Here is a 288,358-nt window from a genome sequence, read left to right as displayed (position 1 = left end):
GATGAATCACAAGCACTGAAAATGAGACTGTGATTAATAATCTCCCAACAAGATTGGGATACCAAATTGTACACTCTAAGTATATGCTGTTTATTATCTGCTAAAAAAGTGCAATGAATCATTCTAAAATAAATAAATAAATAAATAAATAAATAAATAGGTGCAGTTTATTGTCTGTTAAAAAAAAAAAACAAACAAATTTTCCCCATTTACAAAAAAAGAAATGGAGACAATGTAGGAAAGTCAAAAAAATAATACTAATAATAATTTCCCAAGAAAAAAAAGCCCAGGGCCAGATGGCTTCACAAGCAAATTCTATCAAACATGTAGAGAAAAGCTAACATGTATCCTTCTCAAACTCTTCCAAAATATAGCAGAAAGAGGAACATGCCCAAATTCATTCTATGAGACCACAAACACCCTGATACCAAAACCAGACAAAGATACTACAAAAAAAGAAAATTACAGACCAATAACACTGATGAATATAGATGCAAAAATCCTCAACAAAATACTAGCTAACAGAATCCAACAGCACACTAAAAAGATCTCATACACTATAATCAAGTGGGGTTTATCCTTAGAATGAAAGGATTCTTTGATATATGCAAATAAATCAGTTATACATCATATTAATAAATTGAAGAATAAAAACCATATGATCATCTCAATAGATGCAGAAAAAACTTTTGACAAAATGCAACATTTATTTATGATAAAAAACTCTCCAGAAAATGGGCATAGAAGGAAGTTACCTCAACATAATAAAAGCCATATATGCGAAACCAACAGCCAACATTGTTCTAAATGGTGAAAAACTGAAAGCATTCCCTCTAAGAACAGGAGCAAGACAAGGGTGCACACTCTCACCACTAGTATTCAACATAGTTTTGGAAGTTTTCACCACAGCAATCAGAGAAGAAAATGAAATAAAAAGAATCCAAATTGGAAAAGAAGTAAAATTGTCACTCTTTTCAGATGACATGATATTATACATAGAAAATCCTAAAGATGCTACCAGAAAACTGCTAGCACTAATTGATGAATTTAGTAAAGTAGCAGGATACAAAATTAATGCACAGAAATCTCTTGCATTCCTAAACACTAACAACGAAAGAGCAGAAAGAAAAATTAAAGAAGCACTTCAATTTACCATTGCAACAAAAAGAATAAAATACCTAGGAATAAACCTGCCTAAGGATGCAAAAGATCTGTATGCAGAAAACTATAAGACACTAATGAAAGAAATCAAAGATGACACAAACAGATAGAGAGACATACCATGTTCTTGGATTGGAAGAATCAACATTGTGAAAATGACTATCCTACCCAAAGCAATTTACAGATTCAATGCAATCCCGATCAAATTACCAATGGCATTTTTCACAGAACTAGAACAAGAAATTTTATGATTTGTATGGAAACACAAAGACCCCAAATAGCCAAAGCAATCCTGAGAAGGAAAGACAAAGTTGGTGGAATTAGGCTTCCTGACTGCAAACTGTATTACAAGGCTACAGCAATCAAGACAGTATCATACTGGCACAAAAACAGAAATATAGATCCATGGAACAGGATAGAAAGCCCAGAGATAAACTATGGTCAACTAATCTATGACAAAGGAGGCAAGGATATGCAATGGGGAAAAGGCAGCCTCTTTAATAAGTGGTGCTGGGAAAATTGGACAGCTACATATAAAAGAATGAAATTAGAACACTCTTTAACACCATACACAAAAATAAACTCCAAATGGATTAAAGACCTAAATGTTAGGCCAGACACTATACAACTCCTAGAGGAAAACATAGGCAGAACATTCTATGACATAAATTAAAGCAAGATCCTTTTTGACCCACTTCCTAGAAGAATGGAAATAAAATCAATAATAAACAAATGGGACCTAATGAAACTTAAAAGCTTTTGCACAATGAAAGAAATCATAAACAAGACTGGAAGACAACCCTCAGAATGGGAGAAAATATTTGCCAATGAAGCAATTGACAAACAATTAATCTCCAAAACATATAAGCAGCTCATGCAGCTTAATACCAAAAAAGCAAATAACTAAATCCACAAATGGGTGGAAGACCTAAATAGAGATTTCTCCAAAGAAGCCATACAGATGGCTAACAAACACATAAAAATATGCTCAACATCATGAATCATTAGAGAAATGCAAGCCAAAACCACAATGAGGTATCACCTCACACCAGTCACAACTGCCATCATCCAAAAATCTAGAAACAACAAATGCTGGAGAAGGTGTGGAGAAAAGGAAACCCTCCTGCACTGCTGGTGGGAATGTAAGTTGGTACAGCCATTATGGAAAACAACTTGGAGGTTCCTTAGAAAACTAAAAATGGAACTACCATATAACCCAGCAATCCCACTCCTGGGTTTATAACCAGAGAAAACCATAATCCCAAAAGAAACGTACCATAATGTACATTGCAGCACTATTTACAATAGCCAGGAAGTGGAAGCAACCTAAATGCCCATCAACAGATGAATGGATAAAGAAGATGTGGCACATATGTGCAATGGAATATTACTCTGCCATAAAAAGGAATGAAATTGAGTTATTTGTAATGAGGTGGATAGACCTATACACTGTCATTCAGAGTGAAGTAAGCCAGAAAGATAAAAACAAATGCATGCTAACTCATATATATGGAATCTAAGAAAATGGTGCTGATGAACCCAGTGACAGGGCAAGAATAAAGATGCAGATGTAGAGTATGGACTTGAAGACACGGAGTTGGGGGGGGTAAAGGGGAAGCAGGGATAAAGTGAGAGAGTAATATTGACATATATACACTACCAACTGTAAAATAGATAGCTAGTGGGAAGTTGCTGTATAACACAGGGAGATCAACTCGATGATGGGTGATGACTTAGAGGACTAGGACGGGGGGGTGGGGAGGGAGTCACAGGAGGGAGGGGATGTGAGGATATATGAATAAATACAGCTGATTCACTTTGGTGCACCTCAAAAATTGTCACAACAGTGTAAAGCAATTATAATCCAATAAAGAGCTTTCAAAAAATAAAGTATAATAAAATATATTAAAAAAGATAGATTTGAGCTGAATTAATTTCCCCTTTAAGACATTTATAAGTACTAACCCTAACCCTGAGTTCATAACAGAAAAGGGGTAAATAGAGACAGTGAGTAGTTTGTATAGTCTTCTTGATATTTTTGGAAGCAGGTGACTCAAGCATTGCACTCAAAGGAAATCTCATATTTTGTTTTTTGCACCTTCACCTTTTTGCATATTTTCTCCAGCTCTGTATGTTTGAAGGTGTAGCACAACAGGGTTAACCCTATACCTCTGTTTCTAGTTTTGGTAAATTTTATGCAAAGATAATCTTTCATTACTGATCAATACTTTGATCTAAATTTGTTTTAAAATCACAGCACTTTGCTAGTAGGGCAGTTTTTTTAAAAATGGAAGTACATTGAGAAAATGAATGTAAACTTTTAAGCATTTTGGAGACAAATGATACACATTTGTGCAAATGAGTGGAGGCAAATATTTGCATTAAATTACGTACTTGATTGGGACCCCAGAATTTGCATTTCTTCTTTAGAAGAGTAGCAATGTAGGTTCTAGGTCTAACTCTCCCATAATTAAACATGTGCCCTTGATCAAGTAAATCAAACCTTCTACAGCTAATATTTTGGGAAGTTGATTTTTTCAGTTTCTTTTTATTCCTTAGCATTCTGTGTTTTTAATTCCAAAGTCTTGCTTGTAGTTCAAAGAGTATATCCATCCACTGGTTTGATAAAGGTGCTAAATAAACAAATAAATTGAGCAAGGTTAAAAGTCAATGTAATGTGCATACAAATTTCTTGGCTGTACCATATTATAGGGACATGGGGAATGACCTATTTATACTTTCTGGCATTCTTGTTCTATAAATATCAGGTCAGCTCTGATACACAAAAGGTTGCATTATTATTTAAATCATTTGTATTGTCCTAGGCTGTCAACAGGTAAATTTAAACAACAACAAAAAGTCCTTGGTAAGAATAAGAATTATTCACGTCTCTCTAAACTATTCCACATGATTCAGTTTATTTGAGCCATATGTCTGCTTTGAAAAAAAGTTGTCTAATTTGAAAAAGCAATTTCTCAATTTTTTGACAAAAGTAGTTAGAAGTCATTAAGTCAGATAAAAACTGAATAATTGCCTTTGCCACTTAACTGAAAATGTTTTTATTAATGCTATTTTCTGCTAATGACTATAGCCAAAAGCTAAAACTGTGTTTTATTTAATTATCCTAAAGGACTCACGAGTCTCTAACAGTTCTGACTCACCGTATTCCGAAAAGTCTTTTTTCAACTCTTCTTTGTCTTCAATGTAGTTTCTTCTCCTTTACTTCAATATCTCTGACTATTTCTACCATGGTCTCCCCTTCTGTTTCTTTACCTCTGTCCACCCTTTTAAGGTGAAATTTAAGGTGAAATCTCCCACTCCTCTGTTTTCACTCTTGACTCTTCTTGGAAGACATTATTCATTCCCATGGCTATGATATCTCAATAGCCAATCTTTATCCCAAATTTCAATGCCACATAGGATTAAGTATTCCTATTTACTTACATGTTCTATACAGGGACCTCAAACTGAAATCCAAAACCAAACTTGCTTTTCTCTCACTTAAGTGTTTTCTTCAGTTTACATTTTCACTTCTACTACTAAAGCAGTCATTCCACTCTCTCCTACGCTGAAAAAACTGGCCACATCTTAGATTCTCCATTTCTCACTGCTACTTCCTACTGTCCATCATCAAATCCTATCTAATCTACCTCACTAAGAGCCTTAGAATCTCTTAATCTCTATTGCCTTCCTAGGGCCTCAATCTCTCCAGCTTACAATCTTGTGGTCAGCAGTTTCCTAACATTTTTCTTGGTTGCTTATCTTTTCTCAGTCAGGTCATGTTTCATATAGCCCCCAGAATGGTTAATACCCTACCTTATAATCATGCTCATTACCTCCACGTTAATATCATATCCCATTAACATAGCAAAGAGCAGCATTCATATTCTACACTCAGCCCACCTCTTTATCATAAACTCTTTATCATGTCATCATCCTCTCTTCCACTTGCCACTCACAGGATTGAAATGGAGCAGAACTCTATGGTCCTTGTCCCCCACATCCTCAGCCTGCCTTTTGTCTGTGGAAAAAAATTAAAGAATAAGTTTAATCAGAGAAGTGAGAAAATGCAGAAACAAAGGAAAACAGTCAAAAGAGACCAAATAATAATATAGTCCTTAAGCATAGTCAGGGACTTTTAGTTCCTCCTCAAGGGCTGTAGATAATATTCTGAGCCATATACCGTGAGCTGTCTTATAGATATTGAAACCCCCACCAGGTGGAAGAAGTTAACTACATGATGACCAAGCTATAGCCATGACATAAATGGCTACAATTCTGAGAATTGGCCTCAAAGGAATGGAAACAAACCGACCCTGGAACTGAAGATTAAATGTACCTAAAACAATCAAGATGATGCTGGTCAGACCTCTGATGGCCAATTTCAAGATGACTGTCAGAGCTGACTGTGCTTTTTCTGTATGTAGCCCCCTCCCGCTGTCTATAAAAGCTCTTGCCCCCTGATTACTGAGGGGGGTCGGCCTTTGGACAGGTGTCTGCCCTCCCCCCACACACACCTGTTTGCTGGCATCCAAAATAAAGCAAACTTTCCTTTCCACCCACCTGGCCTCTTTATTGACTTTTGAGCAGTGAGGAGCCAGACCCCACTTTCAGTTACAGAATAAACCCACCATACTGAACTTCCCATCACCCTCACAAACTTACCCAGTGCTTCATGAATCTGCACTTACCACTCAAAGCCTGACCCAGCTCAAATGTTTCCTCCCACATAATACATTTTTTTGACTCCACCAGAAACACTAAGAAGGTGTTGGAAAATGGTACATAGCTCTTCTTAAGAAGCCACAAATATGGACCCAAGAGAAGATGAGAGTCAGGATTAGAATTTGCATTCATATATGAAACTTTATGTGCTACCATAGTCATTTGCTCTGCTGAGTTAAAATCAGCTATTACTATCAAACTGAAATGGAAAAAAATGGATTTCGGTGAAGACAGACCTTTCATCTGCAGGTGGGCATATGAAATGGATCCATCAGTGTTTACTTGAGATGCTGAGAAATGGAGGCTTTGCTACTCTTGTTGCCTTGTATTATGCATCACTGTACCCCACTGAGCTTGAAAGGATCATATAAGCTGCGTGTATCTTTATAATTAATGGGGCTATTATCTGTATTCCTAACTTGAAATGAAAACATAATTCACCTTGGAAGTATATTTCCCTTGTTAAAATGATCAGAAAACATTAAAATATTGGTTCAGTTCATATTTAAAATGAATTAATGTGTTTATATAATTTTCTACTGATTAGTATTAATTAACTAGTTAAGTTTATTGGGTTCTGTTAAAATTCAATTCAAGGCATCATATAGGTAAATTGAAATTGTAATGTTACTACTATAATGGTCAATTATGTTCTGCTTGAATTATTCATAACCCAAATACAAATGTCTCATTCTGTGGCACATATATATGGGAAAACCAGGTCTTCAAATATATATTTGGTCAGTACAAACTATTAGTTGGTTAATGATAACTGCGCTAAAGGAGCTACAAGTAAAATTACCATGACAAATATGCTTAATGGTTATTCTGCAGATGTTCCATTATAAAACCTTACTCATGCTATTAATCTTCTGAAGCCTATTACCATTGCTGCAGACAAGACCATCAACTATACTAATGCTGTTAATTGTCTAATTCCAGTAGTCTTGAAAATAGAGGTTAGAAGCAGCCTTAGGTAAAACCAAAAAAAAAAAAGCCTGACAATAGCCTTAATAGATTTCTTTAAGTTACAAAGTGAAGAAAATCTAGAAACTCCATAAAGACAGCTTTCTGAATTTACACACTGAATTGTCACTAATGCTGGATATATCACTGCAAATCAGTTTCAAAAACTGTACTTTACAACTCTTAAATTAATAAAAGTTTATTTATTGATTGATTTTTAAAGCTCTTTATTGGAATATAATTGCTTTACACTCATGCCAGTTTTTGAGGTACACCAAAGTGAATCAGCTATATTTATACATATATCCCCATATCCCCTCCCTCCACTCCCTCCCACCCTCCCTATCCTGGCCCTCTAAGTCATCACCCATCATTGAGTTGATCTCTCTATGTTATGCAGCAACTTTCTACTAGCTATCTTTTTTACAGTTGGTAGTGTATACATGTCAATGCCACTCTCTCACTTCATCCCAGCTTTCCCTTCGCTTCCCCCAACCCCGTGTCCTCAAGTCCATTCTCTAAGTTTAAAATTGTAATGTTTTATTCCCCAAAACATAGTGAATAGATAATTTTTATTTCCTATCAGCTAATACAAAATGACAGGTTTTTCTTTCTGAAGTTCATATATATCTATAAAATGTTACATACATCTCTCTATATATCTATATGATTATATATATAATATACATATATCTATAAAAACAAGAATAGTGGGTGGTCCATGGAGGAAATAAACAGAATTCAGCAGGTAAAACAGGTCTCTTTTCTAACTGTCCTATTTGCAGAAGAAAAAAATAATATTAAAAAAGTGAAAGAAAAGCTTATTGATCTGGGTATTAGCATGCCTAGCTTTTTTCTAAGAATTTGCTTCTATTGTTTACATCTTTCTTTTTTGGCACCTCTAAATATAACTTTCAGCTTTCAAAGTTTGACCTGGAGCCAAGCCTGAAGGGATATTTTTTTTCCCACCTGGCAACGTAGAATGATAGATAGATACGTGTTTTCCCAATGCCAATATGATATTTAAATTATCATGTGTAGTATGTATAACACAGATACAAGTGACCCGATGTGTGTACCTGTTAGCTGAATGAAAGGACATCCTCTCCTGAGTTCCTGTGTACTTTATTAATCTTTCCTGCCTTAAAGTTCAGACAAAACAAATGTGATCTGGCCCTTGCTCTTTGCCTCACCATTTCCTTCATAAAAATCCAGCTTTAAGCCATAGTTATCTTCCTTTGTGTCTTCCCACTTATTGTTGTGAGTTTTTGGTTTTCCTACCTGGAGCACTTTTTCCACGTGTTGACCATCTAGAATACTGGTAATTCTTCAGTTGCCAACCTAGACCCCTCTTCCTTTGGTCAGCCTTTTGTGATTCCCCACAGTCATTTTGCCTAATTTCTTCTATAGCACCCTTGAATTCCATTATTATGTATACTGCAAAGTACTTGCTTGTTGGTCTGCTCACACTTTTATATCAGAAGCTGCATGAACAAAAGAGAGATCTTGGCAGCCTAATTTTTTGTCTCATTAGTGTTTGGCACAATTCCTGACACAGAATAGCCACCCAAGATATAGATGCTGAGTAAATTAATGGAAGCGTAAATAGAAGAATGAATGACTATCACTGTAGGAAATGATAGTGTTTATGTCACTTATGCACCTTGCACTGAATTTTATCAGAAATAAACATTTGATTTCAATGCATTGACTCAAAAAAGGCATGACATCATAAGAAAAATCAGGAAAACCAAATTACTTTTTAAAAAGTCTGCATTCTTTAATATTGGACTATGTTAAATGTTTAAGAATAGCAGAGAAGCCAATTTAGAAGAAAAAGAAGGTTTGCAGTATTTTCTCCTGGATCTATCTTTGAATCACACAAGTCTTCTTGAATTTAACTACATTAATAATTTATTTTGGGACAGGGAGCTATATATCTACTCTAATATGCATTGTTCATTTGAAAATTAATAGTATAATTATGCATTGTATAATATAAGGGAGAAATAATATACTAGGATAACAAAACAGTTAAGAACACTGGAACTGTCTTGCAGAAATATAGACCTCTCATCCAATTTTATTTTCAGGTTGTTGGTCTGCACTGAGGGTATGGCCATTCAATCATGATAGAGAATGACACCAAGTGACCTTATAAAAGTTTAAATCGCTTCCATGGTGTTGGCAATTTAATGTTAAAAATCCTTTTAACACATTGGTATTACACACTTTTTCTAAAAATTTTAATCTATGGGGAATTTGACTTTTAGCCTTTACTCTATTTGTCAACTATGGCCACATTCTTATAAAAATGTCAAAAGAAGCCTCTGAAAACACTGGTTCTTAATGATTAAAAATTGAAAATGGAGGTAGGCTATCTCAGGATGCATATCTTTACCACATTTTTCTATGAAACAAATCAACTTTAAATGACCTTACCTTGAATCCTGTGAACCTGTTTCAATTTTAATGTTTAAAAATAAGACCTTTAATATTTTATATCAATAAATGAAGGTTAGCTCTTTCTTGAACTTTTATTTTTCTCAGAAATATTGCCTCCATTCAAGCATATAAACCCCTTCTGTCTTGCAGGTAGAATTTAACGTATCATCAATCCCAAGAACAAAATAAGAACACTTTGAAGAAAACTAAAGACAAAAATAATTTTACGTGCAGTTAAATAAAATTCACACATAAAATTATTCTCACCCCTTGAGAGATGTATACACACAAGTAGCAAAAAGTTTTAATGAGATAATAAAGGCTTCAGTGGGCCCATTTCAGAGACAACTTCAAAGGCCAGACCCTAGCTAAGAGGCACTTCCTTTGCAAATGCAGATCAAAAGGTCAGCAAATGTATACAGTCAAATGGCTCTTGTTTTATTGCCCCATGGAGACAACCCTCATCTAATTTATATCTTTCTGGATCTTAAAACCCTTTAACTTGTTTTATTGCAGAGACTTTAGCTAAGAATTTAGATCAATGAGATACATGGGGTCAGATGATAAAAAAAAAAATCCAAGTGTAAGTGACTCAGAAGCAAGTCAGTGTGTTAAACACTGAGGAGGGAAAGGAGACTTTCCTTGGGGATGTACAATAAATAAACAGGTGATGAAGGAAGGAAGGAGTCAGTGGGATTTTCTTTCTTCAGTTAGTGATAGTATTTGCTTGTAAATGTAAACAAAACAACAGTAAAATAAATTAATTTATAAGAATATTTTTTCTGATTCTGTCATGCATAAACAATATGAAACCATAGGGTGACATTTATTTATAATGTCTGTGTTCTAAACACAAAAAGAGGGTGTGACCAGTGACAATAAGGGACTTAGCCCAAGTTTGGGGTTTGCATTCATTAACTCTGAATTTGCATTTAATCTCCCCAGTCCTTGACTCAAAGAACAAAGAAACGCTCGAAAGTATGTCTATAAACTTCTGATTGGTAAAGCTAAAAATGCTCCCATGATCTTATTATCTTTTCAGGTAACATTTTAAATCTTTTTAATTAATTACTTTAATTATTTTATTTTCTTTTTATTGTCACCTTCTTTACTCACCTAGCCCAGGCATCTGCTAGATTCTTTACTCCTTTTCTCTCTTCCACAATATGATTGCACTGGCTCTAGGACAGGTAAGAGTCCTGTTTTGACCTAGGACCATTTGCATGCTGAGGTCAGGGAAGTGAGTGGGAGCAAGATTCAGTGGCCTCGGTCTGGGAGCGGGTGGGGAGGTGGGCATGGGGTTTGGAGGTGACATTCGTTATCTGTACAGAATTGAACAACAATAAAATCAGGGAAAGCTGGTCTGTTTTTCACCTTGACCTGGTAGTTTTAAACAATGTCAGTAATAAAATTCTCCTCCTCCAGAATAATCTTTCATTGGTCTAAGTTCTAAACACTTGCCTGCTGTGTGCCAGGAGCCACTATCTGGGATAAGCTTTCATTCAATCATGTCCCACTTCAAATGTGGAAGAGAAAATATCACGCTGCAAAGATGAAGATGTCTCATATAAAAGTACAATGTGAAAGGAATTTATCAACTAGACAAGTGCAGGAAAGGAAATTACTTTGTATTTAAATTAAGTCTAATAAATACGGCTTGTTATTTTACAATAACATAATTTAAAGAAGTATATAAATGTGATTAATTTGTATTTTCTATTCTTTATTGTTCATGAAAATGCAACCAAAGCAAAAGAGATGGTAATGAGATAAGCATTTTGATCCTACTTGTTTATACATAGAACTATGTGAGTGTTAATATCTAGATGGAAATAGATGTTTAGCCATAACTACTTAAATATTTTAGATCCAATCCTAAGTCCAGCTCTACATAATTTAATTTCAACTTCCATTTTGAGATAACTATGAGTTCATATGTACTTTAAAGTTAATAGAGAGAGATCTTGTGTACACTTTACCCAGTTTGCATTGATGATGACATCTTGAAAACCAGTACAATTTCATAATCAGCATATTGACGCTGATACAATTGACAGATACAAGTCTTGTTTATATTTGCCAGGTTTACCTATACTCATGGTATGTAGTGTGTGTGTGTGTGTGTGTGTGTGTGTATACTTAGTTCTTTGCATATTTGTCACGTTTGGTCCATGTATGTATATCTTCTACCACAGTTAAAATACAGAACTGTCCCATCACCATGAAGCACACCTCATTCTAGCCCCACCCTTAAACCTAGCAGACACTTATCTGTTCTCCATTTCTATAATTTTATAATTTTATGAATGTTATATAAATGTAATCATACTGTAGTAAACCTTTCAAGACTGCCTTTTTTCAATTAACATCATTCTCTGGTAATTCATCCAAGTCGTTCTGTGCATCAATAACTTGTCCCTTTTAACTCCCGAGTTGTAGTCCCATGGTATCTTGGTGAACTTTAAAATAGCCCTTTTTGGGGACATGAGAATTATCATAGTATTTTAGTTTTATATTAATATTTTAAATTGGGGAGAAAAATACTGCTGTATGGAGCAGGTTTTTTTCAGTATTAATAATAATAGTAAATACTTGTATGGAAAAAGTTAATGCTAGGCATTTTCTAAGCTCTTTACATAAATTAATATTTTAATTCTGATTACAATCCTAAAAGATAAAGACTGTCATTATCTTCTTTTTATCAATAAGAAACAACACAGAAGTGTTAAGAAAATTAACCTAGTGACTACCTAAAAAGTGGTCAACATTTTCACCTAGGCAGTCAGGCCCTGGAGCCTATACTGCCCACATGAGCAGAAAACTTGAGGATTTGGATTCTACATATAAAAACCTCTTCTCCTCTCTGCCTCAAATCTATTTTGATGAATAAATTATTATACTGTTACATCCTTTTCCTATATCAGAAATTTATTAAACACTATTATATGCCCAAAATTACATTCACTGCCAGGAAATTAGAGTGTGAAAAGTGAGATGGTTATTTAAATAAGTAATTATATAGCCAAAGGGTATAATAATTAGAATTGGATAGAAACATTTATGAATATACAAAGAACAACTAATTTTTGTAAGTGAAACATGAACAACTTTTGAGAAAAAATAATCTTTGAACTGGATTGTGAAGGGTTAGTAGAAATTCAGGAGTGTTTCTGATTTCAAGAATAAGAAGACAATTCTTGAAGATATGATTGTATATGTGATGACTGGGGATTATTTAGTAGTTTTCTCTGGTGAGAGCTCTTGAAAATTTGAAGAGATAGACTAGCACTAAGGAGTAAAGAACCCTGTATATTACCCCAAGTTGACTGGAACATCTTTTATGCAATGAAAATCCATGATAATTTTTTTTACAAGGCATTTCATGGGCCTGCTATTGTGTCTGAAATCTTCTATTATGCTTACATTTTTAGAACAGGAACAAAAATCTACTCTGAAAGCAACTGTTACTTGTTATATGAAGGAGAAAAGAGTGTCGTTTACTGAGAATCCAAGAATTCCTAGAGGTACAGAGAAGAATTCTTGTAACCCCTGAGTTTTCAAGTAGCAATTTAGGAACAATCTGTCAAATTATACCTTTCAAAATGAAAATGAAGGCATATCACTTTTCCTGGAACAAGAAAGTTTTAAAGAATGGTATCATGTTGGATAGATTTTAAATAGAAGTCACCGATTTCTGTTCCTAGAAGTTAACTTGATATTAAGTGCACAGAAATATTGTTCACTCACAGAAATTAATAAGCTGCTTCTAATTTTTCTTGCCACTTGTGTTTTCTTGATCTTTCATTTTTTTCATTTTGAGAGACACATGAGGACAGAGAAAAAAATTCACTACTCTAAGAAAGAGTAACAGCACTAATGTGATAATAAATGATAACTGACATATAGGACCATTTTCAGGAATCCAGAAAGAAGTTATAAGTTGTTTGAGGAACTAGTCAGACATACTCAATCTATAATAAATAGGGCAGCAACTTCTCAGCTCTAAGCTAATAGCTGTCATGCACAAATCAGACAGCATTTTATAGATAATTTTATATTAAAAAAGATAAATAAGGATTATTACATTATTTTTATCTGCAGCATTTACAAGAAGGACTGAAATATGCCCAGGGGTTAATGGTCTGCATGATAAGCCACTGATTCAAAGTTTGAAATTATCAATAGGATGGGATATTGCGGCAGAACGGAAATACTGAATGAAAACACTGTGCTGGCTTGGAAGTATCTGGAAATAGTGATTGGAGAAAGGCAAAATAAAGTAAAGCAAAAAGAGAAAAGGAGAGTTAGCACAAGGGTGGGTACTGCCAAAGACAAATAAATTTTAGAGCTTTTTATTCTACACTTATGGGATAAAAACTAGCTTAAATGTAGACTCACCTCAATTTTAATAGGTCATTGTAGCACTTTTGTCAAGCCCTAGTGAGTTGGTTAATTAAATATAATATTTGAAATGGAATATTGTATTTTAATACCTACTGTTTACTTGAATGTTTTATCAGAAATGTAGGGCAATATCCATACTTCTATCAGTATATTAAAAATACAAATATTCATTTTCACATATCCATTTGAACTAAAATAAAATTAAACACAGTCTTTTCAAAATTAGATGTAAACATAGAAAATATCATAGGTATGTAAATGATTCTCATCTGTTACATTATAGAGTGTAAATTCTGAAATATATCCTATTTTTTATCACCTATCTTTGTCAAAACTTCTCTGTTAGAACATTAACCAAAGCTGATCAATTTGTGAATATGCTTGTCCATAGGGAATAGAAAAATATAAAAAAGAAACCTTGAAAATGTAAAATATCCTGTTTTATGAAAGTATATAATAAAACTGAACTAAAAGAACACTTGCTCTAGAATTCATTAGATAGGTCTCCAAACAAACAAACAAAGACATCTTGCAATAACTTTCATTCTTGAGGATAATATTAATGAGCGTATTAAGGAAATTTTATTGGAAACTCAAAAAAAAAAAAAACCCTCTCAAAAAACTCAGGTTTTAAATTGTAAAGAATTTTAGAAAGATGGCAGCAAAGTAGAGGGATGTGGAATGCATCCCTCTCCACAGATGCATTGGGAATGCAGCAAAAGATGCAATAATTCCCAAAGAGAACCAACAGAACACCAGCAGATGACCCTGGACAACAGAAAGGACTACAAGGATCCCAACATAACCTATAGGGAGGCATCTATGACAGCTCAAAGTGGGTGAAGTGGCTGAGCTCTGGCAGACGGGAGGGAGTGAGAAACACATGGAGGTCCACACCATGGCTCAGCATTCCTGGACTGAGACATCGATTCACAGCTGAAAAGGGGGTCTGGGAGCAGGACTGTGGGAACCAGAGAACTGGTTCAGGGTGAGAAACATTGTTGCCAGTGGGGAGACAGACCAAGAGGACAGGAGGGAAGAGGTCTGGAGTGAGGAGTGCCTGCCCCTGAGAGCTGCCAGGTCATGGTGGCAGCTGGATGCTCCTGGCTCACAGGTTGGGGGGAGGAGCCATGGGTATAGCCTCTCTCTCTCTCTCTCTCAGTACCTGCAACAGGCAGAGGAAGGACCCCTGTGGGCCAAGCTAAGGCACTCAGGGATAAGAAAAGCTCTCAGGTGGGGCTGGCTTAGAGTTCTGGCAGCCAAGAGCAAAAAAGCCCAGGGAAGGGTCCAACTCTGAGACATTCTGTTTACACCTGAGCCACTGGCGCCCCTCTGCAACAGGCACCTCCATGCTAGACTGAAACAATGTGACCCAGACAGTGCTCCACTGCTCACTCACTCCCAGGGGAAGGAGCCACTATTGTACCCTCTCCCTCCCCACACACCAGCACTTACATATGAACAATAAAGGAAGCTCTGCTGGTAGCAGAATAATACAAAAAACCCAAGGCAGGTAGAAGGACAATTACAGCTGAGACTCCAAGGAAACAGAAATATTAGTATTAATTCTATTGAACTGGTCTATTATGTGGTGAGTTCTAGTTTTTTTTTTTTTTTTTTTTTTCTTTTTCTTTATTAATTATGAGCTTAGTCCTAAGGGATCTACAAGTTTTATAACATATTTTTTATTCTATTTTTATTTTTACCCTTTTTATATACTTCTATTTCTAGCTAAGTTTTTTGTAGTGTGGACTATACATCTCTCCTACCTTCTTTTCATCTCTATCTATTATACATTTCTATTCCTTTATTTTTATTCTCATATTTCCAATCACACTACACTCTTCTGTTGCCCTGTCTTCTATCTTTTTTTAGTTTATTTTACCTTTACATACTTATAAGCAACATTATCAATCTGCTCAGTCTCCTTGCTTTATTCTCCAGATGACACACTGCCTTCATATTTATTATTAGGTTTTTGTCTTTATCTTAGTTCTTAGTATAATTGTCTAATTTCATTCTGAGAATCTCCAATCTGTCTGGTGGTACTCTAGCTCTTTTTTATGTTTGATTCTAGCTTTCAATATCTCCCTGTATTTGTGTTTGTGTGTGTGGTGTTATTTGTTTGTTTGTTTGTTTTTGCTTTTGTTTCTGTTTTGTTCTGTTTTGGTTTTGAATTTCTGTTGGTTTCTTCTTTGAATGTTTGATAGCATACTGGGGTTCTTCTGTCAGGTTTTTCTAGTGCCTTATGTTCTATTGGATTCAGTAATTGTGTGCCTTATACATGTATGTGTTTCTTTGACTTAGTATTAGTCTGCCATTAGTCTGGATCTTGGACAGTCTTCTTTAAATCCCTCTATTGCTGGGACAAATAACTCCTGAAGTTTGGACTACCATGAGAAAACAAAGAATCACCATGCAGGCAAAGGAGCAGGAAAACAACCCACAAGACCAAATAAAGGAAGAGAAAATAGGAAAAATGCCTGAAAAAGAATGCAGAGTAATGATAGTAAAAATGATGCAAAATCTCAATAACAAAATAGAGAAAGTACAAGAAACAGTTCATAAGAACTCAGAAGAATTAAAGAACAAACAAACAGCAATGCACAACAAAATAACTGAAATTAAAAATACTCTAGATGGTATAAACAGGAGAATAACTGAGGCAGAAGAACAAATAAGTGAGTTGGAAGATAGAATGGGCAAAATAACTGCCACAGAACAGGAAAAAGAAAAAAGAATAAAAAGAATGGAAGATAGTCTCAGAGACCTCAGTAATAACATTAAGTGCACCAACATTAGAATCATGGGTATCCCAGAAGAAGAAGAAAGAAAGAAAAGGTCTGAGAAAATATTTGAAGAAGTTCTAGTGGAAAACTTCCCCAACATGGGAAAGGAAATAATTCACCAAGTCTAAGAAGCACAGAGAGTCCCATACAGAATAAACCCAAGGAGAAATACACCAAGTCACATATTAATCAAACTAATGACAATTAAATACAAAGAAAAAAATATTAAAAGCAGCAAGAGAAAAGCAACAAATAACATATAAGGGAAAACCCATAAGGATAACAGCTGATTTTTCTACAGAAACTCTGCAGGCCAGAGGGGAATGGCATGATACACTGAAAGTCCTGAAAAAGAAAAAGCTACAGCCAAGAATACTCTACCCAGCAAGAATCTCATTCAGATTCGATGGAGAAATCAAAAGCTTCACAGACAAGCAAAAGTTAAGAGAATTCAGCACCACCAAACCAACCATACAACAATTGCTAAATGAACTTCTCTAAGTAGGAAACACAAGAGAAGGAAAAGACCTACAAAAACAAACCCAAAACAATTCAGAAAATGATAACCAGAACACATGTCAATAATCACCTTAAATGTAAATGGATTAAATGCTCCAACCAAAAGACACAGACTGGCTGAATGGATACAAAAACAAGACCCTTTCATATGCTGCCTACAAGAAAACCACTTCAGACCAAGGGATACACATAAACTGAAAGTAAAGGGATGGAAAAAGATATTCCATGCAAATGGAAGTCAAAAGAAAGCTGGAGTAGCAATACTCATATCAGACAAATTAGACTTGAAAGTAAAGACTATTACAAGAGACAAGGAAGGACACTACATAATGATCAAGGGATCCATCCAAGAAGAATATATCACAATGGTAAATATCTATGCACCCAACATAGAAGCCCCTCAATACCTAAGGCAAATGCTAACAGTCATAAAAGGGGAAATTGACAGGAACACTATAATAGTGGGAGACTTGAACACCCCACTTACATCAATGGACAGATCATCCAAACAGAAAATAAAGACACACAAGCTTTAAATGACACATTAGACCATCTCAACTAAATTAATATTTATAGGACATTCCAACCAAAAATGACAGAATACACTTTCTTCTGACGTGCACATGGAATATTTTCCAGGATAGATTACATCTTGGGTCACAAATCAAATCTTGGTAAATTCAAGAAAATTGAAATCATATCAAGCATCTTCTCTGACCACAACACCATGAAACTAAATATCAATTACAGGAAAAAAAAACTGCAAAAAATGCAAACACATGGAGGCTAAACAATACACTATTAAACAACCAAGAAATCATTAGAGAAATCAAAGAGGAAATCAAAAAATATCTAGGAACAAATGACAATGAAAACACAACAACCCAAAACCTATGGGATGTGGCACATGGGCTCAGTAGCTGTGGCTGGCCGGCTCTAGAGCACAGGCTCAGTATTTGTGGCTCACAGACTTAGTTGCTCTGCAGCATGTGGGATCTTCCTGGCCCAGGGATTGAACTGGTGTCCCCTGCATTGGCAGGTGAATTCTTAACCACTGTGCCACCAGGGAAGCCCCCTGAATATTTTTGATAAGACAAAACTTAGCTAATAATTTCTTAACTTTAATCCTCTTCCGTAAGTGTACTTGTTCATGTTTTTTAAAAATTTAAAAGCTGAGAATTATTCCTTCTATTATTTACTGTTTTGTATGTCTGGTAAACTTAAGGTCTCAGTAACTTCAGTCCTATATTTAGAATAAGTCAATATTTGTACAGAAGTTGAAAATTATTCAGAACATTTGGCTATGAAAGACTAGGAAAAGAGCAAAAGCTTTAAACATTGCCAAGAACACTGAACTATATGAATGATATTTAATATTAGTTGATCTTCTACCACCATCTGGTGGTGTTACTTGGGATTACACAGTTGTCACACCTGATATCAAGTTACTAATGTTTCTATATATGAGCATATTTTAAATGGATTATTTAATTTCATTATCTTGGTAAAGTTTCCACCTCAAATATTTTTTCCATGTTTTCCAAGTTTCACTAAAAGAAACAAAATATAATTAAAAATTCCTTTTGTTTTAACTTTTTGAAATATAATTTGGATAAAGCGGCATCCCCATTGTCCAAAAACTATTCCTTTGAGTGATTTAATACATGTTTAAGTTTTAAAATGTATGCTCTGATTAATCGTCTATTAAAACAAAAGTTTAAGCTTAAAAGAAAGTTTTTTGCTTTTATTTTTTCATTGCAATAGCTGTGGAAATCAACAAAATAGACTTTTAGCTAAATGTATATGATTACAATCAAATTTAACCTGGAGGAAATATTGCTTTTTATTTATCTACTATGGTGGGGAATTTTTAATAATAACTGGATGACACATATTATTTAGTGGACAAATGATAATATTAGCACCTTATTATTTGATTCCTCCAAACTCAAAGAATTTAGACAAATGTCACCAGGATATTGATACAAACTTCAAACCTATTACTGTTATTTTTTCCCTTGGAAAGGTCTCTGCTCTTCTTTCCCTGATGCAGCTTCCCTAAATAACATATAGATTCAGAAGAAAAACTTACATAGGTTCACAGAGGGGCGAGGGAGAGACATGGATCATCCACTCACTCTTTTGCTGTTTTCTGGGTCTTCCCTGGCCTCTGCTAAGGCATGCCTCAGGCCACTGTAACAGCATTTCTTGTGCTGGGTTACAACATAGTGTGGCCCATCCTGCCTAATATGGAGACAGCTGGTACTGAAATCCATAAGCCCTGTGGAGTCTTCATTCAAGAAGTTTCACAAATTTGATGCTTCTTCTCTCAATTCCAGGCCTATTCCAATGAGGATCTTCTCTGCATTTCTGAGTTCCCTCTACGTGGCACACAGGAAATTCCAGATCAGTTGCATGTTAGACTGTTAAGAATATAGAATTACTGGGACTTCCCTGTGGTCCAATGGTTAAGATTCCATGCTCCCAGTGCAGGGGGCATGGGCTCAATCCCTGGTCAGGGAACTAAGGTCCCACATGCCTCACAGTGTGGCCAAAAAAAAAAAAAAAAAAAGGCACAAATATAGAGTTCTTGGTCAGGACACTCTCTAGAGACATCCTCTAGAAGACTCCAGTAACAATGTCCTGCCCAGCGATAATCTGAACAACCTTGGAGACATGCCTCACATCACAGTGATGGGTGAACAAGTGGGGTGCTATGCCAAGTCTTCTAGAATTTCCCCAAACTTGCACTTTTGTTGAAGACCAAATAGCTATAATTGTGTAGGTCTATTTCTGGATATTTTTTCTGTTCCATTCACCTGTATGCCTATCTGTGTGCTAACACCACACTACTTTTATTTTTAATAGTGTACCTTTATTCTTTTTTTTAAGAACTTTTATTGAGATACAGTTAACATACAATAAACTGCATATATTTACAGTGTACAATTTGGTATCCCAATCTCCCAATTCATCCTCCCCCAACCCTCCCTGCTTTCCACACTTGGTGTCCACATGTTTGTTCTGTACATATGTGTCTCTATTTCTGCTTTGCAAACTGGTTGATCTGTACCATTTTTTTAATATTCTGCATATATGTTAATATATGATATTTGTTTTTCTCTTTCTGACTCACTTCACTCTGTATGACAGTCTCTAGCTCCATCCATGTCTCTACAAATGTCCCAATTCTGTTCCTTTTTACAGCTGAGTAATATTCCATTGTATATATGTACCAAATCTTCTTTATCCATTCATCTGTTGATGGACTTAGGTTGCTTCCATGTCCTGACTATTGTAAACAGTGCTGCAATGAATATTGGAGCGCATGTGTCTTTTTGAATTATGGTGTTCTCTGGGTATATGCCCAGCAGTGGGATTGCTGGGTCATATAGTAGTTCTATTTTTAGTTTTGCAAGGAACCTCCATACTGTTTTCCGTAGTGGATGTATAAATTTACATTTCCACCAACAGAGCAGGAGGGTTCCCTTTTCTCCACATCCTCTCTAGCATTTATTGTTTGTAGATTTTCTGATGATGCCCATTCTAACCGGTGTGAGGTGATACCTCATTGTAGTTTTGATTTGCATTTCTCTAATAATTAGTGATTTTGAGCAGCTTTTCATGTGCCTCTTGGCCATCCATATGTCTTCTTTGGAGAAATGCCTATTTAGGTCTTCTGCCCATTTTTTGATTGGGTTGTTTGTTTTCTTGATATTGAGCTGGATGAACTCTTTATGTGTTCTGGAGATTAATCCTTTGTCTGTTGATTCATTTGCAAATATTTTCTCCCATTCTGAGGGTTGACTTTTCATCTTGCTTATAGTTTCCTTTGCTGTGCAGAAGCTTTGAAGTTTCATTAGGTCCCACTTATTTTTGTTTTTATTTCCATTACTCTAGGGGGTGGATCAAAAAAGATCCTGCTGTTATTTACATTGAAGAGTTATCTTCCTATGTTTTCCTCTAGAAGTTTTATACTGTTTGGCCTTACATTTAGGTCTTTAATCCATTTTGAGTTTATTTTTGTGTATGGTGTTAAAGAGTGTTCTAATTTCATTCTTTTGCATTAGCTATCCAGTTTTCCCAGCACCACTTATTAAACAGGCTGCCTTTTCTCCATTATATATCCTTGCCTCCTTTGTCATAGATTAGTTGACCATAGTTTATCTCCAAGCTTTCTATCCTGTTCCATGGATCTATATTTCTGTTTTTGTGCCAGTACTATTCTGTCTTGATCACTGTAGCCTTGTAGTATAGCCTGAAGTCAGGAAGTCTGATTCCACCAATTCCATCTTTCCTTCTCAAGATCACTTTGGCTATTCAGGGTCTTTTGTGTTTCCATACACATCATAAAATTTCTTGTTCTGGTTCTGTGAATAATGCCATTGGTAATTTGATCGGGATTGCATTGAATCTGTAAATTGCTTTGGGTAGTATACTCATTTGCACAATGTTGAGTCTTCCAATCCAAGGACATGGTATATCCCTCCATCTGTCTGTGCTGTCTTTGATTTCTTTCATTAGTGTCTTATAGTTTTCCGAGTACAGGTCTTTTATCTCCTTGGTTAGGTTTATTCCTAGGTATGTTATTCTTTTGGTTGCAATGGTGAATGGGATTGTTTCCTTAATTTCTCTTTCTGATCTTTCATTGTTAGTGTATAGAAATGCAAGAGATTTTTGTGTGTTAATTTTGTATCCTGCAAGTTTACCAAATTCATTGATTAGCTCAAGCAGTTTTCTGGTGGCATCTTTAGGATTTTCTATGTGTAGTATCATGAAATCTGCAAATAGTGACAGTGTTACTTCTTCTATTGCAATTTGGATCTCTTTTATTTCTTTTTCTACTCTGATAGATGTGGCAAGGACTTCCAAACTATGTTGAATAGTAGTGGCGAGAGTGGACATCCTTGTCTTGTTCCTGATCTTAGAGGGAATGTTTGCAGTTTTTCACCATTGAGAATGATGTTTGCTGTGGGTTTGTCATATATGGCCTTTATTATGTTGAGGTAGTTTCCCTCTATGCCCACTTTCTGGAGAGTTTTTATCATAAATGGGTGTTGAATTTTGTCAAAAGTTTTTCTGCATCTATTGAGATGATCATGTGGTTTTTATCCTTCAGTTTGTTTACATTGTGTATCACATTGATTGCTTTGTGTATATTGAAGAATCCTTGCATTCCAGGGATAAAACCCACTCGATCATGATGTATGATCCTTTTAATGTGTTGTTGGATTATGTTGGCTTGTATTTTGTTGAGGATTTTGCACCTAAATTATCAGTGATATTGGTCTGTAATTGTCTTTTTTTGTAGTATCTTTGTCTGGTTTTGGTATCAGGGTGATGGTGGCCTCATAAAATGAGTTTGGGAATGTTCCTTCCTCTGCAATGTTTTGGAAGAGTTTGAGAAGGATAGGTGTTAGCTCTTCTCTAAATGTTTGATAAAATTCACCTGTGAATCCATCTCGTCCTGGACTTTTGTTTGTTGGGAGATTTTTAGTCACAGTTTCAAATTCATTGCTTGTGATTGGTCCGTTCATATTTTCCAAGTCTTCCTGATTCAGTCTTGGAAGGTTATACCTTTCTAAGAATCTGTCCATTTCATCCAAGTTGTTCATTTTATGGATATATAGTTGCTTGTAGTAGTCTCTTATGATGTTTTTTATTTCTGCGGTGTCCATTGTAACTTCTCCTGTTTCATTTCTAATTTTATTGATTTGAGTCCTTTCCCTCTTTTTCTTGATGAATCTTGCTAGAGGTTTATTGATTTCACTTATCTTCTCAAAGAACCAGCTTTTAGTTTTATTGATTTTTGCTATTTCTTTGTTTCTATTTCATTTATTTCTTCTCTGATCTTTATGATTTCTCTCCATCTACTAACTTTGGGTATTTTTGCTCTTCTTTCTCTAGTTTCTTTAGGTGTAAGGTGAGATTGTTTACTTGGGATTTTTCTTGTTTCTTGAGGTATGATTGTATTGCTGTAAACTTCCCTCTTAGAACTGCCTTTGCCGCATCTCATAGATTTTGGATCATTGTGTTTTCATTGTCATTTATCTCTAGGTATTTTTTGATTTCCTTTTTGATTTCTTCAGTGATCTGTTGGTTATTTAGTAGTGTATTGTTTATCCTCCATGTGTTTGTGTTCTCTACAGTTTTATTTTTTCTGTAATTGATTTCTAATCTCATAGTGTTGTGGTCAGAAAAGATGTTTAATATGATTTGAATTTTCTTGAATTTACCAAGGCTTGATTTATGACCCAAAATGTGATCTGTCCTGGAGAATGTTCCATGTGCACTTGAGAAGAATGTGTAATCTGCTGTTTTAGGATGTAATGTCCTATAGATATCTATTAACTCAAGCTGATTTATTGTGTCATTTAAAGCTTGTGTTTTCTTATTAATTTTTTGTGTGGATGATCTGTCCATTGGTGTAAGTGGGTGCTAAAGTCCCCCACTATGATTGTGTTACTGTCGATTTCCTCTTTCAGAGTTGTCAGCATTTGCCTTATGTATTGGGGTCCTCCTATATTGGGTGCATATACATTTATAACTGTTATCTCTTCTTGGATTGATCCCTTGATCTTCATGGAGTGTCCTTTCTAGTTTCTTGTAACAGTTTTTATTTTAAAGTCTATTTTATCTGATATGAGTATTGCTACTCCAGCTTTCTTTTGACTTCCATTTGCATGGAATATCTTTTTCCATCCCCTCACTTTCAGTCTGTATGTGTCCCTAGGTCTCAAGTGGGTCTCTTGTAGACAGCAATGGATGAGCATATATATGGGTCTTGTTTTTATATCCATTCAGCCAGTGTGTGTCTGTTGGTTGGGACATTTAGTCCATTTACATTCAAGGTAATTATCCATATGTATGTTCCTATTACCATTTTCTTAATTGTTTTGTTCATGTTTTTGTAGGTCCTTTTCTTCTCTTATGTTTCCAGCTTAGAGAATTTCCTTTAGCATTTGTTGTAGGGCTGGTTTGGTGGTGCTGAATTCTCTTAGCTGTTGCTTATCTGTAAAGCTTTTGATTTCTCTGTCAAATCCAAATGAGATCCTTCTGTGTAGAGTATTCTTGGTTGTAGGTTCTTCCCTTTTATCACTTGAGATATATCATGCCACTCCCTTCTGGCTTGCAGAGTTTCTGCTGAGAAATCAGCTGTTTGTTACCCTTATGGGAGTGTCCTTGTATGTTATTTGTCATTTTTCCCTTGTTGCTTTTAATAACTTTTCTCTGTCTTTAATTTTTGTCTGTTTAACTGCTGTGTGTCTTGGCATGTTTCTCCTTGGGTTTATCCTGCCTGGGACTCTCTGCATTTCCTGGACTTGGGCAGCTATTTCCTTTCCCATTTTAGGGAAGTTTTCAACTATAATCTCTTCCAATATCTTCTTGGGTCCTTTCTCTCTCTCTCTTCTCCTTCTGGGATGCCTCTAGTGCAAATGTTGCTGTGTTTCACATTGTCCCAGAGGTCTCTTAGGCTGTCTTCAGTTCTTTTCATTCTTTTTTCTTTATTCTTTTCCACATCAGTGATTATCACCATTTTATCTTCCAGCTCACTTATTCACCCTTCTGCCTCTGTTAATCTGCTATTGGTTCCTTCTAGTGTATTTTTCATTTCAGTTATTGTGTTGCTTATCTCTGTTTACTTGTTCTTTAATTCTTATAGGCTTGGTAAACTTTTCTTGCAACTTTTCGATCTTTGCATCCAGTCTTTTTACAAAGTCCTGGATCAACTTCACCATCAAATCCCACTGGCTATCAAAGCCTGATTCTCTGGGGATTCCTCCTCACATTACTGGACCCCCAGGTTAGGAAGCTTGATGTGGGTCTCAGAACCCTCACTTTAGTGGGTGGACTTCTGCAGTATAACTATTCTCCAGTTTGTGAGTAACCCACCCAGCATTTATGGTATTTGATTATAATGTGATTGTGCCCCTCCTACCGTCTCACTGTGGCTTCTCCTTTGTCTCTGGATGTGGGGTGTTTTTTTTTGGTGATTGCCAATGTCTTTCTGTCAATGATTGTTCAGCAGTTAGTTGTAATTCTGGTGCTCTTGCAGGAGGGAGTGAGCACACGTCCTCCTACTCCACCATCTTGATTCTCCAGCCCTTTATTCTTAAATATACTTAAAATTGGGTAGTGTGTTTATTCAAAGTGTGCTCTATTTCAAAATGATTGTTTCTAGTCAGGTTCCTTTGTTTTTCATATAAATTTTAGATTCTATTTCTATATATTTATAAAAAAAAATCCTGCTGAGATTTGGATATGTACTACATTAAGCCTCAAGATCAATTGGTTGACATCTTTGCTATGGTGAGTCTCTCATGGTATTCTTCTCCATTTATATAGGCCTCTGTGATTTCTGAAATAGTTTGTCTTGTACTGTTTAGTTATTGTGAGGGGAATATATATTTTTAAATTCTGATTTTCAATTGTTTATTGCTTGAATGTAGAAGTAGGATTAACAGAAATAGGATTATTTTTTGTGTGTTCACATTGTATTTCATAGCCTTATTGCAGTCATTATCTCTAGGAAGGTTTTTGTAATTCCTGAAATTTTCTGCATGGAAAATCATGTCATTTGTGAATAGGCACCATTTTATTTCTACCTTTCCAATCTCTGTGCTTTTAAATATTTCTTCTTGTCTGTTAGCCTGGCAAAGACATACATTTCTATGTTAAATGGGTGTCATGAGAATTGATATTCTTGTCTTGCCCCCAACCTCAGGGGGAAAGTGTTCGGTCTTTCACCATTAAGTATGATATTTGCTGTAAGGATGTTTTCAACAACCTTTAATGGGTTAAGGAAATGTCTTTCTAAATCTGGATGCTATGATTTTTTATCATGAATTGATGTTGAATCTTTGTCAAATATTTTTCTGCATGTGTTGATATGATATGTGATTTTTCTTCTTTAAATTGCTAACATTGGGACTTCCCTGATGGTCCAGTGGTAAACAATCTGCCTTTCAGTGTGGGGGACATTGGTTCAATCCTCGGTCAGGGAACTAAGATCCCACATGCTGTGGGGTGACTGGGCCTGTACACCACAACTAGTGAGCTCATGTGTCTCAACTAGAGAGGCCACGTGCCCTGTAGCCTGTGTGCCACAACTAAAGAGAAACCCACTCACTGCAACAAAGAGCCTATGTGCCACAGCTAAGATCCATTGCATCCAAAAAATAAAGATAAAATTTTAAAAATACAAAGAATTAAAAAAAATGCTAATGTGAATCATATTGATTGATTTGTGAGAACTGAACCAGTCTTACATAACTGCAAGGATTTCAATTTGCTGAGGTGGATTCTTTTTATATTTCTGGATTTTCTTTGCTAATACTTTGTGGAAGATGTTGGTATCTATATTATTCAAAGATATTGGCCTATAATTTTATTTTTGTAATATTTTAAAATTTTGATTTCTCAGTAATGCTGGCTTCACAAAATGTTTTGGAAATGTTCTTTTCTCTTCTAGTTTCAGGAATAAATTGGATATAACTGATATTATTTTTCCTCTAAAGATTTGGTAAAATTTAACAATGAAAAACTCTATACTTGGAGAATTTTTTTCAGATAATCTTTAACTATGAATTAAGCTTCTTTAATAGTTTAGGGTTATTCAGGTTATTTATATTTGTACTTTTAGAATTATTGCTCTATTTTATCCAAGTTGTTGAATTTATGTGTGTAGAGTTTTTCACAGTATTCCTTTATCATTTGTTTCATGTCTCTGAGGTCTACACAGAATATTCTCAGTCTTGGTATTGGGAATTTATGTCTTTCTGTCAGTCTTGTTAGATGTTTTATCAATTTTATTGAACTTTTTAAAGAATCCACTTTCGGTTTCACTGATTTTCTAAACTGATTTTCTGTTTTTAATTGCATTAATTTATTACCTTAATGATTTGTTTTCTTAAGTTTGATTTAGATTTATTTTACTTTCCCCAGGTTCTTAAGTTGAAATTTTAGGTTGTTGATTTTAGACCATTGCTTTTTCTATCATAAGCGCTTATTCCTATAAATTTTCTTGAAGTACTGCTTTATCTGGGTCTCACAAATTTTGATATTTAATGCCCTTTTTATTATTTCCTTTGGAAGCCCCTTCACTTGTAACTTATTTAGAAAGCTGTGAATTGAATTAATGTCACCAAATTATATAATTAGAAGAGTAAAATGACAGATTTTATAGTACATAATAAAATAATTATAATATATATGAAACATTAAACACAAATTATATTTCTATATGCTACCAGGGAACATGTAGATGTGAACATGCAATCATTCAAAAAATTAAGTACATAGAGGCAAATCTAACAAAACATATACAGACTTGTCTGCAGACAACTGTACACCACCAGTGAAATAAACCAAAGATAATCTAAATAAATAGAGGGACATACAGTGTGAATGAATTAGAAGAGTCAACATAAATATGGATGTCAATTTCTCCAGATTGACATACAAATTTAATGCAATTCCTGTCAAAATCCCAGCAAAGATTTTTGTAAGTATAGAAAAGATTATTCTAAACTTAATATAGAAAGGTAAAGGAACCATTCTATTTTTTTTAGTTTTCATTTTTGACACACACTATTGTTCTTTTTTAAAAATAAAATTTGAAGGATAGTTGATTTACAATGTTTCAGGTGTACAGCAAAGTGATATATATATATATACAAATTATTTTTCAGATTCTTTTCCCTTAAAGGTTATTACAAGATATTGAATATAGTTTACTATGCTATACAGTCAGTCCTTGTTGCTTACCTATTTTAAATATAGTGATGTGTATCTATTATCCAAAATTCCCAATTTATCCCTCCCCATTTTCCCCTTTGGTAACCATAGTTTGCTTTCTATGTCTGTGAGTATATTGCTGTTTTGTAAATAAGTTTATTTGTATCAATTTTTTAATTCCACATATAAGTGATATCATATGATATGTGTCTTTCTCTGTCTGACATTTCACTTCATGTGATAATCTCTAGGTCCAACCATTCTATTTAAATGGATGCCAAGTTTTGCCTAAAACTTTGTCAAGTATCTGAGAGAATCAAATCCACAGCAAATGTCTATGGCAGACATAGACTGAAATATATCTAGAACAGTATGTGAGTAATAGTGTGAATGTTGAATTATCAAGTAAGCAATTTAAATTCCCTTGGTAACATGAACTCCTGAGGCCCCTGCTACTCAGTTTCCCCCAAAGGTAACATGTGGTAAAACTATAAGACAACACCACAACTAGGACATTGACAGTGATAGAGTAAGCTAGAGAACACTTCCATCAGAATAAGGATTCTTCATGTTGCCCTTCTAAGGCACTAAACTTAAACCACTTAAAAACCACTAAGCTTTTTCCCATATCTGTAATTTTGTCCTTTAATAATGCTATATAATTAAAATCCTACATTATGTATCTGTTCTGGATTGGCATTATTTCTCAGCATAATTCTCTGGAAATTCATCCAAGTTTTCATGTGTATAAATATTTCATTGTTTTTTATTGCTGAGTGGTAATCCTTAATATGGATATACCACAGTTTGTTTAAATATTCACCCATAAAAGGACATCCCATTTATTTCTTCTAGTTTTTTTACTATTATGAATAAGACTGCTAAACACATTCATGAGCAGGTTTTATGTAAACATAAATCTTGATTTCTCAGGATAAATGTCCAAGAGTGCAATTACTGGATCACATGGTAGTTGCATGTTGAGTTTTATAGGAAACAGTCAGTTTTCAGGAATAACTATCGAGTTTTCTATTCCCATTAGCAAAAATCCACCTGCTGTACACTTTCATCAGTATTTAGTGGCATCAATATTTTTTATTCTATCTATTCTCATAGGTGTGCAGTGATATCTCACTGTGGTTTCAATTTGTATTTCCCTAATGACCAGTGATACTGAAGATTTTCTCATGTGTTTAATTTTTTAGTGAAATATCTCTTCAGTATTTTGCCCATTTTGTAATTGGATCTTTTGGGTCTTTATTGGTAAATATTGAGAGTTGTTTTACATATTCCAGATACCATTCTTTTGTTAAACATGCGATTGTGAATATTTCCTTTCAGGCCAAAGATCTTTATAGTCTTTTGGAAAGCAAAGATTTAATTTTGATTAAGTCCAAATCATCAACTTTTACCTTTTTAAAATGAGTTATTTTTAGTGTTAAGTCTAAGAACTTTTTGCCTAGACCTAAATTCCAAAGATTTTTTTTATGTTTTTTATTAAAAACTTATAGTTTTAAATTTTACATTTACATTTTATAGTTTTACTTTTTGTACCTGTGGGCATGATTCATTTTGAGCTAATTTTTGCATATGGGGTGAGACTTCTTATATTATTACACTTTCTAGTCCCTTTTGTTTCTGTCATCATTTCTTCCTGTGAACATTTTGGTGTGCAAGAAAATTTTATATCTTTACTTATGCCAACATTGCTTTCTACAAAAACACTTCAGCTATGTGACAAAGTCCACTCTACCTTTTTTGAGTAATTATATGTCCTAACCAAGATCTGATTTCTGGGATTCAATTCTAATATCAAATATTTGAAAACTAAGCCACTCCTGAACCAATTACTCCCTGAGAAACTCAGGCTTCTCCCCCTCCAGAAGCTTACACTAAAAAGCCCATTTGGAAAGAGTATCTCTTTCATTCAAAAGTCTATAACACATTTTATAGCTTTCATTGGATAAATCTTTAACTTGTTTGAAATCAGGATTTTATTTATATGCATTTATAAACAAACCTATACCTTATCTTTCCATGTAACCTCTGAATTATTTGATACTTGAGATCAAATCTTACATGTCATTTTAGTACTTTGCATAGGCATCAGAGGAAATATCTGATCATTTACAAATAGTTATCAGAGAGAACTTAAATCTATCTTAAGTCAGATCCCCACAAATACAACCAATCATGTGCCCATATTTCCTCTAGCATTTTTTTTTTGACAAATCCAGCCCATTCTGAACTCTTACAGAGATATAAAACACAGTTTCCAATATGGGACTTTATCTCTTAACACCAGTAATATAGTTCCAGTTTTTCATCTTTAATAAAACAATTATTTAAAGTTAGTGCCTCTTCATTTCAGGGACACTTTCCATACATAAAAATAACTGCTCAAATAATAGAGATAAAACTAAATAAGGAACAGTAAAAAAGTTGATTTATACATATTAAGCAATTTTAGTAGTGTAAGACTCCACTTAGGCCATTAGAAGTACCTCAAATTGGATTTGAATAGGAACTACTCAGTCAGACAAAGGAAGTCAACATTTATGAGAAAGAGGATAATTGATAATTACTTGTTAACATCTTAGAGTGATGAAATTTTTTATGATTCAGGAATGAACTTATTAGGGACTAATTTGAAATCAGGGTAACACCATAAAGATTCACCCTTGCATACCTGGCAAATAGGAGTCTGATCAAAAGCTAGATGGATCTACTTAAACAGATTTCATATAGGATCTTAATTTGGTGAATTATTGGTGTTTCTTAACTTAATACACAGGCTTTTATACAAAATGGACCACACTGATATATAGTGTTATTTTACAATGCAGATTTTTTTGAGAATTCTAAAGAAACTTCAAAAAATGTCAGCTTATACAATATTTAAACTTGAAACTTTCAGAATTTAAAGTCTTAGGTGAATTTCTTCTCATCTTTTCTTCCTTCCTCCCTTCCTTCCTTCCCTCCCTCCTTCATTCTTCCCTCCTTTCCTTCTTTTCTTTCCACTCCCTCTCTCTCTGTGTTTCTCTTTCTAAAAACAGTTAAGAGCTTGGACAATAATGTAACATTTTATTTATATATTTTCATTATTATTTTAAGTTACTCTGCTTACAATTACTATTAATTTTATGTAGTCAAGCAAATATAATAATGAAATGTCACCCACTGAATAAATCAAGTTTATATGGTAATTGATTTTTCTGTATACTTGTTCTTACTTTCTTTTGGCAGACGCTGGTTTTGCACTTTCATTTGTTTCCTCATTTTCATATTATTGATTGAGATGTATAGAAAAATTGGAATTGTTAGGCTATTGTTTTATGGTATTAATTAATTTGATTTATGTATGGATTACACTTTGAGTAATTACACTGTGATGAAGCAATGCTAATATAAATAAATCATTTTATTTGAATACACTACTTTTGGTGGTTCTATTAAGTAAACCTCTCATTCCATAAAAAATATTTGTGATGAGAACAAAATCAATACCATAAGTTCTCACTCTTTCCTTCACACTGCAAGATTTTTGTCTCTTTTTACATAGCTCTTAATCAGTGTCAAATGAAGGAAAAAAAAAAACACAAAAAACCTAAAAATCCAGCAGGGATGATGCTAGACCCTGGATTTAACATTGTAATCAGTGGCCCAATAAAAGAGTAAATGTTTTCCTTAGTGTCAGGTATATTTCACAAACATTGGGTTATGGGAAAGGTACATTCTGAAGTTTTTATTATGTGGGTTGTCAGAGCCTAAGTGGGCCACAGAAAAGCATCTCTGGGTGTAAGGACGAGGGACAACTTCAGTGAGGGTAGATTGAATAAATAGAGTTGGATTGATTGAATAAGTAAATATATTAAGAATAATGGGAGCCAGGCATTTCACTCTCAGTGTTACCTAGATAGAAAAGGGAAAAACAAGAACAAACACTGTCATGTTGCGTTAGGATTAGAAAAAAAACAGTGAGACTTCCTGTAGTCCCATATGTATCAATCAATAAAGAAATAAGCACAGGTGTTAAGGTAGATGTTTACATGTACACACTTGTGTGTGAATATATATATTCCCTTGCTCTGTACTCTAAGAGGACAGAGGAGCAGTGATTGCCCCACACCTAGCATTCAGATACTGGTTTCTACATTTGATTTGGCATGCCAAAAGGAAATAGGGCTTCTGAGAGAAATGACTGATTCCTACGTTAGGGCAAAGAAGTATAAGATGGGCCTGAAAAATATGCACAAGAAAATAAAGCTGATTTTAGAAGACCTCTATTACTTCCAGTTCCTATCATCCTCATGACCACTAAGGGAGCACAGTTACTGCAGCTCTCACCATCATCCCTGACCTACAGAAAACAGCTAATTCTGATTCTCCTAGTGATGTTGATGCCCCTCTTAAACTCAATCTCTAATTGAGTTTACAAATGCAGCGTTCTCCAGGCCCTTTCACAGAACAGAGTTACAATGTGAATTCTCTAACCTTACGCAGTATATCCACATTAACATATCTAATTCTCTGAGTCTTTAGATTCCTTTTTCCTCCATCTCTTATAGTAGTTCTTGTATTTTCACTTTATGTAATGTGCCCATCTATTTCTTCATGTTTCTAGTAGCCATCCTAAGAGCATCATCTCTAAGTGTCTTTGCTGGGATGTTCAATTCCATATTGATAAACTCTCCCTTAACTTTGTTTTACCCACTACTTTTCTTGATTCAGCACCTTCACAATCCAGCCCCATATGTATTTTTTCTGGCTCCTATGAGTGCCTCTTGGCAAGTTCTTGTACCTTTTGGGGGATATAGTTTTATTCCTTCCTTGAGAGGTCTATCACTATGCTGGGAAGGTTATTTTTGACTTAACCATATTTATTGGTTGAAATATTGAGAATAATTTCTGAGACTAGGGAACAGTTCTTATCTCATAAGGAAGAGACCTTGGTCTTGCCTTCCTAGAAGGGGGAGACTTTCATAGTAAGATATAGGTCATACCTACAGAGAAATTTGATTTCCAGGAAAATCTGGAAATTCAAGATTTTCAAAAGAGTCAATCAAAATGTTCCTATCTCATGTCTTACTCTTCTACTCCTCAGTCAGGGCCCTGGCCTGCCAGGATGGATGATTCAAGCTTCTGTGGATTCCTGCTCCTCCTATGATTGAAGTCTAAGCACAGTCTTCACTTCTTTCTGTCTTCTGGGTGCAGGAAGTAAGAGTCTGTTTGTAGGCCCTTCAAGGAGGCCTTCACACTCCAGTTGTCTTTCTCCAAAAGTTTTACTGCAACAGCTATCTAATTCCCTTTTCCTTTTAGCTAAGATTTCTGATGTTCCTAATATAATTCAAATGCCCAATATGTTGCCTTAACCAGCACATTTTCTTCCTCCATTATACCAGCTCAGTTCAGTGACCACTTGAATAGTTGTACTGCTCCTGAATACCAGGCAATCTGAACACCACACCTACAGCTAGTGTGATGGGGCCCTCATTGCCAGCTGACTGACAAAGATCTAGCTTCAAAATCCTAGTCTGGAGTCTTTCTTGGTCCTCTCCTGGCACTAACCCTAGTGGTTAGGTAAAACCTAACCATGAGAAGGAGACACCAAGAAGGAGATTCAGGTAGGAAGTTACTGGAGAATACCTGTAAAAATGAAGAAAACAAGATTTGGAAAAGAGAGGAGCTGAATTCTAATGAAGTCATGATGAAAGTCTCAGTCCACCCCACAAGGATCTCTGGAGCTGAGATGGTCATACAGAGTTTCTCTAAGTTAGGGCAAGGGACACGGACATTTTTACTCCACACTGGACAGCCATTGGATTCAGGCTGCTCCAGGATGGTGAGTGTAAATATGGACAAGGCAGCTCTCATCAGATAAGCTCAATTGAAGGGAGATAACTCAGAACTCTGCAGACAGCCTTCAGCCATCAATGTCCCCGGTGACTGGAACCATCAGTGCCTCCTTCCTGAAGGGACACATCTGGGCAGCACACCACATAATTATCATAGGTGGAAGTGGCTGGGCAGGTTATTTTCACTTAAAGTATTGAACCACTGGAAGTTTAATGCTCTCTTTCACCCTAGGTATGCATGATATTGATACTGACCAGGGTTCTTGGCCTTTCCCAATCAACAGGAATTGATAAGAGGCCAGCCAAGAAATTCAGGCAAGACTTTACTGGGGCCCCTGCTGCAGCAGGAGGGAGGGAGAACAAGGAACATGTTCCCTTGCCTGCTCCCCGAGTGGGGCAAGCTGGTTCCTTATATGGGGAGAGAGTAGGGGTGTGTACAGCGGTTGGGCTTGATGGGTGGCTTAGCTGTTTTGCCCATCCCTTTGGTGGTATTGTGTGCAGGAGGCATGCACAGTACCCTGATTTTACTCCTGACACCTTGTTTTTGCCCCCAGCTCTTCAGAAGTGGCAGGGGTTTTTTTGTCTTTATCTTTTGTCCATAATTTGCCCCAACTGCACATGCACACAGTTATTTTTAGTCCCATAGAGTTTCTTTGTAATTTGTAGCTCGAGGAGATGTTTGTCCAGGTGCAAGCATTGCTGCACTGCAACAAAGGGTCCCAGGTCCCAGCCTGTCTTAACATGAGAGTTGGCTGTACTACAGGGGGACTGGGTATCATGATATGTGGCATGATACTAAGTTGGTGTTTTGAACTATTGAAAGAAACCCCAAGGTAAAATCCCTTTTTTGGTTGATGTTACGACCTTTCCATGAAAGGGCTTCCACAACTAGTCATAGAAAGGTTTGACTTGATTTGTTGAGTCCCAGGAAAATTGTACCTTTGGGGACAATTTAGACTAATATCCTACATTGAAATTAGCTTCTGAAAATAAAACCGATGACCTGAACTACATTCTGATAAATTTAAAGTTTCAGCATGAAATACAAACTCTTCTCTCACTTAAAACTTTATAAAAATGATTTATTGGTGTTAAGTATGCTTTCTCCATTAATGTTATACTAATTAAGAGCTATTTCTGGAATTGATTTAAAAAGTGCTGTAGTAGGAAGCTAAGTTTGATAATGCTGAAATGCCAGAACTCTATAACATATAGAAAGTGGTTATCATAATATATTAAAAATTATGCAAACTATTCTGTGTTTAGAAATGCTAATATATATTTTCCTGAATAAAATTATTAATATTTAAATAACTTAATAATTATATTTTCAATAGTAGTTTTATATAGCATTCTCACACAATAAAGCATATTTAATTATATTTCTGGAAAACACACACATACATATATATAAATTGAGATAATGCTACAGGACCACCAGAATTGCTATAATGAAAACCTGACAATATCAAGTTTTGTTGAGGATCTAAAAAAATAAAAATTTTCGCTTCCTGCTGGTGGGAATATAATTGGTACATCTTTTTGAAATTAGTTATGTGTCATACATTAAAGGTGAAGATTTATGTACTATTTGAGCCTGAAATGCCACTCTTAGAAATAATTACACAGAAATGGGTATGAATGTGCACTAAGACAAATGTGCAAGTTTATGTACATAATAAAAGCAGTCAATGCAAAAATCAGAGTGAATGATTTCTAGCATTCAACAATTCAATCTATCAATTTCAAAGATTTAGAGAATGGAGAATATAAAACAAGCTTTTAAGGAAAAATTAAAGTTCTCGGACAAAGAGAAAACAGTATTTTTTAATTATTTGAAGGATTATCAAATAGTTGTAAAAGATGGACTATGGAGTGTAAAGTAAATCCAATAAACAACAAAAGCCCTGTGCTAGATGCTAACCTAACTGTGGGCTTTGCAAAGAGTCCCTGCCTGATATCTGACATCCCTTTGGGCCACTCCAGTCCAATAACCACGTTCATGTAAAGCTGAACCCCAAACCGCTGACCACCATGAATCCTTATAAGATTAGTGCTCATGATTCTGACAAATCTTCTCCCTTCTACAAAAGCACTCATGATATCTAGGAATCCATTAAGGAAAAGAGTTCTCCAATGGAAAATCAGTTTGACAAAGAAGTTTTAGGAGTACTTAACTTTAGAGGGAAAGCAAACCATTGCAGCAATCATAGTATTAGATCTAACTCTTCATTATAGTCAGGTAAAGAGCAATTTATAGCCCTTCCTAACACATCTGGTTCCAGTATAATCCCTCATCTTTCTTCTCTGGGTGTCCCACCAAGAAATCTTTCCAAATATAGGGTAGTCCAGCTCACTTACAGCAATGTTGTTTTGGCCAAAAATAATTTACCCCTCCTGGAAAAGACTGTATTTCACTTGCAGAGATTCTGTAGCAATATTACCCGAAGGAAGAGTCTATGGAAGGTGATTTAGGAGACCTAGATTCTGACTGAGAAATCAAAATTCTCTCAGTTTTATAGACTAGGACCAGTACTTGTTGTTTTTGGTTGTTTGTTTGTTTTTGGTTCTTTTTTTTTTCTTTCTTTTTTTTGGAAACCTCAGGCAGCTTTTCCATCCAGAACACTTTTCTGGACTCTCATAGCCACATTGAATTATATTGTATTGGCTTTCCATAAAATTGCTTTTACTCATTTGCACTTTCATATGCAGTCATCAGGTTATATTGAAGGCATCTCTAAAGACACACTCCTGTAAAATTCACTATAAAGTTGATGAGAATATATCTCATTCAATCACACAGCGTTTTTTCTATCTATAACCCCCACTTCAATTAAGATATCTTGAAATTAATTCTCCTTTGGTGTAAGTGTAACAAACAGCTTTAATCCTCCTGAACAAGTAGGAGGTTATGATGGTTCACTTGTTTATCTCATAGACAGTTCTTTGTGTAACTGAAAGATTTCTTTGTCTTTTTCTCTTTTTATGCTATCTTTTAGAAAATCATAGAGCCAAATAGTATTGCTCACATACAATCTTGGCTAGGTCATAATGACAGGCACAGGTCTTTTTTCAGTCTCCTTTAAACTTCATCCTATTTTTCTGTCTTTCTATTTACAGTTAGAGGATATGCCAGCGTACTTATGAATTTCTTTATGCCACCATCCTGAGAGAAGGAAAGTACAATTAAGTAAGTGATATTCCTTTCTTCTTATGTGTCTTTTTTATGCACACTGCCATTTATAAAATAAGCCATATATCTTAGAATTCAAAGTAAAATTTGAATTCTTATATGTTTAGAAGACAACTTTTACAATAAATATATAAGCACTCATTAAATATTCATGCTATAAAAATATTCCAAGATGAATAAAATATTTTCAATGTTTTCAATTCATTTTTGGGAAATTACTTATTTCAAACATCAATACTTGATAAGGTAACACCATAAATAACATTATAGCACCAAATACAGAAATTCAAGTGATAATGTAACATTCACAATTCTCAGATTTGGAGGAAAAGATAGGCAAAAAGTAGGAATACAGGTGATTTTTAAAATAAAATCATAAGCATATGTTTTATTAGCTAGAGCTCTTCCAATCTGTGTTATAAGCAGAAGATATGCTTTCTTTATTGGCTTTCCTTAACTACTAAAATGGCTTAAAATTGTGTGTATACACACATACACAATAATCTTAAAGAAAACTTCAATAAATTTCCCAAATTGGAAATTATCCAGTTTATATTTTCTGTAAATATCCCAGTAAATTTAGATAATAGTGATGGAAGGAAAAAACAACATATTAGTAAAGAAAATAATGACTACATATGAAAAGAAAATAGTACATTGTCTCAAACAAATTGCTAATGAAATAGAAAATAAAAACTAAATTAAAAAAACTTGAAAATCTACGGGGTTTTTTTGCTTATTTTTGAAACATATTGATATTATATACATTTTAAATAAAACATTTAACCTAGCTAATTGAAGAATTCAATGAGAAAATCCAATAAAACAATTTTAATAAAAGTAAGAAAAAATAAATAATTCAATATAATTTTAGCCTTAAAAAGGCATGGGTTGATAAAAACAATGAGCAATACAACACAAAATAATTAATCAAGTTCAATCAAGAAACACAATAATCATAAATAATAAAGCAGATATAGCAACATATTCTCATTTAAAACTTAATGAGTGTCTTTTTTTTGAAAACTTTACAACAAATTTTTCTGAAATATTACCTAATTGATTCAAGAAGAAACAGAGTAATCAAAGTGTATGCATGTAATAAACATGGCATTATTAAATTAATTCTGCTAAATAATCACATCCAAAATGGCATAATGCAAATTCTCTCATATTTTCAAAGTGTTGATCATTTCCATATATTCAATATATTTAAGATAAATATATATTTGTTTCTTAACATGTGAGGAATGTATAAAACTAATAAAATATTCTCATGGACAGTTTAATTAAACTATTTTCATTATACTATTACTTATACGTAGCAAATTTAAAAGTACCTATAAACTACCTATTCTTCTGACTTTTTTAGAAATGCAAAATTCAAGTAAATCAAATACAAAGTAATAAAATGTAAAATATTCCCATCAATTTCACATGACAGACAATGTTATTTGATGAAACAAAATGTCATCTTTCAACATGACTGTGACAGTAGTCACTATTGGCAAAGATTCCTAAAAACTCATCATTTCTATGCAAATACATGCCAAAATTATTTGAATCAGTCATTATTATTTTGCACCTTTTATACACCAAAAATAGTTTTAAATCATCATTGATGTAGTATATCTACCTTATGTCTTTTCTCATTGGTCTCTGATAATTAAAATAGTGTACTATTGTGTCATGTGCTGACAAAGCCAAACACAAATTTAAAATAACTTTACTGACTATATCCTTAGTATTTAAAAATAGACTTTTAGTTTTCAGTTGTTACTGAAAGCATCTTGGTATACAGTTATTTAAATAGTTTAGATAAATTTAGATAAATTGAGGGGTCCACAAGGACTATTGTTGCCATTTTGTGCTGAAGATGTGTTGACAAAAAAACACACAACCTAAAAGTTATGAATTATGTTATATTCCAGGACCTTACTGAGGATGATAGCCTGTGAGATAGCCTCTCAGATAGCTCTGAAGAACTGTTCCAAAGAGGAAAGGGAGGAGTTGGGATATATAGAAGTTTTTGCTGTGAAAAAACAAACCAAAAATAAACCAAAACAGGTAGTCAGACATCAAAAGATTATTGCGAATCACACACACAAAAGACATCTCTAGTTAATGATTTTAGTGCTTTTCTATGTTGGCTAAGATGCAAGAGTCCTTCAAATCTCCTTGAAATTATTCCTTTGATATAGATTTTAACTGCCTAGTGCCAGAATCCTGTTTTTCTTCATCCTTAATTCCCCGCAGGGTGCAAAACTGGGGGCAGCTTCAGCGGCTGATGGCTTGAGGGCAGAAATATTTTTTGTTTACTGAAATAGCAGACAACATTCTTTGTCCACAGATGTGACAACCTAACCCAAAACACCTGTGCATGAAAAACAACACATTAGAAATTAATCACATATTTTAATGTCTGCCAGGATCACTGTGATCAACATCCCTAAATGATATTGGCAATCTATCTGGAAGCAGAAGTAAATCAACTCAAAACTATTATACCTAAGAGAGTTCAGGAAGGAAAAAATCCATCATGATGTTTGAATTATTTTCCCTAAGTACTTATTTTCTCTACCTATCTTTTCTGTGGTAAAAGATAAAACTCTCAGCCATTTAATGACTTGTGTCCCGTGGCAAAGTGTCTGTTTTTTTTCAATTGATTTCAATCTACATTGGATGATGCCACAAAAGAATGCTGTATTTTATTTACTAATCCACAACTTTAAATTTCTTGGAGTGAGATAGACTAAGAAATTGTGTGGGGATTTACTCTCATTGCCTTGGGAAGAATGAAATCCTTTTTTATAAATTGGAGCTAATAGTGGTCACCACGTAGTATAGTTCAAAATCGTTAGGACCATGTTATATGACTCTAGAGTACAGTATATTTTTAAACATTGAGTCTGTAGTCTTAATATTTTATGAATATTTTATTTTATAAGTTGTAAGTTATGAGTTTTCATAGCCTATGAAAAGACCTTAGAGATACATAATATTGAATGGTTGTTAATAAAAAAAAATTGCATATTGGTGAATTCATCAGCAAAGTAAAGTAAAAAAAGGAAAATAACAGAAAAAGCTCAAGATTGGTCATTGAGAATGTGAGTTATGGTCCCATGACTCCTATTTATTAACTGGGTTTCCTTAGGTTAGTCAGTATGTTTCTTCGGATCTCAGTTTCCTCATCTGTCATAATCAAGAAGCTTGGACTGAAAAACCACTTGACTCCCAAGTTCTAAAACCCTGTTTTTTTACTGTGATGCTAATTCCATTATTTTTGTACTTATTCCAGGCTACTAAAACCTGTCTGTCCCACAAGTTGCACATCTAATAAACAGCAGTCTATCCAGCAAGCTTTCTCTGACCATTGAGACAAGAGTAAAGTAGCTTTTCTGTAAATACCTGTAGATTGCATATGTTAATTTTACACTATTTATTTTGACCTATTTGGTCCTTATCAATTCCTTTGTTGATGGCTCCCCTCCTTCTGCATTACCCCTATCCCAAGGGCCTTCTAGTGCCACATATACATGGAGGGTGTAGTAAAAGTTCAGTAAAAGTGCTCTGGACCAGGAAACTGGGTTGTCTGCCCCAAACTTGAATCTTTACTTGTCTAAGAGAGCTAGTAAATCTTCCTCTTAACTTACTTATTTGGCATTAACAATTCTTCAGATATTCCCTAGAAATCTCAGCCCTGAATAAATAAATGTTGATTTTTGAACTTGCTAATGATATGACCCTCTCAGTTTTAAATGTACTATCTACCATCCTAATAACTCTGCATCTCTTTCATGGGCCAGATTCCCCTGTTTCTGTCACTGGCCTTTATCATAAACTTGGAGCAAAGCTCTTTTTCAGTATGTTCCTAACTTGGAAAATATTTTTTATCCATTTGAAAGAAAAAAAATTGTATTGTGGAGGGAATGCCTATTTCTTTCAAATCACTGTACTGTACTTTTATCACAGCATTGGTCATGCTTCATTTTAATTGTATGTTAATTTTTACTACACACTAAACTATGAATTTCCAAGGGCAGGGATCTTTATCTTTATCTCTGTTTGCTCAGTACTTAACATAAAGCCTACCAGAGGACCACACAGAGCACGAACTATCTGAAAAAACAAGCTCTGTGCCAGGGCCTGGATGGAACACATGAGAACTATAAATCCTGGCTGATGGCTGAGAAAACTTTACAATCTATTTATGATAACAACGTGGGTGTATAAAACGTGGAAATAGAAAAATCACTGGGTAACACCTAGATCTTTTCTTTGAGGAAATTAAATCCTTATTGCTAGGACAAATCTAAATATTCAGTAAGGAAGTGATACTTATTTATTTATTTATTTTTTGAGACAGTAAGGAAGTGACAGAAACCTGTAAGAAGAGGTATGGGGATGTTAAAGAGAGTTAATTAATTGAGCATTAATACTATTTCTATCCATCTCATAATATTCCAGAGTGTTTAAAAATGTGAAAATGGATGTATAGAGAAAATAAACATGATAAATTAGTATTACTTTTAGTGAAAGTGCAGAAACCCATAGGTAAAGGCTTGAAAAGAAACAAATCAAAATTAATGGCATTATTCTGAGTGAATATTGATACCAACATAAATTATAATTCCTATTAAGTTCATGAACTGTAAATTAAAATTCTGCCCTACACAGCATTACATACTATATGTGTGTAAATGCTAATGGTAACATGTTTTACTACTCTTAATTTCTCATTTTCAATATCATATATATATATTTATCCATTGAAAATTATATTCTTTTCCAGAGATAATTCCTTTTTGGATATATATATATATATATATATATATCTCACAGTAGACTATAGCTCTATATCTATATACAAATATATATATATATATATATTAATTGACTGTGATTATCCTAATTTTATATTTTTCTAATCTCTATTATGTTAAAATATCAAAGGGGGATTTTCAGTCTAAAATTTAAGGTACTTAATATATTTGATATTAATGTTTTACTTTTCAAAACTAAGTCCATCAATAATGTCACTTATTTCTGCTTTCTATACAATAATACCCAATTTATTTTTTCTAAATATTGCTCTTAATTGATGAAGCTATAAATAGCTCATTTCTGAGTTTCTTAGAAATAATTGTTTAGGTGTACTACATTAGAAAAATTCTGATGCATCAATATTAGTAAGAGAACTTCCTACTAATTTGGAATATATAAACATTTTCTCAGAATACCATAATAAAAAAGTGCAAGACATCTGAATTTTCCCTTTCCATTTCAGCACTCTAACCTCCATCTTAGAGTTTGAAGCCATCTTCCAAAGCAAGATCCTTGAATTTATTTTGACTCCTTGAGGTCGCACATTTTATGGGCATAAAAATACTAATGGCTGAATAAGAAAAGGAAATTGTTCCTTAATAGGTTTAATGTTATTATTATTACAGTTAACATGCATCGAATCTTGCTATTTGCCAGACACTGTGCTGATTGCTTCATGATCAATTTATTCCTCATGTTTTTTCAATTTTATTTTTACAGGTGAATGTCAGAAAAATTATGTAATTTGGTCTGCATGACACAGCAAAATCAATTTAAAATACAGTTTATGTCTTCAAGCCAGTGGTTCTTAGACTACTCCAAGAAATTCTACTCTCATTAAGTCACACTGTAATATATCTCATTACAATATGGTGAAAGGAACATGACTGTTTTTTTCAGGACAGTAAGTATATCAATGACACTGTAACACCAACAAGGACTATTCTGAGAATGAGTCTTGGAATAATGTGAATTTAAAAGGCACATGAGAGTCTATATATGGTCCTGTACAGAAACAGCTAATAATCATTAGGAAAATCATTTGGATGAGAGGAAATTCATATAGAAATCAAACAATCTTCTTCTCTTTAATTCAGTTAGAATTCTCACAGAGTATGTATTTTTCTGGATATTCTTTAAAATCCAAGCTTCTATTGGACTTTGCTCCAATATCTACGTATATATTCTCCAAAAGAATTTATTTTTCTTAGCTCACTATAAAGATGATGAGATGATGGAACTTTAACTCATCTAATATCTAATATATAACTTGTCCATCCTGTGTGAGATAGATAACCAAGAAGTATACACAACTGGTTTTAAAAGTCCTGCTATGCAACACTTGTCCATTGGGTGGCAGAGCAGAGATTCTGCAGCAAGGGAACAGGAAAGTCATCCTGCCACTCAAGATCTCTCCAAATCTGATTTAATTAGCCCTAGGGAACAAGATGATTTTGTAGCTTCCCAGGTGCTTCTGTCAGGGGTGGACAAACTATGACCTGAAAGCTGCATCAGCCTGCTGACTGTTTTTACAAATAAAATGTTACTAGAACACACACACACAAAATCTCTCCAGAATAACCCTCAGGGGAGGTCACTGTAGACAAGGTCTTATCAACTACACTTAGACAGTTGTTTCATGAATTGAATTATGATAAGCAATATTTTAAAAATCAAATGATTGATTATAAGGTGGTTATTGAGCCTAAGCAAAGGGATTTATTATTGAGGCAAGTTTTAACTGGGTCACTCTCAAGCCTGATGAAATCTCTATGTCTGAGACAGAATGTATCCTTTTGTGTGCAGGATGTGGTGAATAAAAACATGGTTTCTAGAGTCAAACAAATGACAAATTCTGACTCCATCATTTCTTTGTTGTGTGATCCAGGGAAAACTACTTAATCTAGATATGTGTGCTTCAATTTCCTCTCTGTAAAGTAGGGAAAATTATGGTTCCTAGCCCAATGTATAGGAGGAAGGACTTGATGGAATAATAAATGCAAAATATAGAAGAACCTAGGACAGAGTAGTTATTCATGCTTCATATTAATAGTATTAGTATTAGTATTAGCATACCCCAAACAAAGGTAACTCATAGATTCAAGACAACCATTTCATTTTTTTTAATTAAAAAAAAATTGAAGTATAGTTGATTTACAATTTTTTGTTAGTTTCTGGTGTACAGAAAAGCTTCTGGCCATCCTTGTCCATTTCTCTTTCTCTTTAATCTTCTTGCTACAGAGATTATCTAGTAGTCCTTGTATCACGTAGAGGTCACATGAGAAAGTAAGCAAGCATAAAGGGAAATTTTTATTCCTTTGAAACAGTGTATCTTAAACATTTTAGCTTTTTATGCTCTTCAAAATCAATGACCCCAAACAACTTTTGTTTATTTGGGTGTTACCTATTACTATTTACTGAACTGGAAATTAAAACAGAAATTTTTTTAAATGTTTATTTTTAGTTCATTTACAAATGACATTAATATATTTATTACATGTTAACAAAAATAATGTATTTTATGACAAGTAACCACATTTTCTAGCAAAAAATATTAAGATGAGTGGCATCATTTTTGCAAATTTCTTTAATATTTGGCTTATTAGAAGGCAGTGAACTGGATTTTCATATTTGCTTCTGAATTATATCTGCAGTAGTATATGTTTCAGTTGAAATACATGAAGTAAATCTGTAAATTATAATACTAATATGTTTTTGGAAATGGAAGAAAAATTTAAAAGCCTTTATGAATATTATTCTTTGAAACTCCACTAAACAGACAGGTATTAGTTCCTAAATATGAATTGCAATGTGCAATCTAAAATTATATTAAAGGCCTTTTTTGTATTCTGCTACATTTATCCAATATTCTAAACTTGCCTTTTGAATGCATCTTTTCCTTATACATAGTTTCAAAATATTATGCAATTTTGCATAAAACTGGTTCATTGAGTTATACATAATTATCAATATTGGCACATTTCAATATACAATATTTTTTTAAAAACACATTTATTTATATCACCACTGATCTCATGAGAAAAGTTTTTAGTATTGGAAAGATTTCAAGCTTACATGGGGGAATAGTAGTTTTCCAAAATTCTAATATTCACTTGAAAGTTAGAATTTTATCATTGGCAAAACCACTGTCTCTTCTTTTCCTTGAGGTGACATTCATCTTTGAGACATATCTGCCAAATACCTATGTCTAAGTAACATTGTTTTTAAAGTAAAAATGACTTATGAAAAAAATAGTTCAACTTTAAACTTAATCACACAACTAATCTTTGCTCAAGGAAGTTACTTGAAGTTGGGTATGCAGTACAAGTGTTTTGTTAGTTTCTTTCATTTCTCCTCACAGAACACTAAGAAAGCTTGTATTCAAAAGTTGAGATTCCTAAAAGTGAATATACTTTGCTGATTCATCAAAACATTCTTAAATGAATTTTTTCTTTTTTTTTTTAACATTATTATTATGATTATTATGCACTGGTGGAAAATGCAATGAAAGCTAATGAGGCTTGGTTTCGCCACCTAAACTCATGCTAAGGCACTAGCAGTTTCCCCCATGTTCGCTTTTGCACACTGAGTGAAAAATATCACTGTAATGGAAATGGAAAGTAGCATTTTGGCATATTATGAGAAGGGTTTTTACTACAAGGACCCTTGAAAGTGTCTTGGGAACCTCCAGGATTTTATGGAAAGCTTTTAATGGATTTGTTTTCTTAGAGCAGAATTTGAGCAGGTTGCATCTTTCCTGAAATATTTTATTTTGAAAACAATTATTTCAGAATTTCTATTAACTACTTATAAAATGTTTCTAGTGAACATTCAAACTAAAATAAACCATGAATTAAAAATCAAATGGTTTGCATAAAGTCACAAAAAACACTAATGGTAAAACTAAAATTCATGTCTTTTAGGTCAGCCCAGAGTTTTCTCTCCTGCACTATTTCCTCTTAACTTAACCTTGTAAAATAAAATTTGTCAAGGCATTGATTTTTTTCTAAACTATTTCTGACTTCTGACAAACAAATATTTGATAGAAATCTTTAAGATTTAGGAATTATAGTCTTGAAATTATACAAATTCATAACAAATTTGAGACAGCAAGGTAAAGAAAATATGATGTAACTAAAAGGTGAAAACTGAAGTAATTACTTCTCAATAAAATATCACATAATATGTAAAATGCATTTCTAAGCTACATATTTTTGGCATAGCAAAATAGTACATGCCAAAAGAATAAACTTTATCTTTTTCCTAGTGTTATACATTATCAATCCTTTATGGCTATCTGTGAAAATCCCATGCCATCTTCTATTTAGACCAGCTAAAAATATAAGAAATAAGTTTTCCCTTTTTAGGCAATATGATAAATTAATGATGGAAGGACTGCAATTTAGGATTGTATGGCACTGTTGCAAACACACCAGTCAAAAAGTAAAGTATTAATATGGTTATTTCCAAAGAATTTTTCCTATTTTCCTATGTATCTTTCAATAAAATTAATCAAATAGTTAGGGATATTAAAAGTTATAAGAATGAAAACATTTCCACAGGAAAGCCTATATATATATACATCTATGTATATATACTAAATAAATAATTTCCTTACAGTAAGGATAGTGACAAATTTGGTTTTCAAATTTCAAGGATGTTGGCCCCAAACTAAGCCAGAGGTTTGTATCTTTTCTGGTTAACCAAAAATATGATATTTTATCTTATTTATAGTTTGATAATTTTTTGAACGTGTCTCTAAAGGCCACAGAGTCTTTATCTCCATAGTCCTCCGTGGCAAACATAGTGTTTTCCATATAGTGCACGCTTAAATGCTGGTCAAAATGAATTTTTAAATGTACATCCAGAATTCCCCATTTTCTTGGTAAAATAATGTTCATATGGCCTATGAAAGATGGAGAGTAAGATGAAGAATGGTACATTTAGATTTCATTTTCCAGAGCACATGGCCGTTTTTATATGCCAGCATAATGGATACACAGGTGCAGGGAAGCTGGGGGATTTTTCTCCTGGGCCGTTCTGTATTTATCATCTATGTTGTCACTGGGTACACAAGGTCTATGCACTTTGTAAGAGGATTTCTGCCTAGAGAGCTATATTTTATTTTTCTGCTAAGATGATCAGTGTAAAAATGACAAAGTGTTTGCAGCCTGAGTTTAAAAGTAGTTCCTGAAACTAGATCATGTTGTTCTCAGTCTTAATGGAGTCACCAGTGTAGCCAATTGTTTAATGCTTATTTCAGTTGCATAGAGATGGAAACCCTGAAGACTCACTTAGTCTAAAATTAATAAACAGCCAAGGGAAAGGCCAGTTTGCTATTTATATGAGTCAAAAGGATGCATGAACAAGCTACTGCCCAATATACAATTATATTTACACAGCAAAATAAAGCAGTGCCACTGCTTAGGTAGTATCCAAGGATATTATCAATTAAGGTAACTGAGAAAATTACTATGAAGCATTTTGGTATCTCCAGGAATGATATTGAAAATGCAGTATCAATCTTGTTAACATTCATGAAAGGTTTCAATTGAACAATATTTTTGGGTGCCCATCTGTGCATTCCAGTATAAGGTGTTCAAACTAGAGGTTAAATTGTAGATACTCCTGAATATCAATAATTGAACTAGTATTTCTAACAGCCTTTTCATATCTCTGTAGAAAAGATTGGCTCAGTTATGAAATAAACAAAACTGCACAATTCAAGAGAAAATACTGACTTCATTGAACTAAAATTCATTGAATGATATTTACCTCCATCAGCTATAATATTAAATACAGAGATACATAGATTAAATTTTATCTGTTAAATTGTGGATTCTTAATATTTATATTTTCATTCTGTATTTTTCTTGTTAGAGTCTTAAAAAAGATGAATATAGAACAGATTAGAAGGTAAAATTTGAAGAGTAAGGACTGAAGGTTATTTCTAAATTTTCTTTTGACAACAAAATAATGAAAGACTAAGTTTTTAGACATTCTACTGAATATTAATTTAAAAATACACTTTCTTAAAATCTGAAATTCCATCTTTCTTTTTTAGTGATGCTTATATCTCAAAAAAGTGTGTAGGAAGTGAATGTCATATGATGTATTATTAAATACATTAAATATTATTAAATTGATATTCAAGCATTCAAACTATATTTCCTGTAAGGAATATAAGAAGGTGTTATTTGGTGGCTTGTGATTTAGAGAAGAATTTTGTTTAATGTAACATTTTTTTCTAAATCAAAAAGTCTCTGATACTGACAATGTATATGTTAATATGGAATTATTCTGAGTACTATTATCAGGCACAATTCTTTAATTTAGACTCTGAAACTCTATTCTGATGGGGCCATTATTTTTAGAGAATATCTCTGAAAGTTAATATTTTAATAAGATTTTAAATCATTGCAGTGGATGTTTCTATCTCCTTTTTTAATCGTCTGTTGTAATGATTCCACTGAAAAGTTGAAATTGTTAGAATTTCTCTAACTCATGATAATTATGAGATGATGGCAAAAAAAAAAGAAAAGAAAGAAAAACAAAAACAAAAACAAAAACAAACTATGACTTATTGAACATGTATTATGTGCCAAAGAACACACCAGACATTGTACATGCATGATCTTTGTTAATCCTCACAGTGACCTCTAGGCAAAACCCGCAATACATTGAATTCACAGATGAGAAAAGTGTCTCAGGAAGTTTAAATGTCTTTTCTGAGGTCACACACTAGTAAGTGACAAAACTGGGATTCAAACCCAGGGCCATTTCTAGTGCAAAAGATTTCCTCTGAATTTAGTTGGAATTTGACTTGTGAATGAAGTTGATTGCAACAATCACAATGAACCTGTAATGTATAGCTAAGTACCCTTATGCTGTACTTATATTAAATATCATTTAGATTATATTTTAGTTCAGCAAGAGCTGTTTGATGAAGGTCTGTTCATCCTGTAACCTTTCACTGTTTCCCAAAACATAATCTGCTCTCTATAAGGATGAGGCATTGATTAAAAAAAAAAAAAAGAATGAAGCGGTATAATTAAATACATCACCATCTATCAATGGTGAACAAAGCTTATGAGCCCTAATCTAGTATTTGAACAGACTCTATGCTTAAAATGGCTTCATTGGGATCTGTTACAGATTAGAACATTAGTCAATTTGCTTCCTGGGTTAATAGGCTAAGCAACTTTCATTCTGCAATAAGGCAATAAGGACTCATTAGTTTATAGGAACTAAATGTATCCTAGGGAGGTCACTCACAGCCTTTCCTTACCTAAGAGAAGAAAATTTAAAGGATTACAAACTTGGATTAATGGAACTCTTTTCCCATCTATAATACCTTTCATTGTGCAGTATTTACTGGGCAATACCAAGATCCAGGCCCTGCTCCAGAACCTGTAATATAGTTTTGTCTGTGGTTTCATGTGCTTGCAGTTGCAGGTGGGAAATGAAGAAGCAGACAGACACTAGAAGAGAAAAGCAGTATATGAATAAAATAAAGTGACATTATATGATAAAAACAGCATGGGAGCTGCAATTTAGAATAATAGGGCTGGAGGAGTGTTGCAGTCAGTAAAAGGCTTTATGAGCAGGTAACACTAAGCTATGGACAGAAGGACAGACAACTACAAACAAAGGTAGAATCTGGCTTTTAATAGCAATAAGAACAAAACAGAAAAAAGTCCTATATCTCTGAATTGTATGAAAAATGTAGAAGAGTGAATTGAGATTAATTCCAAGGGTATTTAGGCAAGGGGCAGATGCTATTAAGAGATTTATATTTTACTCACAGGTGCACACACACTTGCATGCATGTGTCAACAGCTTCTTTAAGACATACCTCTTTATATTCAAGTTGTGCCACAGATCTTAACACTGAAAATCTGGAGATATTACAGATTGGTGTTTTCTCATCAACAGGGCATATGTCACTACATAAATTGGGTGAAGTTTCTAATCATCACAACTAAGTAGTTGGATATATTTTCTTGGTTAAGAACTTCAGCTGATGTAGCTTTAGCTCGATTTTCTCTTATGCGGAATTTAAAATGTATCCTACCCAAAGTACTGTCACTGTACAAGACAGTCATGGGGGAAGACAATCAGTTAGGCTGTATCACAGAATGTCATAGAAATTAAAGAAGGTTTAAATATGAATGCTTTTCAAAATATGGGTAGCTGTGCCACAGTGTTAGAATACCATAAGAATATCTGCATGAATAGACACATCTAATAACTGTACAAGAGTGATGTTTCTTTGATGAGGTTCTGATGATACATGTATCCACAAATCAACTTGTGCCCTCTTGATGCATCCAATATGTTAAAAAAATAAGAGAAAGAGAAATGGTTACAAACATATTTTCAATATAATTTTATTGGCCTCCTCTATTAATATCACTGTTATTTACCATATTCCAGAAGAAAATACATAGACATGAAAGCAGATAGCCTTATTCAGAAAACACTTTGGTGCTCTCTATAAGACTTAATGCCACATCGAATATCTATCACTTCTGAATAAAAGCAGTGGTTTCCTAGCTTCTTTATTGCTTGCTGGAAGTAGGAATGATATCACCTTGGACTTAGCTATACAAGTATATTTCCTAGAATATTGGGCTTATTGACACCATTCTCCTGCTACTACTGTGCAATGTAAATATTTCTTTTGCAAACACTCTCTTCCTTTGGAGATTATGGTATCCCTATAGCACAGCACCAAGAGGGTATGATTCATATTGGGATAGACTCCATGATTTAAAACTTGTACCTTGCAACAAATTGCAATTTGTGAATTGAAAATACATTTTAGACAGGGATAAAAATATTCCTACTCTGTAAATATTTGCCATAGTATAAATTTAAGACTGTACATTCTAATCCTTACCTAGAATGGAGTTGAAAAAAATAACATGTAGAGAAGAATTGAGTTAAACAATGTAATTCTCTTAAATTTTATATTATTAATTTAAAACTTTTTATCAAAGTAAACTCATGTCCGGTCACTATTCTTCTTAAAGCCCTCCAGTAAGTCCTCAATGCAAATAGAATAGAATTTAAATATGTTAACAGGCCTAAAAGGCTAGCCTGCATAGCCTGATATCCATTTACTTCTCCAAACTCATCTCACTCTGCCTTTCAGTCTCCATCTGCTGTGCTCTACTTACACAGGCCTCCTCTGTCCCTTGAACCCAACAATCTCATTTCTGTCTCTGGGCCTCTGAACATTCATTTCTTTGTCCCTGAGAGCTACTTTCATGGAACTTACCATTATTGATTATACTAATTATACGGTTCTCATGTTAAATTTCACCTAATTGTAATAACTTTTTTTAACCATCCTAATGAAAGCAACCACCAAACACCTTCCACACAGATCATTCTAGTTCTACTCTAACTCATGGCTCTTTTCAAATTTCATTTATTTTACTGATGTGCCCCCAGTTTAATATATAACTCTATTTGGAATTACATTATTCATTTTGTATTTTAACTTCCATCTCACTCTGCAGAAATTTTAAATACCATATGGATAGAAATAACACCTTTTCTGTTTACCACTGTTACCATAAGAAACCACAATAGTGCCTGGCACATGACATATTGTCAATGAAGAGTGGTTTGGAAGTCACAGACAATAAAAAATGCAACTTTTAGATCTGGAAAGGGTTATCTTTACTATAATATCTGCTGGCATTAGAGATACTACAAGAAAAGTTATGCACATCCACTTACTGTATTTATTGGAGAAATGTTTTCAAGGGCTTTTCACTAATTACTTTGTGGTCTTAAGGAAAAGTCTATTAGCATTAAGAAAACTAGTGTTTGTTTTAGGTGTAGAGAACAAACATATGGACACCAAGTGGGAAAAGCAGGGAGGGTTGGGGGGAATGAATGGGGAGATGGCATACCAAATTGTACACTCTAAATGTATGCAGTTTATTGTCTGTTAACTGTATCTCAATAAAAGTTCTTAAAAAAAAAGAAAACTAGTGTTTGTTTTAAACATATGTTTGTTCTGTTTCCTATGAACTTTATCAGTCTCATGAAAGTATTGTTGTCTTTTCTTTTAGTTACTAAGGATTTCAAATCAAACTTATGACACTATTCCAGAGACATTCAGGGTCATGCAGTGTAAATATCTATATGCCATTCTTATCTGTCTTTTTCTTTTTTTGAATTCCACTTACCCAACTTTCACAAATATTTTATAAATACATATTATATACTTATTATAATGGCCTTAAATCTTATGTGGAATAAAAAAGTGAGTAAACTTTCTATCCTAACACTGAATGACCACTTCATAATTTTTGGAAATATGAAACAACAATAGTTTTGAAGCTAACCCAACTAATATTTATGAGTTACCTTTTATGTAATGTGTTCTTCTAAATGTTTCACTAACTTTTTAAAATTCTAATATCATCTCTCAGAGAGACATATTGTTTGTCTAGTTTACATAGGAGGAAGCCAAGAAAAATATACAGGTTAAGTAAATGACCTTGGAAGAAATTTGTGAGTGATAAAAATGAGTCATTAATTCCTTCACTTATGTCTCCAAATTCAGGCTTGTTTTTCATGTATTCCCTGAGCTATGACTGAGACATCATTTGTGCATTCCACTAAAAACCAATGACAGCTGCAAGAGAGATATTTACTTTTTAAGAATGAGAATCTTGATGTTATCAAGACTCACAAAATTTAGAACTACTTATTTTTGACTCTTTCTTTGAAAGGCAACAAATATTTACAGTGACCTCTAGCATAAACTGATCACAATTCTGTCTGAGGATTCTCTTCTAAGCCCAAACCCTTAATTGCGGTACTACATATGCAATGTAGATGTTTTTGTTGTTCAATACTTATAACCAGACAACTGTCTGAAAGCCTGAGGGAGCAATAGCTCAGGCAGACTCCATGAGCCAGCTGCCACTGACATTCTGAGACTGTGCTCATCCAATTCCCTAGGAGTGATATAAGAAGTCCTCTGTGACCCACACTTTCAAGCCTATCAGATCACATTGGCAACTGCATGTGATTTCAGAATGGCCCACTGCTCAAAATGGAAATGTCAAATTGTATGAAACTGGTGACTGATGTATAAGGGACATGAGAAAGCAGACAATTTTACAATTTTAATATGAAAAAACTCACTGTAGAGTTTCTGTGTTTTCAGGAAAGCACATTTTTCCTTCAGATGACAATCTCATGTTATCTTGATACACTTAATGCATCAAGTCCAGGAACTCTTCACCTTTGCTCTTTGGGAGGAAGCTTTGTCTCTTTATCTTAAATCAATTATGTAAATTCCAGTAGCCTTTAAAAAAGGAGTAGAGACACTCAGGGTAACCTGACAGTAAGGCGCCTTATTCGTTTTTGCGATTCACGAAGTTTGTGGAACACTTTCAAAGAAAAGATATTTTTGCTCTTAGGAAACAAGCTCTTTAAAAAATGTGCTCCCAGTTTAATCTAAAATTCAACTTCTCGGGACTTCCTAGGTGGCGCAGTGGGTAAGAATCTGCCTACCAATGCAGGGGACACAGGTTTGATCCCTGCCCCAGGAAGATACCACATGCCACGGAGCAATTAAGCCCTTGCGCCACAACTACTGAGCCTGTGCTCTAGAGCCCATGAGCCACAACTGTTGAGCCCATGTGCCGCAACTACTGAAGCTCATGTGCCTAGAGCCCGTGCTCTGCAACAAGAGAGGCTACCGCAAAGAGAAGCCCGCGCACAACGAAGAGTAGCCCCCACTTGCTGCAACTAGAGAAAGCCCGTGTGCAGCAACGAAGACCCAACACAGCCAATAAAATAAATAAATAAATAAATAAATAAATAAATCTCAACTTCTCTAATTACAGCTCTGTGCCAGTGATTAGTATTAAATGGATTAATATTATCTATTCTTCCTGAAAATGAATCTTCATTGAACTTGTGTGAGATCAAAAAGAAAAATGTATTCAAACTTTCCCTATTAAATCCCAATGCCCTCAAGCAAGTGGTCTGGCTGAAAGGTGGTACAAACTATTAAAGATGCCCCAGAGCAGATATCAATTAATACAAATGGCTAGATTTCTAGCGCTCAATATGTCACTCTTTGCACAATCAGTACTATTGAATTATTAATAGTGCAACTTTCTGGGACTTGCCTCAATGATTTTCACCCACATTTAAAGAAAAGTTTTAAGACATATGAGAACATTTGCCTGTACTCTAGAATTTTTGTCATATCCATTTCAAGATCCTGTTTTCAGCTAGAAATTATGAGGTGATACTTAAGTTCTTTATTTGATATTAGAGATCATGGGTCCATGAGCTATGTAATTATATTTTGTGCTCAGCTGCAATAACTTCTCTCTCAGAGTAGATAATTCAGGATAAAATTTCCAGTATATCTCCTTTAAAATCAGCTTGCCTGTGGATATACTTACTTAAAGGACTTCTTAGAGTTCCAGAAGGAAAAAAAAAAAAAAAAAAGAACAGTCATTCCTCTGTATGGCAAGAGATGCACCTTAATATTCCAAAATCAATCAGTGTTCCAGGGTGATTAGACACACCACTTTTCTGATTAAAACAATGGTACCAAAGAGAGAGGAGCACTGTGGTCAGTGCATAGTAACTGTTTTGTTAACATTTATTTTATTTTGTGAGAATAAATTGATTTATGATAGGGTGAGTGCAAGTGAAGGATAACTTGAATATCTAATCACTTCACCTATATACTGTTTAAATAGATAATACTGTGTATATTATCTCCTTGTTATAATTTATTGCTGTGTGTTTTATACAATTTTAACAATTATGTGGTAAAACAGTAGTACTCTGTCTATTTTAAAAATATTCTCAGTAACACATTTTCAATGTATCATAAAAAATAATTTGTTTTCACTATATAAAGTTTTGTTCCTTGAAATGTCAGTGTTTCAGCATTTCACAGGCAAAGCTATTTTTTAGAGATACTCATGATAAACACAGCAGTCTTGTGCTTAAAAATTTAGGAAAAAAGATTTTTGGGGATATGTGTATAAAAACAGATGATTGAACCTGGTGTACCCCCCAAAAATAATTAAAAAAAAAAAAGAAAAGATTTTGATAAGCCTTAGAAGCTTATGTCCTGTCTCTCTCAACAGGAGTAGATTTTTTAAATGATTGAAGATCACTGTAGAACCTAACAGAGAAGCCAATACAGTCACATGTTAGAAGAAATCATACTTGATCATCTCTAATATTAATTATCTCTGAAATAAGTAAAATGTAAAACTATTTAAATTAGAATCAGTTAAAACAAAGTAACTAACTATAAAAAAAGATATGGAATTACAGATACTCCCCAAGGTTCTAATATGAGAGAGTTAGAATGTGATAGAAATGGAAGAAAAAGTGAGAGCAAGAGAAGTGATTGATAGAGACAAACTTACATAATGAAATACCATTTATTTGTGGTCCAGTCACAAACAACCAAAAATACCCTAATTATTTTTTGTCCTGAAAAGTAATTATGTTCACAATTAAGTGATACTTCAGAGCTTAAAAGAAATGCATATTAAGAAATAATGTTGAGACTGTTCTAATTTCATTCTTTTACATGTGGCTGTCCAGTTTTTCCAGCACTGCTATTTCAAAAACTGTCTTTTTTCCATTGTATATTCTTGCCTTCTTTGTCATAGATTAATTGACTATAGATGTGTGGGTTTATTTCTGAGCTTTCTATCCTGTTCCATTGATCTGTAAGTCTGTCTTTTTGCTAGCACCATACTGTTTTTATTACTGTAGCTTTATAGTATAGTCTGAAGTCAGGGAGCCTGATTCCTCTAGCTCCATTTTTGTTTCTAAAGATTGCCTTTGCTAAGGACATGGAAGCAACCTAAATGCCCATCAACAAATGAATGGATAAAGAAGATGTGGCATATATATACAATGGAATATTACTCAGCGATAAAAAGGGATGAGATCAAGATATATGTTATGAGGTGGATAGGACTACAATCTGTCATACAGAGTGAAGTAAGTCAGAAAGAGAAAGACAAATATTGTATGCTAACTCACATATACGGAATCTAAAAATGGTACTGATGAACTCAGTGACAAGAACAAGGATGCAGATACAGAGAATGGACTGGAGAACTCGAGGTATGGGAGGGGGTGGGGGGTGAAGGGGAAACTGAGATGAAGCGAGAGAGTAGCACAGACATATATATACTACCAACTGTAAAATGGGTACTCAGTGGGAAGTTGTTGTATAACAAAGGGAGTCCAACTCGAGGATGGAAGATGCCTTAGAGGACTGGGGCAGGGAGGGTGGGGGGGACTCGAGGCGGGGGGGAGTCAAGGAAGGGAGGGAATACGGGCATATGTGTATAAAGACAGATGATTGAACTTGGTGTACCCCCCAAAAAATAATAAATAAATAAATAAATAAATAAATAAATAATTAAAAAAAAAAGATTGCCTTGGCTATTTTTGATCTTTTGTGTTTCCATACGAATTTTAAGATATTTGCTCTAGATCTGCAAAAATGCCATTGTAACTTGATAGGGATTGCGCTGAATCTGTAGATTGCCTTGGATAGTATATAATTTTGACAATAGTGATTCTTCCAATCTAAGAACATGGTATATATTTCCATCTGCTTGTGTTATCTTAGATTTCTTTCATCAGTGTCTTATAGTTTTTGAGTACAGATCTTTTGCCTCCTTAGGTAAATTTATTTCTGGATATTTTATTATTTTTGATATGATGGTTAATGAGATTATTTCCTTTATTTCTCTTTCTGATCTTTCATTGTCAGTATATAGAAATGCAACATATTTCTGGCTATTAATTTTGTATCCTGCAACTTTACCAAATTCATTGATAAGCTCTAGTAATTTTCTGGTAGCATCTTTAGGATTTTCTAGGTATAGTATGATGTCATCTAAACAGTGACTATTTTACTTCTTTTCCAATTTGGATTCCTTTTATTTCTTTTTCTTCTCTGATTGCCGTGGCTAAGACTTACAAGACTATATTGAATAATAGTGGTGAGAGGGCACACCCTTGTCTTGTTCCTGATCTTAGAGGAAATGCTTCCTGTTTTTCACTATTGAGCAAGATGTTGGCATTGGGTTTGTCAGATATGGTCTTTATTATGTTGAGTTGTGATCCCTCTATGCCCACTTTCTGGATAGTTTTTATCACAATGAGTGTTGAATTTTGTCAAAAGCTTTTTCTGCATCTATTGAGATGATTATATGATTTTTACTTTTCAATTTGTTAACGTGGGGTATCCATGCTGATGGATTTGTGGATATTGAAAAATCCCTGCATCCCAGGAATAAATCTCACTTGATCATGTTGTATGATTCCTTTAATGCATTCTTGGATTAGGTTTTCTAGTATTTTGTTGAGATTTTTTGCATCTATGGTCATCAGTGATATTTGCCTATAATTTTATTTTTTTGTGATTTCTTTGTCTGGTTTTGGTATCAGGGTGATGGTGGCCTCATAGAATGAGTTTGGGAGTATTCCTGCCTCTGCAATTTTTTGGAATAGTTTTTGAAGGATAGCTGTTAACTCTTCCCTAAATATTTGATAGAATTTTCCTGTGAAGCCAACTGGTCCTGTACTTTTGTTTGTTGGGAGTTTTGTAATCACAGTTTCTATTTCAGTACTTTTGATTTGTCTGTTTGTATTTTCTATTTCTTCCTGGTTCAGTCTTGGGAGATGGTGTCTTTCTAAGAATTTGTCCATTTCTTCTAAATTGTCCATTTTATTGGAATATAGTTGCTTGTAGAAGTCTTTTATGATTCTTTGTATTTCTGTGGTGCCAGTTGTAACTTTTTTATTTCTAATTTTATTGATTTACTGTTAGAACACTCTTTAACACCATATACAAAAATAAACTCAAGATAGATTAAAGACTTAAATCTAAAACAGGATACTGTAAAACTCTTAGAGGAAAACATAGGCAGAATGCTCTTTGACATACATTGCAGCAATATTTTTTTGGATCTAATTCCCAGAATAATGAAAATAAAAACAAAAGCAAACAAATAGGACCTAATTAAACAGAAGATTTTACATAGCAAAGGATAACATAAACAAAAAAAAAGACAATGCACAGAGTAGGAGAGAGTATTTGCAAATGGTGCGACCAACAAGGGCTTAATTTCCTGAATATTCAAACAGTTCATGCAGCTAAATATCAAAAAAAAAAAAGGCAATCTAATAAAAAAATGGACAGAAAATCTAAGTAGACATTTCTCCAAAGAAGACATACAGATGGCTAAAAAGACCATGAAAAGATGCTCAACATCACTAAATATTAGAGAATTGCAAGTCAAAACTACAATGAGGCATCACATCACACTGGTCAGAATGGCCATTATCAAAAAGTCTACAAACAATAAATGCTGGAGAGGGTGTGGAGAAAAGGGAACCCTCCTACACTGTTGGTGGGAATGTAAATTGGTACATTCACTATGGAGAACAGTATGGAGGTTCCTTAAAAACTGAAAAATAGAGCTACCATGTGATCCAACAATCCCACTCCTGAGCATATATACAGAGAAAACCATAATATGAAAAGAAACGTGTATCCTAATGTTCGTTGCAGCACTATTTACAATGGCCAAGACATGGAAGCAACTTAAATGTCCATCGACCAATGAATGGATAAAGATCTCTCTCTCTCTCTCTCTCTCTCTCTCTATATATATATATATATATATATATAATATTCCATTATATAAATATATATATTGCATTATATATATGGAATATAATATATATATATAGAGAGATATATATTTATATAATGGAATATTACTCAGCCATAAAAAGGAATGAAATAATGCCATTTGCAGCAGCATGGATGGTCCTAGAGATTACCATGCTAAGTGAAGTCACACAGAGAAAGAGAAATATGTGGTATCACTTATATGTGGAATCTAAAAAAAAATTGATACAAATGAACTTATTTACAAAACAGAAAGAAACTCACAGATTTTGAAAACAGACTTATGGTTACCAAAGGGGAAAGGTGGGGGGGGGAGGGATAAATTAGGAGTTTGGGATTAACATAGACACACTTCTGTATATAAAATAAAAACAAACAAGGACCCACTGTATGAAACAGGGGATTCTACTAAATATTCTGTAATAACCTATATGGGAAAAGAATCCAGAAAGAATAGATATATGTTTGCTATTCATCTGAAACTACCACAACATTGTGAACAAACTACACGCCACTATAAAGTAAAAATTAAAATAAAAAAAAAACTAATGGATTCCCTTGAATAATGTTTTATATTATTCTGACTAATTTGTGTTATGTTGAAAAACTGTTTCAAAAAATTTTTGTAGTTGAAAATCGTAAAATAAATTTACTACATATAAAAAAAGAAATAATGATATTAAACAGTAATGATGACGAGAGTGTTTTCAAACTGAAAATGCATAAATAAATTAATGTAAATTACCTTTGGTTTACAGAATTGTGAAGGGATGAATAATTCATCTGAGTTTATTTAGAATATTTATTTAATGGGAAAAAATTAAAACTTTGCCACACAAACATGTCTTTAATATTTCAGCTTGACCATTCTCCCAGCTGAATTCTGTCTTTCCCAGTGAGGGAAAGAGCATTTTGATATATCTTCTTCACTCAGCACAGTTCTTTGCACTTAGTTGTTGTTCAAAAGTGTTTAATGGTGATCAAGGAAGGTACAGCTGGTGATTAGGAATAAATTCTATATAAGGACTATTTCCTTGCTGAGGTCAAGATGTCTCTGCCATATTTTCTTAATGCAGTATCACACTTACTTTTAAATGAAAGCATTAAGTAAGAACTCAGAGTGTTCTTCCTGAGGAATTTTTTGACTGTGTGGAGTCTTTTGTGGTTCTATACAAACTTTAGGATGGTTTTTCCTATTTATGTTAAAAATACATTGATATTTTGATAGGGATTGCATTGAATCTAGAGATTACATTGGGTAGTATGGACATTTTAACAATGTCAATTCTTGTAATCCATCAACACAGGATATATATTTTTCCATTTGTGTGTATCTTCAATTTCATTCATCAAAGTCTTGTATTGGTAGCTTTTGGTGTATAGATCTTTGACCAATTTTGTTAAATTTATTCTAAAGCATTTTATTATTTTTGATGATATTGTGAATAAGATTATTTCTTTTTCAGACAGTTCATTTTAATATATAAAAACAAGTAAATTTTTTATGTTCATTTCATAACTTGCAACATTACTAATTTTTTTTTACTAGACCTTACCTTTTTTTTTGGTACTGTCTTTCAGGTTTTTTATGTATGTCATCTAAAAAGAGAGATAGTTTTACTTCTTCCTTTACAATTTGGATGTCTTTTGTTTCTTTTTTTGCCTAATTTCTCTGTCTAGGCCTTCCAAGACTGTGTTGAATAGAAGTGTTGAGTGGACCCCCTTTTCTTGCTCCATATCTTAAAGGACATGCTTTTGACTTTCCACCACGGAATATTATGTTAGCTGAGGGCTTGTCATATATGCCCCTATTATGTTGAGGTACATTCCTTCTCTACCCAGTTTCTTGAGAGTCTTTATCATAAAAGAATGTTGAATTTTTCCAAATGTGTTTTCTGCACTTAATGAGATCCTCATAAGATTTTTATCCTTCACTTTGTTAAGGTGGTATATGATTGCTAATTGATATCAATCCTACTTCTGGATAATAAAAGCAGAATTGAAGAGATATTTGCACCCCTATGTTATTGAAGAATTATTCACAATAGCCAAGACTTAGATAAAACTTAAGTGTCCATCAATGGATGAATAAACAAAACATGAATATATGCATCTATATAATGGATATTATTCATCCATAAATAAGAAGGAAACTGTCAATTGTGACAACATGAATACATCTTGATGGCATTTTGCTAGGTGAAATAAAGCAGACAGAGGAAAAAAATACTATATTATCTCTCTTATATGTGGAATCTAAAAGAGTCAGACTCCTAGAAGTAGAATAAAACAGTGTTTTCCAAGGTCTAGGGAGTGGGAGAAATGAGATATTGTTCAAGAGGTACAAACTTTTAGTTATATGATGAATAAATTCTGGAGATCTAATATTCAGCATAGTGACTATAGTTAATAGTACTATACTGTATACTTGAAATTTGCTTAGAGAGTAGATCTTGAATGTTCTTGCCACACACACACACACACACACACAGGTAACCATGTAAGGTGATGGATGTGCTAACTAATTTTATAATAGTAATCATGTCACAATTATACACACATCAAATGAAAAAAATAATTCAGAGGGTTGTGGGGGAATTAAAATGATCAAAGTCCACCAGACAGATCTCTAGATGGAACTCTTATATCCCTTTGTGTGCTTATTTTACTTTACACAAAATATGAATATTCAAAGTTGTATAAATATGTTGATTTAGAATCTAACTTGAGGCTAAGGTACAGATTTGGCCCAGAAGGTTTTTGAGATACAATATGCTTGTTAGTTAAAACATGACAGGTAACTCTCTCCAGAACTGACTGAAGTGGGATTTGTAGTTCTATAATTCTACAGGGAAAGCAATGTAACAGCTGCTAAAAAATGTGATTCTTAAATGGCATTTTTTTACAAGTAGTAAGGATTTTTAATTGATGTATTTAGCAGGTATTAAACAGCTCTCTACACTCATGTCCAGTGGGAGGTGGTTGTCATGTGCCCCATGCTGTTATCCCATATGGCAGAAATGCCCACATTGAAAATTCGTTCCATTTGGATCCAATCAAAATCCCTGGCTAATTTAAACTTGCAAGAAATGTTGTTAAGAAATATGAGCAAAATATCATTCCAAAATTAAGGTTTTTCTCTCTACCTTTTGATAGCTCAGCATATGTAGTCATGTTTTATTTGAGGATTAAGGTCATGATAATTTCCCTTCATGTATTAGTTAAGATTAGATAAAACATTACTTCAGATAACTTCCTTTAAGAGTCATGTGTGTGTCACAATGAAAACATTATGAGTGGAATAAAAATTCCTACTTAACATCCAGGTGTATTCTAAGAGGATTAACTATATTAAATATGTGAGAACAGTTTATTAAAGTTTGATATAAATTAAGTATACTTGGTGTTAGCTGTAGTAGTTGTATTTTTTTTAAGAAAATGATTCTTTAATATGTAGCAAGAGCCTTGATTATTTTTAGTTTTTTTTTTTTTTTTAGCAGTTGTATTTTTATATCCATTGTGATGAATTCATTTATAAAGGGATCAAGGCAGCGGCAGTGAGGTGTGGTAGAAAAAGCTTAGGATTTGTAGGCAGTTTATCTAAGTTTAAATCCCAGATCTGAACATCTTAGTTTTGTGTTTCACTTAACCTTTCTAAACTTTAGCACTCTATTCAGGAAAGCGTGCATAAGAACGTTAATTCAACGATCATTGCTGTTTGGAAAAAATTCAATAAACATCACCTAAAATCTAGCCCAGTTTGTGGCACATTTCATTACTTAATAAATATTCAAGAAATAAGGAGGTTTTTAAGACTTTTACATGAAATTATGAATGTTAGTTGCTATTCTGATTAAGGACCTGGAATTAAAATAATGTCATAAAATTGTACAGCAATAAAAAAAAAATCAAACCTATTTCTGCCGAGAGTTGTGAGAATAGATAAAAATTAAAGCTTTTTTTGAACTGATGTCTGGTATTTGTTTATTAAATTATATTTATACATTGCCATTTCCCTGAACTGAATAATTTAAAATATAGTTTTGTCATTTTTAGACAAAAAAGCATTCTTCCTGTTTTACAATTTTGCCCACGTGTGTGAAGGAAGCAGATGGTCGAGCAGAGGGACGAGATGGCTCACATATATTATCAAGTACACAACACATAAATCAGTACTCTTTTAAAACCCAAGTTTAACTTCGAATGATGATCAAATGCAGTATAAGTTATGTCATCTTCAATATAAAATATGCACTTACTAGAATAATCTCGTTGGTGTTGTTTTCTTTATTAAAAAAAACTAGAATAGATAATTTAAATGCAATGTATAAATTATAGATATACTATCCAGGTAGTTAATAGTATGTGTAAGCTAATGAGATTCTGATTTAGAGGAATGCTATTTCCACAAATTAATCTTCATTTTGAGGACTGAGAAATCTGTACTGAATGTATAAAAGGAAGACTGTATCATCACTGAATTTCACCCATGCTTGACATTATAACATCTTGCCACTAGAGCTCATTGTTGCTCTTTCCATAGATTCTAAGTTTCAATTTCTTTATCATTCTTTTCCATTCTCCTTTCTTTTTCTTTCTGCTCTTCCTTCCTCCCTCCCTCCCTTCCTTCATTCCTGCCTCCTTTCTTTCTTTTTTTCTTTTCTTTCTCCTTAAATCATTCTATTAGCTGGTGTAGTCCTCTCTGAAAAATATTGCATTCTAAAAAAAAATTGATATTTAAGCATATAAATATCCCAAGATCCAGAATCTCCTTCTAAAAGTCTGATAAGATATCTGAATTATGATAATTTCTGGTAATATAATACCTTACAGAATAATTTGTACAAATATCAGCCTAGCAATCAAATTTTAAGGCAACATTTACACCATGTTTATAAAACATGTTAAACTGCTCTTCTGCAAGTATTCTCCAAGCTTGATCAATTTAATAAAATATTCTAGAGAATTCTGTCATATATAATTTGGACTACTTAAAAATAATTTCTATTCTAATTTCTTAAAATGCAACCCTTCCAATAATATTCAAATACAATTTAAATGTCTTATTTCTAAAAACCGTTCCCTAGACCAATAGCTCTTAAAGAGCTTTTGAATTCCTCATTTTACATAAAAAGAAACTTGGGTTTCCTCTCCCATTTAAAATTAAGAATTTGTCATCTTCAAGTCTTTGTTTTGTTTGTAAACAAATAAAGATATTTAGAACTACATGAGAAGATATACAGAGATAATCATAAGTTCCTTCCACTTTCTGCTTTATCCTTGCTCTCTCACACACGTCAAATCAGCACATGTTCTTCTGTGCTCCTAACAACTCTCAAATGCCTGAAACCTAACTCCAAATTCAGTCAAATAGGAAATGATCCTCTTTGTCATTAACCAAAACTCATATTGTTGTGTGTATGATTTTCCCAGGTACTGCTAGGTAACAGAAGGCCCAAAGAAAATGTCCAAATAATTTATCTCTTTTCACCCTAGCTTAGTGATTATGAAGTTATTATGGTCACACTTATCTATTAAACTATAGATGCTCCTTCCCAAGGAAAACTCCCACTTAGAATTTTCCAAGGAACCCAATAGCCAAAAGCAAGTTAAAATTCCAATTTAAAATTTCCCTAACTAGCTGAGAGATGAATTTCCAACTTACGGCCTCTCATTTTTTTTCAATAAACCTTTCAATGAAAAACATAATTTTAAAATGTGTGTGCTGGGACTTCCCTGGCAGAGCAGTGGTTGAGAGTCTGCCTGCCAATGCAGGGGACATGGGTCCAAGCCCCAGTCTGGGAGAATCCCACATGCCATGGAGCAACTAAGCCCGGGCACCATAACTACTGAGCCTGTGCTCTAGCGCCCATGAGCCACAACTACTGAGCCCGTGTGCTTGAAGCCCGTGCTCTGCAACAAGAGAAGACACCACACTGAGAGGCCTGCACACCGCAACAGTGTGGCCCCCACTTGCCACAACTAGAAAGGGTCCACTTGGAGCAATGAAGACCCAACACAGCCAAAAATTAATTAATTAATTAATTAATTTAAAGAAAACAAATAAAATGTGTGTGCATGTTACACATACACACACAGAGAGACACACATACACCTCTCTTAAGCTTTACCCACATGCATCTATGAAAGCATACTTCATAAAAGAACAGAGTACTCTTTCAAAAATTTATTTTATTGAAGTATAGTTGATTTACAATGTTGTGTTAATTTCTGCTGTACAGCAGTGATTCAGTTATACCTATATATACATATACAAATACATTCTTTTTCATTTTTTTTCCATTATGCTTTTTCACAAGATATTGAATATAATTCCCTGTGCAGGAACTTGTTGTTTACCCACTCTATATATAATAGTTTGCATCTGCTAACCCCAAACTTCCAGTTCATCCCACCCCCACCCCTCCCTTGGCAACCACAAGTCTGAAGACCAGAGTAATCTAATCAGGTTCTTGCAAAGGTTTGCCACCACCTCAATTCAGACACAAGTCTTATGTTTCCAGCCCACCTACCCAACTCCCATCCAATTGAGACTTTTCTTCAGTGACCGAAGCAAAAGCTTTCCTTCTGCTCTACCCTCTGCTTCACTGAGGTAGAAATCTAAGCATTTCTCTTATAAATCTTCCAATTCCCTGGGTGTATAATAATGGATAATGAAATTGCTTATGTACTTTTATAAAACATCAGGCTATGAGAAGAAATTGGACTTAGAATCTAGGTTCATATTTTAATAACTGGTATAGGTAACTTTCCTATTTTTTGCCTAGTTAATTTTATATGCTGAGAGAGTTCCCGGAGATACAGGCAGGGTAAGGGCTAGGAGAAGGAAGATGGACAATGTAATTTGAATGAGAAAGATGTACAGTGATACTTTTCCTTTCAAATTACCTGACAATTCAAGAGACATGGATTATACATTAAGGAAAGAATGTAGTTCTAGACAGCATATTCCTGCCTGCCTGGGACTGTCTTAGATAAATGGACAGCTTTCTATACTGTGGAAGTTGGATATTATATTCAAGATAAAGGGTTTGACTGACAGATCAGTATCTAAGTAATACTGGCATATCATTATCTTCATGCAAATAAGGACAGCCATTCTAAAGTCATTAGCTGAACTTTTGGTTGAAGGTGGGCCTGTATAACTAAAATCAGGAGAGCCAAAGTGCTTACCATTTCCACACAATGCACAGATCAGAGAAGCTACATGTTGAAAACAATATAAAAATAAATGTAAAAGAACTATCAATAAAAATTGTAGAATTATTTCACTCTCATGAATTGTTTTATGAAACATAAAATCTTTCAAACCTTTTTTTATTTCATAACATATGCATATGAGCAATGCATCATAATAAGAATGATATCTAGCTGAAGACTTTTAAAAACTAAATGTTTAGAAAATATAAATGACAGTTATTATTAACAGATGATAGTACTTGGGTTTTATTCTTTCTCTTTTCTAATTTTTGTCATTTTGTTTTCCTTAGCATATTTCAATAATCATGTTCATTATTTTCACAATAAATAGTAACCACTATTCTCAAAGTAGTTAACATATTTAACTTATCTTCAACTATAGGGGACACACTCATCCTTAAATCCTAGCTATTTTTCATTGTACCATCTTTTTTCAATTCTCCACCTCCTGTTCCACCCCAGGTTTCTGCCAATCCTTTGGGGATTTAATTTCCAAATTTTTGAGAGCTCCATCCATTTTGTTTTCACTTTGAGATATCTTTAAGACATAAAGTAAAATGTCACCAACATTGATACAGACAATGCAGTGTGAGGGTTCTTTATGATACTCTGCCTTCCTTTTTAACCTAAGACTTGGTTCTTGGAAAATAGAAATTGCTGCTCTCATTGGAATGCTATTTTATAAAAAGAGTTGATGCCTATGTGAGTATGGTGTGCACAGTTATGCCAGCAGCCATTAACCTTTAAGCTGTATCCAGCTCCTCCTGAGCACAATCATTTACTCGGTGGTATCAGGTTAACATCAACTGAGCTATCATCTTGCAGACCTATGAAAGTATTTATTTGGCATTTACCGTCTATGGTCTCTTCACCTGCAGCTTATGTTCCTATGGTTCAAGAACTCAAAACTACGTCTTCTTATATAGTAAATTTGAACAAAAATTTTTGATATTCCTCTTTTGTTTTACAGAAAACACTAATTTCCCCAGTAGTTGCATAGAATTGTTTCAAATTCCTAGGCAGTGTCATTCCAAAGTCTATGCTTTTTGAAATATGTAGATAAGATTCTAAAGAAATCCTCTTCATTGTCTTTATTATCTCACATGCGGAAACAATTTGTGTTTTGCCTGTGTGCCTGAGGAAGGGTTATAGAATTACATAATAGTCCATGTAATAAACAAGGAAAGTTTGTATTGATCAGCAGAATAGTTCGCAAGTGCGATTTCTTGACCATAAGGGGTGGAAGAGCTTTTTGTATGGTATATATTCGAATGTTTCTATATGAATTGTTTGTTTTTATGCTTTATTTCCGTTCACTTATTTTTCAATTTTAAATCATTTTTCCAGACAATCTCAACCAATTCTTAGGCTGTAACAATTTCCTGACAAGCTGAAATGACCAAACACAATGAACAAATTTTATCACATGCTCAAATACTGTTTAGCTCTCTTAAAGAAAATGAAACTCACATATATCTACAACTGCCTCAAACTTCACAAATACCTTTTAATGAGTTTATGCTTTTCTTTGTTTATCCTCAACCAGTTGAACTGGCCATTCTATTTACAAGGAGTTGGTCAGAAACCTGGGTGTCATCCATGAATTTACTTTTTTCCACATCCTTACCTCCAAACAATGATCCCTTAAAGATCACTTAATGTTGATTGCTTTCTTCATACCCCTAACACTTTCCTAGTGTGGGTTCCCGTTTTCTTTCTCACGGTTCACTGTAGTAGCCTGACTTGTCTACACGCTTGAGAACTTAAAGACATGAACAGACATTTTACTGAAGAGGATAACCTGATGGCAAATAAGCACATGTAAAGTTGTTTAACATCATTCATCATCAGGGAAATGTAAAAACCACCACAGGATTTTACTAAACATCCATCAAAATGACTAAAATTAAAAAAAAAAAAAAAAAGGTGAAAACATCAAATGCTCACGAGTATGCAGAGACACAGGACCCCTCATGCTCTGCTAGTAGGTGTGTAAAGTGGTACACCCTCTTTGAAAACAGTTTGGCAGTTTGTTATAAAACTAAACACACAACTGCCATGGAACCTGACAACTGCACGCCTCCGCATTTATCCTGGAGAAATAAAGACTTATGTTCACACACAGACCTGTACATGAATGTTCACAGCAGCTTTGATCATAATAGCTGAAACCTAGAGACAACACAGATGTCTTTCAACAGGTAGATGCTTAAACAAACAGTGAGGCAGCCATATCATGGAACAGTGTTTGACAAAATAATGGAACAAACTACTCACACGTGTGAAACCTGGATGAGTCTCCAGAGAATCCTGCTGAGTCACATCAATCCCCAGAGTTTACATACTTTATGAATCCATTTCAATAACAACACCAAAATGACGAAATTATAGAACTAGAGGACAGGTCAGGGGTTACCTAGTTAAGGTTAAGGACTTGGCAGGATGAAGGGAAAAGAAGAAATCAGATCAGAAAAAGGCAATACAAGGGATCCTTGTGGTCATGGAACTACTCTTTACTGTTTGTTTGTTTTTTTTAACCCTTTATTGGAGTATAATTGCTTTACACTGTTGTGCCAGTTTCTGCTGTACAACAAAGCAAATCAGCTGTGTTTATACACTTATCCCCATATCCCTTCCCTCCCACGACTCCCTCCCACTCTCCCTATCCCAGCCCCCTAAGTCATCACCCATCATTGAGTTGATCACCCTTATTCAGCAGCTTCCCACTACCTATCTATTTTACACTTGGTGGTGTGTATATATCAATGCTACTCTCGCACTTTGTCCCAGCTTCCCCTTCACCCCCACCCCATTTTCTCAAGTCCGTTCTCCACATCTGCATCTTTCTTCTTGCTTATCTTCCCTGTGTGATGGGTGAATGAATCTACATGTGCAAAATTGCACATAACTAATCATGTACACACAAGTACAAGTAGGTCTGGGCAAATGTGAATAATACTGGTATGAAGGGGGAGACTATTGCAATAGAGGGAAATTGAAACAAAGGGCAGGAGAGTTTTTAAGCTTTGGGGAAAGCACTACTCAAAGTTAGTGGGGAGGTTGATCATGATGATGAGACCATCTGTGTTTGCTAATTGGTGCTCATTGGAGTTAGGCTTCTACTCTCCTACAGAGACCTGGTCACTACCTTAATGATTACATTTCAAAGGGATGGATCCCAGGTCTGTGAGAAAGACATTCCTGAGTTGCAGAAGACTTACATCTCAAAAAGGCAGAGAAAGAATTTACAATTTACAAAGAAATGCTCTTAAGAAAAGAGAGGTCAGGGACCTATACTCATGAAAAAACACATCTAAAATTTAGTCCAGTTGAGGAGAATGTTCAGGCTGTCCTGGTCACTTCCAATCCATTCCTCACACTGTAGCAATTTCTCTTTAATTCTTTGGTGAAACACCTGTTAGAAATTTTCCTGAACCCATTATACCCTCTTCCTGGAAAACTTTGAGGGCATCCTCTACTGATGGCATTTTTATTGTTCTGTCTCCCCTCATGGACTGCAAGCTCTTTGAAAGCAAGTCCTGTGTCTGCCACCATGTGTTCTCAGCATTAAACCAGAACCTGGAACATAATTTGTTTATTCATTCAGCAAATCTCTATTAGGCAATTTGAATATGTCAGAAACTATGTAAACCCTCTTATTCATATCACTTGCTTTTTTCCCTTTGGATTTCTTTTCTAATACTCACATATTTTTCACCTCTGAACAACATCTGTACACACAGGTAGTTGTTACTTTTTCCAAGTGAAAAAATAAACAGTGTATGTTCACTCCATTCAGGATATTCAACAGAGTTAAAATGTAATTAATATTTTTCCTCCAAACCTGTTCCTTTTCCTCATTATTTATTGTAGTTAAGGATAGCATTATTCGTGTCATTACTCAAAACAGAAAAAATGATGTCATCCTAAACTCTTTCTTTTTCAGCCTGTGAACAAAGGAAAACAAAGAGTATTGCTCACCATCCAGCTCTAAAAGGTTTAAGTCATAACCCACTGCAATTGCCCACCGACCTGCACCCTGAGAGGAATTCAGGGTGAAAAACAGTCTGTGCTTTGGATAAATGGGTCCATAGATAGTTAGGTGCATATCTCAGTAACATGTCATTGAACCCAAATTCTCGCATTTTCCCTTACATAGAAAAAGCACTAAAATCATTAACTCAAGATGTCCATTTTTTGTGAGTAGTAGCTATCTTTAATCAAGATGTATGCATATATTTCCTAGCCAAAAAATTCATATATAAACTGGCTTTTCTCCAAACTACTGAGCTACTGAGAGTCTGTCTCCCAAGCTATAGTCTTAGGTAAGGTCCCTGAATAAAACTTAAACTCACAACTCTCATGTTGTGTATTTTTCTTGAACTTGAAAAGCCTCTATACTTATTTGGTGAGTAGGTCCTGATGATTATGCCACTAAAATGGCATTTCCACCTCCTCCTTTTCACACCTACAGTCACTCCTGTAGATCATCAATAACCTGGGCTGCTAGAAATTTCTCTGACTTGCTCAATCCTTTGTCCACATTCCAATCAAATAATTTTTTTAAATAGAATCTAATCATGCCACAATTTCAAAGTACTTCCTCCCCTCTCTTCCCCCTACCCCTTTACAAAATATAAACTCTAAAGTCCTTGACATGATAGATAACAGCCCTCAGGATCCATCCCCCACCTCCCTGTCTACACTCTTCACCTTCCTTCATGTATCTTATTCTCCAGAAATGACAATACCTCTGTGAGACTGCAAGCTTGCCCATACCTTGGTATTTTTGAACATTTCTCTTTTTAATTTCTTTTCCTGGAATGCTTTCCTTCTCCTCTTACACTCCCCCCCAACACACACACACATTTGTCCTAAGTATATTGTGCAAAGTAATCCTCAAAGTAGAAATACACCTTCAGTGGGAAAAATTTCTTTGACTACACACTACTCTTAAATTGATTTAAGTGAACACTATAGTTTTCCATCTGTCTATCTGTGTGTCTATCTAGCTATCTAGCTATCTAGCCATCATCTATCTATCTATCATCTATCATCTCTCTATCTCTTTTAAAAGCTCTAATCAAACAACTGTTGCAAGAAATTAGATACAGGCAAGAAGATTCACAATCTACAAATATTGGAAATCATAAATACATGGAGGAACAAATACAGAGCATCTCCTGATCCTTGCTCTTAAAATGAAAACCAGAATTGAGAGAGGTACTATCCATGCTTTGCTGGCATGCCCAGGATTGTTTACCAGAACACTTAAATGGAAAAAGTCAGATGCAGTATATTGCAGTCCTTTTCTTAACAATGTCAATCATTTTAAATTAGTAATAGTGTAAAAAAAAAACAAAGAAGTCAGTTTTCAAGAGCAGAGCAAAATACATTGAAAGGACTTGAGCCCAAAATGCTTACTATAGCGTGTGCTGTAAAAATGTGCAGCTCAGATTTCACATAATTTGTGAAGAAAATAAAATATAGCTTGCATAATGCATTTCATAGTAATAACATTATTCATGATAGATGAATAAAACTAAAGAATTTGGTTTATTACTGTGTGTCTTGTCTGAATAACGGCTAAAATGTACTTGTGCTTTCAATTAGTATCATTGCCTTTATATAGAGAGTCAAGTGTGGCCAAATTGCATAGAGAGGTGAACTGACAATTCGTCAATTCATTGGCTCAATTACACACCCAAAGAACCACTTTGGATTTTAGATTCAGGGCAGATTATTTACACTGTTTGAATTAACCAGATCAGAGATAAATCTCCAACTCTGTGGACTTAACTTGGAAATGAATATATACCTATGAATCATTAAAAATTCTTGCTGCCTCAAACTTCTATTTTCCAAACTTCACAACTAACATAACAGAAAGAAAGACAGTTATGGTGTATATTTGTTTATGGGTACTTGATCTAAGATATTGCAATTTAGGTAGGGGCTAGATTCCTTGAGGATACCCTTTAGAACTGGAATGAGGAGATCTTTACAACAAGGAAAGGAAGTTGTGGCTTTTATTTGCAAAAAAATATCTGATTTCTCATAATGCTTTATTGCTTCCAAGAGCACAGAGCCACTGTATATTTTTTTCTAACAACACAGCGCCTCTGCACATTTTTTCTAATTACTCTTGTTACAATTTAAGTAGGATTCATTGATGAAAATCGGTATTTAATGATATGCAATAGAAACATAGACTTAAAGACTTGAGGATAAAAATATTCCAATAAGAAATTCTCACTCTATAGAGAGAATACCACTTATTAGCAAATTTTACTTGCTATGTTTTCCTACTTTACTTGCTATTTTGCTAACTTTTTTCAATATATACTTCTTAAATATTTTAGAATGTAAATCAGCACAATTGCCTAAGAATAATAAAAGATTATGACAATTTTTTGGAAAGGAAACCCTATGTGATAAAAATATTATTTTAAGAATGAACACAGAGCCAAGGCCAAACAAACAAACAAGCGAAAAAAACAGCAAGGTATTGGAAATGCAAAATCTAACAAAACCTGACATCATACTAAGTGCCTGTTTTAGAAAAATAAAGTATGTTTTTCCTATATCTTGGTGTTACAAAGTACATCCCTTCAGTATCCCTATACTCACTGCTTTGCAAAAATGTTTCCCCTGCCTCAGTACTGTCTTTGTAAAAATGAAATTCTTATTATTCTGGTTCGCATAAAATTTTCCTAATTCTGTACCTTTGAGGTCCAGGGAATGGAGTGTGAGCTACAGTGTTGTTGTGTTTTTTGGGTTTTTTTTTTTATTACTAATCCCTGATGTTTATGCCATATATATAATTATTTATAGGCTCACTTTTTCTGTCTTCTCAATTAAGCTTTATTTTCCTAAAAGCTTTGATTGTAACTTTTACTTTTTTTACATTTCCATAAGGATTAGCAGTGCCCTGATTCTCATTTTCATACTAATTGCTTTTTCTATGTCTTACCACTCTCTGAACTCGTCTTTTCCATCCATGTATGTAAAAGCTTTTTGTTACCACCCTCCACATGAGAACATGAGCTCAAACAGGGCAGGGATCTTGTCTTTCTGGCTCCCAATAGTTTCTCAATTCCTAGAAGAGTTCTTGGTCAAGAACTGGCCCTTAAATATTTGTTGAAAGAATAAAGGAGCAAAGTTCTGATTAGGTAGTATTTATGTGTACATAACGGTTACTTTGAGCAAGGGTTAAGGAACAAGCGTTCTGAAAGTTCAAGCCCTGCAAAGTATTGGAAAGAGATTCCAGAGAGTAGAATCAGTAGAATTCCATTCAAGCCAACTCTTCCTCTGATCAACTCCACAACTTGGGCAAATCAGTAATATTCTGTCAGTCTCAGTTTCCTCACTTGTAGAATAGGTCTGATAATATAACTGTGTTTTCTCAAACTATAATCTTGTAGGTTAAGTATGTGAAAATCTTTTTCAACTTATATAAGAGAGCTGTGCTGTCCTGTGCTATGATATTGGTAGCTGTGCTCATTATATCCATGTCTCTGATTCATTCTTTTCAGTTTTAATAGATGTTAATAAGTAGGCTCTCTTTGTATATATATATATATATATATGAGTATATGGTTTTTCACTAGAGTTTTATAAGAGGAAAAGTACATGAAAAAATATATGAAAATATCTGTCATGCCTTTAGTGTTAAAAGCAGTATTCAGTTTCTGTCGGTAGATGGCAGCAATGTACCAAATCTTATCTAACGGTAGTCGACTTGGTGAAAAAGTTATCTGTATACTAAATACCATGTTCTCTTAATAGTACATGAAAATTATTTAAGAGGAACTATAGCATCAATAGAATATGAACAAAAATATTTTTAAAATCCTCCACAGCCAGCCTCAGTCCTTTATTCAGTGAACTAAAGCGTTTCTTCAGTTCACCCAGCATGGGAGTCTTTGTCATTTTAACTGAATGTCACAATAGATATTGATAAAAATAAAACTCTTTTAAGATAATAGCAATTCAAAACAATACCAGGAAAATGCCCTGTCTTTCAGTAGTGGCTATTAAAAATGGATTAATACATGCATGCAGCACTCTTTTATTTGTTTAAAAAATTAAAATGACTGGAAAGTGCTTACATCCATAAACCTTTTATAAGGAAAGAATGGGGGAAAGTAAAGAAAGGAGATTTCCAGATTTAGACACTGAAGACAAAGCAAACCAAGAGAAATGGGCCCATGGGAGACAAGAAAAGCTACAAGATGAGATTGAACTGGAAAGAAATATAATAAATCTAAACAATGCCTCAGACTGCCTATCAGAGCACAAAACATATTTTAGTCAGCTATTGAATTTTCTGTCTATAAAATTCTCTATCACATGTTGAATCACATTGGCTCATTTTTTCCCCTTTCTAAATTGAGTTCATTATGAATATTTTGGAAAATTACCCCAATGTTGAGAGTCCAGTTATGTGGAAGAAATATATTTCCATGTTAAATCATGAGAATTAAAAGAGCAGTGTGAACTTCCTCTATCAAGCAATATTTAAAATCTAAAAGTAATCTTTTGGTAAGGAAAATATTTTAGCAATTTAAATGATTTGGAGAGAAGCATGCACCTAAAGAAAAGAAAAAAGAAAAACATAGGGAGAAAGTACTTTTAAGACAGGCAGAGAGAGGGAAGGGAGACACCCCAGGGTTGCCCAATGTAAAGCTAAATACGGATGCAGCCCATTGAAGAGAAGGACTGTTGAGTTACAGAACATCACAAGGTTCAAAGCAAAATTCCAAAACAACTTACAGATGTGGGATTTATTCATATCAGGGGTAGGTCCTTTAATACTGGCTTACTTAGCTCTTTGACTCTAAAAAATCCTAAGTCCTGTAAATCCTCTAGGGCCTACTATCTAATTATATTGGATATCCTGCATGTCTCCTCAATAAAAACTACCTTATTATTTAATGGCTGGACTTTGGAGTCTTTGAAGACTAGGTTCTGCTCTGTTGGAAATAAATTAAAAAATGTTGCTTTCCTTTTACTATAGTTCCTAATTTGGACCTTAATTTTCCATCTCATCATTTCACAACCTACCACAATCATGTATTTTCCTAAATGAATGCCTTTTCACAAATCCAGCAATACAGACAGCAACTGCTCCTAACTTTTTTCTTTTTTCCCCCATATGGTAAAAGTCTTTTCTGGTACAACAAAACATATGAATTTCATGCTATCAGCCCCACATGTTTATAATTATGTTAACTCATAGAAAACTAAATCAACAAGAGCATTAGGTTTTAGCATAATCTTAAAATAAGAAATAAAACTCACAGACACAGGGAAACATACAGAGCATTTGAAAACTTGTAAGCTTTGGCACAGATTTCAAAGCATCTGTTAGTTATAAATTTGAGTTTTTAACTTTATATTTTCTTCAAGTAAATCTGCAGGTTAAAATGTACTAACAATATCTTCATTGCTACTTCATGAAGAGGTGATGATAGCAGTGATTCTTTTTGGAAACTATTCTATTTTTGATAAAAAATGTTCTGAAAAGCAAAACCTTAAAAATTGTGTTTGTTCTTTCTCATTGGTTACTCAGTTGAATAAAAAAGATAAAATTCAAATTGAATATTATGTAACGTGTGTTTTTAAACACTGTCTCCCTAAACTACCTAAGAGGAAAAATAACTGAGAGTTATTATATGTATATTGAAATATTTCTTGGGGAGGAATATTCTAAAAATAGTTTTAGAAAAGAATTTTATGGGGAGCATTTATTGCAATTTGGAGTCCTGTTGTTATTTTGAGCTAGAAACATGATCAAACTTCTTACTAAAGTCACCAATATAAAACTACTAGTGGAATTTTTTTGATTACTTTTCATCACTAAAAATAATTAGAAAGGTGAAAATCTACTCATATTAGGAAAATATTATTTCAAGACAATTTTTTACACCCAGTTCCATAATCTTCTAGTGTTGACTTCCAGTAAAAATAAAATCAAATGACAAAATGTACTTTCTGAGTGCACTGTTAATCACTAGACACTCAATAGCACAGCTATCTAATGGAAATTATTTCTGAGATGACTGTGTCCAGGTAATTCAACCCCCAAATATAAGTGTTTTATTTTATCACCCTATTAGATGAAAAAATAATCTCTCTCCTTTAATGAATAGGAAGGGATACTGAAGAGAAAGTGGCACAGTATATATGACCAAATGTCCTTGTACTAGAGCTATGTATGGATCAGACTGTGAATAAAATGATTGCACAAATGTTTAAATGTCTTCTTTCCATTAACAGAAGTGATGAAGCCCCCAGAAAGCTAAATGATTAAAAGTTGGGGGAGGAGGACAGATTCTAATCTAAAATGCAGAGTGTATACTGCTGCATATCTCAGAAAGCTGTTACAATGATTGCAAAACAGAAACTGTGAAGTGTACAGGGTGCTTTTCAGAAGCCAGGGTGGTTGAAATTAAAGTGCCAAGAATCAGCCATGTGATATGTGGTCCACCTTCACAGGAGGGAAAGAAGGAGGGGTGATTCTAGCATAAAAAAGTCATCACAGCAGTATGAGGTATTAAAAATTGCTAATTAAAAACATATAAAATTATAGTTCATATGGTTCTGTCTTTGAGAATTTAGATGTAGACTATGGTTCTATTGAAAATTCCTAAGAATTACCAACAGAAGCCAGGAATATTCTGACCCTGAAATTAAGATCTATTTTTGCATTCTTGTCTGTTCCTGTATGCATTAGTGTTACAATTCTATTATGAAAAATATTCTTACATAAAATGCAGGTATAATAAAGTTATAACATCATATCTGTTGATTTTTATAGTAATATATATATATATATACTTCAACATTGTCTACAAGGAATAATCCTGTATTACAGATACTTTCACTGCTTCTTGCCCATGCCATAGCAATAAATATTTATAATATATTAAATTTACTAGGTAATTAATAAACATTTATAAATAAGTGAATTGCATACTTTTTTCCTAAAAATGAAAGCCTCCCCTACCCACACTATGTGGTCAACAGGTATATTAGAGAAACCCTTCCTTCCTAATTCTAACATCCATATCCTGTTCTATAATAAAAAACCAGTTAAATCTGCTATTGGGTTCATAACAAAAATATATCAACAGATCAGTAGTTCTGTTTTTTTCACAATGTCTTACAAAATAGGTTGGGGATACTCATCTTGCCAATGACAAATTACTTGTGCAACAGCTTCATGTCTCAAGACTTTTTCCTACAAATAGGTTGAAATTGGAGTCTCAGTCTTTCACTTTTTTCTCATCATTGCTCCTAATTTCTTTATTCCATAGTAAAACATTCACATAACCTGTTTAGCTAGTGATTCTTTTAGTTAAAAGACATTTACTACAATGGATTCCTTACAAATCGGAGCTTTTTCATGGTAATTGCTGGAGATTCCTATTCATTACAACCGTGCATTCTAATCCTGCCTAATGAGCCAATTCTAGTGATAAAGAAAACCCCAGGGTAGAGTGAAGGCTGTCACTTTTGGAAAAACAAATGATATAAATGACACCTGCAGCCCAAGAGTTGGAATGGAGAGCATGAGGTAGAAGGAGGTTTTATTTGAGTTTACGATAGACACCAGCAATAGCTAAATGGTAAATTCCTTGAGAGATTATAATTGCAATATTTCTGACAAGATGGGGTGTGGCATTAAAAACTCTTGTTAGTTTGCAAGGATGAAAATACAAAAGTAGTTTCTGTGGCTTAAAAGATACACAAGAGAGTTTTATTTATCTAGGTCATAGGTCACGAACAAGAGAAACATTTTCCCATCTATTGATAGACATTTTGAATATGATAATACGAGGTATAAGAGGAAAGAAACAGTCATTTTGGGGACATTTACTGTGTGTTAGAACCATTGTATATACTGTCATTTAATGATCACAACAATCTAAAACAGGAATTTATACCCTTCTTTAAATTAAAAAAAAATAAGATTTAGAGAGATTAATAAGTGGCCCTCAGAGATGCAACTCAAAGGGACAATGCTGAGGTTTGGGAACTGGGTTTCTCTGACTGTAATATTTAGCTGTTTTCATGATTCACACCCTCACTTTTTTTTATACAGCGTTTTTATAGAGAGATGAACCAAACACATGGGATACAGACGAAAGAGGCAGCCAATGGCATTTACCTGGAGCATTAAGATCACGATGGTTAATGAGGAGAGAGTAGCTGAGTTGTGTCAAGAAGCAGAGAATTTTTGTCAGGCCAAAAAATGGTCAGAAAATTCTATCATATGGAATAGCAAAGGCTCTGACATGTGAGACACTCAAGAAAAATTCAGCATGAATAGATCTCAGGGAATAGGAGAGGCCTGTTGATAGAAATGAAGCTAGAGAGATAGGTTGGAACTAGAATTGAAAGAGTTTTATTGACCAGAGATAGGATGGCCAAATAATTAATATTAAAGAAAATTACTAAAATATAAACAAAAACATAGTCCCCAGCTATATGATTAAATATTTTCCATCCATCAGTTTTCTTCCTCTGGGAGTAGCACATAGTCAAATCATTTATTTTGTTTTAATTTTAAATTTTTAAATTTTAAAATATTTTATTGAAGTATAGTTGATTTACAATGTTGCGGTAATATCTGCTGTACAGCAAAGTGATTCAACTATACATGTATATTCTTTTTCATATTCTTTTCCATTATGGTTTATCATCAGGTATTAACTATAGTTCCCTATGCTATAGAGTAGGACCTTATTGTTTATGTTCCTCTTGGAGTAGCACATAGTAAAATATTTTAGACCATTAAACACTCCCAAGTCGTAACTGAGACTATTGAGAGATTCACAGAAATAATGTATTTTCTCAACCTCTTAAAGTTACCTTTGAAGGAACATGATCTAAAATCCAGATCTTATAACTTCATAACTTCTACATCATGCTATCAATTCTTGCTGCTTTTTGACATATGCTGAAATATGTGTTGGTATATAAATATGAACATGGTCTTTGACAAGTTACATTCACAGATATAGATGAAAATAACTCAGGTCTGTTTTAGAATTATAAAATTTCAATTTTCGCAAAAACAAATCCAAATACTCTCTGTATTCATCTTGCTATTTACTCTAGAAGTCCCACGGATGTGTGGTAGGAGCTTATGGCAAAGCCAATTCCTGGAGATGAAATGCCATGATAACTTAGAAAATATAGCAGAAAATGAGGACTTTGGAGGCTCACTGCTTGAGGTAGGAAGGTAGGTGGGAAACTGGTTGTTGTTGCTTTTAATTTGTGTCTTGAAAACTGACACGTAAGCCCCAGGTAAAGGAGAAATGTCCAAGGGTCTTCCTAATGCAGAGAGAAACTTTTCTGCCACTACCTGAAGGCAAGTAGAACATTAAGAATACTATTTAGTAGAAGATATCTAAGGAGTGGCCAAGTTCTATGAAATCTGAGAACAGCTATATATAATTTTTTGTTTCCAGTACCCCCATTTTAAATTCTTGTCTGTTATTCTAAGGCATTTGGTTATAATCCGGTTGTAGTTAATATCTGGGGAACTAATAGAAGAAACTAATATCAATACATAATATACAATTTGAAATAATGTCAATAAGAAAAAGCAGTGTGAAAGAGACAAAAGGTCTGAGGGAGGTGACTGCAATATGGAAACAGATGAATATTTAAAAGGGGAGCAGTGAGGAGACAAGCTACATTGAAGTGAATCTGTGAATTCCAAAATCTCCCAATTGGAGACTTCCAGAAATATCTGGGGAAGGAAATCTAATAAAATATTCAACTCCTACCACTTAAGTGGAACATGGCTTTAAAGAGTGTATGACATAAAAATCTGGCTAAATCTGGGCTGCATGTTTACCAAAATAATGTTTAAGGAAGATAATCGATCAGATAAGTGTGACAGGGTTACAAAAGTAACTATACAATTCTAAGATATGCAGAGAAAATGAAGCTTCTGTATTTTTCTGTAGCTGATTGATCTTATACTTCACAAGCACGGGGGTAGAGGAGATCAGAGAGTTGAAGTGGATAATCTCCATTGGATCCAAAAATTTAAACATCCCTTTGGATATTCAGTTGCTTAGAAGGCTTGATCTTTCAGAATCCCATCTCTTCCTTCTGTTTCCATCTGACAATATCTGGGTACAGATGCAATAGATGAGTGGTGATGATAAGCATGGAGTATGAGACATGACATAGGTTGCCCCTTAAAACCACTAGTTGGCATGGATATGTAATAACTAGCCCATCAAGAAACATGCTTATATTCAGTGCCTTAGACCATGACAGTGACCTTTCACTCTACTGCTGAAGTTCCTGAAAAAGTAGTCATTTCATTTCAACTCAGTGCTTTTGTTAGTTTATTGAGCCTTTTAATGCAGTTTCACGTTCCCTCACATGGCAGGAGAAAATCCAGGATCCCTGGACAACATTCACATGCCCATGTGTCTGCCTGCTATTCACAGCCCCTCAACACTTTCATAGCAGTGCCATGTGTGACTGAGATGAAGGCCACAACTACCAAGTTGACTTTTATATCTATGGAAAAACAAATTTTAGGCTCTAAAATAATTGGAGAATGCAACTTACCAAATCATAGGATTATCTTTATTTGCCTTTAGTTATAAATAAAAATTTTATATAATTATATATTTAAAATACTGATAGTATATAAAAAATGATTTTTTTCTGAGTTATAAAGGCATTACTTTTTAAAATATAATTGATCTTAGTTATTTTCATAGGGGAAACATGAAGGAAAATATGACAGTTTATTACTAATTGTCTTTCTTGTCTTTTTAAAAATTTAGTAATGACAAGATAGCTCATTTATAAAACATTGAGTAGAAACTGTATTCATAGAGGTACTACAAATTTATATGGGTCTTGGAGTGAGTATAACCACCAAGGATTATATAACTCCCAGCAATCAATCAGGTAGCTTTGATTTTATCCTTCATACCATAGATGGAGAAATAGAGGCACTACAAAATTAAATAAGTTTACCAAAGTCTCAGTGATACCAAATAATTTACTTAGAGTCAATCATAAGCATTTTGACTTTGTAACACATCAATATAAATTATATTTATATTGTTTTTTTGTGGGTTTTTAAAATATAATGGTTGATACAAGATTCAAATATTACAGAAATGTTAACGTGAGATTATATTTTCCTTAATCTTTAAGAGATGAGATTTGAAAAACAATCTAAAATTATTATTATCCAGCACACAGAATTTTATGCATGCTGTTATGCAATTTCTACATTTTTTGTGTATTTTTCTCAAACATCATTTGGGCAAAAATATGGCATTCCTAAATTTAGAGTAAGTCAAGTAAGATGTTTATGGCCATCCAACCTGTGAAATGTGGTAATAAGATTGAAAAAGAGCTAAATAACTCAACAACTACCTTGAAGTATTAAGCTCACAGTAATTCAAAAGGTCTCTTAGTTCAACACAGTCTTAAGATATTACTGATATAATATGTTCACATTATTCTGTGTCCCTGAACTTTCCAAAAACTAAAATGACTTAAATCACTCTATTATTTAAAAGATCATTTATTTAAGGCTAGGAAAAGCTATATTATCTGCAAAAATTCAAGATGTACCAAGATAATTTAAGAAAGATGTGTGTACTGGTCTAGAGTAATTATATTTGTTGCTTAATTTACCTCAACAGTAATAATTTCTAGCTATCTGTTTAACTTGGTACTATGTAAACCTGGCATAAGAAAGTCCTGATTTCTCCAAAACATGGATTATTTTTAATAATTGAAGAGTTGGAATTGTGGCCAAGAAGTGAAAATGAAATCTATCCAATTATGATTCTAATGGCACATATACTGTTACATTAGCTTAGTGTACATAAGTCATAAATCGAAGCACCTCATCGTATGGCCTTTTAGCAGGTTGACATTTTTTCCCCTCATTTTCAAAATCTCTCTGAATATGAAAACATCACCAAATGGCTAGGTTTCAGGGAAAAAAATGATAAGCCTGACCTAGAAAGGTAACACAATCCTCATATTTTAAAAAATATATTGGACATTTGCTAAATTAAGTGTTTTAGTATTTGAGAGTTCATTTCATTTAGCTTTTGAAAATTGGGGTGACTAAGTCTTTGGATATTTAGAAAATAGTCTTAAATATGTAACAGTATAATAACGATAACAGTTTATTGCAACCATTTAATTAAGAGTAACAGCTTTTTCAAACTCTAGAATCCAATCCAAACATAAATGCATGGGATTTGATAACTAGAGAATTGTCTTTGAAAGGAAGGATGACATGATAGCTAATGCATGCACATGGAAACTAATTAGATTTTTTAGCTAATGAATCCCCATTTAAATAAATGTGATTCGATAAATAATGGATCCCCATGGAAATGAATAGAATTGAATGACTAACACACCCCACTGAAATGAATGTGATTCGATAGTTATCGCATCCTCATAAATGTGTTAGATTGAATCCCATTCATTTTAATTGCAATAAATTAAAATAGCTTTTGTTCATGGCCTTTTGGCTGAGATCAAACATTCTGTCCTCTATTTGGGGACTATATTCTAGCCAAGCAGACAACTCAGACTTACTGATCTAGTAGGTCCCCTCCTTCTCTAACTATATGATCTATAAGTTACACATGCCATTCATTCCAGTAGGGATAACTCACTAATAAAACCCATTCATTTCAATGAAGCATTTGTTTTCAGTAAGATTCTATTAATTTCAATGGAGAATTTTTAGCTACTACAAATGGAACCATCCAAATAATGTATTTTGATGCCACTTTTCTAGGAAAATCTCAAAAGCAACTCTAAAATTGAATTAATAATGCACGCTTTTTGCTATATGTTACTAAATTCAAATAACTATTTACATTTAAAAGAAATATGATTTATTAATAATTGTGTAACACGTTTGAACTCATGGAAACAAAATGTGGAAAATAGAATTTTGAAAACAAAGCACATGATTATCAAAAATAATAAAAATCCACCATGAACAAACCTCTTTTGGAGCATTTATCACATTTACTTAACTATATTTATTTATCTTTATGTTCTTTTTTTTCCCATTTGTGTGTTTTGGGGGGCTAAGACTGTTTTGTAGATATGCATATTCCAAAATTATGCAGCATAAGAACATAGTAAAGACTTGATGAGCTGGTTGAGTAGCTAAATGTATAGATAAATAGATAAAAATAGTAACACATGAATGATTACCAGATGTCAGGAAAGAAAAAATGTACTGAACATTAAACAATAATATACTTATTGGGATAAATATGATATATATGCATATATTCATGTATGTGTATAATCTCTATTTATTTTTCATAACAACTCCCTGAAATAAATGTTGAGATTTTTTTAAATGAGTAAACTGAGTTCAAAATAGAATGAATAAAAGATTCCATGGCCAATAAATTATGGCCAAAGCCCAAATATGCTAGATAAGGACACTGGATTATTCCTTACACTATGCCTTCCTCACCTGAACATGCAAAGGTCTTCTGCAGGAATGCTTTAATAAGTTTGAGGAAACAAAAGGTTACAACTTGGGGAAAATATACAGTATTAAAAATGAATGTTTAAATAAAATGAGTAAAAAAAAACCCTAAAATAATAAAATCTATCTTAAGCACTGGTTTCAAGTATTTCAAATATATAAGATAAAAATACAGAAAAATAGTATGCCTAATTGAAAAGCATAAAATGTATTATTTAAATGATAGGATTAAAAATACAGTAGTGATTCAGTTTAGCTAAAGACTTACTGATCTTCTGCCCATGCCCCCACACAAATGCAAACATACACATGGAAATTATGAGAACATTCAACAAAATTATCTTGTCAGAATCTTGTAAGAAAAGATAGAATTTGAAAGTGATGTTTTAGATAGAAAATTTGCTGAAAACTTAAGAAATCCAAACCCTATTTATCACTAATTTCTTCTTCATTCTCAAAAATTTCCTGATAGAATTTAAATTATTTCAAAATATATGACTTCAATAATAATTCTATTGTTATTAATGCACAAACAAACATTGGCCAGTAAAAAAGGATGCCATGCATAGGAAATATTTCACACAGAATACAGTTTACTGTTATTACATGCACATTTTAGTGAAACTTAATCAGGAACTCACAGAAGAAAGCAATAACTGTTACCAGAAGCAAAATTTCATGTACATTAAAATAAGTCAGAGATTATAAATATCTTTAGTATATTCACTACTCTTTGCTTTGCACTGATTCAAAAAACAAATCCCGAAAGGATAGTTTTACGTTTGAGTTGGTGGAAGGTGATTTTTAATTATATTTTCTTATATATAAGATTTACAAAAAAAAATATATATATATATACAGATCGTTTTATGTTCTTATGATAAAAAAAATATTTGACTCCCAATTTCCAGTGAATACTATCTGTACTCTCAGACATTACATTTGTAGACCTTCAATTTTCATTTGCTGCGAAAAAGTACATTGATTATTTAGAAACAAGAAAGAGTAAAGAAAAAAAGATTGAAATTCCTTTACAGGTACAGGGAAGATATGTATAAGAAAGTATTTTTTTTTAAAAGAAACTGAACATAGAAAGACATCTTTCTAATGAGTGGCCCATAAAAAACAATTTATCTGATACAACATTCACAAACATAGTTTTCAAATGATTTATAAAGATTTTTTAAAATAACATAAACTGACAACATATTAGAAATTTGTTTCCAGAGATAATCATGGTGTTATGATTACTTACTTATAGCTTTCTGGAATAAGAAAGATCTCTACCAGAAACTTTTTTCACTTACTGCATCCTCAACTTTAGCCTTTTGAAGCTCAGGCTCAGATTTCTTGTTGTCCATCTAATACTACATTTTTTCCACATTATTTTCAAAATTTAAATATACTATTTCCAGTTTAATTGAGATATGATTGACATACAGCACTGTATAAGTTTAAGGTGTACAACATCATGAATTGACTTGTAGACATCATGAATGATTACCAAAATAAGTTTAGTGAACATTCATCATCTCATATAAATATACCATTAAAGAATTGATAAACAATTGTTTTCCCTTGTGATGAGATTAGTATTTACTCTCAATAATTTTCAACTACAATGTACAGCAGTGTTATCCTTATCATGTTGTGCATTACGCTGATAGTACTTAGTTTTTCTCATAACTGGAAGTTTGTACCTTTTGACAATCGTCATCTAATTCCCCTCCCCCCACCTCCCACCTCTGGTAACCCCAAATCTCCTCTCTTTTTCTATAAGTTTATTTGCTTGTTCATTTTTGAAGTATAATCGACCTACACTATGTTAGTTCCTGTTACATAATAGTCATTTGATATTTCTATACATTTCAAAATAATCATTATGATAAATTCAGTTATCTGTCACCATACAAAGATGTTACATAATTATTGACCTTATTCCCCACACTGTACATTTCATACCTGTGACATTTATTTCATAACTGAAAGTTTGTACCTCTTAATCTCCCTCACTTATTTTTCTCCTCCATGCTCCCCCTCCCACCTGCCACCACCTGTTTGTTCTCTGTATCTGTGACTGTTTCTGTTTGGTTTGGTTTGTTTGTATAAGAGAATATTCTTAGTGACACAATTTTACTCTAAAGTGAGAAAGGAAATTATGAGCAAACAAACAAAACCTTTCAAAAATAATGTCCTTAGGATTGTTATAATACATGTTACATTATGTGACCATACTTAGCTGGATCCTCCTATGTGACTAATTTTGCCCAGAACAGATTGTATAGCATCAACCAGTACTTTAATACTTTGATGATAATGATAATAAAACATGTTGCTAAAAAATAAATCAGATGAAAAGCTTTGTTTTTTCAAAAATAGTCAGCATAGACGAGTAGGTAGGAGCCTGTACTCTGGATTTAGTGTCACAATTCCAGCTTTGCCATTTATCTTTATTGTGACTCGTGGTGGGAAACCATCCTCTGTAGCTACAGTTAATTCATGTGAATTTCTCTATGAAAGAGGAATAATGGTTATACCTATTTCATAGCAGTTAAATTAATTGAATTATTAAAGAACCACTTAGAACAGTACCTGACACATAGTAAGCACTATATAAGCTACTTTTAAATATATTTTTGAAGCACATTATACGTAATTTAGGGAAACAGAGGAATCCCTTAAAAATGACTTTATCTTTACCTAAAAATAAATTACATTGGAATGGATGTTAAAAGCCATACTGATGAGAATAATATTACTTTATCTATTCAAGTAAGATACTGAGAAGTATATTCTGTATTTTGCCCCTGGCACATGACTAAAGAGTGCTTTTGAACCCTAAATTATCCAAAATTTATATTGATTAAATTCATTGACTGATTAATATCCTGGGTAGATAAAGATATAATAATCAGGCAAGTAATCATTTTTCATGGAAAGCCAGAAGAAGACATATTCTATTAGAAAGATTATTTAATATTAGAACAGAAACTTCTCTATCATTTCCCACTCTTTATGTCATCTTGATAATTTCTTACCTGTCAAAAATTTTAAGCAGTTACGCAGCTGTGAGTAGAGTTTCTTTATATTGAGAGTTCCTTTTTTCTATTTCTATCCAACAATGGCAGACATGGCACCATGCTGTCTGTGGTGTGTGATTTAACTTTAGTGAGTTATACAGAGAATATTTAGACTAAAGGTGTAAACATGGTTTTATTATTTTAGGAAATAGCGGACACTGGAAAAAATGTCCAGTAAATGGAAACATACCAGTTGGTAGTTTGGTTTTGATAACATCATTTAGCTTAAAGTGGAAAATTGTTATTTCACACTAGAGGGGATTTCTGATTTTAATTTAGCTTTCCCAAAAAGGTGAGAAGCTTCATTAAAGATATCCCTCTGTTCATTAATTAATTGATAAGCAGTTGTAATAAAGTGCTTAGAGGAGTGGTTGTCATTAGGAATTTCTCTAGAGGCAGTATTTTAGGAAGAACAAACTATCAACTGAGGAATATTCTAAACCAGTGTTTAATATGCACAAAGAGAAAGGCCAGAGGAAGTTTACATTTCTCTGAAGCTATGAGAAATGAATTTAAAAATCTCAAGATAATTCAATATTTAAAGCATGATTCCCATGAATTTTATAGTTTAATAGCACACAAGAGATATGGGTAATTGTTTAACAGGCATATTTATAATAAATATTTATACATAATTTTATTTATAATTTTTAAGGCTATAAGTGAAGTAGGTGTTTTTAAAAAGTAATTAGAAACATTCTCCCCCCCCCTTTTTTTGTCTCTTACAGCAGTAGACTTTGTAATTTGCTTGGCTTTGCCCAACCTATTTCTCACCCTCTTTTCCACGCTTGACCCCCTCCTGCCACATGCACAGCTTTTCAGTTGTTGTAGAGCTAGTTGTGATGCATTTTTTTTTTACAGAACCAATCACATTCTCTAGGATCAGTTGTCCTTGGACGCAGAGAAGACTTTACTATCACTAGGGCTTGAGATGCAGTCAGCAGTCACATGCACAGGTAAATACATTACATGACTGACTCTGGAATAGCAGAGTGAGAATCACAGAAGACTCTCTAGCAAACCACCTTTATTTGGAAAAAATTATACTAAAACACAAGCATTTAAAGTGGCTAGAAATTGCCTAGGGGTATACAGCAAGTGGGGAAATATTCATTCAAGAAAATGTACTAAAATCTAAGTAAGAGGAGCAAGATTGTGGTATTGGAACCATGACTAGCTCCCCTACATAAATTCTTACACTTTATAGAAGCTATCCCTGGCCCTCCTTTCCAGACAGATGTGACCAAGAAGATGGGGCTCTCTCTCTCTCCAAGTCTCAGTCTGCAGTTACATTTTCACCCCAGATTGGGCAGGCTACTGGTGATTTTTCATCTATCACAGTTCCCTGTTGCAGGAGCTTTATTCTGGGCAGACAAGGCTGAAATGTCTAGAATAATCTTCTTCAATCCAGGCCTGAATTGTTAGGCATAAGTTCTACTCAAGGTGTAGTAGGCAGGAACACTGGACCCTGAACACTCACAAACCAGCTAGCACTTATGGTGGATGTGCCAAGCAGGAGGGGCAAACCAAGAAGTCTAGGGCACACCCAACCAGGTCTGGTTCATAGAGCAGGTACGTCACTCCAGGGCAAAGGGGATACAATCCTTACCCTTAGCTCTTGTGAAGTAGTGCAGAGAGAGATTCTGCCAGAGAGAGAGGCCATAGGACTAAACCTTCACTGCTCTGCTTGAGGGTACTGATTCCATTTGGAGCATAGCATGAAGAGTTCCATGCCTTGAGGCATTGCTCAAACCAATGGAGAGAAATAACGAAGGCAATTTTAGCTCCTTGATACTACTACAAGTGAAAAGGCAGAACGATAAGAAGTGTAACAAAGAGAACCAAGAAAAAAGACAGCCAAGAGAATCATCCTGAGATCATAGTCACTGGGACTGGGAAGACAGTATATAATACTAGGCAACATGTATTCAGGATCATCCAATGCAGAACATGGTGAATACTTGAAAACATTCCACAGAGGGCAAACAAATCAATCAATAAAGAATGGAATCCTCCAGGAACTAAGGACTCATGCACAACCTCTGATGAAACACAGGCTGAAAATAAGTGACACTGACCAGGAGAAATTCCAAAGAAGTCAAGCTTAAAAAAAAAAAATCTTTAAGATATCTTGGATATCTTGGATATCTTTAAGCTTAATGGAAAACCTAAAGCTGCACCCTTTCGGGAGTAATGAGAAAGAAAAAAAATCAAGCTACTAGTACTTGGTTAAACAAGAGGCAAAAAAGTAAATTCAAACTGATAGCAATACCCAACACCCCCCCGCCCCAAAAGGCATACAGACATCCAATGGAAAGGGGCTTATACTGAAGGGGTGATGCCTAGGTAGCCAGTCTAAAAGATGAAAACAAACAAACAAAAAGTATCTGCGCAAAGATTGCAGAACTACACATTTCAGGGGAAATAAACATCACATAATTATTTCAGTCATGTCACTGAAAATAGTAAATCACTAAGTAAACAATTACAACATCAACACCTTGGTGAGGAGATCAGTATCTAGAGTTGCTAATATATTACCTAAAATGCCCGGTTTTGAACAAAAATTATGACACACAATTTTATTTTAAAAAAGCAAAGTAAAGAAAAAGAAAAAGAATCAATAGAAATTTCTTTTGAAGGAGTCCAGATGTTGGACTTAGAGAAGAAAGTCCTCAAAGCAATTATTATACTATTGTATTTTCATGAATATGCTCAAGAAAGGATACCATGCCCAAAGAATTAAGGAAAATGTAATGAAAATATCAAATAAAGAATGTCAGTAAAATATAAAAATTGTGTAAAAGAATCAAATGGAAATTTTGGAGTTGAAAATATAATAACTGCACTGATAAATTCACTAGAAGAGCTTAGCAATAGTTTTGAGCTGATAGGAGAAAGGATCAGCAAACAAAGATAGGTCAATAGATATTGTAGTCTGAAAAAACAGAGATAAAAAACAATGGAAAAAATATGAAAGAGCCTCAATGAAATAAGTAACACCATTAAGCACACTCATATACTTATAATGTGAGTAATAGAAACAGGGGAGAGAGAAAAGGGCAGAAAAATATTTGAAGAAACAATTGCTGAAAATTTGCCAAATTTAATGAAAAAACATTTATCTATATAATGAAGAAATTTAAAAACTTCCAAGTAGAATAAATACTAAGGGATCCACATCCAAAACATCAAACTCAAAGTGTGAAAAGACAAAAAATATTGAAAGTGGTAAGAGAAAAACAACTCACTACCTACAAGCAAAGTCCAATGAGATTGTAAACTGACATATCATCAGAAACAATGAAGACCTGAAGAGTTAGTATGGGGGTCCCGCTGCACCTCACAGCGGCCCGCGGGACTTTGGGGGGGGGGCCCATCCTGAAAGACACCTTGGCGTTATGTTGAGGTGTGGTTAGCCAATGGAACACAAAATTATTCAAAGACATTTACAAATCAATTTGTGGATATGGGGGCAAAGGTTTCAAAAACTTTTAGCAAGTAACTCACGTCCTGTTCAGAGATGAGTACCAGAGCACCTGGGACAAAGTACGGAAGAGAGGAGTGAAGCTCGTCTCAGTGCACTGGGTTGAAAAACGCAGGCCAGCTGGAGAGCACATTGATGTTCCCTGCAGCTAATTACAATGAATGCCTACCAAGTCTCATTAAATATAAGCAAACAAACAAACAAACAAGAAACGCAAGTGTCTGAAGCCCAAATATTTTATTCCTAAAACATCAGAAAATGATAAAAGACTGCAAAAGAAGTTTGAGAAAATGTCTAAAGAGCTGCGACAGCAGAAAACCACAATGGATAATAATGTTCCTGTTCTTGTATTTGAATCCAACGGCTCGTTGGTGTACAGTCACACAGTTAAAATCTGCAGTGGCCACCACAGTGCAATGGAGAAGAGACTGCAGGAGATGAAGGAGAAATGGGAGTATCTTTCCTCCACCTCTTCCCAGGCGCTTGGAAAATCTGATGATAACACCGTTAACTCTCTGTGTGTAGCATCCTTGAACTTTTCACATGATACTGCATGTTCAGAGGACTCCTCTGCTGGTGTCCTACACTAGCCTTTTGATGATCTTTGTGGAAGCTCTGCACGTGGGACTCAGGAGAAGAAACTGGGAAGATTCCTCGATGAAAGTAGAAGTGCTGCGTGTGCTTCGTCACCTGTGTTGAAAACGAGCAGTGTCCGTCCATCAGCATCTCCTTGTTCCCTCAGGCAGTTCACTCCTCACAAATCCACCAGCACTCTGTCCAAGGGAAAGACCCACCAGCAGACGGATGCTGCAGGCAAAGTCATCACCTCTGTCGCGAAGCCACTGTGGGGACCGGCTCAAGGGGTGTTTGATGAGAAGAGGGGTTTGTCTCCTATGATGTCTGCAAAAAAAGCACCCCCCCCCCGCCCCGGGGGCCGTTCACTACCCCACAGATCCTCAGCCAAGAGAAGAAGGACGTCAGAAAACTGTAGTGCACCCCCAAGGGAGAGACTGAAGAAGAGGCGGTCCCGCGGGCCGCGTCCACACCCCGGCTGCAGCTGTGGGAACCGGAGAAGAGCCCGCGGTGCTCAAGCAGCCCTGGGTCGCGACGAGTCCTCCTAGGATGATTACTTTTCTCCCGATAATCTCAAGGAGTGGAACTCAGAGAGCCTCCTGAAGGTACAAGAAGCTATACCTCTCCAAAACTTTTGTGTTGAAATAAAAGTCTTTTTTCAACTTCAAAAAAAAAAAAAAAAAGCATTAGTATGACATGTATTCAAAGTGCCAAAAGTGAAACACTATCAACCAAGAATCCTATATACAGCAAAACTAATTTTCCAAAATGAAGGGAAAAGAAAGATATTTCAAAAAAAAAACAAAAGCTTATATAATGTGTTTCCACCAGGCCTGTCCTACCCAAAATACTAAAGGAAATTCTTTAGGCCAAAACTTAGGGACACCAGATAGTAGTTTGAATACACAGAAAAATAAAGAACACTAATAAAGGTAATTATGCTGGTATATATATGGAATTATAAAAAAGAGTAAAATTATTTATGACATCCTTTTTCCTCTTAAGAAGTAATTTCATAAAGTTATAGAGATATAACTGTATTATTGGTATTATAACATATACATGTAGTATATTTAACAATTAGAGCATAAAATATATGGATTTGAGAAAACCTGTACAAAAAGGTAACTAGAATCCAGTGGAAGAAGTTAAGAAATAGTAATTAGGAAGCATGATATAACAAACTCTATTAATACATACTTGTTTTTCCTCTATTCTTTCAGCTCCTTTAAAAGAGATAATATAAAGACATAATTATAAGAATGTATTCTTGGGTTTGTACTATATATAGACATAATATGTTTAATGATCATAGTATAAAGGTGGAGTTATATATGAGTAAAGTCTCTAAACTTTACTGGAATTAAGGCAGTAAAAACCAAAAGCTTAAACTTCTTTTTGATACATTGAAAATACTGTAAACTTTAGAGAATAATTTAAACCAAGAAAACTAAAACACTGATGAAAGACACAAATAAGTAGACATTCCATGTTCATAGACTGGAAGAATTAATATTGTTAAAATATCTATACTACCCGAAGCAATCTACAGATTCAATGCAATTTCTATCAAAATCCTTATGGCACATTTTACATAAATAATAAGAAATAATTATATGGAACTGCAAAATATCTAGAATAAGCAAAACAATTTGGAGCAAGTAAAAAGTTGCAAGCAACCACATTTCCATGTTTCAAAATGTATTACAAACATACAGTAATCAAAATATGCTACTGGCATAAAAACAGACATAAAGACCAATGGAACAAAATAGAGGGCAGAATTTTACCCTTCCATATGTATGTGTTAACTAATCTTTGACAAGGGTACCAAAAATACAAAATGGGGAAAACATTCTCTCTTCAACAAATTGTGTTGAAAACATTAGATATCCATATGCAAAGAATGTAACTGGACCCTTATACTTTACCCCCAAATCAACTTAAAATGGATTAAAGACTTACATGTCAGATGTAAAACTTCCAGAAGAAAACAAAGGACAAAAGCTCCTTGATATTCCCTTAGCACCTATTTCTTGGATGTGATACTATAAACACAGACAACAAAAGCAAAAAATAGACAAATGGGATTATATTAAAATACTTTCTCACAGTAAAGAAAATATTAAACAAAGTTAAAAGGCAGCCTGTGGAATATGAGCAAATAATTATAAACTGCATATTTGATAAAGGGTTAATATCCAAAATGTTTAAGGAATTCCTACAACTCTATAACAAAAGCAAAAACAATCATTAAAAAATAGGAAAAGGTCTTGAAATGACATTTCTCCAAAGAAAACAAACAAATGACCAACAGGTTAATGAAAAGGTGTTCAACTTCATCAGGGAAATAAAAACCAAAACCAATCACAATGAGATATCACCTCACACCTGTTAGAATGGCTATTATCAAACAAACAAAACAAAACAAACAAACAAACAAACAAAACCGCAAAGCTATAAAGTGTTAAAGTGAATGTGGAGAAAAGAAAACTCTCATACACTGTTGGTGAGAATGTAAATTTGTGCAGCCAGTATAGAAAACAGAACAGGGTTCTTTGAACAATTAAAAATACAAATATGATCCAGTAATCTTCCTTCTGGGTATTTATCCAAAGGAATTGAAAATAGGATCTCAAAGAGATATCTGTATCCCTGTCTTCATTGTAGGATTATTCACAATAGCCATGATATGGAAGCAAGTTAAATGTCCATTGATGGATAAATGGATAAAGAAAATATTGTATTTATATAAAATGGAACATTATTCAGCCTTAAAAATATCTTGTAATTTTTGACAAAGTGAATGAACCTAAAGAACATTATGCTAAGTAAAAATGTCAGTTACATTTTTCACAGAACTAGAACAAAAATTTATACAATAAAACACAAAAGACCCCAAATAGCCAAAGCAATCTTGAGAAGGAAAAATGGAGCTGGTGGAATCAGGCTCCCTGATGTTAGACTATACTACAAAGCTACAGTAATCAAGACAGTATGGTGCTGGCATGAAAACACAAAATATAGATCAATGGAACAGGATAGAAACCCCAAAGATAAACCCATGCACATATGGACATCTTATCTTTCACAAAGGAGGCAAGGATATACAATGGAGAAAAGACAGCCTCTGCAATAAGTGGTGCTGGGAAAATTGGACAGCAACATGTAAAAGAATGATATTAGAACACTTCCTAACATCATACACAAAAATAAACTCAAAATGGATTAAAGACCTAAATGTAAGGCCAGACACTATAAAACTCTTAGAGGAAAATATAGGCAGAACACTTTATGACATAAGTGACAACAAGATCCTTTTTGACCCATTTCCTAGGGTAGTGAAAATAAAAAGAAAAATAAACAAATGAGACCTAATTAAACTTAAAAGAAAGCAAAGGAAACCATAAATAAGATGAAAAGACAACCCTCAGAATGGGAGAAAATATGTGAAAATGAAGCAACCGACAAAGGATTAATCCCCAAAATATACAAGCAGCTCATTCAGCTCAGTATTAAAAAAACAAAAAACCCCATCCAAAAATGGGCAGAATACCTAGACATTTCTCCAAAGAAGACACATAAATGACCAACAAACACATGAAAAGATGCTCAACATCCCTTATCATTAGAGAAATGCAAGTCTAAACCACAATGAGGTATCACCTCACAACAGTCAGAATGGCCATCATCAAAATATCTAGAAACAATAAATGCTGGAGAGGGTGTGGAGAAAAGGGAATTCTCCTGCACTGTTGGGGGAATGTAAATTGGTACAGCCATTATGGAAAACAGTATGGAGATTTCTTAAAAAACTAAAAAATAGAATTATCGTATGAACCAGCAATCCCACTACTGGGCACATACCTTGAGAAAACCAAAATTCAAAAAGATACATGTATCACAATATTCATTGCAGCACTATTTACAATAGCCAGGGCATAGAAACAACCTAAATGTCCATCTATGTATGAATGGATAAAGAAGATGTGGCTCATATATACAATGGAATATCACTCAGCCATAAAGAGGAATGAAATTGAATTATTTTCAGTGAGGCTGATGGACCTAGAGACTGTCATGCAGAATCAAGTAATCCAGAAAAAGAAAAACAAATATCATATGCTAATGCATATTTATGGAATCTAGAAAAATAGTACTGATGAACACAGTGGTAGAGCAGGAATAAAGATGCAAATGTAGACAATGGGCTAGAGAACATGGTGGGGATGGAGAGGCTGTTGAGTAGTGAGAGAATAACATTGACATATATACACTACCAAATGTAAAATAGATAGCTAGTGGGAAGCTGCTGCAAACACAGGGAGAAAAGCTCCCAGGCCTTAGAAGGGTAGGATAGGGAGGGTGGGAGGGAGGCTCAAGAGGGAGGAAATATGGGGATATATGTATACATATAGCTAATTCACTTTGTTGTACAGTAGAAACTAACACAACACTGTAAAGAAATTATACTCCAGTAAAGATGTGTAAAAAAGAAAAGTTAAAAAAATAATAATAAAATAAGCCAGTCACATAAGAACAAATACTATGTGATCCTACTGATATGAGGAATTTAAACTATTCAAACTCATGAAACAAAGAGTGGAATGATCATTGTCAGGGCTTGGGTGACAGAGAAACATAGAAGTCATGCCCAAACAATACAGTTTCAGTTATACAAGATCAATGATTCCTAGAAATCTACTCTATTTTATAGTCTATAGTAAATAATACTGTATCGTATAATAAAAATTTTCTAAGAGTGTACGTTTTCTAAATGTTCTTATCAACACAAAAAATAATAAATAAAGCAGGAGGAAACTTTGGGTAGTAATTAATGTGCTTATGGCATAGATTGTGGTGATGGCTTCATGGGTGTATACATATCTCCAAACTCATTAAATATGTATAGTTTTAGTATGCCATTAATACCTCAATGAAGTGATTTTACTCATCAGTTGTATTTATATGTACTAGTAATGAAGAATTCAAAATTGAAATTAAGGAAACCATTCAATTTACAATATCAATAATAAAATATAATAATTAAGAATAATTTTAAGTGCAAGCCACAGATACTGAAAACCACAAGACATTGTCAAGAGAAATTAAAGACACCTACGTAAGTGGAGAGACACCTCCTTGTTCAAATGGTACCTACTGTAGTATATGCTCTGAAGTGCTTATTGGCACAACCGATGCTTTAGTGGTGTAAATCAATGGACTCAGAATAAACTTTTTCTCATTATCTCTTTTGATTGGTTTCTAAAGATTCTGTTATCACCATTTGCATGGTAAATGCTGGGAAAATGCAGCAAAGGCTCTGTTTCAGCACCCCCCTACAACCTGAAATGGGATTTAACATGAGAGAAACACTTGCCTCACTCTCATATTTAGGCCAGGGGTTTTCAACCCTGGCACTGCTGACATTTGGACAGGTTGATTCTTTTTGTAGTGAGGAAACTAGCCAGTTAGTTGTAGAATGTTCAGTCCACTCCTGGCCTTTATCTAATAGATGCAAGTCAACCCCCCTTTTCCCCATTTCAGTTTTCCTATACCTCACAACTTCAACTCAGTTGTGACAATGAAAAATGTCTCCAAAAAGAATATCTCTAGACATAGCCAAATGTCTCATTTTCCTTGCCTGGTGTAAGGATAATGATTTAGACAATGTAAAGAGCTTCTGAATTCATGCTCATCTTGTTTTTCATAATCTGGGAATCCCTTCCTGTATTTCTTGCTGTAACTTTCTGTTTTGTCTGCTGGTACAAGGTAAAGTACTACTACTGCCATTTACCTAGTTTTTGATTTTTGTTTAATTCTCTTATTTTATTCTTAGATCTTAGGGAAACTATTAGGTCACAAAACAAGGCATTAAATGGTGTATTGCTTTATGTTATTTTCTATTGATTTATGTTTGTTGACTTTTTCTCCACTGAAACTGTATCCTTGTGACCAGGGAATACATCTTTATATATATTGTTTTTGGTGTGTGAGCAACAAAGTTTAAATGCTCACTTAGTAAGTGTTAAGTGTTTCCAAGAGTTAAACCTACACACACACACACACACACACACCCCATAAAGGGGAAAGAGAAATAAGTAAGTATCTTGGTAAAAAATTTACCTTGGATGTGGCAATTTACTAAGTACTTTCAATATTATATAATCATATAGTTTCTGGTGTTGTTACTGGGTCCAGGCTTGCTCTACTTGCCTCACGACACGCCAATAAATCACAAGACAAGGTGTTGAGGCAAGGAATAGCAACTTTATATGGAAAGTCAGTAGACCAAGAAGGTGGCAGACTAGGGTCCCCCAAAAAAATATTATCCGGGTCTGGATGCCAGTTTCTTTTATAGGACAGAGAGTGTGAGGAGGTGAGGAAGTAAAGTAAAAGGGCCATTAATGTTGCCTGGGTTAGCCAGTACAAGGAGGGAATGTGTTAATTTCTTCTTTTCTGTCACCATTCACAGGCAGACAGGGTCAGATTGCCTCCCTCTGGGCTGAACAAAGGCACTTTAGCTTAACATTCAGGCAGAGTGTTAAACTAAACAAAAAGCAAAAGTTAAAGTCCAAGAAAGAAATGCAACGTGGGGTCAGACTTTTGCTCTTCCCTGTTACAGTTTGCAGTAGGAAACAAATTTTTGTTTGGTGAATGATACATAACAAATAAAGTCCTACCTATATAAATTGTCTTAAATTTTCTAACTCCTGGCAATACATTTTGTATTTACTCCAAACAGGTAAGCTTAGAGTAAATAAAATTTTAATTTGTTAAAATCCATTTCCATTCTCAACATTTGTAAAGATAATAGGCTATTTGACTTATGATAGCAGAAATAATGGAGATGTGGAAAGGGTCACTGGAGGAAGTGTTTTCAATGAAATTAAGAAGGATCTAGGCCCTTTCATGTATATTCTGCTACTTGAAAGGAAGTTAGTAATTCTGAGATTATAGCATTCATTGGGCTTTTTAAAGATATGAAAAATTTAAAAGGTTAAACAAGGTTATTAAATGGTTCTTGGAGTTCATAAATTAGTCACCATAGATTTTTTTTTTTAACAAAGGCACTTTAAAATAAAGCAGAATGATTTGGAATTGTATTGATTTCTTCAGTTAAATGTGCCAACATATATCCCCTTTCACTTTTCATTTAGAAATATAACCAAGAAAATGTTAGTCCTACTGATTGTAATTTTTGATACTAAATTATAGTATTTAAGTATATCCTAATTGATTTTTGTCTATGAAGCAAAAGAGTCACTAAAAATAGATTTGAAAGGAAATGTGTCTGCTCTTATGTATCTAAGACAATAGAATAATTTGGAAAAAAATAGCACTTGGTGAAATGTGCAAAAACACAGGATAGTGGAGAAATGCAAACTGTTTTATAATTAATTCTTGAGTTGTGTATAAAATACATTTTCTGCTTTATGGTTTTAAAAGAAATTCGGAGTAAAGCTCTAGTTAATCAATTATTGCATATAATTGGGAAAATTCTGTAGAATAATATATTTCATGATGAAGAAATCTCTGACTTTCAAATTTTTGAGGCAACTGCAAGGTGGTAGAAATACAGAAGATGGAGGTGGAGGTAGAATGTGGGACTGGAAGGGGAGAGACAAAAAGAGTTTTCTGTTGTTGTTTGCTGATTTCATTTTAAGAGTCAAAATACACCAGGGAAAAGGTGTAGCATGTAAAAACGTTACTGAGTTCAAGGACACTCTGCTCACCACAGGACAGCCCAATGATTCAGAGACAAGGTGTTGAGGCAAGGAATACTGGCAGACCGAGAAGATGGCAGACTAATGCTTCCATAAAAACATCTTATTTGGGTCTGGATGCCAGTTTCTTTTATAAAATCAGAGAGAGAGCTCCCTTTTGGGAAAGGAATCAAGATGGCAGAGTAGGAAGACGTGTGCTCACTCCCTCTTGCAAGAGCACCAGAATTACAACTAACTGCTGAACAATCATCTACAGAAAGACACTGGAACTCACCAAAAAAGAAACCACACACCCAGAGACAAAGGAGAAGCTGCAATGAGATGGTAGGAGGGGCACAATTGTGCTAAAATCAAAATTGATAAATACTGGGTGGGTGACTCACAAGCTGGAGAACAATTATACTGCAGAAGTCCACCCACTAAAGTGAGGGTTCTGAGCTCCATACCAGGCTTCCTAACCTGGGAGTCCAGCAATGGGAGGAGGAATCCCCAGAGAATCAGACATTGAAAGCCAGTGGGATTTGATTGCAGGACTTCCACAGGACTGGGGGAAACAGAGACTCCACTCTTGGAGGGCACATAAAAAAATTGTGCTGATCAGGACCCAGGGGGAAGGAGCAGTGACCACATAGGAGACTGAACCAGACCTACCTGCTGGTGTTGAAGGGTTGCCTACAGAGGTGGGGTGCAGCAGTGGCTCACTGAGGAGACAGGGGCACTGGCAGCAGGGGTTCTGGGAAGTGCTCATTGGTACGAGCCCTCCCAGAGTTCTCCATTAGCCCCAACAAAGAGCCTGTAAGCTCCAGTGCTGGGTAGCCTCAGGCCAAACAACTAACAAGGTGTGAACACAGCCCTACCCACTGATAGACAAGCAGATTAAAGTTGTACTGATCTCTCCCACCAAATTGGGTTAAAATTTTACTGAGTTCCGCCCACCCAGCCCTACCCACCATCAGTCCCTCCCATCAGGAAGCACCCACGAGCCTCCTAGATAGCTTCCCCCACAAGAGGGCAGACAGCAATATCAAGCAGTATCAGCAGTATTTCATACTGTGGAAGTGAAAACCACAGCCACAGAAAGATAGAGAAAATGAAAAGGCAAAAGACTTTGTACCAGATGAAGGGACAAGATAAAACACCAGAAAAACAGCTAAATGAGAGGAGATAGGCACCCTTCCAGAAAAAGAATGCAGAATAATGATGGTGAAGATGATCCAGGACTTTGAAAAAAGACTGGATGCAAAGATTGAAAAGATGCAAGAAAAGTTTACCAAAGACCTAGAAGAATTAAAGAACAAACAAACAGAGATATACAAAACAATAACTGAAATGAAAAATACAGTAGAAGGAACCAATAGAAGATTAATTGAGGCAGAAGGGTGAATAAGTGACCTGGAAAACAGAATGGTGATAATCACCAGTGCAGAAAATAATAAAGAAAAAAGAATGGAAAGGACTGAAGACAGCCTAAGAGACCTCTGGGACAATATGAAACTCACCAACATTCACATTTTAGGGGTCCCAGAAGGAGAAGAGAGAGAGAAAGGACCCAAGAAAATATTGGAAGAGATTATAGTCAAAAACTTCCCTAACATGGGAAAGGAAATCATGCCCAAATCCAGGAAATGCAGAGAGTCCCAGGCAGGATAAACCCAAGGAGAAACATGCCAAGACATATAGTAGTCAAATTGACAAAAATTAAAGACAGAGAAAAGTTATTAAAAGCGACAAGGGACAAATGACAAATAACATACAAGGGAACTCCCATAAGGGTAACAGCTGATTTCTCAGCAGAAACTCTGCAAGCCAGAAGGGAGCGGCATAATATATTTAAAGTGATGAAAGCGAAGAACCTACAACCAAGAATACTCTACCCAGCAAGGATCTCATTCAGATTCAATGGAGAAATCAAAAGCTTTACAGACAAGCAACAGCTAAGAGAATTCAGCACCACCAAGCCAGTCCTACAACAAATGCTAAAGGAAATTCTCTAAGCTGGAAACATAAGAGAAGAAAAGGACCTACAAAAACAAAAACAAAACAATTAAGAAAATGGTAATAGGAACATACATATTGACAATTACCTTAAATGTAAATGGACTAAATGCACCAACCAACAGACACAGACTGGCTGAATGGATATAAAAACAAGACCCGTATATATGCTGTCTCCAAGAGACCCACTTCAGATGTAGGGACACATACAGACAGAAAGTGATGAGATGTAAAAAAGATATTCCATGCAAACAGAAATCAAAAGAAAGCTGGAGTAGCAATACTCATATCAGATAAAACAGACCTTAAAATAAAAAATGTTACAGAAAAGGACACTACATAAAGATCAAAGGATCCATCTAAGAAGAGATAACAATTATAAATATATATGCATCCAATATAGGAGCACCTCAATACATAAGGCAAATGCTAACAACTCTGAAAGAAGAAATAGACAGTAACACAGTAATAGTGGAGGACTTTAACACCCCAATTACACCAATGCATAGATCATCCAGACAAAAAATTAATAAGAAAGCACAAGCTTTAAATGATACAATAAATCAGATTGATTTAATAGATATCCATAGGACATTACATCCAAAAACAGCAATTGACACGTTCTTCTCAAGTACACATGGAACATTCTCCAGGATAGATCACATTTGGGGTCATAAATCAAGCCTTGGTAATTGAAGAAAATTGAAATCATATCAAACATCTTTGCTGACCACAACACTATGAGATTAGAAATCAATTACAGGAAAAAAACTGTAAAAAACACAAACACATGGAGGCTAAACAATACACTACTAAATAATCAACAGATCACTGAAGAAATCAAAGAGGAAATCAAAAAATACCTAGAGACAAATGACAATGAAAACACAGTGAATCCAAAACCTATGAGATACAGCAAAGGCAGTTCTAAGAAGGAAGTTAATAACAATACAATCCTGCCTCAAGAAACAAAAAAATCTCAAATAAACAATCTCACCTTACACCTAAAGAAATCAGAGAAAGAAGAGCAAAAATACCCAAAGTTAGTAGACAGAGAGAAATCATAAAGATCAGAGCAGAATTAAATGAAATAGAGACAAAGAAAAGAATAGCAACAATCAATGAAACTAAAAGCTGGTTCTTTGAGAAGATAAATAAAATCAATAAACCTCTAGCAAGACTCATCAAAAAAAAGAGGGAGAGGTCTCAAATCAATAAAATTAGAAATGAAACAGGAGAAGTTACAATGGACACTGCAGAAATAAAAAGCACCATAAGAGACTACTACAAGTAACTATATTGCCAATAAAATGGACAACCTGGATGAAATGGACACATGCTTAGAATGGTATAACCTTCTAAGACTGAATCAGGAAGAAATAGAAAATATGAACAGACCAATCACAAGGAATGAAATTGAAACTCTGATTAAAAATCTCCCAACCAACAAAAGTCCAGGACGAGATGGATTCACAGGTGAATTTTATCAAACATTTAGAGAAGAGCTAACAGCCATCCTTCTCAAACTCATCCAAAAAATTGCAGAGGAAATAACACTCCCAAATTCATTTTATGAGGCCACCATCACCCTGATACCAAAAGCAGACAAAGATACTATAAAAAAAGAAAATTACAGACCAATATCACTGATGAATTTAGCTGCAAAAATCCTCAACAAAATACTAGCCAACAGAATTCAAGAAAACATTCAAAAGAGAATACACCATGATCAAGTGGAGTTTATCCCTGAAATGCAAGGATTCTTCAACATACACAAAACAATCAATGTGATACACCATATTAAAAAATTGAAGGATAAAAAAACATGATCATCTCAATAGATGCAGAAAAAGCTTTTGACAAAATTCAACACCCATTTATGATAAAAACTCTCCAGAAGGCAAGCATAGAGGGTACATACCTCAACATAAAAAAGGCCATATATGACAATCCCACAGCAAACATCATTCTGCATGGTGAAAAACTGGAAGCAATCCCTCTAAGATCAGGAACAAGACAAGGATATCCACTCTGGCTACCACTATTCAACAAAGTTTTGGAAGTCCTTGCCACAGCAATCAGAGAAGAAAAAGAAATAAAAGAAATCCAAATTGGAATAAAAGTAAAACTGTCACTGTTCACAGATGACATGATACTATACAAAGAAAATCCTAAAGATGCCACCAGAAAACTACTTGAACTAATCAATGAATTTGATACAGTTGCAAGATACAAAATTAACATGTAGAAATGTCTTGCATTTTTATACACTAACAATGAAAGATCAGAAAGAGAAATTAAGGAAAGAGTCTCATTCAACATTGCAACAAAAAAGAATAATATACCTAGGAATAAACCTAACCAAGGAGATAAAAGACCTGTACTCAGAAAACCATAAGACACTAATGAAAGAAATCAAAGAAGGCCCAAAGAGATGGAGGGACATACCATGTTCTTGGATTGGAAGAATCAACATTGTGAAAATGACTATACTACTGAAAGATTCAATGCAATCCCAATCAAATTACCAATGGCATTTTTCACAGAACTATAACAAGAAATTTTAGGATTTATATGGAAATGCAAAAGATAGCCCAAGCAATCTTGAGAAGGAAAGACAGAGTTGGTGGAATCAGGTGTCCTGACTTCAGGCTATACAACAAGGCTACAGTGATCAAGACAGTATGGTACTGGCACAAAAACAGAAACATAGACCAATGGAACAGGATAGAAAGCCCAGAGATAAACTATGGTCAGTTAATCTATGACAAAGGAGCCAAGGATATACAATGGACAAAAGGCAGCCTCTTCAATAAGTAGTGCTGGGAAAATTGGTCAGCTACATGTAAAAGAATGAAATTTGAACACTCTGTAACACCATGCACAAAACTAAACTCAAAATGGAGTAAAGACCTAAATGTAAGGCCAGACAGTATAAAACTCCTAGAGGAAAACACAGGAAGATAACTCCTCAATGTAAATAACAGCAAGATCTTTTTTGATCCACCCCTTAGAGTAATGGAAATAAAAACAAAAATAAATAAATGGACCTAATGAAACTTCAAAGCTTCTGCACAGCAAAGGAAACTATAAGCAAGACAAAAAGACAACCCTCAGAATGGGAGAAAATATTTGCAAATGAATCAACAGACAAAGGATTAATCTCCAAAATATATAAAGAGTTCATCCAGCTCAATATTAAGAAAACAAACAACCCAATAAAAAATGGGCAGAAGACTTAAATAGGTATTTCTCCAAAGAAGATATATGGATGGCCAAGAGGCACGTGAAAAGCTGCTCAACATCACTAATTATTAGAGAAATGCAAATCAAATCTGCACTGAGATATCACCTCACACTGGTTAGAATGGGCATCATCAGAAAATCTACAAAGAGTAAATGCTGGAGAGGGTGTGGAGAAAAGGGAACACTCTTACACTGTTGGTGGGATGTAAATTGATACAGTCACTATGGAAAACAGTATGGAGGTTCCTTGAAAAACTAAAAATAAAGTTACCATATGACCCAACAATGCCACTGCTGGGCATATACCCAGAGAACACCATAATTCAAAAAGACACATGCACTCCAATATTCATTGCAACACTATTTACAATAGCCAGGACATGGAAGCCACCTAAATGTCCATCAACAGATGAATGGATAAAGAAGATGTGTTACCTATATACAATGGAATATTACTCAGCTGTAAAAAGCAATGGAACTGGAACATTTGTAGAGACATAGATGGACCTAGAGACTGTCATGTGGAGTGAAGTGAGTCAGGAAGAGAAAAACAAATATCATATATTAACATATATATGCGGAATATCGAAAAATGGTACAAATCAACTGGTTTGCAAGGCAGAAATAGAGACACAGATGTAGAGAACAAACATATGGACACCAAGTGGGGAAAGTGGGGGGGGGGGAGGGTTTGGAGGAGAATGAATTGGGAGATTGGGATACCAAATTTTACACTCTAAATATATGCAATTTTTTGTATGTTAACTGTATCTCAATAAAATGTCTTAAAAGAAAAAGGAAACAAAAAAGAAAAAAAAAAGATATAAATGTAAATTTAAAAAAAAAATCAGAGAGAGAAAGAGGAGGGAAGTAGTTAAGTAAAAAGTTAGAATAGGGACAGAGACACAGTGGGGAAGTAAAGTGAAAGGGCCATCAGTCTTGCAAAATATCTCCAGGAATCACCAGCCTTGGTGAGGGGATGTGTTAGTTTCTTCTTTCTTGTAGCCATTCATAGATGGGCAGGCTCAGATTGTCTGCCTGTAAGCTGAACAGAGGCACTTTAGTTTAACATTTTGGCAGAGAGGCAGGGTTCCCTGAGGCATGCCATTATGTATGATTGTAATAACAACAGCAACAAAAAACAAAGGTTACAGTCAAAGAAACAGATCAAACATGGAGTCTGATTTAGCTCTTCCCTGTTACAAAAATCTAAAAAGTCTGAAGAGGTGAAAAAACAAAAGAATAAGTAGTCACTGCATCAAGGCAGAGTGAAACAAGGGAGATGTCTTGATCCTGTGTACCTCTTTTCAACACATGACTGTGATGCGTCTTAGAGTGACTCTTTCATCCAATGCTGAGTATGTGTGTGCTGTAAAGGAAGGGATTGGGAAAGGATTACATCACTAACAGTGCCTGCCCAGTATAGGAACATGTGAAAGCAAGCTATTCAGATGCATATGGCTACCTGCCGCAGCAATGATCTCCTTTGTGAAGCAAGGGCCATTTATTTTGCACATTCTCCTCTCAGGGTACCAGCTGGAATTCTGTTCTCATTGGAACTCTTTCCTTAGGCAGGAAGAACCTTCAGTCTGAGGCCACTTATCAGTAAGGCTTAAAAAAAATTGACCCCAACTACAATAACCAAATTTTTGATTTGCTTTTCCTATGGCAAGTCTTCATTTCTGCCCTTTCTACTTACTCCTTTCAGTGTCTTGTATCTCTCTGTGTAATCCTTCAGTTTGAACCTCACAAGACCTTCCTTACCTGACAGGGCCTGGATGCATGTTTTTAGGTTAAATAGCATTATGCCTCCACTGAAATTATGACTATGTGAACATCACTATCTGAACAGAAAGCAAAAGAAATACAGAGAAGGTAAAGGAGAATTAGAACGTAAGTGGGGCCTATTGTTATAGTTTGAAAATGGAGAAAATAAGTTTAGAATGAGTGGCTAGAGTGAGGAATGCCACATGATACGTGTGACAAGACTTCATCTTTCTTAAAAAGATATTGGCAAGAAATGGGAAATTTATTTCCTTTAAATAATACATTAAACTCTGAGATAAATCTACATCTCTCATATTTTGTGCAGCTTTCATCTTATTGATAATCACTATCCCATATTTCAGAAGTGCTATTCAATGACCCCATTTTGAAAGGAAGTATACGTGTTTCAATAAAAAGTACTCTTGTATACATTACTATATTTAAAATACATAGCCAACAAGAACATACTACATAGCACAGGGAACTCTGCTCAGTATTCTGTAATAACACAAATTGAAAAAGAATTTGAAAAAGAATAGACACATGTATATGTATATCACTTTGCTGTACACATGAAACTAACACAACATTGTTAATCAACTATGCTCCAACATAAAATAATACTTTTTAAGAAAATACTTTTTTCTTAGACTTTAGCTTTTATTTCCATAATTTCATCTGCTCTGATGTGGTAACATAAAATTTAACTCCTGATGGAAGGCAATGATGATATAATGACATTCTAAGCACAATAATTTGTATTACAATCTGTATGGTGGGCTGCCCATAAGACACAGCATATACACAGTGTTCAACATAAGGGCAAGTATGAAACCTGCTCTAGGGGATTATGCGACTATTCATCACGCAAGATGTGTCCATCTACAGATCATCTGTGCCCAGACTTATAAGTATGTACATGCATATTATTTGAAAGTATAAATCTCTGTCCTTTTCCATCTTTCCCCCGGAGCTCTAGCCATCTTTTCTTTTTGCTGTTCAGATTAAAATACTATCAAAACCAGGCATGATTCTCCATCATTTCTTTTATTATGATAGCATTTACCTTCATTTGAGCAGTCACTAGACACAAATCTTCAGATGTTGTGTTATTGTGCCTACTTTCTAATATATAATAATATATAGAAATCTCAATAGAATGCATATAATTCAGAATTATGTAACCAAAATGACCATTAGATCTGTATAGTTTTCCTCAAAAGAAATCAAAGAAAAATAAAATCAGTATATACCATTTTCAAACTGCCAGTATTAAACCTTAGAGTGTTCATAAACAAACTTCATTCTGCTTTGCTGACTAACAAAGCAAAGCAAAATGCAACGATTTTCAGCTATTTAGTAGTACTGTAGCACACAAATGTCATTCTCTGAAACCCACATCTATCAGACTAAATGACTGAATTTACATCAGCTATTTGATGGAATAAAATAAAGTCATTTTAATAGGACATACCCAGTGGATCAATGTTTGTTGCTTTGAAAATGAACATCTTAGTTTTCCCTAGGCATTTATGTGGGAACAAGAGATCATTATTCCATGACAGTGTTTCATTCTGCTGACATTTCTAAACAGAGAATGCTTCTTTCCATGTGGGTCTATGAATTTGTTCACAAATAGCATGTATATCATCGAGGTAGGAGGAAATCCATCCATTTGAAAAATGTACATTTTAACTGATATTAAGTGATTTGTTGAATGTTTTAACTATTCCTTTTCTATAAGTGAAGCATCACTGAAAAGGTATATTAACTCTTTTAAGAGACAAGGATATTCTTATTGACTAAATGACTGAATTGATTCATTAAACAGTGCTTTAACAGCCTAAAAGAGTAAATGCAACTTCAAAAGGTGCCAAAACTGCAACCATGGAACATCTCTGGCACTAAAATAATCAATATAACTATTCTATTTTCCATTTTGTGAAGGATTTTATGGCCATATAGTAGAGTTCCTAGGCCTTGTTTTTAGACTTTTTTTTTTTTTTCTTTCAAGGATACTCCATAGACCTAAATGATACAGACTTCAGAGGGAAAAAAAGCATAACTGCTATATTTGGGGTTCATGTTAGAATGAAACAGTGTGGCCTATTACAAGCAATGTTTTAAAAATCTCAGAAAGTCACTATTATGTAGAAATCACAGGGCCTTGGTGTAGTCAGAAATCTGATTCTTCTTTTTGAGCAATAACTTAGTGCCAAATACAAACTGAAATAGAGGCTGCATATAAAAAGTATTTTTTTCTATGAGTTTCAAGGACCATGGGCCGAAAGTCTGTTAGTAGATAAGACACAGAAAGCTGTATTTAGCAGAGTGTTATTTTTGGATACAATAGATATACATGACAAAATATGATTATCCCACATTTTCAATAATGTGCATTATTCATCCACTCAAAAAAATTTATCAATATGATCTACATGAAATGCTAGGGATACAGAATAGAGATCATCTCTTCTGATGAGCTGGCAGGCTGATAAGGGAAAGAAATAAACAGCCATGGCATGGTGCAATGAACACCTAACCACAACTACCATTTTTTTCACACAACTTTAGCTTCAGCAGATTCTGACAACCTTCCAAGATGCACCCACATATCAGAATCTTACACTATGTCTACTATGTACCGGCTTCTGTACCTTATATACTTTCCATGTTGTCATGAAGCGTCTGCTCTAAACCCCAAGCTCCCACATGTGTACATAACTGTCTCTGCTCTGCTAGAGATTCAATCCCCAATTTATTTTCAAATTAATAAAAGAATAATCTGTGAACTGCCTGTCTTATGGTCCCACCTCCAGAATGACCAGTCTATTTGCTTCTTTACCTATGTATTCTATCTTTTCTCCCATTATGATGGTTCAAGAGTCTTTATTTCTTTTAAAGACCATTTCTCACATTTGTTTGAAGAATCTCTTCTCTTCTTGTCTACACAGAAATTTTGGTCCTACATTTATCTGCTTCCCTGTTTTCACTGAAATATGAGAGAAATGGAGTTCTGCCCTATTCAATTTGCTATTATTTAGAGTCTCTGCTGAAAGTAGCCAAATTTAATATTTGCTAATACACTGGACTTCCTGAATCTCCAGGTCTGGAATGCATCTACCTAATTTTATACTTTGTATACTTTGGGTGAAAGGAGCACTTCAGTGAAGACAAATCTTCATAAGGTATATTCAGCGGTATGGGAATGTACTGTCTAAAAAGCATTTGAAAATGGTATTAAGAGAGAGGACACAAAGTCTATCTGCATAATATTTTTAAGTATTTTATCTCTAAGTTCTCTCCTTTCTCTAGTCATGAATCTGAATACAAATAATGTCTTTCTTCTTTCATCCAGTTATTATGTTTGGCATAGTAAGGCCATATCTATCAACTGAGTAAACACAATTAACAGAGAAAACAACTCACACACAGAAATTTTGTAGACACCTTTAGTTTTTTTTAAATTCTCTTCTTTACTAGTGAAAAGCTTAAGACTATAACTTTATCCTTGCTTTTTTCTTCCAACTATAGCCTAATTTTGACCAAGTCATGAGCATATCCTTGCTACCAGTTTATTCATTTATATAGTAAGTAGACTGGACTAGATGATCCATCTATAAAATTTAGTTCAGATCCAAAATCCTATGATTTATGAGTCTGTATATTAGCCAATGGAAGTAAAGGAAAATCCATATTAGCAGGAATGTTTCTAAAGTTAAAAGTTCCAGCTTAGATATTTAGGCAATTTGAATACAGCAGTAGTAAATAGACCAGGTATTAATTGGCATAATTTCCAGTAAGACTATGTTAAATTAAGGCTTTAAATCCAGACTAGTTTTTTGCTATTACAAATTTATTAATTTCTATGTGGTAATTTCTGAAGCACATGGTAAAAATAACCAAGTTGAATTTTATTATTTTTTTTTAAATTTGAGTCTCTGAATTAATTGAATATAGATAAATGTTTGCATGTTTAAAAATGTCTTGCAATTTTCAATCCTGAAACATACATGACATGTTCTATTGTTTTATTTGCCTCACATATATTCATATTTGGGTATCTGATTATGTTAGGTTGTTTATCCTAAAATGTTTATGACATGTATATTTCCACTTTTCAAACTTAAAACAAAATGAAATAATGATCTTAATTCCCTCTTAATTTGAATGTCAGTATCAAGCACTGATACTCAGAACACCTAACTATTGATAAGGTACCAGCATCAATAATCAGAACACACATCTGCACCCACCTGGATATGGCTGCTTTAGAAACAACCAAGTCTCTTCTTAAAAATAGGTAGACAAGGAAGACTATGAGTTCCTATTCAGTTTCAATGTAAATAATTTTCTACAAATCTTGGGAAAAGTCACCAACATGTTATTAATTGCTCTCCTTAGAATCTGATAGTAAAAGTTTTTCTCATCAGGCGTGATGATATTCTTCCCATTTGTCTATATATTACAGTTTTTGCTATATTTATCAGATACGATTCTTTATAAAAAGTGCTTCCCCATTTTTAGAGTTTCCAGAATTTTTTACTGTTACACTTCTGAGCTTATTCCCCTTTTCTGCAATTTAATGTAAGTATCCATGAGTTACTATCTGGATTTTCAAATTGTTTTAATCAAGTTGTGCTTATATCCTCAAAAAATTCTTCTTAGATAAATGAAAATATTGTCCCTCATATTACAGTTGAGGAAACCAGAACTCAGAATGGTTACAATGTCTGTCTGAGGGATATTTATTAAGTACAAAGACTAAGATCTTAATAAAGATCAGTGTGTCTGAAATTTATGTTTTTACCCATTAGAATATATCTAGCAAAATGTCAATTTTAAGAAAGATGGAAATAGTTGTTCAAATATAATGGGTGGAGTGCATAGAAACTGGTCCACAATAGGATGATAGTATAATTCAGTATATGGACTGCTGTCAGCTTTACCCTTAAATTCCATAATCCTAAACAACCTCATATGTGTAAGTTTACATTTGCTATCAGTACAAGATGAAGGAAAGTAGGAATTTAAACTTTAATACTCATGTTGCCAAAAAATGAAATAATTATTTCTCTCCGTTCACTGACTATAATAGATGGGACAAAAGCTTCATTTCAGAGTTCTGAATGTTAAGTGTTTTCACAGTATTCTGGAGCAAAGGCTGTCTGAAAAAGTTGTCAGTTTCCTCTTCTGTTGTTTTCTGAAATCTGGCTGATGCCTCAGTGTGGGAAGAAAAAAAAGTAACGTGGTACCCTTTTCTTATGATATGTAACAAGACAAGAAATTTTGCACATTAAATAGTGAATAACTATCATGTTTATGCAGCATGATAAGCTATTTAATGGTCATTTATTATTATTCTTTAGGTTACTGTCAAGATTTTTAATTTCATTATACACTTTAAAATAGATAAATCTCTTTTTAAATCTTTTTTGTTGGGAATTAATTCTGGAACCACATTTGTACTCTATTCCTTAAAATTCATATTCAAACTCATGAGCTACCATTGTTGTTTTATTCGTTTAATACAATTTTAACTTTTTGTCCAATAAGTATGGGAAAAAAGGGTGATCTTCACATATTATATATTTTGTTTCAACAGAATTGTTTAGATTTAGTTAATTTTAAATCAAATATAGGTTTTCAAATTAAATTTTAGGAATGTATTTTCCAATTTAGGTAAAAGTATGTTAATGAGAGTCTACATTTTTTAAGAGAATTTCCCTTGCAAGTCTAGAAGTGCAAAGGTGAAAAAGACAGTTCTCATTTTGGACAAAAGAAGACAAGGTACAGTGTGTAATAATTACAAGCTTGTGTTTGGTATGTGGTTTTTGAGAAGTAGGTGAAATAAAATCACACTAACAAGAAAAGTGCAACCATGAGAGAAAAAACATACATTAATTTGAGTAGGCTATAAACTAAGTTTACAATGGCAAGTTGACTTTGGTATTAATTTTTTTTAACATTTATTTTATTATTTATTTATTTATTTATTTTGGCTGTGTTGGGCCTTTGTTGCTGCACACAGGCTTTTTCTAGTTGTGGCAAGCAGGGGCTACTTGTCATTGTGGTGCACAGGCTTCTCATTGCAGTGGCTTCTCTTGTGGAGCACTGCCCTAGGTGTGCGGACTTCAGTTGCTGTGGCGCACAGGCTTAGTTGCTCTGCAACATGTGGGATCTTCCCAGACCAGGGATCAAACCCGGGTATCCTGCACTGGCAGGTGAATTCTTAACCAATTTGCCACCAAGGAAACCTAACATTGGTATCAAAACTTAAAGATAGGAGATTTAGCTTAGTTTTAGAGGCAACAATAAGTTATTGATGATAGTAAAAAAAACTCACAGGAACTTTTTCCATTAATCTTGCAAAACTTCTTACCTGCCAGCTATATATAAGGGGTTTAAAACAAAATAAAACCTGCTTCAAGTGCTTATATCTCTGGTCTTTAGGATGCAAACTCATCATCTATATAAGCTTCTAGAGTAAACACAAAGCAGAGGTGTCATGTATTAATGGACACCAGTGAAAAAAATGAATAAAAGTGTTTTGAAACATACCTGATGTGTTATGGTTTACTATGATCTCTGAGGTTTCTAGAAAAAGAAACTCTTTGGGACACATAAAGGTTATCTGCTATCTTTCCTTTCCCCATTCCACTCTAAATACGGTTTTCTTAACAGCACAAAAACAATAGTTTTCTTTCCATAGTCTCAGACACATTTTATTTAAAAAAAGGCATATGTGTTCTTACCAACATCAAACCTGTCTTTGCTTTTGCTAAGTACACTTGTACCAGTAAGTACATACTTTGTGTTGTTATTCACTGTTACATATTTCAGAAGACTCGGTTATAATCTCCATAATTATTAATATGAAGATACATTTTCCCTCAAAATTTCTTCCTTTGATGTGGAATCATGGGATGATATTCTTCTCAATTTAAAATGCACATTAGGGCTTCCTAGGTGGCACAGTGGTTAAGAATCTGTATGCCAAGGCAGGGGACATGGGTTCAACCCCTGCTCCAGGAAGATCCCATGTGCCGCGGAGCAACTAAGCCCGTGCACCACAACTATTGAGCCTGTATTTTAGAGCCCGTGAGCCACAGCTATTGAGCCCATGTGCTGCACCTACTAAAGCCCATCGCCTAGAGCCCATGCTCCGCAACAAGAGAAGCCACGGCAGTGAGGAGACTGCGCACCACACTGAAGAGTAGCCCCCACTCACCGCAAAGAAAGAAAGCCCGCGCACAGCAAAAAAGACCCAACATAGCCAATAAAATAAATAAATAAATAAATAAATAAATAAATAAATAAATAAATAATAAATACATAATTAATAAAATGCACTTTAGGTTGTCAATTTGGGGAAGCCCGTTACTGGGCATGTGTGAGAACTGCCGTGACAAGGTACCGCCCCCACTCTGACAGTCAGCTGTAATCTTGTCACCTTTCCCCTGCCTTGTTTAGGATAAGATTAACTCACATGTTTCATCTGCTTATGGTCAACATCTTCATCCTCACGGATGCCCACAACTAGCAGGCAAGTCAGAGGACGAAAACCTCTCTCCCTGTGCGGCTGGGTTTTCCAAGTTCCATCATGAAGGCATAGACTGCCAATATTCTAAACTCTTTAAACCACTGGTGGCCATCTTTTTCCTCTCTGCTACAACCAATTTCCTTGGACTCATCCTGTGTACTAGCACAATTTTCCATATCTGTCGATTGACACCACTATTGTGACATGACTTACTCTAGTCACACAATTTTGCTTCCAGTAACTTGAACTGATACTTCATGATGACTTTCTCTGAATACAACTAGATTAAAGTAAAACTAAAGGAAATCTTGGAGAAGAATATCATTCATATTAAGGCAATAAATATTCAAAAGTCTGTGTGGAACAGGAATGCCTTATCTCATGACAGCACGTGGGTTTGTAGACTATGTGTGTTCATGTGTGTGAGTTTTTATCTGTTTGTTAACTTCATTTTAGTGTTAATTGTCAGAATTACCTCTCTTAACAAGACTGATTGCCTTATCAAGTAACTAGTCAGTATTTAATCATCAAGTTAGCAATAGCATCATTCAGTTCTTGGGCCTGGGCCATGGGCCATATCTGAAGGTAGCTTTAGGTAGGTATCACACATAGAACTCTATGTGTCACAAAATCCCAAAATAATTTCATGACTTTTATATAAGATATAGTGGAATAAATCATATATCACTAACTAGCTCTAGTCTTGAAGACACACACACAAGTATAGCATGTTCTCAGATTTTGATTTGTAACTCAAAGTGGATAAGAACTCCAGAAGAGTTCAATACAGATACCATTAATTTTCACGCTTTTAATTAGGTAAGAAATTTTTCATTTTAAAGTTGTCATTAAGCAATCACTTTTACTGTATATCTTTCTAAATACTACAGTACTTAGTGTCATGGTTAGTATTGCCTTGAAAGATATATGGCTGCCAGTACAAATTTTTCTAAGAATCATAGACTGTCTAATTTCTGAACTTCAGGGTAAAAATCTGGGTCTAGTAAATAAAATATGGGCTCTAAATTTATATTTTTTTAATTCCTTATTTTACTTAATTACTATGTGCTTTGTGCTTACATAGCATCAGTTATGACTTTTGCAGGTTTTGCAAATAAAATGTGCCTGAAATGTTTGAAAATAATGGATATTTAACCAACTCATAATTCTTCCATTTTTGAGAAAGTATTTACCAAAGATAAAATATTTATCAAGAGGTAAAATATATGCATATCTCTATTCTGCTTTTTTTTCCCATTTGTATTTAGTTTTAGCATTTCAGCTCTATCCATAGACAATGTGTGCTATTATGTATGCCAGGATGATATTCCATAATTGCCCACATTTTTTGACATTAAGAGTGCCATTTGTGTTTTAAAACAGGTGTCATTCAATCAAGGTTTTCACTTTTGAGAAACCTAAAGCAAGTTGTTTATATTCTGAGTTCTTTATTTTTAATCTGAAAAGATATCAGAAAAATTTCTTCTTATCCACTTTTATAAATTTAAAATGAAATACTATTTATGAATGAATTTATCACTGAGCCTGGAGGTTGTTGGATTGCCATCCAAAGGAATACTATCCTTTCCTCTGTGAGCTTTATTTAAAATTTCTGCTTCATCATTCCTTTACATATTGCTCATATTTATAGATAAATCTCTGGGGTTATGTCTTTGATCAAGAACTTTATTATGGGAAATTAATCAATGATTTTATGTTATTCCAAACATTTTTTTTCTGGGATTTTAATCTATACTACTTGAAAGTAGACTCTAGATAAGTATCAATAAGTTGGCAAACAGACAACATTCATTGAGAAAGTCCACCCAACACTATAATAAAATATATTAATAACACAAATAATGCACTCTACAGTAAACTCATTACTCAGGCATTATTAACTTTTTGTGCTTTGCTTTGGGCTTGATCAAGGCAGCCATGGAGAAGATGATTTGGGTGAGAGATTAAGTGGATGGTCAACATTCTTTTTTTTTTTTCTCACAATCGTAACATTCTTGAAAGAATAAAGTACATTTATTTATGTCTAATTATCTTTATGTGACTCCACGTGTGAATAATTTTTATTTAGCTTTAAATTTAAATATATATGCATATATGAATAAAATATTTTCCATAGTACATAGGCAGGTTGCATAACTGGAATCATTTTACATTTTTAATTTTTGTATGAAAATATAAAGATGTTTACAAAATAATTGGGGGATATCGTTTTCAAAGGCCCACTTGAAAAATTTAAAAACCCACTGAAAAGAAGATAATTTAAATGAGAGTTTCCCTGAAAACCCATCAAAATTTTGGTTTAATTATCTTGAAATACCCTTACTAATATGAACTTTGCATGCTTATGATAGAACAGTGTGTTTGCTTAGGTTGCTTTATAATAAGTACAAGATGTGTTTTCCAGAATGTTTCTCAAAATGTATTTCATGAGTATATTGCCAGCTAGAAAATTCGTAGAGGGCATGTTGACATGAATGGTCTGTTCAGGTAATTTATAATTGTTATATCCAGGGTCCATATCATATACGTTCAAACACAGTTAGATACAATCTCAGATGAACCCATTTACACAGTAGCCTGACAATTTTGTGGTTTCTCCTACATATGTAGAATGTGTTCTTTCACTCTAAATATTGACCCTTAATAATGAGAATTATTATACTTCATTTCTTCATGCCAATATATTTTTTTCTGTATCAGTATCTATAAACTAATGCCTCCAGACAGGAAATAAAAAAGTGACAGGAAGATGGGGGTAGCTATAAGATTGGCACTTGAGGTAGGTAGATGCATGGACAATTACCACAACAAACATAGACTTTTCACATGTTCCTCTTCTAATTGATTAAGATGAGTAGTACAGTGAAAATGCAAATCTAGATTTATTTTTGAAATGCTTTCTCTTCGTTCTTTAAATATAAAAATTATATTTAAAAATTATGTTTAAAAATATATATCAAAAACCACTGCAAATCTTCCTTTTTTAATTTTCATATATAAATTTTTACATTAATGGGCTTTTATACATTCCTATATGCATTTAATATTATGTGTGGAGTCTTTGTTCATGTAACTGCATTCATCATGATGGTGCAAAATACCCATCAAGGGAATAATTGAAAGAATAGTTTATGGTTACAGACCTAGTATTTTCTCTTTGTCCTATTATTAATTAATCATTAATCATAGGGCCTGACATGACTCAGTGTTTTAACTTATGTAAGGATTATTTCCAATGATTCCTTGTATTAAATAATGCTTTGCTTTGGTAACAACATTATGCTTGTGTTATTTTACATTTTCTATTTTATATTTTGAGGTTGAGTTTCCAGAAGCAGAATTACAATACCAAAAGTTTTAAATATATCTTGTCTCTGATCATAAAGTGTACATTTATTGTACAAAACAATTGTACCAAGTCCCACACACCAAACAAGTTGCACCAGGTTATAATACTCCTTCTTTATATGAGTATTCCTTTCAGTTTTTCTACTTTTTATTCCAAATGTTTAGCAAGTTCAAAAATACAGTTTGATAAATATATGACTAAATCAGATCATATTTTCAATGAAAACACCTAGGTCACTGAAGGAAAGATACACATTTTACCTAAATTGTTAAAGAGTTAACTCATTTCTTTTGGTTTTACTTATTTCTGAGACTGGGCATTGAGTGCCAACATGAACAAGCACTGTGCAGTAAGCAGGAAAAACTAAAGCTAAAGGCTGACCAGCCAATCATGCCTCTCTTATGCTAAATCTCCTAAATGCATTTCACAGTTTAATTCTCACCATAGACATTTATTATGTCTATTGTTTTTTTAAATAAAGAAACTTGGAATAAAAAATAAGCAAAAAGCCAAAGGTCACATAACTAGTAAATAGAGAGTCTAGAATCCAAGCCCAGAAATATATAATTCCACACTTCTACACAAATATGTAATTTAAACTATTTGAAAATAGGTGGGAAATCAATATAACTTTTTAATTCATTCTCTAAGTCTACATGATTTGGGACATGACTGTATCAAATAATCATCAAATATTAAGAAATTTTGTTCTCATAATTAATGAATTTAGTATGAATATACAATTATGAACATTTATAAACTTTCCATTTGCAGAAGAACATCTTTATATTTTGTTATATTTTGTCTAAATTAAGGGAAAACAAATGCTTTGGCAATAATATTTTAGAGATGATAACCTATTTTCATTATATGAGTAATACTTTTATGCAGCTAACAGTCCAAGATCCCAAAGAAAAAATATTAAAAGGAATAAAAGTATCTATTTGTAGTTTCAAATTCTGCTTCTTTTGAATTTCTGTTATAATATGTTGAAAATATAAACCGCAAGCCTTTTTTAAAACTCTGTACTTACACATAACTTTTTCTTTCACCTTTGAAAATGTTGCAACTAACATTTGAGAAAAACAGATATTTAAACAGAATTGTATTTTTGTGAGTGCTTGATAAGAATGTGGTTTTCAACTACCTTGTGAAATTTTAATACAGTTAGGAAGAGCTTTTTTTAAAAAATAAGCCACATATCATATATTTTATTCTTTCATTACTGCATAATGCACAGACCAAAATCCTGTTCTCTCTGCTATCAGTTAATAAAACATTTCCTGAATTATTTAACTTCCTTACAAATTCAAACCTTTTTTATGTTTTTATCATTTTTCTGTCAACAGTCAAATTCCAAAGGGAAATGCTATTTATGTTCATGTTTGCTTTTATTTAAAATTGTTTGATTTTAAAAGGTGTAGCATGAGCAGCACTGTGTTTGTTCGGCTCTGGCTGATATATGTTATTACAGGTTGACTTTGAGTAAATTGCCATCTTGTTTGCTTAGAAAAAGAAAGATAGAGCTAATTGAATGAAAACACCATACAAAGGATTACAACAGTCCATTTTCTTTATTTGAAATATGTCAACACTGAAATATGAATTTAAAAGTACCATATGGAAAATATAGCAAAGATTAAATGGTTCTTGAAAATATCTTTGCTTTAAAATATGGTAATTTACATGCAAGAAATCATTAATTTTCAGTCCCATGCACATTTTATATTTGAGAAGAAAGTTACTGACTTAATATTCATAGAGGCGTTTGTTTTTGGTTTTAAATTGTATTATCACACTTGCTATAGTCTGTTAATGTTTTCTTTATATTAATCAGAAGCTTGAATAGTAAATACCTTTACTATTAAATATCCTTATAGTTAATAAGATAATATTTTTCTACAGTTTATTAGGAAATACTTCTTAATGTTATAACTTTTAAGATTCAATAATATTTAATTTTTTTTCACAGAAATTTAAAAACAAGGTAAGGGATAAAGAGATCAAAAAGATGACTGGGCTTTTTAAAAGATCATTAATACTGGGAAAAATAAGCAATATCTTTAATAGTCTCTATACTATTATCCATTTCCAGTTCATATCACAAAATGAATTGGTTTAAACAACATCCCACACTAATTGTTTGAAATAACTCATTTTTTGTAAATAATTGTCTTCTTTTAAATAAAATAATACTTTAAACTGCTGCTGTAACTGTTATTAAAACTGAGAAATTTCAAGAAACAATGAGTAATTTACACTGCAAAATACTTCAAACTTTTATGATTACTTTTCCTCCCTACACAGGGTTTTCTGTATTAACCAAATGATCCAATCAACCAAGGAAACCATTGTTTATCTGACCTATGTAGGTTCAGATTCAACCCAAATGTTGCCTCTTTGGTTAGTAGACAGATTATGAATAAGCATTGCCCTAGACAAAAGTTGTCCCCTGAATGATCTTTTCTCCTCATCTTTCTCTTCAGTGTCATTAGCTTGTACTTTATATAATGCCTCCTCCAATGGTAGGCTTCAGTAGGTGGGATTTAAGTTTTTCTCTGATTTTTTTCTAACCTTGAATTGGTAGAGAATTCTATTGGAATTTATTTTATTTGGAATTTATTTGTTTTAATCTGATAAATTTGCCTATGTTGTTCTAAATGTTAATGTTTACAATGGATTACTATATCATTTGAAACAGTAACATATTTGCTCTAACCTATATTTGCATCAAACCCATTCCTAGTTCTTACATAGAATCAAGGCAAACTGTAAGGAGAAGTATTTGGAGACTGGAGACACCTTCCTTGCTCTACCCCATATGCCCTACTCAGGTACTTAGAGATGTTAGTACTGCTGTTGGACATCCTTAGTTTTGAGACAGAAGTCAGAATGCACTATGGGAGGTCTTCAAGACAGAAACTTCACCATGATCAAGACTCTCCCATGTCCTGTCTTATTTATGTCTCTCTCCTCTCATATGTATTTCTACTTTAAATAACACTTCTTAAATAGATCCTGTGTAAAACATTAAAAAAAGATCTGGATCTTCAGGGTTTATGATAATGAGTAAGAAAGCCCAGTGTTTCTTTCAAACATACTCTGTTAACTAGAGGCATATTCTTGGACATCTTTGGTTAGGTTCACCCTCATAAGTGTAAAGTTTTCTAACACTCACTGTACAATTGGAAACAAATGAGATTGAAAGCACCATGTGAAGATCTGTATACACAGATCTCCCAGATGACAAATTTCACATATTGTGATAAACTAGTACATTTTACAAGGTTCCTATGAACAACCTCTCTGCCCCCAAATTTGGTTTACTGAAGCAGAAAGCAGGGCTGTTGCTTTAACTCTTCATTGCCTCAGAAGAGTGTCATGAGTAAAAGTGAATAGAGAGATTTACAACTTCTTTAGACATATAGCTGGTAAGACAGAAATTGAATTCAAATCTGTTTAACTCAGACTTTAAAAGTCTTAATTACTGATTTGGATGGATGGATAAATGGATGGGTTGATGGATAAACAGATGACTATAGGTTTGTGTATGTCTGTACAATTCTACATATACACACTCCTGGATCTATAAATGAGCTTATGGATATACAGCGTATTTATGTATTTGCAGAATAAAGTAATACCATGAACAATATATAACTTTTGAAGTAAAAACTCATCTTTAAAAATATTTGAAGCCTGATGTTTCAATTTCAGTTCATATTACTTGTCTATGATTTAGAGTATATGAGATGGTAGAGAGAATGTGAACAAAAATAATTGAAATGTTAAAGCTGTTCTTATAATATGGACTTGTGACCTCTCTGAAGGCAGAATAAATTCTTAGCATCCTTCTGCCTCTAATGTTCAGCATAGTCAACAGCATATAACAGGAAATTAAAGGATATTTGGACTCCCATAGATTGGTGATTATATCATCTATTGAAACACTTTAGAACAAATTCTACAGGTCATGCAGGAATTTTGAATTGAACGTTCCAAAGGGACACCAATTAATACTTTCCTTTTATAGGCTATTTAAAAATGTGAACAGAAATCGTGTTCATGGAATCTGCCATTTGGTGACTACAGAAGCATTATTGTAAGAAAAGTAATAACTTTAGTGTAATGCCAATCTTTATCTGATCGCTTACTACACATTTGTTTTAAATATTCAATATTTAATTCAAATATTTATTGGTATAAGTGAAAAAACTAAGTTTTAGATGACAAAACTATGTTTAATCACACTATCTTCCTGTCTCAGTGTCAGGCAGTAAACACCGCAATCCATAGTACATTATGTAAAATGAAAGTTTGTTCATTTCCAGGGACAGTTCTCAAATAACTGAAGTGGTCAATAGACTTTAATAACTCTCCAGTAGTTTCTAAAGACTATTCAGCTATAGAATTGTGTGGGCATATATGGTCACAAATGCCTGTTTTATCATTTGATGATCACGGATCAATGTATTTTATAGTCATCAATTCCAAAGGTTATTACTGAATATAGAACCTCTTTTCAAGACAAGATTGCTATAGATTTGTTTTAAAAAGATACTCCAGCATCTGACAAAGGTCACGGTTGCATTTAAAAACAAAACTGAACAAAACAAAGAGCTAGAATAAAGTAAAAGAGAGCAACCTGTAATCACACAGAAGACAGATATATCAGGCTGCATTGTCAGATTTTAGCTCCAGATCAACTAAGCTGCAGGAATCGTTATAAATATCTGACATGTTTAGGTTAAACCAAATGTTTGCACTTGACAATGGCTAGGAAATAACGGCTGACTGTGTACATATACAGCACTACTTTAATGCTCAGTACTATCATAATTATATTAGAATAGTCTTGATACTCTTAAAAAAGGAAATATTACATCTTAAATTGGAGTTTAAAGATTTATATTAGATGTTATATATTCAGCAATGAGATTGCTTAAGAAGAAAAATTACCTACAGTAAGGGAGATTGCCTTTTTTTGCTTAACTTTACCCAATAAACATTTATTTAGTTAAGTGTTTTTTAATAAAATATGTTTTAGATTTGGATATTTTATGAACAAGTGTTTTTCTCCTTGAATATTGTGTGTGTGGATAAAGGCAACAAATAGAAAGATTAGCAGTGTCAGTAAAATTCTACAATGTCAGTACTTAAAAAGGTCCTGATACCCAGCTTGCATGAGGGTTCTACAAATCTGTATTTCTTTGAATGCTGAACTTCTTTGAGAGAAGGAGCAAAACCCTTTTGGTGTTTGTGTGGGGATTTAGGTTCATGTTTAAAGATCTCTTTTAAAGAGTGAGAGAGATTGTTTAAGACTATAAATGTCTTTATTGGAATTATGCTCTTACTCTCATTTATTTTAACAAGATTTGTAATGCATTCTGGCCTTTGATCTCTGAGTTTGAAACACTGCCTGTTGTTCCATTATTCCGCCATCCATTTGCAGATAACAATACATCAGAACCTTTTTCTTGCAACAGAAACAATGCCCTTTATTTGAGAAAGGACATTGTTTTGACAGATAAAGTAGGCATTTGATAAATTGAAACAGGTTCTGAATTATTTTGAGGGGAATGTGTGCTACATCTGTCTGCTGATTTTCCACTGAAGTAGTGCTTAACTTTCTTGTCTGTTTGTGATTTATTGAGCTACAGAAAAGGTTAGGAAAATTTCATGCCTCTTCTCATATAATTTGTAAGTGAATCAAACAGCATTTGTTAATGTTTATGATACTTAAAAGGCAAAATTACTCCTAAAGACTTATTCACAGTAGATATTCTAGTGACAACTAAAACAAAAGGAAATAGTAAATGATTATTTCTCCATTAGTAAATTCCATGCTGGAAAAAAAGGAACACCAAGGTAAAACTATCACCCCAGACCAGTAATTTTAAATAGTATGGAATTTCAAATTAGATCTCATGGTAATAACATATTCTTAGAATAATTCAGATATATCAGACTATGAGAAAAACACTAAATGCCACCAGGAGTGACCTCTCAGATAGATTTTAAGAGCTTTGAAAATGATATATTAATAATTTATACTCCTTTTTTTGCTAAATGAGTTTCTAACTTTCAGAATTCTTCCTTTAAGAATATTAAAGATTCTACTTGAAAGGGCAATTATAGCCAAAAACAATAAGCTTCCCAATTAAAAAATTACTTAAAGTGCTCAACAATCCACAAATCACAAAATTGTATTGAGTATTTTCAAATAAATAAAACTTCTGTCTCTCAGAAAAATGAAAATAAACTCTAACACAAAAATGGGCTTAATATATAGTATAACCGTATGCTCATAAACTTTACTGTGAAGCATTCAAAATGTAAACATCTATTTTTAAAAGTTATTTTTGAATCTAGTAATTGATTCAGTCTTTGGGTTAATAGAGACTGATTTTTATACCCATTCAAGCAAATGAAAACATTGAGGGAGAAAGAAGGGTGATAGAGTCATGTTAAGGTTCTGTGCTGACACACTCCTGACCTTCTACCTAATATTCCTTTCAGAGGACACACTGCCAAGAGTTTCACCTTAAACCTTAAGAATTAGATGCTTTAAATGGACACTGTATAAGAATTGTTAAATACCTGATATGCAAAATACATGGTTGTTTACATTTTTATGTCACAAACAAATAAACAAAACACAGTACCTTGATTGTTCTGGATGCTGGAATAATATTACTAATTTTAGATCTACTCTTTCTTCCTTCAAATAGGTTTTTTTTTGGAGGGGGGATAACAAGCCAAAAATGCACACTTTTTTTTGGTAACAAGCCAAAATTAATACACAAAAATATCAAGTATTTAATTTGTCATATAAAATATCAAAGTGTACTATACTTTTCAATAAAAGTGTAGGAGAAGTTTGCAAATAGTGCTATAAGGGGAAAACTTTCTTAGACTGTTTCACTTTAAGACAAGACCGAGGAATTAGAGAGTAAGTTAAAGTATGATAGCATTGCTGTGATAAGATCTCCCATATATATATATATATATATATATATATATATATATATCCTATATATATATATATCCAGTGTATGTATTTTTAAAATCCCTAATACAATATACAATAACATGCCTATGGAGTGTACTTAGCAGAAAGAAAGATATTTCCTATTGCTTTTCTATATTCTCTTTTTTCCCTGTTTCTCTTATCAGAGCATGTCTTTATGTCTTCTCTCTCTCCCTCTTTCTCTATCTCTCTCTCTCTCTTCCCCTCCCTCCCCTGCCAACACACACACACACACACACACACACACACACACACACTCCCATGATCCTGAAAATGACAGTCATAGTTTAGTTGAGGTAATCTATTCCCAGAGATACAAGCTCCACTAAATTGTTTATTTTCATATTCTTTTTGGATCACTTCTACATAACGTAATTTAATGTATAACTGACACATTTGTTACCCAAATAGGCAGTCATTACTGATTATTATGTAATTACTGATTATAATGTTGCCCCTTCCTAACGCTAACAAAGTTTTTGTATACTCACTAAAGGATGAGAAGTTGGGTGAGACTAGGTTACTCATTCAATTAATGAGTATTTATTGAACACTAGTATGTATCAGACATACTTCTAGTTACTGGGAATTCAGCAGTGGTCAAAGGCCTAAAAAGCTTGCCCTCAAAGTGCTTAATTCTAAGCTTTTAACAGATATAACTTCTCCATTTCCTTCCTTCCTTCCTTCCTTCTTTTCTTCCTCTTTTCCTTAACTTTCCTTTCCTTTCACTTTTTTTATTGATCATTTATTTATTCATATAAACAGTTAGTCAATAAGTATTTACCAGGCACCATATAAGATACTAACTTAAAGTAAAGCATCATTGAAGGTAAGTAGTAGTCTTTTAAGTACACGTGCCACATATAGAATCTACTTTTTATTTTATAGGCTAAAATATTTTCCACACAGGCCACCTCTTTACCTGGGGCCTGATAGCCTAATAGCTGATCAGCTTCTTCTAAGATTGCATATTGTGAAGCAGGAATAGATGTTATCATGTGATGTGGGAGCTCACAATCTATTCCTGTTAAAATAAAATAATATTTGAATAAGTGCACACACATACTCACACACCTCTATTGATTTTTGACCAAAAATAATAGACTACATATTATTATTGATACTTATTTAGTTTCTTTATATTTAAGATCATGGTATAATTTTACTGAACTACCTATGTAACTGTCAATTTCTGTTTCATTAGAGGACTTAAAGACCCATTCTTATTTTAATATTCTACTACTGTACAAAAAAATGCTATACTGTACAGAAACAAAGTTGTGTCTATTAAAATCTGTGCTGCCTTAGAATACATGCTCTTTCATCCCCTCCATGATTCAGTGGGCACTCTTGCTCCTTCTGTGCCCAATCCCTCTATGCACATCTAGCAATTTATATTTTCATCAGCCACTGGAATGATTTCCTGCATGTATTTATTCAATTTGCTTATAATGCATCTTACCTATCTTTTCTCCACCTTAGCACTATTGACATTTTGGAACAGATAATTCTTTATATTGAAGATTGAGGCATGGGTGGATCTGTTTTTAGGGTGGTAGAATGTTTAGCAGCATCCCTGGCCTCTACCCAGTACATGAGAGTAGCACACACAACCATTCGCTCTTGGCATTCAATAATGTCCCCAGACAATGCCAAGTATCTTTTGAAATGCTGGATTTGCAGCTGGTTGTGAATCACTGTTCTACTGCATCTCCACCTGCCCGGCCAACAACTACCCATTTTTTAATGTGCACCCTAAGTGTAAGTTCTTTGAAGCCCTTCCTGGTCTTTCAATGACCAATGAAGACTCCAAGCTTTGGGCTTCCAATGTACATTTTTTTTTTGCTTTCTCTTATTTCACTTATTTATTTAACTGTACCCTATACTAGATTACAAGGTTCTAAGGAAACACATTTTTTTCTTATTTTTGCATCAGCAAAATTCTTAGCTAGTAAATGTTCATTGCTCAAATTCATGAATGAGACAAATAAAAAAGAATCAATGTGACTTAAAGATGCAGATGGATGAAAAAGAAATAACCCTGTAAACAAATTGTTACTCAAGTCCATGAGGTCATGGATGTACTTTTTTTTTTTTTTTGATAAAAAGATACAGCTTTGAAAACTGTAAGGTGCTCTACAAAAGAAAGCAATTATTATAATATACCTACCAATGTCCCTTCCTGGACATTTTGTTATAGAACAAACAAACAAACAAAATAACTAATTTCTATTTATGTTATGTCAGAAGAAAAAGTTTCAGATCACCAGGATACCTAAAGTATTAGAATCATCTGTGGAAACACTCAAAGAGTCTTAAAATGTGTGTGTGTATGTGTGTGTGTGTGTAAGGGATGGAAATGGCAATTGTAAGTATTAAATGGGCCTGTTGCTCTTTAGTTAGGAAACTTGAATTAGGCTATAAGAAAATATCTAAACAAAATTTTCTAGCTTAACTACTTTTTACACTGGCTCCAAATAACATGTGTTTCTGTAATATATCTCTTGTAAGAAATAATATTTTCTGTACTATATTCCCATCAGGCATAAAAGACAAATATGAAGCATCAACTGATGAAAACTAATTTCAAATGGTTTTCTGCTCAAACTAATGTGGAAACCAGAGTTGTAATTATAAATTGCAACTATCAGGGCTTTTAGAGCTCATCTTACATACTTCCTGTAAGGTAGATAAGCTTTTTTAAAGATTTTAATGTATTTTGAGCATATATCTCCAGAGCATTATCTTTCAGCTAATTTTCCAATTTTTTTTTCATTTTCAAAAAGCAAGATTTTACAATAATTTACAAAGTTTTCCCCATTAAACAGAACGTCACATGACTAAATTCTATTTCTAAACAGTATTATTTTATGAGAAAGTTACCATTATTACCTCAAACTTTAAAAATTATAATCATTTTTTGTGCCTCAATCTTTTAAGGAAAGCTTCTATAATTGGCTTATGTTCACAGGGTATAAAAAATGTATTCATTAAGATGTCAATTAAATTTCAGAAATAATTTTAAAAGTGAAAAACAGAACAAGCAAGAATTTTGAAAAATGTAATTAGAAACAATGGCCCAGATTGCTGCTGAATGAAATGTCAAGCTGAATTCCCAAAGACAGCAAGTGGCTTAAATGTTAAATTATGTATGAAATATTGTAAAGAATAAATATGTACACAACTTCTGATGAATAAAACTATTCAGGATTTAAACCTTATTCCAAAATATTTCAGTAATTAGTCTTGAACTTTCCCTAATGATAATATTATGGAAACTATCAAAGTGAGTGATTGGCTTTGTCATTGTTTCTGAAAATTATCTCTCACAGTCAAAACCAAACAAAAAAAAAGTTTGAAGAAAATTTGAAAAGCTTAATATTCTTAATAAAATAGTTTTCTTAATTTACTTCTCATTTTACTTAGAATCAGATATTGAATTTAATAACCTTATACTATGTTTCACTCACTGAATGGCCACCAGCTCTTCCAGTCAACCAGAATATTTAGTTCCATTTATTATGGAAACTATTACCTTCTGGAATAAACTTTCAGCATAGATTGGTGGTTTCAGCTGCACCTATACCTGGTTACAAAATTACAAGAAGTTTATGTCTATAGGCTGCACTCTTTCTGAGAAAAAGTAAATAAATGAACATGCCAAAGTAATCTTCAATTGTTAAGAATCTTGGAGATATTTTATGCAATCTCCCACCTCAGGTAAAAATATTATTTCCAACTTCCTTCCTTCTTTCTTTTCTTTCTTTCTTTCTTTCTTTCTTTCTTTCTTTCTTTCTTTCTTTCTTTTGTCTTCATTGACTGTGTTGGGTGTTTGTTGCTGTGCACGGGCTTTCTCTAGTTATGGTGAGTGAGGGCTACTCTTCCTTGCAATGCACCATCTTCTCATTGCAATGGCTTTTCTTAATTCCAGAATTTACCAGACTTCACTAAATTTCAGTTTCCTTATCTATGAAATGAGGAATAGAGACATCAGTTCTTCAGCACAGACTAAAACTTCAGTGGATGCAGAGAGTAATAGTGTGCTTGTACAAGGTAACATGCAAAGTTTTAGAAAATTCTTTATATTTTAAAAGTAAGTAAATGTTAAAAGAGATGTGAGAGTGGGATACACACTCATCAGCATGCTCCTCTCCAAGGGGATATAAGAAAATGTTCCCAGACTGTTTTCCTAAGCCCTCTAAAATTACTTGCAAAGCTTTGAACTTCTTATGGTCATCCACATCCAGATTACCCACCCATGTCTTGATCAATGACATCACTATGTTTCTTCTCTGCTGTACTTCCCTTGTTCCTTTCTCCTTCCTAACATACAAAGATATGCCAAGATAGTCATTGTGAGATTAGGCTAAACGTCTACCCAGAGAAGACTCAGTTCATATGTGTTCTAATCAGGCCCTACCCACACCTTCTGGATATAAGGATGGTTGAACAAGAGAAGATATTCTCCATGGACTTCCCTGGTGGCACAGTGGTTAAGAATCTGCCTGCCAATGCAGAGGACATAGGTTCAATCACTGCTCCAGAAAGATCCTGCATGCTGTAAAGCAACTAGTTCTGTGTGCTACAACTATTGAGCCTGTGCTCTTGAGCTGGTGAGCTACAGCTAATTTTTTTTTTAAACAGCTTTATTGAGATTTAATTCACCCATTAAAAATACTTTTTATTTTTTGATAATTATAGAGTTACATGCAGTAATAAGAAATAATAGAGATTCCATACAATAGTCTTACCCAGTTCTTAAACAGATTGTAGCAGTTTTACAAGCATTATTTTGTCGGGATCAAGTGAGTATTTAATTCTTTTTTTAAGAAGTTTTATTGAGATATAATTGACATACAATAAACTGCATATATTTAAAGTGTACAATTTGATATTTTTTTCTTATTAGTAATGTATATATTGCAATCCCAATCTCCCAATTCATCCCACCCCAACCTCCCCTGCTTTCCCCACTTGGTGTTCATATGTTTGTTCTTTACATCCATGTCTCTATTTCTGCCTTGCAAATCAGTTGATCTGTAACATTTTTCAAGATTCCACAAATATGTGTTAATATACGATATTTGTTTTTCTCTCCCTGACATACTTCACTCTGTATGACAGTCTCTAGGTCCATCCAATCTCTACAAATTTCCCACTTTCGTTCCTTTCTATGGCTGAGTAATATTCCATTGTATATATGTATCACATCTTCCTTATCCATTCATTTGTCAATGTACATTTAGGTTGCTTCCATGACCTGGCTATTGTAAATAGTGTGGCAATGAACATTGGGGTGCATGTGTCTTTTTGAACCATGGTTTTCTCTGGATGTATGTCCAGCAGTGGGATTCCTGGGTCATATGGCAACTCTATTTTTAGTTTTTCAAGGAACATCCATATTGTTCTCCATAGTGGCTGTATCACTTTACATTGCCACCAACAGTGCAAGAGGGTTCCCATTTCTCTACACCCTCTCCAGCATTTACTGTTTGTAGACTTTCTGATGATGCCCATTAACTATTGAGCCTATGTGCCACAATTACTGAAGCCCGCATGCCTAAAGCCCATGCTCTGCAACAAGAGAAGCCATCACAATGAAGAGTAGCCCCTGCTTGCTGCAACTAGAGAAAGCCCATGCACAGCAATGAAGACCCAATGCAGCCAATAAATGAATAAATAAATTTATAAAAAAAAAATGGAGACTGTCTTCTCCAGACATTCTCAAACACTAAACCAGATGTAAGCATATTGTTTTAGCCTTCTGCTAAATGCCCAAAGAGCTGATCTGCATACTTCCTACATAGTCAACATACTCAAATACAATCATTGAAGCATTAAACACATCAAGGACACAGAGAAGGGCTCTCTGAGGCCCTCCATCTGCAGTGATCCTCCATTTCTCTGTCTACAGATATTGCCAATGTGTTTGCTCCACAGTTTACACTGATTTTTCCTCTAGTTAGAGTACATGTTTCTCAAAAATATACCATCTTTTAGCAACATTCTTTTTCAGTGATATGTAAGAATAAAATTCTCAAAGTCATGCCCTAATTTTGTGTCTACCTTAGGGGATGGAATAGTAGGAGGTAGCTTCTAAATCTGTATGAAAATATCTAACTAAATCATCATAACTTCCAGGAAACTTTGATTTCTCCTTCTAGGAATGAAGATATTTATTCTTAAGAAGATTTTATAAAGGAATCTGACTATTTACTCAACTTTCATGGGAAAGTAATTTAAAGAAAATTCTACTCTAATTAAATAGCAGCACCTACAGTAAATTTATTGATTTATTAATGTACCTAGATGTTCAAAAGAAGTGTCTGGTTTCAAAAAGCACTTCAAGTATGTCTTCAAGGATCTGTGATACTCACTCCCTTTCTCCCTCTCTCTCTCACTTTCTACCTCTGTTTTTCTGCTTTCTTCTGTCATAGCTTTATTCTTAATCAAGCTCTCTTGTTTCAGTGGCTGATATGACCACCTGCAGATCTAAATTTATGTTTTTCTTCCAACTAGTAGCCCCAGAAAAAAGAAACATTGCTTTTTTGATAGTTTAAGGAAAATTCCTGGGTACATATTTTTTCATCTCACCTTGGGTTATATACTCATGGTTGAGATTCCACATTTGAACTGTTCTTCAGTAATAGAGATGAAGAGGGATAATAATATGGAGAAGACTAAGAATAATAATGATATTAGCGATGGTGATGATGTTTGCCATTTGTTTGTGGCTTTCATTTTTCAGAGATTGCAATGTGCATACATTATTTGAACCTAAAATTCACTACCAATACATAGACTAAATATTATAACTTCAGCAAGGATAAGGAAATGTTAATAAGTGATGTTACATAACTTGTCCCTGGTCACATAATTTGTGTTGTTTGCATTCAATTGTGTTATTTCTGAGTTATTTGTGCAAGTTTCACTATGTAGTTAAGTAGGAAATTTAGGAAAATTAAGACTGTGTGGATTAGAGTACCCTCAACAAATGGATTGCTACCCCTTAATTATGATTTTTAGTATTAGATTTAAGGAGTGAGTCTGTTAGATGGATATGAAATAAGAAACAGCCTTCATTTTTCCAGTAAAGGACACATGATCATTTTCTATGTATTTACTAATAGATTGATTGCTTATTTCATTTGTTTTTCCAGTTGGATAGGATAGCTTAGGCATTGCCAGATGACTAGCTGTCTTTCAAGACAGATAAAGTGAAAGATGAAAACAGGCAGTGCAAAAATATTTGTAAAGGATCAATAATCACAATAAATGAAGAACTAAAAATCAATAAGAAATCACGCAACTATGTGGTAAATACATATAAACCAGGATTAAAAAAAATTAAAAAATGGAAACAAATACCCAATAAATAGACAATGTTTCCTAAACTCAATAGTATTTAGGGAATTGAAAGGTGAAGCTTTATGAAATTTTTTCAGTTTGACAAATTTTTAAAATTTGTGAAAATATCAAGTGATGCTAAGAGAAGGTGGAGGAATGTTTATCAGAAAGAAAATTTAAAAATATATTAAAATATTCAAAAAGCCAATTACCAGACAGCAGTCAAGATAAATACAGATTACATATATTAACATGTGCAAATGTTAAAAGCATATGAGGGAAATAGAAACATATGGAAAAATATAAGGCTTTGGAGCACACAAAATAATAGCAAATATAATTTATAAATGTTTGCATGCATGGTAAAATATGTAATATCCAAAAAAGTGATCAATATAAAACTTAGGGAAGTGGTTACATTTAGAGATGGAGAAAGATGAACATAATTGATTTGGAATAAGTAAAGCTTCTCATTAAATTCCTAATATTCTTAAAACATTAGAAGCAAACCAAAAAAAGCTACATGTTTATCAGTAAAAATAAAAGCTGGGCATCCTATATATATTTTGCTGTATACTGAAATATTTCATTGTAACGAAAAAGCTTGGTGTCAATTTGTATGTGAAGATTTGAAATCACCACACTTGATAGCCCAAGAAATTTAATCCTTTTAGTGTGACATGATGTGGTAATCAGAGCAGATCAGACTTGTTCTGCACCCAAAGATAATTCTGTTCCTCCCTTGGGAAATTAAGATCCCTTGGCTCTGGCTGCTTAAAGGCTTGGTATCCAGAGCCATCGAAGGATAAGATCATGACTTAATGGCTGTCCTCTAGCAACTGTCATGCTGTTCCAGGTAATAGGCTCTGAAATCAGACCACCTGGAATAGAAACCCAAGTCTTCCATTTCTTAGCTGTCTATCCCTTGGCCAGTTACTTAGCAACTTCATGGCCCATGTGGAGTCAAGATGGCAGCGTGGGAAGTCACAGAGATCACATCTCCCCAAAATAGAGCAGTTACCCAAGGCCAGCGGGGGGGCCTGAGGCCCAAGCAGATGACACGCACCCCACAGCAACCGGGTAGGACCTGGGGGAAGTCAGGGGGGCAGGGAAGAGGAAGCCTGATGGGACTGGAGCCCCTGGGGGTGGCTGGGGGAGGGAGGAGGTTCCTGCCTGGAGGGACTGTTGGGGGCCAGGGAGATTGGGGAAACCATGACTGGGTTTCTCCCACCCAGGAGGCCAGTGGGCCTGCTGAGCTCCCTGGCTTCGGGGCCTGCTGGGCTCCCCAGAGTGGTCCTTCACCCTCCAAGGCCCCCTCCAGGCTGCTTGGGTCCTGGGGGTGTGGGAAGGAGAGAGGAGGGGTGAGGAGGTGGAGAGGAAGACAGAAGGGGGTGGGGGATTAGAGATTGGGAGACAGGGGAGGCTGGAGGGTGTTTCACCTGCCCTCTTGGCCAGAGAGGCTTACTGGCCTCCTGGGCCTGGTCCTTCATTCTCTGGGCCCCTCCAGCAGCTTAGAACCTAGGAGAGTGGGGGGGCAGGGTAGAAGAAGAGAGGCAGACAGGGACCCTACCAGACTGGGGGATCTGGGGAAGTGAGGCAGGTGTTACCCTAGCCCAGTTGGCCCTGGGAAGCCTGTTGTCATCAGAGTCTGGTCTCCTGCCTTTCAGTGCCCCCTGCAGCTATAAGTGCTCTAGAGGAATAGGAGAGAGGGGGGTAGGAAGAAGAGAACACAAGGGGGAGGAACCCTCCAAGACTGGAGGACTAAGGGAGGTGACTAGCATGTCTCCCACCAACTCTGGCCCAGGGAGCCCGCTGGGTACCTTGACCTGGTCCTTTGTTCCCAGGACCATAGGCATTTCTGGGCTCCTCTGCCTCATTGGGCCTAAGCCCCATTCCCCAATACCCCCAGGGCCTTCTCTAAGCATAGGCTCTGCCCATTGCCTAACTTCCCCTAGTTTAAGCCCCATTCCCACAGCCAAGGCCTTTTCTGGCTTTTTTTTTTTTTTTCTTTTTTCTTCTCTTTTTTCAGCCCACCTCCTCATTTAGGATATTGCAGTTGCTTTACTTTCCAGTTGTTGCTCAATCTTTTTTTTTAAATTTTTTCTAACACATATGTTAGTTTCCTATTATCAGAGTTTTTATCTTGCTATTGTTCTGCTATTCCCTTACTTTTTTTTTTTTTTTCATTTTCCCTGCTCCACACAACTTGTGGAATCTTGATACACAAGCCCAGGGTCATGCCTGAGCTCCTGAGGTAGGAGCTCTGAGTCCAAACTATTGGACTAACAGGGAAACCCAGTTTCCAGGGTATATCCTTTACCATGAGGTCTCTCAGAAGTTCTCAACTTAACACCAAGACCCAGCTATACTCAACAGCCTACAAACTACAGTGCTTGAAACCTCAGGCCAAACACCCAGTGGGACAGGAACACAATCCCACCCATCCAAAGTGGGGGGAAATGAGATGATAAAAAAATATGTCACAGATGAAGGAACAAGGTAAAAATACACATGATGAAATAAATGAAGAGGAAATAGGAAAATTGACTGAAAAAGGATTCAGAGTTATGATAGTAAAGATGATCCAAAATCTTGATAACAAAATAGAGAAAATACAAGAAACAGTTAATAAGGACTCAGAAGAACTAAAGAGCAAACAAACAGTAGTAGATAACAAAATAACTGAAATTAAAACTACTCGAGATGCTATAAACAGCAGAATAACAGAGGCAGAAAAAGGATTTGGAAGAGAGAATGGGGAAAATAAATGCCACAGAGCATGAAAAAGTAAAAAGAATAAAAAGAATAAAAATAATGGAAGACAGTATCAGACAGTCTCAGTGACCTTGGTGACAACATTAAGCTCAGCAACATTTGAGTTATAGGCATCCCAGAAGAAGAAAAAAGAAAGAAAGGGTCTGAGGAAATATTTGAAGAGGTTATAGTGGAAAACTTCCCGGAAAACTTCCCCAACATGGGAAAGGAAATAATTAATCAAGTCCTAGAAGCACAGAGAGACCCATACAGAATAAACCCAAGGAGAAATACACCGAGGCACATATTAATCAAACTAACGACAATTAAACACAAAGAAAAAATATTAAAAGCAGCAAGAGAAAAGCAACAAATAACATATAAGGGAAAACCCAGAAGGATAACAGCTGCTCTTTCTGCAGAAACTCTGCAGGCCAGAAGGGAGTGTCAGGATATACTGAAAGTCCTGAGAGAGAAAAACCTACAGGCAAGAATACTCTACCCAGCAAGAATCTCATTCAGATTCGATGGAGAAATCAAAAGCTTTCCAGACAACCAAAAGTTAAGAGAATTCAGCACCACCAAAGCATCCTTACAACAATTGCTAAAGGACCTTTTCTAAGCAGCAAACAAAAGAGAATGAAAAGACCTACAAAAACAAACTCAAAACAATTAATAAAATGGTAATAGGAACATACATGTCAATAATCACCTTAAATGTAAATGGATTAAATGCTCCAACCAAAAGACACAGACTGGTTGAATGGATACAAAAACAAGACCCTTACATATGCTGCCTACAAGAAACCCACTTGAGACCAAGGGGCACATACAGACTGAAAGTAAGGGGATGGAAAAAGTTACTCCATGCAAATGGAAGCCAAAAGAAAGCTGGAGTAGCAATACTCATATCAGGCAAATTAGACTTTAAAGTAAAGATGATTACAAGAGACAAGAAAGGGCACTACATAATGACCAACTTATCAATCCAAGAAGAACATATAACAATTGTAAATATCTATGCACCCAACATAGGAGCACCTCAATATATAAGGAAAATGCTAACAGCCATAAAAGGGGAAATCGACAGTAACACAATAATAGTCGGAGACTTGTACACCTCACTTACATCAATGGACAGATCACCCAAACAGAAAATAAATAAGGACACACAAGCTTTAAATGATACAATAGACCATCTCGACTTAATTGATATTTATAGGACATTCCATCCAAAAACTACAGAATACACTTTCTTCTCAAGTGCACATGGAACATTCTCCAGGATAGATCACATCTTGAGTCATAAATCAAGCCTTGGTAAATTCAAAAACATTGAAATCGTATCAAGCATTTTCTCTGACCACAATGTCATGAGACTAGATATCAGTTACAGGAAAAAAAAACTGTAAAAAATACAAACACATGGAGGCTAAACAATACGCTATTAAACAGCCAAGAAATCACTAAAGAAATCAAAGAGGAAATAAAAAAATACCCAGAAACAAATGACAATGAAAACACAACAACCCAAAACTTATGGGATGCAGCAAAAGCAGTTCTAAGAGGGAAGTTTATAGCAATACAGTCCTGCCTCAAGAAATAAGAAAAATATTGAATAAACAACCTAACCTTACAACTAAAACAATTAGAAAAAGAACAACAACAAAAAAAAAACCCTGAAGTGAGCAGAAGGAAAGAAATCATGAAAATCAGATCAGAAATAAATGAAAAAGAACTGAAGAAAACAATAGCAAAGATCAATAAAACTAAAAGCTGGTTCTTTGAGAAGATAAACAAAATTGATAAACCATTAGCCAGACTCATCAAGAAAAAAAGGGAGAAGATGCAAATCAACAGAACTGGAAATGAAAAAGAAATAACAACTGACACAGCAGAAATACAACAGATCATGAGAGACTACTACAAGCAACTATATGCCAATAAATTGAATAACCTGGAAGAAAATGGATACATTCTTAGAAAAGTACAATCTTCCAAGATGGAACCAGGAAGAAACAGAAAATATGGACAGACCAATCACAAGTACAGAAATTGAGACTGTGATTAAAAATCTCCCAACACACAAAAGCCCAGGGTCAGATGGATTCACAGGCGAGTTCTATCAAACATTTAGAGAAGAGCTAACACCTATCCTTCTCAAACTCTTCCAAATTATAGCAGAAGGAAGAACACTCCCAAACTCATTCTACAAAGCCATCATCACCCTAATACCAAAACCAGGCAAAGATGTCACAAAGAAAGAAAATTACAGCCCAATATCACTGATGAATATAGATGCAAAAGTCCTCACCAAAATACTAGCTAACAGAATCCAACAGCATATTAAAAAGATCATACACCATGATCAAATGGGGTTTATCCCTAGAATGCAAGGATTCTTCAATATATGCAGATCAATCAATATGATACACCATATTAACAAATTGAAAGATAAAAACCATATGATCATGTCAATAGAAGCAAAACAGCTTTTGACAAAATTCAATATCAATTTATCATAAAAACTCTCCAGAAAATGGGCATAGAAGGAAATTACCTCAACATAATAAAAGCCACATATGACAAACCAACAGCCAACATCGTTCTAAATGGTGAAAAACTGAAAGCATTCCCTCTAAGGACAGGAGCAAGGGTGCCCACTCTCACCATTATTATTCAACATAGTTTTGGAAGTTTTAGCCACAGTAATCAGAGAAGAAAATGAAATGAAAGGAATCCAAATTGGAAAAGAAGTAAAATTGTCACTCTTTGCAGATGACATGATATTATACATAGAAAACCCTAAAGACTCTATGAGAAAACTGTTAGCACTAATCAATGATTTTAGTAAAGTAGCAGGATACAAAATTAATACACAGAAATCTCTTGCATTCCTACACACTAACAATGAAAGAGCAGAAAGAGAAACTGAGGAAACTCTTCCATTTACCATTGCAACAAAAAGAATAAAATACCTAGGAATAAATCTGCCTAAGGAGCCAAAAGATCTGTATGCAGAAAACTATAAGACATTGATGAAAGAAATCAAAGATGATACAAACAGATGGAGGGACATACCATGCTCTTGGATGGGAAGAATCAATATTTGGAAAATGACTATCTTACCCAAAGCAATTTACAGATTCAATGCAATCCCTATCAAATTACCAATGGCATTTTTCTCAGAACTAGAACAAGAAATCATTTGATTTGTATTGAAATTCAAAAGACTCTGAATAGCCAAAGCAATCTAGAGAAGGAAAAATGAACTTGGTGGAATCAGGCTTCCTGGCTTCAAACTATACTATAAGGCCACAGTGATCAAGACAGTATGATACTGGCACAAAAATAGAAAGGTAGATCAATGGAACAGAATAGATAACTCAGAGATAAACCCAAGCACATTTGGGCAGCTTATCTTTGACAAAGAAGGCAAGAAAATACAATGGAAAAAAGACAGCCTCTTCAATAAGTGGTACTGGGAAAATTGGACAGCAACATGGAAAAGAATGAAATTAGAATGCTTCCTAACACCATACACAATAATAAACTCAAAATGGATTAAAGACCTACATGTAAGGCCAGACACTATAAAACTCCTGGAGGAAAACATAGGCAGAACACACTATGACATACATCAAAGCAAGATCCTTTTTGACCCACCTCCTAAAATCATGGAAATAAAATCAAGAATAAACAAATGGGACTTAATGAAACTTAAAGGCTTTTGCACAGTGAAAGAAACCATAAGCAAGACAAGAAGACAACCCTCAGAATGGGAGACAATACTTGTCAATAAAGCAAAGGAAAAAGGATTAATCTCCAAAATATATAAGCAGCTCATGCAGCTTAATACCAAAAAAGCAAATAACCCAATCCACAAATGGGCAGAAGACCTAAATAGACGTTTCTCCAAAGAAGACATACAGATGGCCAACAAAAACATGAAAAGATGCTCAACATCACTCATCATTAGAGAAATGCAAGTCAATTCCACAATGAGGTATCACCTCACACTGGTCAGAATGGCCATCATCCAGAAATCTAGAAACAATAAACATTGGAGAGGGTGTGGAAAAAAGGGAGCTCTCCTGCACTGTTGGTGGGAATGTAGGCTGGTACAGCCACTATGGAAAACAGTTTGGAGGGTCCTTTAAAAAGCTAAAAATAGAACTACCATATGACCCAGTAATCCCACTACTGAGCATATACCCAGAGAGAACCATAATCCAAAAAGAAACATGTATCATAATGTTCATTGCAGCACTATTTACATTAGCCAGGACATGGAAACAACCTAAATGTCCATCAACAGATGAATGGATGAAGAAGATGTGGTGCATATATACAATGGAATATTACTCAGCCATAAAAATGAATGAAATTGAACTATATGTAATGAGGTGGATAGACCTAGTGTTTATCATACAGAGTGAAGTAAACCAGAAAGAGAAAAAAGAATACCGTATGCTAACACATATATATGGAATCTGAGGAAATGGTACTGATGAACCCAGTGACAGGCAAGAGTGGAGATACAGAAGTAGAAAATGGACTTGAGGACACGGGGTAGGGTTGGGGGGTGAAGGGGAAGCTGGGATGAAGTGAGAGAGTAGCATAGACATATTTACACTACCAACTGTAAAATAGATAGTCAGTGGCAAGTTTCTGTATAACAAAAGGAGATCAACTTGATGATGGGAGATGCTTTAGAGGGCCAGGATGGGGTGGGGGGAGGGAGTTGCAGGAGGGAGGGGATATGGGCATATATGTACAAATACAGCTGGTTCACTTTGGTGTACCTCAAAAGCTGGTACAAGAGTGTAAAGCAAATATATTCCAATAAAGAGCTTTAAAAAAAAAATGGTAACAGTGATCAAAGTGTCTTTCTTCCTTGGATAAGCTCCTGGTCAACCTCTGTCCACAACTTTGATCATCTTCTTTGCTGCCAGTTTTATTCAAGAATCCACTCATTCCCCAGATCAGAGAAAGGTGAGCCTTTCCCAGTTCCTGGTATAGAAACTGGTTATTCTAAAAGTCAATCAATGGTTTTTCTCTAGGCCCTGTTATTCATCTATGAGTGAGCCTGTGGCCTAAGCAGACCAAGTTATTCTGAAGGAAAGCCTTATACTTCAGTTGACCCTTGAACAAGGAGGGGGTTAAGGTTGCAGACCCTCCAAGCAGTGGAAAATCCACATGCAACTTATAATCAGCCCTCCATACACTGCAGTTCCTTCATATCCATGGTAGGTTCCATATCTGCAGTTCAACCAACCTTGAACCATGCAGTACTGTAGTATCTACTATGGAAAAAAATCCATGTGTAAGTGAACCTGTGCAGTTCAAACCCATGTTGTTTAAGGGTCAACCATATATATTTAACTTCCTCCTTTCCTTCCTACACAGAGTCATTTGCCTTTAATATCTTTTGGCGATCACCTTGTACCATGAAAGAAACTAGATTGAAGTAGGATGAAGGGTTAACAAAACAGAGCAGAGGGACTGAAAGGTTGTGAGTGTTTTTTTTTAATTAATTAATTAACTTGTTTATTTATTGGCTGCGTTGGGTTTTTGTTGCTGCACACGGGCTTTCTCTAGTTGCTGCAAGTGGGGGCTACTCTTCCTTGTGGTGCACAGGCTTCTCATTGTAGTGGCCTCTCCTGCTGTGGATCACGGGCCCTAGGCACATGGGCTTCAATAGTTGCAGCATATGGGCTCAATAGTTGTGGCTCATGGGCTGTAGAGCACAGGCTCAATAGTTGTGGTGCATGGGCTTAGTTGCTCCATGGCATGTGGAATCTTCCCGGGGCAGGGCTCGAACCCATGTCCCCTGCATTGGCAGGCAGATTCTTTACCACTGCACCACCTAGAAAGTCCACGTTGTGAGTTTTTTATGACATAAGTAAGCCCCAGACAGAACTGCACCCAACGTCTGCCTTATCTCTGAAATTCCAATTATGGTGAGATATTAAATTTCTTTAATATTTAAACCAATTTGACTTAGTGATTTCTCTTCCTTGTAGAAGAACACAATAACTGATACACTATCTCATATATTGAACTGAAAAAAATAAATGAGAAAAAATTTATAATACACCCCAGCAATGTGCTCAGCACATGGCTATTTTTAGCTAGAACAGTTTGGCACTTACCCCTCCTTTGTCAACACATTTCTTCTGCATTTTAGGTAAGTAGCTCTTATTTATTAGCCTGTTCTTCATATACCCTTTGCCTTCTTCCTCAATTTTAACTGTCACTATACATGTTATGTTTTATAACCATTGTTATCTACATGCAGTTAGCTTGTATTTTGTAATTCAGCAGTTGAAATAGTACTGGACACAAAGAAAGCATTCAATATATATTTTTGAATGAATGAACTCACTTGCCTAACCCCTACAACACATAATAATGATTCTTATGGTATTTATACATCTAGCTTACCAAGCCTCCTCCATGGAAATGTTTTACTTATACATAGTACCCTATATAGAAAATAAAAGAAATGGATAATTAATTATATATTTACAGATATGAGAGCTTTTACAAGCTAATATTTTATCATACAAACTGAATCTTTGTACAAGTTGGTTCTTCAATTCTGTTATAGTCACACACAAAAACTTATCCTCAGAAGCCATAGCTTAATGAGGGGTTATTCTACCACTGTTAACTTTCCTCCCCTAATTTAAGATCAAAGGTAAACAGGACAGTTAGAGACTCAGAAATGTCTAAGGAAGAAGGATGTCCTGAAAAAACACAAACAAAACAAAACAAAACTTTAAATATAAGCAGTATTTGGGAGGGTTAATAATAAAATATTCACTGTACCAGCTCTTAATGCCACTTCCTAGAAGGAGTTACAAGCCTTCATTTAGGAAAGAAGACAAAATATGGTATATGCATCTAAAATAAAGTATTGAAAATACTATTTTAATGATAGCAAGCACAAAAACACTTAGCATGTTCACTCAAACACAAATGTTTAATCCCCCTGAATTCTTTAAATCTCTGATCTCCTTTGGGAATGAAATAATTTCAGGGCTCAATTTGTACTGGTAGCTTAATGATTAAAGATGAAAAAGTCTTTGCCTATGCATCTGATTTTTATATGCCTTGTTTTACTGCAAATCCTATTAAAATAAACTCTGCTTTTAGTTGATGTGAGTAATTGGGCCCAGTACTTCACAGTTGAAAAATGTTGGCTTCCAATTTTAATCTCTGTTACTAAAAGGATGGCACTAGAAAACAAGAGTGCTGTAAGTACTGTAGAAGATGCAATTGTTGAAATAGTGTAGAAATAGTCTACTCAGTTTGTAAATTGTGTCTGGCTATGTGTAAGGGACAACTCAAACCTTTTGCAATAGTACTTTTCTGTGTGGTATAAATAAAATGAATGCTGTACCTTTTCTATTTAATTTTCTGTCAATAAAATAACAAGATATTTTTAGGCTCAAAATAAGGAACCTAATGCTGATCTTTGTGATGTATGTTTCATATCCTAACAAATAGCCTGATTTAAACATAATTCTGTATGGTTTGAGTGAGTGCTTGTGTGAAAGGTAGCCTTAACATGACTTTGCTCACTGTGGACACCACGATTTGATATTTAGAATGATTTTATTTTTGCCAGAATCTTTGTGAAGAGGAACAAAATCTTTGCTTAAAATGACTGAACACATATTCTGTACGGAGAAATGTGTGCCAGTTACTGTGTACCGAACTGTAGGTGATACACAGGTGGTTCTGATAGCAGATTCCAGTTCCTGCCATAAGAGAGCAGGGGCCAGCCCCAGTGTGTGCAGGACAGTCCTCTATGTTCTCTCTGGTTTGGTATCTCTTCTGCATATTCACATTGGCTTTGCCCCAATTAGTCTTGTCTTTTCTAGAATAATCATTTCTTCCTGCCTCACCTTTCTTATTATATCTTTGTTTTTATGGTTTCCCACATTTAAATAAATTTGTAAGCAATGGATCTTTCACAATTTCTTCTTTTTCAGAACATGACATCATCTTCTTAAAAAAATGTTACTGATTATATATAATTCAAGCAGCATAGCAAAGTACGAAGAAGAAAATAAAGGACACCCCCTGATCCCACCAAACAGAAATAACCATTATTAAATTTTTAAACCATTTTAAAATTGACATGACAAATATGCCTTAATATCTAATAAATGATGGATGGATGAATAAAATAGATTAGTAATGCTTCAAGTTTAGTCTGCAATGCCCTGGGTATCTTCAGGGATAATTTTTGGGAATAAAAAAGGCCAAACTATTTTTATTATAACATTGAGACAACGCATGCCTTTTTTACTGTATGGTCTTTTGCATTGATGATGCTAAAGCAGGGATCAGTAAAACTGCTGCCTCCTTACCACAAATGAAGGCACTGTCACCAAACTGCATTTACAGTCTGTACCACAATGCACTAGCAGTTAAAAACAAATCCAGCTTCACTTAAAAATATTCTTGAAAAAGGACCATATTGAATATCTTGGTTACCTCAAAGTGCAGCTTTTGTGTGTTTATTTGAGCTGTGCCCCACTAGACCCATTTTCCATGGATTTTTTTTTTTGTCTAAAGGAATGACTGATAGACAACATATGTGGAAATCTACCTCTGTGAATCTTACAGCCTCCTGTCCTTTTAGATATAACTGATGAGGATGAAAGCAAAATTTATGTGATTTAATTTTATTTTGTGTAGAAAAATATTAATATTTAGAACTACATAACAGTTATCAATATTTTCCAAATGATCAATACATGGTGTTACAAAATTTTGCATGGCTAAAGAGTTATTCAAAGTACAAGACAGACCAGTGGATTTTACTGTGATAAATTAGTTCAAAGTTCATTAATATGATTTCATATAGCAACTAGTCTTTGAGAAACTTCCTCTGATGAAGTTTTATTATTGTATCAGATGTAATTATTTTCCTCATTTTTCCAACTACATATCTGTATGAGGCTGGAGTTCCTTTATCTACTTCAGATGCACAAAAAGATTGTAACAACTTGACTGCATTTACTGTCTGCACCACAATGCACTAGCAGTTAAAAACAAATCCAGCTTCACTTAGAAATATTCTTGAGAAAGGACCATGTTGAATATCTTGGTTACCTTGAAGTGCAGCTTTTGTGTGTTTATTTGAGCTGTTTTTTTTTAATCAGACATTATGTATAATTGTAAAAACAAGAAAATGTCACTCTTCTTAACTAAATAAATTTTGTTTTGGAAAATCTAGTTATTTTTTCATAAAAATATGTTAACATTTGAAGTTTTAATTTTACATAGGTTAAATAGATTACATAGATTAAAAATATACATTTTTGAATGCTCAGGTTTGAGTTCCTATATGATAACTATCTACAGATAAAAGCCACAGAAACAAAAGATTTTTGGTGTCCTCAATAATTTTTTAGTGGAAAGAGTTCCTGAGAAAAAAATGTGTGGGATACACTAGAATAAATAGTTATGTTAACATATTTGAAGAATAATAAAGAAGAGAAAGAAGGAAAGAAGGAAAAGAAAGAAAGAAAGAAAGAAAAAGAAAGAAAGAAAGAAAGAAAGAAAGAAAGAAAGAAAGAAAGAAAGAAAGAAAGAAAGAAAGAAAGAAAGAGAGAAAGAAACATTGGACAGGGCAAGAATAAAGATGCAGATGTAAAGAACAGACTTGAGGACACAGGTTCCAGGGGTGGGGCGGCAAAGGGGAAGTTGGGATGACATGAGAGAGTAGCATTGACATATATACACTACCAAATGTAAGTTGCTGCATAACATAGGGAAATCAACTTGATGATAGGTGATAACTTAGAAGGCTGGGATAGGGAGGGTGGGATGGAATCACCAGAGGGAGAGGAAAAAATGAAAGAGATTGGAGATGTGACTAAAAAAGAAGTAGAGAAGGACACCTTGAGCAAGAAGCAAGGAGGAGACTCATGGTGGGAACACAGATACCCAGGAAGAGAGGAGAAAGTTGACCAGACAGAGACAGACTCTGTGGGATGCAGGCATCTACCATGAAAGATGTTTACATCTCCAGGCTTAGAGAGGCCTTTTTCCATCATGTGTGACTTCTGTCATGCCATAAAAGCCTTATGAGAGCAGCAATGCTTGTCTCCTTTGAATTTTGCAACTCTGACCTCCCTGGAAATTAGGTAAAGAAGGGCAACAGTTCAGGCTGAGAAGGCTTTGGGCGGTTTTGTTTGGTTTCCTTAGCAAGGATATCTAAACTGACTACATCTGCACAAATGTTTAGTCTCCTACTCTGTTGTCTAAATGTGTCCCCTCAAAATTAGTATGTTGAAATCCTAACCCAGAAAGAAAGAAAGAAAGAAAGAAAGAAAGAAAGAAAGAAAGAAAGAAAGAAAGAAAGAAAGAAAGAAAGAAAGAAAGAAAAGGAAGGGAGGGAGGGAGGAAGAAAGAAACATAGAAAGAAAAAGAGAAAGAAAGAAAAAGAAAGAAGGAAAGAAAGAGAGAAAGAAAGGGAGAGAGAAAGAAAGAAAGGACAGAAAGAAAAGAAAGAAGGAAAGAATACTCTAAATAATACTAGAAAAAGGGTAAAATTTTGTATAGTATATTTTAATAAAATATTTAACTGTAATATTTTTCCATTTCATCAAAGTCCAAAAAAGCTGAATTAAATTGAATAAATTCCCCAAATTAAAAAAAAAATTCTGTATATAAGAAATATTTCTTAAAATTTAAAAGGATAGATAGGAAAATAAATTGCAAAAAATGTTCATAAGTTGGAGTTCTCAAAAAATTAGTTCAATTTTAGATAATATTGATTGATTTCTGTTAGGAAAGAAGAGAATATTAGAATGCTTCATGTCTTCCACCTATTGACTCATTGATTTTTTGGTTACATATGATTTTATTATTTACTGACAAGATTTAAACATTCACAGTGTGTCCTGAAACCACAATTTCCAAAGTTATTTCACTTACAAAGGGATTTGGTACTTACCACCACTGCTTCACCATTCGTGAGCTTTCTGTTAAAAAAAAGTTTTTCCCATTACCAGAACATTACTTCAAGAAGGATTCAGAATAACCCTTAATTAGCGTGACTAAGCCGGAAGTTTCTGTGCTACCTCCTTAGCTGCCTGGGACAACTGTTGCTCTTTCATACTACTATTCAGTTAATTTACATTGCAGCTAAACTTTCTTCCATTTGAATTTTGGACAAGTTTTGTTTCTGTTTTGTTCTCCAAACTTTATGTTACATTATCTCTATGCTTCATATCTATATTGTCTCCTTAATTACCTTAATTTTTCAAAAATATTCATGGGTATTCCCTTTAATTATCACAAAAATTGTATGTCAGTAATTTGAATTGTAGTTCCTCTAAATTTTTCTGATGTATATGTTAATTTTATTATGCTGATGTCAATTTCCTTTTGTTTATTTTGCTTCCCAATCTTCCCTTTTATTCCAGTTTTTTGGTTAGTTTATAATGTAGTTTTTTGAGTTATTGTTATTGAATTATCTTAACGTTTCCATTTACATTACAAAACACTCATCAGAAAATTTCTTCTTACTTTGAGTTATGTTTTCTTTGAAAATTAGTTACTTTGTAAACTTTTTTAATGTTATGTATTTCCCTCCACCCTTTTCTTCTTTCTCCTTCTTTCTCCTCCTCCTCCCTCCCTTCTTTTCTCCAAGTTCATCATGTTCTTGCTACTTTTGCTTGGTCTTTTTCTTTGCTGGATTTATATAATTGTCATGTCATATCCTGTATCTTGCTTGTGTTTAAACTGAGAAGGTACATTAATCAGAATCTATTTGGTTCCCCTTTCATCTTTCTGAGACCACCTATGCCACTTTTCTACAGCCAGAACTGAAACTTTCTTGGAGGCCCAAGTTTCTTCTTTCCTTTTTGATATTATGTTAAATGCCTAATGGGGTATATTCTTCTAGTATGAACTGTATCTCATATTTATAAGATACAAGGTACAATTGCATAGAATTATGAACTTTTTTTCACTTGATTGTGATACCCTGTACACTATGCTTCCATCAGTGAAAGTAAATTTAGGTTGTCACGTCCCCTGTTTTATCAGTCTCTTCTCCCATCTCGTCCTTCTCTCATGCCCTATGGTTACAAAATGAAAACAATAAGGAATTGGTGGTTTATTGTTTTTCAAATTAGGGACGTTAATGAAAGCTTTCAGGATTTTGTTAACTCCCCATTCTGGAGAGCGGAGTTTGGGTTGGCAGTTGAGCCTTGTTTCCGGAAAGTAGATCTTCTGTTTCCTTTGGCTGATGTTTTTGAAGTGTTAGGGCATGAGGTTGCCCAATTCCTCACTTAGATGCTGCTGCTGCATTTTCTTTTTCCCTTTAGTGCTATTTTTAATTTTTATTAGATATTGGAGCAAGAAATATTTATGGCCAATTTTATTCTAGTTTTTCTAGAAAATGTTCTCTCAAAGTTAAAGTTAGTAATTAATTTTTTGAAAGCTTAACTTTGATTTAAAGTATGAATTCTGACTATCTTTTTGTTTTTTATACTCTTGAAAAGACTTAGTTATTGGCTCTCCAGTTAGAATTCTCCATGACTCCTGGACATTATGGCATTGTTGAGCTGATGCTCTAGTGGTATCAATTTCATCTGTAGGTTAATAGGTTAATATTATGGGAGAACGGAGAAGGGCTAATTTCCAAACTTTTTTGGAAAGAGACTACTCTTCTCCTCTAGTTTGGAATGTAACCCCAAAGCAGATTTTTTTTTTTTTTTTTGTTATCCTAGCACCTTGAGACATACTGCATAATATTCAGCTTTTCCCACACAATAATAACACAGGATGTAGCCTTTTTATGTAAAAATGACTTTGTGGGTTTTACATGGACACACACAATGATGTGGAAAATTGGGTAATTCTCTATATAATGCTTGCCTTTGGGCCAGCAATGCTCAGGTTTATTTACCAATAATAATCAAATTCATGATATATTTAATACATTTACAATTCATTTTGTTGAGTGTTGACACATTTTCATGATCTAAGAAATTGTCTGGATGGAAAAGCATATGGGTTACTCTCCTAAGATTTAAAGTTAAAAACCTGTTCAGTGTTTAAAATATAAACTGGCTTTTGAAGTAATGAAATTACTCTGAACAGATTTAATACACTTGTTCTTTTTAATGTAAGGGCATTATATATTTTGTGAAATAAATGTAGAATAAGTTTTAAAATAAATATACATGCTTCATTTACAATACTCCAGTGAAATCCATGGGTGTTTCATGACATGTTTCACTGACAAAAAATAATCACGTAAATCTTCCACACACAGCTGCAATTTAGTGAAATATGCAGTTTTCTGTTTTCTATTACTGTATACAGTATAAATTCTTCGGCTGGAAGACAGATTGTGACAAATTTGCAAACAGCATCTGTATTCATATATTTGAAACATTAATTTATCCAGCAATAAAAACTTTGATTTCCCAAAAGGAGAGTCATGTCTGAGAACTAATGCATGTTTTTGAGACTTAACTGAGTTTTCAGTGTTAGTCATTTTCTCATGAGTTACGTGCTCCCATGGAAAAATATACAACTTAACAGCAAGCACAGAGAGTTAAAAGGGTCACACAAAACATAAATCTGTATGCCTAGTTTATGTTTGTGTATAATTCATATAAATAAATTCTTGACTACCTACAGTTTCCATTGTAGAAAATGCTTTTGTTAGCAAAGATATCAAAGGAATAACAAGGAAAGCTCTATAATATATACACTAAATTAAATGCTTACATACTACATTTTTTGAAATGATAAATATTGCTCAGGGCAGAATAGTAAAACGTTCAGAAAGTGAAGAATAAAGCCCATGTTTGTTGGCTTGTCGTCTGGTTTATTTCTAGATATCGGATTTTCAAAAGAACTGTATAAAAATAAAGTAGAGCTTTGTAAATGCAATTCTAACTATTAAAGATGCTTTCTTAAAAAAAATCCTTGGAAACTTATCTATCATTCAACAAGTGTCACTTTCAAACTCCCAGCTATATACCTAATGCCACAGCATACAATTTCAGCAATAAAAAAACAGTTCATTTAGACAATTTCTGTTTATTTTGCTTTGTTTGTTGTTTTTGCTTCTTCTTCCTCAGTATCAGTTATTTACATAGTTCATTCCTAAGATCTCCTTGAGATTATTCAATTTATAATTTCTTTTCATTTAACAACTGATTTGCAAAGAAACGAGACATCTGATTAGGTTACTTACAGCAATTTTAAGAATACTTACTTCCTAACATAATTTTCTCAGGAAACAATCTCACAAAAACCAAAGTGAATCAACCTTTAACAGCTTCCCACAGTGTGAGATACAAAGATCAACCTTATTCTGAATTTTTCTTGTTCTACTGTGACCTTACAAGCATTGATCAAATCATATTTAAATACATGCAAAAAATATTTTTTAAATGACATACTATGAGGTTTTAAAATTCAAACAGCTTTCTCAGCTATTTGAATAGTGACGATCTGAAATCTGCATCCATGCTGCTTTTTTAATTAAAATTTTACCCAAAGGAAAACAGTATTTAACAGTTAGTGAGCTTCCTCTCTCTAGAAATTGTGTAGTGAATTGTTTGCTCATACCATAAGGTGCTCTAGTGTCTTGGGCTTTCTCTTTACTGTTGGATTTTTTTTTTCCACTGCTATTACACTTTTGACCTAATTAAATTGACATAGGCAACAGCATTCACATTGTTCTCTGACTGATTACCTGAACAGGTAGTGAAAAAAAGGGTAAGCCACAATGCTGGCTGGAACAATCATTTCAGTCACATTAAGTTGGCAGAGAGGGAGTCTCACTCAGAGAGAGAACCTGAAGAAACTTTACTTTGCAAGAAGGCAGTGACCCCAGAGAATTATTCAAACTCCACGTTTATGCATTTCTATTTTTAATTAATTTCTTCTTTCAAGTCAATACATTTTCATATATCATTGTCCCAGGACTGCTGTAAGAATGGAAAAATCTGAACTGCTTTGCTGTCAGCATATGTTTTAGAGGTGCCTGGCTTTCACCATCTATGCTGGAGGCGAGTGTAGTATAAGTGTCTCATTTTAAGAACTTATCACTCATTTCTCTTCATTGATTTCTACTTACTCTAAAAATCAAGGAATCAGGAGGGGTTTGTTTGCATTGGTTCAGTTTTGGTTTTCCCTCCCTCCCTCCCTCCCTCCTTCCTTCCTTCCTTCCCTCCCTCCTCCCTCCCTCCTTCCTTCCTTGCCTCCTTCCTTCTTTTTTTTTCTTTCTTTCTTTCCTCCTTCCTTTCTTCCTTCCTTCTTTCTTTCTTTCTTTCTCTTTCTTTCTTTCTTTCTTCCTTTCTTCCTTTCTTTCTTTCTTTCTTTCTTTCTTTCTTTCTTTCTTTCTTTCTTTCTTTCTTTCTTTCTCTCTTTCTTTTCTTTCTTTTCTCTTTGTTAGCCATAAATAGAATTAGAAAATAAACCAAGTTTTACTGGTTCTTCATAAAATTCCAATTCATAACTTACAGTTATCTGAATTTAATGCATTGTTTAGCTTTCTTAAGTTTCCTTAACTATGGGAACAACTTTCCATACTTTGTGTTTCGTCATTCTTTCAAGAAATAGAACTTGAGAAAAATGCATTCATGCATTGCCTGTACCACCCTCAGTGCTGAGCAAGAGGTTACAGTGTCCGGAATCCACACATTAGAGGACCTTGCTCTGTCCTTTCTCTGGCTGTATTGTTCACCACAAAAATAATAATTTAGAGAAACCAAAGGATTGTGTCTACTCAGTAGCAACCCAACCCCACCTGCACCATTCCAAGCACCTAGGACTCCAGAATTTCCTACAAAATATCAATGAGCCCATATCCAGGGCAGGTATCAGCTACAACCCATCCTTATCTGCCCCATTCCAAGTACCTCTGAGCCCATGTCCAGGGCAGGTACAGACTTCCCTATGGGTCTATACTACCAACAGTAGACTGTACCAATGCCCCTAGACCATAAAAGGGATGAAGGCATAATTGTGAAAAAGGAAGGACAGGGGTTCAGCTGAAGACAAGGAGTCTCTATGCATTTCCATGGGGTCACTTATGGTACAGGATTAGCCTCAAGGGAGAAGTAAAGGGGAGTGACTGTGGCCAGAAACTAGAGATATAGGAGAGGGATAGAGGGGTGTTAAGAGCCACTTTGATAGATACCATTGTAACTTGATCTATAACCTGAAAATATTTAGACAATTAGTCAACCAGTCTTCATTTGTATCCTTGCCTAGGTGAACATTAGGGAAGAGCTGTTTGAAAGTTTAACTTTTCATTCATATTGTCAATTGCTCCAAATTGTGTCAAGATGTTATAACGGGGGAAAAATCATCTTAGCATGAAATGGATTTGAGTACAAATAGTGTCCTTACGCCTTATAAGTTCTGTATAAAAGAGTGAAAAGTCTGAGAAGTCTAGATAAGGAAATTCATATAGACAGAAAGGATATCGGTGGCCACTAGGGGAGAATGGGACTGACCACTAATTGTTCTGAAGCTTTGAGGGGAGATGAAATATTCTACAGTTAAATAGTGGTGATTATTGTATGATCACCTTATGAATAAAAATAAAACCATTAAGTTGCACTGTTAAAAGAGTAACTTGTATGTGAATTTTATCTTAATAAAGGTGTTATTTTGAAAAAGAACTGCAAAAATAGATTGAATCTTGATAGAAAATTCAATTCAAATTCACTCTGTGGAATAAATGTATTGTGATATGGACAGTCACTTTTCTTCTGACTGTGTAGCACAGTACTGTTTTGATAGTTTACTACATGGTGGTTAAGAGAACAATATCTCCTATTCCTCACTGAAGATTCTTGAAAAATCCCAAATGTGTCAGCTCCTTATATAGCCTGTTATCATTTACTCATTCAGAGCCTAGTGGGCCTGTCTTATAACACAGGAAAAGAAGCAATGGGTCTGTGGATATACTCTTTTTCCTGGCAGCTACTGAGCCTTGCACAATCAACTTCTGATTTAACACAAATAAGGCATGAGTTATTAATATCTACCACTGTATTTTTCTCTAAAAATCAATCAATCCTGTTATTGCCTGTCCTAAACATACTGTAAATCAATTTATTGGAATGCCATCCATACGTAATTGTTGTAGAAGTCTGTATTACGCTATTTAAAAATTCCTTGCTTTAGAATATCAAAAATTTCCCATATGCTCTTGATAATGCAATTTTCAGTATTAGAATTTCATTTTTTAATGTGAAAGTCTATAAAAAATACAAATATCCTTTCAGTGGTGCCAATATCTTTTCAATCTTCCTATTAACATAACAACAAAATCCAACTCATTGTGTTAATGCAAGTTTGTGTGCCTGATGCACAGTGAGGTCAAACTGAAACATTGGAATCTGGAGCGGAGAAAGGGTTATTGCAAGGCCATGCAAGGAGATGGGTAGCTCATGCCCTAAAAAACCTCAAGCTCCCTGAAGGGTTTCCACAGGCATTTTTAAAGGCCAGGTTGGGGGTGGGGGTCACAGGGTATGGGATCAAATCATGCACAATTCTCTGATTGGCTGATGGTGAGGTAGCAAGGTGGTGTCACGGGAGTTAACATTACCAGTCCTTAGGCTCCAGGAGCCCTGGGGCTATGTGCTCCTGGTCAGCAAGTAGTTAAAGTCTTCCATTTGATGGGGGGTTTTCACATCAGCAAAACAACTCAGGAAATTGGCACCAAATACTATTATGTAGGTACTTCAGAGAGGAGCTAAAGCAGAGGATATGGGGAAGGCCTGTGCCAGGAAGGACACCATGGGTCTGGCTCAATTACAATTGTTTCTCTCTTCTTGCTATGCCTAAATGTTTTCCTTTTTTTGTTATTAAAATATTTCTCATATGTGTCTTTTTCTGTTTTTACCATCAATATTAACAAGTCCATACCTACATTTACTAGCACTGGCTATTGTTAGAGTCATTTAGTTGATTTCTTTACTTCCAGTCTTCTGTTCTTCAACTCATCCAACATTCCAATCATGAAAGCATGAGGACCACTACATTGCTTACTTGTATCAAATCCAACTTCCTCTTCTAGATTTTATAACCCTAAAGCCAAGTTCTGATAGTACATATTAAGTATATCTCCTGTTAATCTCCAACACAAACTATTTCATTCAATTCTCAACAATAATATATTAATTCCTTTGGACTTATATTCTTTCATTGAAACATGTTTATGCTGTTATTAACAAAAGAAATACTAGTTTTTGAGAATACAGTAGATTCTGATATGCTGCACAGATCCCCTTTTAGGAATGAAGTCATTAGTCCCCAACTGCTATGAGTATAACAGGAAATGGCTCTCAGATTCATCCTGCTTTGAGGACTGCCTCACCTGAGGAAATCTTCCTTATCCAAAATCATACCTGTTTTCATGGGCCAAAGGTATCCAGGGCCTGATCAACATAGATGCCTCCCTTGTTCTTCAACTTAGGACAACTCTGAAGGGGCATAGCAAGTTCAAGGAAGTCAGCCTATAATGTTGGATGAGTCATCATTGGGAATACATCAAGCTCAATTTGTTTCTCTGCCAAATCCACTTCCTTCCTGGCCTATCCACAGGTGGTGATTCCAAAGGCATTCCCTGAATGTACTCTAATCTGTATCTTAGAGACTGTTTCTAGGGGAAACCAATCAACAAAAGAACTTTTAAGCAGTATGTACAGTTGACCCTTGAACAATGTAGGTTTGAACTGCATAGGTCCTTTTTATACATGGATTTTTTTCAAAAAATATACACAAATATATGTGTAGAATATTATGTGCAAGACTTGTATTGAAGTGGATAGCTTATCCTTACATAGACATAAGGGGAGAGATATTTAATATAAAATTAATAATGGGTTAGTTTTCTTATTGTTTTATATATAACTGCTTTCAAAGAGTTACTTTATAGCATGCCTCTTTTGTATTTTGGGAAATTGTATATGAGCCTGTCATCACAGGTGCTTTTTTAGAAAATACACAACATTTTTTCCATTTTTAAATATAACAATGTTTCCAATACTACATTATTAATGACTGTAATACTGTATGCCATAAAATTTTATAATGATTCATTCATTAGTGTATAGGCTAGGCTACCATCAAGCAGTTGTATCAATTACACTAGGCAACCTTAAGCAATCATATTGGGGCTTTTTCCTTATCAATGCATGAGTCACTATACCTGTAAATAAATGTGAATTTCTTTTTCAGATTACCTTTTCATTTTTAAGTGTTAGTAACACATTTAAGGCTTTTTATATCAATAAGACAATATTGATATAAGTAATGACAAACAAATGATTGCTTTATAGACAATGTAAACTTATATATCAAAAATATAGTATAGTACCATAAATGTATTTTCTCTTCCTTACAATTTTCTTAGTAACATTTTCTTTTCTCTAACTTGCTTTGTTGTAAAAATACAGTATAACATACAAAATATGTGTTAATGACTGTGTATGTCATTGGTAAGGCTTCTGGTCCATTGAAGTCTATTAGTAGTTAAGTTTGGGGAGACTAAAAACTTATACATAGATTTTCAACTGTGTAAGGGTTGGTCATCCTACACCCTGAAATTGTACAAAGTTTTGATTCCATTCCTTTCTGTGTGCTTTCTTCTCTACAGACATTCTTTTCCTTTTATTCTTTGCACATAATTCTAATTAACCTCCATAAGCCACTTCAAGTTGTGCCTCATTCTTAATTCCTTCAACCTTTCTAGTTCACACTAATATTTATCCTTTTAGATTATTATTGTGTTTAGGGTCAGGACCTCTGACATTGAACAATGACATCATAATTTTAAAATGCTTCATAAACAGCAAATGAACCAATGTCAGGTGTAATCACTTTAATGTGGTCTCCCTTGGTGTGGTAGCAGGAACCATGCTTTTTATTTTCTTTTCTCTCTCATTCCTGACCCCCACTCCACTCACATATTCTGGTACAACTTAAATACAAACTATATTTTAGATACATTTTTCTTAAAAATACAGAACTTACATCTTACTGAATATAGGTAATTTTAAAATCATAGTAGTAGCCAAGTAAAATTTGGGGAAATGGTTAATTTTGGAGTCTTTGGTTGATGATGTCTTCACATATGTAGATGTAACATGAAGTTACTGAGCATTTCAGCCATTATTGAAGCATGTATTAGTAAGAGTACTGGATGCTATGTGATCATTTCCTATGTAATCAACATAGCATATCCCATAATTCTGGAAAGTAAATACAGTTACAACTATTTTTCTAGTGATAGCTACAAATGCACTACTTTCACTGCTTCTTTGTGTTGCAGATTATTATTATGAAAGAAAAGCAAGAAAGGAAAGAAGCAACAAAGGAAAGAAGGAAGGAAGAAAGGAATGCAAAATGAAATCTGTTCCTTAACTGACCAGCCAATGATGTCTGATCTATGATAACAGCATAAGCCTAGCTCCTGAATGAGCCACTGGTCTTTGAGGAAGGACATGGCCCCCTCAAATCCAAGATCAGTGTAGGAGAGTTGCTACTTGGGATTTTTTTCAACTGATACTGTAGTGGTTGTCCATTGCTCCACAAAGCTTCAGACTTAGGTATCTACGTCTGGGAGAATTTTCAGTTTTGGACAGAACTTGTATATGTCTATGTCTGTGTCCATGGGTCTTTAGGTCCTTGTTTGAATCTAAGTGAGCAAATTTACTTTAAGAGAAATTAATTTCACGTGCTCACTTGTTTGTGCTTGCAACTGCTCATTGGGAAGAAGCACTCTGCCACATCACTGTCCTAGGATGACAAAATCAGAGGTCATTGACCCCTCTGATCCATATTCCCTCCAGCTTTTCAATTTAGGGATATCAACGAAGGCATCCCTTTTGGTATTTAATAGAATACAAAAGATTTAATAATTCTCTAATTCTAGAATGACTGTTTATTCTTCCTATATTTATCTAAAAACTGTGCATAAATAACTGTTTCAGACATTTGAATTGTTTCTTTAGATTAAGAAATTGAAGAAATCTGTGCCTTGATAAATCTAATTCTTTAAACATGCTGATGGGAATGCTTATCTCCATTTTACAGAGGAAAAAACTAAGAACTGAAAAGATTAAGTAACTTACTCAACTTCAGTTAGCTAGGATGGAACATAGGACTATCCCACACCAAAATATTAATTCCTAATACTATTGTATACTTTAAAACAGTCAAGAGATAGAAACACACATTCTAAATATTTTAATATGTAGAATTGGCTGTCAATATTAGTGTAATTGAAGTTTGAGCGCTCATTTTATGATTCTCTAATAAGAAAAGTTTACTTTTTTCATGAGTTTAAGATTTCCATTGAATAAGATTACAATTCATATTTATTGGAAAAAGATGGGAATGTTTTAACTTCTCTGCCTACAAATTGCTTTCTGAAAGATAAGTCCTCTTCACTTATAAGACAAACTAGATGTGAAGAAAAAAATAATATTTAGATGCTTTGTGTCTAACATTTCATTTCCTCTTGGCAGCTCTTGGAATTCTGTTACTGGGTTGTCATCATATTGTGCTTATTTCATCCCGATATCAAGATACATGTTTATACAAAGAAAACCAGAGAACTATTTAGCTGCATAAGAAGTCATTCAAAATTAAAAGTAAAATTAAGGTTTATTTTTTAGCTACAAAACACATAGCAATTAATCAAGAAAATTGCATTGAATAAATAGATGAACGGAAGAATTAAAGAATTAAAGTATTTTTCTAACCTTTTTAAGTAGAAAGGGATATATTGTATCTGCTGTCAATGACACAATTTCCACCTTAATTTTTTAGAGGACTGTGATTAAAGAGAGAAAGAAAGGAGGGAAGGAAGGGAGGGAAGGAGGAAGGGAGATAGGAAGATAAAATGTCACCCTTCCAACTGTCATTCTACCTGCACGGCCATTCTCAGTGGGGCATGGATGGTAAAGGAGGGGATGCAGATTGGTATAATGGAGAGTGTGACAGAAAAGTGGTGCCTCAATTGTCCATTGTGGTGTGTTGCTGAGATCCACTCTCAGGATAAAGGTACTTATTTTTCAACTGCCAGAGTTTTGGCCATTGAGAACTGACAGCTGACACACTTTCCACAAATTTCTCACATAAAAGAGAACTACTTCACCCCAAAGTATGCCCTTTTCCTGAGGGCAACCTGCCCTACTGGTACAATATTCCATGATTATTTTCTTGACCTTATATATATCTCTCATTCTCCTGCTCTTGCTCTCTCTCTCTCTCTCTTTCCACATATACATACATACACATACACATACATACACAGACACACAGACACACACACACTCACAGATGTTACCACCTAATAGTAAATATTGGAAAACCCAAATGTAAAGTGAAGAAATATCAATATTTAAATAAATTCTAGCTTATGAATAGATTTTAATTCAATATTTTTTTCTTTTAGGTACTATACATGCTATACCTATCATTTCCATTTTACTTTATTTTCTCTCAACTTTAGAGATTGAGTTAATAATAGGCTTCACTCATTACACACTAATGTCATCAAGTATTGAACCAGTTAGCATACAGTCAAGAAAAGAGAAACCATTCCAGATATTCTTTTTTAAGCTCTTCATTGGAATATAATTGCTTTACACTCTTCTACCAGATTTTGAGGTACACCAAAGTGAATCAGCTGTATTTATACATATATCCCTTTATGCCATCCCTCCCATGACTCTCACCCATTCTCCCTGTCCTGGCCCTCTAAAGCATGACCCATCATTGAGTTGATCTCCCCTTGTTATACAGCAATTTCCCACTAGCTATCTATTTTACAATTGATAGTATATACATGTCTATGCTACTCTCTCACTTTGTTCAGGCTTACCCTTGGCCCTCTGCCATCCCAACCCTATGTCCTCCAGTCCATTCTCTGCATCTGCATCCTTATTCTTGCCCTGTCACTGGGTTTATCAGTACCATTTTTTTTTTTTTTTAGATTATGTATATATGAGTTAGTATACATTATTTGTTTTTCTCTTTCTGGCTTACTTCACTCTGTATGACAGTCTCTAGGTCTACCCACCTCATTACATATAGTTCCACCTCATTCCTTTTTATAGCTGAGTAATATTCCATTGTATATATATGCCACATCTTCTTTATCCATTCATCTGTTGATGGGCATTTAGGTTGCTGCCATGTCCTAGGTATTGTAAATAGTGCTGTAATGAACATTATGGTACATGTTTCTTTTTGGATTATTGTTTTCTCTGGGTATATGCCCAGGAGGGGGATTACTGAGTCATATGGTAGTTCCATTTTTAGTTTGTTAAGGAACGTCCAAACTGTTTTCCATAGTGGCTGTAACAATTTACATTCCCACCGACAGTGCAGGAGAGTTCCCTTTTCTCCACACCCTCTCCAACATTTATTGTTTCTAGATGTTTTGATGATGGCCATTCTGACTGGTGTGAGGTGATACCTCATTGTAGCTTTGACTTGCATTTCTCTGATGATTAGTGATGTTGAGCATCTTTTCATGTTTTTGTTGGCCATCTGTATGTCTTCTTTGGAGAAATGTCTATTTAGGTCTTCCACCCATTTGTGGATTGAGTTATTTGCTTTTTTGGTATTAAGCTGCATGAGCCGCTTGTATATTGTGGAGATTAATCCTTTGTCCGTTGCTTCATTGGCAACTATTTTCTCCCATTCTGAGGGGTGTCTTCTTGTCTTGTTTATGATTTCTTTCACTGTGCAAAAGCTTTTAAGTTTCATTAAGTCCCATTTGTTTATTGTTGACTTTATTTCCATGATTCTAGGAGGTGGGTCAAAAAGGATCTTGCTTTGATGTATGTCATAGAGTGTTCTGCCTATGTTTTCCTCTAGGAGTTTTATAGTGTCTGGCCTTACATTTAGGTCTTTAATCCATTTTGGATGTATTTTTCTGTATGATATTGGGAAGTGTCCTAATTTCATTCTTTTCCATGTTGCTGTCCAATTTTCCCAGCACCACTTATTGAAGAGGCTGTCTTTTTTCCATTGTATATTCTTGTCTCCTTTGTCAAAGATAAGCTGCCCAAATGTGCTTGGGTTTACCTCTGAGTTCGCCCTTCTGTTCCATTGATCATCCTTTCTATTTTTGTGCCAGTACCATACTGTTTTCATCACTGTAGCCTTGTAGTATAGTGTGAAGTCAGGAAGCCTAATTCCACCAATTCAATCTTTCCTTCTCAAGATTGCTTTGGCAGATATAGGATTAAGATGGTGGAGTAGGAGGACGTGCACTCACTCCCTCTTGCAAGAGCACTGGAACTACAACTAACTGCTGAAAATCATTGACAAAAAGACACTGGAACTCACCAAAAAAGACAAAGGGGAAGCAGCAATGAGACTGTAGGAGGGGCGCAATTGCATTAAAATTAAATCCCAAAAATACTGGGTGGGTGACTCACAAACTGAAGAACAGTTATACTGCAGAAGTCCACCCACTAAAGTGAGGGTTCTGAGCCCCACGTCAGGCTTCCCAACCTGGGGCTCCAGCAATGGGAGGAGGAACCCCCAGAGAATCAGACTTTGAAAGCTAGTGGGATTTGATTGCAGGACCTCCAGAGGACTGGGGGAAATGGAGACTACACTCTTGGAAGGCACACAAAAAGTGTGCTCACCAGGACCCAGGGGGAAGGAGCAGTGACCCCATAGCAGACTGAACCAGACCTACCTGCTGGTGTTGAAGGGTTGACTACAGAGGTAAGGGGCAGCTGTGGCTCACCAAGGAGACAGGAGCACTGGCAGCAGGGGTTCTTGGAAGTGCTCACTGGTGTGAGCCCTCCAAGAGTCTGCCATTAGCCCCATAAAGAGCCTATAAGTGCCAGTGCTAGGTAGCCTCAGGCCAAAAAACCAACAAAGTGGGAACACAGCCCCACTCATTAGCAGACAAGCAGATTAAAGCCTTACTGAGCTGCGCCCACCCAGCCCTACCCACCATCAGTCCCTTCCAATGGAAAGCACACACAAGCCTCCTAGATAGTTTCCTCCATAAGAGGGCAGACAGCAATATCAAGCAGTATAAGCAGTATTTCATTCTGTGGAAATGAAAACCAGAGCCACAGAAAGATAGAGAAAATGAAAAAGCAGAGCACATTGTACCAGATGAAGGGACAGGATAAAACCCCAGAAAAACAACTAAGTGAAGAGGAGATAGGCACCCTTCCAGAAAAAGAATTCAGAATAATGATGGTGAAGTTGATCCAGGACTTTGAAAAAAGACTGGATGCAAAGATCAAAAAGTTTACCAAAAACCTAGAAGAATTAAAGACCAAACAAACAGAGATACACAACACAATAATGGAAATGAAAAATATACTAGAAGGAACCAATAGCAGATTAACTGAGGCAGAAGGGCGAATAAGTGACCTGGAAGACAGAATGGTGATAATCACTGATGCAGAAAAGAATAAGGAAAAAAGAATGAAAAGAACTGAAGACAGCCTAAGAGACTTCTGGGACAATGTGAAATATACCAACATTCACCTTATAGGGGTCCCAGAAGGAGAAGAGAGAGAGAAAGGACCTGAGAAGATTCTGGAAGAGATTATAGTTGAAAACTTCCCTAACATGGGAAAAGAAATAGCTACCCAAGTCCAGGATGCGCAAAGAGTCCCAGGCAGGATAAACCCAAGGAGAAACATGCCAAGACATATAGTAGTCAAATTGGCAAAAATTAAAGACAGAGAAATGTTATTAAAAGCAACAAGGGAAAAACAACAAATAATATACAAGGTAACTCCCATAAGGTTAACAACTGATTTCTCAGCAGAAACACTGCAAGCCAGAAGGCAGTGGCATGGTATATTTAAAGTGATGAAAGGGAAGAACCTACAGCCAAGAATACTCTACCCAGCAAGGATCTCATTCAGATTCAATGGAGAAATCAAAAGTTTTACAGACAAGCAACAGCTAAGAGAATTCAGTACCACCAAACCAGCCCTAGAACAAATGCTAAAGGAAATTCTCTAAATGGGAAACATAAGAGAAGAAAAGGACCTACAACAGCAACAGCAAAACAATTAAGAAAATGGTAATAGGAACATACATCTCAATATTTACCTTGAATGTAAATGGACTAAATGCTCCAACCAAAAGACACGGACTGGCTGAATGGATACAAAAACAAGACCCATATATATGCTGTCTACAAGAGACCCACTTCAGACCTAGGCACACATACAGACAGAAAGTGAGGGGATGGAAAAAGATATTCCATGCAAATGGAAATCAAAGAAAGCTGGAGTAGCAATACTCATATCAGATAAAATGGGCTTTAAAATAAAAAAATGTTACAATAGATAAGAATGGACATTACATAAAGATCAAGGGATCCATCCAAAAAGAGGAGATAATTATAAATATATATGCACCCAATATAGGAGCACCTCAATAGATAAGGCATATGCTAACAGCTATAAGAGGAAATGCAAGGCAGAAGGAGAGACACAGGTGTAGAGAACAAACACATGAACAGCAAATGGGGAAAGAGGGAAGGTTTGGAGGAGAATGAATTGGGTGATTGGGATACCAAATTGTACACTCTAAATATATGCTGTTTATTGTCTATTAACTGTATCTCAATAAAAGTTCTTAAAAATAAGTAAATAAATAAATAAATAAATACACAAATAAATAAATAAATAAATAAAGTGAAAAAAGATTGCTTTGGCTATTCAGGTTCTTTTGTGTTTCAATACAAATCATAAGTTTTCTTCTAGTTCTGTGAAAAATGCTGTTGGTAATTTGATAGGGATTGTGTTGAATCTGTAAATTGCTTTGGGTAGTATAGTCATTTTCACAGTGTTGATTCTTCCAATCCAAGAACATGGTATGTCCCTCCATCTGTTTGTATCATCTTTGATTTCTTTCATCAATGTCTTATAGTTTTCTGCATACAGGTCGTTTGCCTCCATAGGCAGGTTTATTCCTAGGTATTTTATTCTTTTGGTTGGAATGGTAAATGGGAGAGTTTCTTTAATTTCTCTTTCTGCTTTTTCATTGTTAGTGTATAGGAATGCAAGAGATTTCTCTGTATTAATTTTGTATCCTGCCACTTTACTAAATTCATCAATTATTGCTAGCAGTTTTCTGGTAGAGTCTTTAGAAATTTTTATGTAAAATATCATGTCATCTGCAAAGAGTGACAATTTTACTTCTTTTCCAATTTGGATTCCTTTCATTTCATTTTCTTCTCTGATTACTGTGGCTAACACTTCCAAAACTATGTTGAATAATAATGGTGACAGTGGGCACCCTTGCTCCTGTCCTTAGAGGGAATGCTTTCAGTTTTTCACCATGTAGAATGATGTTGGCTGTTGGTTTCTCATATATGGCTTTTATTATGCTGAGGTAATTTCCTTCTATACCCATTTTCTGGAGAGTTTTTATGATAAATGGATATTGAATTTTGTCAAAAGCTTTTTTGCTTCTATTGACATGATCATATGGTTTTTATCTTTCAATTTGTTAATATGGTGTATCATATTGATTGATTTGCATATATTGAAGAATCCTTGCATTCTAGGGATAAACCCCACTTGATCATGGTGTATGATCTTTTTAATGTGCTGTTGGATTCTGTTAGCTAGTATTTTGGTGAGGACTTTTGCATCTATATTCATCAGTGATATTGGGCTGTAATTTTCTTTCTTTGTGACATCTTTGCCTGGTTTTGGTATTAGGGTGATGGTGGCTTCGTAGAATGAGTTTGGGAGTGTTCTTCCTTCTGCTATAATTTGGAAGAGTTTGAGAAGGATAGGTGTTAGCTCTTCTCTAAATGTTTGATAGAATTCGCCTGTGAATCCATCTGACCCTGGGCTTTTGTGTGTTGGGAGATTTTTAATCACAGTCTCAATTTCTGTACTTGTGATTGGTCTGTCCATATTTTCTGTTTCTTCCTGGTTCCATCTTGGAAGATTGTACTTTTCTAAGAATGTATCCATTTTCTTCCAGGTTATTCAATTTGTTGGCATATAGTTGCTTGTAGTAGTCTCTCATGATCTGTTGTATTTCTGCTGTGTCAGTTGTTACTTCTTTTTCATTTCCAGTTCTGTTGATTTGCATCTTCTCCCTTTTTTTCTTGATGAGTCTGGCTAATGGTTTATCAATTTTGTTTATCTTCTCAAAGAACCAGCTTTTAGTTTTATTGATCTTTGCTATTGTTTTCTTCAGTTCTTTTTCATTTATTTCTGATCTGATTTTCATGATTTCTTTCCTTCTGCTCACTTCAGGGTTTTTTTTTTTTTTGTTGTTCTTTTTCTAATTGTTTTAGTTGTAAGGTTAGGTTGTTTATTCAATATTTTTCTTGTTTCTTGAGGTAGGACTGTATTGCTATAAACTTCCCTCTTAGAACTGCTTTTGCTGCCTCCCACAGGTTTTGGATTGTTGTGATTTCATTGTCATTTGTTTCTAGATATTTTTTGATTTCCTCTTTGATTTCTTTAGTGATTTCTTGGTTGTTTAATAGTGTATTATTTTGTCTACATGTGGTTGCATTTTTTATAGTTTTTTTTTTCCTGTATTTGATATCTAGTCTCATGGTGATGTGGTCAGAGAAGATGCTTGATATGATTTCAATTTTCTTGAATTTGCTGAGGCTTGATTTCTGACCCTAGATGTGATCTATCCTAGAAAATGTTCCATGTGTATTTGAGAAGAAAGTGTATTCTGTAGTTTTTGGATGGAATGTCGTATAAATATCAATTAAGTCAAGATGGTGTAATGTGCCATGTAAAGCTTCTGTGTCCTTATTTATTTTCTGTTTGGATGATTTGTCCATTGATGTAAGTGGGGTGTACAAGTCTCCGACTATTTCTGTGTTACTGTCATTTCCCCTTTTATGGCTATTAGCATTTGCCTTGTGTATTGAGGTGCTCCTATATTGGGTGCATAGATATTTACAATTGTTATATGTTCTTCTTGGATTGATAAGTTGGTCATTATGTAGTGTCCTTTCTTGTCTCTTGTAATCATCTTTACTTTAAAGTCTAATTTGCCTGATATGAGTATTGCTACTCCAGCTTTCTTTTGGCTTCCATTTGCATGGAGTAACTTTTTCCATCCCCTTACTTTCAGTCTATATGTATCCCTTGGTCTCAAGTGGGTTTCTTGTAGGCAGCATATATAAGGGTCTTGTTTTTGTATCCATTCAACCAGTCTGTGTCTTTTGGTTGGAGCATTTAATCCATTTACATTTAAGATGATTATTGACATATATGTTCCAATTACAATTTTATTAATTGTTTTGGGTTTGTTTTTGTAGGTCTTTTCATTCTCTTTTGTTTGCTGCTTAGAAAAGGTCCTTTAGCAATTGTTGTAAGGCTGCTTTGGTGGTGCTGAATTCTCTTAACTTTTGGTTGTCTGGAAAGCTTTTGATTTCTCCATCGAATCTGAATGAGATTCTTGCTGGGTAGAGTATTCTTGCCTGTAGGTTTTTCTCTCTCAGGACTTTCAGTATATCCTGACACTCCCTTCTGGCCTGCAGAGTTTCTGCAGAAAGAGAAGCTGTTATCCTTATGGGTTTTCCCTTATATGTTATTTGTTGCTTTTCTCTTGCTGCTTTTAATATTTTTTCTTTGTGTTTAATTGTTGTTAGTTTGATTAATATGTGCCTTGGTGTATTTCTCCTTGGGTTTATTCTGTATGGGTCTCTCTGTGCTTCTAGGACTTGATTAATTATTTCCTTTCCCATGTTGGGGAAGTTTTCCACTATAACCTCTTCAAATATTTTCTCAGACCCTTTCTTTTTTTCTTCTTCTTCTCGGATGCCTGTGTTTCGAATGTTGGTATTGTCACCAAGGTCTCTGAGACTGTCTTCCATTCTTTTTATTCTTTTTTCTCTTTCCTGCTCTGTGGCAGTTATTTCCCCCATTCTCTCTTCCAACTCATTTTTTTCATTCTTCTGCCTCAGTTTTTCTGCTATGTATGCCATCTATAGTATTTTTAATTTTGGATATTTTGTTGTCCATTACTGTTTGTTTGCTTCTTAGTTCTTCTGAGTCCTTATTAACTATTTCTTGTATTTTCTGTATTTTGTTATTGAGATTTTGGATCTTCTTTACTATTGTTTCTCTGAATTCTTTTTCAGGCAATTTTCCTATTTCTTATTCATTTATTTGGCCTTGTGGGTTTTTTTCCTGCTCCTTTTCCTGCATGGTGTTTCTTTGTTTTCTCATTTTGTCCAATTGTTAGGATTTGCTGTCTCCTTTCCCTACACTGCCTAGTAGTCCTCTTGTTTCTGCCCTCTGCCCCCTGTAGTGGGGTTTGTCCAGTGTCTTGAGTAGGCTTCCTGGTGGGGGGTGTCTGGTGTCTGCTTTCCAGCATGTGGCTCTGTGTCTTTTCTCTCTGATGGGCAGGGCCATTTCAGGAGGTGTGTTTTAAGGTATCTGTGAGGTTAATATGGCTTTAGGTCATCTGTGTGCTGATGGGTGGGATTGTGTTCCTATCTTGTTTGTAGTTTGGTGTGAGGTGTCCAGCACTGGCAGTTGCAAACAGTTGGACAAAGCCGAGTCTTAGAGTCTGATACAGTGCTCTGTGAGAGTTCTCTGCACTTAATCTTCCCTGTGTCTGAGGACTCCCTAGTAGTCTAGCAAGCAGTATTCAGTGCTCCCACCCCAGAGCCTCCTACTTGACTTCTGATGGAGTAGTCCAGAGTTCAGAGGTTGCTCGTCCTGCCAATAAAGGGGTTTAACAAAGACTGTCCAAGCCCCAGACTAATGGCAGGATGTTGAGTCAAACAAATACCAAGTCAAGGAAACACGTACATGTATGAGACACACAAATACTGATTTGAATAGAACATAAGGCACTAGAAAGACCTGACAGAAGAACCACAGCATGCCATCAGACAATCAAAGAGAAAACCAGCAGAAATTCAAAACCAAAAACAAACAAACAGAAACAACAACAACAACAACAAAAAACCCCCCCACACACAAACACAAATCCAGGGAGATTTTGAAAGCTAAAATCAAATATAATAGAGAGCAAGAGTACCACCAGAGAGACTAAAGTTTCTCAGAATGAAATCAAACAATTATACTTAGAACTAAGATAAAGACAGAACCTAATAATAAAAGCCAAAGCAGTGTGTCATCTGGAGAATAAAGCAAGGAAACAGAGCAGACTGATAATATTGCTTATAAGTATATTAAGGTAAAATAAACTGAAAAAGGATAGAAGACAGGGCAACAGAAGAGTGTAGTGTGACTAGAAATATGAAAACAAAAAGAAAAATAAAAATGTATAAAGACAGAGATGAAAAGAAGGTAGGAGAGATACAGTCAGCACTACAAAAAACTTAGGTAGAAATAGAAATATATAAATAGGCTAAAAATAAAAATAGAATAAAAATATGTTATAAAACATGTAGACCCCTTAGGACTAAGATTGTAATTAACAAAGTTAAAAACAAAACAAAAAACAACTAGAACTGACCCCAGAATGTACCAGATCGATAAAATTAATAATAATATTTCTGTTTCCTTGGGGTCTCAGCTGTAAGTGTCCTTCTACCTGCCTTGGGCTTTTTGTATTACTCTGTGACCAGCAGATCTTCCTTTATTATTTGTCTGTAAGTGCCGGTGTGTGGGGAAAGAGAGGGTACAATAGTGGCTTCATCCCCTGGGATTAAGTGAGCAGTGGTGCCCTACCTGGGTCACAGTGCCTCAGGTGGCTCAGGCCGAGAGAGTGACTACAACCACAGCTCCTCCCCCCTGCTATGATTCCATTGGGGCACCCTCCCTGGGTCACAGCAGCTCAGTCAGCTGTGGCAGTGCCTGTTGCAGAGGGACAGCAGTGGCTCAGGTGTAAACAGAATGTCTCCAGACCTGGGCCACTCAGTGGACTTTTGGCTCTAGGCTGCAGGCACTCTAGGCCAGCCCTGCCCAGGGGCCTTTGTTAACCCTGAGTGTGTTAGCCAGGCTCACAGGTGTCCTTCCTCTGTCCATTGCAGGGACTGAGAGAGAGGCTACACCCGTGGCTCCTCCCCCTGTTTGTGAGTCAGCAGTACTGAGCTGCTGACTTGGCCACACAGCTTTCCATGGTAGGCACTCTCTGCTGCGGATTTCTTCCCTCCTGTCCTCTCAGTCTGTCTCCCCACTGCCAACAATGTTTCTCACCCTGGACCAGTTCTCCAGTTCCCACATTCCAGCTCCCAGACTCCCTGTTCATCTGTGAACCGATGTCTCAGTCCAGATACTCTGAGCCATGGTGCAGACATTCTGTGTGTTTCTCACTCTTTCCTATCTGCCACAGCTCAGCCACTTCACCCTCTTTGAACAGTCTCAAATGCCTCCCTTCTGACCCACGGAAATTCCCTGTTGGAGAAGGGGTTTCACCATCAGATAAAGGACGTTTCCCTGAATTCGGGAATCTCCCCTCTGTTTCAGATCTGTGGGACCCATCCCTTTCCTTTCTTCTCCTCCTCTTTCTCCTTTTTTTTCACCTCTGTCCTACCCAGTTTTTGTCAGGATCTTTGCAGTCCTTTGTGGTGTCTGAGGTCATTTGCTGGTGTTTAGCTGGTTCTCTGTGGGAATTAGTGTGACTTTTGGTGCATTCCTGATGCATCTGTGGAGAGGGATGCATTCCATGTCCTTCTACTTTGCCACCATCTTTCTTCTCTTTCCCATTCCAGACATTTTACACAAGGGATTTAATACAGAGATTTGGTTTCAAAGTTATTGTGAGGACGTCAAAAGCTGAAGGTAGAAAAAGGCTTGGAGAAATAACAGAAGTTGTTAATGCCCCTACACAGGAGGGTAGCCTGGGAGCCAGATCTTTCTCTTGTGCTGTTAGAAGTAATGTTACAGTTGGTTTTGGTCATCATGCCCTTTCCTCCCTTCCTTATAGACAACCACTACAATGTGGCTGACATATATATATAATTTATTTATTTATTGGCTGTGTTGGGTCATTGTTGTGTGAAGTCTTTCTCTCATTGTGGCAAGTGGGGGCTACCCTTCCTTGTGGTGCACAGGCTTCTCATTGCAAGGACCTCTCTTGTTGTGGAGCATGGGTTTCTAGACATGCAGGCTTAAGTAGTTGTGGCACATGGGGTCATTAATTGTGGCTCAAGGGCTCTAGAGCACAGGCTCAGTAGTTGTGGTGCATGGGCTTAGTTGCTCTGAGGCATATGAGATCTCCCTGGACCAGTGCTCAAACCCATGTCCCCTGCATTGGCAGGCAGATTCTTAACCACTGTGCCACCATGGAAGTCCCTGATATATATTCCTGAATATGTGTGTCCTTGTAAAATGAGCATTGTGTGTTTTTAATTTGCATGCACTAAAGTTATATTTAAGTTATGTTCTTACTTCATAGTTTTCAGTATTTATTTCTATAGTCACTCTTGTTTGCTTGATATATAGCTAATTTCTGATTTGTAACTAATTCATAGGATTCCATTGTGTTCATCTGTATATTTTATTTATCCACCTCCTCAGTCATATATAACTAGTCTCTTCCAATCTCCTGGTGGCTCAAAAAATACTGTGACAAATTATGCACAGGCACCTCCTCTGGGATGACTAACAAGCCAAGGGATCACTGAGCCATGCATGATAAACATAACTAACCTAACAAATGACCTCCAGAATATATCCCCTAATGTCTATAACAGCTTCACTCCTTAATAGTGCATGAGGACAGTTCCCCCTCTCCACATCATCAAACCATGGTGATATCCAGCTTTCTAATTTTGCCAATCTCTTGCATGGAGTGTTTTATTTAGTAGTAGTTTTAATCTGTATTACTCTAGTAAATTTGAACATTTCTTCTTACATTTGTTAATCATTTGAATTTACACTCCATGAAGATCTTATTCACACCCATGTCCATTTTGCTATTGGATTTCTCATCTTTACTTCATTGATTTTCAGAACTATTTTATAATTTCCTTATTTTCATATATCCATTAATTAATTCAGTCACCATTTAGATTTGTATTGACACTTACCATGTTGTAGGCATTGATTTTAAGCACTTAGAATATACTGGTGAGCAACAGATTGATGACAAAAAATATATTCTAACCTGAAGCTTATGTTCTAGTTGGCAGTAGAGAATGAGGATAGTGAGTAGAAAGCAATAAATAAGGTAATAATGAATTAGAGAATTAAATAGTATGTTAGCAGGTGATAAGCAGAGAAGAAAGAAGAAAAGTAGAACAGGATAAAGATATTGGGAGAAGGGTGATCAGCATAGAACTCTAAATAAGGACTTAAAGAAGTCATGGCTACTATCTGGGAAGATATCTGGAGGAAGCATTCCAGGGAGAAGCTAACCAGAGACTTAAGATGGGCACATACTGCCAACTGTTTGAGTGAAAACATGAAAACTAGAGAAGAGACAAACGATAGCAGGAGGTCTGGTCAGAGAAGAGACACAACTTTTACTCTGAGTGAGATGGGATAGCAGTGGCAATTGTTAGCAAAGGAATGACATGTTCTGGCTTATGATTTGAAAAAAAATAACATTCTGGTTGCTGTGTCGAAAGGAGATAGTAAGTGGGCAGGTGAGAAGCAGGGAGACCATTCAAGAAGCTATGGTAGCATCCAGGCAAGAGAGGATGATGGCTTGAACTTGATGTTAGCAGAAGAGACGGTGAGAAGCGATGAGATTCTGGATATAATTTGAAGGTAGAGTCAAAGGCTATCAATTCCTTGTGGGTTTTAGCTGTTGTATATAGTATCTACAAACCTGTCACCTGATACCTCTGCTTATTCATAGTGTTTTTTATTCAATAGAAATCCTTAATTTCAATGTAATCAAGTCTAATTTTCACATCATAGACTGTGCTGTTTATATCAAGTTTAAGTAATTCCTTCCAGCACCAATCTCTTACATTTCTTTGTATTAACCGTAGAGTTTGATATTTTATAGTTTGGTCTTTAAACTTTTAATCACTTATCTTTGTAAAATGTAAGGTAGGAATCCAGCTTTCTTTTTCCTCTCCAGATAATAAATCAGTTATTCCAAATCAGCTCTTATTTCCCCCATTGATTTGTGGTATCACCTATATCATATATCATGTCCCCATAAATACATGAATCTTAGTAAGCTAAAACCATCCAATATTTTTCATAATATCTTATAATATTTGAAATTAGTTATATATTAACTAAATTTTTTGAACTTTTATACAAAAAGTGTAAATACTATAAATTGATTTAAACTTCTAGCACCATTAGCACCAAAAAATCCCAAACAATGTTTTCTATAGAGGTCAAAATGTTTGAGTTATGCCATGTCTTTTATTTTACTTTATTTTATTTTTAATTTATTTTTTATAAATTTATTTATTTATTAGCTGCATTGAGTCCTCTTTGCCGTGCTCTGCCTTTCTCTAGTTGCAGAGAGCAGAGGATACTCTTCATTGTAGGGTGCAGGCTTCTCATTGCAGTGGCTTCTCTTGTTGTGGAGCACAAGCTCGAGGCACCAGGCTTCAGTAGTTGTGGCATGTGGGCTCAGTAGTTTTGGCACATGGGCTTAGTTGCTCTCCAGCATGTGGGATCTTCCTGGACCAGGGCTCAAACCTGTGTCCTCTGCATTGGCAGGTGGATTCTTAACCACTGCACCACCAGGGAAGTCCCCCCATATCTTCTAAATGCTCTGATAAATAATCTGAGTCAGAAGTCTGTCTCTTGGAACACTTATATAAAAGAATTTATACCATTCTGTTTTAACAAGGTAGGGTAATAATATGTGTTTTTTTCCTTAAGAAAGAGAATGTATCAGAGACTATTTTATTTTATTTTATTTTTTTATTGGGGTATTGTTGTTTTACAATGTTGCATTAGTTTCTACTCTACAATGAAGTGGAGTTCCCTGTGCTATATAGCAGGTTTTCATTGGTTACCTATTTTGTACATATCAGTGTATATGTGTCAATTCCAATCTCCCAATTCACCTCCCCCCTTCCCCCATTGGTGTCCTAAGTTTGTCCTCTATATCTGTGTCTCTATTTCTGCTCTGCAAACTGGTTCGTCTGTACCATTTTTCTGAATTCCACATATATGCGTTAATATATGATATTTGTTTTTCTCTTTCTGACTTGTTCAATCTGTATGACAGTAAAAGGCTTAATTTTAAAATCAACAGTTACACCAATTTTACATAATCAGTGACTTAAACCTGTGCTAAATTTTGGCTTCAACTCTTACTATCTGGGTAAATTTTTGATGTCTTATGATCTTCAGTTGTCTTCCCTGTGCAGAGGAAATAAAAATGTTCATGGCTCAATTTTGATGTGAGGGTTAAGACAACAATGAGGGGAAGGTATAAGTGATTAATTTGTCAAAATTAGCAACAGCAATTCAGTGGTAACCCAGTCCTAGGACAAGAGGTCTGTTTTATCTTTCCTCTGTTTGTCATCCTCTGCATAAGAGCTCCATTGTGAAAAAATGCACAGTAGACCTGTCTGTAAATGACAAAGGCAGATGTCTCAATAGCAGCTTTTCTCTTGAAGAACAGAGCAGGATCTCCTGCCAAGCTTTGAGGAAGAAGATATTAGTTTACTGACTTCTTACTGTTTTTGGCAGAATTACAGAATTATCATACGAGAAAACGTCTCATAAGTATTTTCTTTAAGGTACTTGGTAAAATTTGGTGTTCAGCATCACATACTTGTAAAAAGCATGCTTACATTTGTTCCTATTACAGTGTTTTAGTTTTGCTTCTGTTTAAGGAAAACTTCTGAGGTGCTGAAGAAAGAGGAATGCAATTATTCATCATCTTTTGTTCTTGTTTCCAGAAATCTGTATTTCATTGTTCAATGATCAATAAATGTGCATTTACCAAATTTCTATGTACCCCAAGTTGACATGGCTAGAACAATCCCCCCACATGTAATTGGTAAATAATTTTTCTTCAATATTGATACAGTAGTAAGTGTATTCTAATCTTTTTTTTTTTTTTTTCCATATACAACTTCATTGTATTTCTCCTGTGGATTTCTGGGGATCTATTTAATGCTAACCCTGAGCAGATGTTTGGAGTCTAGGTTGATGGCTTAACAGCTCCTGACATAAGCATGACCTTCATAAAATTAAAGCATGGGTTGTCTAATATGGTATAAGTGGCCTTTTATTTAAATCTGAGTTGGAGGTACAGAGTCAATAATCACTGAATATGAACCAAGTGTAATAACCCAAAGATGATGAGACAGTATTTGCCCTTTATCAGAATAAGGTTAAAACAGCTGTCAAGGTGATAGATGCTAATCAGTGAAACCTGAACAATTATGCCCAATAATCATTAAATGGAGGCAGGGAACTAGACTCCTGGGAAAGCACCAGCCTTTGGCAAAACAAGATATGCTTTTATTAAGAGAATCACAGAATTTGTAGCTGAAGGTAGTACAGAATTCAAAAAAAAAGTCAAATTCCTAGGTGCTGCCCTGTAGCATTTTGCAGAAAATGGTTAAGTATGATACTTTTATAAAACCTGCTACAAGAAAGTATGTACATTAGGAAAGCTAATAATTTCATAGTCCTCTGGAGAGGAATGAATGCATATTATTTTAAAATACTTTGTAATAAGAACAATATTGACTACATTTCATGGTATGTTCTTTTTTATAAGTGGATCTTTACAACATAGGGTCTAGCTAGAGAAAAGTCATAAGTGTTATTTATCTACTTGAGGCAGGGTATAAGTTGAAAAGCAAAGGGCCATATCAGAGTAAAATATGCTATTTTCCTCTAAGTGACTCTTATGACTGCACAATAGTGTAAAAAAAGAAACCTGCTATTATATGCTCTCACTATCAAAGATGCAGCATAGAAATTATTTGATCTGACTACAATATTTTGTATCATAGAATAATATGGAATATTCAGTAACATGAAGTATTCTTCTTTGTACAAAGTTAGATTGCAAAGAAAACATCCCTTCAGGTGATTAAACTGAATTACCTACTGGAATCTCTCGTATTAAAGTAGAAGGTAATTTTTATTCAAGTATCCACTGATAGATTTCTGGGATTATATCATTTTATATCACTGATTACTTGACCTTTGCTCTTTCTGGAAAAAATGTTGGAAAATAAAAGAAAAATCATTCTGCTATTATATACTCTGTGCTTATCTCTTCCTAACATGGATTTGAAGAAAATATTTTTCTCAATTTGTGTCAGTCTTTGTAGCTGTGCTGGAAGAGAAAACAGTTGAAGAGGATGAACATAGAAATATGAGAATCATTAGCTAATCTTTAGTAGAAATTAAGTCTATTAAATAAGTTATTATGATCATTTTTGTAGAGGAATAGAAACAATATTCCACAGTGAAATCTGTAGCAAAGTAGAATTAATTTTTTTTTGCCTTTTTGCCTTTATGCATTATTTCCCCATATATGAAGAATGTTTTTATACATTACAAGTTATCATTAAGTACTCCTAATGGATGAAACAAAATATAATCACATTCAGTAAATATTTTGTGTCTTTGAAAAATCTAGATGTTTTATAATTTTATGTTGCTTTAAACATAAAATTATATGTTTACCTGATTACTTTCTGTAGAGTATTTTATTCCCTCTTCACTGTCTATACGCATCATAGTCATCTGAGATACAACCATCATCTTCATGCTTTCTCCACGGGGTAACAACAACAATCCCTCTAAAATGCCAAATATGATTGTTAGTGTGCTTGCTTAAACTTCAAAATCTTATTGTTTTTAGAAAATAAACCCAAGTACTTAGTGTTCTATACACCAAAGCTCAACATGTTGAAGTCTTTGTCTTTCGAGGTATCAGCCCCAGGGCCTTTGCACATGCTTCCCCTGCACTCTATATGGATAGTTTTCTGCTCCTTACCCAAATACCCTCTGACCCTCATACTCACTTTTTTCATATCATTAAGTATGATTTCTGAGGGAAGTCATTACTTACTCCCCAGCCTAGACTGGGCACCCTTATGTGACACACTCCCTGCACACTGCATATTTCCTTCACTGAACTTAGCACAACTTAAATTTTTAAAAATCTGCATAATTATTGTTGGATACTTAATTAACAGACCATAAGGTAGATGAGTACAGGGCTTTGTTCTGTTCATTACTGTGTACAGAGTACCTAGCATATAGAAGTCTCTCAAAGACTATCACTTGAATTAGTAAATCCTTTATCTCAGTGCTGCTGAAGCTTTGTATTAGTTATCAATTGCTGCTTACAAATTACCCCCAAAACATAGTATCTTAATAAATGTTTATCATCTCATATTATCATATCTGTGGGTCAGAAATTCAAGCACAATTCTGATCTCTGGCTCAGAGTGTCTCACAAAACTGTGGTCAGGGTGACCACCAAGAGGCATCTCAGGTCTTCACTGTGAAAGAACCCATTTCCCAAGTTCATACACATTTGTTGACATTAGGTTCCTCATGAGCCAAGGTGCTCAGCTCATTGCTGGCTCTTGACCAGAAGCTGCCTCAGTTCTTTGCCCCATACACCTCTGCATATGGCACCTTGTAAGACTGCAGTTGGCTTTAGCAGTACAAACAAGGCAGAAGAGCTGGAGAGCATTCCAGCAACAGGGAAGTCAGCCTTTTTTACATATATCTAGAAAGTGATGTCCCATAACTTTTGCTCTGTGCTTTTGGCTAGAAGCATGTGACTTGATCCAACCCACACTCAAGGGGTAGGAATTGCACTGGTGGTCATTCCAAGAAGGAATTCCAATTACAACACTACATCATTCCAAGTGGGAAACACCTTAGAAGCTGTCCACCACAGCTCACCCCAGCTTATGAAGCTTTTCTCATTTAACACTTGACTCTCCAGTCAGCATTCCCTTTAAAGATCTTTATTTTATTTTTTTATTTTATTTATTTTTTTATTTTTTGGGGGGTACACCAGGTTCAATCATCTGTTTTTATACACATATCCCCGTATTCCCTCCCTTCCTTGACTCCCCCACCTCGAGTCCCCCCCACCCTCCCCGCCCAAGTCCTCTAAGGCATCTTCCATCCTCGAGTTGGACTCCCTTTGTTATACAACAACTTCCCACTGACTATTTTACAGTTGGTAGTATAAATATATGTCTGTGCTACTCTCTCGCTTCGTCTCAGTTTCCCCTTCACCCCCCGCCCCCTCCCATACCCCAAGTTCTCCAGTCCATTCTCTGTATCTGCATCCTTGTTCTTGTCACTGAGTTCATCAGTACCATCTTTAGATTCCGTATATGTGAGTTAGCATACAATATTTGTCCTTCTCTTTCTGACTTACTTCACTCTGTATGACAGATTGTAGTTCTATCCACCTCATTACATATAGCTCCATCTCATCCCTTTTTATAGCTGAGTAATATTCCATTGTATATATATGCCACATCTTCTGTATCCATTCATTTGTTGATGGGCATTTAGGTTGCTTCCATGTCCTGGCTATTGTAAATAGCCTTTAAAGATCTTATTATTGCACACTTTACACTAGAATGATTATAAACATAGTCTGTCATACTAAAATCTCAATTTCCTGCAGGCAATACTGGATCCTCACAGCAACTAGCACCATTCCATGAATATAGGTTTTCAGCAACTATTTACTGAATGAGTAAATGAATGAATGAATACTCGGAAATGAAAGATTTTTTTCTAATTTTTTTTAAAAGGAGAAACAGAAAATCCCTTTCCCATTCTTTTTTTTAAAGTTTAAAATTCTTCTACTTTTTAACATGAAGATTATGAGGTCTTCAACTCCTCTTACATCCAGCTGCATATATACACTGTATATATATATGCCAGGCACTCACATATTCCAAAGATTTGGGGGATGGAGAATGAGTTTCCTCTTAGGATAAGATTCAGATTTCATCCATTGTGTAAAAGAACATAAATATTTCATTTTCAAACTTCTTATCCAAATTCCTCACAGAATGAGGTTTCTTGGAATGAAGATTTGTTTACAGAGTTGATAATCATGCCAGTAAACTGTACTTTCAGTTGAGAAAGAGAGAGCAATATATGTGAGGCCACGAGATTACTCCGTAACTGTTTTTTTTTTTTTTTTTTAATTTAATCAGTCCTGCAAATTCCCAGATCTTTTCCCCTAAGGGGAAAAAAATGCTCAAATTTTGCCCAACAGTTGCCAATTCTTGAAAGGCTAAATTAGCATTAATGAAGAAAACAGTGGGGAAGGAAGCACAACTGCCACCTGGAGGAGACAGATGTGGAGGCATCCTCCGTCTTTTCTCCTCCTGCCTTTTGAGATCATATACCACATTAGCTGGTGATGAAGATGTGCCTTAGCCTACGGAACTCAAATACTGGCAGCACATTTTTATAAATACTGAATAATTTTCTGAAGAAAGAACCAAAGAAGTTGGCATGTTATTAGCTGACTTAAAGCAACATACATGAATATCAACTTAGATTGTATTCCAATGATTGTCTTACATGAGAACAAAAATAAGGCCATAGAAATACTCCTCTGGAAGGGTTCCCTTACCTTGTATACCTGATATTAACTTGTTTAATGACACCAAGAGAATGATAATAATATGAGCAGAGTACCTGACAATTATACACATGAAACAATAATATTGTTTTGAAAATAACGATTTCATACTTTCTAATCCTGCTCAAATATTAGAAATAGTCTATTACTCCTAATGCTTTATTTTTCAAAAACAATCATTCAAAAGCTTTTTGATAAATAACTACTGTGTCATAGGTCAAGGTCATGGCATACATGGTTCTGTGTTCCAAGCTAATCTCACTGCCAGTTGTTACATTTTCCTTCAACTTGTCTTCAAATATACCAAAGTATGTATTTTAGTGTAGCAATCCTGGTGGGATATTAAATAAAGTAAATTAGTGTACTAATTATTTAGTGCAGTAAAGTATTTACTTGGATTTTGGAAAATTATATTTTTATAATATGATTTTAAACAAGAATGTGTTATATATTTCTTTTTTAAAAATTTTTATTTATTTTTTTATTTATTGGCTGCACTGGGTCTTCTTTGCTGCCCGCAGTCTTTCTGCAGTTGTGGTGAGTGGGTGCTACTCTTCATTGCAGTGCACGGGCTTCTTATTGCAGAGCACGGGCTCTAGGTGTGTGGGCTTTGGTCACTGCAGCATGTGGGCTCAGTAGTTGTGGCTTATGGGCTCTAGAGCGCAGGCTCAGTAGTTGTGGTACATGGGCTTAGTTGCTCCAAGGCTTGTGGGATCTTCCTGGACTGGGGCTGGTACCCGTGTCCCCTGCATTGGCAGGTGGATTCTTAACCACTGTGCCAAAAGGGAAGCCCAAACAAGAATGTGTTATATATTTCTATTTGCTCTTATCTTGATGTGTCTTTCAATCTCTACAGCTTTACATATATCGGTCCCATATCTTTCTTTTTTTTTAATGTATTTATTTATTTATTTTATTGGTTGTGTTGGGTCTTCTCTGCTGTGCCTGGGCTTTCTTTTTAGTTGCAGTGAGTGGGGACCACTCCTCGCTGCGGTGCTTGGGCTCCTCATTGCCGTGGCTTCTCCTGTTGCAGAGCACGGGCTCTAGGCATGTGAGCTTAAGAAGTTGCAGCATATGGGCTCAATAGTTGTGGCTCATGGGCTCTAAAGCACAGGCTCAACATCTGTGGCACACCGTCCCAGTTGTTCCGCGGCATGTGGGATCCTCCTGGAGCAGGGATCGAACCTGTGTCTCCTGCATTGGCAGGCGGACCCTCAACCACTGAGCCACCTAGGAAGCTCCAGTCCCATATCTTTCTTGTTAACTTTTGCCAAGGGCTTTTGATCTTGTGGTTATTGCTATTAAGCGCAGAAAACATTCCATGTTTCAATTTTTAGTGTTTGTTATTTGGGATAACAGCTTAATATTTTAGTATTGCTTCATATTCGGTCACTTTAGTAAATTTTGCTAGGTTTCTTATTCCCCCAGATTGTTTTAGGTTTCCTTAAAGTGTAATATTATTCATCAGGAATAGAAAGTCTATATTTTTTACTCATTTTATTCAATAAGATATAATGCCTTAAGTAATATTGTATAGTTTGAATTTTATAGGTTAATATACATTTATATTTTATTAAGCAAATATTTTATTTGGTTTTTTATTGCTATAAAAGTATTAGCAATAGTTCTGACCTAGTTCATGATATTAATTTAAATGAATTTAGAAGTTTTTATTTTTGAATGATGCTTACAGTTCTGTAATTGATTTTTTTGTTATTATCATATATTTTTGGTGTCATTTATGCAGGTCCATTAAGCAAATCAGGTTGCTTTACAACATTTTCCATATATGAAATAATATATTTTAAAAATTTCATATAGAACTCCAGCTGTGAAAACATATTATTCTAGTTTATTTCTTACTGATAGATTTTAAGTCAACTTTTCAAATTTTATCTTATATTTTCCAGTTACTCTTGTGTAAATGTTGGTATTCTTAGTTCATTAATAAATTATTCAATTATCATAATTTTTCAGGTTTTTAGTATAGAGTTTTGTCTTTTTTTCTAATCTTTATCTGTGGTTATACCTATTTTAATTTCCCTTAACATTTAAATTTTTTCTTTTTCTTGTGTCTTCATTCTCACAAAGCTTCTAAATGATATTTCATCTTTAGCAAAGCAGTGGTTATGTTTGCTTTTCTTCTTTTCCTATTTATTCAACTTTAGCTTGTATCTTTATAAAACCTTCAATTTCTACTTCATTAAAAAAAAGTAAAGCAACTTCTTAGTTTCTTTACTTTTTTCTTAAATTTAATAAGAAAGGCAATTAAGTCTTCACATTCTCCTTTGAATACCATGCTGCAAATCATATGAAATGTGGTTAATTGATTTCTAGATAATTTGGAATATCAGTTTTGATTTTTTTCTTTTTAATTCCAGGGTTTATATAGTGATATTTTCTTATTTTTAAACAGTTAATATGTGTTTGGTCACCCTTTTGTTTTTTGTTTTTAATTTTATTAGATTTAGATCAGAATACTTGACCTTTAAAATCTTTAGGGTTCTGAAACTTTAACATTACTTGTAGACAATTAGATGTAGAAATAAATATATGTACAAATGTGTTTATGCATGTGGATGTGGATGTATAGGTATTCATATGTATATTCTGGAATTATTTGATTCCTTTATTTTAAGTATTTGCTTATAATAACCTCTTCTGCACTTAACAACTTTAATAAATGCTCCATTGTAATTATTTATTCTATTCATTATAAAAGCAAATTTAAATACCTAGTATTACAAGTCCTGTTTTAGGCATTGTGGAGACATCAGTAAGTGCACAAAATATTGAAACAGACCTCTCCATGCCTTTCTAATGGTTTTTGCCCCATTACCTGAGTTATTTTTTCCATGCAGGATTAGGACTGTCACATATTCATAAATTTTGCCTAGTATTATTATATAATGTGTCCTTTTAATAACCTCTAAATATTAAATGTCAGGCAGTTTCATAATTAAGTCCTACTTAGGTTTAGTTTGCATTATCTTTATGTCTTTGCCTTTTTATTTTGAACCTTTATCACATTGCTTCATACAAGTTGCTTTTAATCAGAACATATCTACATTTTCCCTAGCTTTTACATTTTCAATGAAACATGTTATACATACAGGAGTATATATAATGTATATATAGTTTTAACATCATATAGGACCCTCTACCTGACACATGCAATCTCACTTAGAAATTTCCCTGTGTTCCCCATTTCCTATCCTTGTGGTCTTTATTTTTCTCCCTTCTCCCAGAGAATCCTTTTTTTGCAAATTTTTGTTATGATTTACTTTCATATTTTTAAAGTAGTACATTTGTATCACTGAATAATAAATTGTTTATTCTTGCTGGTTTTCTTTATATAAAAGGTCTCATAATGTTGATATTCTTGAGAAATTTTTATATTATTATGAAACAATATTTTTAAGGTTTATCCTTATACATATGACTGCTATGTAAAACAATTTATTCATATTTCCTACTATTGTTGAAATCCTTTTTTCCAGTATTATGCCACCACAAACTTTTTAGCATGTGTCTCCTGGTGACTATATACTAGGAATGCAATTGTTGAGTAAGAAAGCATAGATATACAATGTTACTAAATAACAACAAAATGGTTTTCACAGTTGTTAAACAAATTTACACTTCCATAAGGAGTGTGAGAGTTTTTGTTGCTATACATCCTTGCAGATATTGCAAGCATGTTAATTTCTGTGAGTGTGAAACATCATCTTTTTATGTGGTTCTCAATCTTTTGACATTTGTTGTGACAATTTATGAACTAACAGGTGAACTATTCTTGTTCATATTCCACATATACTTGGAAAAGAATGTGATTCTCTCTTTCCTCTTTAGTAAGACTAACTACATTTTTTTGTTGAGACTACTGCCTGCCAGAGAAAAAAGCTCACTTTTTTGTATTCCTTGCATTGCTATATAAACATAGATGGAAGAAAAATAATAATAATTTAAAAAAATCCACAACTGAGTCAGGCCGAAATGGTTTAGTTTTCTTCTGCCCCTTTTTGTTCTTCTGACAGACTATATGGAGGTGATAGGTGGAGCTTCAATGCTCCTTGTGGGACATGAGATGATCTGGTAGAAGGAAACCATGTGCCTGTGCATGCAAAGGCCTTATGGAAACCTGGGCCACTGGAAGTGCTGTGCGGCACCTCAGCAGCTTCAGATGGCATAACTTGAAATTTTTTCACATGAAACAGAAGTAAACTTTTATTTTGTTTAAGCCACAATGATTATTTCTTCTCATTATGTGTAGCTGAACTAACTAATAGAATATGGATATTAAATATTAAAGATTTTAAATCAAACTTATTAAGCTTTGAATTGGACTGAAAGGCTGAAAGTTGAAAGCTCATAGTTAACCTGAGCGAGCAAATGTGTTCCACTGTATAGAAAGCCAAAAGTAAACTGCATACCTAAAGAAAAAAGGTACATCTGTTAGCCACTTACAGGTCATCGACAACCATTCAGTAGTGTGTGGTTTTTATCATTACCCCTTCACTTTGCATTAACAGAAGTATCATCATGTCAAGAATGCTGGCAGGTAAAAAAAGTAATTTGCCTTTACTCTGAGAAATAGCTACCAACTAGCATGTAATGTACAGTTCTAAGCTCCACCTTTTAATAGGGATGTAAACACACTATAAAATATGCAAAAGAGATCAGTCAGAAATGTACATGGATTTAGGTGATACTGCAACCTCTTTTTATAATGGAAAGTCTTTCAATGGGAATGGGGCATTAGTGAGGATGACTACTCGCTAGCAGTGTATCAGGCACTAATGAGTAGAATTAAAATCAATCTTTAGGAGTTCCAGATAGATCAGTTTGAGTTTAACATAAAGAGGAACTATGAAACATTGAGAGCTGAACAACAATAAAAGTAACTTCCTCTGGGCATACTGTGTTTCCTGTCACTGATGGTGATTTAGGCCAAGTAACCACATGGTGGAGATGTTGTAGAGGGAATTCTGTCATGAGATGGCTTTTTGGAATAGAGGACATTTAAGGTTACTTCCAAATTCTGGAATCTATGAATTAATGGGTCAAATACATAGGGAAAAAAGTCTCAAATTTGTCATTGATGTAGTATTCAAATTCTTGTATCTCAAAATTTTTGTCCCACAGCTTAATTAAATTACAAACTCTGTACAGAATACATTTGATATAGAAACTTTTTATGATGCCAAATACTGATTTAATTTTTAATTAAATTATTATTATATGTACCTGTCATACAAAAGCTCTAGAATCAGCATAAGGAAAGTGCTTTCATTTTACAAATGTATAAAAATATATAAAGCTAAAATGGTATTGAAGATAAATATTACAGAGAGAACAAAATAACCCAAAAATGGGTCAGTGCAAACTATCCAATTGATTAGATGCTTGCACAAAACCACAGCAAATGGCAAAATCAATTCACCAATCAGCTTTGTAGTGTTTTATTCTAAACTCAGCCAGCTGGGCAATTAGGCATATACTTGTTGTTTTTATGTCTTTCATTGAAGAAAGCATCATTTTCCTTTGGAAGCAGATGGTTAGCAGCTATAGATGGGCCAAAGTTCACTAAGGTTACTCTCTTATGCACAGAGTAAATTGATGTCTTAGAATATGGTATTTTGAATCTTTTGAATGATTCAAAACTGAGACAGAAGCCTCAGCAAGTTGATATTTAGTTGTAGGTTTTTGTGGCTAAGAAATTACTCAATAATATTTTAATGCTGTGATTCTTCATTTTTATACAATGTTCCACACAATTTACTTTTTTTTAAAAAAGTAGGCTAATAACTTATGCCTCAATGCAAGTAGTAGAATTTCAAATGATTCTCATTTTAGATTTCTTTAAAATAAAGAAAATTAGACTTAATTCCAATTTTTTTGAAAACCAGCCTCCAATCCAAATTTGTGCAGAGGTCAAATTCTGTTTGTACTCAGCTATCCAGTAATCAGTGACTCCAGATGAAAGCTTCAAATCGCCAAGTATCATAGCATCCTAGAACTCAGAGCGAAATTGGAGATCATTCATTCCAATTCCATTATACAAATGAAGAATCATGCCTAAGATTTTAAAGATCAGATCTACAATGCAAAATCTCACCCGTTCCTCAGGTGATATTTTAATCTTACACAATTGCCCATCCCTACAAAAGGTAGAAATATTTTATATTACTAATTTCAGTATGATTAAGAGGTTTAAAATAGTTTGGTAGAACCATAGTTCATTGAAGAGAAACTACATCAAGTACTAGAATTCCCATTATGCCATTAAAAAGATTTTCCCTTGATCTTGCCATCAATTATTCTTGGATACTAGTCTAGGGAAATACCACTTTAGTGCTTGATAACTTTCTAGTTAAATAATGTTCAAATATTTTTTAAAAAGCCTTATTTTGATTAGATATTTTGGTGACATTAACATTCTGTTATCAAAATTTAATTTTGAGTATGTGTATGAGGTAAGATTTATACAAATACAGAAACCAAGAAGCAGAAACTATTTCAGTGACTTTGACATGCTTATGGTCTGAGCTTTAAACATATCTGTATGGCCATTGCCTACATATACAAGAATTCAGCTCAAGTTTGTGAATGAATTAAAGACACTAGATAAGAAGAAAGCATTCAATACCCTATAGACCCTAGCCAAAAATAGCAATGTAAAATAAGATAACTCCAAAATAGATGAAATGATAAATTCCAAATTGAATAAATGTTTTGAAGTAAAATGAAATAGTAAAAGGACTAGATGAGAACACCAAGAAATTGTTTCATAAACTCAAATTGAAAAAGGTAGGAAAAATCAAAAGACAAATGAAAAAGACTGCAAACTTAGGGAGAAATGTTAGAAATACATCACCAAAGAATAATTGTCTTCATGTGTAAATAGCTCTTAGAAAAAACAACTGACCAGCATAATAGAAAAATGGAAAAGTAACAACAAAAGACAATGAGAAGGAAGGGAAATGCAATCTCTTCAAGTTATAAAAACATGTTCAACCTTACTCAATACTGACAAAATTTATAAGTAAAACCATACTGAGATTCCATTTTTCATCTGTACGTCTAAAAAATTAAAAGTCACATTTAATAAAACACTCTCCTGGACAGCTGTGGGGAAAAAAGCAGTCCTATGTCTTGTTTTGGGGAAGTGATTTGATGATATCAGTCAAGATTACATTTGAATAGTCCCTTTGATTCAGCAATCATTTTATTCCAAAGATTCACTCTGAAATGTGTAACATGTTATACATAAAGATTTTTTGTTACATTTTTGTTTGTACCAGGAAAAGATAGGAAAATCACCAGTGAGGGATGAATTCATTGAATTATGCTACATCCACACAAATATTATGCAATTGTAATAGTAAGGAAATTTTATGTATTCTTATGGAAAATTTTCTAAAAACTGAAAATTGTCAAGCAGTTAACAAAAGAAATCATGATACTATAGCTAGTAAATATGGAAGGAATATATATATTGATTTGGAGCTAGACTTTCTGAGTTTATCCTGGTTCTACCACTTAACTACCTGAGAGACCTTATGCAAGATACTAAAATTTCCTGTAGCTTAGTTGTTTCATTAGTAAAAAGAAGATAATAATAGCACCAATATACTGAGGATTAGACTCTTAACAGTTCTTGGTATATAATAAGAGCTATATAAGTGTTAGTCTTACTAAACAATTATTAATTCTTCTTATTATATAATATTTTGTTATAATATTATATAATAACTATGTATCAATAATATTTTTTTTTACTATGTAATACTTGTAAACAACCTGAACTGGACTCAGGCGGAACTATTACTAGAACAAGAGGAATAGATGCCAGAAAAAAAAATCAACAGAAGTCCACTACACAAGACTTGTATACTCCTGTCTGATGCAATCTACCTCTGTTCTATTTTACTCTGACCTGCAGGTGAGGAAGGAGGTTTATGAAGTATCTTAAAACTATTATCCACACAGGCAATATCTATGGATTTTTCCAACCACCTCATTGAGAGAAATTTAATTTTAGCAAAATACTTTCCGGGTGGTTCCTAAAATTTTAGAAGAAAATTTCCTTATAGATATTCAATTAAACTTCTTAACCAATGGCTTTCCATCTCATCTACAACCCCTTTATTCTGGATTATTTTATGCTCCTTTCCCTAGGTTTCTGAAAAGGTGATTCTCTAACCTTAAGTTCACTAAGCTTTTAACTATGGTTCAAGATGAACCATTCTAGTTCAATGAAAGACCAAGTTCTTATTTAGTCCCCAGTTCCAATTCTCTGTTCAAACTAAACCCACAGATAACCGCATCAGATTCTCCAAGTTATCATTTAATCCTCAATCTTCATATTTTCTCACTACTCTTTTTTCCATTGTTAGGTAAAGTTATTCTGGGTTTTTGTTTGTCTTTACTCATATTTTGTTTTTTTTTTGCAATGATCTTGTCACTTTAGTAAGATAACTTGGGCCAATTATTGGCTCATTGCTTAGGCTAGGACAATCTAGTCTATGGAAACAGTCTTTTTTTGTAGATTGCTTAAAAGACTGATTTATCATCCCAGGCTGATCACACACCATGGTGCACGCAATGGTCCTTTCATGTTGAAATAGAAATCTAGGTTTGTATTAGGTACACCAGCCCATACTGAGGCAAAGATGCAAGACTATTTGCTCATTTGGGGGGTACTTTTCTTTGTATTTGAATTATTTCACAATTAGTTTTATTGAATCAAGTGGAGGAAAGTACCTGAAAATTTGGAGTTTGTAGTTTCAGAAGTTTCTAAATGTAGGTTGGTTTAAATGGTTCATGAAGAAATTTAGTGAAAGCTTGCCCACATATTGCAATTTTGAAAGAACAAGCAGCTAAGTTCACAGTCAACTGAACAAAAATGAGGATTTCAAAGTATCTGAGGACTTTCAAGATGCAAGAGCTGTCATGGGATAAGTGAATCGATATTGGAGATGAATCTCATTTTAGCTACTGCAAACCTCCTGGACCATTTCCTGAGATATTGTATAAAGCAATTGAAGATGGCGTGGTGTAATGTTGAACAGTTATACTCAAGCACCCTCTATTACAAAGAGTTTTCAGAAAAATAACAGATAAAAATTTTGTCCTGAGTATATGTGGCATGATTCTCCTGGTTTGCTCTTCTACCAATATCTCCAGTGCTACTTATTCAAAAATAAATGATTCTGGAATTAAGCAGTAGAATGTTTCCTTTCCAAAAGGAATGAAAATAACAGGAAAAAATGTTTATTTTTTTTTCTTATTTCTAAATGAATGCTGACATAGAAGATGATATGTAACATGGGTTTAAATTAAGGGTTATAACAGTATAATGTATATCCAGGTATTTTTAAATACCAAAATGTTTTTAAAGCACCTTACTCCTTTGAAAATTCAAATTTTAATTTTGTCTTTTAAATGTTATTGTGTGCCACCTAGAGTAACAGTTTTAGCAATCTATAAATGTAGCCATAACGTCTTATCCTTTTCTAATTGATTTCAAATGGAATGGACCACTTTGAAGAGCTCCTTTTTAATTTATTCTGATAACTTACAGGGTTGTTTTTTTTGGTAGAGTGGGTCAAACAGCCCTTTCTATTGCTCAATTTGCCATGGACAAGTGCATTATTAAAATGGTGGAATGGGTTTTCTGGGGTCACTGATTTAACTCAAAGGGGTATTACTTCTGGCACATTTAAATTCTTCACATGTAAATCTGAAAGCAGGGTAGCTGGGTAGGGGAGAGGGACCCTCAATCATTTGGTAACAGTAAGCATTTAAGTGGCCAACTCACAGAACAGGTGTCAAAGAAACTTTTTCTTTAAAAAACAAACCTGGGAAGAAAGAAGGGCAGACTGTTTGTGAAACGGAAGTGGAAATATACTAGAACTCTTGTTCAGTGGTTCAATGTAAAAGGAACCCAAGTCAGGGGCTACTGACTACAGTTCAACTGAGATCCTGGTTGAGTTGGAAGAGAGCTACAGCTTTTGTTTTGCCCTCATTATTGTTTTGGGTATGACTGGGAGTTTAATGATGTTGGCACAAGGCCTGAAATGCAATTTGCTATTTTTATTACTCTGTCAATATGGTGCATTAAGGTCCTCAATACTCTTCAACAAATGTAAAGGAAAAAAAAGAACCTTTTTTATATCAAGCTCTGTAGAAATTAAAACAAAGATGTCTAATATGCAATCCTCAATACCATAGTCTAGATTAAAGCTTTTGGGTTAGTCAACTTATTAACTTAAAACTATGATGAAAACCTAAACTGTATAGAGATATATGGTTTCTAGGATTGCTTCCAGGGAGTCTTTCAAGACAAGGCCCTTTTTTCCTGTAAAAAAACAGAAGCAGAAAGGTAAAAAACAGAAGCAGAAGACAAGACCTTGTTCTTACCTCAGAAAGCATTTGCTGCTTTGTTTCTGGCTGGTGATAGACAATAATCTGATTAACCAACCATCAGAGGTCAAATAAAAATAAAAAATGAGATGAAAATTAAAAGGGATAAAATAATTTACAATTTTGATACCATTGCCACTCCTGGCTTCTTATCCCTAATCATGGCACATTACAAATACTAATATTCATTAAATACCAAGTTTTACCTCAGTCATTATACCACAGATCCCTTCAAGTTTAAAGCATGGTAGTTTTTCCAGAAATTTCCTTTTCTCTTTTAATTTCAGAAATTACCAAATTATACTGTGCAAAGCGATTTTGAAAATTGCTTGTAATTGAGGCAAATGTGTGGCTTTTGCCCAAATTTTCCACCTAATTACTCAAATTCTTCACTTGTCTTTTCTCTAAAATCCCAGCATAATAGTATTTTAGGTCATGTTTCTTCGTGGGAAAAAAAGGCCTTGAAGTTTTAAATCTCAATGTAAGTAGTATCTCAGGTTTTGTAAACTGGTGTAGTCTACCAGTGATTGAAATGCACAGTTCTTATGAATCAGAGTTACCAAAGAAGTAGTATTGTAATTAGATTACACTGTTTGCTGTTGGAAGCAACCTGAATTCTCCCTGTCAAAACTCAACTAGTGTTCATCTCTTTTTTCTATGCTAACTCTATTAGTTTACTCTTGTTCACAGAAATTTCAGGTGATTTCATTGTGTTCTGTTTGGTTGTGTGTTTGTTTAGTTGTTAATTTTCATAACCTCAGTCTTTGTGTCTTTACAGCAGGACTCAGTAAACTTTTAACATAAAAGGGCCTGACAGTAAATTATTTCATGCTTTGCAGGCCATAGGGTCTCTGATGCAACTTTTTAACTCTGCTGTGGTATGGCAAAAGCAGCCACAAATGATCCTTAAAAGAATGAGTATAAATGTGGTCTAATAAAACTTTGTTTACAAAACAGACAGCAGACTGGATTTGGTTTTAAGCCTTAGTTTGCTGAAAACTGCTTTAGCTTTTGTGAGCTTCAGGGCAGGAACAAGAATTTTTACAACTTTTTTAAAAAAACACTATCACTTATACAGTACATGGACTTGTACTTTATTGATAGAATATGATTACTGATAAACATATTTATATGAATGATCTTGTTCTATGTGAAGTAACTTGAATTAATGCCAAATATTATTTTGGATATTTAATTAATTGTTAATATAATCTGAAAGAAGAATAATATTCTACTTTATACTCCAGTAAATTTTTTCCAAAAGTAATTGATTATGCTTTTATTTAGAAAATTGGATCTTTGAGAGTATGTTATACATTACAAACATAAGCCAATATCTGGTTCTTATCCATTTATGGGTATCAGCAAGCCTACAATTTCCCACCCATATGAAGTTAGGCACAGCCACATGGAAAGCTCTGGCCAATGACATGTATATACTGTCAGTGGGAATAATAATAATCTTGGACATATATGTACTATTACATGCCGAACACCATGTAAGCAAATTGCAAGGATTATCTCTTTACTCATTTCAGCATAAAAAGAAACATATGAAATTTCTGGGGAAAGCCTACCATACTACCTGAAAGCTGCATTTATCACTACTTTAGACTATGTTTAAATAATAATTGTGATAATAATAATCATATACAGATTTGTGGTGCTTACTATTTGTGTTAGCTCTATTCTGAGCCCTTTATATATACTGAAGTAATAGTGAAAGCACAAATTCCCCAAAGTCACTGAATTGATGAGTGGCAGGATCAGATTTGAACAGAGCAGACTCACAGCAGAGCCCTTACTAAAACCATTAAAGTGTATTCACTATGTTGTTACAAACTTTCTGTCACAACATGGGGATTTATAACAAAAGTCTTTACTGTGTTTGCCATTATTTGACATTAAAGTGCTAAAAATTTGCTTGTATTGATAATCAAAAACTTGAAATAACTATTATTTCTTAAGCTGACAATATTCTGATTAAAATAATGTTGGAAATAAATGTTCAGCAGTAGAACATTAGCTATATATAGCATACTTTATTTCTAAGATGAAGTAATATAAAACCATTAAAAATGCTGTAGTAGAAGAATGTGGATGTGGAAAACTATTCACCATTTATTGAAAAGTGGAAGAAATAGCTTATCAAAAAATATATTGTTTCACATGTATAAAAGGTATACACTGGCTGTGTGCTGGTAAGTGGTTCACAATTGACTCACTGGGAGGGAAAAGATTTACACATTGTAACTACTTACAAGGCTGATTTCAAGCTATCTGTGTGAAATCTGGGAAGCTGCCAGATCTGGGAAGAGACCATACACTTAGCTCTTGCAAGCCAGTATGTGCTGGCTCTAGCACACCACACACAAAATGTAAGTGTAATAATTTCTGGATGGTGGGATAATAGGTGTGTGAGTTCAGGTCCTCTAAGAGGAAGTTGCCAAGATGAATTTAAAATATAAGAGACTCAGTGAGGGGGAAGTCTGTGAAGGAAAAACAGGGAGGGAACTGGAGAAGGTAAGGAAAGAGTCTTCATATCATGAGGTAGGACTCTGCCTGTGAAAAGAGAGGAGGATGAGAGGATGGGGTAGGAAGAGCCTTAGACTGCAGATAGCATAGGTCTGGGAAGATCGCGACTAAGATGATGGGGATTCCCCAAGCAAAAGCTGACCTTTAGAGGAGATCTCTGTGCTGCAGGAATGCCAGTAGGACTCAGTCTGTGCTCAGCCCTTGGTTGGGAGCAGTGAGGGGAAGAATGGCCCTACTTGAATGAATGTGGTGGAAGATCTAAAAGGCATCTGTAAATGGGGCTGTCAGTCAACTTTGCTCCCATAGCAATTTCTCTTTCTTGAAAGTGATCTGACAGGCTTACTTCTATGGCCTCCACAATAGGTGTCTACTTGTTCCTATTATCTTTGCATTATTTTTGTTCAGCTTTTCTATAGCCTCTTGATTTTATGATGAAGGAAATTTTTTTAATTGCTAAAACTTTAAGTTGTGTTTGGATTCCACCATTCATCCATTTACTATTCATTTAGTGCTGATCATATATCATACACTGTACAATTTCTCCTCATAATGAACCATTACCTGAATCTTCAAAGTTTATAAAGAACTTTCATAGATATTATAATAATATACAACTTTGATACAATATAATGTGGTATATTAATATATCAATATATAGAGTATTAATGTATCTATATTTCCTTGAATAATTTTATTAAATGGATAATTATTGCTCTCCCAATTTAAATTAAAAACCTGCAAATCTAAAAAGGTGTGACTTTTCTAGGGCCTCACAGCTAATAAAAGTGGAATCAGTATTCATATATAAGAAGCTGTATCTTTGATGTCTTGATTGTTTTTCCATGTTTTTAAAATGATGGTAACAATCACACTGGCTTCTATTGGTTTTATATACATCGTTGTAATTATAGGTTGAGTCATGAGAGGCAGCCTCATGTAATAGCAAGCCCATGGCCTCTAGAGTCAGGCTGCCTGGATTTCAAGCCTAGCTTCATGATTTACTAACTGTCTGACTTTGGGTTAAGTCACAGAATCTCTCTGGGTCTTGTCATCACATCCTTCACATGACAATGATGATGGTAATGACTTCACAGTGTTGGCACAAGCATCAGATACTTGTAAATACATGCAAAGCACTTATTCTTGCAAAACACTTACGCATAAGGCATTTTGAAGAATGCCTGGCACATAGTAACTGTGTATGTAACAAAACATGTTAATAAAATTACTGTCACATAATAGGTAAGAAAACTAAGTTTAAAAAAAATTAAGTAATTCTTCCAAGGTGAAGGAAATAAATATGTTAATTATGGTTTTAAAAAAGAAAGGGTCAGCCAACGCAACTTAGTGAGGTACAGTCAGCCAACGAGCCATGCAGCCTTGGCTAAGGCACGCTCCCCCTCCGGACCTTCATTTCCTCATCTGTACAAAGGTGTGTCTGTACTAGACAGTTTCCAAGCTTCCTCCTAGGTCAATGGTTTTATGCCTTCTAAGAATTTAATTTGATATCATTAAACTCTGAGAAAAAAGATTTCAGTTTGATTTTGTTTCATGGAAAAAAATCTATAAAATATTTAATATAAAATTCCAAAAGAGCAAAAATTACCAACCATGCATTCATTTATTATTTTTCTAAAAACCACAAAGAGTTTAAAAAAAAAGAAACAGTTTAAATTAGTATAGAAGTTTCCATAGCATGGAAGATAAATTGAATTTTTAAATTAAAATAAATAATGTGTACCAATATATTCAGGAATTCAATAACTGTTCAGTTGAAAGTAGTTGGAAAGTGTTGGAAATGGTAGCACCTGCAGGGGAACTTTAGATAGGATAATTCTTGCTGAAAAAGCTTTGCAGATTTTTTTCCTTTGCTATAGGTTCAATGTCAAATTCAAAAGCCTTGGTTAGCATAACAATATTGACCAAGAGTTATGGAGAAAAAACATTGCCATTTGATCTTAAAAATTCTGGGATTCATGTTAATATATTAATACATTAAATTATTTTCTGCTTAATCAGGTTAAATTGTTTAGGGCATGTTATAGGTAGGACTAAAGTTTTAAATTCATAGCTTGATAATGATAAAATTATAACATATGAATAGACTTTAACAGCTTTTAACTGCCAGATACTACATGTACTGTCATTGAAATCTCACAGAGGATATCTGTGGTAAATCTTATTGTTACCTCCATTTCCCAGAGAAGGTTACCAAGGAATCTGTGAAAAGCTACCTTTTATTTATTTATTACTTCCTTATGTCCTGTGAAACACTGTATGATATAATAAAAGCAGATGCTTTCCATGATACCCTGCCCTGTCTGAGATACACCAGCCAAACTTCATCTGCATCTCTTTGCCTTGGACCTTTTCTGGGGCCAGAGGCCACTTGCAAAGAAATTGCCTGAGAAGTAACAACTCTCCTTCTCCACACACCTAATCACACACAAAAGCGTGCCTCAAATAACACCCCAGCTTCTCACTCTTCAGATGAAATAACTCAAAAGATTCCTATTCAGGATAGCAGGATTAAGCCCCACCTACCCTCAGTATTATTTTCTAGATAATATAAGCTTAATTGGCTGCCTTTCCCTCTCTGTCATTTCACTTATACTCTTGTTGTTTGTACCAGAGTTTCCAACAATTATACCCAAATAAACTTCTTGTGTTAGAACCCTTGTTTCATTGTGCCTCTGGTGGAATCTAAACCAAGACATCATATTATTCAATTCTTACAATAACTCTGAGGAGTAGATATTATTTCAATTTTATAGAAGTGGAAATGAGGCTTAAGGAAGTTAAATGATTGTATTCAAGTTCACACATCTGCTAGAAACCAGATTCTAGCCATATCTTTGCTGCAGTTTGTAGAATCTATCCTACCTTCCCCTTTTCAAATAAATGTACTGAAGCTCTTTGCATGGAATAGGACAAATAAATCATCATTACTGAATAAAAACCATTCATAACACAGCATAGATACATTTTGCTGACTTCAGAACAAAGGGAAACAGATTTAATAGTCCATAAAGTCAATATCTCTTTGCTGAATCTGATTATGACTATTAATTACAGTTAGCTAATGATCAGTGTTATTCATAAAATAATACACACATTCTCACTTGCTGGCAAAATCTCAGGCAACAAAGATATTTTACTGAAATATTATGGAAGACTGGTAAATCTCTCATCAAATTAGGCCACTGATGAAATTGAAAATTATGAAACTTTTTTCTTTAAAATGGAATCTATTTGAAGTCAAAGGAAATAGTAAACAAGAAAAAATGTAGAATTCTTGATATCACTTTTAAGTATTTTCACTAAGATCAGGCTAAGAATTTGGGAGAATAGCTCATCTTTTCCTTCCTTGTCAGTTCACTATGTATCTCAAAATAATAAATAACATGTGTTTACTCTTGAATACATTATCACATGTTTAAATTCTACCAAAGTTAACTTTGGGAAAAAATTTTAAAAATGTATAACTCTCTCAACAGCACTAGTCATCAGGGAAATGCAAATCCAAACCACAACGAGATACTACCTCACACCCATTAGAATGGCTATTATTAAAAGACAAGAGATAAGTGTTGAAGAGTATGTGGATAAAAGGAACTCTATCCACTATTGGTGGGAATGTAAACAATATGGAAAACAGTATGGAATTTCCTCAAAAAATTAAAATTAAAACTACTATATGATCCAGCAATTCTACTCTTAGGTGTAAATCCAAATAAAATGAAAGCAGGATATGCACTCCCATGTTTATTTCAGCATTATTTGCAATAGCCAAGATGTGGAAACAACCCAAGTGTCCATCAATGAATGAATGGATAAAGAAGATGTGGTACATATATATATGAAATATTCAGTCACGAGAAAGAAGAATATTGTGCTATTTGAGACAACATGGATGGACTTTGAGGGCATTATGCTAAGTGAAATAAGTCAGACACAGAGGGACAAATGGTGTATGATACCACTTATGTGTAGAATCTGAAAAAGCAGAACTTGTAAAAACAGAGAGTAGAATGGTGGATGGGGGAATAGGGAATGGGACTTGGGGGAATTGGGAAGATGTTTAAGAATACAAACTTAACCACTAAATACTTAAGACTTGGAAATATAACAAAGTGCATAGTGATTTTAGATGACAATACTGTATTGTAAGTTTCAAAGTTGCAAAGAAACTAGATCTCAATTGTTCCTGTCTCTCTCTCTCACACACACAAAATGATAATTATGTGATGTGATAGAGGTGTTATCTAAAGCTACAGTGATAACCATACTGCAATATATAAATGTATCAAATCAACATATTGTATACTTAAACTTATGCAATGATATGTTTCAATTATATCCCTAAAAAATTAAATAAATGTCTTAAAATAAAAAATAATGTATAACTCATTAAGTGAACCCAAAAGTTAGAATTTCAGTCTCTAAATTCACAACCCATTCCCTTGAGCTACCTTGTGTTATTTAAAGGAGACACATTGATCTCTTAATGGGCTTTACTTCAAAGTACATAGGATGACTTGTGCTATTTCTATTTTTCATTTTTTTGCCAATTTTACTGAGTGAATTATATGAAAATTCAAACAATATAACTAGAAAAACATAAAAGAAAGTTGTGAACATATTGATTCTATGTGTTTAGATTGTTTGGAAGACTTCAATGGTAAAGATCTGAAAGTTTCAAAGTTTCATTGAAAGGTTTTGTGAGGTCTCTAATTTTTATTAACCTACATTTTCTTTGTTAAAAATTTTTCTTTCAGTTCCTTTTTAAATTCTCCTTTACAAATATACTTTTAAATAATAATAGCAAACATTATATAGCACTTATTTTATTCAAGGCACATATTAAAACATTTTATTAATCATTTAATTATTACCATCTTATTTATTCAGCAAAATTATTTTATAGTAATATAATTCACATTTGTGTAAACTAATGTAAAAATGTGAGAAAAATTAAAGCAGCCTATGACAGCCAGCAACTGTTATGATACTATCTTCTAGATTTTGGAGTTGCTAGAAATTGGTCTAGAACAGAAAGTGAAAACTTAAGAAAATAACATGGTAAGTATTACTTCATGAGGTGAGAGGTTGGAAAATTATTTGTAGGAAAGCCACTTAAGAAAGAAACCATGCAATATTCCACTGGTACACTGTGTTAAAAAATTTAAACAACAACAACATAAGTCTTCAGAACTCATGAACATTTGACAACTATTCTGATTAGGATGAATATTTTATAAGCTTCCTTTTTAAAGCAAAATTCATTTGATTTTATGATATATTACTGAGAATAATCTGCATTTCTTCATATACAAAATTATAATTATGATTTCAAATACAATTAAAAATTTTTATTGAAGTATACTTGATTATATAATGTATAATTTAATTTGATAATATATACATTAAAGATGTACAGTATAGTGCTTCACAATTTTCAAAAGTTATACTCCATTTAGAGTTATTATAAAATATTTGCTATATTCCCTGTGCTGTATAATATATTCCTATAGCTTATTTTATGCCTAAAAAATTATACATATTAATCCTTCAGCCTAATTTGCCCCTCTCCCCTCCTTCTCCCAACTGGTAACGAATGGTTTGTTCTTTATATCTGTGAGTCTGCTTCTTTTTTTGTTTTATTCACTAGTTTGTTGTATTTTTTGGATTCCACATATAAGTGATATCATAACAGTATTTGTCATTCTCTATTTGACTTATTTCACTTAGCATAATACCCTCCTAGGCCATCTATGTTGTTGCAAATAGCAACATTTTTTTTTGTTTTATGATTGAGTAATAGTCCATTGTGTATATATGTCACTTTATCCATTCATCTGCAGATGGACATTTAGGTTGTTTTCATGTCTTGGTGATTGCAAATAATGCTGCCACTAACATTGGAGTGTATGTATCTTTTCAAATTAGTGTTTTTGTGTTTTCAGATATGTACTCAGTGGTGGAATCCCTTGGTCAAATGGTTACTTCTATTTTTAGTTTTTTGAGAAACCTTCATACTGTTTTCCACAGAGGCTGCACCAATTTACATTCCTACCAACAGTGTATGAATATTTCCTTTTCTCCATGTTCTTTCCAACATTTGTTATCTGTGTTCTTTTTGATGATAGCTATTCTGACATTTCACTGTGATATCTCATTGTGATATTTCATTGTGGTTGTGATTTGCATTTTCCTGATGATTAGCAATGTTGAGCATCTTTTCATGTGCCTGCTAGCCATCCACAATTTCTCTTTGGAAAAATGTCTATTCTGTTCTTCTGCCCATGTTTTTAATCAGGTTTTTTTTTTTTTTTTTTTTTTTTTTTTTTTGATGTTGAGTTGTATGAACTGTTTATGTATATTTTGGATATTAACACCTTATTGGTCATATCATTTGCAAATATTTTCTCTCATTCAGTACGTTGTCTTTTCTTCTGTCAGAGATTTCCTTTGCTGTGCAAAAGCACTTGTTTAATTGTTTCATTTGTTTATTTTTGCTTTCATTTCCATTACTTTAGGAGAGATATCCAAAAAAATGTTGCTGAGATTTATGTCAAAGGGTGTTCCATCTATGTTTTCCTCTAGGTGTTTTATAGTGTCTTGTCTTATATTTAGGTCTTTAATCCATTTTGAGTTTATTTTTGTATACAGTGTTAAAGGATGTTCTAATTTCATTCTTTTACCTGTAGCTGTCCAGTTTTCCCAGTGCTGCCTCTTCTCATATATTCTTGCCTCCTTTGTCATAGATTAATTAACCACAAGTGCATGAATTTATTTCTGGGCTCTCTATTCTGTCCACAGATCTATGTGTTTGATTCTGTGCCAGTACCATACTGTTTTGAGTCCTATAGCTTTGTAGTACAGTCTGAAGTCAGGGAGCTTGATTCCTTCAGCTCTGTTCTTCTTTCTCAAGATAACTTGGGCTATTTGGGGTCTTTTGTGTTTCCATACAAATTTTAAAAATGATTTGTTCTTGTTCTGTGAAAAATATCTTTGATATTTTGATATAGAATGAATTGAACCAAAAATTGCCTTGAGTAATGTGGTCATTTTAACAATATTAATTTTTCCAGTCCAAGAACACAGTGTATCTTTCCATGTGTCTGTGTTGTCTTCAATTTCTTTCATCAGTGTCTTATAGTTTTTCAGGTGCAGATCTTTTATTTCCTTAGGTAGGTTTATTCCTAAGTATTTTATTCTTTTTGATGTGATGGTAAATGGGACTGTTTCCTTAATTCCCCTTTCTGATAATTCATTGTTAGTATATAGAAATGCCAACATAATTTTAAAATGTTATAGAGGGCTTGTTTGTATTATATTTTCCAAAATAACCTAGGTAGTATGAAAAATACCTGTCTCAAAAAAGTCATATTGACATTTGTATATGATTTACAATATTTATAATAGTAATAATATTATTATATTAAAATACTTGTATTAGAAGCATTAATAATATATGTAAATTTTTGAAACTCATGACTGTATGATTTTTACAGACAGATTGGGATACAGTAAATTACACACATTTATACTAAGCACTTTAATAATTTTTCACATCTGTATACACTCATGAAACATCTATGTATGCACATCTGTATATACTTATGACACCTACACCACAATCAAGATTATGAAATCAGAGAGCACACCAAAATGTTCATCATAATCTTAAGATTCCACCATCCTTAAACCTTCCTCAATCTTCACAGAAACACAACTGATATTCATTACTGTAAAGTTTTCATTTTCTAGCATTCTTTAGAATTGTATACAAATGGAATCATATAGTATGTATGTAGATAAATTTTCTGTCCTTACTGAATTATTGTCTACTCGTTCTATCAACTATTGAAGTAATGATGTTTAGATCTTTAACTATAATTGTGGTTTGTGTATTTCTCTCTAAAGTCCTAAAACTTTGTGTTATGTAAAACATTGTGCTTTGAATTTCAGATATTAAGCAAAAATTTTTAGAATTATTAAGTCCTCTTGATGAATTAACACCTTTATCAATTGAAATGACACTCGATCCAGAGTAATATGCTCTACTCTGACAACTCTTCATCTGATATTGATACAATCACCCTACATATGTCTGTTTGCATGTATGGGTTAGTATGGTGTATTTTTTCACTATCCTGTCACTTTCAAACTATTTATCTTTGCAATTAAAGAGGGTTTCTCAAAAACAATATACATTTTGTTCTTACTGCTTCCTCTGGTCTGATGATCTGTGTCTTTTAATTATAGTACTTATATCACTTATATCTAGTGTTGTTATGTACATGATTGGCTTTAAATCTACCATGTTACTATATGTTTCCTATATAGTGATATGGTAATTATCATATAGTTTCCTATATATAGGAAACATACAATGATATGGTAGTTATATGACATATAACTTAGTTCTCTATTTCCACTGCTTATGCCTTTTTTTGGATTAATTTTATACTTTATTAAATTCAATTTTATCTCCTTTATTGGATTTTTAACTGTAATTATTTGCCTATTTTTAATTATTACTTTTTGATTTGTAGCATACATCTTTAAATTTTCACAAATAATTTTATATCACTTTACATACAGAATAATAGTTGCATTTCCACCTTCCATGTGTTTATGCTATATCTGACATACATTTCATTTCAAATGTTATAAATATGTATCTATACTCAATAACTTTTTAACTGTTAAATTGAAAATAAAGAATCTTTTATATATATTTTTTAATTTAATTTTTTTTCAAGGTCTTTATTGGATATAATTGCCTTACACTGTTGTGCCAGTTTCTGCTGTATGACAAGAATCTTTTATATTTATCTTCCAGTGCACTTCATTCCTTTGTGTAATTCAGATTTGTATAAAATATGATTCTCTTCTACAAGAAATAAATTATTAACCCTGTAATTCAAATAGGATGAAATGAATTCATTTAGCTTTTCTATGTCAGAAAAAAGTCTTCAGTTCACTTTTGTTTTTGAAATTCCATTTTTCCTGAGTATAGAATTTAACATTGCATGATATTTTTTTAATGTTGTTTTTGATTTTTTTCAGTGAGCACTTTAAAGATGTTGCTCCATTATCTTCTAGCTTGCACTTTTACTATAAGAAGTCTGCTGTAATATTTATCTTCACTCATCTGTGCGTAATTTCATTTCTTCTCTCTGAGTTTTGTAACATTTTCTTTACGTTTGATTTTAATCTTTGGTGTAGTTCTCCTCACATTTGTTATACTTGGAGTTTATTGAACTTATTTTATCTACAGGTTTATTGTTTTTAACAAAAATGGAAACATTTCAACCTTTACCTTTCAAATATTTTTGCTGCTCCTTCAATCCTCCTGAATTCTAATTACATGTATATTACACTCCTTGAATATGGCCCAGACTTTACTGATAGTCTTTCACTTTTTTCCAGTATTTTTATCTCATTGTTTAATTTTGAAAGGTTTCTATTGCTATTTCCTTAAGTTCAGTAATCTTTTATTTTGCTGTATATAATATTCTGTTAATATTACTCAATGTATATTTTATCTCAGCCATAGTACAAATGAAGTTTAGATTTTTTTTACATCTTCCATGTCCTCTTCTTTACATGGTCAGTCTTTGATCGGTCTTTTTGAGTGTATGGAACATATTTATAACAATCATTTTTATGCCCATCTATTACTTCTATAATCTCTTTCATTTTTGTGCCTCTTTCACTTTATTTTCCTCTGTATTATGAGTTGTATTTTCTTGCTCCTTTGCATGCCTGATAGCTTTACATGGATCACAGGCATGATGAATTTTACCTTGATGGAATGCTAAACATTTTTGTATTGCTATAAATATTCCTGAGCTTTGTTCTTTGATGAAGCTTAGTTTTTTGGAAAGAGTTTAATATTTAGAACAATGGTTCTCAGCTAGAGGTACCCTTGCCCCTCAGGTACCTCAGTCAATTTCTAGAAACACTTCTGGTTGTCATAACTGATGGAGGCTGATTACGACTGGAATCTAGAGGGTAGAGGCCAGAGCTGCTGCTAAACATCTTACAAAGAAAAAGGCAGACCCACAATGAAGTATTGTCGGGCCCAAAATATCAATAGAGCTACTGCCCCTATCAATGAGGCAATGCCCTTAGGAGTATTCTACCTGATATTCCAAAATAATCAGAGTTTTAAAATATGACTGATGGGGAATGTAGATTGTTCCTGGCCATGTATGAGCTTCAGTGATCACTCCTCAGTTCCATTCAAGTGGTTTCCCTCCACCCCTACATTTTTTCTTACTCCAATGCTCTAAATGTATTTAGCTGAAGACTCGAGAGGGATCCTCTTGAGCTTTCTCTCTATGCAGCTCTCTCCTGTTTGTTATTTTTTCTTGTGAACTGTAACCTCCTTGTCCTTAAGATCTCCCAGCTCTAATTTTTGTACTCAGGGAGATCATTATGCTCCACTTGTTTTTCCATCCCTTAGTTGTGGTTTAGAAATTTCTCCAGAAAATAAGCTGGGGCAATGTAGGCTCACATTGTTTGCTTCTCTTCTCTCAGAGATCACTGTTTTGCACTGGCAGTTTTCCCATGTCTGAAGAGCATAATGTTATATATTTTGTCATTTTTTTTTCAGTTTTGTAAACAGTAGGATAAATTTGGTGTTTGTTACTCAATCTTGATCAGAAATTTCTTTTTATTTGATTTTTAGGACAGTGGTATTCAAAACTGAACAGTAAGCATACACTTTCTTAGGGAAACTGGATTGGATCCATAATTTTTATGAATTTTTCTGAAGATGAACACTATGTATTTTAGAAAGAACACTTCTTATACATAAATAAACATGTTACATTATTCAGTTAATTGTTAAATGTCTTCCATATAATTAATTTGACTATAGATATATCTCTGGCAGAATTTTAACAGATGATTTTATTCTCCAACGGTATTTGAGTTTTAAGTGCATAGTAAGTGATTCGTCTATATATTTATGTATAGGAAAGGCAAATTGACTATTTTATTAAACATATACATTTGTTTCTTCTAGATCAAAATATATATTTACTGTTAAAAATAACATGTGAGCAAAACATATGTCTTCTTTTTAAGCTGTAATGTTATAACAGCTCTATAGAGAGCTGTAAAACATATTACTGATTATGAGGTGTTAGGAACAGACAAACATGGAGGCAGCAGCTGTGAGTGAGAACTCCCATTCTGCCCTCCTGAGTCTAAAAATCTGTGACCACTGATCCGTGTGCTGCAGCTAGTGGATGTAGAGGACACTGGAGAGAGGGTTGTAATGACAGAATGAGATGATGCCTATGACAAAGGTGTATAAAAAAGTCAAAGTGAGTGAATGAATACAAAACATTACTCCATGTCTGTAGGTCTCAGTTTTCTTATCTCTAAATACAGATACTGTTAAGAGATAATATTCAGCCAGTGCTTACTTTGTGAAAGGCCCATTGTATAAAATGATATTTATAAGATTTCTACTTAGTAGCTGCTAAGATTATCTCTATTTCAGAGGCATAGAAAGAGAGACCCAAAGGAATAATTTTAATTCTAGGAAGAACAAGTAACAGTTTTTAGTGGCAGAGCCAAGACTATGTCTTCTAATTTCTACTTAATACTCTTTTCAAATAGAAGTAGTAAGAACAATGTCTTCTGTCTCCTTTGACCAACAGACTGCCCACAGAGGCTTAAGCAAAGGAATATACATTTCAACCAGCAAACAAATTCTATCATGTTTTACAGCAATAAGACTTTAATGCATATAAAGTGGGAAAAAGAGAACTAGTTATAAGTCAAAATATATGGATATGAATCTTTTTTATGCTGCTAATTCATTCACCAAATATTCACTGAGAGCTAATTTCTGTCAGATCCCCTCTGACAGTTAAGCACAAAATAAAGAAGTATGAGTGCTTGGGCTCTATTTATCTAAATCTCCATCTATCATCTATCTATCATCTATCTATCTATCTATCTATCTATCATCTATCTTTATCTATCTATACATTGATGTACAGTTACAACTATGTATGCCTATATCTATAGGGAGATATATACAACTATCTATATATCTTCATATCTATACTGATATATATATATATGTGTGTATATATATATATATATATACACACACACACACGTGGCAATTATATGTCAGTTACTTGATGCCAGGTTAATTCAAAGTGCTTATTAATCTTTTTCCTTAATTCAATTTAACTGAGCAAAAATACTGTCCCTATGAATTAGCATATTTTATTATCTTCTTCAGATAACTAATGGTTGGACATTTAATTTAACTTAATGAAGAGGACAGATTTTGTTTCATAACGTCAATCATGTGAAACTTAGCCAAAAACCATCCTCTTAATATTTTTCATGGACGATAGATCTAGACATTGACCCAAGTCCTTTAACTGAAATTTACTCTGGAAGAGATAAGTAGAATGATTCCTACCATGTCCTATAGAATGTAGGACTATAGAAATTTAGATCCCTATTAATTATAAAACAACTGCATCTCTTTTACACACTTCAAAAAAACATCAAAAACAATTCTTTAATAGTACCTTTGGATTTACTTTTTCTGTGTTTGGGGAAACTATATTTTAAAAATAATGAAAAGCATATCTGAAGTGATATTATTTCAGTAATTTTTCTCACAGGTGTTAATTTGTTGTGCATGACAATATCCTGATTTTTCCTAAAGCCACTTTGTAGTGGGATATGTGAATACCGTCACATACTAGGTCACTGCAAGCTGAATATATTTTCTAAATCTGTTAGCTAGCATGTCAGCAATTCTTAGAAAACAGATCCAAAACAGCAGATGGCTGAGAATTTAGGTTCCCTGTACTTAAACTAGTAGTAAAGATGTCACTACTAATCCACAGACCCAACTGAATCTTTGAATTCCTCAAAAGAATGTTTCTATATATCGCTTCATTATTTTCCAGGCTTGTAGGTTCAAGGTAATCTTAACTACTGCATATTAATCTGTCATGACATATAGCTTATGGAATATTTTTAATGGATTGATTTACAAAGAAACATTTTTATTGACACCAAGTTAAATCTTTTTTACGTGCCAGATTCTCTGGGAGAATGGAAAACACATACAACTACACTTAAATCAGTAAAGAATTATAATTTTAGATAAAATGTATCTGTACAATAATCATATTCAGTTGATAGAATCAGACTTGATCTCCAACTAAGAAGTGAAATGTTACATTATAAATTTATATCTACCAATATTCACTCCTACCCTTTATGATTTCAGTTGTATTTAATATTGTTTTAGAGTTATCAATAATTTCTAAATTAGATTCTAGAGAAAAAGAATTTCAATTGTATTTGCAATGAGCTTATATGGAATATTTAGCAATATATTGTGATAGATTTGATTTTGGATGTTGAAAGAAAAAAGTACATTCTTGAATCTTTCCATTACAATGATATTAACAAAGATTGATTAATATGCATGATATAAATATTGTTTAGTATTAAGCATAAGTTAAAGAAACAGCTGTGAGATTGCTTATTTTTATGTAATAGTGAAGAAAAATGCAAGAGAGTTATAAGAATATTTAAAACGTGTTACATATTTCTGAATATAGTTCTTGAAAATGAGGACATCTGAAAGATATCTGGTCATCATTGTCAAGAAATATTTACAAATGACTCAAAGTGTAGGACACTAAGCTGTTAAGAAATTTGAAAATATACTTTTGATTAGGTTCTTCCATTTCAAATAAGTACAAATGCTCACACACATGCACACACACACCTGGTCTCAACAATTATACTTAAGATTCTTATTATTGAAGCAGTATCCATCAAAGTGATCAAAATAAAATGACTAGGACTTCTGGGAAAGTGGAAAGTGTCATAATTTCTAAGCTACTTAACAAATTAATGTAAGAAATGGTAAATGATGCAACTGATGTAAGATACAGTAAATCTCAGACTCTCTGAATTGTAAATAAATAAATAAAAACAGAATTTTGATTTCAGAATTCCCCATGCAATAAATGGATGACACCTATATAAAAACATTGATTGTTTGAGATCGCTGTACATATATTATGAACAAATGCACAAAGCAATGTTGCTTTGAGTTGAATATCACTCATAACTTACAAACGAAGAAACTAAGATTCAGTGAATTAATTAACTTGCACTAGTAACATAGCTTGTGACAGAATCAAAGTTTTCATCTCACTTTTCTGGTTTCAAAGTTCAGACTCTTTCTACTACTACCTTACATTGCCAGAATTAAGTATCTATTGGCAGGGTATAGCTGAAATAATTCTACAGAGAAAAACACTTTATTAAATCACCAGCATGTTGGGGAAAAAACAGCAAACAAGGAAAATAATATTATCTTGAAAAGTTAAACTACTATGCAAATAGGCAGCATAATTTTAAAATATGAAAATATATTAACAATTATTCCAGTTTTGGAAAACATGTAACATACTGTAGGCAAGTACTTTCTGAAGTTTGTAGCCAGTCTATACTACCTTTTATAAATACTATATGCATGCATTTACATTGTAAAAGCAGGACTGATAGAGGTGACAGAGTTTGGTCAACACAAAGAAGACATTTTTAACAATTAGAGGTGTACAAATAATTGAACTGATTGCCTCAAAATTTAGTGAAACACTTGTTACCAGAATTGCCTAAGAATAGGTTGGATAACAATGATAGACCCTACCATTATATATGTATTCATCAACTGGTTGAAAAAATAAATTAAAAAATAAGCAAAAGTAAAATGAGTGGGTGCTATAGAGTCTGCCAACATCAAGAAAATTTCAGGGTGTTAACTTACTTAAAAATTATAAGATCTTAATTAGAAATTGAATATCAAATTGTATTGTTATTAAAGTTCTGGTCACCAGTTATAGTGTGTGGAGGTGATTTCCCCACACCAAGCAATTCTCTGGCACTAGCTGGGTGCCTTACAGTTCAACAAATTTCTGGCTCTATCTATCCAGAGATAGCATCAGATTCCACAGGTCAAGGGCTCAGTGCCATGATCCCAGACCTACCCCACCCCCAGCCCTACTTCAGATGCCAGTTGTAAGTCCAGGTTGTCACTTGTGTTTCTGACCAATCTCTTATAGATCAGAGGTTCTGATGATCCCCTCCTTAGGTTTGATTAATTTGCTGGGTAGCTCACAGGGCTCAGAGAAACATTTTACTTACTTCATCAGCAGTTCATTATAAAAGGATACAACTCAGGAACAGCTAGATGGGAAAGATGCATAGGGCAAGGTATGAGGAAAGGGCAAGGAGCTCCTCATTTGTCAAAGAGAAATAGGTTTGAAACCTAGGACTTGTAAATTATGACCTGTGTAACCTTGAACAGGTTATTTTATCTCAGAGACTCAGTCATCTGACCTACAAAACAGAAAAAATAACAATAATCATTTCTTAAGATTGTTATGAAGATGAATTATGATACTACAAGGCACATCTAGGCAGAGTAAACACTGAAAAGTATCAGCAGGTATTATTTAAATTCTGTCAAACTAATTAAGTTGGTCATATTATGATTTTGAACTATGCAGAACTGCCTGGTCATGGCCACAGAAGCTGTTTGTCTCTATCGTGACAAAATGCCTTTGATTGAAGGCAGCTGCCACAACTATAGTATAGGAGGTGAAAAGAACTAAGTGTAGGAGGTGAAAAGAACCTTACAAATTAACTTTCTTTTTGTATCATTGAGAAAATATCTTCAAAGAGCTCATATGACTTCAGTAAGTTCATTAAGTAAGTGAGTCCAAAAATGTAGAGTCCAGGTCACCTCTCTTTGTGAGATACACCAAATCAGTCTTTCACATATTGATGATTACTAGAATGATTAATTAAGGTTTAGACTCTCTTCTAAACAAGGGATTGTTAAAAAGAACTATAAATATAAAATAAGAATATAGATACATATACTCTTGAATAATTTTTAACAGGAACAAACACAGTATAATATCACTTTTCATTTTATCTCTTTCACTGTCCACCTTCTGGCTACTTATCCTTTTCATTCAATTGAGTGGCCGGGTAACCAGACAATTCAAGTTTCATTTCCTCAACTCTTTACAATGCTGTGCATAAAAGTATACTAGTTCCAAATAAATAAACATGATCTTTATTTTATTTTGTAATTAAAACAATAACTATTGGAGAGAAAAAGATGGCGGCGAAGTAGAGAGACGTGGAGTGCATCCCTCTCCACAGATGCATTGGGAATGCACGGAAGGACGCAGTCATTCCCACAGAGAACCAGCTGAACACCAGCAGACGGCCTCGGACACCGGAAAGGGCTGCGGAGAACCTGACATAGCCGGTAGGGAGGCATCTACGAGGGCTCAAAGAGGGTGAAGCGGCGGAGCTGTGGCAGACGGGAGGGAGTGAGAAACATACGGAGGGTCCGCAGCGCAGCTCAGCGTTCCCGGACCGAGACATCGATCCGCGGCTGAACGGAGGGTCCAGGAGCGGGAGCGTGGGAACCGGAGAGCTGGTTCAGGGGGAGAAACACTGTTGCCGGTAGGGTGACGGACCGAGAGGACAGGAGGGAGGAGGTCCGCGGAGAGGAGTGCCGATCCCTGAGACCTGCCCGGCCATGATGGCGGCTGGAGGCTGCAGGCTCCCGGGCGGTGGGGAGGAGCCGCGCGCATAGCCTCTCTCTCTCTTTCTGCGCCTCTGCAACAGGCAGCGGAGAGACGCCCTGCGGGGCCACATAAGGCGCTCAGGGATAACAAGCACCCTCAGGCGCTCGGGAGGGGCTAGATTAAAACTCCTTGCAACGCCAGCAGCAGGGAGGCTGCCGAGAGAAAAAAAAAAAAAACCAGCATCAAAAAGAAAAAACCCCGAGAGAGAGGCCCAACTCTAAGACTTTCTGTGTACGCCTGAGCCACCAGCGCTCTCTGCAACAGGCACCTCCAAGCCTGACTGAAGCAACAGTGCGCCACTGCTCACTCCCTCCCAGGAGAAGGAGCCACTATTGCACCCTCTCCCTCCCCACACACCGAGGCTTACAGACGAACAATAAAGGAACCTCTGCTGGTCACAGAATAACGCAAAAAAAAAAAAAAAACCCAAGGCAAGGAAAAGGACACTTACAGCTGAAACGCTAAGGAAACAGAAATAGTAGTATCAATACCTATTGAACTGGTCCATTCGGGGATCAGTTCTGGATTTTTTTTTTTTTTTTTTCCTTTCTCTTTTTTTTTTTTTTTTTTTTTTTTTTTGATTTATTAAATACGATCTTAGCCCTAAGGGATCTACAAGTTTTACAACATAATTTTATAAGGATATTTTTTACTCTTTTTTTTTTTTTTTTTTTTTTTTTTTTTTTGCCTTTTAAAATACTTCTATATCTAGCTAAGTTTTTGGTAGTACGGACAAAATATCTTTCATACTTTCCTTTCATCCCTTTCTTTTATACACTTCTATTCCTTTCTTTTTCTTTGCATATTTCCAACCACATTACGCTCTTCTGTTCCCCTTTCTTCCAGCCATTTTAAGTGTATTTTATCTTAACATACTTATAAGCAACACTATCGGTCTGCTCAGACTCCTTGCTCTATTCTCCAGATGATGCACTGCCTTGGTATTAATATTAGGCTTTTGTCTTTATCTTAGTTCTTAGTACAGTTGTCTAATTACATTCTGAGAATCTCCATTCTCTCTGGTGGTACTCCAGCTCATTTCTATATTTGATCCTAGCTTACAAAATCTCCCTGGATTGATGTTTGTATGTGTAGGGTGTTATTTGTTGTTTGTTTGCTTTTGCTTTTGTCTCTGATTTGTTCTGTTTCAGTTGTCAATTTCTGCTGGGTTTCTCTCTGAATATCTGATAGCACACTGGGGTTCTGTCAGGTCTTTCTAGAGCCTTATGTCCTAACGGATTCAATAATTGTGTGTCTTATACATGTATGTGTTTCCTAGACTGAATATTCGTCTAATCCAATACTTGGACATTAGTCTGAGGCTTGGACAGTCTTCTATAAACACCTCTATCACCAGGACAAGCAACCCCAAAAGCTTGGACAACCATGAGGAAACAAAGAAACACCATGCAGGCAAAGGAGCAGGAAAAAAACCCACAAGACCAAATAAATGAGGAGGAAATAGGAAAAATGCCTGAAAAAGAATTTAGAGTAATGATAGTAAAAATGATACAAAATCTCGATAACAAATTAGAGAAAGTACAAGAAACAGTTCATAAGAACTCAGAAAAACAAACAGCAATGGATAACAAAATAACTGAAATTAAAAATACTCTAGATGCTCTAACCAGCAGAATGACTGAGGCAGAAGAACGAATAAGTGAGTTGGAAGATAGAATGGGAGAAATAAACGCCACAGAGCAGGAAAAAGATAAAAAAATAAAAAGACTAGAAGACAGCCTCAGAGACCTCAGTGGTAACCTTAAACGTACCAACATTTGAATTATAGGCATCCCAGAAGAAGAAGAAAACAAGAAAGGGTCTGAGAAAATATTTGAAGAGGTTCTAGTGGAAAACTTCCCCAACATGGGAAAGGAAATAATTCACCAAGTCCAAGAAGCACAGAGAGTCCCATACAGAATAAACCCAAGGAGAAATACACCAAGACACATATTAATCAAACTAACGACAATTCAACACAAAGAAAAAATATTAAAAGCAGCAAGAGAAAAGCAACAAACAACATATAAGGGAAAACCCATCAGGATAACAGCTGACCTTTCTACAGAAACTCTGCAGGCCAGAAGGGAATGGCAGGATATACTGAAAGTCCTGAAAGAGAGAAACCTACAGCCAAGAATACTTTACCCAGCAAGAATCTCATTCAGATTTGAGGGAGAAATCGAAAGCTTTCCAGACAAGCAAAAGTTAAGAGAATTCAGCACCACCAAACCAGCCTTACAACAAGTGCTAAAGGAACTTCTCTAAGTAGGAAACACAAGAAAAGGAAAACACCTACAAATACAAACCCAAAACAATTAAGAAAATGGTAATTGGAACACACATGTCAATAATCACTTTCAATGTAAATGGATTAAATGCTCCAACCAAAAGACACAGACTGGCTGAATGGATACAAAACAAGACCCTTCTATATGTTGCCTACAAGAAACCCACTTCAGACCAAGGGATACATATAGACTGAAAGTGAAGGGATGGAAAAAGATATTCCATGCAAATGGAAGTCAAAAGAAAGCTGGAGTAGCAATACTCATATCAGACAAATTAGACTTGAAAGTAAAGACTATTAAAAGAGACAAGGAAGGACACTACATAATGATCAAGGGATCCATCCAAGAAGAACATATCACAATGGTAAATATCTATGCCCCCAATATAGGAGCACCTCAATACATAAGGCAAATGCTAAGAGCTATAAAAGGGGACATCGACAGTAACACAATTATAGTGGGAGACTTGAACACCCCACTTACATCAATGGACAGATCATCCAAACAGAAAATCAATAAAGACACACAAGCTTTAAATGACACATTAGACCATCTCGACTTCATTGATATTTATAGGACATTCCATCCAAAAATGACAGACTACACTTTCTTCTCAAGTGCACACGGAACATTTTCCAGGATAGATCACATCTTGGGTCACAAATCAAACCTCGGCAAATTCAAGAAAATTGAAATCATATCAAGCATCTGCTCAGACCACAACGCCATGAGACTAGATATCAATTACAGGAAAAAAACTGCAAAAAAGACAAACACATGGAGGCTAAACAATTCACTCTTAAACAACCAAGGAATCACTACAGAAATCAAAGAGGAAATCAAAAAGTATCTAGAAACAAATGACAACGAAAACACAACAACCCAAAACCTATGGGACGCAGCAAAAGCAGTTCTAAGAGGGAAGTTTATAGCAATACAGTCCTACCTTAAGAAACAAGAAAATGATCAAATAAACAACCTAACCTTACACCTCAAACAACTAGAGAAAGAAGATCAAAGAAACCCCAAAATGAGCAGAAGGAAAGAAATCGTAAAGATCAGGGCAGAAATAAATGAAAAAGAAAGGAAAGAAACCATAAGAAAAATAAATAAAACTAAAAGCTGGTTCTTTGAGAAGATTAACAAAATTGATAAACCATTAGCCAGACTCATCAAGAAAAAAAGGGAGAAGATGCAAATCAACAGAATTAGAAATGAAAAAGGAGAAGTCACAACGGACACCTCAGAAATACAAAAGATCATGAGAGACTACTACAAGCAACTATATGCCAATCAATTGGATAACCTGGAAGAAATGGATACATTCTTAGAAAAATACAATCTTCCAAGACTGAACCAGGAAGAAATAGAAACCATGAACAGACCAATCACAAGTACAGAAATTGAGGCAGTGATTAAAAATCTCCCAACACACAAAAGCCCAGGACCAGATGGATTCACAGGCGAATTCTATCAAACATTTCGAGAAGAGTTAACACCTATCCTTCTCAAACTCTTCCAAAATATTGCAGAAGGCGGAGCACTCCCAAACTCATTCTATGAGGCTACCATCACCCTGATACCAAAACCAGGCAAAGATGTCACAAAAAAAGAAAACTACAGACCAATATCACTGATGAATATAGATGCAAAAATCCTCAACAAAATACTAGCTAACAGACTGCAACAGCACATTAAAAAAATCATACACCACGATCAAGTGGGGTTTATCCCTGGGATGCAAGGATTCTTCAATATACGCAAATCAATCAACGTGATACATCATATCAACAAATTGAAGGATAAAAACCATATGATCATTTCAATAGATGCAGAAAAAGCTTTTGACAAAGTTCAACATCCATTTATGATAAAAACTCTCCAGAAAATGGGCATAGAAGGAAATTACCTCAACATCATAAAAGCCATATATGACAAACCAAAAGCCAACATTGTTCTCAATGGAGAAAAACTGGAAGAATTCCCTCTAAGAACAGGAACAAGACAAGGGTGTCCACTCTCACCACTGTTATTCAACATAGCTTTGGAAGCGTTAGCCACAGCAATCAGAGAAGAAAAAGAAATTAAAGGAATCCAAATTGGAAAAGAAGAAGTAAAATTATCACTCTTTGCAGATGACATGATACTATATATAGAAAACCCTAAAGACTCTACCAGAAAACTGCTAGCACTCATTGATGAGTTTAGTAAAGTAGCAGGATACAAAATTAATGCACAGAAATCTCTTGCATTCCTATACACTAACAACGGAAGAGCAGAAAGAGAAATTAAGGAAACTCTCCCATTCACCATTGCAACCAAAAGAATCAAATACCTAGGAATAAACCTGCCTAAGGAGGCAAAAGATCTGTATGCAGAAAACTTTAAGACATTGATGAAAGAAATCAAAGATGACATAAACAGATGGAGGGATATACCATGTTCCTGGGTTGGAAGAATCAACATCGTGAAAATGACTGTACTACCCAAAGCAATTTACAGATTTAATGCAATCCCGATCAGATTACCAATGGCATTTTTCACAGAACTAGAGCAAGAAATCTTACGATTTGTATGGAAACGCAAAAGACCCCGAATAGCCAAAGCAATCTTGAGAAGGAAAAATGGAGTTGGTGGAATCAGGCTTCCTGACTTCAAACTACACTACAAGGCCATAGTGATCAAGACAGTATGGTACTGGCACAAAAATAGAAAGGAAGATCAATGGAATAGAATAGAGAACTCAGAAGTAAGCCCAAACACATATGGGCACCTTATCTTTGACAAAGGAGGCACGAGTATACAATGGAAAAAAGACAGCCTCTTCAATAAGTGGTGCTGGGAAAATTGGACAGCAACATGTAAAAGAATGAAATTAGAACACTTCCTAACACCATACACAAAAATAAACTCCAAATGGATTAAAGACCTACATGTAAGGCCAGACACTATCAAACTCCTAGAGGAAAACATAGGCAGAACACTCTTTGACATACATCAAAGCAACATCCTTTTTGACCCACCTCCTAGAATCATGGAAATAAAATCAAGAATAAACGAATGGGACCTCATGAAACTTAAAAGCTTTTGCACAGCAAAAGAAACCATAAACAAGACTAAAAGGCAACCCTCAGAATGGGAAAAAATAATTGCCTATGAAACAACGGACAAAGGATTAACCTCCAAAATATACAAGCAGCTCATGCAGCTTCATACCAAAAAAGCAAATAACCCAATCCACAAATGGGCAGAAGACCTAAATAGACATTTCTCGAAAGAAGACATACAGATGGCCAACAAACACATGAAAAGATGCTCAACATCACTCATCATCAGAGAAATGCAAGTCAAAGCCACAATGAGGTATCACCTCACACCCATCAGAATGGCCATCATCACTAAGTCTGGAAACAACAAATGTTGGAGAGGGTGTGGAGAAAAGGGAACTCTCCTGCACTGTTGGTGGGACTGTAAGTTGGTACAGCCACTATGGAAAACAATTTGGAGGTTCCTTAAAAAACTACAAATAGAACTACCATATGATCCAGTAATCCCACTCCTGGGCATATACCCAAAGAAAACCATAATCCCAAAAGAAACTTGTACCATAATGTTTATTGCAGCACTCTTTACAATAGCCAGGACATGGAAGCAACCTAAATGCCCATCAACAAATGAATGGATACAGAAGATGTGGCATATATATACAATGGAATATGACTCAGCTATAAAAAGGGATGAGATGGAGCTATATGTAATGAGGTGGATAGAACTACAATCTGTCATACAGAGTGAAGTAAGTCAGAAAGAGAAAGACAAATATTGTATGCTAACTCACATATACGGAATCTAAAAATGGTACTGATGAACTCAGTGACAAGAACAGGGAAGCAGATACAGAGAATGGACTGGAGAACTCGAGGTATGGGAGGGGGCGGGGGGTGAAGGGGAAACTGAGAAGAAGCGGGAGAGTAGTACAGACATATATATACTACCAACTGTAAAATAGTCAGTGGGCAGTTGTTGTATAACAAAGGGAGTCCAACTCGAGGATGGAAGATGCCTTAGAGGACTGGGGCAGGGAGGGTGGGGGGGAATCGAGGGGGGGGGCGTCAAGGAAGGGAGGGAATATGGGGATATGTGTATAAAAACAGTTGATTGAACCTGGTGTACCCCCCAAAAAAATAAAATAAAATAAAAAAAAAAAAAAAAAAAAAACAACAACTATTGAGGGTACAGTTATAATCATATTATTCAAATGCAGCAGTATTAATGACTGATGACTAGGTAGCACAGTTTATGTGAATAAAGATTTTCATTAGGTTGAGTAGAATACTATATCGAGTCTTCTCTTGGCAAGTATTTAGTAAAACATTTAATCCCATAATATTTTAGCTCTCTTTTCACCAAAAAAGTGTAATAATAATATGGTTAAAATATAAATTACCAGAAAACATTTACAACCAGTGTTTCCTGTCTTTGTTTTTCTTTAATTACTAACATTGTTCAATCTTCTCTTTGAGAGGGAGACAAAAAATACTGTGATTTCTATAAATTATATGGTATTTTATAGGCTTGATTAAAAAAATAGCAAAATTACTCTTTCTCTAGCAACAGTTTTCGACTGTAAATTGTTTCTCAAAAATGTGGTCTCAAGAGAACTTCCAAAATACCCTGTGACTCTTGTAAAAATGCAGATTCACTGACTCAATGACATGGCACCTAAGTTAGAATCTCCAAGTTTACATTTTTAGCAAGGTCCTGTGGTGTGTCTTTAAGCATCTTTAAATGAAAGAACCTCTGGCATTCTGACTTTTTATGAGTTTGAGTCTTCACAAAATAATGTTCTGTTCACCAAAGCCTTCATATTGAGAACAATGTATAATACTTGCCTTAAGAATTTTCCTATTTGCTGAAAGCACCATCTTCAAAACTTCTGACTGATGAACTTAGAATAACTGTGACTATATGGAAATAATTTCAATCACAAAATTTTCAGAGGTATACAGATACAAATTTATCTTAAGCTATAACTGTAAACATCAGTTGCTTGAGTATTTTTGATATAACAACTATTTTCTAATTTAGACTTTGTCTTCTAACACCAAAGACCAAATGTAGTAAAACTTATTGATTTCATTATGTCTCTGACACTTATTCAGTGATATTACTTTTTACAAACTATACATAGCATTTTTATGTGCCAGGTACAGTTTAATGAACTATGCAAATGTTAAATCATGTAATCATTATTACAGTCCTAAGAGTTACATGCTACTATGATCTCCTTTACAGGTGAGGAGACTGAGGTGCAAAGAGACTATATAATTTACTTAAGACTTAGCAGGTAGCCTAAGGTGATAAAACCAGAATTCAAATTTAGGCAGTCTGGCTCAGAGTCTATACTCTTAACTCACACTCTGCTGCCTCAGACACAAGATTGATACATTTCTTTGAGGTCAAAAGTTGGAAGCTTTGATTTTATTGGGCTTTTTGCCTAATTCTTTCCATAGTAAAGTGAGAGAGAAGCTAATTTTTTAAAAAGTCTGTTTGAACAAGTCTTATTAGAAATAAATCCTTTTTGGAAAGCTTTTCTACAGTAATGTCTTATTTTATTTTGCAGGATTTGCAATTCAAAATTATTTCACCAAAAATTAATATTCCAACTTAATACAATGAAGCCTGACTTTTATTTTCCTCTTGTAAAATCAGTCACTAAACAAAAAGGGATTGCACAGGGTTCTGTTGTGTGTTTGACTTCACTCTTTCTATTACAGAAGCTCTTCATCACCATGGACTTGAATGTTAAGAAAAAAAATTAATATGGTTTATAGCAGTAATCCTCTTAAATGCTTGAGACTTTGCCAGCTTTCAACTAACAAGCCAGGTTATTAACGGCTGCGGTCCTACAACACTCAGGGATTATTGTCTAGGTCTGCTGACGAGGCATTGCTAGTGACCAGTTTGTAAAATGCAATCTGTTATTTTATTTCACAACCTGATCAATGATTAAAACTGCTTGAAGTACAAAAACCTGCCTTCCTAACCAGCTGATGATTTTTGCAATACATAGAATTGAATGGCTCTTTTTATGTGTGATTAAAGGTTCTGATTATTACCTGTGTAAGTTATCTGGCAGCTTTTTTTTTTTGGCTTTTGGTTTGATCAAGTAAACTTGAAAAGAACATCAAGATTTAAAAAAAAATTAACATTACCTTTAACTAAAAAAATGACAGCTCTGTCAGAAGACTGTCTCCCCTCACCTGATTCTTAATATGGAGTTCCTGACAAGTATACAGATTTGCCTTAATTATTTATTCATTTCATTGAAACCATCTTCATCTGCTTTAAATTTCTAATAAGTCTATTTAAATAAAGAGAATCCTATTTGAATGTTGATTTTATACTTTAAAAATCATGAAGGTGCCTGTATTTATACAGAATTGGTATGAAGCAATGGTAATGGTTGTATCAGTAAATGGCTGAAATAAAAATGCGAATTGCATTAGGTAATGACATGATAGTATTTCAAACCAACTTAGTGTAAAATAGCTACAGATATCAGTGGATAACACAACAATAAGAAAGCATTATTGTTGCTAGAAAATATGGAAGATATAATCTGTAAAGAAGAAAGAAAGGAAAAAATTCCATATTTCCTTACCTTCATAAATTAAACACATTAGGTCAAATAAGACACTTTCCTTTGACACAGTAAATAGGGCAAATGTCCTGTTCCCTGTGCCTAAGGCCTAGCATCAGGTTTTGACATGATTTTGTTTGTTGTGTTTAGTTTGGTTTGATTGGGCTGATTTTACTGGCTCATTAAAAACCCATAGCTCCAATCTAAAGAATTGCCTATTTTTTTTTCCTATGCAAGTCTCGATCATGTCTTTGAAAATTTGCTTCTCATAATTATCCAAATTTTTAATGAATTTTCCTATTGTCACCCAGCCCTGGCAAAAGTCACTCTTTCCACTAAAGTATGTATATTAAAAATCTGAAGCCCTTGGATTTAAACCCAGGGTAATCATCTGAAAGGCAGAAGAGGAAGACTCTGGGGATGGTGGACATTTTATTTCCAGTTTAGTTCTAAGGATTTTTTTTTCCTGACTTTTAAGTAACAATGGGACAGAGGCAAGTAGGAAGCTTTCTCCCCTCCCACATATGGACAGAGATAGATGCAAGTGTAAACACAATAGACTAGTCTTATTGATGGGGGAGTAAAAGTCAGGCAAAATATTTGCAGATAAAGAAGCTAGTTACTCTCAGCTTGAATTTTTCACTCATTACTCTTGGTTAGAATACTAGAGTCCTGTATCTGACAGGCCTCAAAATTCTGTATTAGTGAGAAAAGTTACAGAGATTTTTTTTTTTTTTTTTTTTTTGCCTTATGTGTTTGAAAATTCTACCATCTATTTAATTGCTTGGATTTTCTGGAAATGGAATTGTAAATGTGAGATAATTTTCCTTCTGAATTTTAAGGCATTATTTGCTCCAAATTTCTTAGATGCTGTTGAGTAATCCAATACCATTCTATATATTTTATAAAGTAAGTATAAAATAAAATAAATGTTTTTGTCTCCCTCTGGAAGCTTTTATAAACACATCACTAAACATGGCATTTTGACATTTCAAGATATGTCTTGCTGTGTTTTGTCCCCCAGTCATTTTGGTGAGCACTCACTAAGCCCTTGCATTCTCCAAATGCAGAAGCATTTTGTAAGAATTAAAACTCAAGAGACTAGATAATACTCTCAATAAGTACAAATTTTTGCCCATACTGCAATTTATTCCACCCCACGTAGTGATTAAATTGTAACCATACAGTAGGAAATGCCAACCATGGATCCAGGAAAACAAGCTTAAGTTCTCCATCCCTTTTAATGTGAAAATCTCCCTAAGGAAGCTTTCATCAATAATTTATGTGTCAGTGTCAGAAAGTTTCATATATGTCCTTTAAAGTAATTTTGTGTAGGGTGATGATAAGTATATAAAACTAAATTGGAGTAAGACATTTCTACAAAAAGACAAAAAGTTAAAAAATATTTTTTAAAGGTAGCCTACAGGTAGTACAGAGTTGTGAAGAAGTAAGATGTTTCATCTTTTACTATTTGGCCTAGAGTAAGAATTTGCCTTCTTAAAATCTTCATTATATTTCTGAAGTGGTAAATGTAGGGTAATTTGCAATAGCTATAGCTATTGGCCCAAACTGACATTTTATAAAATTATTTATGATTCAGATAAACTTTTTATTTCTTTTAATGCAAAAGAAGTCAAATTCTGCATTTAAAGTTTTAAGTGTTTGGACTAATAGTATATACCTAATTGTATTCAAATGCTATTTACCTATAAGAAAACATATATACTTCAATCTTTAACTAAACTTTTGGAGTTAAAAGGGGAGGATTTGGATCTGAATCTCCAATTCTTACTTGCCAAGTACTCTGCTATCTTTCAAGTCTATGCACTTGTATATAGCTTCTTCTTCTCCATCAGATAAAAAAAAAACATATATAAAGATGAAAAAACCACCACAAGAATGTATTCGTGCATTACTCATATGAAAAATTTAAGAAGTATAGAATAGCAGTGGTTTAGAATATAGAAAATAAATTGTCTTTTATTTTGTATAATTAACATACATAAAGATACATATATATTGATGTATAAAATCATATGCATCTCCCACATTATATTATGACAATATAATGATATGTTGGTCTCCTTTTGTACCTTACTCCTGAAATGTTCAAGAGATCTTCACATTGATTATCTCATTTGTTTACCCACCATTCCTATGAGGTGGGAACAGTTATCATACTGTGTCATCTTTTTCAGAGGTAGTATATTTTGAAGTTTCCCTTTCAGCTACAGTATGGCTCATTCGATGACAGAAAGCAATTTTAGGGGAATTTGTAGATACACCACTTTGGATACTATCTGCATAAAAATGTTCTCCACAACATATTCATCAGCATTGTCTACTATATAACCTGTTTACAGAGCTCTTTTTAAAGTTTTTTCAGCACACTATTATATAACAATTTCCTCTAACCTCCCCCCCACCCCAATTTGAACAAATGGGGGTAAGCTTGTGAATAGCAACAATAGCAAAATTGGTAATAAGAATATGGAGTTGGCAAAAAAGGTAAAGCAAATTCAATATAGTTCCTGACATTCAGAAGAATTTCTCTAAAATGCATGGGTTTCAACACACCACACTGAAGAATGGGGTCTTTGTTCTTTGTTTTCCGGATGTAAAAGAAAAGAAAACTGAAGTCTTTGCAAGATCCTTCAGTGAGACGCTTCTGACAAGTGATCAAATCATTGAAGAATTCTTCCTGAAAAATAATGTTCAGATGTAGTCTAAGTATTCACCCTGTGACAGCATGAACATCCTTCCCTCTGTGTTGACATTCATTCTAATAATAGACAATGTAGACAGAGTATCTGACACCCCCACCAAACCAAAAAAAAGACTGTGACTTCATGTCTCTGATATAAAATCCTTATTAATGGAAATATTGTCATTGATTAAAAATGGCTTTGAAACAGCTTTTTTAACTTTTATGTTACCAAAACATAAGGAATGTGGTAGAAACACAATGTAACTTAAGAAATACTGGTATTGTTCAATAAATTGTAAATGTTACCTAGTAAGATGATGGCATCCTCTTTTACACGATCACATTGATATATTCTTAAAAATAAATACGTAAAGAGCTTTTCAGGGTTTCTATAAATAAAGTACTTTAAAAAGTCATCAGCTTATCAATAAAGTTTTAGAACACAATAAAGTAGAAAGAATGTCAGAAAGGTTTTTCATGTACCCATCACCTACTGCCAATCTTATTTCCTCTAGATCCCACACAATTAACCACCTGCCAAGGCACCCAGAATGTTTTAAAGAAAATTCCAAATTTATCAGTAAATATTTCATGTGTATCTCTAAAAGATATGGAATCATTTTTTTGAAACATAAACTCACTATTATCAAACTTTTTCAAATTAGCAATGGTTTCTTTAACATCATGAATTACTGAGTTCATTTCCCAGAAATCCCTATTTGCCTTTTTTTTTAATTGCTTGTTCCTATGTTTGTATCTGTATAACTGATTTACTTTGCTGTACACCTGAAACTAACACAACATTGTAAACCAACTATACTCCAATAGTTAAAAAAAAAATCATACAATAAATCAGTTGACACCCTGACATCTCTTTTAATGTATACATTCACCCCCTCCTTCCACTTTCTATTCATTGCAACATTTTTTAAAGTAGCCTGTTCATTGTCATGTCATTGATTTTGCTCATTGCACTAATACAGACTCATTTTCAATTTCCCACTATTTCTATTCTTCTCTCTAAATTAATAGTGAACTAGTTAGATATGACTCTTTTGGATGATATTCAGATTTAATTTTTTTAACTAAAATATCTATTTTGTTCTCATTTTAAGACTCCAGATCTTCATAACGAAGTCTTACTGAAGGAATATGGACTTCGGGACTAATGAATTCTGAATTGGGTTTCAGTTCTACCACTTACTAGCTTTAGTGTCTGAACCTTGGATTTTGTACACACTATCTGTGACTCAGTTTCCACACATAGCTTTCCAGTGTCTTTTTTGTTTGTTTGTTTAGTTTTTATTTCATAATCATAAATTTAACTTTTCAATTCAGCTAAACTTGGAGAAGAATAAGGAAAATATGGAACCAAAAGAACTGCAGTGAGAGCACAAAGATTATAGGATATTTCGAGCAGACAGATGTGAAGGGGTGCTCTCCTGAGCTACAGAAGGAATGGCCTGGTGGTTAAGATAAAACACTCATCTAATTTATTAGATTAGTCCACAAGAAGTAATGGTGATCTTCTTGCTGATCTTGCCGTCCCTGGACCCAAAGCGCTCCATGGCTTCCACGAAATCCATGCCCTTTTTCACCTTGCCAAAGACTACATGCTTGCCATCCAACCACTCAGTATTGGCAGTGCAGTTGCAAATGTGGGAACCTTTTGTGTTGGGGCCAGCATTTGCCATGGACAAGATGCCAGGAACACATGCTTCAGGAGGAAATTCTCATCATCAAATTTCTCCCCATAGACGGACTTGCCACCAGTGCCATTATGGCCTGTGAAGTCGCCACTCTGGCACATAAATCTCAGAATTATTCTGTGAAAGCAGGAACCTTTATAACCAAATCCTTTCTTGACAGTGCTCAGAGCATGAAAGTTTTCCGCCATGGACCAAGCAATGTCGAAGAACACGGTGGGGTTGAACATGGCTAGGCTGCACGGGAAGCTCCAGGGTGGAGGCATTTGCAAGGCCTCTTCTTTCACGTCAACGCACTTTTTCTCTGTAACTCTTCTGGTGGGATAGGAGGAATAATTCATCTTCAAAACTATTGGCAGGCAAGCTTTCATAAAATCTTTGGCTATATGATAATTGAATTATGTTCCAGAGGTAGGGGGTCTTGTCAAAACATAGTTTTTTTGTTTTTTGTTTTTCTTTCTGACTAGCTCAAAGTACACTCATAGAAAAGGGTTACAAGACACATTATTCATTTTCTTTTAATATTTTGCAGAAAGGATAGACATTGGATCAGAAAAAGCACTGACAGAAGAAAATATACCAAAGATTCGGCCAAGTCAAAAGGTAATCCTGAAACATTTGTCTAATTAGTCACGTGATTGAATTCAGTGTTCTTAATCTGTTAGCCATTGCAAAGATGGTTTTCACAAAGAGTCTATGCTGGAGGAATTTCGACTTTAGAGATCCAAGCTCTTTGGGGCAAAGTAAGAAAATCTTAGATTAATCTATTTGGAATTATAGATAGCTGCAAGTGATTAACAGAGCTGATTTATTTCTTTTAATTTTTTGCATATTTATTATTATTATACATTATACATACTGATATAGAGGATGTTAGTTAAGGTGCTAATATTTTTAATGAAGGATTTGTAATTTTAAGCAGAGTATGAATCCTATTACAATAGTAATAAAAGAAAAGAGGCATTGGATCTTTTTTAAAATATACCCATCCTATGTCCTGGCTATAATCTATCATGCTGTACTTCTTAGAGTGGTACATAATTTCTGAGTGGTACAAAACACCTCTGAAAGAGAGCCTTAGTTAACCCTATTTCAGTAAAATAACTGTCACCAAAAATATACTACATGATTAAGGTTTACTGCGTACAGAAAATGCCAGATATAGTTAGAAAAGTCCTGAAAATCTTATCATTTCAAAACTACTGAAGGAATTGGGGTTATTTGAACCAAAGACTAAGGCTTGGCCTGGACCAAATTCTTAGTTCACAAAGTAAGTGTCTTCTTAGATTTGAGGGGGTGGATTCTGAATAATGAAGTGCAATTGCATCTGTGTTAACTAAAAGTGAGAAAGTTGAGCAAATAAGAAAGGATTAAAAAGCAGATATTTTACTCCATATATGAAAGAATTTTACAATCATTTGGTTTGACGCAATGGATTCTTTTCAGGTGTCACTTTAATTTTCACATAAATGGCAATATTGTAGAGCAGACTGTGGATCAAATATTGAGGTTGTTTATCAATTTCTCTATGACTTTGAGAGTCTACATACTTCTGAGTTATCACTGATAGTAGCTTACCTGGAAAGGTATCTCTAAAAGGACTTTAGACAAAAAATAATCCTCCAAGTGACAAAAGTACATTTATTTGGATACTTTCATAGAGGTATGGAGTCAGACTGAATAATTTAGTGAAATATATAAAATACTAAAATTAGCAATTTTACTTTCTATTTTGATTGCAAAAGATACAATCACTAACCTTTCTTATTGTGTTCTGTTAGGGTTTGTTGGTAAAGCTGTCAGAGAGAAATGCTGGCAAGCTGTCAGTTGGCATACATGAGCAGGAATCCAGGCCGTAATCTTAAGTACAGAAATTATCTATTTGGAGAAATGTTTTGTACACCATTGGTCACATTGTATTTATTTGTTTGTTTATTTACTGCAATGGCTATAAGTTGAATGCTTACCTATTACTTGAAAAGGCAACTGAAACTAACTGTTCATTTCTGTGAGAGTGTAGGTTAGAATGACCTAGAGCTTTTCATAATATATGCCTAAAAATTCACTATGTAAGGTACATAATCAATTAGAGTTTTAAAATACTAATAGCAACAACAACAACATAATAATGGAAGAAGTTCATCTAACTATGCCTTTCAGAGAATTTCCTGACTCTGTGGATAAGGAGAGATGGGGTTCTCCCTCGGAATATTATTTTTTGGCAGTAATGTCAGGGATGAGAATCCAAGTGTTTGTTTTGTTTTTCCTCATTATTTCTGAATAAAGAAAACTGCAGATTTTGAAAAAAAAAGATTTCAGTGAATCTAGTATGTACAGTCTTTCAAATTTCACAGAGACGATAGTTCATTATTTTAATTGTGGTTGTAATCAACTCTAGTAAAGTGTTGAATCTCTCTGGATGGCACCCTAAAAATGATCATTAGTAACTTTTATAAAATGTAATTTATATAGTCTCTTATCTATTGAAACTCTGTATTCTAAAAGTTAAAATAAGCATAATATTCATGATGCTTAAAAATGATTATGAATTAAAACTTTATTTTGCAGAATTAAAAATCACAATATATTTTATGCTAGATAACAGGAAAAGGGAAGGAAGAAGGCATGACTATCATTTGAATGCTGAATACATGTCAAACAAACCACGTGTTATAACTCATTTACTTTTCACAAAATTCAGTGCAAAATTTATAATTAAGCCCCCTTAATGATACAAGGATAGAGATGATAAGAAACAAATAATCAAAGTACATATAGAGGCTAATGTAGAAGGTAGATTTTCAAACCATATCGAACTCCATAGTCCATTTCCTTCTACTAGTATTTCTACTGGAGCTGAAGATGAAAGATCAGGTATGAAGGAGTATGCATTCCTGTCATGTAATTCTGTGCTAAAAAAAAAAAAAAACTAACAAAAGTCAGTCATTTGTGAAAACCAAACCCAGTAAAAAGAAGCCATATGTAAATCACCATCATCAACATTAAACTTCTATCAGTGTAAGTAATACATTTATCACAATTTTTGTCTACATGTGTAGTATGTTATTCTCAAAGAAATACACCTTCAAAGACATGGAGAGCTGGCTATTAAAGATATATATCTTTAACTATTATGCTTTAACTTAATTCACTAGAGAAATGACCTATGTTTTTAAATGGTCAATTAAACGTTTAAGATTACCAAGTAAGAAAAAAAAATCTGCAGCGTGGACCTTATGTGTTAGGCTACCATATAAACAAACAAACATATTTTAGAATGAGAAAATGAGTAGACATATGTAATAAGCATACTCAAATATCTTGAAGGCAATTAAAAATATTTATAGACCATGTCTCATGAAATCATAATACAACTCTTTTTTTTTTTTTTTTTTCCTTTCCGGGAGATGACTTTATTGTAAATAATATAGTTAATACCACACATTCATCATATTCTCTACTAATTGGTTTTTTCCGTTCCCAGGATCTGTGAAATAGTTTTAAGTAGCAAAATCAACAACAGTTAACATGATTAAAACTGCATTCTTAATAAGAATTTTATTCTAACATATTAATGTTTATTTTAAAATGTTCCTGTATTGTGGAGCCATCTGTTTCTTGCCTGTTATGGTACCTAGGTTCTGTAATCATAGTACTCAAGGGAGGTCATAATTTTTCTTCATGATATAGGAGGCATCCTACATTTCATTCAAAAGAAATAGTTTGATTCAAATTCTAAAGTAACTAGGAAGAAACTGTTGATAAAATTAAAAATTGAGACTTCTTCATCAGTTTATTTTTTTTTCATATTATCTGCATTCACAGTTAGTTCCAAATGAGCGACTAGGTTATAAATTTCCTTGTCTTGACAGGGAAAAAGATCTCAAGTCAGTCAATGAGTCCCATTTTTGAACTTCTCAAATTCTGCTTAAAACGGCAGCAATAGTCTTTTGAATATATGACTTTCAAATCACCTTTTGAGCATATTGAAATCAATTAAACAATAAGTATATTCTCATTTACAAAAGAAATCAATCAGCTGTCATTTTTGATTGATTATTCTTAGTTGGAGTGGTATTTAATCTATGAATTTATTACACATTTTTCAACTACTATAAAATGGCATATGAATTGGAAATGATGTCACGTGGTAAATGGACAAAAAAAACCCAGTTCTATCCTAACCCTTTTTTTGAATTCTTCCTTGAACCAAGCGATCCTCTGTTATTGAAGATGGTAGAATTTTTTTTATTATGCATAAAATTGTAATGCCCGCTATGCCATCAAGAACACAAACATTAGCAAAAATTGAGCCTAAAATATGTGCCTAGAGCAAACTAATCTACCCATATTCTTTTAGTATGATCCACATGATTCTTTCAAAATAACTTGTTTGCTATTTTTCACTATAAAACATGCTGCATGGCCCTAAGTAATTTTTGTGGATAAGGTCACCTAACTTGTACCCCAGTAACACTATAGGTCACTGACTACTCTCATTGCTCTAAATACAGATCAGAAAAATACTTTCCACATCTATATTTTGACATTATGGAATTGCAAAAAGATGTTTAAGATGAGAGAAAGGGGCAGATTTTATTTAGACTCTTATTTGTGCCATGGTTTGCTGTTAGCATGTCACATACATAATTTCTCATAATGTCCTCAGTTATTCTCCAAAGCATTCATCTTATCTCCATTTTATCCCCATTTTATAGGTAGGTAAACTAGAGATCAGAAAATTTAAATAACTTGAGAAAATTTCCATAGCTAGTAGGTAGCATACAGGATTTGTACCGAGATCAGTGTGACTAAAAGTTTATCTTTCAATTACACCAAAAATGCAAAGATTAGATGAAATACACATATGAGAGTTGACACTGAGCTCCTAAAAAAGATCCTTAATGGGAAAACTCAGGCAATACCAAAAGTGGTAATTCTTACTATGTATTCATCATATTTTTGTTTATAGTGGAAGAATTACAGTCTCTGATTAAGTAAGATAGGAAAAATGGTTAACTTATTTCACAACTCATCTCTCTTAACTGTTATCACTAAAGAACCAAATGATCCATCTATTCTGTATGTGTGTGTGTGATTAACATTGAACAATTAGATAAAAAATCTTCCAACAATCTACACAAATTGGTAGTACAAAGTCAGAATTAAGACTATTTTTTGTTATAAAGGAATTAAACCACAGGAATCAGCATATTTTATTACAAGTTTCATACATTTGTGATAACACACTTTACATCCCTGTTCTCTCTATACCCTATGCTTTTTGAGGAGAACAGCCAAGATTAAATGGGTGACAGTGTCTGACAGGTACAGGGTGTGCTCCAAAAATGTTTGCAGAGTAAATGAAACAGCCCCAACAGATAATAACACAAAGTTTAGAGGACTGAACCTGAGATCTCATCCTTTAATAATAATTCCATGGGAATTATTTCAATATTAAAGATACGGTTAGCAATAGAAATTCATAGATATTCAGTCATTAAACTTTATTTTTCTTTCTTGTGAGTTACAATAAAACATGTACTTCTCTGAAATACTATAACAAGATAAAGAAAACCATAAGATCACAGTATATCAAAATACTCTGCTGCATTAATAAAATCATATAAGTACCAAGATACTATACTAATTAAGTACCTCTCATGAAATCAATGAGAGAGAGAGAATATGTTTACATTCTTCTATGGTATAAGTTGTTTTGTAATTTCTTCCAGGAAATACTTCCCCCAAGCAATATACATATTTTGGAAGAGACAGAAAACAAGCAATATTCATAGAACATATGGTAAATTTAAGAACATGTTGCTCTACTCTCATTATCCAAATATTTATTTAGTGTAAAGCTAGTCTTTTTAAAGAAAAATTTTGACTCAAACTTTCAAAAGGCTATTGGAAAGTTATTGACCACTTCAAGGTATTCTACAAACTCTATTCCATTTATAATATGAAAAATGTATTCACCTAAAATCTAACATCTAAAAGAGGGCAAATAGCCCTCTGTTTAAATAATTTTTGTCATAATCAGAACTTAGAAAAATCACACAGAAATAGTTAAATACAGTTTGAGCCAATTGTAGCTGCTTGCATGGAAAAACGTTTGATAACAGTGAACTAGGCAACTAAGTTTTTTTATCAAGTTCTCAAACTGTAATAAAATGCTCTACTGTAAATCCAAAATGACCTGCAAAACTCAGGGGGAAAGTGAATATGATCTCTTTCCAGGTATTCTACCAGAGACAATATAATTTTTGAACTTCCTGACAGCTCTATTGCTTTCTCTACCACAAGCTGGCAATGTTACAGGTGCCTTTATCAAGAAATGTTCTTTCACGTAACACTGCAAAGTCAAGATTTCACCTATCATATGTATGTGACAGGGTAGCTTGACAAAGACACAGAGCAAAGTGAATTAAGCTGCAAATGGACAAGAATTAAAGGTTCATAGTAGCAGATTAGCATTCTCTTCATGTTTTTTCACATCTAAAACAGTGCTATTTTTAAAATGCTTTCTGATGAAAACATTTTCATTTTTAAATGGAAACATATTTGTGCTGTATATGTAAAGACATGAAGAAAATTGAAATTTAGTCTTCATGGGAATAGGCTGAGCCTCTCCATCATGTCTAATGCTTTAAAAGTTAACAAATAGTGATTTGTTGAATAAGAGGCAGTCAATGGGCAGAATGCTCCTGCTTGTTCATTTTTCGTCTTTTGACAATTTAAAACATGTGGCTGAAAATAACAGGAAATTAATTTCTTCCCTTCATGAACCAAGAAAATAATGACATTTCTAGAGCTTTAAAAGGACACTCAAAAGAGTCTAGCAAAAATAGTTTTTATTATAATTGCAAATATTATCCTCTCTATTAAATATTGGACCGATTATCTTCACAAGTTTGCATGTGAGATTATGTTTCAGGACAAGGTATACAGAAATAAATGGAAAAAAAGTTTGATTTAGCTTTATGTCAAGTGTTTTGTTTGGAGAGTGTATGATACAGAACAATTAACTTAAAAAGATCAAGTCCATGAGGAAAGGAAGACTATCAGAGGAGAATGCAAGGAAGGAAATGTTTTGCAGATGTACTGCATTTAAATTAATAAAATCTCATTAGGTTTTATGTTTGCCAATAACGGCTGGAAAAGTTACCATACATTGTAGGAACAATTACCCAAATCTTCACTGTCTCATTAGGTTTGTCATACTGTTTTCATTATAATACATTAGAACTTGCTAGTGAGCCTTCAGTAATGACATATTGTTCCAATTCGCCTTTCAGCAGGCTCTAAGATATTTTAGTATTTGTGCTATAAGCCAGCAGGTGTCTTCACTTTGCTTTTTCTGAATCAGTTTTACACACAGACCTCCAGACACAGAATGGAATGTAAAAGGGCTTTCAACAACCACATAAAACTGAGTCAGATTAGAGTAAAGCAATACACACTATTTTTATGATTTTATGGTAATTCAAGACACTAAAAATGTGCACCTTTAGAGTGTATGTCTGCTCTGGTAAGACCTGTTAGTGAAAGCTGTATTAATGTAGATAAACCATGCAGTATATAAAGTTTAAAGATTTGCATAACAAATAGAAGACATAGAGCTGATTTGAATATCTAAAGCATTATAAACTTCAATAAGAACAACCAACACTGTTTGAGCTTTCAAGGCACTTGCGTTCAAATGAGAAAGATTTAAAAAGGATACGATTTTTAAAATGCTTTGAAGCTTCCTATTAAAAGTCTTAGGCAGCTCAAGGTTAAAATAAATATTGGATTTAAGGTGGGTGGGAAAAGATTTAGAAGCAATTTAAAGTAGAAATCACTTAGCAGTGAAACAGAATGAATGTTTATAGTTAGTGTAATTGTCACCTGACCTTCAAAAAACAAAGAACCACTCTATACAAGTCACAAGAATGAAAAAATAACTTTAGCAAAGAAAGACATCCAAATTTCTGCTCTACTTGTCCCTTATGATTAAATTATGACTCTGAAAATATTTTTCCTAGAAAAATAAATGCCCTCCCAAAGTGTAGCTGAATTTAAACATTTGAAACAATGAAGATCTAAGTACTCACTGATGCATTAAGCTATGATTATAATGAAATATTATTATATGAAGTGCCTTTTTAAAGCAGGTGATAGTTCACAGATATCTCATTCCATTTGTGTCAAATAGGAGAACAAAAGCTATTGCTAAATATGTTGCAATAGTCTCAATAGGTTTGATGCACTGATTGGTGGGTCTTGGGCAGTTTTTTTATCTTATGATTGGTGGGTGGAAAGTAAGGCCAAAATAACAACCTCTTGCACCAAAAGTACTTTTAAAATTGTCTAAAACTCTTTGACATTAAAAATGGAAGAATATTATTTTGCCAGATATATATTCATAAACTTATTTATAAACCCTCATATGTTGCACCATGTGTAATTTACAGTACAAGTACCATAAAAAATAGAAACAAAATACAGGCTTTCCCTCCAAAAAAAGTCATGGTTTAACCAAAATCCTTTGATTAGAAATTACTTTACGTATAGTTCTCTGGAAGGGATAAAGCAAGTCATTCATGCAGGGCTCATCTCCCACAGAAAGTCACTGGTAAATCTCCCATTTCCCATATGAGGATGAATAGGAAGTGTATGAATCAATTTACTTTACTTAAATTCTATTGCACCATTTCATTAGTAATCGAACAAACATGTGAATTCCACAGAAAAGCATCTGCAAACATTTCATTACCAGACTTAATATACTAATGAAACACTTTTATTACTACTATTACAGGTGAAAAATTATTTTCTTCCAAGTATTTGTGTTTAATCTATTTTAAAATATCAGTCTGTGTGTCCATGTACACATTGGTCATTATACATATTATTTGGAAATTAATTTATTTGCCAATTAAGTATGCTTGTTTTTGAAAGGACCCATCTAAAATTGAGAGTTTTTGGATTAATCCCAAATCAAATAAGATTGGAAAATACCTTGGAAGAGTCAAACAAATATGAGTAAATGTAACAGATTGGGAGGTATTTGTGAAGCCTTTTGACTTGGAGGCAAGGCAAGGATGCCCCCTCTAACTAACACTTGAATATCAGACTTGATGTTCTAGTAAAGTTCTAGTGAATGGATAAAAAAAGAAAAGAAAAGGTATACAGACTGGGAAGGAAGGCATAAAACTGTCTTTGTTCACAGATAACATGATCACTTATACTGAAAATCTGAAAGAATCAACAGGAAAAATAATCCTGGGACAAATTAGCAATTACAGCAAGGTTATAAGATACAAGGTTAATATACAAAAGTCCATTACATCCCTATATGCCAACAATGAACAAGTAGAATTTGAAATAAAAAACACAATATCATGTACATTATCACTTCAAAAAATAATAATCAGATATGAATCTAGCAAACTATGTATAAGATCTATATGAAGAAAACTACAATACTCTGATGAAGGAAACCAAAGCAGAATAAAATAAATGAAGATAATATTACGTGTTCATGATAGGAAGTCTCAATATTATTGAGTTGCTTGTTCTTCCCAACTTAATCTATAGATTCAAAGAAATTTCCATCATAATGTCAGCAAATTATTTTGTGTATATCAGTGAACTGATTCTAAAGTTCATATAGTGAGGCAAAAGACCCAGAATAGCCAACACAATATAGAAAGAGAAAAATAAAGTTGGATGACTAATACTACTGAACTTAAAGTTTTCCTGTAAAGCTACAGTAATCAAGAAAGTGTGGTATCAGTCAACAGATCAATGGAACAGAATAGAGAGCCCAGAATTAGACCCACATAAATATAATCAACCGATTGTTGACAAAGGAGCAAAGGCAATATGGCAGATATAAGATGGTCTTTTCAGATAGGGCTGTAACAGTCGTACATCCAAAAAAGAATAGGAGGATCTAGAAACAGATGTATACAAAATGAATCTGGGCACAGATTCTTCAAAAAATTAACTCAAAACACATTCAAAATCTAAATATAAAACACAAAACTGTAAAAATCCTAGAAGACAATGTCCGAGAAAATTTAGATGACCTTGGGTTTGGCGATGACTTTGTAAATTACCAAAGGCATGATCCATTAAAGAAATAAATATACTGAACTTCTTCATTAAAATTAAAAAGTTCTGCTCTGAGAAATACCCTGTCAAGAGAATGAAGATATGCCACAATTTTGGAGAAAATATTTGCAGAAGACACATCTGATGAAGGATTATTATACAAAATATACAAAGAACTCTTGAAACTAAATAATAAGAAAAAAAACTGATTAAAGATGGGCAAAAAACCTCAATAGACACCTCATTAAAGAAGATGTACAGATGGAAAGATGCTCCACATAATATGTCATTTGGGAAATGCAAATTAAAACAACAAGATAGCACTATTCAGTTAGTGGAATGGCCAAAATCTGGAACACCAACCACAGTAAATTTTGGAGAGGATGTGAAGTAACAGGAACACTCATTCATTGTTGGGGGGATTACAATATGGTGCAGCCACTTTGGAAGACAGTTTGACAGTTTCTTTCAAATCTAAACATACTCTTACCACATGATCCAACAATTGTGCTCCCAAAGGAGTTGAAAACATGTCTTTTTGATGATCTCCATTCTTTGACTGCTGTGGACTGAATGTTAGTGTCCCCATTGCTCCACCCTCATATGTTGAAACCTAATGGCCAGTGTGATGGTATTAAGAGATGAAGACTGTGGGAAGTACTTAAGTCTTGAGGTTCCACCCTCATGAATGGGATTAGTGCTCTTATAAAAAGAGACTCTAGAGTGCTAGGTTGTCCCTTCCACCATGTGAAGATACAAGAAGTATCTTGTACAACCTGGAAAGTATCTTTACAACCTGGAAAAAGACCCTCACCCAACCATGCTGACACTCTAATTTCAGACTTCCAGCTTCCAGATCTGAGAGTAATATATTTCTGTGTTTATAAGTCATATAGTTTATGGTATTTTTGTTATAGCAGCTCAAAGGGATGAAGGCATTAGCCTATGATAGGAATGTCATAAAAGGTTTAGCCTTCATCCAGACTATTCTATACAGCTTCTCTCTGCAAATCTAAATTATTTGAAACTGCTGGGACAGCTTCTTGGTGAATCAGGGTGGTTGAAGTAGATCAGTTTCTTCAGTTTGGTTTTAGAGACATGACAACAAAGATTTGTATATAGGAATGGATGTATTTTCCCAGCTGCTTTTTGTTTTCCTATCATAAATATCAAAGTTTCTAAATAAGACTAATATAAGGAAAAAGTATATAGAAATATAAGGTAATTGAAAGGAATCTCATGATATGTCCATCAAGAATAAGTTAGTTTGTTTGTACTTATGCTAAAGTCCTATAGCATTTTAAAAAATTCTCCCAGGAAAAAGCTTAGCATTGGGTAGCCGTAAGAATAATAATATATAACTAGGTTTACACTGGTACAGTGAACAGCCAACTTAAACATTACCTCTTTGGACCTCTTTTCTAGTTTTAATATTCTAGGTTTAACTATTTTCAGTTCTAAAATTATAATAACTTTGCTTTATACTCCTTTGAAAGATATTTTTATAAATTATTCCCATTAATAGGTTGTTCTGTGCATTTTTGTGTGATTTCTATTAGCCTTTATTCCATATTAGAGTGAGATACTCTAAGAGCTGGAAGATATTTTATAATTGATTTCTGTTAACCTCTGTTTTGCTCCCTAAAGATTAAATGTGCCTAGTACTCTTAGTTTATCTACATATAACCATCTTTCCTTATAGACATTATCTTGTAATAACTTTTAATGGGGTACAATCTGTAAAAATACCGAATCACTATGCTGTACCCTTGAAAGTAATATATTTGAATCAACTCTACTTCAATTTAAAAAATCAAATAAACTATCTCTCCCTAGATCCAGAACTTTCATGGACTTTGGAGACTATTTAACTGACAATTTGTACTCAGATATACATCCAGGTAAAGTCATACTCTACTTCTCCACTTTAACTTCATTTCTTAAAAACAAACAAAAAAAGCCACTCAAATAAATAAAAAAACTTTCTTTGATTTTATTTTTCTTTTAAATCAAGAAGCAAAATAAAATATTGGTTGGTTCAAGCCTGTATTCAGCAGGCTTCTGTTTGTTTTAAAGTAGTAAGGGGACAATGGATATAAGAAAATAGAATCAACTTTCTACTTCATTGTGAAAACAACTTATTTCTCTTGTAGTTGGGTCTTTGCATTTACTGATGAATGTCCTTGTTCATTTGCCTTTATAATGCTTCCTTTATCTCTCTTTTGGGTTTGTCAGAATCTCCTTAAATTGTTTAGTTTTATATTGTACTTATAATCAATTACTCCTTAATCTAAATTGGCCAAAATTTGGAAACAAACATAAAACTCAAAGTAATAAAATTGTGATGAGAGGGAAAGCATCTATATTTTTTTCTGCTTGTTTACAAATATACTACTCATTATAAAAATGTTTTAACTTTTAAAGAAATCAATTTTAGGTCTGTCAATTTCTATGACATGGATGTTTATCTGCTTTTCTTGATTGCAGCTGAGCTCTTAGGGGAAAAAGTTGTTTTCTCCAGGGATTTCAACTACTTTATTTTAATTAGGTCTTTTTTTAATGGACTTTTGCTTTTGGAATTAGCAATGTAAGCGCTTTAAAAAAGTAAGATATAAATTCCATCATCTCTCAATTACTCCCAGGAATAGAGAAAAGTTGTATAGATATTCCAGTAAAAGAGAAGATTCAACAAAAACTACTTTTGACTTTGAAATAGACTGTTATATTGTTCCCAGACAGAAAGACCTTTTAAAAATTTATTTCATTATAGTTGATTTACACTGTTGTGTTAATTTCTGTTATACAGCAAAGTGATTCAGTTATATGTGTATGATATAAATATATTCTTTACAATTTTCTTTTAAATTTTAATTTTATTTGTTTCATGTAAAATTGGTTTGTATTTGTTGAATATACACTAGGATAAGTGTGGGCAGAAATTCACTCTACATATGGTGAAATGCATAAGTGTGTATGTTATAGCTAATAGAATTTCACGTGTAGGCCCCTTCAGATAGGTAACCATCAGTGATAGGAATAAGAAAATAATAGCCATTTAATTGAGGAGTCATTTTTAGGTCTTAAAATGTTAGTTTCATTATCAGGCTGTAAGTGATAAAATGTTGCATTCTTTCAAGAACACTTTTATTCATTAAGCTAAATAATTTCATTTTCTCATAAAAATAATTTAACTTCTTTTTTTCAAGAGAGATGAATCTTAGCACTTAATGAATTTTTCCATTATTTTTTGTCTGTTGTATTCTATGACAAATCTTTCTAAAAGCTGTAATACAGTGGAGAGGCGAATTCAACCAAAAGCAATCTTGTTTTATTATGTTTGAAAAAACACTTTTAGTACAACTTTATTTTTGGAATCAGTTCCAACAAATGCAATTTTCTACAGGGCTATTGTTCAGAATGATGAACCACATATATACACATCTGGCCACCTGAAAAGAGAATCCAGGAAAATGTAAAGATACTCCCACAGAAACAACATTTGATGAATAGAGCCTTTTATCATCTTCTCTATACTCCTACCAAAATGAAAGGGCAAAACATCTCTGAAAATTTGTAGAGCAGTCACAAATTCATTGCAAACCACCACCACAGATGCCTAACAGAACACTATATCCTACCAACTTGTGATTGCAAACAAGTCAAAGGCTTATATTATGAACAATATCACCAGAAAACAGTAAACTTCATGATATAAATGTCAGCTTGACATGATGTATTAGTGAGCCACCCCCAAATATTATTCTTTAGATGCTGTGGCAGGGAATGTTCACTTCAGCAAAATATAGAGGGACTTATGACCTTTTGAAGTTAACATACCACAGGGGACAATACCCAGTAACTATGAAAAAAAATTAACAAATTCTGGATTAGAGCTCCAATACTAAAAAGGCATTAAATAAATGAAATTGCCCAAGGTTTTGGTGAGTTACAAGTTTTGGAGGCTCTGCATGAGAACTGTAACATAACTCATTATAGCTTCAGGCACTAATAAGTTATGAGGCACTCACATGTATGAGATAAACCCCATAACTTACTGGAGTCTATATCATCCCTTCATTATATCTAGGGACATGTGGAATAGCTGAAATTCAGCTCAAAACCCCGAAGTTCAGTAATAAAAGTGAATAGATCAGCACATCTATTGATTTTGCTGTCTTTTTCATGCTTTTTGTTATCCTACTTCTCTTTAACATCTGAAAGATTCCAGCATTTTTCTTCTGAGCTCCTTCCATGTTGGCATTTTAGGTATGCTGGCAAACATCAAAATAAACTAGGTTTCTGCTTTGCTCTCCTCTCAAGAGTAATTATATCAGTCAGTCAAAATCTTAGGCTCTTTCTTCTAACAAATGAAATGTATGAGTTTACTCCAAAGGTGGAACTGTGGAGACAAATTCAAAATCCATACTCATAATGCATGGTGACAAATAAAGAGAAGCATGAGAAAATAATGCAGTGTATTTTAATAAAGGCATAAAGGTTGAGGGTTTTTTGATAAATAAGAAACTTAAGAAATGGAATAATAGAAATCAATCATTTAAGAAAGCACCCTATATTGATCATTTCTGAAGTATGTATATTTACATGTACCAGGCCTTAAAAAATCAAAATGATCATAGAATGTCTTTAGAATCTGTACTTATAGAATTTAATGTGAATTTGCATACATTGGGCGAAGGCAAAATAGGCGATACTTCTGTTCGAACAGAGTTTAGGTTAACAAATTCTATTCTAACAGAATTTGTTAATGTAACAAAAGATAGCAAAATGTGATAATCATAAACATACCATAGATGAGGCTTGAAATTTTAAATAAGAAAAAGATCACAAGTGTGTGATTCAAAGAGACAATGCAAATTATTCAAGCTTATACATTTCATCATTCAGTTTTATCCCTAAAGGAAAGTTAAAGATAGATATTTACCTTTCTCAAGAAGAGTTTGCAGAGTATTCAACAATATCAAAACATGGGTAGTAGAAGGATACAGATTTAGTGGAGAGCCAAGGTCATGATCAGTCTGGGAACAGATGCTGTTACTGGCTAACTAGTGTCTGTGTGTGGTGGTGATGGTGATGTTGTGGGGGGTGGGGAGGTTAATCAGTGGCTGTTTAAAGTCAGAAGCTTGTCAGGGCTTAAAGATTGTAAGCCCAACTCATGGACCAGGGAGTCCCACATACTATGGTTAAAAATAAGCCAAGGATTTTGGGACCAAACTGCTGAAGTAGATTCCAATTGATACCTGTGGGAAATATACATTTATGGAAGCACAGCCATGAGGAAAGACAAAGATGTTATATATATATATTTTTTTTTTCTTTCCATTATTCCATAAACAGAAACTACATCTACTCCCCACTACTTCTTAGATATAATTAAGGCTTCAATGAACTCAGCTGTTCATCTGAAAAAGTGCATAATTTGGGTATGTTTTAGGCATTAATATTTAATATGACAAAGAAATTATCTCAATGAATCTGGAGCAAATAAAATGGAGTCCTTTAGGATGTTGCAATAGCTTTAGAAAGTATAGCCCTAAACTGAAAATGGGTGGTCTCTTTGATGTTTAAACCTGAAAACATCTTTTTCTTTTACTCCTGGAAACTCCTTTCTTGATATGCATATAAAAGCCATTTAACTCATTCTACACTAGTTGCACTATGCTGTTAAAGGAACTACAGAATCTTACTTTCTGTTGTGACTCTCTTGTGAAAGAGGGTTTCCATGTTCTAAACTAGGATAATAGGAAAACTGAGGGTCAGTATCCTTACCCATGACCACAGGCCATAAAGCGTATGTCTGCAGAAAAGACTCCCTTACCTAAGAGAGCAAAACTAAGCTACATAAACACACTTCTCCAACACTCTGTCCTTAGTGTGATAGGATTAGATATAGGGAAGAGGGTTAATGGGTTAGAAGATGGGATTGGGATTTAGGGTTGGCTGGTGACTAAGGCAGCTTTCAGGGACTGGGTGTTCCAGCTGGAGGTGAGTCCACTGTAAAGAGGACAGGCCTTGGATTTCCTTCTAAGTTGTTTTGAGTGGTAGTTAAACAAGGACTCTGGTGAAACCAAGATGAACTTGTAACTCCTGTTGAAAAAGAATAGATTCCAAGGGGGGAAGAGCATTCACATTTGTTTCTTCTGGATTTATTTTAGCAGGAGAGGCAGCACCAAGAGCTTCAACTCCCAGAGCACAAGGGCTGGGATCTTTCCAAAGAAGACTACAAACTTTGATACTGAACAGAGGCCTTCTAGGAAAAAAAAAAAAAAAAAGCAAAAATACCAAAAACATTTCTAAGGTAGAGGTCAGCTTTTATCAATGTTGAGATGAACAAAACTCCAAAGATGCATTTGTGAAACATTAAACATTCATAATTGTTTATCTATGATGAAGATTGGATAGTTTTATGTCTCAACAATTGTTTAAAATGCCTCTGACATATTTCTTTTCAGCAAGATTCTTATTTATGTCAATCTTTAGATATTAAAGGAGGATAATAGAACAGAAACAATTTCTATTGGCAGGATGACTGTGCAGTTTGCCTGGGGAAGTCTCAGTTTAAACCTATTGCCTTGGCATAATAATTAACTGAAGCCTTTCACTTCCAAAGTGTCCTAGTTTGGATGATAAACTATGTGGAAAACACTAAACTGACAGACATTAAAGATCTCCAGCAACCTTCAATTCATACTTTTTACCTACTTATGTACTTTGGCTATCAATTAATATTTCCTCATTTTCAGTCAAATAATCCAGCAAAAAGTGTTATTTGTGTGATGTTTCATGTGTTTTACCAGGATCAAGATAGTGTCACAAATATTTAGAAACAGATGGGTGCAAATAAGAGAAGTCATTACAATTCTTATCAAAGAGCAAAAGTCTGTATTGCAGTTCTCAGGGTGAGATGCAGCCTAATCTTATCATTGGTACTCATCCAGCCACTGTACTTAGCAAGGTTTAGGTACTGCTGCAAATATAATGAAGAAGTTGATCTAATTGAAATTCTGGTATTTAATAAAAAAAAAGCAGCTACATAAAGTAAGATCTCATAACAATATCTACTCTGCCTCTTTGCAATTTATGGGACCTATCCTTTTGTGATTTTCTTCTCTGCAATGCAACATAATGTACTATAGTAATATAGGGTATTGACACACCATAAATCAGACATAAAAGGAAGGAGAATTTTGATCACATAGAACATAATAAGATAATCTTCATGTAGCCCAATACATTTGAAATAATGTCTGCTTTTCATTGGCTGCTTTATTTTGATAACAGACCATTGAAAAAGATGGTGATTTTAGGGGCTGTTTATTAAAATAATAAACAGAAGAATGTCATGTCTGGTTTCTTGATTTATGTTACATATTTTCGATTAATTTTTACAAGGCTTTAATTTATACTAATAAGAGTATTTATTAAAGTTTCTTTCCCCTCCATTTGCATGGCGTAATCATTGGCAACATAAGAAAAAATTCACTCTTTTATGTAAAAGCTGGCACTAGCTCCTTGCTATGGACTGGATGTTTTTGTCCTCCCCAAATTCATATATTGAAATCTTAACCCCCAAGGTGATAATATTAGGAGTTGGGGACTTTGGGATGATTTGTTCATGAGAGCAAGCCCTCATGAATGGGATTAATACCCTTATAAAAGAGGCCCTGGAGAGATCCCCATCTATTCCATCACTTGATGACACAGCCAGAAGGTACCATCTACAAGGAAACAGGCCCTCACCAGGCACTGAATCTGCTGGGTCCATGATCTTGGACTTCATAATCTCCAGAACTGTGAGAAATAAGTATTTATAAGCCCTCTCACCTGTGGTATTTTGTTAGAGTAGTCTGTAGAGACTAAGGCATTCAGCATTCACTTGAATTATGAAATCTACATAGCGGCTAAAACATGGCTTACAAGGCACTTTAAACCTTGTACCATTACTGATAAACTAGCCACACTGAGCTACTTTTAGCCATGCTCTCTCAAAGATCATTGCTTATGAACAGGCTCCTTCCTGTGCCTGGAAGTTTCTCTTTCCTGCAATTCTTCTTTACCTAGAGAACTATTTTTTTTTCTTTTCAATATCATATCAAATGTCTGCTCCTCAGAACAGTTCCCACAACTAATCCCCCATCTTCCTCCCCAACTAGATCTTCTTTTGTACCTCCGTTGAGATAATTTCCCACACTGGTGTTTCTGGTTCTGACTATCTCATCACCAGACAGCAAGTTTCTAAGGAAAGGGGCTAAGCCATATATCTATGTATCTTCCAACACAAAGCAAAGTGCATAGTAGATGCTCAATTAATGGTTATCTGTTAATGACTGAATTGATAAAAAATAAATTCTACTAGAAACATAACAGAATTAAAGAGATTTATTTGTTCATTCATCTCAAAAATCATAGTTTGGGTACATACCATGTTCCAGAAAATATCTTGACAGTTTCTAAGGAAATTATTGCAACAAAACTGGGTTTCTGTCTGTAAGGTTACCACCTAGTAAAGTAACTCACGGTATTGATTTTGCTTTTTATGATTTAAAATCTAAGCAGAAACTAAAGAAATATTAAAATGCAGGTTAGAAAAATGCCACTTGCAAAAAAAGCCAAAAACCTTACATTTTTAACATCAAAATTAAAAAATATATACATATATATTTGATTATCTTCACCTTTTGATACCCAGAAGGGCTGAAAACTTAACATGTTTGCTTTGTGTTGTATAAATGCTGGTATATTTGGTACTCATAAAAATCCTGTAGGGTATAACATTTACAATATATAACTTCAAGGGTGAGGTCGTGCTCTTAGCCCCTCACCTGTACACATTCCAAACGTTTAGGTTACAAATTATTAAGTGCTTAAATGCTTTGTATATATCATGGTGTTTACCCCTCACACTAATGTCCTGAAGTATAGTATTGCTACCATTTTACAGATGAAAATGCCTTGCCCAAGGTCACACATTTCACATGGCAGAGTTTGGATCTCCACACCCTCCCATGGATTTATTCTGCTTTTATTTGTAGACATTTTATTAATTTTATTTGTAATAATCCTTCTGTATGTAGCATTTCTTCTTATTTATAATTTCCAGTTTTGGAGAATTTAAATCTCTGTCATTTGGCAACTGGCAGAATTCTGTCAAGGCATAGTTTGAAAAAAATCAGTAAATTATTCGTTGAAAATAGAAAAGAAAAATTAAACTTATAAGACAGAAATAGATACATTTATATTTTTTTCTTTTTTATTACTGTATTCTACACAGAATTTTGGAAAACATAAAGTGTTGGCAGTATCAATCCTGAATCTTAGAAATAAATAATATGTTACAAATGGCTAAAGAAATAAAAAGGAAAACTCATACATGGTAATTTACTCATGTGTTTTGTAATTTTCTAAGAAAAGTGTAATTTTATTAAATGGTCCTTCTTTATACTCTTCAAGTTGAATGTACAAACCCTTCCAGTGTCCAGGATAATGTAGAAAAAGAAAAAAAAATCTGAAAAATGGCATTTAAAGAAACATGCATTATGTCACTTAAACAGTATAGTTCTAAAATTGTTTAACATTTGTTGTCTGCAGCAAATGCATAATGCCTCATCTTGCTTTTTCTTTCAACTCAGATATTGTAGTCACCCAGTTATTTCCTATTCACTTACATTAGGAGCTCAAATGCAGGGGCTTCCATGACAGTTAAATGGATGAGTTACAATATCAGTAAGAAAAATATCTGGACATTATGATAAATGCTTTTATAATTCCTCAGTTAAAGGAAATAATTTACCCTCTGAACAATATCCTTATTACCCTGGTGTTGCTTGAATTTAGGTGGGAACTATGGTCAATTACCTACTTTCCACGGATCTCCAGTCTACTGATTGACGGATGTAAATTTCTTTATAAACGTGAAACAATAAAAGACTGCTAAATGGTGTGCAATTGTTGGAACTTCATTTATAATGCAATGATGGGGCAGGTGGAAAGAAACTGTACATTTATTAGAAATATTATTCGTGCTTGTTATAGCTATATAAAATATAGATTAAGAGTAAACTGAACATTTTTACTTTGGTAATGGGGAAATATTCTGCTTGTATTTTTTCAGGGAAAATATAGTAATAATATTATACTTTACTATACTCGTGTGTGGAATAAAATGTAAATAAGTTGAAGCAGGGCTTTTACACAGATGTCATCCTTTGTTCTGTACAGGGTCCTGAGAAGTAAATGCAAAGAAAATATTCTTTAACCACCTCACTCTTTCTCCCATAAAGCCACCTTTATACATTAGGAGATACTTGGAATATTTTTTTATATTTTTTTTAAGTTTATGACCTTTACAATGATAATGAATACCACGTCCTTAAGCATGCCCATGTTCTTAGGATCTCTTGGAAGGCAGGCTTATAGAGGGTCAAATAAAGCAGAAAGGCTTCCAACTGTAGAGAATTTCCCTCTGATCATAGCTTGTGATAGAATTCAGTTCATTCATTAATTCTTTAATGTCCTTATCTGTCATTTTATATATCTAAGATTGAAAGTCATTAGTCTTCTTCAATATTAGTATACTGGGATGAAAATAATCTCTGATACCTAAAAGAGATGTTCATTCATTCAAAAATTCAACATTCATTCAAAAATATTAGTCATAGTCTTATTTCCAAATTTATAATAATCTCTGTATAAATGCCTTATGTTTCTTTATGCAATAAGGTGAAAAAAATACAATTGGTGGAATGCTTTTTCAGAGTTGTACAGAAATAGCAGAAGAAAGTCACGATAATTTTGTCTTCATAAAGGTGTTAGTGACTATCAATAGTTTCTTCTAAATAACTTCAGAGCTGCCTGATGCAGGATACATTGTTGCTTCAAATGGATAAGAGCAGTGCTGAGATAATTAAACCTTTGAACGACTGGAGTGTGACTTGCCTCAGCACCCTTATCCACCTACTTCAATGTTCTGTAAAAATGGTACCTATTTTGTGAACCATGATATAAAAAGTCTGGGAAAAACTGAAAGCCACCCAAAAAATTAGGCCATATAAAAATCATAAGAGGAACTAAATTCACAATCAAAGGATACATATTTTAAATGTTGAATTGTGCCATTGTCCATGGTGTGATCATTCTATGAAATGATCATTTTTGGGCAGTAAAGTGTCCAATTCATCCTTTGATACAACTTTTTAAAATTTTTTACAAAATGTGTTTCATATAAATCTTTTAATCCGGTGCATTGTTATTTTATGATTATGAATTTAAAGTAATATTATTCTATAACTATCATCTTATTATGGGTTGTTATCTTATTACTCAGACTTGTTGGAAAGGTATATAAAATATAATTATGAGATTTTTGTGCATGGATTTGGTGATGTTCTGTTTTGTGTATTTTTTAAGATTGTTGGTGGTGGTGTTTTTTTTTTTTTTTTCCTTTTACCTTTACTTTTTGCCTCTTTTATCCATACATCAATTGATGAATTATTAAATGAGACTCGATTATTTCCTGAGTATGGAAAATAAAGTATAAACATTTGAGAAGTGTTTGAAAAGGCAGGTACCTTAAATTTTACTTGCTTTAAAAGATTTTTAGAAAATAAATTTTTGGAATTTATGTTTGCATTATTTCCATTATTCAATTCAATTATAAATTCAGCTACTAAATATGATAGAATTGTCACCAGCTGGTAATAACACTATACATAATTTTTCTCATTGTGATTATTTTATAGATTTTGGCATGATTTTAATCTGCATACCTTAACTTTGAGAACATTGATTATTACAGAAGAGGTGGTATATTCATGATCTTGCTATTTTTGTAAGAGAGGTGCCTTGGATTTAAGAATTTTTGTCCACATTGACCCTTTTATTTTATTTTTATTTATTTATTTGTTTATTTATTTTTTGTTTATTTTTGGTGGTTGCTGTTCATGGGCTTTCTCTAGTTGCAGCAAGTGGGGGCTCCTCTTCTTTGTGGTGTGCAGGATTCTCATTGTGGTGGCTTCTCTTGTTGTGGAGCACAGGCTCAAGATGCTTGGGCTTCAGTAGTTGTGTCATTCAGGCTCAGTAGTTGTGGTACAGGGGCTTAGTTGCTCCCTGGCATGTGGGATCTTCCCGGACCAGCGCTCAAACCCATGTCACCTGCATTGGCAGGTGTATTTATAACCACTGCACCACCAGGGAAGTCCCTACTCTTTTATTTTATTTTTTTCCTACTCTTTTATTTTAGATTGGGCTTTTGGCCAACCCCTTTTTCTCATTTGTTTTAATTTCCTTACACAGTTAAACACATACCATTTGATGAGATCTATGTGATTAATATCTCATATAATGTAGACTGCATATTGCCTGGAAATCAGGATGATCTAGTTGAATGACTTTGAACAATTGATCTTAGCAAGTTGGCCTCCATTTCCTCCAGTGTAATGTTAGCTATTTTGAGTGAGTGTCCTTTAGCTTTCAAGATTGGAAATTATATTTAAAATAAAGAAAGAAGACACTAAATATATGTTTCTTCTGCATCTTTGTAACATTCACATATCATTTATCATCTGTCCAAGTAGCCATTCAACACTTAATCAGCAAATTTGATTGAGTATCTGCTATATACTAGACTCTCTACAATATACTAGAAATAAAAAGATAATAACCAATTTCTGCCTTTAGGGGATTCAGTTCAATGAATAATTGTTGAATCACTGCTATGTGCTAGCCACTTTGCAAGACATTAAAAATTCAAAAGTAAATAGGACAAACTCTAGAACTCTAACAGTGAGATAAAGAACTACATTATAACAGGATAAGTACTGTGTGTTTACAACACACTATGGGGGCACAATGGGGAGAGTAACTAACTCTGAAAAAGCCCATGAGGCTTTTGAAAAAGTGACGTTTGAGATGAACATTGTACCCTAATTGGCACTTTGAATACCAATGGGTAAACATATTTAAGATATCAGGTAAGTAGTGTTTAACGTCATTCTCCAAAAACTTGCAGTGACCATCTAATCAAACATTTACACAACACTTGCCATATAAGAAGCACAAACAATATGAAATATGTCAATAGATAATTCAGTAACTCCACATAAGTGGTGCAGGCAGAAAGTCCTCTAGAAATTTAGGGTAAGGCAATATTACCATGAGCTAAGACACTGGAAAAGATCTCAACAGAAGAGATGACACATAAATGTGGTGTTGGAGAAACAAAATCTAATATTCTGATAAAGGAAGACAATGTTGTGTAACACGTTAGAATCACAAATGTTTGCATTGTCTTCCTATTCCATTGAGCTGAAGTAAAATATTTCTGTAAAGAGCAGTCAACGGGCAATTTGCTATATATTAAAGAGTTTTATTGTGAAAGGTCTTTACAAAAAGAAGAAACTTGCATGGTGGTGGGGAGCTAGGGAAAGCTTTTCGGCTGTGGGTTGCTGGTGATCACATGTACCTTTCTAGAGCATAAATCCTAGAACACTCACTCTCCTTTTCTTCCTTATAAGGGCACTCAGCAATCAACTGGCATTTCTCCTTTTAAACTGCTATTTCCCTTGGGATTCTTCTTTGCTCTCTATTGCTAGTAATAGTTTTGAGAGCAAATCAAAGGCAAATAAAAAATGAGGCATTGTCTCCTGTGAGTAACTTACATTTAACACATCATCATACTAAGCAATGTCCAAGCCCATGGGTCTCTGCTCCAAGGACTGTCTCTGGTGTGTCATTATTTCTTCATATCAGCTTAGGTTTGTCCAAGTGAATGAAACTTAAACATTGTGACTAGATGAGTTCACCCAAGAATAGTTATCTAGCTAATGGTACTTCTATGAATTTACATTTAGGGCTGACCTCTGATGTCTTCAGAGATACTGTATTTCCCATCTTGATTTATTCAACTTTCCTATCTGTTAATGATTCATTAGAAAAAATGTGACAGTTGGTTTCTTTCAGATCATACTTGCAGTGTGTATTTGGGCTGTTTGCTTAATTAACAATGCGTCTATCTTTATCTTACTTTCTGGGTGATTAGTATGTTCAAGTTGTTTTTCTGCTCTGTCTTTAAACATCTGTGTTTCTTTCTTTTTGTGAATGTGGTCCTTTTCTGGTTGTGGGATTACACTTTTGGTATTGTGTTTCGCTTTTGATGTCAAGAATTTCTATATTTAAACAATAATATGACACAAGAAAAACATTAGAACACACTTTTTTTCATGTGTTGAGAGAGTTCAAAGCTTGCTTGCTCTCTTTTTAACAAACTACAAGTTTGTTTAAACACTATTTATTAAGGGATCACAATGTTAGAAGGCTGCTAAGAGCTATAGAGAGAAACCAAACAGAATTATTGCATTTGTTCTTTAGGGATTGCAGAAAATAAACCTTGATTTTGAATATAAAATGAGGACACATAATTATAAGCTTATTTAGAGCAAAGAATTTTACATGACAAATGAAAGGTAATGTTTTGAGATAGGAGTTGTTATGTGAGTCATGACTCTTTTGTGTTTTGTTGGAATTGAATAATAACAGTTGAAATATTTTTGTAGAGGTGATAAGATAGCAGGGGATTTGTGAAACAGAGAAATCTCTTACTACCCCTCCTGAAATATGCTTTAAAAATTTATGATTAAATTGAGCATAGAGATAACCCAGTAGACCTTTAACCCAAAATGATTATATACCAATATGCCCAACACAGTTTTTTGGTCATGAGAACTTTCCATGAAGTCTAACATTCTTGGACGGAAAATAAAGATGAAAATATACATTGTTATAGTGTCCTCAACAATCACACAAGATATAAAACATGCACAAATTATATAATTAAGTACAAAAATAGACTATTCAAAAACTTGATTTTTATTTCTTTGTGATGCCTGGAATTTGGAAGATGGCTCTTATTGTGGAAATTTATTAATAAGCATAGTGTCTTTGTATAAGATCCAAAGGGAAAATTCTTTGTCATGGAGATTTTTATTCTTCTGTTAAAAACCTATGGCAGCATTGTATAATTTCTGACTGTAATGCATGCAGGTGTAGGCACTCAGGTTTGGTTTCCTGAAGTAGAGCTTTTGTGTGCCTGTGATTAAAAAAAAAATCTATTGGCACACACTCTCCCAGGTCTCCGTGTTTATCTGTATGTGATATCACGTGCAAAAGCAACAAATCAGTGGATGTCTCTACTAAAGCAGATTAAAAAAAAAAAAAAAAAAGCTGCTCCTGAACAATAACTCTTGCCTACTAAAGCATGGGATATTTGAAAAATATACAAAACTCAAAAGTGAGATTGGGATGGTAATAAACAGTTTTGAGAGACTTTAGGTACCAAAGTCAAATGGTGGTTCTAACACCGGCATTAATATGGGCCAATTATATAAAGCCATTTTGAAAGGCTGTTTTTCACCATGTGTCTTCAGTTCTTCAGTCTGCGGTGATGACCAACATCAGATACTATTAAGAAGTCTTCAAGCGTGTAAAATAATATGATTTCACAATGATTACATATTCACTCTACAGCTGGCTGAGTTTTTACATCTCCATTTGTCATTGACGATTGTGTCCAATTAAATGATTAGCTTTTAAAAACTGCTGCACATTATGAGAGTGAACTTGTGTTCCATTGCACTGAGTGATGCAGAAACAAACTCATTACAGCATGTAATTCACCCATATTAAATAACAAACAGATGGCTGCTGTAAATGAGAGCTCCTTTTTCTCTTCAAAAGTGCCAGGAAAAAGGTGTTTTTATTTATCTTTGTTTCCAGCTTCTTTCTGTTTTCTTGACAAGTGGGCAGCTGGTTGCTGAGGTTTTCAATTGGTGCAGAAGAATGAAAAGCCTGTTTCCATTAATTTCCCCATAAAATAAGTCTTTGAATCATTTCTGTTATAAATGCAAGTGCAGTAGCAAGCTGCTGCTTGATTAATTCACTTATTATGAAGATTTCATCTTTTATAAGAGGGCCTGCAGGTAATTTATCTTGTTTAGTAAGATTAGAAAAATGTAATTATCTTGATACCTTTGGACCCCTCTCATTTTAATTGTGTTCCCATAAATTTCAAATATAAAGATGGGAATTTTTTGTGCACAAATGTTCCAACATGTGGTCGAAAAAATGTGCTGTAAGATCTGCATAAAAATTTATCAAGTAAAATACATTAGGACTGTACTATTAGAGGAATGCATACAAATAAAGCTACCATACAATTATGCTGGTGTGTACAAACAAATGACTGCATTGCCGGTTCCCTTGTCACCTAACAGCTGGGGTGAGGTAAAGATTTTGGGATTTGTTAAAAAGACTCTTTTTTTAATCAAGCATAAATATCTCTAGGGAAATGAAGAAATCTGTCATATTTAAACCAATGAAATTAAAACTGTGTTTATCTTCAAAGGTTCTAAACTCAAATGAATTGACTTATGAGTGTATATTTCATGTAATCTTTCTATCACTACCATTATGTCTCTTAGCATCCTTGGGAATTTGGATATATTTCTGTCTTTAACATGACTGTGATTTGATTTACTCTTTAGAAACAATCTCTAGAAAATGTAAAAAGAGAGAAGTATGTATCCCAATTCTTTTCTATATGTAACTTCAGATATTTTGTCTTGCCAAAAACATGCTATCAAGTTTTGAAGAAATACCTCCCTTTCCCTGATATTTCCTTCAGTTCTGTTGGTGTTAGTGTCTTAATTCCTTTAATTCCATTCTATGCATAATAGTTAATGTTCCCCTGTTAGATTTTAAAATATATCATGGTTATCTACTTAATTACTTATAATTACTATAAGTATATATTTCTCTTACTCTTGACTTATTGTCCTGGAAGAAGGAAATCAGAAATACTACATAATATAACTGTATTCCTTCAGAGGTGTCTAGTCTTTATCCATGGCTTTAGACAGGAAAGCATTTCATCTTCTGTGGTCTGCTGAGTGACCAAACAGATCAAGCGATTGTTTTGGTAAATTCTATGTGGTCTGTGATCAGTCAGGCATGCAACAAGATATAATTAGGGTACACTGAAGTTTTCTATATAAGGAAAAGCCTGTGTAATTAAAATAATGTAGTAAATCCCTGACTATCATAGTTTTCCACTTATAGAACATTTTATCATATATTTCAATAAAATTGAATAGCTTGTAATCATGAACCAAAATAACATGTTAGAAACACCTGTGTTATAGGAAAAACATTCTCTGACATAAATTGCAGCAAGATCTTTTTTGATCCACCTCCTAGAGTAATGAAAATAAAAACAAAAATAAACAACTGGGACCTAATTAAAAGCTTTTGCACAGCAAAGGAAACCATAAACAAAAGGAAAAAACAACCCACAGAATGAGATAAAATATTTGCAAATTAAGTGACCAAAAGATAAATCTCTAAAATATACAAACAGCCCATGCAGCTCAATATCAAAAAACAAACAAATAAACAACCCAATCAAAAAATGGGTGGAAGATCTAAATAGGCATTTCTCTAAAGAAGATATGCAGATGGCCAAGAGGTACATGAGAAGATGTTCAACATCGCTAATTATTAGAGAAATGTAAATCAAAACTACAATGCCATCACCAAAAAATCTACAAAGAATAAATGCTGGAGAGGATGTGGAGAAAAGGAAACTCTCCTATACTGTAGGTGGAAGTGTGAATTGGTACGGTGGAGAACAGTATAGAGTTTCCTTAATAAACCAAAAACAGAGCTGCTATATTATCCAGCAATCCCACCACAGGGCATATACCCTGAGAAAACCATAATTTGAAAAGATACATGCACCCCAATGTTCATTACAGCACTGTTTACAACAGCCAGGACATGGAAGCAACTTAAACGTCCACTGACTGAAGAATGGATAAAGAAAATATGGTGCATATATACAATGGAATATTACTCAGTCATAAGAAAGAATGAAATATTGCCATTTGCAGTGACATGGACGAAACTAGAGATTGTCATGCTTAGTGAAGTAACTCAGACAGAGAAAGACAAATATCATATGATATCGCTTATATGTGGAATCTTAAAAGATAGTACAAGTGAACTTATTTACAAAACAGAAATAGAGTCACAGATGTAGAAAACAAACTTTTGGCTGCCAAAGAGGAAGGGAGAGAGGGATAAATTGAGAGATTGGAATTGACATATATACACTACTAGATATAAAATAGATAACTAATAAGGACCTACTGTATAGCACAGGGAGCTCTACCCAATTCTATATAATGACCTACATGAGAAAAGAATCTAAAAATGAGTAGGTATATGTATATGTATAATTGATTCACTTTACTGTACAGCAGAAATCAACACATTATAATTCATCTAGACTCCAATAAAAATTAATAAAAAATAAAATAAAATAAAAGTGTCCTTTGACCTAGCAAAAGAAAAGGTTCTTATTTGTCCAAAATGGTTACATGTATATATAGATTTATCTTTTACCTTTGTGATTTACTCTATTTTATGGGTGTATTTTTTGCCTCTAAATGTATCTGCCTCTAAGCCTCTGTGTCAAAAAATTATGGACTGTGAATATTTGTATATTATTCTCTGATAAATTTTATGAATATATGCTAAAGTTGGATTAGCTATAAGACTTAGTGTAGGAATAAGGAAGCTCTGCAATTTATTAAACATGTGATCTCTTCTACCTTATTTTCTGAGTTTCTGGTACCTTATCTTTGAATGCTGGTGCAGTCCTGCCCACCCAACAGAGTTTTTGTGAGCGTCAAATAAAGCACTTGGATGAAAGTAGTAGTTTAATTATCTTTTCACCCAAACATCCTCAAAACTCTCTACCAAATATTTAGTGTTTAATAAACTTTGAACATGTTGCTTACCATGGTTATATTGTACTATTCATTGTTATTCACAAAACTAATGAAAAGACAAAGGAACTAAACAGTTTTTTAAAGGGTACATATGTCAGACTAATACATCTGCTATAATTCATTAACATGCTGTAATAATAAAGAGAGGACCTGCAATTTTAGTAAGTATTTTATCCCATGTTTTGACCATTGGTAGAGATGAAGTAGTATCTTAGCATTTTCCTCTAACTTCTCCTCTAATACTGGGCTCTAGTCATGTCTCCTTTCATTGTCTCCCTTCCCTGTCTGTCTGTCTGTCTGTCTTATTACATTGTTAGCTAATGCTGGTTTATATCCTCTCCATGGCTTCATTTAAAAATTTCTGTGATGGAATCTGGAACATTTATTCTCAAGACTCCCAGAGCTGCTTTTTGACTGAGATAGAAATAAGTAAGAGAACACTTCTGAGATTCAGTCTTAACTTGGAGCAGGCAAGTCTGAGAGAAAATAAAAACAACATGCCAGAATGATTTGTTAACTAAAATACAAATTTGATAATGACCCTCATCTATCCTTAGGTTACTGCATAGAATGAAATATAATTTTAGGGATCATGAAGGAGAAAGTTATATCATTGAGGAGAGGATATGAACAAAGCTTCCCACTGGCTCAGGGATATTTCTAGCATCTCAATGGGACTAAATCTCAGATTGCCATTATATAGAAAATCTCAAATTGGTTTTGAAGTGAAGCTAATGAGTTTGGAATAAATTGCTGTATGCTTTAAAAAATAAGTAAATTAAAGGTGAGCACAGAATAAAAACAAAACAAACAGTAACAACAAAAACAACAAATATCCACTGAGATAAAATCTAGAATACTTTAATGACCCTTAATCCTAAGAACCTGTCTATTGACAGACCTTTGTTTCCAGTTTAAACATGGTATCATAAAGGCAAAATTTCATCCCTCTCTTAAAAAAACACCTAAAAGCAACAAGAAAACAGTATGTAAAAGCATAACTTCATTTTCTTTAAAACCCCTTGGCTCTAAAGTAGATGTAATGGCTGCTAAAATCAGCATATATGCAATAGGAATAGGAAGAGGCCATGCAGGGAGAAATGGCATGAAAATACCACCAAAAGAGAAATAAGCAATGAAAGAGCTAACAGTTGCAACTGTGGAACACAAAAATTACTCTTCTCAAAAGTAAATCTCAGTACTGAGGTCTAAGAGCTATATTTATGGATTATAATAGCAGGAATAGAAGTGACAATTGCAATGCCCTTTAACTAAATGGTCATTTTGGTTCTCTGTTTCAATGTGCTCTAAACAGCCACTCAGACATAGTATCTCAAGTAAATAATACCTAATTATTTCTCATGATTATTTGTGATGAATTAACTTTTATATATTAGATGGTGTCAGATGCTAAGATGATTGGGAACTCCAAAATTGTCTCATTGTCATGGCTGGCAATTGATTGTGTCCTGGCCTTTTTTCCATTGGGCCTCTTCATGTGGTTCTTTAGGCTTCCTTATAGGATGATGGCTTCAGGGTAGCAAGATCCCTGACATGAGGGTTAGATCCCAAGAACTCAAAGGTGGAAAGTGCTCGGCCTTCTTAATGTTTGAACTTGGAAGTATCACACCATTACTTCTGCCTCATCCCACTAGTCAAAGCAGGGTCAGCCCAGATTCAAGAGGAGGGGACTACAGCAGAGTATGAATAATGAGATGGATGGTTCCTTGGGGATTTCAAAGTAAAATCTATTACTTGGGGAGGAGCAAAGAATATTACTGACAAGCTAGATGTGCAGGAAGCATTCTGTCAGTTGCAATGGAGGAAATGAAAATGTCTAAATAAAGAGAAAACACTTTATCTCCAACAGCTAGGGAAGAACAAATACTATAGGAACACATACAAAATCTTCTTTCATAAGAAAAGTCTCACTAATTTAGAGGAGAGCCTAATTTAGAGGAGAACCCTACTACCACCAACAAAGCAAACCAAATGCACACTGCTGCAAACAGGTAATGAAATCTAGATCTTTCAATGGTGAATAATAATAAAAAAAAAAAGAGTTAATACAGTACCTATCCCAAGATACTACATAAAAAAGTGGAGAGGTAAGGGGTGAAAGAAGAAATAAGGATAAAAAATAATAATGATAAAGAAAGAAAAATTACACAGAGAGAATGAAATTTATGACCAAATTTAAATCATGGATTACCAAAATAAAACAAAAAACCCTCAAAAATGCAATTATTCCTATGACAATCACAAAGCAGAAATACAAGACTCAAAGAATTAATAGGAATTTAGTGGACATGGTAATGCATATTAAAGCATGAAAAGCATCCATCAAAAATAAATGAAAAATAAACAAATATGTAGGCTGTGGTAAACTTGGTAAGAGAGCTAGAGGATATAAATGACAAAATGTGCAAATAAAAATAACAAAACCAAATGATATGGAAATGGCAGCACAAGGAAATAAACCACAATTTTGAGAAACTGCAGAAAAGACAATTGAAATAAAGGAAAATTTAACAAAACAAATCGACAAAAATAAAACTGAAGGGTATAATTCAAAATATTTACCAAAAATTTTAAACAAAAAAAAATGTATTCTAAAATATGGATGGTTACACTGTATGCTTGAGTAGATTAGATAAGAATAACAAATGTTATTTCAGATATTAGTCATACTTCTGGGATTCAATTGTGAAGACAAAAATTTGTCCCTTCTATGAGCAAAAATTTTATCCTGTGGCTCAAATTAGCATATACAGAATTCTCAGGAAAGGAAAATGTAACCATAGTTTCATTCCTCATATTCAAATTTAATAGCAATAAACAGGTTCAAACATGCAAGCATGTAGGGAATATTACTGCTATGAGCCATTATTGGGAAATCTACTAGAGAACAACTTCAAAAATGGAAATGTGATTGTGTAAACTACAGCAGGAGAACTGACAGGAAGACTGAATACATTTAATGGCACAACTGACACTAAACATAATGAGTAATTTAAATTTATGGAAAATGATCTGAGTTTCATATATCTTGATAGTACAAAATAACAAATATCTTTTCTTTAACCCCACTCTCTTATATATAGTGGTTTTTAAAAATTAAATTTTTTAGGTAACACTTTTGAAAGTGAAAGCTATATTCTGTTGTTTTCCTGACTGTTTTCATATCATAATTCAGAGATTTTGTACTTATATTAATATGAAATATTAGTTAAAATAAAAGAATAGTAATCCAAATTGGCCACTTAGAAAAAAGCAAATCAGAGGGAACAAAAAAGAAGATACATTATAAAGAAAAAAAATAATGTATTGGACAAAATACTAGAATTATTAAGTTCTAAAGACTCTTTAAAAAAGAAAAAAACAGGTAAGCCAATAGCTAACCTAATTAAGGAAAGAAAAGTTTTAAAGCATGGTCACAAATACACCAACAAAAATGCTTAAGGGGAACTATTCATAGCTATAAAAAAATTTTCAAGACTTATAAGGTACTTTATTTTGTTGAACTTTATGTAAGTAAATATTAAAAATCTGTATGAAATGTAGTTTCTTAGAAAAATATAATTTATCAAAGGTGACTCCAGAACAGTTAGCAAACTTAATTTCCCAAGAAGAATTAGAGAGGTCTGAAGATCAACCCTTTGTCTCCCCACCCCTTCCCCTCCAAAAGCACTAAGCACTGATGTTTTTGCTGGAGAATTCTATCAAAAATTTAAAAATCAGATAAATTCAATGACATTTATCTACCTACAAATCATGTGAAAAGGAAAAGTGAAAACTCTCCAAATCCTTATTAAGCAAAAATAATCAATGCTAAAACCTTGCAAGTTTACATGAAACAACCAAAAAATCTACAACCTCCAGCTCCTATTATGAATATCTATGTAGAAATTCTTAGTAAAATATTCACAAAGATAAGCACATGTGGTAAAAGTCAGTAAACCATGAACAAATGTTTGTTTTATAAAAGTAAGGATGTATCAATATTAGGATAAATCTCATTAAATTCTTATATATCATATTGTATATTATTATGTAATTATATACTTATCATCATACTTGTCTTAGAACAAACATTTTATTTCCATAAATCCTGACCAGGTATTTGGAAAAATTTAAAATCCACCACTGATAAAGAAATTCACTATAGAAGAATACTGTTTAAAAGGAGAGTGATAATACATCTTAGTACAAGAATGAATATCTTACATGAAATGTGTAGCCTGCCTGTTACACATCATCCCCTCTGAAAGACAGCAGAAATAAAATCTTCTGTAACCTCGGAACTTCCATTCACAACTCACTTGCAGTATAACTTGGACTGTATAAATTTATCGGTCAAGCTTCTCAAAGGCAGTTATCTCACTTTATCTTTTGATTTTGGTATCTACCTGGATTTCTGGGCCATATTCATCAAGAACTATGAAGGATTTGATACATTACCCTACATTTAGGCTACCTACTTAGATTACCTTACTTACAAGTTAGCTTGACACAGTTTCTTGGATACTGGCATAGGGCACAAATCTCTGGACATTCATGGCTCAGAGACAGTAGCATGAGATCAGTTTATTGGTGGCAATTACACTTGCTCCCAAGCTCCACAGCAGCAACACATATGGACCAAATGAATACACTCACTGTGGGTTGCATCACAGGACAAGAAATTTGAGTTTAAGAAATTGGAATCTTTAGAATGGGCCATAGACAAGTGTGGCCCAAAGAGAGGAGTTATGTTTATTACACTGGATTATAAGCACCCCTGGCTTTTGCTCTGGAGGGAGACAGTATCTCTATCATCCAAAGATGTTTACTACACAAATATTTTTAAAAAGGTAGTCTGTTTCTTTGTGGATTATAGATTTCTCAGAAGGGTGGGATAGGGAGGGTGGGAAGGAGTCATGGGAAGGAGGGTATATGGGGATATATGTATAAATACAGCTGATTCATTGTATTGTACAGCAGAAACTGGCACAGCAGTGTAAAGCAATTATACTCCAATATAGAGCTTAAAAAAAAAAAGATAGTTTGTAATAAAAAGCAGTCAATACTTTGCTCCATAAGATGAGCAGAAGTGCATGAGACCTATGGAAAATTGAAACAATAATACACATAAATATTCACTAAATGAATATAATGGTGAAAGGAAGTCTTAGCTTCCCCCAATTAAAGAGAGCAATAATTAAAAGTTTGGGTTCTTTTAGGTTCAATACAGACATGGAGAACATGGCAGCGGAAACATCGAGCCAACCAGCTCTCCTTGCTCCCTGCCCTTGAGTGGCACATTTATCTGAAGCTTAAGAACCCCAGCCAAGTTATCAACATAAACATGGGAATCTTGTATCTATCAAAAGATTTTATATATTAGGCCAAATGTTAAAAAAATAGAAATTAGACCCAAGTGTATTCATTTCCCTTAAACAGGTGTTTAGTTGTAGCTTCTATCATTTATTCTTAAAGCGTGACCGACTTCCTATTTATGACAGAATATCACCCCCTTGTCTTTATTGCCCCATTGGTGGGAATGCTACAAATGGACAGAGGTCAGTTATTAAACTCTCACATTCCATCATTTGGAAATTGACTTTGCTGTTTTCTGGAAGTTCTAGAAATAAAGACAAATGATCTTTGATATGACATGATCCTAACAGAGCTGCAACAGCAGAGCTTGCCATATAGGCTGTGTTTTATTAGGCATATCTTCAATAAGAAATCGTATGTTGGTTACATTTTGCTTTGTATTTTATTTTTCTACAATTTACTTTAACACATAAGGGAAATGTTACAAAAAGAAGGCTTAGTTTCAACTATTTGATTAAATAAGAGTAAGTGAAAGAGTAAGTAGTGAAAATCACTAATTGCCTGCAGGGCCAATTTCCAACAAAGTCCTTACATTGTATTCCTATAAGCATGCCCTGTCTTTTCCTATAGCTGTTTTGTTAATATATTATCACTTTACACATCACTGGACTTTTACATCTGAAATAAAATCACATTTGTGTCACTGTGGAAAAACAAAGAGTTAATTCATTTGTGCTGCAAAATTCATATTCTAGAAAAGGATACCTTTAAACAGAAAATTTGTCTCTATCTTGAATGCTCATTTGTCTGTGCTCAAAAATACTGGGTGAAATCTCTGTTAGATGTTGTTAGACATTTAAAGTTTTCCAAAACATAAGTCTTTATTCCAATAAAAAATATGAGGGACAAAAACTGTTAACACATTTGGGAAAGACCTCATAAAAATGCCACAGTAAAGTTGTCTCTGATGACTTAATCAAAATGGGATAAATCTGGGAGAGAAAAAATAAAATAATTCCAAGCTGCCTCATACCATCAAAAGGGCTAATTTTTGAAAGTTTTAGAAATGGCAGGGTTTTTTCTAATTAAAATGAATCAATAATGAAATTTAAATGAAAGTGTTTGTCAAAATAATAAGGCCATTTATAAGGTGGGCATAGTGCACAGCAGGTTTTCAAAACTGAATGAATGTATGAGTGAATGAATTTAGGCTTAAGGAGTTAGCGGTATATAAATCTTCAAGGTTGCCCCTGTGTCTCTTAGAAAATAAAATAAATATGGATTAGAGGTTCAATCAATCTTCCTCTTATATCAAAACTACACATTGAAAGGATTGAAAACAAAAAGATAAGAAAGCTGATAGCTTCAGAAGTTCTAGGAGAATAGCATGTAAAAGGGAACTCAGCTTAAACTCTCTCTCCTCCACTTAATACAAATTTTACTGGGAATCCTCATAACCTATAAACTATTAGCCCCTCTTCCATGCTTTTGATTCTTACCAGCTGTAATTGACATATATACACTCTTTCAAAGTTACTTCTGGCAATTTTCTCGGAGGCAAAGTGTTTAGTGAATGAGGCAGAGGGCTAAGTGTGTGACCTTGGATGCTTTGCTTTTTGCATGCTCATTCTGGGTTTGTCGTATTTTTGTTTTGTCCACACCCTTTGTGACAATTAATAACAGATCATAATATTCATTAATTTATGCAGGATATAATGTCACCTAAGTCTAAGAAATAGTGTCAGAAATAAGTCAATTCTGAGCTATAGTTGGTTGTACTCTTCACATAAACAAACAAAAATCTAAATATTGTGTAGATGTTGTTTGAACTCTCTCAAAATATTCAATAGAAGTAAATCATTTGTCTCAAACCAAAACAGTAAAGTTAACATTGGGGATCTAATATGTTGACTTTAAAATTTTACATAACTATATCTATAAATTATTATATGTTTTTTAAAAAAAATACCAGAGCTGAATCATTATACATATTGAGTTTCCAATCAGTTGAATTTACCTTCTTATCTTCAGTGTATGGAAGTAACAATTTCTCAAAGATGTTAACAGTGCTAATGATTTGAAAATGCGACTGAGAGCCTTTTTTCCTCCCTTCTTTAGGGTTTGCTTTATTTTCCATTTTATAATTGTTATTTTTATGATAATAGCAGAAATTATGGATTTTATGTAGTTTAGATAAGTAGCAATGATTTTAAAATACATATAAAATCTCATTTAAGCAGTTAATGAGATTTTAATGTTTTATGTTGTAGCTCAGTTAAGTTTCTAACTTAGAATTTATGTCACTCACGGTTAGGCAATTTGAAGTGATCTTTGAGCAGGAAAATAATTTTTAACTCACTTGAATACATATAACCATTGAATTTTCTCAGTATTCTTTTTTTACTATCAATGATAGATTTCTAAGGCACATCTTTGAAATTTGAGAAATCTATTTTATTGTAAATTCCAGTTTAATGTCATGGTGGCTTTCCCCTTTACAGTCCATTTTCAGGTTAAAATAAGTTCCTGTTAGAAATTTCAAAGAGTTTATTTAAAATGAAATTGAATAATGTAAATTTTATTATTTTCAGTAAAACATATATGGCTATGGTTAAGGTATTTCTGTATTTCAGGAATTCCTATATTCTTGAAACTAAGCATATTAAAGTTTAAGCAGCATTTTTCTCCTAAAACTTGAAATTAATCAACATTTTTTAAGTAGACAAACAAAAATGTGTTGTGATGGGCAGTGGATTACTTTCATTCAGTAAGTGCCACATAAATGTATGCAACAGAAGGTTAATATTGGATCATTCATTGGGAATCTTATCATACTCTCTACCTCTGTTTTTAAAAGTCATCTTGTGTGTATGAGTGGGGTTAGGAGTTAGGAAATTATAGTAATCTGTCAAATACATAATTCTTTTCCATCAACACTCAAAAGCTGCTTTGTAATCAACTGAAGTTTGTCAGATTCCTTTATTTTATAGTAATCATTTTATAGGAAAAATGTGTATGTAATCATTTGCATAGAGAAAGAAAAAAATACACAAATGTATTTGTGCAACCATCTACTCTCTCTCTCATCAAAATCAGCACCTGGATTTTTCTATTCTACTTGGAAAAGGCAAGTGGTTTGGCATCTTTACTGTGAATGCCTATTGGTTAAACTGAATGATCTTTCACATATTACCACCAGAGGGACCTTAACTTTTCAGTTTAGTGACTTTTTTCCTGTATAAATTACTATGCTTGGTCCATAACACCGTTTTACCAGCATGCTTTACCAGATACACTGTTTCTGATCTTTCTGATTTTTAAAACCAAAACAACAAAAAAAAAAGTTTTAATACTCTGTGCTTAATGCCCTTAATGCTGTTTATGCCTCATCTGGTCACCAGATGCACTTCCTATCAAGGAGATTGTTTAAGCATTTGATAAGATGGCTATTAGGTTTATTCATATAACTACTCAGCATAATTCACCTTTCATAGTATGGTGCTTTATGACATCTGAAATTCATAGGGATGCATAAATTATCTCATTTGATCCTCCCCACAACCCTGTGAGGAGACAAAACTGGTATCAAACTCCCCACACGTTTCAGATGCTGAAACTGAGATCCAGAGTAAAGAAGTGACTTACGTAAGAGATGACAATTACATGGTTAAGCTGAGATTAAGAATTCATGTTTCATGAGTCTTAGTCCAATTCTCTTCCCACAAAAATCATTCTTGAGAAAGCTTTGTAGCTACCTTCTCCCATTTTGTAGTCACGTGGCCCCAAGATCCTCATAAATTGTACGAAGCCATTGCTTAGATTTTGTTTGATTCCATCCATGGACACATTAACTAAATCCAGAGGCATGACTAAAGAACCTAACACTAAGTGAATAAATGATTGAACACATAAATAATTACATATACACATATATACATAGTGTTCATCCCACAATGTATATTATCCTAATATCTAAAGGTTATCAAGTGTTTATTATGCACCTGACATTGGACTAAATATTTAAAACATTATTTCATTTATTCCCTACAGCACTGGTTAGATATTGCTATTCTTATTTTATAAATAATAAAATGAGGTTCAAAGAGTCCAAGTAACTTTTCCAAGTTCATACAACTGAACAAGTGATGCAGTTACAATTTGAACCTATTTCTACTGACTTCACTGTTTACTGATTGACTACATTTATTTTATCAACATAATTAGTACTTATATGTGCAAAGCATTATTCTAAATATTTTATAAATACTGAATAATTTAATCTTTGTTGTATTCCTGTGCTGTATTCCAGGTGCTGGTAATTTTTATTACATGTGCTTCATGACATGAACTCCATTCCAGTTCACTTAAAATTTTTCATAGATTATGTTTCTTTTGTTCTAAAACACATATGAAATACAGTTTTTTTTAAAGTGCAACAGGCTTTTTACTATAATCTTTAAAAAATGTACTTATCTTAGAATACTTCATTTTTTTTAATTTTAAAGTGATGTGAATAGATAACATAATTATTTCCACTGGACCATTCACATATCTTCTTAACTCGAGTAAAGTTTTTCACATGCTACCCAAAGTCATACCATAAAACTGAACATCCTATAAAATTCTAACATGTGATTTTGTTGATTACTTACTGAAATAACTATATCAGATACAATTATCCCCATATTGTGCTATAAACAGTAAAATGTGACAACTGTAACAGGTAAAATGTGCCCATTTTATACTATAAATAGCAGAATTTGATAACTATACCAGACAAAATATTGCCTATGTTATATTAGAAGAGGACATCATTAATTGGTATTTGTAGACATCATTTGAGGTCTTAATAATTTAACTAGTTCTTAGATCAGTTGCAATACTGTTTAAGATTCCTCAATTGTTAAAATTAGAGTTGTTCTATATAAATATTAGAATAAACTTTGTTTATGTATATATAAAATCTTACTGGCATTTTGATAGGAATTGCTTTTGATCAATTAATCCATCAAATATAGATCAATTTGGATAAAATTGATGTATTTTCTATGTGAGACTCCAACCCATGAACACCGTATCTCTCCATTTATTTAAGCATTCTTTAATATCTATTATCAGCATTTTGTCATTTTCAACATACAAATCTTGTACACATTTTATTAAATTTATATTTACGTACTTAATTTTCTTTACAGTGAATCTAAATGGTATTGAATTTTTGTTTTCCACATTGTTAGTATATAGACGTGATTTATTTTTGTTTGTGATGATCTTATAAACTACAATGTTGCACTTGGTGTACCGCCCAAAAAATAATAAAGAAAAAAAAATGGTACAGCCACTTTGGAAAAAAAAAACTACAATGTTGCTAACTCACTTAGTTGAAGGATATTTTTGAAGATTCCTTGGGATTTTCTATGTAGACAATCAAATATAGTTTTATTTATTCCTTTTAATCTGAATGTATTTTATTTCTTTTTCTTGACTTATTGCAGCAACTAGAACTTCTATACTAAGTTGAGTAAGAGTGGTGAGAGCAGACATCCTTGCCTTGCCTCTCATCTTAGGTGGAAATGATTCAGCATTTCACCATAAAATATGATATTAACTATACAATTTTTTGTATGTATTTTATTAAGTTGAGATAATTCTCCTTTATTTTTAATTTGTTGAGAATTTTTATCATGGATAGGTAGGTGTTCTCAGAGGTTAAAAAGGGAGAGCCAGGGAGAGCATAATTGAGGTGGTTATAAGGGAAATGTGAACTGTTCAGTTCTTAGACAATGGTGGTAGAGACAGGAAGCTACACAGGTTATACAATTGTATAGAACTTAATACAAACACAAACATTAAAAAGTATAAGTAAAATTGGGGAAATCTAAAAAAGACAGCTACATTGTAACACTATTGATATCCTTGTTACCATAGTTTTACAAAATCTTACTACTGGGGAAAAATGGATAAAGTGTACAGGGATCTCTCTGTCTTATTTCTTACAAATACATATGAATCTATAATTATCTCAATACAACTTTCAGTTTAAAAACGAGTTGTTAACTGTTATTTGATATAACTTTGATCTTTGATAAAGGGTTACCAAGGGAATTAAATACAGATGTGAACATGCCTTGTGTGTTTTATTTAGATTCAGTTGCTTCATTAATTAAAAGATAAAATTTGCTGAATATACAGATTTCAATTGTCTTAATAATATAAACTATGTTCAACAATTAAAATTGTGTCTAGCTCTAAGGTTTAATGTACTTAATCATTAAACATGATTATTTATATTGATCATTCAGACTTACCTGACAGCTTAAGCAAGAGGCATTCATGGATGGTGGAACCAGCTAAGGAATAAACTCATCAGCAACCAGAGTATTGCACATGTACATGCATTTTGTGATTTTCTGTCATTTCTATTTCTCTTTGAGATTGGTTATTAGTGTCACTGAAATATGGTATGAGAATACAGAAATTTCATCCCAATACACCTTTCAGTCATCAAACTGTAAAACACACATCAACTAACTTTTAAACCAGTTTCAGTTAAAAAAGAGCCTCAATCTAACTACCTCCACTCTTTTCTAGGAAAAGGTCAAACATAATTTTAATCTTTCCATTAAAGTACCTCAGAGCAAGAGAATACTTACTATTCTCTTAATAAAGTGTTACCACAACTCTTGGATCAGGAGCTCACTAATAACCAATGCTGGGAAGAAACACTGGAGCTACTCTTGGGAAAAGAAGAATTAGACCACTGCTCATTTATAAATTCTGCTTAGTTAATTTGGAGAAAGTAAATGACACAACTACTTTGAATTCCTCAATTAGTGAACAGTTTACTGTAACTTTGACTTGATCCCCATGTTATAATCCATATTTCTATAAAAAACTTATAGTCTGATCTAGGATATATTTATGTTTACAAATCAGGTGGAATCTAGAATGTATTGAAAAATGGCCTCCAACCGTAATACCAATCATTGTGAATATGCATAAAGTATATGGAAATAGATAACTTTTCTTGGAAGAAATGGAGAATAAAATAATTTAACCATATTATTTTCTCTTCCATATCTATATAGTGAAACAAAGGGCTTAAAAGCTCACTAGCCGTATTAAGTAAAAAACAGATTTATGTAGAAAATACTATTTCAGGATGACAGACATTTCAGAGTGCTGATTTGAACCCCCTATTGACATAGTAGCCATGAAAATGAATCAGGGAGGAAGGTAAGAAGGCAGGGGAGGAGGGAGGGAGGGAGGATTGAAGGAGAGAAGGAAGGAAGGGAGGAAGGAAGGAAGGAAGGAAGGAAGGAAGGAAGGAAGGAAGGAAGGAAGGAAAGGAAAGGAAGGAAAGAAGGAAGGAGGAAGGGAGGGATAAAGAAAGAAGGGAAGGAAGAAAGGAAAAGAATTTGGCTTTAGAAAGTCATACTTGCAATTATATGCCTTGCCAATACACTTAGCACATTTCAAGTAACTGAGAAAATGAATGGAAAAGAATAATTGATATGCAAGAAAATATAAAAAGACCCTTGCATGGACATGGTCACATTGAACAATCTTTGTAGGGGGATTTCCAGTTCCCAAGTTCATGCTGTTAGAGTCCTTGGGATACTGTTAATTTTATACTTTTTAATGAAATAAGAAAGAAAATGTAAGCCATAAAATATAAGACATGTAACATGCATAACAATTGACCTGACAACCATTTCCAGATATACAATAAGAATATTAACTAAATAATGTCAAGACTATTAGATTTGATTTACATTTACACAAGATGTATAATGCAGTAAAAATTCTAAGCAAAACAAGGAAAGATCTTGAGATGAACAGCAAATTGTGGTTTTTTACATAAATAAAATTAAGGTTGATTCTGCATTATCTGTACTTATATAATTATAAACAGTTGTTTGCTATTAAAAATGTGAAAAAAATTTTACAAATGCTCTACAGATCTAGAACTACTATTGCACCTTTGAAAGAATTAACATTTTTTTGAGATAATTGCTTTTTCTAATCAAAGAAACAGTATGTGAAATCTGTAACCAAAATGTCATTCCAATAAAAAAATGAACAAAATAAGAATAAAGAAGCAAAAATATAAATATATATATATAAAGGAGACATGTACTAATATTCTTGAAAGTAATTTCTGTAGATTCCAGCACTGGCCATTGTGATTCAAGTTATTATCTCCACTGGTGAGAGATTTGAACAAAGTTAGCAATATATTATCATATTTGGTTTTGTTTATAATATCCCAGAGTTGAAAAATTTGAAATAAGTACACATTTAAGGTTTTCCTTATGGATCTATATTTTGCTTTAAAGGAGTGTTAAAAGATGTGATAAAAAGATATTGCAGTTATATAATACTAAAGTATTTTTAAATTTTTAATCAGTAGTAATTAATCTTAAACTACCTAAGTACAAGTTTGGAAGATGATTTGTAAAACTCATGACTTATTTCTCAGTGTAAATATTACTTTAAGAAATGTTCTTGACAATTCCCATTGCTACTGCTTCACCAGAGAAAAATTCTCCAAATTGAACTAATCAGTTTCTGGAATTTGGCATTTCTGTCAATAGAATACAAAAATTATGTGACCATCTTGATTAAAATAACACATTTAGTAATTTTGCTGAAAAGGAACCAAGTAAAAAATTATGGGATAAATATATAATAACGTAAGAATTATGTGCCTCTTTATTTGATAACTTATCTAAATATTACCAACCCAGCCCATAAGTAAACATCCACACATACACAATAATCAATCATTTTTGATATTTTGATATATTTTAGTTACAAATATATGTATAAGCAAGTTAGCTTTACACACGTATGCACACAAAAGTAAAAATGAAGTTATATTTATTAAGAGGCTAAGACATATTCTCAGCTTGATTTTCAACTTTTAAATATTCAGTCTTATTTGTACCATGGCCCCCATTTTTACTCCTGCTGTGAATCCCACAAGTGAAAGGGATAGTCCTGAATTGGAAAGGAGTTATGAAGTCAGAGGGGTAATGGAATAAATATATCATGTAGGTCCTTTAACCCACAAGAAAGATTTTGGCTTTTCCTGAGAGTGAGATGTGAAGCCATTAGAGGGTTTTAAGAAGAGGAAAACATAAGCTGATGACTATTTTTAAAGGATCACTGGCTGTTGTGATGAACAGGAAGTCTGCTGACAGATTTTTGAATTTAGTGTTTGGTTTATTTCTCCCCCACTTCTGGTCAGTGTTGGTTGGTTGTATATTTAATTTGCTTTCTGAAAGTTAAATTGCATGCCAAGTGATATATACTGTCTCATCTCACAGGAAAATGTGGATTACAAGAATTTAGTTAATTTAATTAGAAGTTGATCCCATTCACTACCATGTATGAGAACCTGATGTTGAGTAAAATTATTAAAAAATCTTTTTTTTTAACCTGAATTATCCCCCATGTAACAAGAAGTCTGGGATTAGGCAGCCTACATTTGTGCAAGGGTGAGATAAAGAAGCCAGACTATCATTCTGGTCTACCATTTTCACTGTATGACTTTTGTTTTCATGGTTAGAGTGTGGCTGCTCAATTAATATGACGGTGGACGCAGAGGGGACACAATTGTGGCCATCGTTCAACTCTGCTCCCTGCACCAGGAGATCTGCACTTTCCACAGTATCCACAGAAGACAAGAAATAAAGAGGACAGAGAATACTTGCTATATAATTGTCTACATGCATAGCATAAAAGAAACTATAATCAGCTAATATTTCTTTAAGATAAAAATAGTCTGTGCTTTGAGAATACTGTGTGTGTGTAAGAGAAAGGATATATGAATACATGAAGGAAAAAAACAAGTCCTTCTCGGCCCAATTTGTGTTGAGAGGGGAAGGCAGCCTATTTTCCTAAAGGGAAACATCAAAATTGTGCCAGTGAAATAAGTATTCTTTGATGGGTATGAGACTGGATTCTGTTTTGTTTTGTTTAATCATAGATGCATAGATGTTCCTATCTTTCCCAGCACCATTTTGTTTTAGATATGCTTCAATAGTGTGAGCTATAGTATTATCCAGCACTCCTACTTTTTCATTTTTAAAAAAAATCTGGCATGTTTTTCTGAGCTGATTTCTTTTTATTTTATTTTAATTTTTTGCAAGGAAGAGCCTTCAGTGAGTTATTGCTCACATAAAGGATCTAGACTACTTTGTGTGTGGAGAGGGACATCAACTCGGAAGATTCCTTTAATTTTTGTTCAAGTGTAAGTAACCCAGTCTTCTAAAGATTGTGATGTTGCGGACCTTGTTAAAATCTAGTTTGTTTCTTGAAGAAAGAGAGAGGATCATGTCTTCCATAGGGAAAGGTTGAAGTGCCACACTTAAAGCTTAGGAAGGTAATTTGTGTATGAGAAATACCTCTGAATTGAAGAGGAGAAATTAGGTCTGGTATGGAGGTCATGGCCATGGGGAAAGTGCTTTCTTTTTATTGATACAAGAGAATACCTAAGGCAATTAGAAGTTCAGTCTTGTACTTCCTGTAGTGTATCTCTTTATACACATTAAAACCCTTCTGTTTTCTTGACTATTCAGAAACATCTTTGTGCAAATCCACAGTAGTAAGTTTACCATGTTGGTCTTGTATATGTCTAATGGGATGTTCACATGAGGGAGGGACTGTAATTCTATATGTCAGTTTCAATTTTTGACTCAGGAAAAGAAAGCACTGGAGGAAGTAAAGCTTCTCTCAGGTACTACACAGTTTAAAAAATAGGTACGAATTATTGTCACCAGCAATTACATTGAGGAGTGGCTCACAATTCAAAATTCATTGGGTAAGACAATAATGTTCAGTAAGATCAAACTTCCTGACTGCCTCATAGGTTACCAAAGGCTGCCTTTGACAATTCCAGTAACTATTTTAAACAATTAGATAACTTTTAAATGAAAGGATAAATAAAATATCACAGGAAGAATACCATAAATATTAGCAGCTGCTAATCCAATAGTGAAAGAAACCAGCTGCTCATCCAATAGACTATAGAGCTTTTCTGAACAAAACTTCCCTGAATGGAAACAGTAATTGTTTGTGAGGCAAACCAATCTTTAAAGTACAAAGAAGAAAGGAAGATGAAAGGGACACCTTGTGAGATGGCCTGAAATCTATAATCCTTGACCTGATTTCTTCATCTGATTTATTTATTTTCCAAAACCAGAAAGCCATGTGAACTGACCATAAATAAATATTGTCTACTTTATCTCAAAAATATTTTGTAATATAATTAATTCTCTCCATCTACACTGCTAATGTATAGGTGCAAGTTGTTATAGAATTCTCTGATTACAGTTTTAATGCCTATATGGTCTGCAATAATAATATACCCTCACTTACTATTAATATTTGTAATTTGAATCATTATTTTTCTTTAATTAAACTTTCTGTGGTTTATCAATTTTATTACTGATTTCAAGTATCAATTTATGACTTAATTTTTTAAATTTTTGTCTATTTTCTATGTTACTGATTTTCAATCTTTTATTATATCCTTCATTCTCTTTACATTGTGTTCAATTTATTCTCCTTTTTCAGTTTCTTAATTTCCACACTTAGATCACTGATTTTAAATCTGTCTTCTCACAATATAAGGATGTAGATTTAATAATTGCTGTAGCTGCTTCCCACAAATTTGTTATGTGATGTTTTCATCATTATCCAGTTAGCAGACTTCCTTTTTTGTCTATAGCTTATTTAGAAGTGTATTGTCAGTATCCAAGAATGTGGGGATTTTCCATACATATTTTTATTATAGATTTATAATTTAATTCCATTATGATCAAGAGACCTTATCTGATTTGTCAGAAAAGTTTGACTTCTTTCTATTAAGTTTGAAAATATATTTATTTAGTCATTGGTGAGTATATTGATCCATGTCAATTAGTTTTAGTTTGTTGATAGTGTTCTTCAAATCTTTTATATCCTTTCTGTTTTTTTGATTACTTGTATTAAATACTGAAAGAATATTACAATCTTCAATTGAACTGTGATTTCATTTACTTCTGTTAAGTTCTATCAATTCTTGCTTCATGAATTTTGAATATATGATAATAGTTGCATACACATTTAGGATTGCTATATCTTTGACTAATTACTTCTTTCATTTTTATAAAATGTTCCTTTATTTCTAGTAATGTTCTTCTTCTCAAACTTTGATTGATATAAGTGTAACTCCATTGACTTTATTATGATTAGATTTTGCATAGTATATCTTGGTCCCAACCTTTTACTTTTAATCTAGTTCTTTATATTTAAAATGCTTTTTGGAATCTTCCTAGATAACTTTTTGATATTTATTTCTAATTTAATATTCTTCTCTTACCATACTCTGAATGATATACACACTTTAAATATATCCAGATTTGTTTTACATCCCAGCATTTGGTCAAACATGTGCATGTAAAAATCAGGATGATTCTTAAATGGTTGGCTGTGATGTAGGTCCATGTGGTTGAGAGTGGTTTTCAATCACCTACATGTTTGGTGACTTTTTCAGTTTGTTCTATCAATTACTGACAGATGTGTTTATCATATCCAACAACCGTTACACTATTTTCTAGGTTTTCCTTTAATTTTGTCAATTTTTTGCAGACATATTGAAGTTCTATAATTAGTCACATGTATGTTATATGATTGGTATGTCTTCTTGATTAATTGACTTATTTGTCATCATGAAGTGTCCCCTTTCTCTGTTAGTAATCTTTGTCTTGACTTACAAGTTGCCCTTTATTAACATAGCACCCCAGGCTTCTTTTGCCTACTGTAAAAAAGGCATATCTTTTTACATCAATTTAGTTTCATTATTGTAGCTTTTTATTTAATATACATCTCTAGTAGAAAGCACATAATTACATATCGATTCTTTATAATGCATTCTGTTAGTCTCTGCCTTTTAACTGGATTCTTTTGTCCATAATCATTTACTGTAATGGTAAAATATAGGTCCACCATGATAATATATATTTTAATTGTGTCTTTATTTTTCTGTTTTTTCCTAATGTTTTAGTTTACTAAATATATTTTGTAATATTTTAGTTTTCATATTGTTTTAAATTATACATTTTGTATTATTTGGCTTAGTGTTTGTTCTAATGATTAAAATACATATCATCCATTACCTTTTCAGTTATTTGGACTTTATGTTATAATAATTCACATAAATGCAGAATCCATTCATGTTTATATACTCCCCTGGCCATCTTCTATTCTATAACTCTCAAATCTATTTAAATTATAAACCACACAAATAAGTTATACTTTTCCTTGAAACTCTCATAGGTACCTTAATGAAATTAAAAAGAAAATAGCTATTTATATTTGTCTACATATTTACCATTCCTAATGCTGTTTGTTTCCTTCTAAAAATCCAAATTTCCATTTGCCGTCACTTCTCTTCAAGATAAAGAATATGCTTTAGCTTTTCTTAGAGTACCAGTCTGCTCACAATAAATTACATATGTTTTATTTTATTTGAATATATTTTAAACTGGATATAGAATTTTAGACAGGAATTATGTTTTCCTTAAGCAATTTATAAATTTTCTTCCAATCTCCATACCCTTCTAGCATCTATATAGCTTCATATGAGATGTCCACCATATTTGAATTTTATCTATCTGTGAATGATGTATTGTTATTTTTCTTTCTACTTTCAAAAATGTCTTTTTTATCTTTGATTTTTCAGTTATTTAACTTTGATTTGCTTAGGCATGGTTTTATCCACTTTTATTCTGCTTTATCATTCTATTGACTCTAACAGATACCATTCTCATTGTCATCTGAATTGCATTATTTTTGATGAGGTCAATCATCAGTATTATTTTTGCTCCCTGCTATAAATCTTTTCTGCCTGCTTGCTTTTAGAATTCCTTATTAACTTTAGTTTTCAGAAAGTTGACTGAAATATGGCTGGATGTGTTTTCTCTGTATTCATCTTTCATGATTCTGGCTTTTGTTGCTGCTGCTGCTTCTCTTATACTTGTTTTTGTTGTTTCAATTTCTTGAAACTATTGGATGCTGTTTCAAATCAAATTTGGAAAAAAAAATCACCAGTTTTTCTTCAAATATTTTTCCTACCTCTGTATTTCTCTCCTCCCTTCTGAAATTTCAATTATTGTTGATACTATCTCACAGTTCATTTATACATCTCTCTTTGCTTTGGTTTGAATAACTTCTGTTGAATTACCTTCAAATTCTATGACCCTTTCTTTTGCAGGCCCAATATGGTATTAATTCCCACCAAAGAATTCATGGCTTCAGGAATTGTACTTTATTCAATTTGTTTTTTTTTTTTTTTTTACTATTTCCATTTATTTCTTAATGACCATATCTTTACCCTTTAAATATGTAATTATTTAACATAATTATACTTGTTCTGAAATATTTGCTTTCTTGCTATTATGAAATGAATGTTTGTGTCAGCTCCCCCAAATTCAAATATTAAAGCTTTATATCCCCAGAGTGGCTGTGTTTGGACATAGGACCTCTAAGAAAGTGATTAAGGTCAACTGAGGTCTTAAGAAAGGGGCCTGATCCAATAGGATTAGTGTGCTTTTCAAAAGGGATACCAGAGAGATCCTTCTCTCTCCACATGAATGTGTTGAGGAAAGTCAATGTGAGGGCCATAGCAAGAAGGTAGCTGTCTGCAAGCCAGGAGGAGAGACTTCACCAGAAACTAAATTGGCTAGGAACTTGATCTTGGTTTTCCAGCCTCCAGAACTGTGAGAAAATAAATATCAGCTGTTTAAAACAACAAGCCTATGGTATCTTGTTATAGCAGCTTGAGCAGATGTATATCTGCTATCTCAATAATTAATTTATCTTTGTGTCTGCTTCTATTGACTGAGTTTTCTTATTAATCAGTTACATTTTTCTCCTTCTTTTGTATCTATTAATATATTCAAAACACAGTAGAGAAGGTTTTGTCTTCTTTTGTTTTTCCTACATTGAGTTCAAGCAATTTCCTCTTTTGGGGATTAGGATGAGAAGCTGATCATTCAGGATCTTAAGGTCTTCAGTTCAAGTCAAACTAGAGTTGAGCTATGGCTTTAATTAAATAGAGGACAGCTAGGACTACTTCAGCCTCAATCTGTTGTATTGCTGGTGCTGCTACCTTTTTGATCATGTCAGTATTTGACCTGGGCTTTCAATTTAGATGTTTTTAATTTATTGATTCCCATTTATATGTAATTTCATCAGGGACCCCTATTCTAAACACTGTCAGAATGTGTGTAACTATGTGATTCCTCTTCCTTGCTATCTGCTTTCTTGACAAAATCAAGGGCATGATGTGAAGAGGACAATTGTGAGGCGAGCAAATTGTTTTTCATTTGGGCCTTTCCCTATTACATTCATCCGGCAAGCTAAAGTATCATTAAGGCTTGACTAGATTCTTCTTTCCAGATAGTTTCCTCATGGCAAGGTCACTCTTTTTCAGCTCATGTCTAGATTATACAATATCTGCCTCCAGGTATGAAAGCTGCCATGATTCTTTGTTCAACTATGATGGTTTTCTGCCTAAGTTATCTTAAAGTACACATTTTATTATCTTATAGTAGTTCTCTGTTCTTTAACATTTACCAAGAAATACTGAGAAAAACCTTTGAAGGAAGCTCTCAACCATGAGATCAAGGTTGTGTAAATATAAGGCAAGGAGAAGATGGGCAAGAGTGAGAAAAATCTGCCAAAGGGCAATATTTGGTGACCTCCAAAAGAGAAGTTGAGTGTTGGGAATGAATGTCAGATGGCAATAGATTCAGGAGTGAGTGGGAAGTCAGAACCTCATGCATAGTTCCTCTAAAAGGCTTATGCTTGAGAAGCCAATCATGGAATCCACCCCATATATGAGAAACTGCTCTGCTTTTAGCTGCCTTGTAAACTGCACAGATTTCAGGGATCTTTGTTACAGAACTAATCAGCCCTAATGTTAGCCTATATACCATTTATCCATGGGTATATAACTTGATTTTTCATGAGGGATTTGGTTAAGCAGGGAGATGATGTGTAAATTGGACAGATAATGCTCCTTCTGCCAAGGAATATACATTTTAAAGAAAGTCACTGTTAATGTCATGCATTAGGTGCTGAGAAGATGCACAAATAGAGACCATAATATAATGGGTAACTTACAAGCTTTTGCATGAATTTAAGTTGTAAGTAAGTTGAAGTTAAAGTTAAGCAGGGTCTGTGATAACTCAAAGCACAGTAGAAAAGGAAAGATCTATAGAGTAGTCAGGAGTATTGTTGAAATGTCAGGAGCAAATCTAATTAGTGCAAACACAAGAGGGTGTTTATTAATTCATCTAGCAAAACATCAAATTTGTCATTAAAATGAAAAAATGGCGCAGGTAAACATAGGAAAATTAATTTCAAAATTTTATCTTCAATTTTGTCAAGTGAGAAAAGTCTAATTTTTATACACTTCGGAATCTTGATAGTTCTAAGTCATTTTGGTAATTAATAAAATAGTATCTGAGCGATTAGAAGAGTAGAATGAATATAAAGTGACTATTGTTTTCTTTAAAAGTGAAAAAACAATTGGATAAGCATTTATCCCTTGTAAGTAGAAATTGCCCATGTGGCCTTCTTGCCTAGTCAAATCTTTTATAGTATTGCCAGTACTGTGTTCTACAAGTTGCAAACACTGTTGCTATTGTGTGGAACTATAATAGTCTATCCTAATAAAGGTATCAGTTATGGTGTTCGATTGCTTTTCACTGTTTTTTAAATCTTTCTTATTTAGTAACAAGTATTGTTGGCCCTCCCTAGCCACTGGACTCTGCACTCTTAGATTCAACCAACTGCAGATGGAATTTGAATCCATGGATGTGGAAACTATGAATACCCATGGCCAACTGTACTATGCCACCTTATATAAGACTCGAGCATCCTTGGATTTTGGTATCCATGGGGGAGTCCTAGAATCAGTCCCCCTCAGATACTGAGGGACACTATATGTGAATTATTATTATCTAATGTTGTTAGTGTAAGAAAAAATACTTAGTTTATCCTATATACCAGTAAAAACTATGTGTGTGTGTGTGTGTGTGTGTATAAAATCTGGCTTCCACATTAAACTTTTAAATATGTTATCATTTCATATTCATTAAATATTTCCTCTTTCATATTTCTATCTTTCATTTTCATGAATTTCAACCATTTGATAATATATTTTTGTTTTATAGCTAAACATTAATTTAGAATTTTAAGCATAATACAAGAAGGAATAAATTGAAATATTTGTATTTATTTCTATATATTTTTTGTTTTTAATTACTTTTCTAGATTTTTTATTTTCAACTGTTTGTCCAATAATTCTCCCTCTGCCTCTTCCTGCCTATATCTGTACTGAATTAACCTAATATTCATCTTATAAATGCAGTTACTTTTATTTCACTAAAGATTTATTCATTTAATTATACAAAGGATTCATTACAGAGATGTTTGAAGTCAACTGTGAAAGAAAGATTGTCAATTAGTTTCACTGGTTACTATACATGAATAGTTGAGTTTATTTTACTAACAACTGTTAAAATAACTTCTCCAATTAGGAAAGGTTATCAGAGAGTAACTTAAACATGCTATAAATAAAGGAGAAAATGTTTACCGCCTAAGTGAATCAGTGAGAAAGCAGAATTGCAGATTATGATAAAATGTTTTAATGTAGTATATAAATTCAGAACACTTAAAGAAACAGCATGTACTATTTAAAAATAAGTTTATTATATTGTGATTTTTTTTTTCAGTAAAGTCACCATCAATAACTCCCTCCTGCTCCTAAGAGTGCTTCTGTGCAACTAGTTTGTTCTTCATGATTCTAGGTCTTCATTTCTTACCTAGTCTTTTAATAGCATAGTGTAGTTTGGGGCTGTTTCTAGCAATGCCCATCAAAATAAAAATAAAGTAGTTATGTTCTTGTTTCTTTGGTGATCCTCCTTCTGTATAGAGCCAGAGACTGACAAATATACAAGCAAAGAGAGACACAGAAGAGTAAAAATTGTAAGGTGCTGTCATCCCTTTTGCTTTTATTTTCCAGGGCAAGTCCATCCTTTAAATCAACAATAACTCATGTACATACTTATTACCATGCAACATCCATTCAAAACTGCCATCTGTGTACATGAGTAAGAGTTCTTCATTTACTTCTCCAAAGTCACTGTAACTCTGAGTTAGGTGACCTGGGTTTCAATCCTGCCTTTGGTCAGTTACCAGCTGTGAGACTTGAACTTGTTTTTCATCTCTTTGTGCCTTATCTTCTTCATCTAGAAGAGTATACTTAGTTCACATTATTGCTAGATTTAGTGAGTTAACAGTTAAGTGGTTTAAAAAGTGACTGATACATAGTAAACATTACACAAGGGTTAGGGAAGAGTTTCATGCCTCCTATTTGTAAGGCAGTGCTGTTTTGTTTTTCCAAATCTTTTCCCCATTCTTTCTGAAATCATGCTTGATGACATGAATGCTTGTCTTTTGTATAAATGAAAAGACATTTTACTGTTTTTGTGTGGTGGCATGTGGACTTTTTTTAGACATGACTGAATGTGTTGATCTCTTGAAATTAGGTCAATGTGGAAAATAACTGATGTCCACCCCCGTTAAACATCGAATGAGTTTTGGAATTTATTGAAGATTTAGATGTTATGAGGAAGGAGTTTATGTCATTTGCAGCTTTACACTATCTTGTGCCTCCAAGTCCTAGTTTTCTGTCTCTCTCCCTTTTCTCTGAGGCAGCAAAATAAATCCTCTCTTGATTCATGCAGAGAGTTTCCAGTCCTCTTAAGAGCTGGTATTCTACCCCAGTTAATCTTTGCAAAGAAGATTTAACTTTTTAGTTTCATCATTCATCATCAGTTAAATAAGCATCATCATAGTCTACAACATGGCTCAGTGCCTTTAAAGTATAAGATGTGGGCTCATTACTACTAACAATTCAATTACTAGATATTATTCTATATCTCAAATAATAGGACAAAGGTTCTAATGACAAATGAAGTTAAGTAAATGTTACTTTCAGGGGTATGTGATAGAAATGGATCTGAAGAGTGTTAATTATTTTATATTATATATAACATTATGAATAGCTGAATAGCATTTAAAGCACAGAATCCAAAAAGTTAACATAACACCGAAAAACATATCATGATACAGCTGAGAAGCATTAAGAGTAGTAAGACTAGAGCTTCACTTTAAAGATGAAAAGGGCATTCAGGGACTATAGGACAGTTCTTATTCAACAGGTTCGGATTCAACTGGTATTCATTGAGGGTCCACTACAATGATAAATCAGTCCCTACAACAAGAATATATGGTACTAGTGATCAATCCAATTTTACAAATGAAAAATTAAAAATGTATTGAGGTTTTTTTTTTTCCACATTTTTTTTATTTTTTTGGGGGTACACCAGGTTCAATCATCTGTTTTTATACACATATCCCCGCATTCCCTCCTTTCCTTGACTCCCCCCCCGAGTCCCCCCCACCCTCCCCGCCCCAGTCCTCTAAGGCATCTTCCATCCTCGAGTTGGACTCCCTTTGTTATACAACAACTGCCCACTGACTATTTTACAGTTGGTAGTATATATATGTCTGTGCTACCCTCTCACTTCATCTCAGTTTCCCCTTCACCCCCCGCCCCCTCCCATACCCCAAGTTCTCCAGTCCATTCTCTGTATCTGCATCCTTGTTCTTGTCACTGAGTTCATCAGTACCATTTTTAGATTCCGTATATGTGAGTTAGCATACAATATTTGTCCTTCTCTTTCTGACTTACTTCACTCTGTATGACAGATTGTAGTTCTATCCACCTCATGACATATAGCTCCATCTCATCCCTTTTTATAGCTGAGTAATATTCCATTGTATATATATGCCACATCTTCTGTATCCATTCATTTGTTGATGGGCATTTCAGTTGCTTCCATGTCCTGGCTATTGTAAAGAGTGCTGCAATAAACATTATGGTACAAGTTTCTTTTGGGATTATGGTTTTCTTTGGGTATATGCCCAGGAGTGGGATTACTGGATCATATGGTAGTTCTATTTGTAGTTTTTTAAGGAACCTCCAAATTGTTTTCCATAGTGGCTGTACCAACTTACAGTCCTACCAACAGTGCAGGAGAGTTCCCTTTTCTCCACACCCTCTCCAACATTTGTGGTTTCCAGATTTTGTGATGATGGCATGTATTGAGGTTTTAAAACACAAAGTCATACAGCTGGTAGTGAAAAGCCCTAGAATACAAATCCAAAACCTTTACCCCAAGTTTGTCTTAATTTCGTAACAACATGTCACCTCCATATTATTTTCTGTTTACTTGACTAGAGTAGGCTGAAGAAAGCTTCAAAGCTTAATAGTCTTAGTACAGATTCTTACAATATAACTAAATAAAACCCTTATTATTGTATGTATGAAAAACTAAGGTATATTGATTTACTATTATGTTCAGAAATTCATATTTTTGACAGAATTTCTTAGTTTTGGATCCAAATATTTTATGGCCAAGTATTGTGCTTCTTATGTCATGTATGTGTGTACATACCTTTATGTTTACATTTAGGTTTATACATATAATTTTAGAAAATTTTCTCTGTTGTATCTGTTCTTTTTCATTAAAAAATTATTTTTGTTTTTTTAAATTTCTGAAACAATGAAGAAGAATTTTTAGCTCAAGACAGTGTTCAAACATGTTAGCTAAATTGACAAAATAAGCTAAGAGATTATTGTCTATCTGGTCAATAGTTTGTGAACAAAGAAGGATTAATAGGATTTAGAATTCTTTTAAGCTGCGTGTAACACAAGCAATACTAATTATATTTTCATTAACCTTTGGGTCTATGTCATGCTCTAATAATTTAGGTCTGTTATGGACTGATCTATGGTTTTATTGTTAAATGAAGTATAAACAATAATAAGGTCAAGCAAGGTATGTAAATACATATCCCAGGGAAAAAGAAAATAAAACTCTGTTTCCATGATTTAAAAAAGTCATCACAATATATCAATTGTGACTCTTCAGTTTCAAAATAAACATTTCTTGTAAATAGTAATTCCTCTCTTTGGAATGTGCAGGGTTGACTATCCCAAGCCCACTGAGCTAACCTTTTACTGCACAACCTTTACACTTGCAACCCATGTTGTTTTGCTGAATAATTTTCTTTAAGGAAAAAGTGAGACAAGTATATCAGAGAGCTATTAACTAAGTAGCCTCCTCTTTTTTCTTCTGTTTTCAGAGCATAAACTCCATAGTACTTGGGAGAGAAGCTGCTAGCTTTTTCCTTCTTCCCTAGTAATAGTAATACTTAGATATATGAACAATCAGAAAAATATTATAGATGATTCTAGGCACTCTTGCAGCTAGACACAGCCATATAAATATGGTCTGTCCAATGCAATATGGACAGGAGCTCTGAGCTCAAGTTCTGATTAAAAGTGGCAGGTTTCCCCTTATTTTCCTCCCCTTACTTCTGGCTAGAGGCAGATGTGATGGCAGGAGCTGGTGTATACCTCTTAGAACATGAGATAGAAATTGATATTGAGCTTGGCATAGCAAAGAAATAGAAAACATTGGTCCCTACCACAGTAGAATAGTTATATCAACTCTTGACTGTGTTAGACTCTTTTGTGAAATAGTCTATCTTAATTACCATTGAGATTTTATATTATATTTACAGCAGCTAAAATGGCATTATAACTAATGCAGATATTTATTTTAATTGTGCCCCTTACATATAGCTTTAAATCCCTCATTTTTCTCCACTTAACACAGATCTATCTGCCTATAATACTCATCTCAGATTAAGCCAAACAATTCTCCTGTTTGCCTGATGAAGAAAGTCTGAAAATAGTAAATTTTGGAATTATTATATGTTCTTGATTACCATCTTTAAATGGGCATTCAATGTTTTCCTGAAATGTAGTGAAATTCTCTTGTAAGCTTCTTCCCTCATTCATGACATCCAATATTTCATTCTCTGCTTTCTCACTTTCAAACCAAGTACCTATTTGGTACCCCTCACTCCCAACTCTTAGCTACCTTCACATTCGAGTGAGAAAAAACAATAGCTATAGGATTCAAACTTCTCATCTTCCCTTTACCAAAGATATATTCACTTGCTCAGATTAATTACTACTAACTTCATTTTCTTTATTCTATATTTAGTTCTCATACTCATCATGTTACCAAATTCTGTGATTTCTATCTCCAAACATATCTAAAGTGTTTTTGTTTCTCCTCATCTCTCTTTGGTAGAACTCTACTTCAACTTATATAGGCTCCCTTTGATTCTGGAGGTAAAATGGCTGGAAAAAGGACCTTGGTCCTTGTCTCCTTTGAAGAAAGAATTCAGCAAAGAGACCAAGATCATAAAATAGAGATAGCATTTATTAGAGGCAAAGTACATGTGAAAAAGCACACAGGTGAACTTGGGGTGAATTGTGCACAGTAGGATTGGCTTAAGTTGCTTCTATGGGGGAAGTTTTCTGGGTTGTCTCTGGCCAGTCATCTTGCTTGTGCTTTCACCTAATCAGGGCCTGGTGCTCCTGATGGTCAACAGGAGACCCAGCTGCAGCTGCTCAGCTTGGGACCTATCCTACCTCACTTTCTCTCCTACTGCATTGTTACCTCTGCCCTGTTCACTCTCCATCCAGCACTATTTTTTTTGTTTTTGTTTTTGTTTTTAAATGCATGTCAGATTATATTTTTCATTAGCTAAAATCTGCTCAACAACTTTCTATTGCCCTGAGAATAACATCTATATTGCCTAGAAGTACTTGCATGATTTTTACTTTTTTCAGTATTTCTATCACATCTCTCACAACTACCTCCCTCGTTTTCTACCCTCCGGTCATAGGGGTCTTCATTCAGTGTTTTGAAAGTTAAATTCTTCTCTACCTTGGGGTCACCACACAAGCAGTCTTCTATCTTGAGTGTGCCTCCTCTAACCTCTTCACCTAATTAACCATATTCAGATCTTAGCTTATACATCATCTTCTCAGGACATACTTCCTTTTAACTCTGAACTACATTATGTCCCCACATTTTATGCTCTCTGAAAACCATAAGCCTCTTTGTCCCAATCATATGGCATGCATCTATTCATTTGTTGTTCATAAAATATCCATCTTTCCAACTAGAATATGAGCTTACTGAGGTCAGGAATCATGTCTATCTCATTTAATGCTATAGCTCCAATACCTGGTACAGTAGCTGGCACATGGTGGACATTCAATAAATAATGTTTTTAATTCCTAAATGAATGAGGGCTCTTCTATCACTATTAGATAATGTAGCTCTAAGTGTGATCTGACTACAGGGAGGAGAATATGATAGCTAAACTCTTTTCAACATCTTGTGTTTCCATTCATTCTACCATTCATTATAAATCAATACATTTATATTCTGTTTTATATACTTCATTCCTTATTAACTTCCCAAACTGAAGCAGTATCTGTGGCATGGTCAACTTTCAGTCAGTAACAAAGACAATTTTCTCAGCCTCAAGGCTCAAACTATGGACAATGTTAAATTCCCCAAGTTAGGTGCAACAATGTGTAGACTCTTCTCAATGGCCAGCTGGCTTTCTAGGATGAAAGTCAGTCTTCTCATTGAACAATTATTCTAGAATCTATAGTATATTACAGATCAAATGGGATTTTCTTTGTTGGTTTGGATGTATAAATATTACCTAGTAGACCACTTCTACAGTAATACATACTCCCAATTCAACAAAGAATGTTCAAAAACTTGTTAGAATGTAACCTTTCACAATTCTGCAATCTAAGTATAAAGGGATTTTCCCACAGCCTCTTAGGCAGAAAGAAAAAATGACTAACAAAGACATTTGCATTAAACATTTATGCTCTTTCTCTAACTCTGGGAACTAAATGAGAATAGAGTGGCATCTACCAATTAATGAGAGAAAGGGTCAGAAGCCTAAAACTATATAACCTGTCAGCAGTCAAGATAATATTTACCTATTATTGTGAAAGAAACTTACTGGACTATATGTAAGAACTCAAAGCATATTTCATATCTCAGGAGAATACTTGGAAAAAGACACTGGCACAAATAAATCCTTCCTGAAAGTACAGATTGAGGAAAATAAAGTTGTAAATAACAAAACTTTATTATGTGCATGTATGTATATGCACATATATGTGTGTGTGTATATATATCAATATATAGTGTGTATGTACATATAAATTAAAATTCTATATGTCTATGGAATGTATAATATAATCATTAAGTAAGGATTCTTAAAATAAAAATGACACACTGGGGAAAAGAACACACTACTAAAATATACTAAACAAAAATAGACCCTTCCAGAGATTTCAAGCAAAATTACACAACTGAATTCCTTTTGGAACTTCTAAAAATTATACCCATCCTACTAGATATACTAAAACTTAATTTCTTAGGGTTTGGCCAGGGATGTGATTTGTCATCTTAACTCTTCTACTTTACTACCAATATGTTTTTTTCACAAATTTTGTCACCTGTGTAAATGAGTATAAAACCACACTTAAAAACTACAGCTCTAAGTGGTTTTCTGTACTCTCACTGATGCTAACTAGTTGACTTGTCTTTCCAAGTTGCTCTCTGGTGATGATCTGTGTCTTACCTCCTCTCCAGCTGTGTGCTATCTGGTGGTCCTTGCCTCTCTTGTTCTTCAGCCACTTGTATAACTTCAAAATCCACTTAACTAAAGTTCAGCATGTCTCTGGGTGAGATTCAGAAATATTTTTGATATAGTCCAGGTCTATCATTATCTGATCTATAAGTAGATGTAATGAAAGCTACTGACTTAGATTTCAAAAGTCCTATATTAAGATTTAAGTCTTAAGACTAAGCAACTTTGGACTATATTCTAAATCACATAAAGGAAGTGGAAACAAAGAGGCAAAGATAATCCACCTATCGTGGCAGACTAGAAAGCACCCTACAGCTGCTTTATGTCCACTTCCATACCTTTCCATCTTGAGAACAGAAGTAGCTAACAGTTATTTTCTGCTCTCTCTGTGTCAAGCTAAGGTTTACTGGATGCCCAGTTAAATTTGCATTCCAGATATACAACCAATATATATTTTAATATGTGTGCCCCAAATATTTCATGGGACATAACTAAAATATTATTTATTATCTGAAATACAATTTTAATTGTGTCCTATATTTTAATCTACTAAGTCTAGCAACCTTATGTCAAGCTGTATTACAAAGCAATACAAGGAAGCAGAGAGAAGACAGAAGTAAGTTCTATTCTAGAAGGGTCTATGGTCAGAAAAATCAATCTGCATGTCTATTCTGATTATGGTGATGGATGATGAATTTTCCAGATCTGTCTCTGGGTTAATGGAAGGCACACTGCTGTGCCTAAAATTTTTTTAATATAATGGATTTGGAAGGTTAAAATAGAGAAAGGAACTAATAAAATGACAACAAATTTTTATAATTATGTCTAGAGAGTCAAAATTAAACTAAGACAAAATTCACCTTAGCCTTTAAAGGTGTGCCTACATCTATTAGAATAAGTCTATGTCATTGTGTATAAGGCCTGTTCTGCATAATTGTTTATGTATTTGAAAGTTTAAAACTGAGACTAAAACTCTCTATACTGGGAAAGGAATTCATATGGGTCAAGATGTCTAATAAAGTTTTTACAATTTTTTTTTTCATTTTCAGTTCTTCAACCTACTTCTCTCTTCAAGGGAAATTATGGAAATAAAGGCAGAGACAACTCTAGTCATGATGCTGGAGTCCCATTCAGGCATCTTCAGCAAGGTATCATGCTTTCCATTTCCCTATTTTGTTATTTGACTATCAATACACAAATAGTTAAAGGATTTGTTTTTAAAATAGTATACACTGGCTCACTAGGGATTAGCATTTACAGAGAAGATCTTAAGGCTATCAGGGCTCAGAAATTTAGGTTTAAATTTGAAAAACAACATTGTCATATATCAGTTCAGGAGAATCCCTTGTATATATCCCAATAAAGCATTCAAAGAATGGTACTGGTTTAAAATACTTTTTTTTTTTTTTTGTCCCAGCATAAAAACACAAGGGAAAGGAAGTTCATTTTTTTTTTTCCCTGATGCTAAAACTCTAAAGCTTCAGGAAATTTCTTTATTACTTAGTACTGTATGTTCTAATCAAGCATAAAGCAGGAAAGTGACTACTATCAAAGGACCCATAAAAGAGTTTATGATGTTTCAGAATCAGACAACATAAAAAAGGACATATTCAAATTAGAAACACTATTATAAAGTGTGATTCTATAAGGAATCTCCATAACAGTCTTAATAATGTGATTAAAGAGACAAAGTAATAGCAATATACACAAGTACTAATTAGAACATTGCAACTATTACGCCTCATGTGGGAGACAAGTCATAAAATTCAAAGAATATTTGTAAGAAACACTATCAGACTGGCTTTTAAGTTTTTTAGTGCCTGAGGCTGATTTTGTGAACTTGTGGTATGAGTTGAAAATGTTTAAGAGAATTCAATTGGCCTAATAATGCATGCTAGTTTCAGAATCTTATTATAATATAAAAAATAATTTAGAGAGATATACTTTTTCTCCATTTGGTTCAATGGCACAGTTTATACAAAGTCTAAAAATTGAACCAAATTTCACAATATTACAATGAAACTGCATTTTAAAAGAAATCTATATATACTATTACTACTTGACCATGAATTCTCAGAAGCGAGAGGTGATGATAAATAGGAGTAGTTCTATAATTAAAACATGGTTAGAATGAAACATTTATTGTATTATCAATTTTTAAATTTTTATTTGAAAAGCATATCAGAAGTGTTTAAGTGTATAACATAAAATAAAGAAAATGCAGTTGAAAATATTCTTTGAGACATTATGAGCAAAGAAACAAAAATACAAAAGCAGGATTACTATGTAGTCATTTCTTAATATGGGGCCATAACTTAGGCTATCTGCTTTCTAGTAGTTAGGGTAAGGAGAAATATAATCAATGAATTCAGTTTCACTAATTGTAGTTGATATACTGAAAAAAAGAGATAATTCCTTATTCAGATAAAATTTTATTTTCAACACACATTATACTCTTCTCTAGGAGGCTCAAATTTCATATAGTAAAGATTTGAAAAACCTGGAGAAAAAGTGACCTGTATTAACTTTACTTCCTGCTTATGTCAACAGACTTCTTAGTGAAATTGATGTTTTTTTACCCTAAAACACCTATTAACAATATCCAGAAAAGATTTTCCTCAAAAGGCATTTGGGAATCCTTAATTAAATTATTCATAAGTATCAGAAGGAGAAATAAACTAGTTACTCAAAAAAGGGACAAAATATCTGCAATGAAAGGCAGAAATTTCTCATGTATGTTTATATAAAGATGATAAAATAACATAGCGATAGCCCCTGATTTACAGTGGTTCAACTTATGATTTTTTTGACTTTACAAGTGGTGGGAAAGCTATACACATTCAGTAGAAATCATGCTCTGTATTTTGAATTTTGATATTTTCCCAGCCTGGCAATATGCAGTGTGGTATTCTCTCCTCATACGGGGCAGCAGCCACAAGTCACATCTCCTCATTGGTCACGCCATCATGAGGGTAAACAAGTAGTACGTTTACAGACATTCTGTACCCGTGTGAGCTTTCTGTTTTTTACTTTCAGTAGGATATTCAATAAATTACATGAGATACTCAACACTCTCGTTTAAAAGAGGCTTTGTGTTAGGTAATTTTTTTCCAACTGTGGGCTAATGTAAGTGTTCTGAGCATGTTTAAGGTAGGCTAGCCTGAGCTATGACTTTAGGCCAGTTAGGTATGTTAAATGCAGTTTCAACTCACAATATTCTCAACTGATGATGGGTGTATTGGACTGTATCCCTGCCTTAATTGAAGGAAGGTCTGTACTTAACGATAGTCTCAAGAAGCCAATTCTAGAATACAGTGAGGTGGTTTTATAAGGGAGGTTAGACAAATTCTCACAGTAGTTGTAATTATAGCAAAGAGTTTCACACAGTTCCTTTAATAAGAGCTTTCAAAACAGTCAATAATATAAAGGCTGATTGCAAGTTATCAAAAACAATATTAACCCAATCCATAAATGGGCAGAAGACCTAAACAGACATTTCTCCAAAGAAGACATGCAGATGGCTAACAAGCACATGAAAAGATGCTCAAATTCACTCATCATCAGAGAAATGCAAGTCAAAGCCACAGTGAGATATCACCTCACACCGATCAGAATGGCCATCACCACAAAATCTGGAAACAGCAAATGCTGGAGAGGGTGCGGAGAAAACAGAACTCTCCTGCACTGTTGGTGGGAACGTAAGTTGGTACAGCCTCTATGGAAAACAGTTTGGAGACTCCCTAAAAAACTAAGAATGGAGCTACCATATCACCCAGCCATCCCACTCCTGGACATATACCCAAAGAAAACCATAATCCAAAAAGAAATATGTAGCATAATGTTCATTGAAGCACTATTTACAATAGCCAGGACATGGAAGCAACCTAAATGTCCATCTATGTATGAATGGATAAAGAAGATGTGGCACATATAAATAATGCAATATTACTCAGACATAAAAAAGAATGAAATTGAGTTATTTGTAATGAGGTGGATAGACCTAGACACTGTCACACAGAGTGAAGTAAGCCAGAAAGAGAAAAATAAATACCATATGCTAACTCATATATATGGAATCTAAAAAAATGGTACTGATGAACCCAGTGACAGGGCAAGAATAAACATGCAGGTGTAGAGAATGGACTTGAGGACACGGGGCTGGGAGGGGGCAAAGGGGAAGCTGAAACAAAGTGAGAGAGTAGCATTGACATATATACACTACCAAATGTAAAATAGGAAGCTAGCAGGGAGTTGCTGTATTACATAGGGAGATCAACTCGATGATGGGTGATGACTTAGAGGGTCAGGATAGGGAGGATGGAAGGGAGCCATGGGAGGGAGGGGATATGGGGATACATATATAAATACAACTGATTCACTTTGGTGTACCTCAAAAACTGGCACAAGCGTGTAAAGCAATTATATTCCAATAAAGAGCTTTAAAAAAAAGCAATATTAAGAAAAGCAAAATAAGTTTATGTTGTAAGGTTTCTGCTGGTCTTGAACAAGGTGGAGAAAAACAGCTGTACGGCACACATAGATTTAAAGGCTGGTCAGGATGCCCATCAGGCAGACCACTGTATACTGTGTTTTTCTAAACTACAGAGATAAATAAAAGTGATCTATGCCCTCATCAGCTAGTGTATGTGGCTGGCTAATAACAGAGTTATATGCTTTAAAGTCAGCTCATTTGGAGACAGGGCTAATACTTCATAAAAGATGAGGAGTTTGATAAAAATATTTTTCTGGAAAGAAGGACCACAATTGGCATTCAGACTTCATAACTTACTCAGTATTGCTCATCAATAGGGCTATGGTGATGATTAAATGGTGTCTCCGGGTATGCCTGGAAGGTGGCAAGTGCTTTGAAGGTTTCTATAATGATGATAATGTTGGTGATAAGGATGGTGGTGATGACAATGGTGGTGGTGGTGGTGATGGCAGCAGAGATAAAAGTAACCTCATACACAGATAAGATTTCAACCAAAAATAATATTCTAAATATCTTGTTAATTTCATACAAAAAGAGAAAAGGGCTTTCATGGACATGTAATTTGCCATGGCACAGGGGTGATCTTGGATGTCTCCGTATAGGCCACACAGGCAAAGCTCGACAGCAATTTCACCCAAGTCTTGGTGGATGCCCTCTGATTCTCCCAGGAACATGTCAAGATAGGCAGTCCTGTGAGAAGCGATCACAGGACCATTTCACATCTACCTTTATATCTCATGGGAGGCTCCCTCTCTTACAGGATACTGCCATGAAGCACTTTAAGGCATGGGAATTTATATAGCTCTGTTATAAAACCACTTCAATGTAGTCTACTAGCTTCTTGGTGACAGAGCAAACCACTGGCTCATGGCACCAACTATCTGCTCTCTCTGGTTAAATGTCATCCTCTGGTGACATAGGTCATGGACACCATGCTGATCTTGTTTATCTTCTCTGTGTAAATGATAAACTACCTAAAGCCATTTGGTCAAGTTGTCTCCTTACAGGCTGGATATACGGAAGATTGGCAAAGCCAACAAGCAGCTTCATCGTCACTGCTGCTTAGGGACTACTTGATCTCTTGACAAGCCAAAGATTTTACCCCAACTTAGGATAGCTGTAATGATGAAAATTCTGCAGTGTCTTGAACAGAATGAAAACATGTTGTCTATATAAATGACATAGTATGTATTTATAAAAATTACCTGAAAAACAACTCACATCATTATGTTGATGGAATAATGATAGAAACAGTAATAATAAAATATTTAATATATTCAAAATGCACTCTGCTAAATCTTTAACATGCACTTTTAATTTCATCATCAACATAAACCCAGGAGTTATTATTAAATGGCATTAAAAAAATAACACAGGGTCAGACAGCCAGCAAGACACTGGTGTATGAACCCAAGCTATCGGACTTTATTGTTTTGAAATTAAGCAATATATTTCATCATCTCCCAGAATGTATAGAGCAGTGTTAATGGAATTTAATTGAAGAGACCATTTGCTAAAATAACTTCATAATTATGAAAGGACAAAAAATTGAATACTAAAACACACTGCTAAGTTTGGGATTAATTGAAGCATTTAAACACAATTATTAAACTCTTGGACTTCATTAAAAATGGACAGATATATACCATATGTCCTTGTTTATCATTCACTTCTCCACATATTCTGATATCCCATCAAAAGAAGCATATGCCACAGAAAACATAAAAGGATCAAACTAGGATTTTCAAACAGAGTCTTTATTTAATTTATAACTTTGGTGTATTGCCAAATGACCATCTGCCTTATATACTAATTAGACCGTACCATTTAAAATGTACAATTTAAGGACATTATTTGAAAAATGAATTTATGGTTTGAAAATTTGAGATCACATTACTTTTTCTAATTTGAGAAATATTTTATCATACTAATAATACTATTTTAAATTTGCACTATAGAAAATGTTGGGATAGAAAAGAAATTGATAAGTGAAAAGAATGTATTAAGTGCAGTATCATTTTTCAAGTATAAATTTTAGTTTAAGGAAACTAAATAGATATATCTGGGGGTAGGTATTTATGTGGAAAACTTTTTTCCTGAAAGGAGGTTTGATTATTTCCAATTCGCTGTGAGTGCATAGGGGTATATCATTAGAAGCATATACTGTGGCAAAATCTGAAGGGATTATTATCATCTAAATGTAGTGCTATTTAAATTATTTACTTCTTTCTGAGTAGTCTTTGATAGTTGATGTCATTCAAGGCATTTAAAAATGTCAAATGTATTCATATAATATCATAATATTCCTTAATTATTGTTTTTAATATCAGTAGGATGTTTACTGGTATCCCCCCACTTCTCCATCTGATTTTTTGTGTTTCATCCTTCCATATGTCTATAGGTTTATCAGTTTTATTGATTTTTTTTGAGAACCAGCTTTGATTTCATGGATTTTTCTCTATTGTTTATTTTCTATTTTATTAATATATATTCATATCTTTACTTCATTCTGTTTATACTGGGTTTAATGCACCTTTCTTTTTGTTTTAGTTTCTTAAAGTGGATGTTATGGCCATTAAATTATAATGTGTTTAATATAAACACTTAATATCTATAAATTTCTCTCTTAAGCTCTATCACTTTTCACTGAGCTGCTATTATTAGGTGAGTACATATTTAGAGCTGTTACGTCTCTTGATGAATTGGTGCTTTTATCATTATGAAATAACCCACTTTATCCCAGATAATATTTCTTAACTGAAGTCTACTTTGGCTGATATTAATATCACCACTAAAAATTTGTTTGAGTTATTATTTTCATGATAGTTTTTCATTTTTACTTTTAATGTATATCTTTATATTTAAAGTGAGTTTCTCATAAACAGCATACAGTTAGTTCTTATGTATCAAGCCAATCTTATATTTATTACCTTATAATTACAGTATTTAAACCAGATACATTTTCTGAAATTACTGATATGGTTGGGGTTCAATACATATTCTTGCCCTTTGTTTTTTATTTATCATATCTATTTTTGTTTCCTTTGTCTTTTTTTGCATTCCTGTTGATTAGTTGATCATTTTTTATGGTTTGATATTATTTTCAAAATCACCTTTTTAGCTCTACACCTTGTTTTATTTTTTAAGTGGTTATTATATGGTTTGTGGAACATCTTTAATTTATCACAGTTCATCTTCAAATAATAAATCACCATTGCCTAAAAATATTAAAAAGTACACTCACATCTTTCCCTTCTAATGATCCTTGTGCTTTTACTGTCACATGTGTCCCTTCTACATATATGGTTAACATTATAGTACACTGCTATTGTTTTTGCTTTAAGTAGTCAGTTACCTGTAAAAGAGAGTTAAAAATATGGGATTGTATTTTATGTTTCTCACATATTTACCATTTTTGACACTATTATTTTGCATCTATTCAAATTTCTATTTACCATCATTTTCCTTTGGTCTGAAGAACTTTGAATTATAATGCAGGTCTGCCAGCAATTAATGCTCTCAGCTCTTGCTACTCTGGAAAGGTTTTTATGTCATCTTCATTTTTGTAAGATGTTTCCAGTGAATACGGGCAGACTTCATTGTATTACATTTTCCTTTATTGCCTTTCACAGACACTGCATTTTTCATAAATTGAAGGTTCATGCCAACCCTGTGTCAAGCAAGACTCTCAGCACCATTTTTCCAATAGCATTTGCTCACTTCATGTATCTGTCACATTTTGTTAATTCTCACAGTACTTCAAACTTTTTCATTATTATTATATTTGCTATGGTGATATGTGATCAGTGATCTTTGAAGTTACTACTAAGACTAGCTGAAGGCTCAGATGACAGTTAACATCTTTTAGCAATAAAGTATTTTTAATTAAGGTATATACACTTTTTAGACACAATGTTACTGCATACTTAATAGATTAAAGTGTAGTGTAAACATACCTTTTATATGCACTGGAAAACCAAAAAAATTCTGTGACTCATTTCATTGTGATATTCGCTTTATTGTGGTGGTCTAGAACTGAACCCACAATATCTCTGAGGCATTTAATTTTACATTGACAAGGTCATGTTTTGTTTTGTTTTTCCAAAGACTGTCTTCGGACATATATGTATAATTTGTTATAAAATATTTGCTATATTTTTGTTTGTTTCTCTGTATGTGGTATTTCCTTTTGTTCTGGCTCTTTTGAAATCTGTCTCTTTATCAGTGTTGTTAGCAATTTGGCACGTGACTTGGTATGTCTTTTCTTATATGATCCTTCTGCTTTCGGTTTGTTAGGCTCCTTGGATCTCTAAAGGTATGTTGTCTTTTCTATCCTAGGTATGCAATTGATGCAGCATCAAGTGAGAGCTGTTATTTAAACCCAAATTTATCAGACATGTAAAGTTCATTAAAAGAAGATACCAAGATATAGTTAAAAGAAAATTTAAATATTCATGTTTGTGCATTTAATAGTGAGTTAATTTCTCTTACTGTACTCATCTTTGAAATACGGATATTTGCTCCAACAGGTCCAGAAAGTAATAATATTAAATGTTAAAATTAGACATTTAGTTACTACTTGCTAAATATGTTTTTGTAATTCCTTTCTATCATTCCATTACATTATTGAGAATGTTTCTGTAACATAGTTAACATAGGATTCCTTTCTTTAAGGCAGATATATCACATATCTATTGAGGATTCTTCCATTCGAAAAATATCATGAACAGCCCTGGTATAGATGAAACATAAAATGAAGAGCCAAGTCAGTCCTGACATCTGCCTTCATGTAGATTACAGCTGGAAGCACATATTGATTGAATAATTACTTAAGTACTTTTGATAAGAACTTTAAAGAAAATCACGAGAGCACAGATCAGGAGACATGTGACTAAGTTTGGAAATTAGAAAAGTTTCCCTAAGGAAGTTATATCTCAGATAAAATTTATTGGGCAAGTAAAAGGTAATCTGGCAAAGTGTGGAGAGATAAATGATTTTGTGCAATGCATAAAATAAGACACAGGAGTGGCAAAAATAAGGTCAGTGTGAGTGGTCAGCCAAGAGGGAAAGAGAGACTGACTAGCAAGTATTCTGCAGAAATAGACAGAAACCGGATCATATAAAACCTTGTAAAAGATGTAAAATATTTTGATGTTTATATTAAGACCAACAAAGACTATTACAAAGGTAAGAGACACAACCTGAGCACATCTGAATTAAAAAAAAAAATCTTTGGCTGCAGCATAACTGAGAATTGGAAAGGGCCAAAGACCTTTTCATTTGAAAAAATTTCCCATACATTATCATCTTTTGATGTCTTTCTACCTATTATATGTATTATTATATCTATTATAATATATAGTTTATATGGTATAGTATTATACTTTATTATGTTGCTTATTATATTTTGTTATATTTAAATTTAACATATATCAAAATATTTACATTTAATACTTTGGATGGGAATTTGGATTTTATTTATTTTTAACTTTAGATATTTATATCACTTTAAAATTCCAATTTTATGAAAATAAACTTCTTTCAATAAGTAAAGTAGCATCACTTCATATTATAGCATGATGTTTTGAAGTTTCACATGAAATTATATTTGGATTTAGAATTGGCTCTATGCCTGTGGCAGCCAGGGGAGGAAATATTCCGTCACCCCTATAAGAGTCACCAAGGCAGTACATAACTTGCCAAGAGATCAATTTCTCTAATGAAAAATGCATAAGCTTTTCATAAAAAGTGATCATGGTATATCCTTCAACTTCTGAGTTTCATATTAAAAAGCAAATGCTGTTGTAACATAAACCTACCTTGTCACAAAGTAAAATTTGTATATATTTTCATATCTAATTTGTTACATTCAATTATCATAAGAAACCTCAATACCACTTATTGAAGACGCTGTCTTTTTTCCATTGTATATTCGTGCCTCCTTTGTCAAAGATAAGGTGTCCAGATGTGTTTGGGCTTACTTCTGAGTTCTCTATTCTGTTCCATTGATCTTCCTTTCTATTTTTGTGCCAGTACCATACTGTCTTGATCACTATGGCCTTGTAGTATAGTTTGAAGTCAGGAAGCCTGATTCCACCAACTCCATTTTTCCTTCTCAAGATTGCTTTGGCTATTCGGGGTCTTTTGCGTTTCCATACAAATCGTAAGATTTCTTGCTCTAGTTCTGTGAAAAATGCCATTGGTAATTTGATCAGGATTGCATTGAATCTGTAAATTGCTTTGGGTAGTACAGTCATTTTCACGATGTTGATTCTTCCAATCCAGGAACATGGTATGTCCCTCCATCTGTTTGTGTCATCTTTGATTTCTTTCATCAATGTCTTAAAGTTTTCTGCATACAGATCTTTTGCCTCCTTAGGCAGGTTTATTCCTAGGTATTTGATTCTTTTTGTTGCAATGGTGAATGGGAGAGTTTCCTTACTTTCTCTTTCTGCTCTTCCGTTGTTAGTGTATAGGAATGCAAGAGATTTCTGTGCATTAATTTTGTATCCTGCTACTTTACTAAACTCATCAATTAGTGCTAGCAGTTTTCTGGTCGCGTCTTTAGGGTTTTCTACATATAATATCATGTCATCTGCAAAGAGTGACAATTTTACTTCTTCTTTTGGACAGCAACATGTAAAAGAATGAAATTAGAACACTTCCTAACACCATACACAAAAATAAACTCCAAATGGATTAAAGACCTACATGGAAGGCCAGACACTATAAAACTCCTAGAGGAAAACATAGGCAGAGCACTCTATGACACACATCAAAGCAAGATCCTTTTTGACCCACCTCCTAGAATCATGGAAATGAAATCAAGAATAAACAAATGGGACCCCATGAAACTTAAAAGCTTTTGCACAGTGAAAGAAACCATAAACAAGACTAGAAGGCAACCCTCAGAATGGGAAAAAATAATTGCCTATGAAACAACGGACAAAGGATTAACCTCCAAAATATACAAGCAGCTCATGCAGCTTAATACCAAAAAAGCAAATAACCCAATCCACAAATGGGCAGAAGACCTAAATAGACACTTCTCCAAAGAAGACATACAGATGGCCAACAAACACATGAAAAGATGCTCAACATCACTAATCATCAGAGAAATGCAAGTCAAAGCTACAGTGAGGTATCGCCTCACACCAATCAGAATGGCCATCATCACAAAGTCTGGAAACCACAAATGTTGGAGAGGGTGTGGAGAAAAGGGAACTCTCCTGCACTGTTGGTGGGAATGTAAGTTGGTACAGCCACTATGGAAAACAGTTTGGAGGTTCCTTAAAAAACTACAAATAGAATCACCATATGATCCAGTAATCCCACTCCTGGGCATATACCCAAAGAAAACC

General features: G+C 34.0%; 1 pseudogene; it reads left to right on the top strand.

The window, feature by feature from the left end:
• Positions 1-89,659: 89,659 nt before the first annotated feature.
• On the top strand, positions 89,660-217,010 carry LOC130835561 (microcephalin-like; annotated as a pseudogene).
• The last annotated feature ends 71,348 nt before the right edge of the window (positions 217,011-288,358 follow it).

Source organism: Hippopotamus amphibius, chromosome 14 (genome assembly GCF_030028045.1).
Source record: "Hippopotamus amphibius kiboko isolate mHipAmp2 chromosome 14, mHipAmp2.hap2, whole genome shotgun sequence".
Taxonomy (NCBI): Eukaryota; Metazoa; Chordata; class Mammalia; order Artiodactyla; family Hippopotamidae; genus Hippopotamus; species Hippopotamus amphibius.
Note: the sequence above shows the minus strand (reverse complement) of the source record. Positions and strands in the feature narration are given on the sequence as shown.